Here is a 279,649-nt window from a genome sequence, read left to right as displayed (position 1 = left end):
CCAGTTTGTTGCTATCATTGTTGAAGCAGCAGGCGGAAATGGGAATCCGCAGTTGTTGGCCATTTTCTTTGATCGTGTGATGCACAGTAAGAATGTTGCTGGAAAGGATTCAAACTATTAAAATCACCCCTATTATACAAGATTTTTCAATAATTTACCCAGTTTTATTATGCTTCAATTTAAAGGCCTGCTTACGCAGCGGAAGTTCAGGATTCTCTAGTTGTAAAGGACCGTGAGTCACTCCAAGGACCTCTTCCTCGAAACCCTCTTCGTTCTCTTCTTCTTCGCTGGACAATTCCCATTCTTCTTGCTCCTCAGAAAAGTAATTTTCGGCTTCATTTTCTTCTTCCACATTTTGCTCAGTTTCAGGATTCGAATTTTGTCCAGTCATTTGCGGTTTCCTTTTTCGAATTTGCTATTTAACTAATTTCCTTTTTTTCATTTGGCAACACAGACAACACAAAAAACAAAAACAGTGCTGGAAAACGTTTTTGAATCCACCGACTAGTTCCAAATTCCGATAAGTCGATTTTTCCCAACAAGAAGGAAAAATCGTTAATAGATACAGTGAACCCTAGCTAAACAATCGACCCGAATAACGAACATTTCGGATAATGAACACAGTTTTTGGGGAGAAAAGTATCGCTTGACAAATAAAGTTTTGGATAACGAACGACGAAAAAGGTGGAAATCTTATCTGCAGGGGAAATTCGAATGTAAGTACATTATAGACCTATCTAGTGTGACATATGTTTATTTTCCTTTTGTAAGAGTTTTAATTAAAACATGTAATCTATAAAATAATACATTGATTTATATGGGGAAAAATCTTCGCTTAACGCGCAGGATTCTGGAACGTTAACCGAGGGTCCATTGTATTTGAATTTTTAGATATGTCTCTTCTTATCAGCAAAAATAATTGGATGTCATTATTTTAGGCGTAGTTCTTTTAGTATCTTAAATATGACTATTAAAAAGTTAACAAAGATAAAATTGTAAAATGTTCTTCGTTATTTTGCCTTGTATTTCAAATCACTTTCTATAAATTGCCAACTTAAAAATGATGTTATTTATGGTGTTTATTAACTAATGTCTGTTAATTGTGAATACATTATATTTTTAAATAGCTGAGATTGACTTCGTACATGCGCTTATAACTAAAGAATCCCAAAAACTGCCGTCTAGAACATACCGCCATAAGGCGCATCCAATCCCTCTTCTCTGAAGGTGTAACCAAACATTGTTCCATAGTTAATGATATTTGCAATTATCGTGAACGTGCAAGCAGTCCAGGTGATCTGAGGAAAACCAAAGCATTATATTTCTGTGGGCCTTCTCGGTTTTGATTGCTTCTCTACTTACCACTGATGAGTGGGCCAAAACAATGGGCAAAGCAAAGGCACTCAATATCATGCCAGCTGTGAGGAAGAGTGCAAATTCTACCTTTGGATTCGTCTCATTGAGTGGTGTGGTTCTTTTGGCTATAAATACTGGCAGGACGGACAGTGCGTAGAAGAGTAAAACAAAGAATGGATAGAAGATCTTCGGAGTTGGAACGGCGCAGGCCAAGATCAGAAATGTCATGCCCAGGCATGTGAGAAATGCACAAACAAGCAGTCTGCAAATAAAAAACATGTATTTAATAGTCGACAGGTAAAAGGAGTTCTTAAGGATAGTATGTCAGTTTTTGTTTGCCGTGATGTCCGTGAGCCAGTGTCATCACAAGGGGCAGACACTTACGCTGTTTGGTTTTTTTTGTTGTTATTTTTTTTATCATCCAGACGATGCGGACATTGGCGAGAGGTCATCAACCGATAATGGAAGAAAGTTTAATCAGTTGGATGTCACACTAGACTTATAAAAATTACCTTTTAATGTTGCCATTGGATTTGTTTATAATTTTTTTTCCTTTGTCGCTAATGTCGCTAAAATGACTCAGATAGAAAAGTGTGGCCACACTTGGAAATAATCGATAACATATCAGAAACAGTCGGAATAAATTGATAACGAATCGGAATGGATAGAAAAGTGAACCACTTCTTTAAATTTAAATTTTAATTCACTTCAGCCGTTACATTTTATTTTAATTTAATTTTCATTCATTAGATTAAAGCCGCACTTTATGCACAATCTTCAAAAGACACGTCAAACGATTAAAAAGCAAAGTCGCTGTCGTTTATTTTAATTTTAAGACTAAACAGTACTCGGTTTAGGACGTCATTTAGCTATTAATTGCAGTCCCTTTATTGCACTTCACCTTTTCCGTATACCATTACCCATCGCCACTTTCACCTGCATCCGGAAAAGCTTTCAGTCTCACAAAATTTCATTGATAAAAATAAAATTTGTCCTATCCCAAAGTGAAAATGGTTCAGCGCGTGCCCATTACGAAAGCTACTCTCAAGTGGATGGGAAGGATGTATGGTCTGGTGGTGGGCGGTAGGCGTGTACATGTGTGCGATTGTGTGTATAGGCAGCCACCTGCTAGCTAGTGACAGAAAGTCTAAACGAACTTCGGCTTTTTCATGAATGCGATGTTGATTCAAAGAAAAACCATGGGACGTGCTGAGCTTTTTCTTTTTTTCTGTGTACTGTGGACGACGCAGGCGCCTTAACGGGTCCCTAGAAAGCTGCCCGCAACATTTAACAGTGCGGGGGCGAAGATAACATTTGCGTCACTGACTTGTCGTTCTTTGGCGCCGCCAGGCTCATTCAGTATAACGGTATATGTCGACGGCAATGGATCACAGGGCGCCAATCCACTACGGAAGCAACGATTGAGAGAACTATTTTTTCTCACACACAAAAAAAAAGTGATTGCAATTTGAAATAAAAGTGCAGCATTTGACATTTCGAATGAGCAATGCAAGTCGCTAGATATCTTATCTAACACTTACTTGACCCACATAGACCCAAAGGTGCCGTTAACTAATGAAAATTGTCGACAATATTGCACGCCCACGCAAATCTGCTGCGGTCCCCTTTGTGTGCAGAGTGCAAATTAGGGAGCAACCACCAGCTGCCCGAGAGTTCTAACCGTGTGTGTGTATGTGAATGTGAGACAGTGTGTGTGTGCGCTAAAATCAATAAACTCTGTCGTCGTCGTCGTTGGCGTCGTTGCTTGTGCGTTGAAAGGGCAAGACATATTAACCGGTGGCCATATGGTGGCAACTGTTCATTGTTAGTTAGCCAAATTGCCACACAAATAGTTATAAAATACGAATAAAAGGAATAAAGACAAATCGAACTAAAGGAATTGAAATTGGAATTGCAATTGAAGGCAGAGAGACAAGTGCGTGTGACATATTGAAGAGTGCAACATGGCCATGTCTATGGCCTGTGCCTTGGCTGCAGCCATATTGTGCAGCATATTGGGTCACTGCGAAATGTCCGTTTACCCAGGTATGTCTAAAAATAGATCACACACACACACACACACATACATTTGTATTCAAAGCCGCACATAGTTTTAAGTTTTCGCTGTGTGTGTGTGTGTGTGTGAGTTTGTGTCGTCGTGAATGGTGCAGGAAGGCTATGAAAGAGAACCCCAGTCCATAGAAGCCCGAGACACTTCGTTTTGTGTATACGTACGAATCCTACGTACATACCATCCATCGAGTATCAAATATTCACGAATCAAACCAAAACACCCACGCGCACTTTGACTTCGTTTCGAAGGAGGCCCACCATCCACCACACAAACACACAAACACACACACACACACACAAAGTGCAGCGGTCACAGGATACTTGCCTAGCAGGATACACATACACACACACACACACCCTCATACACACACAGGTGGTGGCTGTAACTTCGTTTTCTACGTAAGCAATTTAGTTGTTGTGTCTATATGCAGATATATATTTTAGCCATATGAAAGGATATCCTCAAACAAAAAGTCATCAACTTTTATTTCAAATTCTATTTCTAACCAAAAATTTTAATTGAAAGAGCAAACTTTTTTAAACTTTCACTAGTTAAAAGTTAGTCTGCAGGCATGAAAAATTGACATATTTTAACATTTTCGACTATTCATATTAAAAAGTTCACCAAGAAGGCTCGTTTAAAATTAGAGTAAGCATTTTTTGAAGTGGCAACAACAACACGAAATTTAATAAAGTTTTCCAAGCACGTCACTAGCTTATTTTGCGTCTGTGTTTGTCCTTTTCATGGGAAATTGTGATAATGGGACTGGCGGGGGAGCTGCTGGCGGGGGGCTGCGTGTGTGCGTGCCTCGCCTGGCTAGAAACGCGTGTGTAATTGGTCTATTTTTAAACCCCGAATGGCAATTAAATGGACTTTTGTTTGTCTATTTCGATGGCGGCATTTAATAACCGAATCCGAAACGGAATCGGAATCCTTTTTTTTGTTAGAGGTTATTTTGGTTTTAGGTTATTTGTTGCTATTTTTAACTGCTGACACGCAACGGACATTTGTCATTAGCATAATCAGTTTGATCCCCCATCTCCTGCATTTTTTCGAAACATTTGGACATTTTCTTCCTGCTTCTAATTTTAAAAATGCAATTTCCTCATCTTTTATCTTTGCAGGATTACGTCGTCGTCCCATTCAGCAACCGGTGGCCATAGATCCTCAATATGAACAGGAATATGCGTTTCTAGCCCAGATGATGGAGCAGCATGCCCGACGACGGCTCCAGCAGCAATTTGATCAGCAATTGCATGAGATCAATATGAAAATGGATCGTCAGAGGCAACTGTTGGAGCGGGAACGCTATCGCCAGCGTCAGCAGGAGTTGCAGGTGGAGCGGGAGGCGGAAGAAGATGAATATGGCAATAATTTGGAGAATCAACAGTACGACCAGTACGATAATGTGGAGGCGGAAGGCTACTATGGCAGTCCAATGGATGGAATGCCCGCTCAGGCGCCCATGCCTCCAATGCCCCCGATGCAATCGATTTATCTGCCAACCACACACTCCGAACGATTAGATGATAATATCAGACGAAATAAAGCCCAAAAGGAGCGCATTCCATTCGCTGTGGGTCCCAACGATGCCCGCTTCTTTGACAATCCCAATGATCCTTCGGGTGAACTGGACTCTCGGGCTCTCGATGATTACGAGGAGTATGCTCCCCTAGAGCCAACAGTAGCTTCCGCCACACCGCGCAGCAAAGTGGCCACTCCAGTGTCCGCACCAGTTCCAGTCGAACCGCCAAAACTTTTAGATGCCTCCAATGCCAATTTCCATCGTATTAATCCTCAAACAGCAGCCGCTGCAGCTGTGGCTGGAGCCAGTGCATCCAATTCACATGAAATCAATGCACTGATTGATAAACTTCAAAAGCAAAGCAAATCCTCACATCATCCGCAACTAACAATGGCCAATGGAGTTGCCGGCGGAGAGGCGGCCGAGCAAATTGTTCTCAGACAACATCTGGGCATGAATAGCGAAATGGGCGTCTATATAGTGGCTTTAATAGCGGGAGTTAGTGCAGCTGTTACCGTGGGATTGCTAGCCTTGGGAGTCACCTGGTAAGTAGAAAATAAAATGCAACAACTCGTCTGGGTGTCACTTGGCAGTAAATATCATAATGTATACCTATAGATTTTCAAAGTAGAAACCTCAATGAAAGGCAGGTTGAATGAAATAATGAGGCCTTATTTCTCGCCCTTTAGACTTTAGGGGGTTAGATTTCAAAGGACCTTTGTTAAATGTCAATACTTGGCTAGTTTGAAAGTCTAATAAGCTAAAAGGAAAAATATTTTTGTATTACCTAAATAAGATTTTCTCAAAATCTTGAGTCTGTATGTTGTCCATGATGGACTATATTTATTTAAGAAGAGCTAAAAGGGTTCTCGTAAGAACTACATACAAGAAGTACTGGAATTTTATGTATATATTACCTCAGAAAAAAGTTATAAGAAACTCTAGTTAATGTGATTATTCAATACATTTCCAAACTAAGCTCTTTACCCTTAACAAATACCCAGGTACAACTTATACTAAACCCAACATTCTTTATGTTATTCATTACTCCTTTTAGGTTTCACAACCGCAGCAAGGCAGCCGCTGACGTAGATTATCCTGCTTATGGTGTAACAGGACCCAATAAGGATGTTTCGCCGTCGGGCGATCGCAAGTTGGCCCAAAGTGCACAAATGTATCATTATCAGCATCAGAAGCAACAGATTATAGCCATGGAGAATTGTCAGGCGACCGATGGCAGTTGCGGTCTTTCGGATGTGGAGAGCGACGATGACAATGAAGAGGGCGATTACACGGTGTACGAGTGTCCCGGCTTGGCTCCCACTGGTGAAATGGAGGTAAAGAATCCACTCTTCCTGGACGAAACGCCAGCCACGCCGGCTAACAATTTGGCAACCAATTCGTCGTCGAACGGCCCATCGAATGGAACATCGGGAACGAATAACAATATTACTCAGGCCACGCCCCAGCAACCGGCTACGGTTAAGAAGGGTTCGATCAAACCGAATATGAATCTATTGAATGCCGCCGCCTCGGCGGTGGCCAAAGAGGAGCAAAAGAAGCGCAAGAGTAAGAAGTAAATCTCCAAAAGGTGTTACACTTTTTTTTTCTTAGAACCATTGTCAGCCAATTTGGAAAAGAACAAACTATATAGACATTTCAAAAGCCGGACGGATGTATGTATTCCTAACAAAGAAACAAACAAAAAAAAAAAGAAACAAAAAGATTACAGTAGATGAGTCCATGGAATTTAATTCCTGTAAAAGACAAGGACGAACAAGGACACTAACATACACAAAACACATACAAACACACAGACTTACATAACAGACACGCAACTGAAAAACTGTCTCTAATCTTCCTCTAATGCATAAGAATTCTCCTTATCACACATATGATACACATAGTTATGTATATTGTATCGTAATCGTATCGCTATGATGTAAGATGTGCACGTCCTCCCCCCCCTAACCTACCCCTCTATCCGTACCCCTACTCTACCCCTCCTCAATCACACCCTCCAGAAGACCCCAAGCTGTGCTGTCAATCTGTCCATCAAAAACAGATGCAGGTGGCTTGTGGCTTTGGCTATTATACTTATAATATATGCATATATGTATTATATTATGAAGATATTTATAAAAATGATTCTATTTACAATCCAAGATGTGTACTTATTATTGTATTTTGTAATTTAAAACAAATTTATATCAAACAAAAAACAAAAACAAAAATTGAGAAAACTTTCAACTTTTTTGGTGTCTGCAACAAGAATCAATTTATGGGTAAATATTTTAAAGTCTGCAAAAACAAAAAAAAAGAAAACTAACAAGAACAACAAACTAAACTAACATATTATACCTATTATTATTATGATTATCTACAAATATATATATACATATATATATTATATATATTCATGTAATTATTGTAACATATTCAATTCCATTTTTGTTTTTTAGTTGTCTTTTTTTTACTTAGTTTTTATTCTATTTTCTTCTACGCTTTGTGATCTTAAATTATCTGTGTCAATTTAGAAACTACAATTCTGGTAATCAACATATATTCGGAAAAAACAAAGAGAATTATTTACAAAAAAAAAAAAAACAAAACAAACAAAAGAAAATATATGAAAAAAAAATCTTAACAATAATTTCCAGCACATTCATGTAAAGTAAATGAAAAACGACTGATAAACACACACACAAAGAAAAGAAAAGAAATGAAAAAACTAACAAAAAATTAAAAAAAAAACACTCGTCTATTGTACAAAAAGGAAAAAAACGAAAGGAAAACGAAACAATTTATTTAAATAAAAAACAAAACAAACATACTTGAAAGTCTCAAGAAAAACTGTAGCGAAACATTTACTAAATACTATTATTATAATTCTCAATTGCTGTAAATAAAAAAAAAAAAAAATAAATAAACCGAAATGTAAACGAAACGAAACATCATTGCGGCCGAAAAAGGACAAAAAACAAAAAACCCCGAAAACTCGAGAGTTTTAAAAATGAATAATAATAATTATAATAATAATAATAAAATTAATAGTAATTGACAAAAATAAAATGCAAAGCATGTTGAACAACTATTTTATATCCCATTGGAAATTGACTTAGCAACAATAATTAAATGATGGAAATGAAAATTGCAAGCAAGAAAATGTTGAGTTTGAAAATATATATCTATATATATATATAATACACGTATGTATGTATTATGTACCTATATGTACTATATGTATGTATGTGCATACATTTTGTATGCATTAATCAGCTAAATTACCTAACAAACAGCGTATATGTATATTGTGTACAACAAAATGAACCAAAACCAAAAATTGGAGCATTATTTCATTTATTTTATGTATAATAACCGTAATACGAAAAACACACACAACAACAACAACAAAAATTATACAAATAATAATAAAGTAAATAAATATATGCATACATACAAAATAAACTAAACTAACCCAAACAAAAAAAAAGAAACGATTTTAAAGTGTTTTTTTATTGTTCTGAAATTTTAGATGGGCTATGGAAAATCTATGGAAATAATTTCAACAATATCTTTCTTGAAAAGTTTTAACTTTTCGAATCTATAACTTTGTCAAATTTTAATCGATTTTTAAAAGTTATATCACATTTTCATACTTGACATCAATTTTAGAATTGGCATAAAAAACCACGTAAATTATCAGGTAATCATTCTCAAACGGGGCAAAAATGGCAATGAGGAGCAAATTATTGGAAAAGAAACATAAATTTCATGAATTTTTATAAATTTTTGGATTTTTTTTTACAAAATTCATCTCATTGTTTTTAATTTCAATTGAATTGAATTCCAATTTTGCAAAAACTCGTAATGTATCAGTAAATTTGATCCGATTTAAAAAAAAATAAAATTATGATGTGGGAAAATCTCCCAAGTGAACCGAAATTTCGATCGAAATTGGTACTTTTGAGTAAAAAATACGCAAATGTTTTTTTAGGTGGCCCACTTGGGAGGTTTTCACACATCATAACCGGATTGAGTTTAATTTTTAAAAATTTCTTAATGTTTGTTGTCATTTAAAAACATTTTTTTATTAATTGATGTATAACGTTTTGAAATCGCTTAGAAATCCGGCACAATACAGTCTGATAAAAGGCCAAAATTTGATGTCAAAAATTCTAAAAAAAAACTTGTTTTGGAAATCGTTTTTGACCGTTTTTCAGTCATGTTCTAATTTTCACATTGAAAATCCAAACCTTTAATTTGCATCCGAAAGCTTTGAACCCGAAAGCTAATAATTTTGGTTGCTACAGGCCCTGTGCTGGCTTAATCCGGCACTGTAAAGGCAAATCTATGAATCAGACAAATCGATGCAATATATTGGCAAAGAATTTATTATAGCTACACGTTTGTCTAAAAGCAATATTTGCATTGAAAGTCATCCACAGGACATCACGAACATTAGTATTTGTTTCAAAAAAGAGGATTATTTTACTGCTTATTATTTTAAATACTTTAGCGGGTTTCTAATGAGAGCCACTATGGCAATTATAATGGAAGCAAAACTAGCTGATCGCAAAGGTGTTTAAAGAGGTGATACAGGCCCCAGTAAATTGACACCAAGCAGAAAGGATATTGTTGTCCTCAAAGGAAAATAGCAAATCTAGATTTATAGAGCTTTAACAAAGGAGCATAACATGAATTCGCTCTGCCAAGGATAAGGGTTTTAGACTTAAATTCGCCTCACTGAATTTTAGTCAAGTTTCAGTTATTGCCATTGAGAAGTTTCCAAGCTTTTTGGCAGTTATTTTCTTTGAAATTTGAAAATTTAAAAAGTCTATGTACATATGTGGCAATAGATATTTAATCCGATTAGCAATTGTTCAAATTTAAAAAGAGATTTTGCAAAGTTATTTGCTTTGCTCACTCATTTGACTATTTGTAAGTTTAAGTAATTGACTTACGACACGGCACAATAGAAACTGTATTCTATTAGCCTTGGGAATTTATGAATAACTAAAATCAAGCTTTAAAAAAAAGGAACTAATGGCTTGCTCACTTAATCACTTTTGCTTCGAAATCCCCAAAATGAACAACTCGTTCGTTGTGGATGATGAAATGCAAACATTTCATATTGATTGCTCTAGTTTTGGTTGGTCGAAGTCAACTCCACACGTTAGCCCCTGGATAGACCCGATGACCTCCAGGCTCATTGGATTTTACAATTTGGTAGGAAAAATTTGTTATGCCACAGCAAATCTCCAGTAGCAGCAGGAGCACTTGACCAAACATGGCAGGGAATCAGGTGACGACGACATGCAATCAGGCTCAATTCACATAAATACTTCATTAGCTGCGGTGTCCCGACGATTGGGATTAGTCCACACATCCTCCTCCTCCTCCATGTACATAAATGTATGTATACATGGTCCGTTCAGTCTCTCGCTTGTTGCATATTTGAAATCATTTTTGATGTCGCCTAACCAGACTGAACCAACTACCTGGAGTAACGCACCTAAAATAATAATAACAAGCCGAGATTGCCTTACCTCAAATGGCAATTTATTAAAAATCAATGCCTGTCGTTCCAACACACAAAACAGGATGTGAAGAGAATAGAACAGAAAATCAGCAATTTTCAGCAGCCCCAACAACCTCAACAACGTGTGTTCCGACATATCAACCCAACAGCTAGCCAGCCAGCCAGCCAACCAGCCAGCCAGCCATCTAGCCTTCCATTGTGTCACCCAGAACGAGGCACCTCCCCCATGTGGTTGGGTGTTTGTGTTTGTGCTCCAATAACTGTTGCAGCAGACAGCATGGCAGAGGACAGCTTGGCACACGATAGCATAAGACACTGGTCAACAAGTTTACTTGTTCTCAGGATTTACCTGAGCATTTGCAAAGTTGAAAGTCATATTAGCTAAGTGCACCCTTGTCGTATACGTAATGCATATTTTTCCAATAATTATGACTTAATATCTTAATCGATAGACTAATTATCTTGTAGCAGAGTGTAACCACAGATGCTGACCGTTGTTATCCTTGCCAGCACATACAACGCAGACATATGCCAGAATGTGAAAGAGCTGCTCCTCTACTGCCCTTTGGTTGGCATTGCTCGTGCAGCCAGCAGCTGTTGCTGATATTTCTGTTGCTGCTGCTGCTGCCGCTGCTGCTGGTTCAGGCGACATTTCCGGGTAGTTTGAAGTAATTGCTCGCCAAGCTGTTGCCACTAAATGGGGGCCATGGGCTACGAAACACTGGCAAAGGCGAACAGGCGAAAATGAAGGGGGTTTGGTTGTCCTGGTGATGCTGGTGGTCAGGCTTAGACCCACAGTCAAGCGGCTTATGTTAGCCAACATCAGGAGTAGCCGTAGCAGCAGCACCAGCAGCAGCCCACGTGGCGTATGAACGATGTCAAGTGAATGCGGCCGGAAGGCGAAATTTTGTTTGGCAAGCGAATTTACCAGTAGGCCAACATCCATTCCTTCCAAAAATTGGTGGGAGGAGAGAAAAAAAAAAAAAAGAAAAACGTAAAAATGGCATCACTGCAGATACGTGACTTTCCTTTTCTCTTTTTTATCGAATGAATTCGCCAGCTTCCGCCTCCGCATGTACTTTCCTCATCCACCACACCCCTTAACCTTTCCTACCTTTTGCCACCCATTGACTGCAGTTGACTGTAGCAGCCGTATCCGTAGCCGTATCCGTAAACATATCCGGGGCCTTTTGCAAATTTTTCCATTCCGTATTCCGCATTTTGCATATTAACTAAGTGAGTGAAACATTTCGTTGACAACTTTTCGAAACATCCTGTCTAAATATTTACTTTTTCTACATGTGCGACTAGGTTTTCGTTTTTGGATTTTGGGTTTTGGGTTATGAGGTTTAGGGTTCTTCTGCTGGGGCATGAGATTTGGGATTCGTCGCCTCAAGATGTTCAGCAAATTGAAATTTAAATTCGATACAAAAAAAATAAGAAAGGCAAAAGAATAAAAAGGGGAAAATATATTGATGGACGCCTTTGACCGTATCGTTTAACATATTTCCGTTGGCTAAGCAATTTTCCAAAATACTTGCAACATTTTTTACACCATTCCCCCCCTTCAAAATGAAACCAAGGCCAATAAGTCTACACTGTCTGTCTGTCTGAATGTCTGTCTTTCTGTCTGACTTTCTCATCTTTCCATTTCTACATATTTATTAAATATTGAATGTTTCTCTTTTGTACTAGCTGATGACTAAGCCTAAGGGGGCTGCTCCAAAAACGAAAAGAAAATAAAATATATATGTATATGTATTTTTCCTTTTCATCCTTTGTGTGGAGTGCCTTGGGCCAGGCAAAGGGCCCAGAGAGAAAGTTGCCAACAATAAAAAAATAGGCAAAAAAGTGGACATCATGGGGGTTAAATATGCAAATTGTTTGGATAGGTGAGAAGAGGTGAGGCGAGGTGTTGGTGTTAGCATGCCGAGCTGAACCATAAAGTTAGTCATAAGCCAGACATGTCAATATGAATGGAGATTTATTTTTTGCCAAAAGTAGAGAGAAAAGGACAGGTCCATTCACCTTTAAGTGAGATCATGGTCCTAAGGCAAACGAATGCATATTCATTTTTGGATTATACGTATTTCAATTTATTTTCACTATCACATACATTTTTAACGTCCCCAGATCTCGACAGTCGAGTTAATGCCCTTGCTAACCAGACTACGAAGATTTACTGTGGCGAAACGGTATCCTGGACCACCAGACCACAGACTTGGTGAAGCTCCGGAACTGTTCTTGAAGTTATCATACACAAATACGGCCGAAATGTTATAGTAATTCACAGTACCCTAAAATTGGAGAAAGAAGAAAATTTTCAAAAGTTAGATTTAACTTTCTATTATGAGACGAGAACTCTCTTCAAACTTACAGCTCTGGGAAAATCAACATTGACGCTCCAGTAATTATTCTTAATGGGATTACGCACTTCGATCTGGCGGGATAGCAGATAGTCATTATTGGCACGTTTGCCCCAACTGGCACTGTAGCCATAGCTGGCACCCAGAAGAGCCAACAGGAAAACCGAACTGAGCAGGAATTTCATTTTTATAATTATGTTGATTATTATTCTCTTTGTGTGTTGTCACTTTCAACGCTGAGGTTCACGGTTGTATGCCAGCTGTTTGTCGATGGTTTGCCTTTTATAGGCGGGAAGCTTGTTTACAAAGTCAATTCACCTTTTTTAATTAACTTTTAGTTACATAGAAGCTTATCGCACCTGTAGGTTCTTCTGTCTACCTTAACAGAAAAAAAAAAGCAAATCAAAGTGAAAGGAACCCCCCCACACACACGTTTACAGGTAATAGGCGAAATTTGATTAGATTAAGTTGTTGATTTTGAGTCATGCCATATGAAATTGGCATATTTTTGGGATTCTGTTGTTGTCTTACCAGGAAAACTACTTCAAATCGAATTCTGTTATTTTTTAATATTTTTTTATACTTTTTATAACTGAGTCTCTCTGTTTCGACGTCAGGCGAATGAATAAAATGAAGGGAAGCAAAATGACAAGATAAAAAACAATATATTTGTTTGTTTTATTTCTTTCTTTGTTTTTCTCTATATAATTTAGTTGGTAGAAAGTTAACACTATCTTAATTACTTTTTATTAATATGTTTTTGCTTTGTTTATTAACTTTATTCTCTTTTATATACCAAAATATTTTCTATTAACATAATTTCCGAATTTTTTCAGCTATTAACTCTTAAAATTAAGCTGCTCATCTTAGGCGAAATCACTTACGGTCTTTAGAGACTATAACAACTGCTATTGTCTATATATATCTTGGTGATCTTTGATATTTAGTTGTTTCTTATAGAGTATATAAACTTCGTCTACTGCTGTTAAGCTCTTTCTTAGAGGTTTTTTATTTTGTCAAGTATATGTATTATCAAACCGCAAAAAGCTCTTCAGACTGAAGTGCTGATAACAATTAAATAAGTATATAATTTTGATAGATAAGAGGTAATTTCATAAGATGACTTGACTCACAGATTTCAGGGAATGCGATTTCCTTTTATGAAATTTAATGGAAAATTTGTTTCTCTTGAAAATTATAATATTGAAATATTTTGTTTAACACATTTCCTGATTATATTAATAAGAAATTATTCTCAAAAGGTCTTAACCTTACCTGTTATTTCTTATATATTGTATCAATTCCAAATTGTCTTCTTTTTGGATAAATTGCAATCAGAATTAAACTTAAATATTTAACTAGACTAAACTAAAAAGTTCATGTATCAAAAAAAAAACGGAGAAATCTCTTTAACAATTTGTGAAAAAGATAAAAATTCTAGTCTCTTTTTTTAATAATACTACTTGAAATTTAATCACTTAACTATCTCTCTCAGTGACTTCTTCACTAAGATAAACAGCAAGATAAAATAAAATCTTAAAGTTGTATGAATTTCATTCTGCACAGCATCTCAATGCCAAATGAAGTTTCTCTTTTCAATATTCATATGATCAGAGAGCATTGCGCATTCGATTTGACCTTATAAATAATGAATGAAACTTGAAGACCAAGTTGAAACCAAATTGCAATGCATATTTATATGCCCTTTGGCGTGATTAAGATTTCCATTAATCTCGAGCTTAAGAGGAATTCTTGCTTTTAATGAAGTGCCCCCATCCGAATGCTTATCCTTGACATGCTTTGTGGCCTTTTTGTATACATTCATTACATAGATAAGCCAAGGGAATGGACTCTAAAGGAATGCAATTCTAACCACCCTGTCGAATAAGTGAAGGCCTTCCTTTCCTTCTCTAGTCTTTGACTTATCATTATGCTTATCGTTAAAGTTGAACTGGTTTTTCGGGCTGCATATTTATTGCAAATTACCAAAAAAAGAAAGAAACCCACTCTGAGTCAGTCAGTCAATCTCATTACTTGCAGCAGCCGTTGCCGCCGTTTGTCCTTGATAAGGGTGACACAAGGGAAACCAAAAGGGGGCCGTCACGAGGACATATATTTGTCACTTATGAAAGGGATAATTTGCCACGCTTTGTCAAGGATAACAAGAGGAAACCAACTCCTGCCTCTGCTCTTTGGCTGGAGGCCATGTCAAGGGATTTCTTTGCATTGCAATGCACAGCCAGCCAGACACGACGACTGTCTCGGCATTTTTATGCAAAAAGGAGAAGAAGAAAAAAAAAACAGAAACTTGTTAATCACATTTTATTGACACATTCGAGGGGAGGTTGAGACTCGGGGGAATCGATTTCCATTTTTAAATTGGCCAAATTAAGGGCTGCTCTGCCAGCCTGCTTGTGTTTTTCCCCCATCCGCTCTCCAGAGTTCATTTTCGCCATGTGCATGTGTTTGGCTTGATAAGCAATTTGCTGCACTCCCCTCGACTCGACTCCCCCGTCCAGACACGACTCGACAATTGCCCAAAAAAATAAAATTTAAAAGCAATAAACGTACGAGCAAATTTCTGGGTTGTTCTACCCGCCTGACAAGGGCGGTTGTTGGGTCGACACCCCCTCGAGCATAACGACCCGCACCCATTTGCCATGTCTAGCTGCCAGTCAAGTCGAGAAAAAGTCTTTTTCCTTTTCCTTTTCATTGCCAAAATTGGCATTGGAGTTGAATTCAACATGCGCTTTCGAAATAATGTCAAGTGAGGAATGTCTGTGCACTTTTTGACAGTTTCAGTTCACTAAAAAACCATTATCCATCCACCCCACCACCGTCTCCCCCTTGACGAAACCAAATCCAGTTCCCTCTAGTACACATGGCGACCCTGACACGTACCCTTAATAAAAAAATATAAAGGGTAGACAAGCCCAACAGCAATAGAAGAAACAAAAAAAAGAAAAAGAAATGAAAGAAAGTTAAATATTAAAAGGGGTTGCACTCTGCTCTAAACAATAAAAACATAAAGGCAACAGCACAGTCAAAAGAAAATTTTAAACGAAAACAAACTGGAAAAAAAAACGTTTTTATTTATTCCTTTTTTAGTTGCTAATTGCTGACTTAATGGCGTTGCAGTTAGTACTAGCCACCTCCTCGCTCTCAATTTAGTTTTGGTTAGACCCCCCTAAAAAATATGTTTAACAGCAGGACAACCAAGGCGGGTAAACGGAATTGTCATGGAAGTGGTCGAAAACAAAAGGGGAATATTGCCATTAAATGAAATCGACTTAATTTTTAGTTTTTTTTAAACAAAAGGTCACTTGAATACTGTATAATAAAAGACTTTTCTGCTAGAGAAATGAAATCAATTTCAATTTTCAGAAAATTCCTTTAACAAATAGTTTGAGATACATATCTGAAAACGAGAATATTTACAGATATGCATATATACATAGAAACAAGTATAGATCATTGAAAGAATATTTGACTAATTATATCACACTATAAGGCATTAAGTCTTCCTCTTCTTTGTATATAATTGCTTAATAACAATAAATATGTTTTGTTTAAATTTTTTACTTTACTTTCTATTGGTTTTCTGAGTTTAAGTTAAAAGTTTCAACCCCATAAGTCCTACGCCTTTGAAACAATCGACTTCGACTGCATTATTTTCGACTTGTTTGGTTTATCTTTTGAGCAAGTTGTAAACATTTTATCAATATCTCAACACAAATTTATCAAAGTTTCCAGCCAAAACCAAAATGCCACAAAATAAAATAGAAAGAGTCGCTCTGTCTGAGTCTGAGCTTGAAGTTAGATAAGTTTTGTTTTTCCAATTCTTTATTTAATTGTTGTTATTTTTCATCAACCACAACTAACAATGCAATTTTTAATTAAAAGAAATTTTCGTGTTGTAGTTGTTGAATTTTCTATACTCTAGACGGGATGGGTATGTTCATATGAGAATCTATATTTGGTCCCTTTTTTACAATAAGTGAGCATTACTTTTGGAAATTGTTATTAAAATAAATGCCAATTATAATATGTATGGACCTATTTTTATTCGGTCCTGAAAGTGCTAAGCTTAATGTAAGACTAAGATTAGGTAAACCTTTTGATGGAAAGCAATCTGAAGATAGTTTAAGTTTTACTCTAGTTAATTCATAATACAAATTATTTCTTTATAAGTTTTAATGTCATACAAAAATAATTTTGTTTATTTTTATTGTTTTTTTTTCTTACAGTTCTTAATCAGTTTATGGGACGCTTTTCAGTTTACAGAATTATATACTAACGTTTACTTCAGTTAGTTAGTTAGTTTTCCACTCAATCTATCTCAAGGCATTATTCGTATTAGTATTTCTTTGATAGCTTTCGAGGGTATTTAATTGCCTACGTTGCATATTTTAGCCATTTGGGGGACCTCCGGTTTTAATTTCTGTTTTTATTCTATAATATTTACGTTTAATCAAATGGAAAATCCGTTTGCGTTAACTGAAAACTGAAAACGAGAGCAAAAAAAACCTTACAGAGGCTCTCTTTCGCTCTGAGTTCATGTATTTTTTTGACTGCCGGAAAATCTATTTATTTTTTGCATATCCCCGTATACGTATGTGTGTGTTTGTGTGTTTGTAGAAGAGTGTATGTGGTTACGGGCTTTGCGGCTGGCAATCAATACGAGTATCTGTATCTCTATCCCCGTACCCCAACCCTATCTCACTCACTTCTATGTACACGCGTGTAAATGCATATGTATATGTATATGTATATAGACATATAAAATGGTAAGTTTATACATCATTTCGAATGAAATTGGTTTAACATTCGTTTGGCAATTATAAAAATGTTGCATATTGTCAAAAACCACAAAATGGTCGAATATACACGAAACTGGAGCTCCAGCTTATTGATAATGGATTCGGTTTCTGACCAAAATTATTATTGGCCTGTGATTTAATGCTTTATATCCTATTTGTTTGGCTCGTTTGTTACGAATTGGTTTAGTCTTTCGTTTTATAAAATTATAAAAGAGGAAGCATTAAATTGCATAAATAATAAAAATTTGTGATTAAATGATTTAAAAACAATTTTGCATATTTTATACTCAATTTTCTGTGGGAATGGGCCAATTAAACGGTAAATAGATTAAAATAGCAAAATGCTTCAATAAATTCAATCACAGATATTGTGATTTATGATTTTTTCATCTACACTAGACAACAAAAAAACGAAGAAAGTTAGAAGGCTTAAGTACGATAGATGTGAAACAATTACAATTGTAGTTGGGTATTCAGTTTCAATTGGTCTAATGTTCTTTCTATATAATTACTGTAGGTTTTTTTTGGCTATTTAATAATGTCTGATAATCATCTATATCAATATTTCTATCGATCCATCTAAGGGAGTTGGATTATACCTTAATAAGTTAATAAAGTTTCGGTTATAAGCAGAAATTACTCAACCAAACTTCGGACTTTTAATTTACTCTCATCTCCTGCAAAAATACAAATTATTTCTTTATATCTGATGTCCCACGTATCCTTAGAGCCAAAGTTTGCATCTTAAATTTTCATTATACCCTTTAGCTATTTATATAGCCAATTTATATTTATATAACCATTAAGATAATTTTTTTTGGAATATGTTTTGGCAGTTCTTAAAAAGTTAAGTCAATTTTTCATCAAAATTTTGCTTATTTCAACATTTTCTAGATATTTTTCAACATATATTATGAAAATTCCAACAACTTGTTGATGAGTTTTATTGATTTTTTGATATTTGATTTCCAGTTTGACGCTCAAAATGCAATTTATGCTTTTCATCCACCTCAACCTTCCCCTTCCCGATGGTCTTGTTGTGCTAATCTCGTTTATATCTAGGAGAATCGACCATAAATTGGTATCTCTGGCCAGGCCAGACATTTATAATTGAAAATTAATTTTCCCCCCTAAAATCTCGATTGCAATTGAAATTTGCAAATTCATCAATCAGTCAAAAAGATAATTACAAACTAAATATGTCTAGATCAACTTGCAACAAAACTTTCCATCATTCATGCAGCTTAAATTTCTCGTTGTTCCTTTTCCAATTCAATAACTGTATGGCATATCAAACAATTTTTTTATCCCCATTTTTACTTTTCCCTTTGCCATATTTTGTTGTTGTTGTTTTTCGCCCTCGTCTGGAAAAGCAAACATATAACGTGAAGCTCTGTCACTCAGCAGCAAAAAAAAACGGAGCCTGTCCAGAGTGCAAAAAAACAATGTGAAAAAGTGGAAAAATGCAGACTGTGATTTTGTAATTAGAGCAGTTCAAACACACATACACACACACCCGGGAACCCGGGAAACCTGCAACCCGGACCAAAAAGGGTCCAAGCTGGAGCGAGGAAGAAGGACAATGGAATGGGATGAGGGTACTACAACTAATGCGCATCGCTCAGTTTTTGACACGCACAGCAAATAAGTAAGTGAAAGGCCATGTACTCGTATCATATACGCGGCAGTTAGTAAACGACAGGAGCGGTTTACGTTTAAAAAAGGAAATTTAATCCGTTTATTAATAATACAATGATAAACAGGTGGAATTAAGATAATCTAGGTAACATCGTTTTGTTAAGGATGATGCTGGGACTAAAAAAGCAGAGTATTTTCTTGGCTTTGTTAATCAGTTAATAATATAAACTTTAAATGGAAATTTATAGTTGGAAGACTGGAAAGTCTATGTTTATGTTTATACAATGTTGGCCACAACTTTATGACATTTTCTCTTTCAAACTTTACTTCTGATTTTCGCAGCTTTCAAGAAGTTTTTTTTTTATCTCGTTAGATTACGACCTATTTGAAATTTAAATCAAACCTTGCAATTTAGTCGGCTTGAGGTCAATCTTCCAAAAGAAGATTAGTTCAAAAAATATTCGGTATTGTAGCCTTTGCCAACTTTTTTCGCTTCATTTAGTTGCAATTCCCAAATAGTTTTAGCGTTGAAGACATGGTATGGCTATTGCAATTCTGGAGTTCTTTAGCAAAGTCTGCTGATGATAGAACTTGGTGGTTCTTGAAATAGCTATACAGACAACCTGCCCACCTTTTTGTGTTATCTTTGAAATAATGTTCTTTTGGATTGATTAGATTGATAGATTGACCTAGCGCCGGCTAATTTGCAAGGTTTGATTTAATTTATATTTTTTTTTTTAGTAATTTGTTGCTTATTGTGTTCAGATTATGAACTTACTAGGTGCATTTAAACAAAAAGAAAAACCTTTTTGGCCTGGCCACATAATTATGACATATATATATATGTATGTACATATATACATATATGAAGTTTTTTCTAAAAACTTAAATAATACAGATCGAAATATAAACATTATAGACATGTTTTGCATATTCATAATATCACCAGTCTGAGAAAATAATATTGTGAATTTTTCGATAGCATCTAAAGCAATTTGATTATATCTTAATACGTTAACAAAAAAGTTAACCAAAAATCGTAAATGTCTTCCAATTTCCTATGTTAGAAGACCATGTCTAAACAAAGTGTATGAGCTTTAATTTTGCCATTGATTGTTGTATGCCTTTTCAAGTCAGAAGTCTTTGTACTCCAACTTCTTTACTTGAACTTACTTTACTTACTTTAAATAAAATCCGCTCCTGCTCTTGCTGAAGTACGTGTTCGGGCATGCATATTACGTATACGCTGCATAAGCCAAACCAAACCCATTCAAGCTGATCAGCCGATTCAGCTTCATTCCCACATCCACTGCCCCCATTCCATTTAACCAATTTAAACGCAGATGACAAACATTTCTGTTACTTGTTTGTTGTTTATGATTCAAAAGGAACATTTAATTTATTTGCTTTGTTTCTTTTTGGTTTTGTTTTGTTTTTTTTTTGTCACAAAAATTGAATTTCTGTTTCAGTTTCAGTTTTTGTTTTTTGCCCCAACCACTTTAAGCATAGTGAAGTGGTGGTCCAATGGGGTTTTGGTAGTGTTAGTGGTTATTGTGGTGTTGGTGGTGTTAGTTTTGTGGAGCTGTTCAAGAAGTGTACGTGTGTATGTGTGTGTGAGTGTGAGTGTGTCTTAGCAAATACATTTTGAATACGCATAAGTTTTCCATTTCGTTTCGTTTTTTGTTTTTTCTTTATCATTTTCCCGATTATACACTAAAATACACATATCTAAAGTTAGACAGACAGAGAGATTGAGAGCGAGTTATAGAGTGAGAGCGATATACATACATATATGTAAAGAGAGAGTTAAAGAGTGAGTGAGGGAGAATGATGTATGTAATTGTTGTTTGTTTGTTTGTTTGTTGTTTTTGTTGAAGTTATGTTATTAGAGTGGAATGACAATTAAAATTGGACGTTAAAATATACATACATATATATGTATTTTGTATATATAGGTATATATTTTATTTAATATTAATAAACATTGAAACACATTCAGTTTAGTTTTTAGTTCTAGTATTAGTTTAGTTGCATGTGTCCTTGTGTGTGTGTGTGTTTAAGTGTGTAAGTGAGTGAGTCCTCTTTTCTCGCAACTGCCTGGCAGCCATTTCGTAGGACATGTTTTTAGTAGTTAGTAGTAGTTTAGTATTCTTTTTCTTTTTAGTTCTTCTCAAAATGGAAACCAAAAATTTATAGCTAAAATTTGAATAAGCATTTTTTGCGGTAATTTGTAGTTGTTTTTTTCTGTTCTAACTATATTTCACTTTTGTGCATGACTGTACTTTTGGTTACATATGTATATACCCTTGCAAGGATTAGTCGATTTTACATTTACTTATTATTGAAATTTGATTTGAATGGAGTGTTTTTTTTTAAGTATTGGTGGTTCTTCTGGGGGTTGTGTCTTCAGGACGAATGGCTCTTGTGATATTCTAGAATTAGAAGTCTTCTCTTAGTCAACTTAAATAAGACTTTTCCATTTATCAGTTTGTGACTTTCAGACAATTATTTGAAATTTACTCCAACGGCTATTCTCCTCCATCAAATTTAGGAGGAAATTCAATGGACTTTTCTTTTTTAATACAAATTTTCCGGGCAATCTTACCTCAAGGGTAGAGACATACAGATGTAAGTGACATTCGACAGGCCGAAATTGTTTTTATGTGGTATATTGGATTTCTTTTGTTTCTTTTTTCATTTGGAACAACATTTAATTCTACTTTAGTTAGTTATTTTCTATAGATATTTTCGTGTGGCTTTTTGTTTTTACGGTTTTACTCTTTTGTGTTTGTGACAACTTATAGCTGTCCATTTTCCATATGCAAAACAAAAACCAAATTGTTTGTTTTAAATTCAACTAAATGGCAACAAAAATGTACAATAATAATAATAATAATATCCTTAGAGCTAAACACAAATAAGAAAGTGACAGGCAGAGGTTTTTCTTTTTTCTTTTTTTTTTTTGTGGGAAAACTCTTTTTCTAACTATGTATATTTCATTTGTGTGGTGTGTATGTATGAGTTTGTGAGTGTGTGTGTGTGTGTGTGTGTGTATTTAAAGTATGTGCGATTTTCTTTAACTTTTCCATTTAACATTTGTTTTTGTTCTCTTTTTTTTCACCTGATGCTTAAACTTTGAACTTTAGCTGCCTGCTAAAATAATGCTTCTTTATTTAGTTTTTGTTTATTTTTTTTGTCGTTCTCTTCTTAATACTTAAAATAAATACATAAATATACATATCGCATGATTAACAATTTTCTTGAGTTGTGGACAACATTTATTGAGAACAAAAGATTCTAAATGCCTGTTGTCACATCCATTTCAGGGGCGCGGGTGGTTAGGGGGGAAGGGGCTTATTTGGGTGGGGGGAAGGATGGTGGGGGGGTATTTCTTACAGCTAATACACATTCAATAAAATATGCACATCAATAATTCACATTTCACATTTATCATTTATTTTATGTGTGTTTTTCGATTTACCATTGCTTCTTGCAATTTTCCCCTCTCCCTGTCTCTTTCTGTCTACGGTAATTTCTAGCTACATTAGGCTTCTGCTTCTTCTTCTTCTCTCCTCTTGCTCCTTTTGCTCCTCGTGTTGTTTCCTATTTAGCTATTTACGTATTTTCACATAAAATGTTGCAACTTCAATTAAACCCAAAATTTAACCTTTTTGCAGTCTTCCCTTCTTCTGTTCCTCCTCCTTCAGTTGTTGATTTCCTTGTCCTTGTCTCCTTCTGTGTTTCCTTTAGATATACATGCCCAAGTCGGCATGAAAATCCTGTAGATAGGATAGCAATTGTGAAGGAGTTGGTCGCTGTTTGGCCTCACTGTGCCAACAACAGTTCATAACGGTAAAGCTAATGAAGGGTTAAAAGTACATATATATATGTGTGTGTGTTTGTGTTATTTGATCTTTTTTGAACCCCTTAAACTAATTTCTAAATATACTTACAATTCATCAGGACAATTGACCGGCTGCTCGAGTCGAAAGCCAGCAGCCAAATAATTGGTAAGCTCGAATATATCCACCTCTTCGTGTGGCATTTGGGCCAGGGTGACCAGTTCCCAATAGAGTACACCCAATGACCAGACATCTCCTTGCGAGGCATAGATCTTTTTTTGCAGCGACTCGAGAGACAACCATTTCAATGGACGATTCTCATTGTCACCCAGGCAATCGTAGTCATCGGGAAAAAGATCACGTGACAGAGCACTATCGCATATCCTCACATAGGAATCTTCATCCAAACTGTGCGAACAGATAATATAAATGCAAGTCCAGGACTTTCTCCTTTCTATCTATCTACTTACTAGCAATTGCGTGTGGCCAGATCCTTGTGGACAATGCCCAGTGAATGCAGATAGGCCAATCCCTTGGTAATATGCAGGCCAAATTCCACCAATTGCCGTGTATTTAGGGCTGTGCTTGATTCACGTGACTTTTGCAAATAACTAAAAGTACAATAATTATAAGAGTTTCAAACCATTTTCCTCTAGTGATTTCCACTTACAGTTTCAGATTACCCTTGGACGGATATGGATAGGCAATCTCCGGTGGTCCCGGCAATTCGGTATTGGCCAACAATGGGGCCAATATATGCTGATGGCTTACACCAATCAATAGCGAGGCATCTTGCAGCAAACACGCCACTTGAGTCAATGAGGCACCATCGATTACGGTCTTGACCAGGGCATCGCAAGTGTCACCCAGTTTACCGGCATAGATGCGACCAAAGGTTCCCTCCTTAATCAAATGCTCATAGGTAAGAGCTCCCGGCTGGACACTCGGTATGCGACGCAGTCGATCCTTGGTGGTGCTAGTGTTAACATTGCTATTGCTGGTTAGTTTCTCTGGGCCATGACTGGCCATGGTTATGGTGCTGCCACCACCAATGTTGCCACCAAATAGACTACCATTTCCTCGACTACTTTTCGGTGTAGACATGCTGCAGGCCTGAAAATAATGGAAGAACGTAAGGAGAAGGATAAGTTTTGAGCATCTTCTGACTGACTGGCTGGCTGGCTGGTTGTCTGACTCTCTGACTGGCTGTTTGCCTAACTGCTTTTTTGGCAGGATTTGCATCTTTCAGTTTGCATCCGTTTACCGTTAGTCAGCAGGCACTTGACTTGACTGCGTTTCCATTCATTCATTTTAATGAATTGAGTTCCGTTTCCGCTTGGCTGATGAAAGAGTCATCCCCCTCCCCCGTTTATTTTATCCCCTTCCATCCCATCACCATAATTTTTGCTCCTCTCGACTCTACTCTACTACTCCGTGACTGGCGTCATAGTTACTTAGTTGTCTTACAGCATGAATAATTTATTGTTATTTTTTTGCTTCTTTTCTGTTTTTGTTTCTTTTTTTTTTTTTCTGTTTTTTGGGGATTTAATTCGTCGAGCATTATGTTTGCTTAGAGCCCCCAAAGGGAACGGAATACTGTGAACGCAGCTGTAGGAAATTGCCAGAGCCCGACTTGTATAAACATTATGGTCTGAGCGATGGCAAGAACTAGATAAGAGGTGGCTGGTGAGAGTGAGTCAGTTGAGGAGCTAGCTACTCTTGGTCCAAAGGGGGTCGAGGAGGCATCAGCAGCTCATTTATTTTCATAAAACTAGGCGAAAAATCATGTACAATTCAAGAGGGGAATGCTGCGGGTTTAGGGGTTTATTATGGCAGGGAAGGAGGACTACTAATAAACCGAAAGAAAAATCTCTTCATTTCTATTCTTAATTTGCTTGGGCAATTTACATACATAAATTGTCTTGCCCACAAGATTTTAGTAATATTTTCATTCACATTTTCATAAAGCACCTAAAGATGAAATCGTGACAACGTCAACTCTGTATGGATTTTTGTGTGTCCTTGCTTTTTCCTTAGTAAGAATAAAGTTATAAGCCTTAAAGGTAGATGAATGTGCCGTAATTTCCCATTTGTTTTGACCAGGAGGAAACATAACCTATTTGGGGCTATTTAAGTAATTACTTAGTCATTACTTTATCTATGTATAAATCAGTAACAAGTCTTAAATGAACTTTATGAGTTGTTATATATGTAATATCTCTAAAATTAAGGTTTCTCTTAAAGAATAGAAAAATCGTAAAGGTCTCAAAAGGGGAACTTTAGGTATGCGAACCACAGATTTGGATGAATATTGGATATGTTGTAGAATACCACGACATCTGAAGCTGTGTGAAATATTTCGGCGCACTATTCTATATTTTCCTAATAAATCGACTTTAAAGCTATAGTTTCGGTGACTTATAAGTAAAACGCCAAGCGAACTTCAAGCGGCTCGATGGCATAGGGGGTAGAGGTCCTGCCTAAAATTGACGTAACTCTGGTTCAACCCCCGATGATAAAATATAAAATGTAAAATAATTAATGAATTAATTACAAACAACAAAACACTTATTAAATGTTTTAACTTTATCTAAAATTGAAAGAAAATATAAAATACTTCAAAACTTTTAAAAAACTGAAAAATACATTAATTTTTAGCTAAATTCCCCAGTTTAACTTTTATTGGAAAGGTATATTTTTAAGGAACTGAATTTGTATTGGACGAAATGAGGTAAAAAGGTAAAAAAGAGTTTGGAAGATAAGTTTTTTTATTTTAATGGGTAGTAGGGTAACACTGGACAACTCTATAATGGTTATTCGGTATTTCCCTGTATTTACAGTTTCCCAGTATTTCACCTTTTTTGGACGTCATGTATAACTTTATTCGTTTAGCAAAACTTTTTTTGGTAAAAAAATGTGCAGTTATCCAGAATGATCGTTTACGGAGGATCCTCTGCAAATTGTTTTTATTTCTTTGGGTTTGGAATAAAGAATTCACTTATGGCGAATTTTCAAATAGATTCTAAGAATAGATATCTGTCAAATTTTCGGAGGGATTGTCCCTGTATTTACGAGTCTACGGCCGTTTAAACAGGAAGTTTAAAGGTTAAACTCTTTAAAACGTGGACTGTAAAAAAAATACTTTTCAACATAGTCGTCTGAAATTTTAATGTTTTTAATATCATCAATTGCCATTTCCCATACTAAAATTATGTTACTTAGATTATAACATTCAAAATTCGGTTAAAAAAAATAGTAATTTTTAAAGTGTTGTGTTTTAAACATACAGTCAAAAATAAGGCTTTGCATTTGTGTGTGTGGCAGCAAATACGAAGTACGAAACGTTTTCTTGCTTTACACTAAAAAACTGTTTAGCTAAAATAATGAAATTAAAATGTTACGAAAAATGTATAAATGCATTATAATTAGGTTTTAAAGGTAATGTAAAATGATTAATTAATGCATTTTAACCAGCTTTAAAGGAATTTGATAGTAAATAATGCATTGCACATTAAATCCAAATGTTCAATAAAGAAAAATAAAGTTTTTCAGTTGTCAACAAACATTTTTTTAGTGTGTACTTTTCACACTTGGACAAATTTTTTTTTAGAATCATTTTTTTATGACAAACACGAGTTGAATTGTTTCCGAAGTGCCGTTGCTGAACCTACACAAACATTTACAGTGTATGTGAGACGGCAGCGCTGCGGCAGAGCTAGGCCCTAGTCCGGGGATTGGGCAGTGTCGACCACTGGTTTAAAGCTATGACATATGTATGTACATACATGGCTACAGTAATTCTTAAAGAATATTTCTTTTTCTGTTCAACTTCAGAACCCTTTTTAAAATTATGAAAAAACAAAAAAAAAATGTTTTTTTTTCATCGTTGAATACATAGTACGTAAATAAAAATCCTCACAAAATTTAAATACTGTTTTTCATTTTTGATTGTAAAAAAAATATACCGAAATTACCTAAAACTTTTCGAGTTCTAGAACAGAACGTCACCTTAAATACGATGAAAAATGGAGCAATAGAACAGAAAACATTTCTAAATCAAAGATTTCCTTTTGGATTCTAAAAAACCAGTTTAGAACTTTAAAGCGAAAAAGGCCTTACTTTTTTGTCTATTTGACTTAGTTCTGACCTTGATTTGACCTTGCATTTTATGATTGAAATAAATAAAAAGAATGCCTATTATTTTGGTTAAACACTTTAAAAGGGAATGTAAGAATTTTTATTATTTTAATTCAAGATAATATAAAAATCCAACGATTTATTTTAAGCATTCTAGATAGTCTTATATTCTTTATGTTTCTAGTCCAAGCAAATTCAAATTTCTTTTTATTGGTCCCAAGGAGAAGATGCCACAACCTTGCCACACTATGCAGCAAATCTCTAGTTAGGTGTTAGGTGGCAGCAATCAGAGCAACAGAAGCAGCAGCAGGTGGCAGACTACCTTAGGCACTGAGTTTCGTTTATTAAAAACAACTGTTTTGTTATTTTGTTCTTCTTTGTCGCAGTCGAGGGGGAAATGTGCGGGAATTATGGTACAACTTATTTAACAAGGCTAACAAGAATTTTTGTTTCTGGGCACAAGTCACCATAATAAAAAACGACCACAAACACACACGAGACACGAACAATAGGACAATAAAAACAATAGTTGGCTGATGGCTGTTGGCAGAGTTGCCTTTTCTTAGTGGAAATTTCATCCATTATTGCCTTCATTGCCACCGCAGAACATACACAGAGACAGAGAGCGAGAGAAAACACCGACATTCCTCAGGCAACTCCATGTTCTTTTTTTACAGAGTTTGTTTGTTGTTGGTCGGTCGGTTGGTTGGTTGTCCTTGTTGGCGTACAAAGAAAATTCAATTAAAACGCAACAATATCGCACTCCATCATCAACAGCTGGCGGATTGCGGGACAGCTTCTGACTCCCAACTACTCGCCGGATGGGCTGCTCATCAACACTACAGCCATGGAGCTCTATAGAAGCATTTGTCCCATAAATCCTTGTCCTTGTCGCAGGCAAAGACAATGACAACGACAACGACAATGACAATATCAGCAACAACAACAACAACAACAACAACAACATGAAAATAGAAGAAAAGTGTCTGCCTCAGTGCACCGGCGTCGCTTTCATTGTCCTTCATGCTCTTTAGCACAAAGGTCCTTTTTGTATGCTAATACGGTTTTATATACATACAAATGTAAAGATGTATGATGCATGTGTATGTGTTTCGCCTTAACGGGTTACACAGTTCAAGTGTAATTAGATTTTATGTAATCGGCTTAAATTTTATTTTTCCTTAATAAGGTAATTATATGCTCAGGTCGTTAACCAAGAGAAGGAAGCAAAAAGATTAAGTTTAATAGCAGGAAAACAAATGTAAATCAGGAATATATAATAAATGTATTTCTGTACATATTAAATACCAGTCAAAACAATTTCACACTTAAAGAGATTTAGTTAAATAATTGGCATATTTGCATTGAGGAAGTAACCACATAAATACATATATGTGTATATTATAAATATATGGATTATAATTAATAAAGAAAATAAATCTTAAAAAAGGCCAAGTGTTTATCAGTCTCTTAGTTGAAGTCTTGGATTATAATTATTAAGGAAAATAAATATTAAGTAGAGGCTACTTAATAGAGACTAGTGTTTATCAGTCTCTTAGTTGGTTTCAAATTGAAATGGTAGTTATTTAAAAATTAAGAAAAAACCGTAAATATTAAGAGAGTCCAAGCGTTTATCAGTCTCTTAGTTGAAGTCTTTGATTATAATTAATAAGGAAAATAAATATTAAGTAGAGGCTACTTAATAGAGACTAGTGTTTATCAGTCTCTTAGTTGGTTTCAAATTGAAATGGTAGTTATTTAAAAATTAAGAAAAAACCGTAAATATTAAGAGAGTCCAAGCGTTTATCAGTCTCTTAGTTGAAGTCTTTGATTATAATTAATAAGGAAAATAAATATTAAGTAGAGGCTACTTAATAGAGACTAGTGTTTATCAGTCTCTTAGTTGGTTTCATATTGAAATGGAAGTTATTTAAAAAATAAGAAAAAATCGTAAATATTAAGAGAGCCCAAGCGCTTATCAGTCTCTTAGTTGAAGTCTTGGATTATAATTAATAAGGAAAATAAATATTAAGTAGAGGCTACTTAATAGAGACTAGTGTTTATCAGTCTCTTAGTTGGTTTCATATTGAAATGGAAGTTATTTAAAAAATAAGAAAAAAATCGTAAATATTAAGAGAGCCCAAGCGTTTATCAGTCTCTTAGTTGAAGTCTTGGATTATAATTAATAAGGAAAATAAATATTAAGTAGAGGCTACTTAAAAGAGACTAGTGTTTATCAGTCTCTTAGTTGGTTTCATATTGAAATGGAAGTTATTTAAAAATTAAGAAAAAACCGTAAATATTAAGAGACCAAGCGTTTATCAGTCTCTTAGTTGAAGTCTTGGATTATAATTTATAAGGAAAATAAATATTAAGTAGAGGCTACTTAATAGAGACTAGCGTTTATCAGTCTCTTAGTTGGTTTCAAATTGAAATGGTAGTTATTTAAAAATTAGGAAAAAACCGTAAATATTAAGAGTCCAAGCGTTTATCAGTCTCTTAGTTGAAGTCTCTGATTATAATTAATAAGGAATAGGATTAATAGAACCTAGTGTTTATCAGTCTCTTAGTTGGTTTCAAATAGAAATGGTAGTTATTAAAACCAAATCTGTTTTTTCAAGACACTCATTAAATAAGGAAAAATTCAGGAGCTATTTTGGCTCCCTGAGATGTTCACAGACCGAAGTCTAAAGTGAGAATGAAATGAAATCCGACAACATAGAGCAGCATCAAAATTTCCATCTGACATTAAAGTCAATGTATACTTGATTAAAATACAGCAAAGAAAACGTTGCCACACTTTCTAACAGTGTTTATCAATTGACCGCTAGATGGCGTTTTACAAAAACTGTGAGAACAGGATGTTAATAGTTGTAGATTGCTATGGGAATGCGAAATAAGTTTTCTTTCTGTTTTACAGAAAAATTGTCATCTGTATATTGAGTGAGTTTCAATATCACTTTTCCACTGGACACAGCTAACAAATATTTGAGAAATTTTCCATTATAAAGTTTCAAAAGTGAAATACTCTCTTTTGCTCTGTGCTTCATTTTTTGGTTAAATACTGATAAAGTTCTCTTCTCTTCTCTTCTGTGTCCTCTTTGTGCAATAAAATAGGGTCGCAATTGCAACGAATTTTCGTCTCTGAGGAAAATTGTTGATAGGTGGGGGGTGGGAAAACAATTTCTGTTTGCCTCATATTAAAAGCGTCTGTCAATTGGATTGTCATTGGATATGCCTTGGCTTTTCATTGGCTTCAAACGGGAATTGACAAAAAGGCAAAAGCAGCCAACCACCCATTCCCCATTCCGTGCCTCAACCACCTCCCATTCAGTTCAATTCGCAGATCGCATGGCCAATTTCTATGGCAACAGAGAGAAATACAGAGCGAAATACCAAATGTTGCTTGTTAGTATAAATTTTCAGAAATTTCGCAAATTTCGTCCATTTAAGCAGAGAGCCAAGAGAAGTTGAGAAAGATGTGGAGTGCGGTGAGGTGTGTGGGGAGGAGTGGCGGGTTTTCAACCAAAGTGTGCAATGTTCTCTGACAGGCGAGGAGAAGGCTATGTTGATGTTGGTTTTGCAGCTGTTTGGCTTTGTGTTGTGACATTTCTAATGACACGCAGTGGACTGGGGGGTAAGGGAGTTGCTCTAAGGGTATATAAAGGGAAGGTGTTGTGGGTTGGTCTGCAAATGACGTAAGCACACATACACATACATGCATACATATATACACACAACAGAGGCATTCGCATTCTCATACACTTGACAGGCGTCTGATTTGTTTATGTCACTTGCAGCTATACGGCTGCCCACAGTTTGTCTCCATCTCCATTCTCTCGTTCGCTCTACATCCACCCCCCCACTCTACCCCCACCACCTTCCGAATTCTGCTCGTTGACTTGTCTTGGCTCGTAATTAAAAACGCTTGATGACAATTTTACCAACGCGCCAAAAGCCATCAGCAGCATGTCAGTTGCCAAAACATCCGAAAATGCAACACAACTTTCTAGCGGCAGCATCAACAAAATTTTGCACATTTTCTGAAACAAGGCACAGTGGTTCGAGCATTGTCTTAAAACTCATTAAGAGACAAAAAAAAGTATTGTATAAAGAGGTGGAAAAGTTCTTCTATTTTTAAATTGCTGGATTAAGGCATAAAAGTTAAGACTAAAGGAAAGTTATTTCTTCTTAAAATGAAAGAAATTGAGATATCCGAGTGATCCTTACAGTGGTTAAAACATAATAAAGTTAAGTGTTTATTTAAAACCTTTTTCTAATTTAATGTGACACTGTAGAAAGAAGCTCAAATTGTTGTTAGCTTGGCAGTTTTGCTACAACGAGACACAACTATGCAAATTTGGTGATATTGCTGAAAATATTTGCAACACCCTTGGCCACAGCTACAGAAATTTTGTCACTCCTTTCACACCCCCCAACCCCCCCACACATCTTTTTGTGCCATGCTACCTACTCTTAACGAAGGCCCTGATGGTGCCATTTTTGTGTTGGTTTGATGATAACAAGTATGCGATATTACGTATACGACCTGTCACCTTGGCATTACACAAACTGTTGTTTGCTACTCAAAAATTAGTCACTGCGAATGTTTTCCAGTAAAATGACACAACAACTGACTGTAGTCAGCTCCTGTTCCTGGCTCAATTATATTTCAATTTACCTGACAGCAAGAGAGTTGGCTTTTCTCTCTCCCTCTCCCTCCCTCTCACAAGCGAAAAGCCTTTAATCAAAAATGTTGAAGCAATTTCCATTTTTTTTTTGTTTTTTACTTTTTCCCTTGAGTTTTTTTTTTTCTTTTTGTTCTGAACTAACGAAACTCTCATTATTTTACCATTTGGTAAGGGTTGGGGCGATGCTGGTCGGTTGTATATGGCAGAGAGCCTTCTAATTTGGCCTAGGCCAAAACTAATTTGAATTTCGTTTGATTTATGCCTGATCGATTTGGTTTGATGCATGGCAATTTGATGAGTTTTTCTACTTTGTCCCGTTCTGAAAAAGTTCCACCCACATCGTTAGCCTAATAACAAACTGGTTTGGATTGGTTAGCTGGTTGCTTCGGCTGTGTGGTTTAGAGAAATGAAAGGTTCTTTTACGCTTAATGCATAATTGAAAGGCAGGTGGCAGCCAGCAGAAAGGTCACGGAGACTGAGGTAGCCGAGGGTCTAATTAAACTTGGTCGCTTACAAGGCATTTAATTACACATAATTGACATTCAATTAGGCATTGCGTGTTTCTGGTAAGCCTGTTGAATGAGAATGTCAGGAATGTTTGAAATCAGCATCAACTATTAGATATTAATTGGAAATTCTCTTTATGTATAAACCATAAGTTATTGATTTTATATAACAAATTTCATTAAATATGCATTTCTCATTTGGATAAGTGTCAACTGTAGGCGACAAAATTCGGGTCAATTTCTAGCTAACAACTGTTGTCAATTAGAAAATTGAATGAAAAACTTTTCATTTAATTTAAAAGTTTTTTCTCTGCAGTTTTCTTATATCACTTATCTTATTGACCAAGTCAAACTCATCGATTGTTTTGGCTTTGAGTGTCAATGTTTGGCCAAATGGTCATCTCACTCTCGCTCTTTTGCAGTGTTAAAACCACAGGGATTTATCTCTGTGTGTGTGTCGGCCTAACCAAAGGATAACCCAAACATTGAGAGAACGAGAGAGTGAGAGTTGGTTGCGGAGCTCAATGTTGTTGGACAACATCCGCAGCTTTTGGCTAGTGACTTCCGTTTTGTCTCGCTGCGGCTGACAGGAAGCAATCAATAGTGCTGAATGTACCCAGACAAAAGCATCCGCTGCCAATGTTTGCCGCTAAACCTGACCAAAAAAAAAAAAAAACCAAACACCAAACAAACAAACAAAAAAAACGGAGAGAGAAAGTCCAAATGGAAAAAAGGGAAAATTTATATAGGAATAACCAAAGAGACAGAGAGAGAACAAGAGAAAAAAAGAGAGGACTCAGGTAATTTGTCAATCTTTGGTGACAATGCAGGCAAGTTTCAGTCCATGTACATATATATGTACTGCTTCCCCTTCCTTCTCCCTCCTCTCTCCATCCACCATCACCTCTACCTAGCTGTATTCCCTGCTGTTTGTGCTGGCTTTTGTCGCAAATGCAAATAATGCGTTTTAATCAAAAAGACTAACACTGCGAAAATCCATTAATGGAGTCTACGTGCCGCCATCACAACTTCAAATGGTTTACAGACCCTTTTTCAGACCCCTCCCCATGACCCACCGAATGCTCCAACCGCTGTGACTGTTTTCCTGCTGTGTAAAAGTGTCATTTGCAGGTTGATTTACAAATTTCTTTAATGAGGCGACAACAACATTTTTAATTAGCACCTGTTCCGCTTTGGGGTTCACCCTGGCATAGAGAGAGAGAGAGACAGAAAAGTTGAGAAAAAGCAAGCCAAGTAATCTCCATAAAATTCTCTGGCATCTCTCCCATGGAAATTAATTTTCCAACTTTGCCTTTTGTCTTTGCTTTTAACACACTTTATTGCCAGAAGAAGTTAAAGTGGTTGGCCTCCCTCCCCCAACCATTTCTCACCATCTAATGATGCCATTCGAATGCAAAAACAGTCTTTTTATGCCCTTTAAACGCGAATAAATATTACCCAGATCCTTAACTATCATTTTAAGTCAATCTTATGAATAGTCTAGTAATCTTTGAAGAATGAAATGTTAAAAAGAAATGGTATAAACTACTTTTAACATCTTTTAACTCCTTACTTAACCCTATGCAAGACAGATCCTTAAGTCAAACTTTGACTTACACTTGAACTATACAAAAATCTAGTCTATACACTTAGTATGGTAACTCTAAATCTTAGTTCAAACCCATATCCAACAAACTGAATAATACTTTGCTTAATACTCTGTTCTTGAACTTGAAGCTGAATTACACAGGCCGACATGATTTTTGGTGACGTTAACCTGAGAAGTGTTTTTAACTAATTCGGGTACGCTGATTCTGACTGCATTCTCAGTTTTTGTTCATCACGTCCAGATTTTGTGAAATTAGGGGATCTAGGGTTGGAAAATAGGCACCCAAAAGTATACTATATAAAGTTAAAAATTGTTTTTTTGTTCATCACGTCCAGATTTTGTGAAATTAGGGGATCTAGGGTTGGAAAATAGGCACCCAAAAGTATACTATATAAAGTTAAAAATTGTTTTTCTACATTTTTAACGAATTCTAGAATTTCTTGCTTAAGAAAAATAGCTGTTGTTTGCCAAGAACATATTAATAGGTTAAAATAATAACGTTTTGAGTATAATAACTTGCTTATATTAGAAAATATTAAAAATTAGTTCATTTTGAATAATTCCAACGCATTTTTTTCGAAATCCTGACGTGATGGGCAAAAACTAAGTACAGGGCCCAAATTACTATAAAAGACCTATTGAACTTAGAACACTTTTTAATGACCTCGAACGTGTCGGCCTGTGTTATTAATCTGGATTTTTGATAACATAAAAAGAGCTTCTTTAAAACTAGATTTTATCCCCCATGGAAAATATTTTACAGACTAGATTTACTAGCTTATTTATTGGGCTTACCAATGTGATAGAGTATCTGAAACTTGAAGTGAACTTTAACTGAATTTAACTCGTTTTTAACTGCCTTCGACATTTGCAACCGCAGCAGCAGCTAGAGACAGCTACTTAGGGGTTACACCCTCGACGCCCATTTTATCTAGAATGTGTGTCTGTATATGTTTGTGTGTGTGTGGTACCCTAATGCGTTTTGCCATCCCTTCCAGTTTACTATACTCCCTGCAATCCCCTTTTGCTCTTTCATTTCAGTGGATTGTTGTTGCAATAATATTTTGCAAGTGTTTCTAAACAAGCACAAAGTCATGTTTCAACAGATGTAGTTCATAGAACTAGGACTGGCTCCTGTACGTTGTTTTCATGTTTTTATTGTTATGCTGTATCTGGCAAATTTTCCCAACCGACTCCTCTCTATGCCAATGGTTGTTTTCCCCCTTTTTTTCTTATTATTGTTGGCTAAACTTTCGCTGCACATTAAAGCAATTTGGCCAACATTTATAGACTGATTTAATAGAATAGAAACTGAAACAGAGGGAGGAATGGGATACAAATGAGATATTTCCACACAAGTGAACAGAGTCGCTTGCCATCTCTCTCTATCTCTTTGTCTTTATAGCTCTCTCTCTTTCTCTTTCTAACGTGCTGTGTGTTTGTGCACTTGGATATAATTGTTTGACTAAATGAGAGCCTTTGGCTCTGCATTTCCCTTTGCCAATGTTTGTGTTTTTGCTATATACTCCCTCCATCTCCTCTAGATTAAACCCTCCAAAAACTGTTCTCCACTTGGCTTAATGCTTACACACACACACACACACACGAATACAACATATCCAAACACACACATATGGTTCTAGGTTATCAGGGAGTGTTTGTGGGGATTGGAACAGCAATAATTATGGCAAAGGTTCTCCTCTACAAGACTCCACAAATTCATTTAATTCCCTGTCGTCTGTTTCGATGTGGATGACTCTTGGCATTGTATATAGCCAGCTAACCATGTGGCTCCACTTCATCCACCATTCCCCCCCAGTCGCAGCCCCCAACCACTCCTTCCACTGACAATTCATCCATAATGGGACTGAAATTGAAGTCAAAACAAACACAAATCGCTAAGCAAACACAAAAACGACAAGCAGGAAAAATAGGATGGAAAAAAAATTTTTCCTAGGCGACGACTTTCCCTTTAGAAATTGAATATTTAATTACGCGTCGAATGGAATGGTGCCAGAAAATGGTGACGAAAATGGCTACCAAGCTATGGTGATGATGATGATGATGATGATGGGGGGGGGGAGAGGTGGCAGATGCAGAGGAAGAGCAAGAGGAAAAGAATGTCAATGAAGTCGTCGTTAGGCCATGTTTACCCGGAACCAACAATTGAAGAGGCTGCTAAATAATTTATTGTAATTTAAAAACAGATTTCTTTCTATGGCAAAAAGTTAAAAAGTTGTAGAATACGTTAAGAATACACAGGGTATCAAATCAGCTATTAGACTATTTGGGTATATACCAAAACTCAGTTGGATATAAGGGGCATAGTTTTTGGAATATTTTAGGTAAATATCAGGCAACATGAAATGAAAATTCATGAGGTTTCGTTTACTTTCACTTGACTAATTTTCATCTATTTGTGACCATTCAATTGGAAAACTAAAAACTAAAGGCAAAATTTTCTTATCTCAACTTTAGAGAAAACCCTCAATACATACCACCTGCCACTTGGCTCACCTCCGACTCAACCGCCCCCTTCGAGCAGGTCACATATTTATGTTTTGGTATTGAGGGTTGCTTTATCAGCTCGTAAATATAAATTAGAATGTAATTTTTATAGTTGTGGCAAGGTGGTTTGTGTGGACAACAAATTAGAATGGTACGTCTGGGTTGGCGGTGCCCATGGCAACCCTTCTTTCAATAGCCTCAGGCACGTGTCGAGATGGTCTTTGATTTAGTTAGAGGAGGACTCACCTGAGTTAACTGCGAGGAGGCATAGTAGGATATTCTCGATGGACAAATCGACTCGGGCTTGGAGTAAATAGTCTCTGAGATTTGGGTCTGCTCCCCCATGGGCAGCAATGCCGTGGCATATGGCGTGGGTGTGGGTGAGCTGCGAAAACCTAAAAGAGGCAAAAGGCATAAAGGAAACCTTAGACTTGAATAATGTGGTGGCATTAAAACGTAGTAAAACTTACGATCGAAAATGCTGCATGATTTCTTGCCCTCACTATTTGGATATTTATTGAGACTGGCTATGGTGGCATAGGAGCCAGTAGCACTTGGCGGTCGGCCCAAAGGATCGAGGCGTATAAATACATTCTGATGACTACCATAGGCGGCTGTAGTGAAGCTAGTGCTAAACAACAGAGAGAGAGAGAGAGAGAGTGGGAGAGGTATTAGCTTATGATTGAAACGAATGGAGTGTGTAAAGTGAACTTACTGCAATGAATCCTGACGTAGTTGCTTACGTGCTCGTACATACATCATGCTGGCCACTAAGCCCACTGCCAGAACCAAGCCAAGGGCACAAGCAGCGGCACTTAGCAGTGCAGGTCCTTGAGAAGGAGCATGAAGGGCAGGTGCTGGCGACTGATTCGGCTCCGGGGATATACCTGTGAGTTATGACAAGGATTACGAATCGAAAAAATATATGTATATCGCATCATTGTGGATTAAACGAAAGGTTTCCAACTTACCCTTGGCGCAAATCTTATTCCGTTTAAAGTGAAGTCTGGTATCATTGTAACGTGGTGGACCCCGCACCACCATATTCACGTTGACAGGCAACTGGAGGCTGGCATTGCCCGTGCACGGCAAATAGACCAGAAATGACTCAATCTCCTGCGGCACGAGTCCCTTGTGAGGTATGCTCAGTGTGGGAGTGCCAAGTGCATCCTGGTCATTGGCATATTCAATGCTGATAGCATAGGGTAACTGCATGATTTTTGTGGTATTGGTGGAGGAGATTGATAGGCGTTAAATGGAGTGCAAATGAGATTTCTATTTGGCAGGTGGCTTACCGGATAAGCAATGAGACTCTGCCATGAGAACTCCAGCTCGTGTACATCGGCGGGCACGGGAACGGTGAAGTGCATGGCGTATGTGTTAATGGCTCCCTCGTGCACATAGAACAAATCCGCCTCGAGTCCTGCAAAAAGCGGAAGATACAGAGAATAAGAGAGAAAAGGAGAGAGAAAGATGGAGAGAGGCAGTGGTTAGAGGAATGATTGCAAAGAGAAAGTTTGTTTCGCAATTTCGCTCTTTGTTTGAAGGGTATTCTTCTCCAACTGCTACGCAAACTTTAGATGCATTTTGGTGTTTACTTTTCCCACCCACTTACACCCCCCAACGCCCTGTTCACCCCTCTGTCTCTTACACCGTTTCAAGTTGCCATTGAGCGGAAATTGATTTTCTCTTTCAGCAACAGAGATGGGGTAAAAAGTCTCTGATGAGGATTCTGCTGGGTGGGCAAACAAAAACTCAAGACCCAATAATAAGCGAAATCGAATCCGTCACCAGCAGGCGCCATCGATGAGGTAAAATGTGTCGCGAGTGAAGAGCGGATTACTCACAGTGGATGCCGAATCAGTGAAAGGTGTCAGTTCTGGCAAAATGAAAGATGAGCTGCAGCTTGACTTAAAAAGCCATGCGAAATTAAATTTCTTCATCCGCTTTCATTGTAAATTTTCCCAAAAACCAACCCCCCCGGCCCCACTCACTGTTGCATCATTTACTCATTGGGATCAGGCTAAGCTTCGTCAGGTCTTTTGCTTGCCAAATGGAAATGCTGTTTACTCTCTCTCTCTCTTGAGCGTCTGTGCCGGATGTTGAATGTTGCCTTGCCGCTTCCGGCGGACTCGGTGAGTGGAGTAAAACGTGAGGAGTAGAACCGGGGCGAATGGGGAGTGCGTAAATGCATTTGGCATAGAACAAAGCAGTCGCTTGCTTTCTAGGTTGTTTCCTCAATTCTTGAAACAATTTTAAATCCAATTACACAGAACAAGAAAAAGCATTTTTCTTTTTAGCTTTCATCCAAAACGTCTTCGTTTTTGGGTACTCTAAAATTGCTTGGTACCCCGCTGGGTTTAGAGCTCTCTTTTCCCCTGTCACTTGCGACTCCGTTTGCCACGCATTGTGCTACTTTCGTTTCACCATTTCCATCTCCACAGGATTTACCTCCAAAATAAAGATTCTCAGACAAGAGACAAGAATAACCTCATCAAATATGCATAAACGCAGACGAAAAAGGACGAGAGGAATGGGAGGCAGTGCATTCAATTAAAGCAGTTGCAGGATGAAAAGGAAATGTCACATCTAATATTAGAACCCTAAAGACCCTTAACTAACCTTCGACGGAATTCAACCTCAAACTGTTCAACTTTAAGTATCGTTCAATTGGCACCTCCCTCCATACCTCCTTTCTTCCTCTTCGCCAGGATAACGTTCAGTTTTTGGATTCCTTGCCATGCTTTGTCAAACTTTGGTCGTCTTTCATATCACACGCTTTGCATTTGCCGCCAACTTTGACTGCGAAAGTTTTGCTACTGCTTTTTCCTCCTTCCTCCTCTTTTGGCCATAATTATAATACCTGCGATTGTGATTGTTTAAAGGAGACTCCGCCAAGAGACACATACACACAGACGGACAGACAGAGACACCCAGACACACATACGTGACGCTACAACCGCAGAAGGAAGAAGAGAAAGGAGTTAAGCTGATGGGGAGATTGGAGAGAGAATGGCTCGATTCTGGGTTGGGTGTTAGTTTTCTACTGGCACACAATTTGCATAAAAGATTAAGAGGATAATTAGTGTCATTAGTTGGCAAAAGGTGCATCTGCGTCTCATCCCTTTCATCTATCTGCCTTCGAGTCCCACCTGGGAACTGGTATGCAGTTCCTTTTAATTGCCCATTGAATCTCAAATCTGGATATTCGAATCGTTGGCACTTTGGCACTTTAATTGGCCCAATTTCGAATTCCAATGGAGTTTTCCTCACCAGCAAGATGAATTGAGGCAAAGCAACCCCCAGGATAGAATGAAATCGAGATGTGAAGATGTGGGAGGAGGGTAACAATAATTGCCTCGATTTTCGGACTGTTTTCTATTCATTAAAAATAATTTTCTTTTGCATTAACTTTTCATTTGAAGGGAATTTTTCCCGCCCTCAAGTGAATGTAGATGGTGTTGGGTTCCAAGGTCCCTTTTCCATGGCCCGGTCCCAAGGAAATGTGCACATCAAAGTGAAAACTTGTTGAAATTGCATTTTTCCGCACCCTTGAGCAGGAGGTAGATGAAAATTGCTCCCGTTACTAGAGCAACCGAGCCAACGAAATGGAAGTCAGAAGTGGGGAAAATGTTCTTGTAAGAAATGTTTAATTTTTTTATGTTGTCGTCACTTGATTGAGGAAAAATGAGAGGGACGGATGAGGGAAGGGAAAAGGGCAAAGCAATTGAAAAGAAATCTCTCAACTTTGTTTACACTTTTCCGTGACGAGACGAGACATTTGAGATGCCGAAAAGTATGCTATATATTGTCAATTCGCAGAAGGAGGCGTCGATAGAGAAATAAATTCAGAGAAAACTCTGAAAGTTATTGGAGTTATGCATGTGACAGGAGAACCAGCAAGACGCCCTGGATGAGATGATGGGGGGAGGCAGAGGGAGAAATTGTCGAGCCTTCCACATGAACAAATAGCCAAAGAGGCAGGCAGGGGAGGAAAGAGAACGCCAAAGCCTCAAGGCAAATTTTCCATGCAATGGCATTTCTCACTCATTGAGGAGTGATGGACCGAGGGTTAAAGGGGCGGCTGGATAGGTGGGTGGGTGGGTCAGTCAGTTTGTTTGATTTTCATGCTGCTTGTTAATTTTGAAATGAAAACAACTCAGAACAAGGGATGGGGTGGGGGGGTGGGGTAGCTTAAGGTGGGGGTGTTAACTGGTCGTTAAAAAACATAACGAGAAAGCACGGAAAAGATGAAGCTGGGGGAAAATAAATCTCCGGGCAATCGATAGGGCAAAGGAAATTGCAAAGAGCAACAACTAAAGTGGAAAACTCTTTGAATTGTTGCTAATGAAATCCAATTTGCATTTTTCCTGGACAATGATGATGGTTAGAGCAAGCTAGAGAGAGAGAGAGAGAGAGAAAGACAGAGAGTCATCCTCTGTCCATGCACTCAGTCATCAATCAATGTGGAATGCGAGACGTGAATGTGAGTGATTTGTATGCTATTAACTAATTGAAGATTCGCGATTTGGCAACCGACTAAAGCCGATGCTAATGCTTAGTTGAGGACTGGGTCTGATTCAGAATCGGAGGAGTTCCGCCTCATAATGAGATGGCAGTAAGTTTTGCTCGAATTACGTTTAAGTGGATGGAAAATGTTAAACTGAAGAGTCGTAACTAGGCCAGGACTTGCCTGTGTGCTCCATTAATCACGTTGAGGAGGAGCAGGAAATTCGCTAGGCACGACGCCATTCCGCCTTGGCACGTCGTCTGAATGCCTATTACTATAACCAAAGATGCCGGGTGAGAAGCAGGGGAAGGGAAGGAGCAGGAGGACTTGGCCTTGGTTTGAACTGGAGCCGGCGCCATCAATAACAAGAGAAATCGCGTGAAGCAACAAACGGAAAAACAGCAAAAAACAAACAACACACTGCGACGAGGACGAGGGAGGAAGAGCGGAGGCCACTTGCAGCTGTCGGAAGGTTGAGGTGATGTGTGGGGTGTAGAGAGGGGAGAGAGAAGTTGCGCCCATACCGGAAATCGATTTGTGTGGATTTGTTTTGTTGTGTTTTTGCCCTCCTACTTCTCCCTTCTCCCTTACGCCCATATGCATGTCTCAGCCAAGTCCTCTTGGCATGGTCAACTATAATTTCGGAACTATTAATGACTTGAGGTTGTTTTTGTTTTTATATGAGCGTTCAGGATCAATGAATTTGTCCTACAACTATTAATCATAGAAAAAAAGACGGGGAGGGGTGGAGGTGAGTTAGAGGCGTGTCACTCTGAGGTTTGTTGTCCCCACATTAATGATTAGGTCTGGTGGGTGGGGGAGGGAAAACTTACCCATCAGTTTCATCACTTCATGGTGGCTGATGAAAATGTTTAAATAGCCGCTGACTGGAAGGGCCAGCAGGAGCAGAAGCAGCCACAGGCCACCACTAAAGAGCAAGGAGGAAACCATTACGATGAGCTAGTCTAATCCTCAGATAGTTGGAGTTGGGTTAATAACTGGTCGAGCATTTCAGCTCCTCTTTGTGGTTGCCATCTGTGACAGGCCAATTTCAATAGGTGGCCATTGGAGCGTTACTGGCGAGAATTGCAATGGAGTTGGAATGAAGTTTGCTTGTTTCTTCTTTTGGTTTTCTGGTGGAGAAGCGTTAAAATCAAATTCCAACTGCTGCTACTAACAGTTCCGGCCACAAAGGGGAAGTGGCTCCCCTCCCTCTCTCTAGTGTCTGGTCGGCTCTGTGTGTGTCTGGAAAATTTTTGGAAACTTTTCTGCCTGCTGCTGCCAGTTCAACTTTTGCAGATTTCCTCTTGTGGTTGTTGCAGCAAGTAGCCTCGCCTGTCCTCTAACATTCGCTGCATCAGCATTTTCGCATTTGCCCCCAGGAATGGAGATTTGCGCTAGCTTTTTTTATTGGTTGCCAGTCCAACTCCTTGATCCTTCTTCTCCTGTTTTCTCTTTTTTTTTTTTTTGGTTTTTTTGGTATGTTGCTTTTTGGGATTCCCTTCTTGTCACGTTGCTGCTTCTGTTCCTGTTGAATAGAAAGTGATTTAGTTTAGTGACAAAGATAGTTGAGAGTGGGTAAAATGGATGAGTGGTTCTTCTTTTCGTGTGTTTCAAAAAACAATTTGTAAATGTGCCCTCTATTGACTAGAAACTTTTATACTTGACTGCAAAAGTAATTACAAAGTTGAGTCAAAAAAAAGAGAAAAGAAGAAGATTAACAGCTAAAATAAAAGAATGTCTACCAAAAATTTAATCATTCGAAGTGAAGGATGCTTCGACCGATGTATTTTTTATATAAATTTGAGGTAATAAGTATTCCAGGGGAAAAATTTCCAAAAAAAAAAAGGCAAATACGAAAAACTTTTGTTCGAAATGTTCTGTGGTTCAAGTGGTTGCCCGCTCCGATGGCGTGCAGAACTGAAACTTCTCCTCCTCCATCTCCATCCTTCCTCCTCGCGATGGCAATGGCATACCAAGTGCAACTTGCTGCAAGTCAGGAAAATATTTAGCCACGGACTTGCAGTCAAGTGGCTGCAAAATGAAATTGTTGCCAAGTTGTTGGCCTTCTCCCCACCCCAAAACCCTCTCCAATATATTTTTGCCCTCTGTTTTTTCGGCACAATTGCCATGGAAATAAAAATCGAAATCACTAAAGTTTGTTTCCTTCGGTCTTTCAGCATTCGGTTTATCGTTTTTTGTTTGGCGGAATTTTAAAGTTTTACCCCAAAAAACTGGGCAAAAATAGTTTCAAAGGCCAAAGCCAAAAGAATGTTTAATTAAACTTATCTCATCTTCTACAGTGAAAAGGAGAGCCACTTGGTAAGGCAGCGCAGGGACTTGATTAGAAAACAGTTGCCAGGACATGAAAAGGCAACATCAATTTTAATGAACATTTTCACCAGAGATGCATTATTAATTCAAAAGTCACACACACATGAATACATGGACGAGTTTGACACTTTGCAGATATGACAAAAAATTCTTTAATGCATCATGATAAACAACATTTTCCAAAAATAAAATGACACAAATATTTTAAATATTTTATAACATTTGAAAATCAATAGTTGGTGACGTAAAAAAATAAGAAAAATATGGAATAATTAAATTAATCAATTAAATTAATAGGTTTGGAATACATTAAATGACAGGAATATATAGAGGATATACCCAGTTATGACCCGGGTTTTGAAAAACCTCAACATTTTTTTGCTCAGTTCTGGGAAATGATAAATTAAGAAGTTTAACATTTAAATATTAACCTAACGCAACTTTTTTCCAAAGAAAGTATGTTTATTTGTAACTCAAAAAATTTTGGAACAGATTTAATCTTTTTTGAGTCATCTTAAGAAATTCACTGAAAATAAGAAAATATGAAAGGAATGTCACACGAATTGTTGTGATTTAATGGTTTATTTATTATGAAGGCCTTCAATGGCAAAAGCAATGAAAAACACAAAAGAAACTGACCTCCAATGGCCATAAATGACAACGATTTTTAATCTTTGTCGTCCATGTCACTTTTGCAACACAATGTTTGGTAAGCGTATATACAATGCGATTATTAACGTTGGTATCTGTCCAAAAACTGCAGAACGTCTAACGAACATGATTTACAGGGCTCAAACTGTCATTCAATACCGCATTTCAAAAATATTTGAGAATGTCATAACTGGGCCAGAGGCACAACTGGGACCTCTCCCCTATATAGATAACCCTTTTTTAGGTACAACTAAACCCTAAAATATAACTTTAACTTATTTGGAATATGGCTCTGGTAATGCCAATATGCTTTGCCAACAATTTTCCTCTTTACGCTGTTAGAATTCTCAACTAGTTTTGGCGTTAAAAATGGCAATTGCAGTTTGGAACTTCTTTAGAAACTAACTAAGCCGATAATAGAACTTGGTGGTTCTTGAGAAGTTATACAAACAACCTGCTCAACTTTTGGTCTTGCTTTTGAAAGAATCTTTAGATTGACCGCTTAAGCTCAAGATTTGTCTCAAATTTTAAATAATTTAATTTTAAATATCTAGTTCTAAAACATAAAAACCCCTATTAAAAAAAGAAAGTTGGTTTATTGCTTTGCTCATTTAAAATCCATTAAATTATTATTATCACTTTTTACAACTTTTAGAAAGAGAGAGAGAGCTATAAATATATCAATATACTTTTTTATAAGCCATTAAATTATGCATCTTCATCATAATTTTCGAAATTTATGATGTTTAAATTTGAGTTTATATTTTACAACTCATTATTTCAAGTTTTATTTTATTGCAAAAGAACAAATATTAATTTATATATTTTTTCACATTTTTTTACAGAGTGCATTTTGGGTAAAACTGAGTCAATATTTAAAGCCAAAAGCACTTTGCTAAAGGGATACGAAATTAACTGAAATGGACCTCATAAGCTATGATCAGCTGCCGTTGAAATCAATTAATTCCTGTCAGAGATATATATTCAATATAAACCTAACCGAGTCTGCTCTGTCGGAACACCTGGAAATCTATATTAAATATTTATTAAAAGCATAAATCAAAAAGTAACATTCGAAATTCATCGATTCCTCTCATGTAATTTGTCATTTGGCATCATCTTGCCGTTTCTCATCATTCGAATCGATGCTAGAATATATATTTAAGAGACACATCAACTCAATCATAATCAGTGTGGCAAAAGCGTCGACAGTTTTGAATGAAAAATTTTCTGCTTAGTCAGACACATTATGTGCCAACAGATAGCCAAGTTAGCGAGTCCTTTGTCTACAGAAAATGATGACAAATTGATGGAAACGGCAAAAAAAAAAAAAAGAAAAGAAACTTTTCAATTACTCACAAGACAAATGTATAATCATCAGCATTATAATCAGGGGAATAGGAGCTGGAAACTGACTTGGATAATTGTTTTTCCTACTAATATTTATCGATGTGCATTATGAGTTTTTCTTTTTTCCTTCCTTCCTGTTGTCTTAGCTCAATCCTCCATTAAAATTCAAAAAAGGCCTCCGCATAAAATTCAAGCCTCGAGGCAATGAAATTTTGTGCCTTTGCCCTGTTTCAATTATAAAATGGCTTTCGTTTCTAATTGAATCCGTGATGTTGGTGGAGTTGGGAGTTGGAGTTTGAGTTTTGAGTAAAGTTAATATTTTATTTCCGTCTTTCAATGTTGCTTATTGCTGTTGCTGTTGCTGTTGTTGTTGTGGTTGTTGCTTTTATTGCTGATATTTTGCTCTCATTTCTCTGGGGTTGTGTGCCTCTGTTTGTTTAGCTTTCCATTTCCTAGACTCGTGCTGGGAGTTGGCTTTCCACTTCCATTTAGAAAACAAGCTCTAGGCCATTTTCCGTCTTTACTTCTCCCTAATGATAAACAGCCATCAAGATATATATATATTATATCCTATTCTAAAACAAAACAACAAACATTTCGTTTCTAAGTAATTCAAGAGGTTTACCCAGCGGCAACTTTTCTTCCTAGATAAAATGAGCAAAACATTTTTCTGTTAGTTTACTCAGCACCAAAAACAAAAAACAAAATATCAAATTGCAGTTTCCATAGTTTTAATATATTTTCACCATTTTCCACACAGCATTCTCATCGAGTCCATTAAATGTGTGTAAATATTCTTCCAAAAAAAAACAAACTGAACTTTGCTACTCTATAAATTTTGTATGGCTGATTAAAAATAATGAGCTACTACATTTGCCTGACCAAATGATGCCCAACAACCACACCTGTTTCCTCCTACCCTTTACAACCCTTTGCCACGCCCTTTTCTCTGTTCACTCTATGGCTAATTTGTACTGGCAATTAATTTACATCGCTAAAACGAGTGAGGAAAGCAAAGCGGTAGGGGGAGGGGTCAGAAAGTCATTTGTATGTTTTTGTTTCACTGAACATTGCCCAGTTTTTTGTATATACCAACCAACTATCCACCAACCACCCACCCAACCCACCCACGCACCACCGTAATGCCGTAATGTATGTGTGTAGTAAATTTATCGAACAACAACAATTCCATTGGGGCACACACACACACATAGAAGCACACACCAACAAATAAAAGACATTTTTGGCCATGCAATTAAATAGGCAATTTTGCCGTTTGCCAAATTTGACATGATGACAGGCGATTGCTTTTAATGTGTTAGGCCGTTTGGCTAGAAAATTACTTTTGCAATTAGTTTTTTGGTTGTAGTTTATGCAGTTTGATGGAACAACAAAAGTTTTTTGAATGTTTTGGTGCCAAATTTATGCCCTAAAGCCAAAGCAATTTTGGCCCCCAACAAAAACAAAAACACAAAAACTTTTCGGCTTTTTGCTAAAAGTGGTCCACAATAATTCGCCATAGCCGATTAACTCTGGGGCAATTTCTCGACTCGTTTGTGCTTTTGAAATGCAATTTCCCTTTAACTTTTTTTTAATACGTAGTTTTTGTCAATTGCAAATTGATTTAATTTCAATTTTTTCTCTTTGAATAAAAAACATTGAAAATTCGTATCTCTTCTTTTTTTCGAGGAATATTGACATTAATCTGCAAATAAATAAAATATTTACCAACTAAACTTTTGCGTGCTTTAATTTTTCTGATTTTCTCAATTACCCAACAATAATTTTCAGTAAATTCAATTTAGTCTATTAAAAATTAATTCTTTATAAGCTTTGCTTTTTTCTAATTTGGCATTATCTAATTAATTATGATTTTTTTCTAATAATTTAAAGCATTTGCAATTGAATTTTATTTCATTTGTTACCTAATTTAATTAAAAAAGCTAATGCAGAAATCTTTAATATTTGATTCTATTTTTCATAACAATTTTTCAATTCGAAACAATTAAATTTTACCAAGTGATGACATGGCGTATGAGTGATATTATTTTTATCGTACTGACAGTAATAAATACTACTTTTCGATCTAACTTTTCTTACTAGTTACTTGAAGATTCGTTAGGAAATATTCTTTACGATTCATACTAAAGGGTTATTATTTCAGCTTTAGCTACTGACCCTTTAACACTTACTTTGCCCTTCTTAAACCATTAAAAAATGGGCCTAACTAAAACCTTTCAAATGGCATCCTGTGTACCATAACCATTATTTACTTCGGTTGCATACCATATTTAAAATTAATTCTCTGTCACAAAATCTCTGCCCATTCGTGTGTATATGCTGATACCTAAGTGATTTTCTACCAGTCGTTGTCCCTTAATGACCATCATCTCACATATCATAGCCATAGCTCAGGCTTTAGGTTAGCTCTTTTATCCACCTCACTGGCATTGGCTACATTTCAAAAAGACACATGAAATACAATCTCAATTACGTTTTATGAGTATGAAAACTCAACACCGTTCCGGAGTTCTTTGGGAATGGGGCCAGGGAGTTTTCAATATTTTGTGGCGCGACAAAATTTATTGTGGCATTGCGACAAACTGACAGAATCCCCTGGCTAAACGTCGACACTCTGGCATGCCTTCGGTATGGACAAACCAAATGGAGAAGGACAAAATGTTTGTAAAAGATGCGCAGGAGTTGGAGAAGAAGCTGTTGGGAGTGAGAGGAGAGGTGCAGAAGGGAGCGACTTTTATCTGGCAAGTGCCATAAAAATATCTCGACAACGAGCCATTTTAAAGCTTGCCAACACAGAATGGGCAATAATCATTGATTTATGGTTGTCATTTTGGTTATTAAAATGATATTTTTCCTTCTTATTCGTTTCGTTTTTTTTTTTTAAATAGAAAATTTTTGACTTGGGTCTGGGGAAATCCAAGTTGATGTGGGAGTATCCTATCTGGGTCAGATCCGGCTCTTGCTTTGACTCCGTATTTTCTTTTCTTTTGCTTTTCTTTTCGACTGGCTGGCTGTCATCTTAGAGATGAGAGAACATAAAAAAATTGGTTTTTATTACATGTTTATGCGATTTCTGATTTGCACTCAAACGTTGAAATGATATCATGAAAATTTAGAGACACTTTATATTTCATAAAGCTATTTAACATTGTACAAATTAAATGTCATGACTTCACTTTAATAGGTGATTAAGAAATGGAATGCAAAAATTGTTATATTGGAGTTTTAAAATGAAGTTGGACTATATACGAGATTTCTTAAGTATTACGGAAATGCTATTTCCTATGGATAAGGAAACAAAAAATCTCTTAAAGTTCTTTGAATAAATTTTTAAATTTCACTTGGCGATCCAAGTTTTAAAATGAATTTTAAAGTTCTTTTGGAACTCATGTCTAAATTATGAATGCAAATTGAAGTTTTCTATTTGGTAATCCCCAAAGCAAATCAAAATCGGTTAGAATTTAGGCCCAATTTCGTGGGTGTGTGTGTGTGTGTGTGTGTGTGTGTGTGTATGCGTGGTGTGTCGTGACTGTTTTATAGCCATGCGGCCTCATCTCTAATGGTAATTGAGACATCAAATCAAATTGTCGCACAATTGAGCGCTAAAAGCGTGCCTAATCTATGCATATTTCTCAACGTCTACAGAAGGACCTTAATCAGAAGAGGGATGAAGAGACGGAGGGGCCCCCTCCAGCAACAACCACGAAAAAATAAACTAGACCACACAAAGAATAACAAGAGCAAAGAACGTAAAACGAAAAGAAAAGTTAAGTGTAGCCTATACTTGGGGGCACATTTATGTAGTTTCACTAGGACAGCTTTTAAGAGAAGTAGCCAACAAAGAGGGAGATGGGCATGGGGGGGGGGAGCAGGAGCACTTAGGCATTCAATCAACGTAGACGTAGATGTTAGCCTCTGTGTCGTGTTGAGGCGTTAGCGTGCGGAAATGTTCAAAAAGGGAAGGGGCGGGAGGGGCGACTGGGCGGGAGGTTAAGTGTTCGGACTGCCCATTCAAAGCTGGCCAAGCGCAACTAAAAGATTTGCATTTTGTGTAAGCTTACATTCGTTTTCCTTCTCCTTCTTTTACTGTAACTCTAACTCTCACTCTTCTGTTTCTATTTTCTTTTTTTCTACTTCATCCTTTCATTTTTTTGGTTGTAGCTTATCTGACCTTTTTTCCTTCATCCAAATGGGTTAAATTTTTTAAGGCAAAAAAGCTTTTAATCTGTCGCACATTGCAATTAGTGTCACATGTGTGTGTGTGTGTGTGTGTGTGTGGTTGTGCGGTAGTGGAACTACTACACCCACAAGAAGTACTAAACACAAAAAAAACAACAACGTCACATAGAAAAGAAAAACACATTTCTTCTTCAGTCACGCAATGCGACATAAAGAGAATGTGAAAATATTTATTTAGTTCCAGTCTGGGTCGGTATGGGTCTGGGCCCAGACCCTTGGATAGCCTTTGGACTGGTCTGGTTTAGAGTGGGGTTTTGGTGCGGAGACGATTACGGGAACGGGTGTTGAAAATCCTGTTTAGCCAAACACATTAAATGCTTACACTCGTATCAGCTTAACGGCTGTCAACACCGAAATGATGTAGGTCCCTGCTCCTGGTGAAACTTGGTTATGGTTATGCTTTTAATCCTTTTAGTGGCCCGCACCGGGGGTTAGGCGGGGAGCTAACTAATCCAACACTGACACCAACAAACAACAAAACTTATGATTTTGCACTTTCCAGGCGACACTTTTTCCGCCTTTCGCCACTTAAAGCCTAGACCGCAACATAACGTGCATGCTGATGATGGCTTTGGTTTTGGTTATTAATGATTTCGGTTTTGTGGTAAGGAACCTTCGTACGGCACAACGACTGGACGGAGTACGAGAGTGACAACGACGTTTTTTTTGGTTTCCACCGATTTTACACGCGACTCTTGAGACGCATTGACATTGGCCCGTGTCGAAACTTCGACCGTGTGTTTCGAAAAGCTGCGAGTGACTGAAGCCTAGCCAGAATTGGCCGTGCTACGAGCCTTCGAAGTGTCGTGAAGTCGAAGTCGGGCCCTGTGTGTGGGCACATGCGCAGAAGTTATCCTACCGGCTTCATTCCGACCAAAACTTTGCGGCATGGCAGTTTTTTTTTTTTTTTTTTGTATTTCTTTCGGTTAGGCAGAGGAAAGGACAATTGTTTGGTTTTGTTGTTGTCTCTGTTGTTGCAACTGTTGCGCATTTTTTTCTCGCTTTAGGCAAATGGACAACGCTAACGATAAAATTTTACTCTTGTTTGTTGCCGTTCTTGTTTTTGTTGTCGTTGTTTATGATTGCACTTGAAGCTATTCGAGTTGAGGCTACATAAGAACTAGTTCGCCATTTCAAATCATTTGCAATTTTAAAAGTAAACTTAATGTAATTGTGAAATGTTTGTACATTTTTAGTGTGAAATCTTATTATCTTATTGAAATCTGCATTATTTTGCAGATTGTTTGGAAGAGAAATGTTTCGAAGCTTATAAATATTTTCCTTTAAAAGTATAAAATACTGGAAGAAGTCTACAAACTCGTTTTGTTTTTATTAATTTGTACAGTTTCTTATACAAAAAATTCATAAAATTCAAAAAGGTTGACAAACACTAAGACAATACTTTGTTATAAAGTATGTGTGTATATATTGTATATATGTATTTGGAAACTTTTTGGAAATCTTCTTTAAAAAATCGGTTCTAGTTTTGTTATGTTTTATTATTTTAAACCTAGTTATATTATATCTACTTAAGTTTCCGCAGTTTGTCAGGGAGAAGGTCCTGTCAATCCTTACCTCTTATAACTCAAAGGTCTCCTAAATGTAGGTTTTAATTTCATGTTTGCAAACTCTAAACAGCAAACAAAAATTTTCTCTTAAATACATATAACAGTGAGTAAATATACTCTTGTAATCGATTTTATAAGAGATCAATATTCGAAATCTATATTAAAAGATTTTTTTTATAGATTTACGAATTTTATGAGATTAGGAATGTAAATTTGGTGTAAAAAGTCTTCAGAATTGATGAAATATTAAACTAACATTATATAAAAATCGCATACAATCAGAATTTAAGTTAAAAAAATGTATGTCGCAAATTTTTTGCCGCCACTGTATATACAAATTGATTAAATTTTAAAATTTCATAAACTTCAACAAATTAAAGGCTGATTAAATTACTTATTAGAAAAGTTATTGTAACGAAAAGTTTAGTAGCAAATTGATGATGGGTTTTTTTTTCAGAGAGATCATTATAAACCTAACAATATTATAAATAGATAAATTATTCACAAAATATTTATACAAATTTGAAGATAAATCAGGAATTTTGGCTATTTACAAACTTTACACTTGAATCAACTTAGAATTGGGGAAAACTATTGGTAATTTCTTTTCAAAAATTTAAGTGAACTAGTTTAAATTTTGTCCTAGCTGATTCCACATGGCACTTCTCTGTTGGCTTCTTATCGCAATCAGATTGCAAATGCAGTCATTGTGCAGTTGGGCAAAACAATGCAATAAAGTGAGGAAACCCTTCAATGGAATCAACATAACTTTTCACACACACTAACAAGCACAAAGACATTCTTACAAGCATATATCCTTGCCCGAGAGTATGTGGAGACGATCCAATGTACGCGTGTGTGTGTGTGTGTGTGTGTGTGTGTGCCTGTTCAGTGACAAGTAGCCCTATTTGTCGCTACAAATTCAATTTGTCACTCAAAAGCCGTCGAAACGAAGCAATTTCCTGTTTCTCCTACCCCAAAAAAAAAAAAAAAGAGAATAAAACCAAAAAAGGAGCAGCAAAAAAAAATGGCAAGGCAAGGACAAACAATTTGTTGGCAAACTAATTAAATGAAATGAACGAAACTTCAGAACGAACTAAGCAAATTGGGCAACTTGTCGCAGTAATTACATCACAAAAATTTTATTCTCCTCAAAAAAACCAAAAAAAAAATAAAAGTGCAAAGAAAAATCATTCGAAATACTTATATATGAGAGAGATCCTGTCAACTTGATTCATTTGGGGGGACCCCAAAGTTGTCCTCAAACAGAAAAGGACAGGAGCTGTCCAAAGCTGACAGATGGCCTCATGCTAGTGGCTGGTCCTTTGGCTTAATTTGCTAGAAGAACGAATGTCAATTAAAATTTTTTAATGAAATAACTTTCTTTGATTCTTTGCTTCATCTGCCACGGACAGCTTGTCGAAGAAATTCAATTAAAAATAACACACAAAAAAAAAAAGAGAGAGAGAGAGAAACGAAAATGAGATTGGTAGAGAGAAAAGGTTGATTAGTTTGATTTTGCCTCATTAATAGAAAATGCCCGAAAAACGTAGGCAAATTGCTTGGAAAACTTTTTTTTCATGGACTTTTTAATTAAAGAAAGAAAAAACCAATTACAAAAAATGTCAGAATTTAAAGTTTTCCCCCCTTCGGAGAAGGAGCAACCTTTTTTAATTTTTTTAAATTTCTTTTTTTGACATTTACACGTGGAGCACGTGACTTTGTGATAAAACTCTTTTGATTTACAAGGCAGAACTTGGTGTTTAGCTGACTGATAACAAGACCGCTAAGCCTGCTGTTATCAACTCCCGCAGTCACCCCCTCCCAGACAACCCTCTTCAACTGCAAGAGCAAGAGTGATGAGTTTCACGAGGGTAATGAAGCGCTGGGGCAGACTCACAAATTGCAACCCCCTTAACCAACTCCTTAAATAGTTGCTCTCACACAGAGAGAAAAAAATGTGCAGAGAAAAGTCCGAGAAAAAGGATAAAATGTTGAATACAAAAAGCTGCAACAAAGTGCCAAAGTTCACACCAACCAACGGAACAAAACAGAGTCGTGGAGTCAAGCAACCACGAGCAACAAAAAAGGATAAAGGATAAGTATAATAATGCCGGAGAGTAAGAACAAATATGCCAGAGTCCTGGTCGGAGCGTGGCCAGGATATGTGCAAGTGGCAAATAGAATCAAATCGCAATAAAAACAACATCGAAATGGAAATGGAGAAAATCCGCCTTAAACGGGACACGTGACCAACAGGGCAAGGGCTGGGTGGATGAGAGTAAGTAGTTGCCTAACAAATTGTCAGATGCAAGTAATCCTCGGACAGGACAAAAAGATTTTACGCCACACACACACAGTTGGAGATGCGCTCGCAAAAGCAGATGTTTTTCCTTTTCTTATGAAAGATGAATCCTTTCAACGCACTAGGACACTGGCTGACCACCTTTCTTCTGCCGCATTCGTTCTCTCGTTGTCCTTCGGTCATTTCCTGCCATTATTGTCGTAAGATTTCCTCTGCTGCAGTTTTTTTTCTTTGAAGGACCTTTTTGGCTGTTTGCCCGTTTGCCACATTTACTGCAATTGCCTCACGTATCTTAATTCAACTGCAAGGACAGTTAATTACCACGATAAATGAGAAAATAATAGAAGCAATTGGCCTTCTCCTAACACTCTAACAAAAAAACACTCTCGAACTGAAATTGCAATCTTATGTTGAACAATTTGTTTTTACTGTCTGCATGAGAGAAATCTAAAAAATCCATGAAAGAACTTCCCCATTCTGCTTGAACAATCAACATTTTTATGAGTTGCAAGTTATGAAGTCCGAAAAGATTATGCACTTTGGCACTAATACAAGTCGCTTGGCGGCAAAGGAGATTCCTCCGAGGAGGAAGAGTTGAAACTTTGGCAACTTTCTCAGTTGGCTGCAATCAGTCACAGTCAAAGAGTGGAAGAGAGAGAGAGACAGACGTCGTCACTATATATAATGATATTTCACGTTATTATTATTATGGGCAAAAGGAAAACTAAGTAAAATCAAAGTCAAGGCAAAAGAAAGAACAAAATTGTTTGCTTCAGCTTCGCCTCGAGGGTGTCGGAAGTGACGGCAAAACTTTTGCCTGCTGCTTCTGGTGCTGCGCCATCAACTGTCAGCTACAAATGGTCTAGCCAGTCAAGAGATGGAGACGAAGTCTGGAGTCCAGCCAAAGCGGATAAGCATGAAAGAGAACTTCTAGTGTGGGGGGTGCTGCATGAGAAGCAGCAGGAGCAGGAGCATGAGCAGGAGTAAGAGTAGGGAAATCCCTTTTATTGCCAGGACCAAATTTGTCAGTCGGTTGTATCGGAGTTAGTACTAAAAGTAAATGGAGCATGACGCTTTGTTTTCCTTTGATTTAGTTTTATGAGTCTACATCGGATGTAATTGAATTATGCAAGTTGGCGCCGATGCCGCCCCAACAGATTCAGCCGACCAATGCCAGACAACTTTATTAGCATTCGATCGTAAACTGGATGAGGGTAGAAATGAAGATGATGACAACGATGATAGAGACCCATGTAGGATGTGTTGTAGGTGGAGACGGAAGATAGAAACTTGGTTACGCTTTTTAACAGTGATATTTGAGTTTCCCGTTCACAATGAAATGAGTTGGAAAATATGCGAGCGAAAGAGAGGACGAGACGTATGAGTTTGTTGCGAGTGACTCCTGCATCCACACAGGACTCGACATCAAGGGGAGAAGGAGAAATTTCCATAACTTAATAAAGTTGCACATTAACTGATAAGCTGCTGCCTGGGCAACCCAATGAATGAGCGATGAGATGGCAACAGGATGACATTTGCCATCAACTCGAATCGATAATCGAATGACAATTTTAGCTACTCCACTTGAAGGCGGATTGGGTTTTAGGTTATGATCCTGGATAGAATTCCAGCAACAAGACTTTGCTCTCAATGTTCTCTGGTTCTCTCTAGGGGGATATCGATTTGTCATTTGTCTGTAGGGCTTTTGCAAACGGGTTTTCTGTTTCCATAATTAATAAGAGGCAGAGGCAGGGCCAGGAGCACGTTGCCTTAGTGAGTGGCGGAGTGGGAGGAGTGTGAGGAAGCCAATCTGTCATTTTTATACCGGTTTCAGTTATCAAAAATGCAATAACACAGTCAGTGAGACAACCACATTCACTCTGCGTAACCAGGAGCAGCTCTAAGGATGACACACAGGACAGACATCTCCCTCTCCTGACTCTTGTGGCATCTCCAATTTCATTTTCCCAACTACAAGTGGACTGGGAGTCGGAGGGAGGAAAGAAAAACTGCAACGGATCCTGAGTTTAAAACCGAAATCAATGACAAATCGAAATCAGAAGCAGTGACGCCCTTCACTGACTCCTTCACTTGCAATTGGAGCTCTGGCAAAGGGCTTCGACTGGCAATTGAGAGCTTCGACTGGAGAATCGTTTTGATTCGTAGTCTTGTTTGTGTCTATGTCCGACAAGGACTTAGCCGTGTAAATGTCGAGGATGCGCAACTGGTGTGGTCAGTGGCTGGGCTAGCCATGCCATCAACACGATGATGACATCGTAATTCCAATTGGGGGGATTACACCGAGGTGGAAATGGCCCAAAACAACTCGAAAACTCTGTTAGCCTTCATCAGGGAGAGAACAATGCAAGATGCCCTGGGCTAGGGTCTTTATTTCGCACTTCTCCGCATTCATCTCCCCATCCATCTCCATCTGCACTTCTTCAAAAGTTTCCCAAAAATGCTCACGACCCATGGAACGTGACCAAAATGTTTGCCCATAAACAAGGAAAATATGAAAATGAATAGACAAAGAGAAGCAAATAAAAAAGAAAAGGCTGAAGAAGAGGAAAAGGAAAACTCAACTCCTGAAGGAAGTTTTCGACTCAGTTAGTAATCGGGTTGATATATTTATCCTAGGAGAAACTTTTGCACGAAGCCAAAGCCTTTTCAAAAATTCATCAACAAGACGAGTCACGGCAAAGTTGGCCACTGCCACGCCCCCATCTTTGACTCTGACGCCCCCGTTAACTCTCTCTTTCTCTTTCTCTGTCTGTGTGTGTGTCTTTGTGTGGCTGGTGCAGACATTAACCCCAATTGGCTAAATGGCTCATTAGGTCACTGGGGGAGTTCTTCAAGTCGACTCATCCTCAGTCCTCTTCAATCCTCCTCAATTCCTGATTCCCATTGAGTTGGCCATTCAAAGGGAATGAATGAACCACCAAGGACGCGTGGGTGAAGGACGGAAGGAGGACAGAAGAGAAGCAAAACGCAATCGAGTTGCACTGCTGCGTGGTCAGTTATAATTAGGGACAACTCTTGGAATTTTACGAGTCGGCCGATTAAGCGGAAAAGCGAAAAGGAAATTTCCACGCTCCGTGCTAAACACTTTCGCATTGACCCATCCTTTAGTCCTGCCTTGCTTTCACCTTTCATCTTTAATATTATTAATTGGCAGCTACATGATTCGCCTAGAGTTTCGACTGTCATCCAGTTGGAGTATTAAAGAAATGGGAGTGGCTCTTTATGGTTGTAGAATCGATTGTTTTAGTTGTCTTTCGTCTGGGTTCTGGCTGGGTCAAATGATTAATTGGCCATAAACCAAACAATTATCATGCTAATTCCACTCCGAGGAGAATTCCGCCAGAGTAACGATTCGAATTCTGTTTCAAATGGAACCCAAAATTCAAATGGACGAGCAAAGAAGGTGAAACATTTGTTCCGAATGTTTTTCGAGTTCCAATTCCGCTTGCCCGAGCAACGTTTACCGTTATGATTGCAGTTGCCCAACTTCCTTTGCCGCCCTCTCCCCCCCCCACTAGCACTCGATGGAGTTGCCTGTTTGGCAGTTTCCCTTGAATTTGCCCCATCATCATCGTGGTAGGAAAAGGGAGAAGGGTTGGGGGCAGACGGCAGGCAGTAATTGCTTAATTTGATTACGTGTAGCTGTAAAAAGCAGAACAGGAAATTTGCGCCCAACACACACAAGCTCCGTAATGAAGTTTGGCTGGATGGTTGGATGGATGGATGGATGTATGCATGGTTGGTTGGGTGGATGGATGGATTAATGGATGAATGGATAGGCATAGGGAGAATGTTCCTGCTCCTGCTCCTGCTCCTGCGTCATCCCATTCTCCGCAATTCCCTCGACGACTTTAAACTGTATCGCAGATGGCAAACAACTTAATTTATGTTTCGGCTGAACCTTTCACACCCACCCCACTCCTCCCTCCCTCCTTCCACTGCTCCATTTGTGGCTCCTTCAACAAGCTAACCCGAATGTCGCCAGGCCATTTGCACTAAACAACAAGGACAACGAGAGAGTAACAATGGCGTCAAAGGATCGGGATATGCGAAATGGGAAACCGAAACAGTTCGCTTCGTGCGATAATTAGAAGCGCCCAGTGCACGCTCAATTAGAAGCTTGTAAGCATTACTCCCAGGCCCGGATCAGATGGGGGAGGGTGTTAAGCACAAACATGGAAACTCTCTTTCTGTGCCACCGCCTACCCGCCTCCCCGCCCCGCCACTCTCCCGCACTCTTTGTGTGCGCCAACTGCAGCTACAGACACGCGACAACCCACATAGAGCTTGAGCCGCGGAGGAGCAGCCAAATACGGCGTGAATGAGTTGCTGTTCATGGTGAAGGAGCGGATTGGAGCAGGAGGAGTTGGTTTGAATGTCTTAATTAACTGTTAGCTGCACTCAGCCTGCCTCTGTTTCTGCTTCTGCTTCTTCCTCTTCTGCGTGCTCTAAATAATGTCGAGGACGTCGTGCCTCATATTTATGATTCGCAATTATTTACCAGCTTGACTTTGGTTTTAGAGGAGTTGCAGGAGGATGAAGAGGAGGTGGATATGGTGACTTGTGTTTAGGTGCCGCTTATCTGATTTTCGGATACACGAAGACTGCATAAAGGGGAGAGCAGCGGAACAAATCATTTGAGACTCGGTTCTCGATGTTGTTGTTACTTTTTTGTGTCCCTTTTTTTTGGCGCCAGACGAAAGTGTTTGCCAGACAAATGGCAAGAGGACGGGGAGAGAGGCAAGTGTACCATGGCAGGGCACGATGGAAGGGGTGAGATGGCCTTACATGTCACTTGGCCATAAAAAAAGTTTATGTCTGACATGAGCCAAAAACAATTTGCATATTTTCGCCCCTCCAAACTGGATAACAACTTAATTTAGAGGACACATTCAAGGGATTTGTATTCGGGGACCATTGCGTAACCAGTCCATTGTTTGTTTCTATTCCATTTTCTGTTTATATTCTGTATGTGTATGTGTATGTATCTCTTTCAGGCTGTTGGCATTTGAAATTTATTCTGAACATTATATGACAACTTCTGGGGGGGTCTGTGGGGGTTTCTGTACAATTTATATCCTCCGGCTTGATCTGACGCCATTTTATCTGTCCGCAACATTTGTCATAGTAGAGCAGTCGCAGACACCTGGCAGTGTTGCAAGATGCTTTAGCATGCAGCCATTTCTCAAGATGTCAGATAAAGATGAGTGCAAGAGTAAAGACAATTAGCCAGCTAGAAACCTTTTTATACCCCCATTTGATTTTGTTCCTCCACTTTAAGTCCTAATCTAATAGAAGCTGGCAACATCAAAGTCAACGTCAAAGCCATGGCCAAAGCTAAAAAGCCAATCTCAAAAAGGCAGTCAAAATGAAATCAGCTTTGTGCGCCAAGTGCACATTTTTAGCTATCGCTTAATGTCATTGTGAGGCCACTTCCATTTCCATATGCCACCACTCATCCACCCACTCATCTCTCTCTCTCAATCTGCCTCTTCAAACCATTTCAATCCACTTTACTACACCACTTTACCACCCTGTAACCACCTGCTACCGTTGATGATGACGATGACGATGATGAGAATGGCTGTTGCTGCTGCACTTGTGGCTAACTTTAGGACTAACTTAATGCACTTTGTGTTTGCCTGCCGGCTGGTTGGTTGGCCTGGCTTTTCCACCGCCTTTTAACCAACACTGAGCTTCAGTTTTTCACTCACTTGCAACACTAGCATTGCATAGACTAATAAACTCAAAACTTTTTCTCGCGAAAAAAAAAATAGTTTTTCATTGCATTTGCTTTTGCTTGGCGCCCCAAACGATGGCGCCAAATGAATTGCATTTTCCAGACGCCGACTCTGGCAGTTTTTATACGCCGTCAAATGGAATTTAACTCCAGTTTGCAAAAGCTGGACCAAATAATTTTTCCTCTACAGCAGCTAGTTAAACTAATTTGCCAAATGCATTAAGAATTCGAATATTTTTTAAAGAGTTTCTTCAACCATTCTACTAAAGGCAAATGGACTACGAGTCGATGACAACAAGAAGAGCCACTCGATGGCAAATGAACGAATGGATGAATGGATGGATGGATGGATGGTGGACTGAGGGCAAACACCTTCATCCACTAGAAACTTTGACGGGTTTCTGCTTTGGCTGCTGCTACTGATGTTGATTGTTGATTGTTCATTGTTGATTGTAGTTAATGTTGTCCGGGTAACGCGCTCACCGCCAGCAGGAGCAAGCAGCAAAGCAACAACAAAAAATCGCAAAATTTTGCAATTGGCATATCGAGAGTCGGAAATGGAGATTGGATAGGTGGGCGAATGAAAGGATGGGCTAACGGAAACGAGATGCACTCATGCATGCTAGAGCAATCCACGGCTCAGCGCACTTCTATGCACTTGGCTGTTCGAAACAGGCCATTCCATTGCGATGGCTTTGTATAGGGAGATGATGCTGACATGCTGAGGCAGAGAGAGAGAGAGAGAGAGAGAATTGGAGTAGGAGGAGCAAAAATGACTGTCCATTCGTTTTGGGATTGGTATAGGTGTAGCCTGGCAACCAGGAGCAAACAAAAGAAACAAATCATCTCACATGCTAGAATGCATTCATTTGCAATTATTATTCAAAGTTCAAATTAAACACTAACCAAGAAGAAGTTTAACAGTGTTGAATAACCACGAAAAGTTTTCATGAAACCAACTGTTTTTACTGTTTCAAAATTTTAAATAAAAATCCTATAAATGGACATTCGCATAATTGAAATTCTACTCTAGACAGGACAACAAATTTCAAAAAAAGAATTTGAAAACTATTCAGCTTAGTTTCTAATCCTCCTTTTCAGCACCTTTCAGCCTGGTTATTGTCTGGCCCTCACTTGATTAAGGTCATGTGTTATTTTTGTTGTCAGTTAATGAAACTTTTCAGCGACCCTTTTAAGAAATTCCAATTGAAAGAAAACCACAAAAGAACCGAAATTAATTTCATGGCTCAAAAAACACAAATCGAAAATAATTTTTTGGTTTTTTTTCTTTTTTGGGTGCGTTTTTGGTGAAAGATAGAAGAGAAAACCACAAGAGAATATTTTTAAGCTCCCATTCCCGAAAAACGAAAAGAAAATTGAAAGCAAAGGCAAAAGTAAGAGAGGGAAAAGCAATATGAGTTTTAGTGTGAAGTTAGATAAATCTTTAAGGCAATAAATGCCAATTGGCAAAGTCAGAGCCCAAAGCCTTGACAGAAAAAGAGACACGGCACGAACATGGCCATGGCAATGAAAATGGTTCTCTTTGGACCCTGAGTAAAGGAGAACTTGTGGGGAATGGCAATTGAGTTTCTAATTCAAAAAACCGCAATTTGCGCAAACACGCAAGTTGGCAAGGAAAACTGGTAGGCAAACTTGGCAAACAAACCCAGCAAATCAAAGACAATTGGCAAAAAGTTTTGCAAATTGTTTGATTGGTCAATTGTCCTCACTTTGAGCCACTCGACATGCAATTAAAGTTTGCGGTCTTTTGGTCACTTTGGCCACTTGGACACACACCCATTCCCATCCATCCATCCACATATACATCCGAGTCCCATATGCATTGGAAGTGCACTTGAAACTGCAACTTGGATACTTTTAATTGTTGAACAAGTTTTTCAAGTACTTCCTGTTATGTAGACAAAAGGGAGTGAAATGGAAGGGAATGGAATGGGGTTTCGTGGGTTTTTTCAGCCTCATCAAAGATGCAAGTAATGTTTGCCCATGGAACATGAAACACCAAAGTTTTCAAGTGGCTAGAAATGTGATGACGACGAGGATGTCGACTACGGCAAAGCCAAAAGCCGAAGTCATGACAAAGTGAAATGTCTGCAAGTCGAACTGAAACTCCAAGCTACTTCCAACTCATCCACAGCCACAATTCATCCGTCCGATTCGTTTCCCTGTCTCCCTTTATTGGGCATGTAAATACATGTGCGAAAGCAACCACCTGAGAAATCAGCACGCCACGAGGAGGGAAACAAGGATTCCAGTCGACTCTGGCAAGATGGTTGCATGTTACCAAATCGCTTTAGCTACCGCCACAAGAAGCAAATAATACAAATTGCCATCAGAGGGAGAGAAAGAAAAGCAAAAGAAAAATCGAGACGAAATGCCGCCCACTACATTCATTCATGTATTTCATTTTCATGGCTTGTGTATATTGATCTAAAATTGAATGTAAATCGCGACCACGAATATAAATATATATACATCTAGGAAAAAAAGAAGTAGATAAAGGTGGGATTCTGATGCATGTGGGAATTGTGCAGATGCCGTCGCCTTTTTGTCTCGCCCAGGCTAATTTTAACTGAGCTGAATTCAATTTCAGGGTTGGCCTAGCAATAGAACTCTGATATCTCGAAATCCTGTTGATGTGGAATTATATATAACTATCATATAATTTATTTCCTAGGATTAAAAGCATTTGTCTGGTTTAATTATTGAATAAACAACACTTTTTAACGCATACACGAGTTCCTTATTAGATATACTTATTATTACTTTTATGGATGAAAAGTATTTACAACTCAAGTCTAATAACACAGACCGACATGATTTTTGGTGACGTTAACCTGAGAAGTGTTTTTAACTAATTCGGGTACGCTGACTCTGACTGCATACTCAGTTTTTGTTCATCAAGTCCAGATTTTGTGAAATTAAGGGATCTAGGGTTGGAAAATAGGCACCCAAAAGTATACTATATAAAGTTGAAAATTGTTTTTCTACATTTTTAACGAATTCTAGAATTTCTTGCTTAAGAAAAATAGCTGTTGTTTGCCAACATTACTTATAAACAATTTGTTAGATGCATAAAATTACAATAATTCTTTAAAATTAACAAGCTGCAAATTCTTTGAATCCCTATAGCATACTTTTTGGTTCGAATTTTACTCATATTGAAACCATATCCAAAGTGTATCTTAACAAAGAAACGCCTCTTTGATTTTGTGTAAATTGCGTTTAAATCATACCTAATATATTAATAGGTTAAAATAATAACGTTTTGAGTATAATAACTTGTTTATATTATACTAGAAAATATTGAAAATGAGACCATTTTGAATAATTCCAACGCATTTTTTTCGAAATCCTGACGTGATGGGCAAAAACTAAGTACAGGGCCGTGATCAGAACCCCCAAATTACTATAAAAGACCTATTGAACTTGGAACACTTTTTCATGACCTCGAAAATGTCGGCCTGTGTAATGAGTGGAATTATTGCTTCCATTTTCTTATGCCATAAGATCTGCATTTTGTGATTAAGATATCTTAAGGACCTTCAAGCTTCAGTATAAGTTTATGTTACATAGTAAAGTCTTTATTGTATATGAATGATATCATTAGTGTTAGTGTAGTAAAGTCTTTATCCTTTATGAATGATATAATTTATGTCCTTTAACCATTTTTAGCATAAATTTATGTTACTAAAGTCTTTATCCTTTATGATTTCAGAACTGTTTATATATTTAATATCTAAAAGTTAGGCAACACTCCAAATCAAACACCTTCTAAAATCCAATACTTATGCAAGATTTCATTTCGTTTTCAACAAATTTGATCCTTGGTCCTTGGTATTTACGTAAAGTATAAGAAAATTTTTGAATGGCTTCCCTGAAACATACCCTAACTACCCTATACGACGACCATTTTCCACATTTCCTTTGATGTCTTCATATGTAGTTAGCTCGATTTCCTCGGCCCTGGCTTGAATTTGTTGCCTATGTCACAGATTTTTATGACATGGCAGCATATTAAATTTTACAGCTTATCAAAACAGTTGACACTTTCCCGGCTTCAGCTTCAGGTTCAGTTGCAACCAACCACATTGACACCGCCAACATGCCGCTTCCCCCGCCGCTCCAGCTGTCCCTGCAACCTGTCTGTCTGTGTCTGTGTGTGTGTGTGTCCCTTGGCGACATTTACATTTTGGTTAACTGTAAATTGGCTTTGTTGTGTGTTGGGAAAGTTTTTGAAGCTCATTGAGCGCGTTAATTGATTTTCGCGCCAAACAAAAGGCAAAGTTTGAAAAGGACGCAGTGCACAGGACACGGGACACCCAGGACACACACACACACACACAGGATGTAGGACGAAACAAAAGCTTAGAGAGAGGACTAAAAGGCCAATTGTTAGCACAGAAAAGGAAAAAGGAAAACCAAACGAAACCAAACCAAAATGTGTATGTATGTTGATGGCAACTGGAACGGGGGAAGCCCTTTAAAAAAAAAAAAAAAAAAAAAGAAGAAAAAACACAGAAAAAAATATGCCACTCTGTGGGTGAGGTTGATGGTAGATGAATTGGGCGGATGGGAGGGCAGCAAGTGAAGCAATTTACGAAATGACATTATTTGAACGCAAAACATAAAGAAAGGCGAGGACGAAGGAAAAAATTACTCCAGCAACTATAATAGACAGCAGCCTCGAACCCCACCCCCCAACCACCCAGCCACCCCGCAAAACCACCCCCTCCCGTAGTGTTGTCCTTGTTGCCACTGCCATTGTTGTCCTGGTTGTTGTTTTGTTGTGTTCTCTCTTGTGTTTTCTTTTTATTTGGCCTGGCCAACAACGCAACGGACTACGACCCGCCGAACGTGTTGCAGCTTTACATATTTTTTTTTTTTACAAGGGGGCGAAAACTATTTGGTTGTTTTTTTTGTTGTTGTTGTTCTGCTTCATACTTTCTTTCTTTTGGCCGGGAAAAATATTTTATAGCGGCGACAAGAAGGGGTATTGGGTGGGTGGAGTAAAACGAGGGGAGGAGTAGGGGGAGGAAGTCAGGTCAATTGCAGGAGGCGATTCTTTGGAAATTTTTTTTTTTCTTCTTCCTTCTCTCTGGCAATGTGCATATGTGTGGGGGCGGTTGCTGTTGAAAAGTTTTCTTTCTCTGCTTTCTTTTTTTCTGTGTTTTTTTTTTGTTTTTATTTGAAGGGTATGCATGAAATGATAATAAAAACGAAATAAATTTTATGCAGCGGAACGAACGAAGCAAACGAATGCAAGGGGAGAATATTGTGAGACAGAGAGAGAGGGAGACAGAGAGAGAGAGAGAGAGAGGGAGAGAGAGTGACTAACAAAATACATGCACATTTAAGGATACAGAACACATAAAATAAATGAAGTGCAGGCAATAACACAGAGCCAAAACATACACACACAAACATACACACACTTCCACTCAAGGGAGATTTGGGGTGGGGGGGAGAGAGAGGAACGTATTCGATTTGGAATATTTAAGCAGAAACTTCAATTTATGCCAACAAATTCCTGACATAACAAATGACTCAGCTTTATCTCTTCATCCATCGATTCATAACGTTTATATAAATTTTTCGAAACCCTAATGAATTTATCTATCCTAAAAAATCTATCCTAAAACAAAACCAGAGGGCCGGGGCTAACTTCGACCGCGTCAAAGTTTGTATACCCTTGCAATTTTTTTGGTAACTCTTTCCTTACCTAACGGCCATCAAAGTGAAAAAACGTTTAAGCTAAAAAGGCTAATGTTTGCGAAAGAACGGCCTACATAGGAAATAACGGAGATATTGATCAAAGTCACTGTTTTCCACCGATCGTTCCTATGGGAGCTATATGATATAGTTACCCGATCCTTATCAAATTTGGCACAGTCATTAAGAGATATATTAAACTAACAAATGTTTAATTTGAAAGCAATCGCTTCAAAAGTAACGAAGTTATTCACCAAAGTCACTGTTTTCGAAAGATCGTTCCTATGGGAGCTATATGATATAGGCACCCGATTTTGATCAAATTTGGCATAGTTGTTTATATGTGTAATTAACTCACCAATATTAAATTTCATGACAATAGCTCAGAAAATAACGAAGTTATTGAGAAAAGTCACTGTTCGTGACTTTGCCATTTGTATGGGAGCTATGTGATATAGTGATCCGATCCGGCTGAATCCGAGATATACAACGCCTGCAGTATATACAAGCCTACATGCAAAATTTCAGCTCTCTAGCTCCAACGGTCTAGGAGGAGTTTGCGTTGATCCAGACGGACGGACAGACGGACAGACGGACGGACGGACGGACGGACGGACGGACGGACATGGCTATATGAACTCGTCTCGTCATGCTGATCAAGAATATATATACTTTATATGGTCGAAGATGCTTCCTTCTATGCGTTGCACACTTCTGGCCAAAATTAATATACCCTTTTTGCAAGGGTATAAAAAAACTATTTAGAATGTGCATACAGTCTTTTAATTAAAAAGTATGGCAGTCCAATTCAATATTTACCTGCCATGATTTTTCAACACAAAAAAATTTTCTAGTCATTTTGCCTTGGATTCTTGTTTAAATATGTGTTTTTTTTTTTGTATAGTTCTTCTCCTCCCATTTGATGTAAAATGTGCAAAAATTTTTGTATTTGCTTTATGTCCCAGTGAGAGTGTAAAACAAATAACTCGAACATTCATTGCTATCGACAGGATATACTGAGTGTTCTGTGGCTTGGAAACTCTTTGTCTCTGAGTAACTTAAATCTAAGCAAACTTAAGAAAGGAACTATCTAGTCTTTATAGACTGTGTTTAGATTTCTTAAATTCTAAATAAGTATCTATTGCATGGCCCATGAGACTGGCAAAAATAGAACATAAATTTTCTAAAGGGAAAAGTGTTAATCGAAAACATCAATCTCCATTTAGTTTTTTATTTGAAAATGTTTTCTATCTAACTGCATTCCATGGTGGCTCACTAGATTGGCCTAAATATTTTCATTTCAGTTCATTTTAGACAGCACTTCAATGTCGATTATCCAAGTGGAAGTGGAATTTGGTTGATATGTATATAAAATTGCCATTGGAATTCCGAGTGGAGTCATAAACCAGAACATTGTCTGCATATTTATTTTGTGTTTGATTTTTTGGGTGTATGGGTGTGTGTGTGTGTGAAAAGTAAATGCAAAGTAACAAGCAGAAATTTAGCATGTTCAACATATTGAACACAAAGCAAAATGGTTTTAAATTTACAATCAAATGGGGAGAAAGCAATGTGTATGTAGAGGGAGGGGCAAGAGGAGCCAGGAGAGTTGATGCATGGTGCATGGTAAACCAACGATTGCTGCATGACCAATGCCAATGACAGATGCAATTATGCAAATGTGTGTGTGTGTGTGCATGTGTGTGTAACTCTCTCAGAGAGTTTGTGTGTATGAGAGTTGAGGCATACGCAGCAATGCATAATGAATGCTCCACGATGCGTGGGTGTTCGTGTCATGTTGAATATGGACACACACACACACACACACACTAATACAAAAGGTTGCCATTGCCCACTGATGCATGCAACTCGTGTCTCTGTCTTTTGCCTGAATTTTACATCTCTTCTGTGCAAATGTTGCATTCTGGTTGTTTATTTGAATCGTTGGCAATGGACATCCCCTTTGATTTATCAAAATGAAATTGTTAATTTTGGGCCAAGGCAAAAGCCAATTTAAGTTGCACATGACGATGATGATCAGATCCATCTCAACCAATAACTCACCCTCACTCTCAATCGTACTCCTCCGCCTTCATAGATATGTATCTGGACTAGCCAAAGAATAATTGACTCAGCAGCAATTTTGGGAAATTTTCCTTTTGCAACCGCAGTTAATTTCGTTTCAGTTTCGATTTCAATTTTCATTTATTTTTAGGTTGCATGATTTTCAATTAAAATCATTGGGCGATGGCAATTAATTGATTTTCATTTAAATCAATTGACACAACAACAACACAATTGTTGTTAATTTTTCACAATTGGTAGCAGTTGGAGCGGGTTATGGGTAGATCAATGTCAGACACAAAAATCCATTTACCATAACCAGTTGTCATCCATTTCCTTTTGGCTCTTTTAATTGGCTTTGATTGCAAAATAACAATTGCATTTAACATACACACACAAACACAGACACACACACACACACAAACACAACTACACTTAAAACTGACATGACCCATACTACAAATTTCATCCACTTTCGTCTATCAATGCAATTATGCAAGGTGCTTTGATTGAGATATGGCTTTTGGGTACGGGTCGAAACACTCAATCAAAAATTGTTTGCATAATTACCTTTCCTCCCAATTATCTGATTCTATCTCGCTCTCTCTATTTCTAGCCCTCTCTCTTTCTCTCACTCTTTGTCTGAGTTTACTTCAATTGCTCTCTGTTTCTATTTGGTTGAGAGCACACAAAACAATTCAATTCAATTCCACTTGATCAAATTGCAGCAAAAATGGGAATGCAATTTTCTGTAGCATAACTTTCAGCGCACATTTAACTCAACTGGTACAGTCTATGCAATTGATTTTGATTTTTTACTTGTTGGTTATGCATAGGAGTTATATATATTGCAGTTGTTATACAAAAAAATAATAGAGTTTAATACCGTAAAAGTTAAAAAGTAAATTCATCTTGATGAACAGTCTACATATAATGTATTTAGTTGCGAAATATTTCTTTCAATTTTTTTTAGTAGCCTAAATTATACTTTGGAGTATTGTGAATATTATCCTAAATGGGAAATATTATGCTCTTGAGTGAGGCAAACTTCCAATTTAAAACGCGTTTATCTCGAAACTAAGTTTTTTGAACTGTCAACAAGGATATATCCCGTAATTCTGATCCGATTTTGATGAAACAAAGTCGACGAAGATCGGCCACTATTCCGATCCTGACAGCCACACTTAGAATTTAAGGATTTTCATAAATATTTTGTTCATTGAAATACCGAATATGGTCAGAAACAAAAATACATTTATGCTGAATCTAAATCCGACATAAACTTTAATTTCAGACAAAGCATTAAGATATCCTTGCCGCCAGCAGGAAGTGTCATTAGTTGGTTTTAACTTTGGCGGCCTAGAAATTTTTAAATAACTCTCGCAACGAAGAAAATACATTGTTTACCTCAATTTGTTCTTAATTCAATAAAGAAAATAAATTTCTAATAACTTTTTTCGTTTTCATATACGAAGTTTTTTAAAAAATATCAAAGAAGCTAACTTCGGCTGTGCTTCGGCACATTTATATACCCTTGCAGTCCTTGGCCATAATATTTTTACATGTTCCAAACCCTTTTTCTGTATCATCAATTCATCAATGCACAGACAAACATCTGACCAATTTATAACAAGGGTGTAAAAAGTAAAAAAATTGGAACTCAAAAGGCGTAAAAAGAATTAGCTTAAGCCGGGAAAAAATGCAAAAATATTGTACATAAAGTATTACATATGCTCTTAATTTAATAACTAGCTTAATGTTCCAAATATACTTAAGCTAGTTATTAAATTAAACATAATTAAATGTTCAAAAATATACTTTAAACATTTCGCTTTGATTAAGACTTTACGTTCTTAATTAGGAAATTTTTGGTTCGGCCTAAAAATGGAAAACATTTTCTAACATAAAGTTGCTATTGTGGATGCTCAATCAAATGTTCCAACATGGTTGATATTCTGCTAAACTCATTTCGTTCTTTTTCCATATATTTTTGGTAATTCCTTTTTGTTGCTGATGTGACAAGCCACATTTCAGCCACAGAGTGTGGAGCGGGATGGATGGAGGATGGGATGGGAGAAAGAGCCTTTTGTTTGAAACGAAATTCAATTAACGTATGCGACAAGAGGTGGCAGCTAGCGAACGAGCAAGCCAATTTACAGTTAACCAAAATTTAAATGACTTTCGTGGGATTCCCCTTCTCAGACAAAAGGAAAAAGAAAAAAAAAAACGTATACATGATGGAGCGAAAAAGGATAGTAATGGGAGGAGGGAGGGTGGGAGGGTGTTGGGCGGATGGTTGGATGAATGGTGTGGAAAGTGAGGGCGGTAGCTCTTTGATAAGTTATAAAATTTAATGCGCCATCATGGTCGTAAAATCTCTGTGTGACATGACAGTGTCGACAGTGAATGCGGCAACAACTCAATGAAGATGACAACACACACCACACACACACACACACACACACACACACACACAATAAAGTCATAAAAACGGAAGCAGGAAGCGAGAAGCGGAAAGCGGGCAAAAGTCTGAAAAGAAGTAGAGAAAAACTAGAGTGGGAGGCACCATAAACACAGTAAAATATGCTTGATGAATGAGAAAGTGCGGCAAGAAGATTGGCTTGGAACGGATTGGAGTTGGAGCTGGCTCCAGCCTAGTTAGTTGAAGAATATTTGAAATTCCATTGGCATACGTTATGGCTAGGCCAGGTGGCAAGTGGCAAGTGTTGCCTTTGTCCGGCATTTTGCTCAGGTGTTTTTTGCACTCGCCAGCGATTTAAATTATTCCCCTAGTTGACTTTCGGGCCAGGGCATAAGCATAAATTCCAGACCGCAACAAAGCGTAGGAGAAGAGAGGAAAAGTGTAGCCAAAATGCAATTGGCCTAGAGAAGATAAGATGTAATGGCTTTTTATGGGAGGGCGTCCAGAAATATTTATCTGAAAGAGTTACGAGTCATTTGAACTTAGGCCACTGGCCACTGGGGCCACTGTCTGGCCAAGTCAACGACATTTGGTTGCAAGTAGTTGTTGTAGTTGTTGTTCTTGCCCAGTTAAATGGCCGCTGAATGATTTAGCACAATTTCTACACCCCTGTGTCGCTCTCTTTTGCTTGTTGTCTAACATTAGGAGGAGAAGCAACAGAAGCAACAGCAGCAGCAGCACCAGCTGGGCACATTCCCACGTGCATCAGCCGCCACGTTGCCGCAATTTACATTCAATTTTAGATCAATACAGAAGCATAATGGCCACATAGAATAGACCAGGCCGGGCCAGACCAGAGACCATCCCCGCGAGAATATGCGGATTGGAAATGCCAAGCAAAAAGCTGGCCACAATGAGTGGGTGGCATTTCTTTCTTTCATTTTTTTCTTCTTTTTCCTTCTACTTTTTTTTCGAAAGCGATTTGGTAACATGCCACCATCAAGGACCACCCCACAATTCCTTAGAAATGGGGAACGTTACGACAATGAGTGGAAAATTCCCTTTTGCCCTGCTGATTTCTCAGGTGCTTCGTTTCGCACATGTATTTACATTCCCCCAAAAATGGCAACAGAGAAGGGGGAGAGAGAGAGAGAGAGACTACAGACGAGAACTTGCAGACGTTGCACTTTGTCATGACTTTGCTGCACTCTCTGATGTTGGTTGTGGTGCCACTTTTCCATTGTAGTCGACAAAACTTTGGTGTTTCATGTTCTTGGACAAACATTACTTGCATCTTTGATGAGGGGGAAACTTGTTACAGCACTCCACAAGCACACTTGCTGCTGCTGTTGCAACAGTTGCAACTTCAAAGCGAATGACCGCAAACTTTAATTGCATGTCGAGAGCTCAATTGACCCAATCAAAGATATGTATGGCTTCCAAAAACGGAAAAGCCACTATTGTCCCCACTTTTCTCGACAACAATAAAGTCAAAAGGCTTGCAAATTTTTGATTAGCATCTCAATAGAGATGACTAACGGACTCTAGGTATGTGGTCATCATAACACAGGTCAATTTGGCCATAGACAGTTGTTGGATGTATCAGATGTACCTCTTAAATTTAATTTTAGATTTAGTTGCTCTTATTTTATTTGTAATTTTATATAGGCATCTTTATTAAAGATAAACAAACATTAATTGCTATTGATCTATACTCTATACTAGCAAGAACCAAGGAGCAAACTAATCATTAATAGAGCAAAACCTATAAAAGGGACTCGATACAAGGGCCGAAAAATGTGTTCAACGTTCGCAAGGATAGGTTTTACTGTATTCTGTTTCTTTATAACAAATAAACTTATTTCATTTTGGATGAATTGATTTTTCTGGTTTTTTTTATTCTTAAGAGTATTCTAAAGGCGAAGTCCTTGTTAGAGAGATTTATATTTACTAACGTATTCTATAAAAATGAAGTAAGTAAGTCGTCTCGCCGACTTGGGTATACCATACACCAGGTGAAACAAATATTTAGAATTTCGAAAACCAAATGTATGTCTACTAAATTGTTTTAACATGCCCTCATCCCATTTGCTATCTCGCTCACTCTACAAACACACGAGCACTCTAGCGCCGCCACTAGCCAACGGCCAATTCTGCCCTTATGGATCGCGTAGCAAAATACATTCATACGTATATTTTGCATGTTTCTAGTCCGATTTCAATCAAATTTGGTAGTTTGATAGAAATAGATAAGATTTATTAGTCTGCCAAATTTGATCGCGATGGTCAAAAAATTGCAAGAGCTAATCGGTTTTTTCTAAATTATGGAGACGGAAGTGGGCGTGGCAACATATTAAAATATATGTATTCTGCGCGCATACTAAGCCAGTATATATACTAAATTTGGCGACTTTAGCTTTGTTAGTTTTCGAGAAAATCAGTTTTGTTTAATTTTCGGGGGCGGAAATGGGCATGGCAAAATTTTTAAATAGTCAATATCTGCGCGTCTATTAAGCTAACTTACATACCAAATTTAATGTCTGTAGCCTACATAGTTTTTAAGAAAATCAGAGTTATGTAAATTCCGGGGGCGGAAGGGGGCGTGGCAAAAAGTTGGAACAATTATTTTCTGCGCGCTAACTAAACGAGTATATAAACCAAATTTGATGTCTCTATCTGCCATACTTTTTAAGAAAAACAGTTTTATGTAAATTCAGGGGGCGGAAGGGGGCGTGGCAAAAATTTGAAACAAACTCGATAAGCGTACATACTACACGAGACTGCATACCAAATTTGGTGGCTCTAGCTCTTATAGTCTCCGAGATCTAGGTGTTCATACGGACGGACGGACGGACATGGCTAGATCGACTCGGTTTTTGATCCTGATCAAGAATATATATACTTTGTGGGGTCGGAGATGCTTCCTTCTGCCTGTTACATACATTTTGGCGACTTTAATATACCATTTCACCCTATGGGTGTATGGTATAAAAACTACAAATTCAATATCAACAAAAAAAAATATATAAAAATAAGTCTTTCTGCAAATGATTTTCAAAGTGTCTCCACTCAAAGTCACTATCCGAATACTCAAAACCTTTATTACCCTTAAAAATAATTTTCAAAATTATAGCTTAAAAATTTAACTCAAACTTAATACAAATGAAATATTTCAAAAATTTCTGCTGATTTATTTTTCGGTTTTTGAGTCACCAAGAATATTTTGCAGGATATCAAAAGGACGATTCTCTTAACTTGATAAAATAAAATTTGCCCCTATGAGTTTTAGCAATTATGTTCTATTGAAGTTTTTGGTCAAGACTTGAGATTAATTTCGTTTACTTTGTCTGGCACTTAATCCAGCTTCCATCCCCCACAAATGATTTCTTTTTTCCTTTTTCTATCTCTTTCTATGTTTATCAAGTCTATCCCTGTCTGGCATCAATCTCGTTGTTGATGTTTGGCATTTTTAATTGTTGTGCAAACCGAAAGCAATGTTTGAAATTGAAAATTGCAGTTCGATGATCTTTATCTCTTTGGCAACAGTTTAAGTGTTTTTTACTAGAGGATGATGGCTTAGGAGGGGGGGGATGGAGCTGGAGAGTTCTTGTCAGTTCGGCACTTAACATATTAAACTAATTCCTCTCTCATTGTGATTCATTTTCTAACAATTCATTCCGCTTTATTGCCAAGTTTATCTCAATTTGAAAGTCAACCCTCAAAGCATTTGGCAATGCTCTTTGTCTTGGTCCGTTTCTTGTCCTGCTGCGGGCAATTTTCGCAATTTCTTAGTCATGCCTTTGCCAGACACGCCCACTCCGAAATAAGTGGGAGCAAAAGGGAAATTTGCCAGCTCATCATTTCTATGCAGTTCTTGGCTTTGTTTCGTTCCGTTCTCAGTGTGTAATTAAAGGCGAGCAAGGCAACCAACCCAAAAAACTCGACCACAGGCAACACTCAAATGGATAGAGCAAAAGGAGGAGACGGAGACGGAGATGGAGTCGACTGTTGAGTGAGCCTGAGTTCTGCCTTTTCATGTTGATTATGCTAATTTTGGGAAAAGTCTCTCTTAAGCTGAACGAACATGAAATCCAGTGAACATGTTTTAGAACGACTCAAAAGACAAAAGGTTTTCTGTTGCTGCCAATGTTTCCTTCCTTCCTGCCACCTTAATGAAAAACGCTGCATAATCTAACTCCCCCCAACACCACACCCCCCACCCAAAATCACCCCGCACGTGTAATTAAAGTGCCTTTTCTCTGCGTTTTTTTTTTGTTCTATTCGTCGCTGCTGCCTTTGTGGATCTCACAGCTACGGCCATTAACTTGGAGCTTCGATGGGCGATGGCGGTGGCTAAGCACAAACTGCGACATAAAGCAAGAGGAAAAAAGGAAGTCAGCTGATGTGTAGTGGGGCAACGGGGCGTATGAGTTGCAGTGGGTAGTATGAAATATGCGCAGCTGACAGTTTTGAAAAATGAAAGCTTCTAGGGGCGGGCACCGTCCCCGTCACCGTCACCGACTCCGACTCCGACACGGGGCCCCAGCACTTTCCTTTAGCTCTGCGTTTTGGCGCTTTTCCTTTTGGCTCGGCTCGTGCGAATATTGCAAATGTGGCGGAAAATATGGCGTCAGTCAAAAGTCAGCGCAGCGCGTTTAATGCCAGCGACAGCAAATAAATTGCATTTCACTGCAGCCAGCAGCACCAATAGCACCAACATTTCAGGCAAGGATTCCACAATTCCGCCCACCCGCTGAGCAAGAAGCTTAAACACTAAAAAGAAAAACTATAGTGGAAAAATAAAAAATAAGAAACGAATGTCCTGAAAAGCAATTTCAATTCATTTTCAGCCGCCCGCTGTGACCATTGTTGAAAAGGTGTGACAACAAAAAAGAATTCAGGTATATATTTCGAGATTTATATTTCTAATGGAGGAGAGGCATCTCCTAACAGCATCCGCCTCGTTTTAACCATGTGAGTAAATTCCCGTTGACTGCTTTACTTTAATTACACCATTACTTTACTTTTGCCACGGTCTGGCAAGCAAGTTTATTCCTCTTTTCCCCACTTTCTCTCTCTCTCCCTCTCTATCTTACTTTCACCCTCATTGTTGCTATCACTGTCTACGCATAGTTCGTAGTATTACGGCTCGACTGAATGTATCCCCTAAATTAAGTTGTTATCCAGTCGGGAAAATATGCAAATTGTTTTTGGCTCATGTCAGACATAAACTTTTTTTATGGCCAAGTGACATGTAAGGCCATCTCACCCCTTCCACTTGCCTCTCTCCCCATCCCCTTGCCATTTGTCTGGCAAACACTTTCGTCTGGCGCCAAAAAAAAGGGACACAAAAAAGTAACAACAACATCGAGAACCGAGTCTCAAATGATTTGTTCCGCTGCTCTCCCCTTTATGCAGTCTTCGTGTATCCGAAAATCAGATAAGCGGCACCTAAACACAAGTCACCATATTCACCTCCTCTTCATCCTCCTGCAACTCCTCTAAAACCAAAGTCAAGCTGGTAAATAATTGCGAATCATAAATATGAGGCACGACGTCCTCGACATTATTTAGAGCACGCAGCAGAGGAAGAAGCAGGAAAAGAAGCAGAAACAGAGGCAGGCTGAGTGCAGCTAACAGTTAATTAAGACATTCAAACCAACTCCTCCTGCTCCAATCCGCTCCTTCACCATGAACAGCAACTCATTCACGCCGTATTCGGCTGCTCCTCCGCGGCTCAAGCTCTATGTGGGTTGTCGCGTGTCTGTAGTTGCAGTTGGCGCACACAAAGAGTGCGGGAGAGCGGCGGGGCGGGGAGACGGTGGCACAGAAAGAGAGTTTCCATGTTCGTGCTTAACCCCATCCCCCATCTGATCCGGGCCTGGGAGTAATGCTTACAAGCTTCTAATTGAGCGTGCACTGGGCGCTTCTAATTATCGCACGAAGCGAACTGTTTCGGTTTCCCATTTCGCATATCCCGATCCTTTGACGCTATTGTTACTCTCTCGTTGTCCTTGTCGATGTTGTTTAGTGCAAATGGCCTGGCGACATTCGGGTTAGCTTGTTGAAGGAGCCACAAATGGAGCAGTGGAAGGGGGAGGGTGGAGTGGGGTGAGTGTGAAAGGTTCAGCCGAAACATAAATTAAGTTGTTTGCCATCTGCGATACAGTTTAAAGTCGTCGTGGGAATTGCGGAGAATGAGATGACGCAGGAGCAGGAGCAGGAACATTCTCCCCTATTCCTATCCATTCATCCATCCATCCAACCAACCAACCATGCATACATCCATCCATCCATCCATCCAACCATCCAGCCAAACTTCATTACGGAGCTTGTGTGTGTTGGGCGCAAATTTCCTGTTCTGCTTTTTACAGCTACACGTAATCAAATTAAGCAATTACTGCCTGCCGTCTGCCCCCAACCCTTCCCCCTTTTCCTACCACGATGATGATGGGGCAACTTCAAGGGAAACTGCCAAACAGGCAACTCCATCTAGTACTCGTGGGAGGGGACGGGGGAGAGGGCGGCAAAGGAAGTTGGGCAACTGCAATCATAACGGTAAACGTTGCTCGGGCAAGCGGAATTGGAACTCGAAAAACATTCGGAACAAATGTTTCACCTTCTTTGCTCGTCCATTTTAATTTTGGCTTCCATTTGAAACAGAATTCGAAACGTTACTCTGGCGGAATTCTCCTCGGAGTGGAATTAGCATGATAATTGTTTGGTTTATGGCCAATTAATCATTTGAGAACAGCCGGAACCCAGACGAAAGACAACTAAAACAATCGATTCTACAACCATAAAGAGCCACTCCCATTCCTTTAATCCTCCAACTGGATGACAATCGAAACTCTAGGCGAATCATGTAGCTACCAATTAATAATATTAAAGATGGAAGCTGAAAGCAAGGCAGGACTAAAGGATGGGTCAATGCGAAAGTGTTTAGCACGGAGCGTGGAAATTTCCTATTCGCTTTTCCGCTTAATCGCCAGACTCGTAAAATTCCAAGAGTTGTCCCTAATTATAACTGACCACGCAGCAGTGCAACTCGATTGCGTTTTGTTTCTCTTCCGTCCTCCTTCCGTCCTCCACCCACGCGTCCTTGGTGGTTCATTCATTCCCTTTGAATGGCCAACTCAATGGGAATCAGGAATTGAGGAGGATTGAAGAGGACTGAGGATGAGTCAACTTGAAGAACTCCCCCAGTGACCTAATGAGCCATTTAGCCAATTGGGGTTAATGTCTGCACCAGCCACACAAAGACACACACACACAGACAGAGAAAGAGAAAGAGAGAGTTAACGGGGGCGTCAGAGTCAAAGATGGGGGCGTGGCAGTGGCCAACTTTGCCGCGACTCGTCTTGTTGATGAATTTTTGAAAAGGCTTTGGCTTCGTGCAAAAGTTTCTCCTAGGATAAATATATCAACCCGATTACTAACTGAGTCGAAAACTTCCTTCAGGAGTTGAGTTTTCCTTTTCCTCTTCTTCTTCTTCAGCCTTTTCTTTTTTATTTGCTTCTCTTTGTCTATTCATTTTCATATTTTCCTTGTTTATGGGCAAACATTTTGGTCACGTTCCATGGGACGTGAGCATTTTTGGGAAACTTTTGAAGAAGTGCAGAAGGAGATGGATGGGGAGATGAATGCGGAGAAGTGCGAAATAAAGACCCTAGCCCAGGGCATCTTGCATTGTTCTCTCCCTGATGAAGGCTAACAGAGTTTTCGAGTTGTTTTGGGCCATTTCCACCTCGGTGTAATCCCCCCAATTGGAATTACGATGTCATCATCGTGTTGAAGGCATGGCCAGCCCAGCCACTGACCACACCAGTTGCGCTTCCTCGACATTTACACGGCTAAGTCCTTGTCGGACATAGACACAAACAACACTACGAATCAAAACGATTCTCGAGTCGAAGCTCTCAATTGGTCTCCCTTTGCCAGAGCTCCAATTGCAAGTGAAGGAGTCAGTGAAGGGCGTCACTGCTTCTGATTTCGATTTGTCATTGATTTCGGTTTTAAACTCAGGATCCGTTGCAGTTTTTCTTTCCTCCCTCCGACTCCCAGTCCACTTGTAGTTTGGAAAATGAAATTGGAGATGCCACAAGAGTCAGGAGAGGGAGATGTCTGTCCTGTGTGTCATCCTTAGAGCTGCTCCTGGTTACGCAGAGTGAATGTGCTTGTCTCACTGACTGTGTTATTGCATTTTTGATAACTGAAACCGGTATAAAAACGACAGATTGGCTTCCTCACACTCCTCCCACTTCACCACTCACTAAGGCAACGTGCTCCTGCCTCTGCCTCTGCCTCATATTAATTATGGAAACAGAAAACCCGTTTGCAAATGCCCTACAGACAAATGACAAATCGATATCCCCCTAGAGAGAACCGGAGAACATTGAGAGCAAAGTCTTGTTGCTGGAATTCTATCCAGGATCATAACCCAAAACTCAATCCGCCTTCAAGTGGAGTAGCTAAAATTGTCATTCGATTATCGATTCGAGTTGATGGCAAATGTCATCCTGTTGCCATCTCATCGGTCATTCATTGGGTTGCCCAGGCAGCAGCTTATCAGTTAATGTGCCACTTTATTAAGTTATGGAAATTTCTCCTTCTCTCCTTGATGTCGAGTCCTGTGTGGATGCAGGAGTCACTCGCAACAAACTCACTCGTCTCGTCCGCTCGTTCGCTCGCATATTTTCCAACTCATTTCATTGTGAACGGGAAACTCAAATATCACTGTTAAAAAGCGTAACCAAGTTTCCATCTTCCGCCTCCACCTACAACACATCCTACATGGGTCTCCATCATCGTTGTCATCATCTTCATTTCTACCCTCATCCAGTTTACGATCGAATGCTAATAAAGTTGTCTGGCATTGGTCGGCTGAATCTGTTGGGGCGGCATCGGCGCCAACTTGCATAATTCAATTACATCCGATGTAGACTCATAAAACTAAATCAAAAGAAAACAAACCGTCATGCTTCATTTACCGATGTTCCAATGGCCAATGCCCCCGCATTGCAATCGACCCCTCAACCCATTGGGATCTCTTCTTTGGCTAGCCTCCAAAACGGAGGAAGTTTGCCTGCTCCTTTTGGCCTAAGTCAGACGTATCAATAACATAAAATGTTATGAACATTTATTTATATGGTCTCAATATGGAAAAACTTATGCAATTTCTTTAGAAAGTTGTCCTTCTATCATCTTTGGGAGGTGCCACCTTTCTCCAGACTGAATTACTTATATTACTTTACTTTTTTGCCATCTTCATGTTTCTATAATTAAGGAAATGTCAATGTGAACATGTTGAACAATGCGACAGAATTTGGTGAAATGGCCTGTCATTGCCATTAGCAGGAGACAGGACAATGTGAAAGCCAAAAACTGACATTAAGTGCATAGAGAGAAATTTTCAAGATTTTCCTCCCGATTTGTTCGACAGGCATATAGGAAATGAAAAGAACTTTCAACTACATGTGCATATATGTATGTATAGATTTATCTTTTATCTAGTATTCATTGTGTTGGCCATTTTGATGCTGCAACGATTTGTAAAGACGGCGTTGACCACCGACCGACCGTCTTGACAGGCATTCAAAAAGGACTTCTGCTGCAGTGCTTGCACATGGACTACATGCATGGACTCAGGCAGGACCTTTAGTTGGAGTGTGGTCAAGTGGGAGTGTGAATAATTCACAACTCTGGCGCCTCAGAGCAGCAGCAACAATCTTTAAACTGTCTGGGATTATGTGGAGAGTTCTTTTGCCACTGGAGAAACTTTCAAAGTTTGCCATCTTCTTCTTTTGGTCACGTGCCCAGTTTGTTTACATGTCGCATTAAGGGTGAGAGCCAGAAGTGATGGCGATGCCGATTGTGATTCCTGTTTCGTTTTATTGCAATTTGATTCCATTTGCTCGCATATTTGTTTTTCGCTCAGCCATTATTATCCTTATCCTTCCTACAGTGAATGGTGGAGAAGGAGGGTGGTTCCATTCGTTTAGCTGTGTGTGGTGGTGTGAACTTTGGCACTTTGTTGCAGCTTTCCTTTGCCATTGCCCGCCCTCTTTTTCCTATGCTTTTTCATCCAGCAACTATTTAAGGCTCTTATCCGACTTAGCACTAAACACTTTTATTCTGTATATGAAAACGGAATGGAAAGGCTTGAGCGTGTGTCTCTTACGTTGATAAGAGCTCAATGGTTGGCTTAGTGGTTAGAAATTTATCTTAAGCGTTGGAAAATTTTTAATTAATTTACGTAGAATTAAAAATGTACTTAGTCAGCAGAAAATCAAGAGTTTACACAATTTTGCCAAACTCATATTAAAAAGGTGTAATAATAAGCAGCAATAGAAATTGTATTTATTTTAATTCTTCAATTCAAGGGCACTGCTAGGTTATTGCAAATTTCATAATATATTGACTTTATCTTTTTATAATTGTCTTTCAATTTATTTTTTATTGATTTATAGTTGTTTGTTCACATATTTTAAAGTACTTACTTCCTATGACAAGTTGCAATCTACTGATAGCCAATCATCGTCATATTATTTACAATGTAATAGATAATACAAAACATAGTTCATAAGTTATATTCTTTATTGGAAGATACTCTCATCTTGCCCAATTAATAAATAATTAAGTGTTTAAAATGAAATAAACATTAAGCTTAAATCATTTTACAGCATCAATATTCGAACTAATTGTTTATCCAAATGGATAAAAATAAATTTTAATAACCCGTTTTGGAGTTTTGGATAAATACTATGAATTTAGACCACTTTTGAATAGAGTATAGCCAAGTCGACTCTATGTGCTACCGTTTCGTTCCACGGTTGATAAGTTACTCTATTGAACAGAGACAATTCAGTGATAAAAATATAAATAAAGTGTTAAATATTTTATATAAAGTACATTTATTCCCATACAAGTCAACAGTAGTCAAATTACCATCATGAAAGTAGCTTGGATTTTTTACACAATTGCCTGGCTGACAATTAACGGATACGCTGCAAAAGCAAGTCCTCAGGATTATAGGTAAAATCCCACAAATAAATAAGTTCATATCGTATATAATGTAAAATTTTGCAGTTTAAATGTAACCGAGAATACCGAAAATGTGGATTCGAGCAGGATTCTAAGATCTTGCCAACAAACTATTGGCAAGGATGGCATATATGAAATCGCACCTTCGGGACACGATGCATTCCCAGTATTATATAATGCTCGGAGTGAGGGAGCCAGTTGGATAGTTATTGCCCGTCGTTCAAATGCCAATCTGAATTTCTTTAGAAATTGGACCGACTACAAAAATGGATTCGGAGATTTGTCTGGCGATTTTTTCATAGGTCTTGATGTAATTCATGCCATTACGAAATCCGGAAGCCATGAACTATATATTGAACTGGAAGATTTCGATGGGAACATTCGATACGCACAATACAATGAATTTTACATTGAAAGCGAATATGGTTTGTATAAAATGTCGAGATTGGGAGCCTACAGTGGAACAGCTGGAGATGCTTTACGTTATCACAAGGGTCAACCATTCTCGACTTATGACATGGACAATGGTCCGAGTCCTGAAAACTGTGCACTTCGCTATCTCGGTGCCTGGTGGTACAACGATTGTCATCATAGGTTTGTATATAGGAGAAATAGTTAATATATATAGTCATATTATTCTTATATTTTCATATTTTTAGCAATTTATTTGCCATGTATTTCGCTGGAGAATATAATGACGAAATGTTTGCCAAGGGAATGGTGTGGTTCGAGTGGCGTGGAATGTTATATGCATTTAAAGACATGAAAATGATGATACGACCCAAATCTTGTAGCTGCTAAAATTTCAATTACAGTGAAACCTCGATATAACGAATCTGAGGGGGATCGCAAAATTATTCGTTATATCTATTGATTCGCTATAGGTACTGAAATGTAAAACCTTAGTCCTTTCAAGGGACTTAACAAAAAATTCGTTATATTGGGTTTTTCGTTATAACGAAGTTCGTTATATCGAGGTTTCACTGTACCAACTTACCGAAAATTATTATTATTTGCCACACTTTATATTTTGTAAAAATACATATACAAATTTGATATCTTTAATACATTTAGCAATGTATTTAAACTCTGAAGTTGTAGACTGTTCGAGGGTGGGTCAATAAGTCTGTGACTCAACTACCGTCAATTTAAAAACAAGACATCCTTCAGTTTGACAGCCATTGATAGCAGACGATCGCGTGACTTGAGAACAAAATTGAATTCCAGTCATTGTCAGACGTCATACTAATATTTCATCAATTTGTCCTTCAATTCTTTAAAGTATATTGTTTAATTTTGATGTTTTGTAGTCTTAATAAGGGTGAATCAATCCTGGAAGTAGAGTAGATGATGAGAACACACTTAAATATATGGTGAATATATTTAAATTTATACAAAAATCTATATGAATGGATAATAAACTGCTGAACGCGTTGTGGTTAGGCCTTAAATTAGTGGACGGTATAGCTAGGATGAAGACTTTAAATGGTAAATTTGGCCACCGAAATTTAATTATGTATATTTTGCTCAATTTTGAAATCTTTCTTGGTGAAAGTTTCTACAAATTCTTCGCAGACTTCGACCCAATATCTCTACTGGAAATACTGGATGTTTGTTTTTAGGAAAGAAAGTGAAAACCCACGAAGGAATAAAGAATTAGTAGGCCAACCAAGACGAAATAAAATTATAATTTAGTCAATTGGGCCTTAATTTGTCGTATATAAAACGATCAGTAAAGGTAGCAATATGGGCAGTTCCGAAATCACCCACACAACTTTCCGAAGCAAAATAAAACTTTATATGTGAAATAAATCAAAGAAAATCAAATTTTTTACAATTCATCACTACTAACTTTTTAAAGTACCTACTTTTAGAGTAAAATCAATCGTAATACAAATTTTGAGCCTCCGGTTTTTATCTGTTGAGAAAAAAGCTCCAAAAGAGCGGTCACTTACACGACATCAAATATACATGGGCTTAGACATTATTGCTAACAATCTACAAACTCTGCGAATTGTTTAATTTAAGAACAGAACCCTTACTGTAAGAGAACTCCAAATGTCCTAAATATTTTCAAGAGTAATCTCTTATAAACGTGGAGTTCACTATACACACAAACTCAACTTCTCTTACGAATATATTGTATTTCTAACCAAAAATATAAAATTGAAACATTTCTTAATAATATATTATTAAAAATACCCAGATCCTTGCTACTTTATGTTGAGGTCCTGTGGTTGACCTTTTTCCAGAAATGCCCATTTGTAGAAAGGTTTTTGGGTTCATATAGACACAATAAAAACAATTGATATCTAAGGTGTATTTCAAGTTACGAGTCTTTAGCGTTGACAATTTAGTTACTAATAAAGTTATAATCGGGTGGTGTTAATATGTCCAACACTTAGGAACGGTATTGCCAAAGCAAAGCGCAGAAGAATAAAATAATCGAGGAAAAGATTCAGAAAAAACATAGAGAAACAAGTTAGATCTAAGGAAATTGTTGTAGACGCCAACTTTCATCCAGCTGAGAAGCCATCCAGTTTCTGGCGAAGATACTTAGTATGGGCATTCGAGAATAGTGTGACATTTTAAATTTTATCAAATGGAATAAATAATTTGTATTATAAATATGTGTTTAAATGTTGTGAAAATTATAAATAGTCCCCGATTCCTTGTTCCCTGATTGGACGACCGGCTCCATTTCTCCGATGTTTTTACCACATATGTATATCTTAATGGGGAATTATGTTGTCGGAGATATGATGTTTTGCCGATCCATTCCTTAATGTTCTGTAATGTTCATTCCTCAGATGTTCTGTAGTTGTATCAAAGTTATAGACATAGTGGTATATATTTACTTGAAATTGTTTTAAAACGTGTTGCAAAATATTAATGTATTTCGTTTTCTGTAAACTTTTCGCAGTCAATGCAAAACTCCTTACGAAAAGTTCATTTACTTGGTTTAATTTGATTTGCACAATTCTGTTCTGTTCTGGACGAAATAAAATTTCAATTTAGTCAATTAGTTATTCAGTCGATTCGCCATGCACCCCGAGATTGGATTAGTGTCAATTTCGAATGCAGAAGCAAAAGGACGTAGCAAAAAACAACAAAAAAAACAAGGAGCAACAGTTGCTAAAGCAAAGGCCAGAGACCGGCTAAAAAAGGTTTCAGACAAATGCGCATGTGCCCACACCGACGACGATAAGACTCTTTTAGTCTCCCGTAGGTAGTAAGGGGAATAAGTCTCGTCTGTTGTTATGTAAACAAACGATAAAGTGATGGGCAAACGGGCGTTGACAGAGGGGGCGGAAGAAGAAAGTTACAAACTTATCAAGCGACCAGTTCAGTTCAGTTCTGTTCAGTTGTCAGTCTGAAGCCAAGGCTGAGGCTTTTGTGTTAAGCCTGTGGTTTTGGCCATGACAACCCTCGAAATGAAATGAAATTTGGCGTGCAAATGTCCAAGGGGTTTCTTCCCATATAGACCAGAAGCTTAACAAATGTTTGTCGCAAATTTAAGGCAAATTTTTGCATTGATAAAGAAGAAAATTTTTGTCTTTTTGGTTTTTTTGTTAATTTCATCTCAAGGTAAGAGAAAACATTTAAATGGAAAAATTCCATTTTCATGTCAAAAAGGGACAGATTCTCTAGCATATTATATCATGTCCTTGTCAACATTTCACATTAAATGTGATGTGTTGTGTGTGAGTGTGTGTGTGTTTGTCCAAGGGGTTTGTCCAACCCGCCACAAAACTATCAAACTAATGGACACAAGCAGCCTGTAAAGGGGAAGGACGAAAGGTGGTTAAACCCATTTCATATGAAAACTAAAACAAATATTTGTGTTTCCAGCATATCAAGTGGGGTATACAAGGCCATAGACATAAAACAAGGAAAATTATATATAATAATGGAACATGTTCAATTTATGTTTTAAGAGGTATTCCTTAAACGAACCCCATTTTAGAGTTAACTGAAAGTTATAGTGAAGTGTGACCACAATATGGCGTGACGGGAACTTAGTTCATGTTCATGTGCGTGTGTATGGTCGTCGCACTCTTTCTGTTTATATAAAATCAAAAAAGTTGACACTAATTGAAATATGCCAAGGAGATTAAGCGGCACTAAGTAAATGTCTTTGCCCCCATCTACACCCCAAAACTTTCAACCAACCATTCATCCATCGATTTCGTCTTTCTACTTTCTGACCACATAAACCTCATAAAAGAATATTATGCAAATTTGATGTTGCGCTTGAACACTTTTCAGAGTTTCTGTGTTTTTTTTTTTTCTCTCTCTCTCTCTATTTTGTTGCTCGCTTTATTGATTGAGTGGCCACTAAGTGCTTTGGCTTGGGATGCGGCTCATAAATTGCTACCCCCTAAGTGTATGCAATGACTTTACTTTGTTATTTTCATCATTGTTGTTGTTGTTGTTGTGTGCCGTAAGTAGGGGTGTGTTTTGTGGGTAGAGAGTGCGGGGTGCGGGGGTGTAGGGTTCTTAAAATGATATTGAATATTTCAATTTAGCTTCATTTTTGAGATACTGATTTTTATTCGCCTGACCCACTAAACCTTATTCAGCCAGCGCAGCTCATTTCAATAATAAATAAAAAAAAAAAAAAAGAGAAAAAGAAAGGAAGGAAAGTCTGAAAATTGGCATAAATCAATGATTATGACTCTCACATCAGATGGAAGATGGAAAAGTATGAGCCAACAAAAAAAGTTGATGAGGTTTACTGATTTATGCATTAATATTTCAATGACGACAACAATGTAAATAATAATAAAAACCAAAAACTAGCTTATAAATAGCTACTAAAAACACATAAAACATTAACTATTCTGATCAAAAATTTTAGCTATTTTATTGAACAACTTTAATATTATTAAAAAAAAAGTCCTCTTGTGTTGTTTAGACGCTATTTTTGTATGTATAGATTCGGCGTTTAAATAAATTCCTAAAAAAAAACAAAAATGTTTAAAAATTGCATAGAATTTAATTAATTCACTTATTGTTTTAATGAAAACTTGCTAAATAAAGTTCATGTCCTAATAAATATTTCAACAAAAATGTTGATTTTATTATTTTTAGATTTTAATTAAAAACATTTCATATTGATTTTTTGTCTGTACATTTATGGAAAAAAAAACTGCCGATACGAATAACAATAAAATGGAAATATATTTAAGACATTGTCATGTTAAATCAAAATTGCTAAAAAAATACACAAAAAGCGATTAAAACCAAACCTTATATTACATAGTATTTGTGTTTGCCTCTATACAAAATTAACCCCATAGATAAGAACAAATTATGAACATAAAAACCTTTCATGCTATGCAATTTTCATAATTCTCAAATGTGGAAAATTTTGCGAAAAATTATTCCCTATTTACAAATAACTAACAAAACGATATCAGTTTTCTCATTAACTTTAATGTGTCCAAAAGCCCCTGTTGACTTCATTAAATTTCTGTTAAATTTTTGTAAATAAGCAAAAGTAGAAAAGGCTGATAGAATATTTTGTCTATAACGAATTCGATATACCCTTTAATGAAAGGACTTTAATAAATCTATTATTCAATTCTTTTTCCGACTTTTGTAACACTTTCAAGTCAAGTGTAGCAATCTTTCTATTTTCGGGTTGAAGAAAAAGGTCCTTGAAGACACTATACTAAAGCTCAGAGATAATATATAAATATTTCCTTTCTTTGGTAGTCCAGTCAATTAACAAGCGATATTTATTTTAGGCCTTTACTGTCCAGACAATTCCCCGACGATAATTAATAAACTTTTCGCTTAGGGTATTAAGAGCGATACAGAAGAATAAAAACCAAAAAACACCTGCCCAGTGGGCAGACAAATTTTCAGCTATAAATTTTGATAGCTGATTAAAAATAACGAGCGACATTTGCTTTTATTTACCCGGACGCAGGACCCGGAGACCGGAGACCATAACACCAGGCCGTTGTGTTGTGTAAATGGAAAATGATGGCAAATGTTGCACGTCTATTTGCTGTACTTGTTGTTGTTGTTGTTGTTGTTGTTGTTGTTGTTGTTGTTGTTGTTGTTATTGCTGGTGTTTTTGGGTTGGCTCTGTTGATTTTTGTATGGGTGAACTCCCTGGGCCTACATGAAACTAAATCGAAAATATTTTCGTTTGGCTAATTTGTACTGGACAATTAATTTACATTAGATATGGTTGGAGAAATATGGTTTTCCTCCCCATCCCTACCCAAAAAAAAACTCACAGGAAACAATTTGTCCAACTGAATATGGCCAACTGAAATGACAAGAGAAGATAGGGGAGTTCGGTAGGTGGCAATGTTTGGGAACAACAATTGATTTTGGGGTAACGGTCTAAGTAGAAATTATTTTTCTCATCGAATATTTTGCTCAGTCTCTTTTTGTGTGTTCTTTTGGGTTGACCTTTTAAGAGCTAAGACCAAGCCAAGGGTCAAATTAAATATTTAACGCAACTTAAACTTGGGAGTCCGAAACTCACGATTCAATTAGTTGGGTAAAGCCATTTTATAATTGAAGAAAACAGGAGGAAACGCAAAAGGATATAAAGGAGTTGGGGGTGCAAAAGTGGCGACATGGGAATGTCTTTTTCCATTTACTTTGAAAGAGAATGAGCAAATGATGATGATGAGATGGCTGGAGAAACAAAGTAAAGAAAAAGTAGGCGGACCAGTGTAGGTGGGGGAGAGGGTGGAGCAGCACATCGATAGAATAAATATTTACTGCTGACTAGAGAATTGGCCAAGAAAGTAGGAGACTGGGAAAAAGAGAGAGAGAGAGATGGGATGGGAGGGAAACCTGGCAGCTTATTATTCATTAGTCTCGGTTGTAATTGAAAATTTATCCCAGAGCCACATTCAACATGTTTTTTTTTTTTGCAGACATGTCTCTCTAAATTTGTCATTTTTGTAGGCGTGGCCAACTGACGTTGGATGATGATGCGTGTGACTAAGCAGAAAATTTCTGGCTCTGGTCTCCTCTTACTCCTCAGAATATGATTGAGTTGCTGTCCTTAATATGTTATCGACCCAGTTGACGATGACGATGATGGTCGGAATAATGTTGATGAGTTGCTGTTGCCATCCTTTTGAATACCAACCGCTTCTCATATGTCCCCCCCACACACAAAACACACACGTAGCATTTCCTTTTGCTATTTGTCTTTTGAATTATTAATGAATCTGCTGCTGCTCCTTGTAAATACTGCTGAATGGAACCAAGTCAACACTCATTGCCGATGCTTCAATGGCCATTTTGCTCTATCTGAATCTGCATCAACATCCACATCTGCAGCATTTGCAGCAGGTTTTTTATCAATTAAGTATAAGATGGAAGATCAGATATGTTTAATTAAAACGGCCAAGTGGTTCTGGTTTATTTTGCCTTTTATAATTAAAAGAAAGTGCTCTACAAATAGGTTAATCATTGCTTTTGATATCTGATGGCTTTTAATGTTCAATAATTATCAAAAACTTTGCCAAATGTTTTTAGGTCATGGTCGATCCAGAGCAGTTTAAGTAGTTTCTAAAAGTTCTAAAACAACCTCAAATGCTTGCATTTTATAGATGAAAGTTTATCTCAATATTAGCCATATAGCTATATAGCAGGATAGCTAAATGCTAAGGACCTCTTACCTTTAGGGGCCACGAGATATGAGAATAAAACAGCTTTAAAAAGAGTTTCCAAAGTTTAATTTATTGTGCATTCATTACCAAAATACATTCTAGGCAAAATTTTATTTGAAAAATTCTTAAAAACTTGTAACTTTGTGAATAATTATTTTTGCCAAACTTAAAGCGATTTTTAAAAGTAATATCTCATTTGAATATGCTTCTTACTTCATTTTGAAATATATTGCAATCAATCTTATAATCATGAGAGTAGTTAGGAGAGTAGTTAGGATATGTATGTTCTGGCACAGTTTGGGTGCACTTTTTTCCATACAAAAAGTTGTTTTGCCAGTTTTGCTAGTGTGTTTTTTGTTGTTGTACCAGTTTTTGTATGGGAATTGGGTGCACTTTTCTTATCAGTATTTGCCTTGTGTGTTCTAGCTCAACCGGTCTGAGGCACTGTCCCCCTTTACCCCTTGCCACCTTGCCGGTCGTTATCATGTTGTGTCCCTCAACCGGTCTGATGCGGTGTTCCCCAAGCCGCCTTGCGCACCGTTGGGTGGATTGAGTCAGTGTGTGACGTAGGAGGCGCAGTGTGTCCCCTCTCCTTGTCGATTGAGTGATGTTTACCCCTCCCGCAGGCGAACCGTTGGCCGTTGATTGTGTGTGTGTGTGTTTGTGCACGCGCCGTGTGCGTAGGCGATTGGGGGGCAGTAAGCACGTGGTCCAGATCGTGGTGCAGATCGTGGCTTAGGACGTGGCTTAGGACGTGGCTTAGGCCGTGGCCTTGATCGTGGTCATGGGCGTGAGGGTAGCCTTGAGTGCGGCCACACAGATCACGTTGTCTTTATCATGTTGCTGAAAGAAGAGCCACCCAATTCCCATACAAAAACTGGTACAACAACAAAAAACACACTAGCAAAACTGGCAAAACAACTTTTTGTATGAAAAAAGTGCACCCAAACTGTGCCAGAACATACATATCCTAACTACTCTCATGATTATAAGATTCATTACAATCTATTTCAAAATTAAGTAAGAAGCATTAAAATGACAAATTACTTTTGAAAATCGCTTTAAGTTTGGCAAAAATAATTATTCACAAAGTTACAAGTTTTTAAAAATTTTTCAAATATAATTTTGCCGAGAATATATTTTTGGTAATGAATGAACAATGAATTAAACTGTGGAAACTCTTTTTAAAGCTGTTTTATTTTCACATCGTGTGGACCCTAAAGGTGCGGGGTCCGTAGCATTTAGCTATCCTGCTATATGGCTAATACGGAGATTAACTTTCATCTATAAAATGCAAGCATTTGAGGTTGTTTTAGAAATTTTTAAAATTTTTAAAATTTTCAAAAGCTTTTCCAAATTTTTGCGAAAAATCATGATTTTTTTCCAACAACCGAATCGAATTCAATTTTTTCAATTATCCAAGTGTTTAATGCCATGTTAAATTACTCTAAATTGCTATTTATTCGATATGGTAACTTTTTCAGATCGGGTAAAATTTGTCTAAAATACAGTCTGAAAAATAAAAATTAATCAGAAAATTAAGGTTCAAAATTCTAAAAAAAACCATTATCTTAGAGAATTTCATTTTGACTGATTTATGTACATTCCTGTTATTCTACAGCTACAGGACCCGCTCTAGCTTAATCCGGCACTGTAAAAGTTGGTACAGCTTTCTAAACGAAACTAATGTCACGCCGCAATTACGTATACGCAGCATAAGCCAGTGGAACTATTAACAAAGTCCGTTCTAAAAGTTCGTGTTTTAATGATATTGATGATAACAGCAGTCAAAATTTTGTCTTTTAGTTTACAAACAATCAAACGAAGTAATAAAATTTATATTCTTAAATGTATAATTGGGTTATTGAATCATAATAATGAGGTATATAAATAAGAGTTTTCATTTAGCTTTATTAAAGTAAATATTTTTTACTGATTTTTTCTTAAAACATTTATGTTTAACTAGACCAACTTCCTCCCTCCCCTGTTATTTATTATTAATGGCTTTATCATGCCGCCATTAATCACACATAATCCTCGCATAATCTATATACTATGTATGCTTAATCCTGTTATTTTTTCTATATACATTTCTTTCTGGTAAAAAAAAAAAAAGAAACAGAAACAAAATAAATATACTTTCTGTGAGTTTTCAAGTGTCCGCTGGAAGGAGAAACCATTGCAAAAGGCAACAAACTTGGCTGATTTCGATTTTTATTGTGGTGGTAGCTAAAATATTTCCATGGCAATTGTTAGGCAAATACTCGTAAATGGCTGTAGATTTCCTCCTTGTTGTTGTTTTTTCTTCGTTTTTTTTCTTTTGGTTTTTTGGACAACAAATTCATTTTGCAGTCCTCTTGACTGCAATCCTCCAGGTTGCCAAGTTGCCAGAGCCAAGAGGAACATTGTGGTCTCCTCCACTAACTTCTGCTGCTTCTGGCTGTTGTTTCTGCAGCTGCTTGGCATACCATTCAAGTTCGAGTTACCTCCATGTACACGCAACCCCAAATTCAAAACAGAAGGGAACAGAACAGAATTTCAACTGGAACCGGAGAACACGGGAGCAGCTAACCCAAATTCAGAAGGGCAACCACTTGAACCACAAAAATAAATCCACAAACATTTCCAAAAGTCGCTACAACAAAAAGTTTTGCCTTTTATTTGCCTTTTGCCTTTTATTTTTTTCTTGTTTGTTCGTTTTGCAGTTTATAATGCAAACCAACAAACAAAAATAAAGCATACATAAATTTTACCTCAAATTTATTAAAAACAACATTTAAACCCCCCCTCCACCTCTCTCTGGCCTGCTTCACCACTCTTACTTGAACTTCATATGACTAAATTTTTGACAAACTCGACTTTGTTAAGCTGTTAATCTTTTAGCCAAACTTTGTAATTACTTTTGCAGCTAAGTATAAACTTTTCACATGGCAAAGAGTGTAGAGAAAATTAAAAACTCCAAAACATTTTCAAATTGTTTTTGAAACAACAGCAAGCAGCCCCTCAAGCAGAGTGTAAACCACTTTAGCCACTTCACCCACTCGCAACTATCTTTGTGACTAAAGTAAATCACTTTCTATTCAAAGCAACACACACCGAAAAAAAAAAAGTGAACCTAAAAAATCGCACATGGCCGCAGACCGGACCAGTGGCCAATAAAAAAATAGAAAGACAAACACACATCCAAACTAACAAAAGTCTACCCAGCTGATGCAGATGGAACTGGGGAAACTGCAGTGAGAGGAGGCAGAAAAGTTTCCAAAAATTTTCCAGACACACACAGAGCCGACCACCAGACACTAGAGAGAGGGAGGGGAGCCACTTCCCCTCTGTGGCCGGAACTGTTAGTAGCAGCAGCTGGAATTTGATTTTAACGTTTCTCCACCAGAAAACCAAAAGAAGAAACAAGCAAACTTCATTCCAACTCCATTGCAATTCTCGCCAGTAACGCTCCAATGGCCACCTATTGAAATTGGCCTGTCACAGATGGCAACCACAAAGAGGAGCTGAAATGCTCGACCAGTTATTAACCCAACTCCAACTATCTGAGGATTAGACTAGCTCATCGTAATGGTTTCCTCCTGGCTCTTTAGTGGTGGCCTGTGGCTGCTTCTGCTCCTGCTGGCCCTTCCAGTCAGCGGCTATTTAAACATTTTCATCAGCCACCATGAAGTGATGAAACTGATGGGTAAGTTTTCCCTCCCCCACCCACTAGACTTAATCATTAATGTGGGGACAACAAACCTCAGAGTGACACGCCTCTAACTCACCTCCACCCCTCCCCGTCTCTTTTTCTATGATTAATAGTTGTAGGACAAAGTTCTACAGGACAAATTCATTGATCCCGAACGCTCATATAAAAACAAAAACAACCTCAAGTCATTAATAGTTCCGAAATTATAGTTGACCATGCCAAGAGGACTTGGCTGAGACATGGATATGGGCGTAAGGGGAGGGAGAAGTAGGAGGGCAAAAACACAACAAAACAAATCCACACAAATCGATTTCCGGTATGGGCGCAACTTCTCTCTCCCCTCTCTACACCCCACACATCACCTAAACCTTCCGACAGCTGCAAGTGGCCTCCGCTCTTCCTCCCTCGTCCTCGTCGCAGTGTGTTGTTTGTTTTTTGCTGTTTTTCCGTTTGTTGCTTCACGCGATTTCTCTTGTTATTGATGGCGCCGGCTCCAGTTCAAACCAAGGCCAAGTCCACCTCCCCTTCCTCGCCCTCTCTCCCAACATCTTTGGTTATAGTAATAGGCATTCAGACGACGTGCCAATGCGGAATGGCGTCGTGCCTAGCGAATTTCCTGCTTCTCCTCAACGTGATTAATGGAGCACACAGGCAAGTCCTGGCCTAGTTACGACTCTTCAGTTTAACATTTTCCATCCACTTAAACGTAATTCGAGCAAAACTTACTGCCATCTCATTATGAGGCGGAACTCCTCCGATTCTGAATCAGACCCAGTCCTCAACTAAGCATTAGCATCGGCTTTAGTCGGTTGCCAAATCACGAATCTTCAATTAGTTAATAGCATAGAAATCACTCACATACACATCTCGCATTCCACATTGATTGATGACTGAGTGCATGGACAGAGGATGACTCTCTGTCTTTCTCTCTCTCTCTCTCTCTCTAGCTTGCTCTAACCATCATCATTGTCCAGGAAAAATGCAAATTGGATTTCATTAGCGACAATTCAAAGAGTTTTCCACTTTAGTTGTTGCTCTTTGCAATTTCCTTTTCCCTATCGATTGCCCGGAGATTTATTTTCCCCCAGCTTCATTTTCTCCGTGCTTTCTCGTTATGTTTTTTAACGACCAGTTAACACCCCCACCCCCTCCCTTGTTCTGAGTTGTTTTCATTTCAAAATTAACAAGCAGCATGAAAATCAAACAAACTGACTGACCCACCCACCCACCTATCCAGCCGCCCCTTTAACCCTCAGTCCATCACTCCTCAATGAGTGAGAAATGCCATTGCATGGAAAATTTGCCTTGAGGCTTTGGCGTTCTCTTTCCTCCCCTGCCTGCCTCTTTGGCTATTTGTTCATGTGGAAGGCTCGACAATTTCTCCCTCTGCCTCCCCCCATCATCTCATCCCGGGCGTCGTGCTGGTTCTCCTGTCACATGCATAACTCCAATAACTTTCAGAGTTCTCTCTGATTTATTTTCTCTATCGACGCCTCCTTCAGCGAATTGACAATATATAGCATACTTTTCGGCATCTCAAATGTCTCGTCTCGTCTCGTCACGGAAAAGTGTAAACAAAGTTGAGAGATTTCTTTTCAATTGCTTTGCCCTTTTCCCTTCCCTCATCCGTCCCTCTCATTTTTCCTCAATCAAGTGACGACAACATAAAAAAATTAAACATTTCTTACAAGAACATTTTCCCCACTTCTGACTTCCATTTCGTTGGCTCGGTTGCTCTAGTAACGGGAGCAATTTTCATCTACCTCCTGCTCAAGGGTGCGGAAAAATGCAATTTCAACAAGTTTTCACTTTGATGTGCACATTTCCTTGGGACCGGGCCATGGAAAAGGGACCTTGGAACCCAACACCATCTATATTCACTTGAGGGCGGGAAAAATTCCCTTCAAATGAAAAGTTAATGCAAAAGAAAATTATTTTTAATGAATAGAAAACAGTCCGAAAATCGAGGCAATTATTGTTACCCTCCTCCCACATCTTCACATCTCGATTTCATTCTATCCTGGGGGTTGCTTTGTCTCAATTCATCTTGCTGGTGAGGAAAACTCCATTGGAATTCGAAATTGGGCCAATTAAAGTGCCAAAGTGCCAACGATTCGAATATCCAGATTTGAGATTCAATGGGCAATTAAAAGGAACTGCATACCATTTTCCACGTGGCACTCGAAAGCAGATAGATGAAAGGGATGAGGCGCAGATGCATCTTTGGCGAACTAATGACACTAATTATCCTCTTAATCTTTTATGCAAATTGTGTGCCAGCAGAAAACTAACACCCAACCCAGAATCGAGCCATTCTCTCTCTCCAAAGTCTCCATCAGCTCAACTCCTTTCTCTCCTTCCTTCTGCTGTTGTAGCGTCACGTATGTGTGTCTGAGTGTCCGTCTGTGTGTGTGTCTCTTGGCGGAGTCTCCTTTAAACAATCACAATCGCAGGTATTATAATTATGGCCCAAAGAGGAGGAAGGAGGAAAAAGCAGTAGCAAAACTTTCGCAGTCAAAGTTGGCGGCAAATGCAAAGCGTGTGATATGAAAGACGACCAAAGTTTGACAAAGCATGGCAAGGAATCCAAAAACTGAACGTTATCCTCCGAAAGTGGAAGAAAGGAGGTATAGAGGGAGGTGCCAATTGAACGATACTTAAAGTTGAGCAGTTTGAGGTTGAATTCCGTCGAAGGTTAGTTAAGTGTCTTTAGGGTTCTAATATTAGATGTGACATTTCCTTTTCATCCTGCAACTGCTTTAATTGAATGCACTGCCTCCCATTCCTGCGTGCCTCTCGTCCTTTTTCGTCTGCGTTTATGCATATTTGATGAGGTTATTCTTGTCTCTTGTCTGAGAATCTTTATTTTGGAGGTAAATCCTGTGGAGATGGAAATGGGAAAATAAAAGTAGCACAATGCGTGGCAAACAGCGTCGCAAGTGACGGGGGAAAAGACAGCTCTAAACCCAGCGGGGTACCAAGCAATTTGGGTACCCAAAAACGAAGACGTTTTGGATGAAAGCTAAAAAGAAAAATGCTTTTTCTTGTTCTGTGTAATTGGATTTAAAATTGTTTCAAGAATTGAGGAAACAACCTACAAAGCAAGCGACTGCTTTGTTCTATGCCAAATGCATTCACGCACTCCCCATTCACCCCGGTTCTACTCCTCACGTTTTACTCCACTCAACGAGTCCGCCGGAAGCGGCAAGGCAACATTCAACATCCGGCACAGACGCTTAAGAGAGAGAGAGAGTAAACAGCATTTCCATTTGGCAAGCAAAAGACCTGACGAAGCTTAGCCTGATCCTGTAGAGTAAATAATGCAACAACATAGAACATGAACTGGGAGCTGGGGGACAGTTGGGGTTACAATGAAAGCGGATAAAGAAATTTAATTTCACGTCGTTTTAACTCAAGCAGCTCATCTTTCACTTTGCTATAGCGGGTGTTGGGGGGCCAGTGAAGGAGTCGGAGTTGGAGTCAGAGGTGGAGGGTTAGAAGACAATGCCCTGTCGTGTTAGACAGAAAATGACACCTTTTAATATTTGCTACATCTCTCCTCGAGCGCTCTCTCTCTGTCTGGCTCTAGTCACTTCGCATCATTTGAGTTAAACCAATCGATGTAGCCTGCTGGTGACGGATTCGATTTCGATTATTATTGTGTCTTGGGTTTTTTGTTTACCCAGCCAGTGGAATCTCCCCATCCACCATCTAGCAGGATAGCTTCTTTGCTCTTGTAGTTGGTGCTTTTAAAAAGAAAATCAATTTCCGCTCAAGGTTGGTTCTTATTTCGAACGAGTCCTCAATGGGGGTGAAAGTAAACACCAAAATGCACACAGAAAGTTTGCTTAGCAGCAGCTGAAGGAGAATCTCCTTGAACAAAGCGAAAATGGCGAAACAAACTTTCTCTTTGCTAAAGTCTGCCATGCATCCGTATTCGCAATCCAGGAGCTGGAGGCGACGGATTTGTTCACAAGGGATCCATTAACACACACTCAATGCACTTCAATGACCAAGCTGCAGTTTGCCTGTCTCTTGTCTCCTGCCTCCGGTTGCTTCCTGTCCCATCGGTTATCCAATAAGCCACAACCGAGTGAAAGAAATCGACCTAATCCCACACACATTGATAATCTTTTGGGTTAACCAACTATTTCACAGGTTTAACCATAGCACCGAGCCTTAGAGACTATTTTAGCCCAAACCAAAAGTCGATCTGTCCCTCGAGAATGGCCTCTCTCTCTCTATGTGTGTGTACGTGCCTTAATCCTCTAGGCAGTGGAAGGAGTGAATTGGTTGGTCCTTGATTGGGCAACTGGCTGGCCCCTCAAGGTAAATCAAAACCTTTGAAATATCACGACACGTGCCAGACTACCATGGCCATGAAAATGTTAAATGGAAATGGTAATAGAAATGCTATCCCGTTGAAGTTGGCTCAACTTTTCAAGGGTTGCCCATAGAAACTGAGAGCAAGCCAAAAGGATAGTTAGATACAAGCAGCAAGAGGCAAGAGAGAAAGAGAGTGAGTGAGTAAAAGTTTACCCCATTCTAATTTGTTGCGTGCAAGCACCTTTCCTCGACGATAAAAATTAAATTCTAATTTATATTTACGAGCTGATAAAGCTTCTCCCCCGAAGTGCGTTAAACTCAAAACAAGAGCCATTCATAAATATGCGGCTTTACCTTGCCGCCAGGATGCTGCTCTGCCTTGAGGACGAGAGAGAGAGAGCTATCGAGACTGTGTGGGGCTTGGGGTGAAGGGAAGTCAACGACACACAAACCCAGTGCTTGAGCACCAAGACAGTGAATCCTGGGTAAATTCACCTCAATTGGTTGTGGGTGTGCATGAGTATGAGCGTCTGTTGGGTGTGTGTGTGTGTGAGGAAGGTTTTCTCATGCAGTTAGTTAAGATAACGTTGTTTAATATCCTTTGTTTAGCGGTTTTCTAATCGAATAGTTTTCTGACCTTTGTCAAACCTCTGAGAGTTGCATTTCGATTACATGAACTATATAAATCATTATCCAAAATATAAGTCCCTATAGCCCTTACTTTAATTATCCAATTATCCAATTGTTAAAACTACTTTAAAAGAAAGTTTCCATTAACACTATGTGAGTGGGAGAGAGATAGACCACATTTTTATGCTTGTAAATCTGCTGTCATGACGACTTAGAAGAACAGAAAAGACTGCAAGAGTATTCGAAATTCGCCTCAACCCAAGATGATAATTTTGATATTACAAATATATATGTTGATAATTTTCTGATGGAAAAAATGTTAACTTTTTGGTGTCTTAAATTCGTATAAATTATTTAGCAGCCTCTTCAGCTGTTGTGTCCTTGAGTAAATATGCCTTAGCGACCCCCAGAGACAACATTCTTCGTTTTTTTTTTTGGGCTCCCTCGTGCTTCAGCTCATTATCATCATCATCATTGTCATTATTGTTGCTTGTTAGCCATTTTCGTCACCATCATGTGGCACCATCTAGCAACCATTTCATTCATCGCATAATTAAATATTCAATTTCTAAAGGAAAAGTCGCCTAGGATTCTTATTTTTTCGCTTTTCCGCCCCTCTTTCCTTTTGTTTGCTTAGCGATTTCTGTTTGTTTTGACTTCAATTTCACTCGCATTATGGATGAATTGGCAGCTTTTGGAGGAGTGGCACAAATACCACATTCATGACTACACACACACACACACACACACAATGCCAAGAATCATCGGGAACAATTTTATATCTAAACCAGCCATCAAAGCAGACGACGGGGAATTACATGAATTTGTGGAGCCTTGCCCATAATTATTGCTCGTCCTCCCGTCCATCCCTAACCCACTTACATAGCCATACATATGTGTTGAGCATTAAGCCAAATGTAGAAGAGGGGTGTGTGTGTGTGTGTGTGGAAGGGGGTGGGGGGATGGGATACATTCAACAAAACAGGAGCAAAGGCAAACGCACTCATTTAGTCAAACAATTATATCCAAGTGCGCATAGACTCTGCTCACTTGTGTGGAAATATCTCATTTGTATCCCAACCCAACACAACGAACTAACCCCTCGCTCCCATGCCCACCAACTCCCTCCCTCTCCCTCTCTCTCACTCTCTCTCTTGCCACTTCTTTTCGATTCCATTAAATCAGTCTATAAAATGTTGGCCAAATTGCTTTAATGTGCAGCGAAAGTTTAGCTAACAATAATGGCCAAAAGGATACTACAGAAGGGCGAAACAATGTTGAACGGGGGGATGAATTTTCTTTTTTTTTGTTATTGTACTGGTTATGCTATAAAAGTGGCAAAATGGGGAGCAGATGAGGGGGAGTGAGCTCGGGTGCCATAGACAATAACAATAAAAACAGCTCCATGAGAAATTGCAATGCCAACCAAAAGATACCTTTTAATTTATATTGAATTTAAAGTTCACTTAACAACAAATTTCTTCAAATGATTTATACATGAATCAATTGACTTTTTCACTTAGTTGGCTTTTGTTATTAGCTGTCAATAATCGAAATTGCTTTGCTTTAAATATCAGTTTCACATTTTAAGTGTTTTCATTTTGAATTTTATTATTTTTTTTTATATTTCTTTTTAATTGTAATCTATTCTAAATGGAAAATATGCAAATCTTATCAAGGGTAGTCATAAAATGGGTGTAGAATCACCCCCCAGGTCAAGTGGGTGACTTCTTTATGAAATTTCTAAAAAATTTTGTGTAAAATCTCAAAACTTCTTTTTTTCTCAATGATTTTTTTTCTTCTTCGTTGAGGGAAAACATAAAATCAAAAATAAAAGTTATCCTTGAGGTTTCTTTTAAAAATCAAAAAAAATAATGAAAACTGAGAGTTATTTTACGGATTTAATTATTGATGATTTTTTGAAAACTGTTTTGGATATATGTAATAATAATAATATTCAGTCCCTAAATTTAATTGCTTGCTAATTTCAAGTCAGTTTACTTCCAGAATTCGCCTTGATTTTACTTCTTCAATTTTTTACTCTATTTTTGCATTTATTAAACTAATTTGATTTTCTGACTTTTATTGATTACTTCTAACATACAACAAATTGTTTTTACATATGTACATATGTACACTGACGAGCAAAACTGCAATATTTGGCTTTTTCTTCAATTTTGCTTACGATTTCTAGTCTGGGTGACCAAACGATTCCAATCTTTTGGATAAGAGAGTTAAATATTTACAAAATCAAATGGTAGAAGAATCATAATTGAAGGTTAACTCCGAAAAAAGTTATGACCTACGCAACTGAACACTGCAAGCTGGTGTTACAGTTTTGCTCGTCAGTGTACATCTATTATCAACTTATAAATCCAACTTATGCAATTGTAAAATCAATTAAATATTAATTAAGATCCACAAAAGGCTCACGAAAGAGATTACAATCAAAACCATATATGTATATTACTTATTTCAAACTAATTCAACTTCTTAACAAATTAAATGGAATTTGTTAAGAAGTTTGAAGAAGTTGAAAATTAAATGGAATTTGTTAAGAAGTTGAATATGTACTTTATTTTATTCAGATTGCGTGAGGATGAGGTGGGCAAGAAGATTGAAATGCCAATTTCATTTGGGTCTTCGTGCTCCAAATCGTCAAACCTTGAACTAACTCTACATATTTCTATGCATACCCCATTTCTTTTCTAACTACAGGGTATTAAAATAGCAAAGAAACAGAAAACAGAAACCAGTAACAGACCAGATCCCAGAAGCAGCTGTTGAAACATGACTTTGTGCTTGTTTAGAAACACTTGCAAAATATTATTGCAGCAGTTACAAACAACTAAGCGGTTATGATGGGGTGGGATGTGCGGTGGGGTTTGCTTGGGGGCGGTCCAACTCCCCCAGTTATGGAAACGTATCTGCATTTGCCATTAGTCTATTGAGTTGGCAAACAAACTCTCATCGAGAGCTCATGGGGCTGAACTCTTTTTTTTTCACTGTCTTCTTGGAACGAAAATAGCATCTTGGAAAATTTGAATTTTGTATTTATTTCCATGGCAATGAAGATGGAAACAGGTGCTAATTAAAAATTGTTGTTGTTGTCGCCAGCTCATTAAGGGAAATTTTTGAATCATTGTGTTAACTGAAACGTACCAGAACCGCCCAACAAACAACGACAACAAAGCAGAGCAGAGCCGTTAAGCTCCTTTTCCTACGCCCCTTTTTGCCCCTCTCATTTGTAGTGCGGCGTCACGTATTCCATTAAGGGATTTCCCCTAAAACAAGTGTTGTTAATCCATTTTTTGATGAAAATGCGTAATTTAAATTTATATTACTTGAAAACGAATTTTATTAAATTAAAACTTGACTTGATAACATTTGCCAATTAAAACAAGGTATTAAATTTGTCCTTTTTGTTTAAGTGTTTTATCCTAGCAATTTTGTCGCTAATATTGATTAATTTTAAATTCGAGTCTCAAGAATACTTAACCCTATGAGACTTTTATATATCATATATGGATAAGAAGTAATCTGAGAGTAAGAAGTAAGATTACAGATAAGAAGGCTTTAAGGATATAGGCCAACTGAAGAATGGGATATACATAGCTTTAAGTTGTTCATATAGACTTTTTAGAAACAAATACTTATCTTTCTAAGCATTGGTATCTTCTTATGAATAAATTGTGAAAAAAGTGTCCTCTGTTTAAGAGTCGTTTGACATTAAATCTGTCACTCTTAGTATAAATGGAAATTCTTACCACATCTTTGATAAATTACCTAGAATACTTTGACGATTTTTTGTTAAACTCTTACCTCCTTTTTCTTGTGTATTTGCAGCGGATGCTTCTGTCTGGTCAAACCGTCATTGAATCGAATTGATGGCTTCCTGTCATTTGCAACAGCAAAAGCAGAAGTAGAAGCGGATATTGTCCTTGTTCTTCAGTTCGAAAAGCTTTTCGCCGCAGTTGATGCCATTTGCGGTCAAGTGGTCATAGACGAGCCTAACAGTTGCTCCGATGGCCATTAATTGCAGTCAATCTGCAATCTTTCTCCTACTCTAACCGTCACTTAATGAGGCAATGAGTGGAAACAGAGGGGGTATGGGTGGTGGGGAGGGGTATAGGCCATATGATTAGCAAATTCGCAATTAAAAGACAAGGGTTTGTTCTGAAACTAGGTCACAGCACTTTACGAGTGATTGAGGTCAGGCATTTTTTTTTTCTCCCCCACATTACCCGATCCACTACTTATTTGACAAGCTCTTCCATTAAAATGTCAATTAGAAATTGAACGGGAAATTGGAAATGCACGCATTTTGAACAGATGGCGGGTCATATATAAACTTCATTTATACATACATATATGGAGAGAAAGTTATCAGTTTAACTGGACCAGAGTAGGCATCAATCACATTATCAAATGGCTGGCTGGGCATGGTGCAGGGTGCACGGGGGTGAGGCTATAAAATTTAAATCAAAACCGTGGGAAATGAATAATGGATATTTATGTGAAAATTAATCAGGTGTATGTGTGTGTGTGTGTGTGCGTTTTGCGATAAATATAATTGATGAGGAAATGAACTAAGAGAGAAATTTCAGCATGCGCTGAAATGTATGCTACACTATTAAACCAGTTGAATATTAATATTTGCAACTTTTATTTTAAATCATTTCAACTTACACAAAATGCCGCCATCTTTAATGTACATTTACATCAACATTAACATAATAATTATGCAAAACCAAGAAAAAAAAAAAGAAAAAACGCTGAAAAAAGGAGAGAAAAACTGGCAACAAAACTGTATAACAAGTAAAAGCCCGCAGCGCGTCTGCTTGATTAAAGACTTGCAAAAGTCCAAATCCCTAGGGAGCAACTCGAATGCCACCCTTCCCGGGAATTGCGGTAGTTAGAGCCACCGAAAATTGAAATATAAACGCATGCTGTGGGAGCCCTCCTCCCTCTACCTCATGGCGCCTCGCATCGCATCACCCAGGGCGTCATAGAGCGACACCTGACTAATTTATGTTCATTAAGCAGGCGTTAAGTCGCCTTGAGAGCAGCAGCTGGCTCTTGCCAGCCCAAATTTGCATAGGCATGGGAATGGAAGCGAAACGAAGCGGCAGGTAAAGCTGGGCTGATTACATTCTAAAGGTGCCTTAATGCGATGGTGACAAACCAAAATGTGTAGTTTCTGGTAATGCAGAAAGAGAGCAAAGCGAGCAAGAGAGAGAGACTAATATGCAAATTCGTGTAAAGCGGACCAAAATACATTTCGGTAAAGTACTAAACGAAAAGAGAGAAAAATTCAATTTTCTATTCTCATGTCATTCCTTTTGTTTCACGTAATTTGAAGTTAGTGCATTTTCATGTCTCACAATAGGCGAGCAAAAAAAAAATACTCTGAGAAAATCCCATCAAATCTATCAAAATCATTTACACAAATCGTCCAAGTAAAGCAGCAGCAGCTCCTCCGGGGTCTCTCTCCCTCTGTCTCTCACAATCTACTAACTTTCCTAGCCCTAATGCCATCAGCATTATTCACACAAAGACCATCAAATCCAATCAAACGGAGATAGAGGATAGCAGGCGAAAGTTTATTAAAAAGGGAAACAGAAAAGTGCCGAAAACGGAAAACTGTTCGCACCCAAAAAGTGGCGCCAAACTGACAGCTTAACCCAATCCAAGGCAAGGCCCCAGCTACCTACCTAATGCACACATCAACACACCCTTCGCCCCCCCCATCCTTATTATCCTTTTGCTGAGCCACCAGAAATTCCCACTCATTCTGTGTGTCTGTCTGTCTGACTGTCAGGCAGTCAGTCAATTGTAGTTCTCGTGGCTGTTACTCAAAGTTTTAATTACTGCTGTTGGAATGGGCGTAAAAACGTTCTACAAGGCCACTAACATTTTGCCACAAGAAGGCGCAGAGGAACCAGCTAAAGGAAGAGCTTGAGAGTTGGAGTTGGAGGAGGAGGAGGAACTGGTTGGCTGCTTGTTGTCTGCCAGATGCCGCCGGCTCTTGTTCAATTTTTGGGGCTGGTCTGCGTGTCTCTCCCCCTCTCTCTCCCTCTCTCTGTCTCTGTCTCTTTTGTTGGTCTGTTGCCTACAATGGAATACGCCGAGTGGCCGGAGTGGCCATGTTTCCTATTTATGTATTTGGCGACAAAGATTTATCACCCATGGGGTAGAATGTGCTGCTTTCTGAAATGGGTCCGTTTGGTTAACCCTTTAAAATACGTTCCTTTACGCTTTTATTATTTTATCAGTTGATACGATGTATATATAGGGGTCTTCCCCTTTATAATGTCAACCTTTTGCTATTTCGTGGGGTCATACGAAAAAGAAAATAACTTGTTTCAAGTCAGATTAAGTTTTTTTTATAACAAAACTTAAAGCCAATTTTTAGCCTTCTACTAACACCCCCCCAAAAAAAAGTGTCTTTTATCTTCCCTCTCTTTTCATTGGGTTGAGGCGCCTCCAATGTTGCTGCTGTTGCCACTGCTGCCACTGGCGCTGCTGCCGCCGCTGCCGCTGCTGCTGCGGTTTGTCAGTTTTGGTGGCGGCGGCGACGGCGTTGATGATGGAGTGCGGCATTGTTGCATTTTAATTGAAATTTCTTTGTGAACTTGGCGGCGACAACGACAGCAGCAACAGCAGCAACGGCAGCAACAAATACTAACGAGCAGCAGCAACAACAAACACAAAAACACAAACGACAATAAAAAAATACAACAAAGCAAAAAACAGAAACAGAATAAAAACAAGAAAGAGAGAGCCAAGTGCAATCACAAAGCAAACAACGGGGAAACAACAAGGCAAAAAGCACAGTGCCAAAATAGCAATACATAATAATGAATGAGAATAAAATGACAATATAAAAAAACAATGTGAATATTTTTTACCACAAAAGAACCCAAACGGGTATATCAACTATATGGTTTGTATTGCACATCCACTAACGAATATTTCATTAAAATACTTACATATTAACCGCTCTTTTTTTTTGAGCTTCCTTTGAAATAATCTTCTTTTTAAATTGACCTCGAGTCGGCTTAAATGGAATGATATGATGTATTTTAAAAAACTTTTGGTTTTGTTTTTATTTCAAATATTTCAGGAAGTTTTCGGAACATCTTGGATCGAACGGATCCAATGTTTATTATTGAATTAGTTGTTTCAAAACATATATAATGAATTGAGCTTAAGTCCAATCAACATTATTTTTTAAATACCAACTTTTCAATGTTTCTCAAACAATTTGGAGTCAATTTTCTAAAGAAAAAACCGTATACTCGATTAAACATTAACAATATAAAAATACATATGTTTTGGACCGTGTTACTGTTCTTATTAATTATGGTTCAAAGGACTTTAATGTGGAATGAGCAACCTGTTGATTTGTCTTGAAACTGCTAAAATCTCATTTGAAATATTTAAGAATATTACAAAACAAAAATCAAGAATGCATTAGGTTAAAATCAAATAGAAGTACATAAAGAAAACGTACATGCAATCTACAATCAATTCAAAACTCGTAAAAATATAACTTTAATACAGATAATAATATACGAACAAACAATCAAAATTTAAGGTGTTAAGGACCTTCATATATTGTACATATAAAAAAGCTTTCCTTGAATACATTTAAGGGCTATATGAGTCAAACGGTTTTTTTTTAATATGTATACTAGTCTTTTATCCTGCTTAAAAACGCTTTCTAAAGATTCAAAATCCTAAAGAAGTCATTCAAAACATATTTGATATTCGAAAAACGGATTGAATTAATGACGTCTTGAATTTGTGAGTTGTATGTCAGAACCTAAAGAACTTAGGACTATAAAAACTGAGTTGTGATTGGCCTTTACCGAATAGTATTCTGTTTTTTATATCAAAAACATTTAATGTTTAACTTTCTAGGCCTTGTACGTTTGTAATGGATTCTATTTAACCAAAATTATTTTCCAAAATGATTAAAAAAATGATCGGTATTATTGAAATCGATATGTGCCTTGAGGCACTCTTAAGTCTTAGGGGGCTAATATTTAAGAGCATTCGTTTCTTACATTCACATTTTTTATGAAATCATTTAATGACATATGTATATATCAACGTATATTATCAAGTTTCTTTGTAATTTTTCAAAATATAAAAGTACAAGATTACAAACCAACAAAAACTGTTAAAGTTGTTGAATTTTGCAAGACCTGGAGACTTAAGAATGAACATCTGTCAATAGCATGACTAAAAGCACTTATTTCACATTAACGAACCAAATGATCAAATGAAAACTTATGGAAGTTATATAAGAGTATTGAAGACTCGTTGTTTAACACTTTCATTTCAGTTATGAAATTTTATTGCTCTCTTTGTGTAGGGTCGCATTTCGAGGTCTCGGTCTGAATCGGTGTCTGCTGCTCCTGGGTCCGAGTCTGTGTGAGTTCTGTCGCATTTTTGCGGCTCAACGCAAATATAATAATAAATTTTGCATATTGCTGTTGCTATTATTTTTCATAAATGAAACTGTTGTCAATGGCCTGGACACCCGCTGCGCATCATCGTGTCATCCTGATGGGTGGTTTTGTGGCAACATTGGTGTTGGTGTCCATTTTTGTCACCGAGTATTTTTTATGATGTGTTTTTGTTTTCGTTACGCTACGGCAAAGAAAGGAGAGAACTCGCAATGCGGTCACTTTATTGCTTTGCAACCTCCCATCCATTGTGGGTAGATACACGACCAGGACTCAGGATACATTCAGGAAAAGTGGCCAAAAAGCATAGGCTGTGGCTGCGCCGATGGCTATGCCAATGCCAATGCCTTTGGTAACCACGTAATTTGCCGTCTGATGAAGATTTACGACACAAAAGCCACGTTAAATACACACACACACACTCCCAGAGACAAATAAAAGGCACACAGGACATGATGGATGGTCCGGGTATGGGAGAAAAAACGAAAAACTACTTCTTTATAGAGAGTAAGAGGAGTAAGAATATTGGCCATAGTTCCCCCTTCTAGCCATTTATGTAAATTTGCCAAGAAAAATTAAGCACAAAATGAAGAGATTTGTCTAGGGTTTATTAGACCAACCAACGTTTTGGCCGTACTTATGAAAACAAATATCCTCCAGAGAAGAGAACACACACAAACACACACACAGACACACACACACATGGCAGAATCTGTCTGTTGTTCTAACAGTGGGTGGTTGAAATGTGTGGGCGTGGTTGGCGGCTCCTCTCATGTTCTGTTGGATATCTGTTTTTAATGGCTACCTCGATTAGATGAAAATGAAAGAGAATTACCCTCTTTTCTCTTTTTGCTGACTCTTGATTTCTGATTAGCAACTGGAGATATGGAGGCCATTTTCATCTACATTTTACATCCTGCTGGGCTTCACTTATGAATACTTTTCCTGCTCAATAAATAATTCATGTAGTTACCTCCCATCTTCATCCGGAATGGAGTGCCCATGATGTGGCGATGTGGTCCAGACTAGGTGTATGAAATTAATGCATGCAAATGCATATGCCTAACGGTCTACCATCTACATCCACTTAGGGTTGGAGAAATTGCAATTAATGCATAAACAATTTACAAATGTGTGTTCCACATTTTCCTGGACAATGTTTGCACAATTCCTAGTTATTGTAATTAAACCATATTAGCATATTAATTGTGTCTAATGTGTATACATATGTAAATATCATCAAAAAGCAACTATGTTATTAAGACACAATTTTCGAAAACAAAACGCTTATTATACCAAAATTGAGTTTAGAACACAAGACTAATTAAAATTTATTGATCATAGAATGGTATTTTATTATTATCACACAAAATGTCATCATCATCAATCGTCATCGTCGTCTATCTACAAAACAATGGAGTGAGTGCATTTGAAACAACTTTGAATCGTATTTGGAATAACAATCATTTCCTTTCAATGTTTGCAAATTCGTTTCAGGGCAAACAATTTTAATTAAATACATAAATTCTCTATTGTTTTCATTAATTACAAATTCTAGTTAGTCAATTTAAAGAGATACGATCTTTACTTAAGGCTATGAGTGAGCATTTGTTTAATGTTTAAAGATGATTTACCAACAATTTCTTTAATTTGAATCTATTTTGTTTTTAGCTTAGATATTTGGTGTGGCTTGAAGGACATATAAGAAAGTTTAAAAGATATTCAGACTAGCTTTGGGTATAAATTGCTCATTTTGCTGAATAAGTTCACTTGTTCTTTTCATCTAAAAGAGTCAATTTAATCATTTTGTTCAGGGAAGCACTCAATTGGTCAGTTTTTTAGTTGCTCATTTGTTCAGTTGCTCACTTGTTCAGCAGAGGCATTCTGAATTTCTTTTGATAATTACATGGATTTGAAATTGCTCCTTTTGCTGAATAATTTCACTTGTTATTTTCATCGAAGTGAGTCAACGTACTCATTTTGTTCATATAATCACTCAATTGCTCAGTTGTTCAGTTGCTCATTTGTTCAGTTGCTCAATTGTTCAGTTGCTCACTTGATCAGCATAAGCATTCTGAATTTTATTTTGATAATTACATGGATTTGAAATTACTCTTTTTGCTGAATAAGTTCACTTGTTCTTTTTATAGAAGTGAGTAAATTTACTCATTTTGTTCAGTTAATCACTCAATTGCTCAGTTGTTCAGTTGCTCACTTGTTCAACATAAGCATTCTGAATTTTATTTTGATAGTTAGATGATTTTAAGTGATTAAAAAAGAACAAGTGAACAAAAAAGGACAATTGCAAAAGAGCATGCTTAGTTTTACACTCACTTACTGAACTCTTATCCCCTTAAGGATAATACAATTCCAAGTTATTTCAAAGTGAACTAAAATTAGAAATATGCGAATATCGCTTACAATTTGAGCTAGTTAAATTGCTTAGTCTTTGGGCAACTTGGGAGAAAAATTGCATTTATAATTAAATAAAGGTAATTAAGTAAAGGAATTCTTTACATTTTGGCTAGTTATTTGACTATACTTTCATTGTGCTTACTCCAGTTTAATGATGAGCACATGACAGGCATGTTTCTTGTACAACATTAGCGATATATTGACCAGAAATGGAGCAGCCAGCCAAAAGATGCGCGTACCAATGCCCGTGTCCTCGCGATGAAAGATCCCTGAGGCAGCCCCGCGACCCGTATTGCAGAGGGATTCCTCACAGCACGAGGTGCAAGCATATAATTTGGTGCGTTCACCAATTATAATGCATCCGGGCTCACAGTTGGCCGTACAGCGACGATCCAGGGACCACATCTTGGGCGAACTAGTCGAGTTCTCGGTGCTGGTGGTGTACGAGAAACGCTTCACCATGCAGATGAATTCCTCGCCCAGGCATTTCTTCATCAGAGATGTATCATTGCGGGAAACTACATCCACACAGGCCTGACCATCGTCCATGGTATCACAGGCATAGCACCACAATTTATTCACCCTCTCAATGGCAGCTGCTGTCCGATGAATATGTCCACCACTGGTCAGGGATGTGCTGCTGCTGCTACTACTAGCCGATCCTGAACCAGGTGAACTTGTGCCAGTGACTGTAAGAATTTTTAAAATGATTTATTGATTTTCTCATGGAGAGAAAAAAAAGTCTCACTGGGTTACCATTATTGACGCACGCGGTGAACACAATCGATGAACTGGTCAGCAGGAAGTAGGTTAGTGTCCACAGCAATCTGCACATATTGATTGCCCCTGGACAGGACAATCAAATCCGAACCAAAATTAAATTAAATTTCCAATCAGCGTTTTTTCTTTACCATCTATTGTTTACAAGTTTTGCCAATTTTGCTTAAATTTGACATTTGGCGAATGTCAGATGAGGAAGAGATGCAAAGAGAACCCACACATGCGCAGAGAGGACTCGGAAAAATACCGAATGAAAGTGGTATTTTTGGTATTTCTTTGGTTTATCTAGGAAAGATCTTTGATAACTGAAATCAAATTAACGGAAATTGGCTACGAATATTTACACAAGGCCCAGAATATGTCTGAATGCTTTGAATGATCATGGACATAACACAAATCTCGTACGGTATCTTTAACAAATAAAATTCTTAAAAAGAAACCAATTATCTTCTTTAACAAATAATGTTCTTAAAAAGAAACCTGTGGTCGTATCTGTTTTTTCAAGGTATTATATTGAAGATTATAGAAGTACCTAAAGAGGTCGTAACACAGATTGATCAGAGGCACCATGGCGTATCCCCAAATATGGCGATTTATATCTAAACATGGTTGGATTTTGATGAAATTTTTTAACTTACTTTTCTTGGTGTAAGAATCAGAAGTTAGTTTTTACCAAAAGAGCGACAAGAAATTGAGGGAAAAATGTGGAAAATTTGGGAAATAATTCAATTTTTGAGAATTAACGGAATATAGCTATCTATTTTACTAGCTTTCAGCAATGTCTTTCTGAAAGATAAAAAACATATATTTCAAAGAGATACATATTAAATTACAATAAAGTCAAACATATCCCCTTCATTTGTCATCTGGCCAGATTTTTCCGACTTTGCACACCATTTTAACAGATTTCTACTATAGCTAGCGACTTATGTATACTTTGAGCTTCCTTAAATTAAATTCTCTATTCTCTATTTCGCCGACTTTGAACCTCTGTAATGAAACCATCACTGGAAGAAGCCAATCTCTTACTAAGAGAGATCTGTCCAGAGAGGTCAAGATGATTGAAATCGAAAATTTCGGCTGCAGACCTGTTCAATTTGACAAAGGACAGGCCAGATTTAAAAGTATTTGACAAAAACGAAAGGAATTTTCGAAAACACTAAAAAGTATCTAGACTCACATATATATTTTTCAAGAACTTTACTTATTGTTTTTGCCTTTTAATCCCCTCTAAAGATAATAATATAAAATGGAGACCATAACTACTTGAAGCTTACTATGAAATTTAGATGTAGTAATTAGATATACTACATATATTGAAATCCTTTTAGGAGTTGTACCATCAATATAGACGCAAATACTGCAAGGCCTGACGACTCTGCATGGGATACAATTCCCCCACATTATACATGAGATCCACAATGTGTGTGGGTCTCAGCATGCGCCAAGGCATAAATTTCAGAGTCTTCTTATCGCAATGGACATCCCGCTCAATTTCCACAGGCAGAGGCACTTCGTTGTACAACATGCGGCCATCGATGCTGCGTTGCAAGGTGCTGGGCAGGCCAATTTGATCGGCAAAGCACTTGAAGAGGATGGCCCTCTCGAATTGGCAGCCACTGCGTACCATGCCCAAGGGTATGAAATTCGTATGATGCATATTACGCAAATCCGTAAGATGGCAATGCACTTGGTGCTTGGAGCACTCTTCCGTGGAATTCAGATCCAAAACTGTGAGATTATCGGACATGACAGCGGCCACAGCCTCAGCTAGGATTTTACTACGCTTGGCCACATTGTCGAAATCGATGCTACGTCGAATTTTATCCGGATTCTCAACCAGTCCATGCATCTAAGACACAAAGTGAAGAGAGATAGAATTATCTTTATATTTGTCAGCCTTTTCTTACTTACGGCTAAAGTTTGATTCAGGGCTTCTAGATAGGCAGGCAAATTGGGATCAGCTGGACGCTTGGAATAGCACCATTTCTGATCGCCGCCTCCAAGAGCAAATTCCTGCAGACAACGTGATGGCACTGGCACCAGATCATTTTCATCCGCTTCGGGTCTATCGAAATTCACCACTAGAACCGCTTCTATTGGTGAACAATCTGTACGTAAAATTTCTTGAAATAAGCGAAAATCATCAAACTTTTGTCGTGCGACATAAAAATCCTTGCCAGCCGTAATATCCGTAAAGTTTAAACAATTACGTATACAAAACTTCATAGTGGGGCACTTAGACAATATACTCTCAATGGCCGGACCCCAAGTGGATACACAGAAGGCATGTTTCTGGAATAACATTAAGCTAAGGAATAAACAAAAATAAGTCTTCACTATACTCCGTAATACTTGATGTCCTTACACTTCCAGGATACCACGATCTATATAGGCATCGATGAATTCATTGAAACGTGTGGTTTGCAATATGAAATTTGTTACAGCGGTTTTAACCAAATTGGAAAGAGATTTCAACGCTCGCTTAATGGAGGACACTATATAGTTATTGAGAAGAACCAATCGGACAGGCTCCTCATCGATTAGAGTACAAAGACAACGGAAAATATTGTTAACCAAAATGGAATGGGCATAGGAACGCTAAATAAATAGGATATAAATAATTAGGTATCTATGCAGTGAATAAAAATTAAACCTACCATCAATAGCTGAGCAATTTGTTCGGTTAGAACACGATTTTGACCCAACACCGCTCTGTATTCGCCATTCTGAGTGAGACTTTCGATAATGGCCAACAGGGAGAGAATCAAATCGATGGATAATGCCGGCAAACCCTGTTGCAAAGTCTGCGCCATGATGTTTGGTATATCCAATTCGATTAGCTTATCAGCTGTATCCCGGAATGCCACTGTTAGCAAATGATTCATAAGCTCAGCTGCCTGTTCGCGTGTCTTGACAATGACATCCAGTGATTGGACTATGGATAAAAGTTTCTTCATGGCACCATACTCATATTCGGCCACAATTAGACGCACTGCATCCGGATAATCGGCCATGCGATTGAGCCCAAGTAGAACATATGTAGCCGGAGCTGGTTTATTCTCCATAAGGCAATCGATAAACATATGCGTTATTCCTGCATTGTGCATCCTCGAGAGATAATGGGGATATTTGGCTGTTTCGGCGAAAATCGAAATTATCGTGCAACGCAATTCGAGTGGTAAAATTTCCAAATTTTCCTTAAGACACTCGACAGTCGAATTGAACAGATTTTGGTCGAAAAACAATTTGGTCATCTTCTCCGAACGTAGAGCAGTGGCCAATGCCTCAATGATCTCAACGCCATCGCTGCCCTGTGGATCCTGACAGAATGCCTTAACCAATTGTTCCAGCACAAAGAAGGCACGATTCATGGGCTGGAATACACTCTGATCACTGGTATCGGCCAGCAGAGTCTTTAGCAACTTGAGGGCCGCTTGTCGTACCTCAGGAAACTCATTCGTTATCTCACATATTATGCGATCAATGGGAAAATCCGGCTGTGTGGTAAAGACCAACATCTCCTCAGCACTCTGCACCTGCAACATACGATGCAATGCCTCAATGGAATTGAATACTGTATCTGGATTCTCCGAGTTGACAAAGACAGTTTTAAATTTCTCCAGAAACTCATAATTCTCCAAGAGATTTTGTGCCACCTGCGGATCACGTAGACACATATTCACTATATAGGTCAAATATTCAATACAAAAGTCATCGTTCTCCTTCAAATAGAATGAATAGGCCACATTTAATATCTGTTCAGTTTTCTCGGTATCAAACTCATTCAAATCTGTCTTATCCATCAGTGTGGTTATCAGATACAAGGCAAAACGTCTTATCAACGTACTCTCTGCATTAATAAAGAAATTTTTATCGAGTAACAAGTCCAACATTTGATGCTCCTTCAATTCCAAAACATTTTCATCCTGTCGTCTTGCAAATTCCATAATGTGATTGAAAACAGTCAACAGAACAGACTCTTCGCTAGAACTGAGCAACAGTAGAGCCGTATCCAGAGTCTTGATTAGTACGTTCAGTTCGGAGAATGATTTCTCCTCGGATTTAGTTCGATCCGGATAACTGGCGCGTGCGTCGTAAACGCGTTTCGTTAACCTCGACATGATAATAATACATTAAAACTATTGTTTTTTTTTATTATTATTTTGTTATTTAAATAAATTCAAATCATTCTCTAGCCTTTTTTTGAAAGCCAAAGCATAGTAATTGAGTTCATTTTGTTAGAGTGTATTTGTTTTTGATTTCGAATTGCATATATAAGTACATAATGAGATTCGTTTACATAGGTAAAGTAGGTAAGTAATAGGTAGATAGGTTGGTTTTTGTTCTTGTTTTGATTATGTAAAGGAAACAATGTTTCAAGCAGTGATTGAAGTTGATGTTTTCTCTCTTAGAGTCCTAAACGAAATGCTTAAAAAATAGTATATTATTCTCAAAAAAAAATAAATGTTTAAGGCATTGGCGGTTTCAATAAAACAAATTGTTTGTTTTGTTAGAGTTTAAGACTCTTTAATTTCTGTGCCGTTGTATGCAGATCCCATTCATGCTCCTGCAATGCTTCGAAAGCTGATTCCAGGCTTAGTTCATTCTCTTTTTCTTCCGATTCCAGCATATTTTGTAATTTGATTAGTTTAATGGACTTGTGAACATCCCAATTGATAAACTCTAATGAGCTTAGACAACGTTGAGGTGTACTCTGAAAATATAAATTCAATTAGACACTTAGAATATATGCTATGTTATTTATATACTCACCGCCTTGCCCAGAACTTTGACCATTATTCTCACTTCATCCGAATCAACGCCACGTTCGCATCCCTTGGGCTTTTTATCGGAGAATTCTAGCAAATCCTCACAGCTTACCGAATTGGAATGAGCCAATCTTGCTGCGGTGGCAGCAAAATATTCCGCCTCTGTTTGAGGTTTTGCAGAAGTTGATGGACTTGTGGATAGAGAATCTCCATTCGTGGTCACTTGATGACGACTCATGGCCTGGTTAACCGAAGCTCTGACCTTTTTGAACAAAGCATTGCCAGCCAACTCATTGTTCCCCTGATCCGTTGATGTGCTGGGAGTCGACTCCTCTGGTTCTTGTTGTTGTGGTGGCTGCTCGAGTTTTCTTGTTTCCATATTTAAATTGATCTCACCACCAATCTCTTTGCCCTTGTTGTACTCCTCTTTTTGTATGGAAAAGTTGTAGAAGCCATCTGTGACATCTGGCGACTGTAAAATGCTTTCCTTGCTGATATCCGCCTCCAGTATGGACTCAAATTGCAGCGAAGCACTGTCGACTGTCAGACCAGCTGCATCAGCCGGCATTAGCTTGTCCAGATTTTGATACGTATGCGATGCCTCAATGGATCCCGTCATTTTGGGCATATTCTCATATTCTCTTTCCGCCGGGCCGGTGGGTCTTCGCACAGCGGCCACCACTTCAATGGGTCTGCCTGCTGCTGCTGCTTGCGTTTGTGGTTGCTCCTGCTGTGGGCTCCTTGCGCCACCACTTGCCGTCTCCGTTTCACCAAAATCTGTGAGTTTACTTAGAGTTCGCTGCAGTCCATTGGCTGGTATAATCAATGGATATTTTCTCACATGTCTCTTGGTACTGGTTTTCACCTGCTTTTTACCCTCACGCGGTGGCAAAGGTATGGGATTCGATGGCTCCGCGGGGGAGTCTGCCTCAGGAAATTTATAGCTCATACTGTTATTGCCAGTATGAGTCATATAGCTGGGACTTTCGCAGGCTTCTGTTGGTGTGGCCAGCAATTCATCCCCACAATCATCTGCAAATCTCTGTCTGCTTAGTTTGGCCAACTCAGCTTTACGTACTCTTTGGGCCGCTGATCCTCGGGTGGGCAAGGTCATCGGTCTCGATTGTATGGCTGCCGAAGTTTGATGATTCAGAGATTGCAAATCAAATTCATCTGTGTCCATGTGACGCATCAAAGTGGCCGCTGGACTGGGTCCTATATCGAGCATATTTTTACGCTCAATCAGGCTATTGTAGGCTTCTAATCCTTCTTTGCCTATTAGAGACTAAAAAGAAGAACAAACGAAAAAAAACCCCAATAAAATCATAAAAAAAGGGAAATTAACTAAAATAAAAGGATAAGAAGAGATATAAAATGAACGTAAAGTCATTGACATTTCTTTTTGTTCTTTATTGAATCCCTTTAAATATGCACAACATTTCATTTCAATTTTTGTTTTTCTTTTTAGTTTTTGATTACCAATAAATTTATCTTTTTGTCTGTTTCTTCGAATGCAAACTTTTTGTTTTTTTGTATAGATAATACTTGAGTAAATTTAGTTATTTTTACTTTTGACGGGTTGAAACGCTTCGAACGCATAGTTTAGAATTTTAGTTTTGTTTGTTTTTGTTTTGTTTTTAAGTATGTATATATTTAATGTGTATATATATAATATATATAATTTGTTTCTTGTTGTATATAATGTTTAGATTATTTATATAAATGCATAGAATGCGAAAATCTTGTTTTTAGTTTTGTTTTTTCTTTTTCTTTAATTTCTTAGTGAGGTTATAAAAAAAGTTTTTATTTGTTTAATTCAATTTGTTATTTTTTATTTTGTTTATAAGCAAATATTTGTTTTCTTTACTTTTGTTGTTTTAGAGAGTAAGAGAGAGAGAGAGAGAGTCGTCTCGTACTTAATATTGAAAAAAGTGAGGCAAATCCTCAATTAGCTTAAATGCCTTTTTTTTTAATTTAAGTTTTTTATTTTGGTGTTGTTTTTCTTCTCATTTTGGTAGTTTTGTTGGTTTTTTTAACTATTGTTTAACATTTGATTTTTGGTTTTTAAGTTTAGTAAAAAATGCAAGCATAAGGATATGGCACATAACACAGATTGCATCATATGTACGTCAAGTTGTATCTCTGATGTGTGGACAAGTTTGGATGTTTTCTTTAAAGGATTGTCAACAGTTTTATATGGTTGTCTGTTAGTGTGTGTGTGTGTGTGTGTGCAAGGATGTGGATGACTGTTGTTTGTCTTCCTGTGTGTGTGTGTGAGAACTAAAATCATCATGAATTTTGTTATCTTTATGGCCTTTCTTTCTTTCTGTTTTCAGTTACCCTGTTCGATTCGAGTGTCCCTTTATGAATTTTGTTTTTAATTTTTTTTATGAAGGGATAAATGAGCCCTTTTTATGTTTAGAGTAGTAAGTACTTAATACTGTTTCCCGCCAACCAAGCTCTTGGAGTAGTAATTTAGGATAATGTATGAAAATTTCAATTTCGGCATGCCGAAAACTTTCTTTTTAAATACCCTTGTATTAGAATCGTTAGAAAACCCTTTTGTCTATCTTTTGGCAACATTTCTATAAAGTTTGTATATCTATCTATCCTTAACCCATATCTTTCCTTCACTCAAGCAGATCCTTTGCAAGGGTATTCACAAAAATTTCAATCTCTTTAAATATGTTTTTTGTCTATTTTCTTTTGTTTGGTTTTTGGAAGCCTTTTTTCTTTCCAGTTTTTTACTGTTTCCTTTCTTATACAAAAAATTCTTTATGGAAATTACATTAAAAAAAATCGTTTCGAGAATTTTACTACAAAAAATTTCATCTGTGAATATTTTTGTTTTGTTTTTTGTGTTTGGTTTGTAACTATTTTAATTCGTTTATTGTTCGGTTTTCTTGTTTGCTAAGGAGGCAAAAATCTTTCATCATTATTATCATTGCTGAGAGGTCTTCGGTGTTTTCTTATCTTCTTTTCTCTTGGTTTAATGTTTGTTTTTTGTTTTTCGTTTTGTTTTTTATTAGTTAAGGCACACTCTCTCATTGTTTTTTTGTTTTTTGGTTTTGGTTTTTTGATTTTGGCTGTAAATACTTCTACAATTTACTTTTCGACCCAACACACACACTAACACACCCCATCGACACACACACACACACATATCGTGGATCCTGGCAATCCTTTAATCCGATAAAACATTGCCGAACAGTAAATTGAGAACATATTTCAGCATTTTCCTTAGTTATGGAGCCGGACTAGGTGGTATACGCGGCGTAGTTGTAGCCGATGCAGTCGCATTATGATATTCTCGACGAAATTGAAATTCATCACCGCTCTCCGTGCTCGACGATGATGATGAATCGCTAGAATTGGCTTGTCCAGCTCTGGCTGGTGTTATAATCGATGTGGAAGTATTTTGTTGTGGCTGTTGCCTCCATACGGAGGCATGTATCTTCTCTGGCCAATGAAATTCGGTTGGTCTTTGAGGTTTTTCCATCACCTGCTTGACTTCTTCGGGTGAGCTGCCTACAAAATTGGTTGAAGTGGGACTTTTACCAGTCAGACGACTTATATCAAATTCATGTAATGCTGCAGCAGTTGCTGCTGTCCCCCCTGCGCTCAGAGGACGCAGGTGGCCATTGCCGTTGGCAGAAGAGGATCCCGAATCGGGACCATTAAGCATATAGCTAGTGGATTTCACTTGATTTAAATAGCCACCGCCAGCAACGATTGGATTGTAATTGTTGCCTGGACCACGACCACCAAAGTCATAAATACGTTCATCATAATGGAATGGCTCATAGATGCCACCAACACCTCCTGCCAGTGCTCCTCCACCTCCTCTATAGAAACTCCTTCGTTGATTACCCAAATTGTAGTGGGGAGCCGACTTGATGCTCGAATTGGAGCCATAGATTTGTCTTGGTGATATGATAATTGGCTCATCTTGGCAAGCGGATTGCACCTGTCGATTAAGACCCATGCGACGACGTCGGCTTAAAGAACCACCGGAACGTATATCGCATTCAGAACGCGCCAAACTGGGCTTACAATTGGCCTCTTCCCCGCTTGAAGAACTCGAGTCCAGAGTCATGGGATTGTAGCTGAGTCTACGCAAGGTTCTAGCCCTTATGGAACGTGGCTTATACGAGGCCGAGCGACGCGGTTGTGTTCCTTGCTGCAAGTGACGTGATTTTACACGTTGTTGTGGTTGCTGTTGCTGCTGCTGCTGCTGTTGTTGCTGCTGGTGTTGATGATGCTTTTGTAGCTGGGGTTGTGGTTCAGATAAAACCGGTGAGTTAATCGGTTGGAAGCTCTCATTAAACGACGTGGAACGCTGACGATAACGATAAACTGAACTTTGACTGGCATTCAATGCCGATTTAATGGGTGAGGCATTGGCCAACAATTGCTTGGCATGGCCAAAACGTTCATAGCCCAGTTCATCTCTCAAACTGAGCACTGGCGGTGCACTAAACAGCAACGCTTCACTCTTGATGGGAAAATAACTTTCCATTTCACGCTCTTGCGGACTATAGCTAGATTTTTGACTACTCCTTCGAGATAGCGATATGTTTGTGTCTCTCGAAGCGAAGCCCGTATCTGGAGTACTCGATCTCTTGTCCTCCAGGGCCGCACGACTACTGCTGCTATTCTGTTCGTTCTGTGTCAGACTGGAAGCCAAATTTAGTTGAGCCTGATTGTGCATATACTGCAAATGTTTATCCAAATGGCTGGTGGCAGCATTGAAATCAAACATAGTCTGCACCCCGTTGCTATAGCTGTAGACAGCCGATGCGGATTTGAGGCTGCCAGTGGTAACGGCACTGCTTATGCCACCATCATCCATGCTCAGCAATTGCTGATGCTGCAACTGAGCCGACGATGGCAATTGATCATTGAGCAGTGTATCATTCGAATCACTCTTATCCAATTCCGTGTACGTGTGCATAAAATCCAAATTTAATGCTTTTAATGTATTCTCAATATCCATAATATTTTCATTGATATTATTGCTGCTGGGTGCCGCCGACGATGACATCGTCGCTCCTGTTGACTGTTCCAAGTTCAAGGGTCGAGTGAGAATTTCCCTTGACTTTTCGAATAGAAAATCGGAGCTTTCCTTATCGAAAATGGGAATACGCAAATCCGAGTTGTTTTTTATTTCGCTCAATGAACGAAAACGCTATATCGAAAACGAAAATGAACCAACAAGGAGAAGGAAATATGCGAAACAAAATCGGAACCAACCAAAAAGCAAAAAAAAAAAAGTTATAGGAAAACCAAGGAAATGAAGGTATTTTACATAAATGCAGAGAATAAATAGAAAAAAGAAAAGTAGAAAATTAGAAATTTTTTCTAAAAGCTTGCAAAGCTCACAAAAAAAAAAAGAAGTTGGTGCTAATGGGTTATCTATTGGGGCTTAGTCACCTGTATATCCGGAATACTTTGCAGCTCTTCAGTAAAGTTCTTTTTCTTGGAATAGGGTGAACTATGTTGACCATTGCCAGCACCACCTTGATGAGATGAATTTGGGGTATGATTGCTGCCACTGGCAGAGCTGGCCTTGTCGCCGCCTCCACCACTTGTGCTGCTGCTGCTGCCCCCGCTGAGATGTGGAAAGCGAAAACTAAATTTACGCTTTGGACTGTGCATGGTGGGCGTGTGATCCATAACCAAATCAATCATGGATCTGAACAGAAATAGATGAGAAAATAGTTAAAGAAACTGTCCACTCTCTCTCTCTCTCTCTCTCTCTGTCTCTCTCTCTTTCCCTTACCTGGCACTTATTTCATTTGCCATATCAATGGCATGATTTAATATTTTCTCATCCTTTACCGAAATTGGTTTAACAGTTCCTCCAGATGACGATGATGAGTGTTTCTTTTTGGAAAGTGTTGTGAGCAAACCATGACCATGTCCTCCTCCTCCATGTTTATTGCCATTACTATCACCTGATCGGCTAGAGCATTTTGCTCCTGACAATTCAGTAAATTCATTTTTTCCATTGGCCTGTTCAAATCCTGGCGATTTGGGTCCACTAATTGAACCAAACATTGAGTTTATCTCATCCATTAGTGAGGGACCAAAATCAAGTTTATCTGTGGCTATCTCATCATCGGATATCTCATGATACTCATGAGGATCTGATGATGGAGTACTGCGCCAGTGATTGCCACTTTGACCATTATTGTTCTGCAAGGCGAATGCCATCTGCTGTTCGTCCAGCTTAAAGGGATTGGTATTGGTCGTTTGAAAATCAAACGAACTTTGACCATTTTGGGAGGCTATCAATTTGGGTGTATGCTCCGTGGAGGGTATAAAAGTAGGATTCATTGAATTGGCTCCATCGGGAAAATAACCACTGGCAGTCTGTAGTGAATCTGGGCTGGTGGGCGTGGGCGGCAGCAGGAGAGGAGTTTGCTCTATATCCTCCGACGGTTTATACGGAGTCACAATCTGCTTGGGCACATGATTGTACTAAAAAAAAGGAATAATTTGCTTATATAACAATAGAGAGATCAATGTTATTTGACTTACATTCTGAGAGCTTCCCAAAAAGGCAATGTCACCAAAAGTAGCTCCATCTATGCCCACATGTCCCGTGTGCTTGAAATCATTTTGTGGCTTCGATATCATTTCGGTGCGTAGTTTTCTTTTACTTATGCGATGATCGCTCACACGACTACCAAACGAATCCCGACTGGAAGCTGGGCACATGGCCGGTAAGCCCTCCAAGAAGGCAACCGTATTCGAGGGATTGAAGTAACCCGTTTTTCCCGTGCTCAGAACGCCCTTCCAGAAGGGTGTCCCCGTATTACGATCCAGGACACTTATAATATCACCCTGGCGATACATTAAATGATCCTTTTTGGCCTCCAGGCAATTTACCACTGCCTTTAATTGTTCCGGCTTCATGTCAGGCAATTGTTCATAGATTTCATTGAATTTCGGACGCTTGGCTGGATCATCCTGCCAGCATTTCATCATTAGAGTATAATATTCACTGGGGCAACAATCGGGTTGTTCTAATCGTTGATAATTTGGAGCATCGATGGCCTCCAGTATTTGCAATCCTGTTAAAGCAGCCCAGGGTTGGAAACCATAGGAGAACATCTCCCACAAACACACACCATACGCCCACACATCCGAGGAGTTGGTGAACCGAAGATAATTAATACATTCCGGAGCACACCAGGCGATGGGCAGCTTTAGATTCACATTAAAATTGGTCTTGTAGTAATCCTTGCCCACACCCAAAGCGCGCGATAGACCGAAATCCGAAATTTTCACTTTATCCTTGCTAAACACCAAAATATTGCGGGCCGCCAGATCACGATGAATGAGACGCTTCTGTTCCAAATAGCGCATGCCATTACAGATCTGTAGGGCGAACTCACAGAGCGTGGGTATTGTGAGGAATGAGACACGTAGACCAGCATCCTTAAGGACCTCGAGTAGGGAGCGTAAATGCGCTAGCTCAGTGACTAGCATTAAGGAATCTGTGGCCAGGACAACGCCATAAAGACGCACAATATTCTCATGCTCAATGGAATGCATTATAGCTGCCTCCTTTAAGAATTCCATGGGATTCGATTGCATTCGCTCGCGACACAGACATTTAATGGCCACTTGTATCTGGAAAAGCATTGAATTTTAATGAAATATGTTGATATTATTAGGTGTAGCAGCTTACCCTCTCACTGCCATTCGTCCAGACGCCCTGCTGGACTATTCCAAACTCTCCAGTGCCCAATTGCTTGTTCACACTAATAGCATCCGCTGGGATTATATGCTTATTATTGGGCACTTTGCTAGGTGAATTGATGCCAAATTCACTGCTACCACTGGCCAATGATATAGCTCCTGCTCCAGAAACACTGCCATCTGTCGATAACTGTGTGGTGCCATCTCCTGCATTTTCCCCGACCCGCTTCGTAATCATCATCGGTATGGAGGGAGCCTGCAGCAGACGCTTAATCTTGCTGAGGTAACTGTGAGGGAAATGCTTTTCATAGTATTTACGCAGTCTTCGGATTTCCGGCCTCGAGAGGCCAATGAAACGTAAATCCTCATCCGTTGCATACTTAAATTGAGCTGCATTCGTTATTTTCAATTCGTTTCTGTTGTTCGGTGTAGTTGGGGGGCGAAAGGGAGAAAGAAGCAATTAGCATTGAATGGGATGAGATCTCAGATCTGATATGTGTTCCACTTACTTAATGGCATTGTAGTACTGTTGCAGTTCGGACTCGGTAAGGAATTCGTATAAATCAATTTGTGGATACTCTGGACAAATATATAAAAATAAACACATTAAAATCTTCTATATATTGCTTGGTATACACACATATGAATATAGACAAAACGACCACACCAATAACAGCAAAGAAACAACCCAAACATTCCCATTATCTGACCTTACAGGAGCGGATTAGGGCATACTCGTAGATAATTATAATTTTATTTCAAATTAATTAATGCTTAATTGTTAACCGGTTGATATACACAATTGTTTTGGCCAATTTAAAGTGCACACCAGAGTCTTCCAAGTGGAATACATGTCTACTTGCAATTAGACCATTAATTCTGATTAGAATCAGTGGGATATATGAGATGTAATCGTACTGGAACGGTTTCAAGTATCATTCAAACTCAAGTGGACAAAGGAAAGAAGAAGAAAAAACTTAAACGTATGACTGTAATTTAATAGCCTAGAATAATTTTGTGAGAGTTTTAAGTTTCATTTTGTATAACTTTTTTTTACAAAGTGGTTCTAATTCGAAGGTTATTGAAGTAGTTTCTAATGGTTTGAGTGTTTCTTTTCTATTTTGTCTAGAAAGAGCCGGCTTTTCACTTGAATACGTGCCTGACTTCATTCCATTCCATCCCACAGATGGCTATTGACGACGCCAACGCGCAATATTCATTTCCTTTCCTCGTTCTAAAGTGATTTAATTTCTCCAAAAATATGTGTATACCTCTATGTATATAAAAATATCTGGTTCCAAAAATGAAAATATCTTCTCTTTATGCCTAAAAGTTCCGTTTTCCGTTGACACTTCCCCCTACCTTACCTCATACCCTTCTCACCAACCCACACACAGACACATACGCCCAGAGGAGGGAGATTGACACAGAATTCAGATTGTTTTTGCCGCTGCTGTTGCTGCACCCGCATTTGTCATCCGCCTCCGTAGCTCCCCCCTCCCAACACTCACACCTTTCAAGCCCATTCCCATTGTGTGGCCTGTTTGTGCAAGAAAAAAAAAAGGAAACACAAGCAACACATGCAGACACACACACACATGTGCATGTGCGTAACTACATGTGTAAATGTGTACACAAATTGCTGATAATGAGACTTTGCTGAAGAGCCCTTCACCCCAGATCCCGGACATTATCTCTACTGCAAGTGGATTTGCAATTTGAGTCATGGGTTTTCATTTGCATTTCCTTCATTTATCAAGTGAAACTTAAAAAAAAAGTTAATGGGGCTTTCCCGCAGGATTAAGGTTTGTCCTTGAATTTGCAAAATAAAATCGATCGGGCAATACACACAAACGCAAAACACTCACACACAAACACATATATATATATATTTGTATATATACATACATCGCCACTGTTATACGTAGTGGCATTGCGGAGAAATAAAAACCTTGTTTTTACTCATTTTCCTTTCATTTTTCACTTTTTGCTACTTTTCTACTAAACACTCGAATCAATAGGCAAATTTTTCCGCTTTTTAATATATTTTTTAAGTCAAACTTACCCATTTTCTTATGGCCTGTGCGTCTGCATTGTTTTTTTTTGTTATTTTTTTTTTTTTTGCTGCAATCAGTTTATTAGTGTGACCAGCCCAAGATGGTGGAAAATCCCTTATTGTATTTTCAGTGTGCAAAAATGCAGTTCGAATTTCAAATCATTTTGTATTTCATAGAATTGTATTAGATTTTGTGTTTTTTGTTTTTTCTTGCAGAATTACATATAAAACAATAATAATTCACATAAGATTAAATTGATTAAATTGAGAGTAAGTGTATAATTTAAATTTGTCTTGTGTGTCCTTTAGAACAAACGATAAGTGCTGGGAAAAGCAGTAACGGTCATGCGCTCAATAACAGTTTTGGTATGATCATAGCCCAGGGATTGATTTATGGCCGCCAGTTCCTCAAAGTATTCCCGATTGCGTTTATCCTCAATCAGTTTAATCACATATTTATACATGCGTCCGTAATGATTATGAGCATAGGCATGCCACAGTGAGAATTGTATTGCCTTGGAATCATTACCATCAACAAATTTAATGATTTCCGTATAGATCTCATTAAGATCAGCAACACGATCTTTCACATTGTCATCCAAAATGGCCAATTTGGTTAAGGCAATACCCTTCTTGCTGAGCGCCTCAATTAGATTATTCTTCTGCTTATCCATGTTTCTGTAAATTTTTAGTTACATTGATAAGCCTACTGGGATTTCTCTAAGAAAAGTGTATTTACTTACGTCTTAATCTTTGCTGCATCCACTCTTGTGTCATTTTTGAGTCCATAATAGGAGAGCAGTGATTCCACATCAGATTCTTTGATAACACTATCAGCCAGTTTAATAATACGTTCCAAAGCACTGCGTTGCTTCTTTTGATCTTCACCTTCTTTTTGCTCTTTTCCAAGAGCAAATGCCAATGGCAATTGATTGGGTTTCAATTGGTTGGATTCAATGTTTTGGATGAGCAATAAATGAGCCTGCAAATGCTTGGGATGAGCTGCCACAACTTCTTGATAGATTTTTTCAGCCAACTCGAGTTCTGCAAGGAAGAATGAAATTAATGAAAGATTTTAAATACCTCAACTTGGGGTTTCCATTACTTACCGCCTTTCACTATATGCGAGCATTGGAAGTCGCGTAGGCTCTCGGCATAATCATCGGCACTAGTTTTACCCTTTTTGGGTGAGCCAGGACCTGTTCCATTTTCTACTGGCGGCTCGGTTTGTGTATTCACACCATCGCCAGCCGCTGGACTGTTTACCGAAACGGTTGCCTGCTGAGCCTTGGGCTTGGCTGCATTTGCATTTACAGCTACGGCTGCCGCTGCCGGTGTGGCATTCGATGAGCTATTGTTGTTTCCAGCTCCATTGGAATGACTCTTCTTTTCAGTCGGATTCATGATATAAGTAAATGGATGCAAGGCAACACGACGACCGGCTTCATCCTTGGGGAACACCAAATTCCCGCTCAACCAAGCACATTGGTTCGGTAAATTGGCCTTGGTGAGACGCTCCTGACCAATGGGCGCCACATAGAGAACCCTTGTAGATGTCTTCACATAACCAGTGATAAGTTTACGTCCACCCACAACACACTGATTGTAGTTCTCGTAAACGTCCAAGGTAAGCATATTGGGTAGCTTGAAGGCAGCCACCATATTTGCTTCCGAAATCTTTTCCAATACATCTCGCTTCTCATGACGCACCTGCAGGCGTATGGTATAGTCACCCTTCTCCAATTTGGTATAGAACGTATGGGAATGGGCATCGCCCGTGGCAATTTGGGCCTTATTCACATCGAATAGCATCCACATTTGTGACTCAAACTCGGCCTCATAGAGCAAATCATTGAAAATTGGAGCATAGATGGCAACCTCAGCGGCTTTAGTCACATTCAATGAGTAGACCAAAAGATTCTGATACACTTGACGTCCTTCGGGAATAACATCACGGCTAGGGCTCAAGGGAGAGATTTTCGCTTCAGTGGGCTTAAGGACAACGGCAGCATTTTTCAATTGTAGCAGTGGCTGAATTTCCTCGGAGACAAGGGCCTCAACCTCCAGCTTATGTATTCCACGTCCAGCGTGCATGACATCTGAGCAAAAAAGAAAGAATATTTAATACAACTAAGATATACCCTCTCAAGTAACGATGCCAACTTACAGGCATTGGGATTGTGGGCTTCGATGCCGCGGAATTCCAGACTATACTTCAAATGACTTTGGCCATGGTTTGACCAATATTTGGCCAAGCACAATTCTAAAATTGTACCAGCCTTTACTCTAAATGGAGTAGTACATTCATGTTCTGAGCCGACGCCTATAATCTTCATTGTTTCCAGTTTGCGGCAAGATAATTTGGGCAACAATTGATTGGCATGCAAAAAGAATTTGCCTATATCCTGACCGCGATTGGGATCAGTGATGCGCATACGAAGAACTAAAAGGAGATATGTTTAAAATGAAAATCTATAAAGTATTAGTCAATCACTCCACTTACCTGCCCAAGTGGCACGTTCGGGCACAAGAATGAAATCTCTTTGTATGGTATTTGGTTGGAATTCTACACTCTTGTCACCTTTCGTGGAGGCTGGCTCAAAAACAGGTGTATTCTGGTCGGAATTAAGGACATGAGGCTGCACCACAGTCACAGGAATCTCAAAAAGTGGTCCCTTTTGCACACAATCCGTATCATAGGCGCGAATCCTAAACGATTAGATTAGAACTGAATTTCTCCAAGAGCAGTCAAGGTATTTTGTTGGATACTTACACAGCTGAATGAACGCCTGGTGGAAGGCTTGCAGGATCAATGCGCACCACAATTGAACGTGTTCCATAACTGAGATCTAAAAATGCGCCGCACTGTGCCCAGGGCTCAGATGAGATTAGATTCAAACGCACATTAAAGTTAAACTTGTCCTTGGGATCTAAGCAAATACGTTTAAAGTTTAATGGAGTTCAAAGGATTAGAGATGTTCTTAGACTTACCCGCCTCCTTGTCATTGAAAAAGATTGGTTCAATATTGATATTGTAGTCGACATAGTTGCGCTGCACACCCTGACGCAAATGAATGCCCTTGGTCTGGTGGTTGCCCACACGAACGGAGAAACTAAAGATGATAGCAGACATTAAAATGGAATTATGGAAATTGATTGCATCCTACGTACCGTAACATATTATCCTTGGAATTGCGATGCTCGACTAAATGTTCAAATGCTTTCTCCACATGCAACAAACCATGCCCCTGGGCAAAGGGATCAACGTAGCCCAGTTTCACGGCCGTATTGCTAATAGCTCTCTTAATGCTGTATGGTGAATACTCAATATTTTGTTGCTTTAATCCGGAAATAAGCAAAGCTACTGCTCCAGCCACATGAGGAGCAGCCATGCTGGTGCCGTTCATCAATTGCGATTTGCTCATGGTGAATTGAGGCACTGAGGTAATCGCTCCACCAGGAGCACACACAGTCACTCCCTGACCACCATCGATGCAAGGGTCACGAGAGGTCCATGTATAAACGTTTCCGGGTAGCTTCTCACGCATGGCATACTCGGCCTCCATCATTTGTGGCGAAACATAGGCTCCCACACCGATCAAACTGGGCTGGCTAATGTCGGGTGGTGTGCCAACTGTGCAGAGTGCGGGACCATGATTACCAGCTGAGGCCACCCAAACGACTCCGTATTTGTTGACTATCTCGTTCATAAGCTCACCAATGCGGCTGAAGGAGATTGAGTTGAATAAAATTCCCGGACAGACATAGAGTAAAAGGAAATCTTACCCAGAATTTGACCAATTGGCATGTTCGCCATAGCTCATATTAATCACATCGATACGTCTGCCCTCGCGGCACAATTCCATCACCTTCATCATTGCTCTGACCAAAGCAGTGCCCGTTTCCATAGAACCCAAACGACCATCTCCAATGGTCATGGAGACAATTTTGGCATTTGGAGCCACACCATCCAAATCGCGAGACTGATGATTTCCACTAGCTATGGAGGAGACATGGGTACCATGCGGTGAGCACATTCCCACAACTTCCAACACATTTCCCTCATCATGAACATTGACCGATATGGAAAGGAAATCATCCACATTCTTAGTCTCATGGGTCCTAGTGTATTCTCCTATGCTCAAGGCATCTGCCAAGTTACCCTGCTCTGTGGTGTCTATCAGCGTAAGCCAACCGTTGTCCGCAGTGGGTATTAAAACGCAATCGTATGAGGTCTTGATATCATTATAGACCTTTTCATAACTATTGAGCATTTCCAGTTCATACTCTAGATTATCTTTAATGATCTTTTTGTCCCAGGGTAATTTGGAGGCTTCACCTATGGCAAAAAAAAGGAAAACCTTAATTCTTAGAATGCTACTGAATTGAAGAAATTTTGGTCCAACCTGGATTTTGTGTCTCAAACTCAACCAGTTTGCGGCTTACATTGGCAGTGGCTGTCTTATGGGGTTTATCCCAGGTCTTGAGTTTGGCCTGGTTGACTATGTTGTCTCTAACCTTAGAGGGCACAAGATCGGCAAAGCTTTTCAAACCCACACGCACGGCTCCCTCCTTGTCGGCATTGAGGGCAAGCTGTTCCTTGCTGAGCTTTAAAGTTCTACCTGAGATACCCTTAAATTCTCCCTTCTCATCGGGCACAACTTTGCGCTTCATGTCCACATCACCGCAACCGGAGCAGTCATAGCGTTCTATAACTTTAACAGATTTCCCATCGCTAAGAGTCTGCAATATACACACACATACATACATAAATATTAATAAAGCCGACTCACCGAGAGCGAGAGAGAGAGAGCGACAAAGAGAAAGAGGAAGAGAATATGAGCTAAAGGGGGATAAACTGCCAACTCACTTCTAATCCAGTGGCTCGAGGATCCACCCCAGAATCAAAAATGGCAATTGTTACATCTCTGCCATCATATTCAGGATACTTTTGCAGGAAATTCAAGACTCCAGTCTCTGCTTTCGGTACCAAAGCAGCCGTGGGAAATGACTCTACAATTCCGCTATTAGCCATCTTGTCGTTGTAGTTGTTCTCTCGGTTCACCGGTTTATGCACAATTGCGTTCTTCTTTTCCTGTTCTTTATCTAAGCGAAATCTTACTATTTTACTATTTTTATCTAATCCGCAGGCAGTGGAAAATGTACGCAAATTTTGTATTTGGTTCCAAGTTAAGGCAATGTCGGAGTTGGAGACGGAGGATGCACCTGCAATGACTTTTGTAAATATGATACGTCGATGTGACCAAAGTAAAATTAGTTAAAAAATACCAAACTGGTTCCACAAGAACACGAAAACAATAATTCATAAAAAAAAAATTTGAATATTCTATTCATTAGACAGCTTGTCAAGAGAACATATTTCAAAATATAAATATATACTTCTGCCTATACACAGAAGTTTGTCAAAAAAAAATAATAACTTTGTTAAAACATTAGCTGGTTCCACTGCTAAGGCCTTCGGCTCTCAAACGAACGGTCACACTGTTGCCCTCTGTCACAGCTGTCAGCTCACTTTAATTCGTCTTCTTGTTTATAAAAATCTTAACAAATAACACAAACGCTTGGAATATGTGGTTCGAAATCCTACCTGGAGCGGTCATCATCACCGTGGCCATGTCCGTGCCCATATACGCCATGTATGGACTGCAGAAGCTTACATTGGGCAATGTAAGTCGATTTAATGGAGATTTATCAAAATTCTTATATAACCGCAATTGCCGATGCACTAGACTGAATTTATTCAACATATTAACACTCGGACATAATCAATTCACATGAAAATCCAACTACTACTATTTGAATTCAGTTCCTTTCTTGTTTAAAACAAATAATTTAAATTATTTTATACGTATTTACAGGCCTTCCGACGCAACATGGACGAGCGTTTCGATCGTGTTATGTATCAACGCGACTTTCGACTGACCAACAATCCATATTTGATGAATGTAAGTGCTAAAGATTAATCAAAGACATCTGATTTTCATTTGATTTTTGCATGTTTTCGAGTTAGTTAAGGTATAAGCATAAATAACGGTGGTTGTATTTCATTTTAATTTTCCACTGTTTACAGTTGGTCTATGTAAATAACGGTATTTGGTTTTAATTGTTAATATTACGTATATGTATTTTTTTCATCCTAATTGCACTTTCATTTCATTTCCGCTTTGCACGCTCATTCATGTTCAAAAAATTCAAAACTCTTTACTCAGCTTCCCGAATTTTGAATTTTTATTTCCAGGGTCTCGAATCGATACCAGATGAGAAAAAGAATTAATTTTAAAAAAATTACTGCAAATGTGTTGATTGATTTAAATTTTAAGTGCAAAAAGTGAATAAATCAGAAACTAAAGTGAGATTTTAAGAGTTTACTTCATGGAGAAGCGCCCTTTTTTTGTTTTTTACAGGGTCTAGAGTCAATATCCGATGAAAATCGCGATGAGGAGAACGATCAAACGGCCAAGGAGGACTTTGATGTGGGCGACGATCCCGATAAGGCCAAGAATCAAGATAAAAATACACAAACAATTGAGGAATAAAAAATGATTTCGTTTCTGACAATTAGAATAAGCATAATTTGAGTATTTCTTAGAGGCATAAAATGAGCGCGGGCAAATAATGAACAACCCTGTTTTCCCAGTAGAGTAAAATCAACCCCCAAGAACCAACCGACCTCCCCGCCTCCCTTCCCTGGCTGTGTCCTGTCAAGTTTTGTGTGTGGTATTCGGTAAAAAGGCGTCGACAGCGAACGGCACAGAGAGACTAAGGAAAATAAACAGAAATTTTGTTTTTCCGACAATTTTATTCGGCAAAATTTTTGCAAAACAAATAAAATGTTCTCACATTTTATTACTATAGAAAAGTGATTTAAGTTACGCAAGGAGTTTAGTCTAAAGTATTGTCTAATCATAGAGGATTTAACTCCATAAATTTTCTATATACACAAAACTTGTACCAAAAAGTTATGGCCGAGTGGAGAGGGCGGAGGAGTAGTAGTTGGGGGATAAGAAGTAGCCGCCGCTCTTTCATGTTCTGTGGTTGGCTTTGCGTGTTTATATTGTTTACCAGGCAACAGCAACAACAAGCAACGCATGCCACCTCCTTGAATGCCATTGAACAGGAGGAGGAGATGTCCTCCAATCGGCGACATCACCAGCATCATCATAACAACTATGAAGAGAAGGGCTATTGTGCACCCTATACGGGTAAAATATGCAAACAATATGTCACAGGTCAGGTATGGTATAGTCTTGAGGATCCATCCGGAGGCTGGAAAAATGAACAGGTTACGACTGCCCTGTGGGATGAACTAATTGCTGATCTAACCGGACTATGTCGGGAAGCGGCAGAGGTGAGTATAAAGGAGGAAGGAAGAAAAAAATAATAATTGCTTTCATTTGCAGAAAATGCTCTGTGCCTATGCATTTCCACGCTGTCATTTGCTCGAGAGTGGAAGAGCACAAAAGGTTCCATTATGTTTTGAAGATTGTCAGGCCACTCACTTGCAATTCTGTTACAATGATTGGGTTTTAATCGAGGAGAAGAAAGAGCGTCACATCTATCTAAAGAGTCGTGGACACTTTAGGCTACCAAATTGTTCAGCCTTGCCCCATTATAATGCTTCCTCAATGAAACGTCCGAATTGCTCCTACATTGGTTTAACCGAAATACGTGAATCTGAAGTTAGCTGTAAGTATCAAAATCTCTTCTCTCAGTCACCAAATACCTATTAAGCTCTTCTCCCTTTCAGATGATTGTCGCAATGGCAATGGACGCTTCTATTTGGGCACCATGAATGTCACCAAATCGGGTATACCCTGCCAGCGTTGGGATAACCAGCATCCCCATAAACATATACAGCCGCCTTTGGTTTTTCCCCAACTGATTGAAGGTGAAAATTATTGCCGTAATGCAGGTGGAGAGGAACCTCAGCCTTGGTGCTATACAACGGATGAATCTGTACGCTGGCAACACTGCGATATACCCATGTGTCGTAAGTTTAAGTGTAAATAATCCACAAGTCCTTAAATTAAGCTTCATATCAAACTTCTAGCTGACTATGTGGATCCCATGGCCAAGGATTTGAATACGCCAATTAAAATGGAAAAGTTTTTTACACCTTCAGTGATATTTCTATTAGCTGGCATTGGTTTCATTGGAATTGTGCTTTTGCATTTGCTCATCCTACTGATATATAAGGTTTCCAAGCATAAGGATTACACTCAGCCACCAGGACCAGCTGTTGCAGAGGCCAATTGTGCGGGAGAATGCAATTTGACAGTTAGTCGGGAAACTCTCAACAACACCATGGCCAAAATGGGCACCATTAGACGCAGTACGGCAACTATACACAGCAATTGTGTGAATATGACGACAATCCATCATCAGGCTACTATCCAACATGAACCGAAGAGTTCCAAATTGAATGCACGTCTCGAAAAGTTGGAATATCCGCGCGGAGAAATTGTCTATGTGCGTTCGTTGGGACAAGGAGCATTCGGACGTGTCTTCCAGGCCAAGGCTCCGGGTCTAGTGCCCGACAATGACGATCTTTTGGTGGCCGTGAAGATGCTTAAAGATGATGCCAGCGATCAAATGCAAATGGATTTCGAGCGTGAAGCTTGTCTTTTAGCCGAATTCGATCATGCGAATATTGTGAAACTGTTGGGAGTCTGCGCTTTGGGTCGTCCCATGTGTTTGCTTTTCGAGTACATGTCTCCAGGTGACTTAAGTGAATTCCTACGCTCCTGCTCCCCATATGCCACTCATCAGGTGCAACATCGAGATCGTTTACACTTGAATGAATTTAATCTACTTCAAATGGCAGCGAATATTGCAGCTGGAATGCTTTATCTAGCCGAACGGAAGTTTGTTCACCGGGATCTGGCCACCAGGAATTGTCTAATCAATGAGCAAATGCATGTGAAAATTGCCGATTTTGGTTTATCGCATAAAATCTATCTGCAGGACTATTACAAAGGAGATGAGAATGATGTAATACCCATACGTTGGATGCCCCTGGAGAGTATATTGTATAACAAATTCTCTTTGGAATCAGATGTGTGGGCCTATGGCATTTGCCTCTGGGAGATATTCTCCTTTGCACTGCAACCGTATTTCGGGCTAACTCACGAGGAGGTTATCAAATATATCAAAGAGGGCAATGTTTTGGGTTGTCCGGATAATACGCCGATATCGGTCTATGCTTTAATGCGTCGCTGCTGGCTGAGGAAACCAAGCGAAAGACCCGGTTTCGCAGAGATTAATCATTGTATACAACACAGCATTGCCGAATGGGAATGCAAGGCCATGCTATAGACATGTACAAACAAACAAAAAACCAACAAATAATTGCAATTACTCCGTCGCGCAGAACCGTCGCAATCAGCCCAACTCAACTCAAATAATGCTCTTCCGGATGTCTTCCGAAGTGCAACAAAATTATATACAAAATCATTATTTAGAAAGAGGCAAAGATCTGTAGATTTCCAAACAGATTATTCCTATTTTAAAAGCACTAAGATCAATTTTGATATACTTTGAACTTATAGAAATTGATTTTTCTCGATCTTCAGATACAAGCGATTTCTCCACTCGGAGGATCCTTAGTGCAGTGTGTTACTACATCCTTTTATTTTGCTGTAATTTGCTTTGAAAGACTAAATCTCATATGATTCTTTGCCTCTTTTACACGTAAATTCAACGAACAAATAAGATTGTTTTCCCACAACGAAACATTCATCCGAAATAAAATAGAGAAAACAAAAATGTCAGCCATTTAAATTAATAAACTTGTACTGTAATTTCATATCTAATCTGTAGTTTTAAGACTTCTCACGACCATATTTAATAATAAATCATGAGTTTTTACTAGAATTAAGATACACTCCATATAAAATATATGCAAACAAATAATTACTAATGGGATGAGAAAGAGAAAACAATTCTCCAAGCAAAGAAAACTTATGTTTAATGTAATTTGTATTATATTTGATAATAACAATAATAATAATAAATAATCAAAAATCATTATCAATTCAACAATAATAATAATCATAGTCATCGTAATAGTAGGAAGAGTATCCATAAGGATATGGACGACGGCAACGATTATAAGAATATGGTATGGGCACAGGCAAGGGAACGGGTAGTATGCCACCAAAGCCCAGACCTCCTCGATAGCCGCCATAGCCAAGTCCTCCTCGGTAGCCACCATAGCCAAAGCCTCCGCGATAGCCACCGCCTCCGAAACCATGACCAGGAGGACCTCTTCCACCGCCGCCGAAACCACCTCTGCCGCCTCCACCGAAACCACCTCTGCCGCCTCCGAATCCTCCTCCATGGCCACCGCCAAATCCTCCTCCATGGCCGGCACCACCTCCGCCATGGCCACCGCCACCTCCTCCACCTCCGCGTCCTTCACACTGAATTAAAAAACTACCGATAAAGGCTAAAATCAAAAATAATTCGAAACTTTTCATTTTTGCGCTTTGTTCTAGACCTTTTTTTCTTGACAATTGCAACTGAACTGATTGAAATTTGAAAAACCCGAACAAGAGTGAGATCTTCTGGAGACATTTTGTTTATTGCAAATCAATTAGTATTACTATCATAATTGCAAATCATTATTGACGCGGATCAACAAACGAAACAAAAAAAAAAGATCCCCAAGTCGTGCTCGAGTTTACCTGCAATTTTTCACAAATTCTTTTTTGCTTTTTGTTTTTGTTGTTGTTGTATTCTGATTTTTGTATATTTTTCATCATCAGTTCTCTCCAAATATATATCACAGCAGCCTAAATTCAAAATAATTTTACTTAATATACATAAATATATAGACAAAAAAATACTCAAAGTCAATCGAGGTGTCTTGAGTGATTTTCTTCTCATAACACTTCGGGACACATTTTGTTTTTACTAATGACCAATCTCTCTGGATCCAGGGACAAACGTTTGAGTACATCATAGATCTTTGTCCGTATATCGACCACAAAGTCACGCTCACGACCCAATATCCAAATTTGATCCGAATAACCCAGAGAACCAATGCTGCCGCATGACCATAATATGGCGAAATTTTCATAATCCGTATAAAGAACTTGATATTTGCCAGAACCAGGTAAAAGTCGGGCTATAACCTCCGGGAAACGTGTATTGAACTGTAAAAGAAAAATTGTCATAAGTTCAAATGGGATAACTAATAGCAATAGGTAATACCTTAAAATCCATTATAGATGAGCGACTGTTCTCGGGTGTGGCATAGCCCAGATTCACATTTGGATTGCCAGTTCTAAAATTGTTAATTCGATCAAATAAAGTATATAGAACTCTATAGTAATGTTTCTTACATGCGATTTATTGTTTTAATGGCTACCTCCAATTTAAAGTTATTAAATTTTGATAATTCCGCTTTATTATACGGCTGAAACTCAAAGGTTGTGCAACCAGATGCAATTTCCGGCAAATAGAAGGAACGTTCCACTTCATACCAGTGACCGAGAACCTGCAAATATTAGCAAAAACAAAAGTTGGAAGTAATTAATTTATAAATTCTATTAAAGAATGGGTATTTGAAAAGACAAAACTTTTTTAGAACTTCAAGTTGATTATCAAAATGTCTCATAGGACCAAATCAATTCAGCAAGTTGGCTGAAAATTTGATATGTTCTACTAAAAACCCTTTGATGTATATCAATATATTACATAGTCCAAGATAAATAAGATAAATTCCCATTCTATTCTACCATAAAACCAAGTTTTACTTAAGAAATTGGTTTAATTTCGGTATCCAAGAACGATTTTCCCTTCAAAAAACCTGATATCCCCGTGAATGGCCGATTTCCCCCAGCAAAATATTGAGCTAGGGGTTACCAGAGCGCAGTTAATATTGAATTATTTCAAAAATAGTGTCGAAATTTGTTAAATTATCAAAGAATTACCCTCTCTGCTGTTTCAAAATACGCTAAATTGCGCTAAAAAAGACGTTTTGAAATTTCATTCTTCATTTATGTTCTAACTTTCGCATTGGAAACATTTTAGGTTGCATTTTGACGTCTAAAACTTATATTTAACCATTTGTATTGATATTAAGCCCTGATGCTGCCTTAATCCGGCCCTGAGTTAAGAAAAATAAATGGTTCACGTTGAAATCAAGGAACACTATATGGAAATTTAAGAATTCTTTTTTTAAACAAAATTTTAAAGGTGCACTTTGATAGTTAGACAACTTTACCAGTCAATTTGAATGTTAATACTTTTTTTTTTGCTCTTCTCTTATTACTCATAAACATAATATCTTTTAGCTCGACGTTTAACAAGAATTTAAACAAAATTTTACTGGCAAAAAATCCTGAAATTATAATATTTTTAAAAATAGGTTAAAATGTCAAGTTTTGTTCACTTTGATCAGTACCGGCTTAAAAGGTATGCATACGATTATACTTACAAAACATATTTTATCCCATTTCATACCTGAATATTTAGGAATCTTTGAATATTTATGAGTCTTTGAATTTCTAGGAACATGTGGAACATTTTGTGCCTAAAAACTAGCTTTTTGCGAATCGCCAAAACCAATATTACTATTATGTTCCTCGATTTCAGGTTATTCTATACATGTTTTTAATTTGAATGTTTGTTGTTGGTATAAACTAGTGTTACGTAAAAGTGTTGAGATATAACCACGAATGGATTAAAGCAGATGTTGCTTATAAAGCTAAATGGTCTGATTTTGAACTTCTCTCTAGAACGAAACCAAGTTCATTCTATAAAGATCTTTGATCTTACTTTTTATATACCTATCTTTGAAGTATTATCAAAAATTTCACAATTTCCCATTATAACAATAAGGAAACATTATACTGCATTCTCTACATCGAAATCTAAAGAAAACACAAAGTAAGAAAACTTCTTGATATATTTGAATATTTATTTAACTAAAAAGTAGGATGACAGAAGTCGAAAATTTGCCATAAATCCCTTAAAAGTATCTCTCATAAGCTACTTTCGATTATTTCGTAAAATTTCATTTACTCATAAAATATTTCAACTTTTTAATGGTCGAAAAAAAGAGAAAGAGCCGAAACCGAAACTCTTTTTGTTTTTTTTTTTTTTGAATAAATGAAACATTCATTTAGTGATTTGCGTCGGGAATTGTAATTATACATGACTAATTTATAATCAGTGAAAGATATTTTTTAAAATCTATATAGCTTGGAGGAAGGGGTGAGAAGTTTAATATTTAAAAATATGTAATTTTCGTTCCATATTGACATTTCATTGACATTTTCCCTTTTATTAATTAGCACAAGGCGTTTGCCTAAAATGTGTTTTTTATTTTATTATCATTTTTATGTTTTATATCAATGGAGATTGTTTGTGGTGTTGTGCATCATCATGCTGATGGATGAACTTGAACTAATTTAAGGCCAACAGAAAACCAGTTTGCACGCAGAAGGAGACAAAGATGGAGACGGAGACGGAGATGGTGGTCACCTTATATGCATCCACTTCTTTAACTAGACAAATACCATTCCAAAAAGCCAGCACCAAGGACACTCGACTCTCAAGTCTGAGTGCTGAGAAAATTGGCATAATCAATTTTTTAGTGACTGAAATTAAATTGGTTAAACAATTTCAATTGGACCTCCCTCCCTATTAGCATAAAACCAGATCAAGCAGAGCTTGGAACTGGAACTCAGAGAGAGAGAGAGAGGGAGGGCGACAGGGACAGAGACTGCGTGTTAGGCCAAACTAATTTAATTGACTTGTTGACAGACAACGAACAACAACCAAGTCAATGAATTTGACATCGTTTAAATTATATGGATAAGAGATCGGGGCAAAGACCTTTAGCTCTTTGTCAACTCCAGAAGCGTATACAAGTAAAATAAACTGACTTTGAACCGGCCTCCCCCCTCTGCCCTACCCCGCCCGCTGAATAGATCATCTCAGCTTCTTTTACACATAGCAAATGCGACTTGATATGATGATGGGCAACAGTTGAAACCTGTTTAAAAAACAAACAAAGCACAAAAAAAAAAAAAAAATGTTTATGTCTTACACGCATTGTCAACAAAGTGTGAAGAAGGGGTCACAAGAGTAGGAGGAGGAGGAAGAGGAGGAGGAAGAGGAGGAGGAGGTGCAGAGGAAAAGGTATTTTGTATTTGTAACCCAGTTAAATGCTTACTCATGACAAATCTGTGAAATCCAAAAGCCAGATTGATAGTTAAGGCGCGTGCCAAGTTCAAAGAAAGACTAGAAAAAGAGGCTCAGAGAAAGGCTTTTCATTCTAGGAATTTGTAATCAAAGGTAAAGACTTCAATTAGATGGATTGAGATCCATCTGTTGATCACTACATTCATTGTCTATTGATTTATAAAATGATTTTCAAACATGAATATGAGAAATTATATTCAATTATATGGATTTAGCCAAAGCACTCTTTGTCCATCGTAACAAGAAATGTTAAATGATTTGATTGATTTCATTTCATTTCTAGGAATTTTCAATCAAATCCTTTAATAATCGTAAAAACTTCAAATAAATGATCTGTAGATGAAATATTTTTTGATTATTGATTTTGAAAAGAAGATTTTACAAAGATGAATAAAAAAATTTTTACAAAAATGTGATAGGATTTGATTGATTTAAAACAATATGCAATGTTTCAAGTAATTTTTACTTTTGAACTATAAATTTATTAATATTTGATGCTAATTATTTATGAAATAAACTTCCTATTCAACCGTTTTCACTTCTTAACTTAATTATACAAAATCTTCAATATTCCACCAGATAAAAATTAGTTCAAGTTATTATAGCTTTTAATAGTTATTTGATCATAAGGGATTAAGGGGAGCCTGTGGCAATTTAAAATCCTAAGTATATGTTTTTTGGGTAATAATGTAAATTATAAGATCACTTTCCATTGTGTAAGTTAGAACATAAATAAAAATTGGTCAAAAACGATTCGCAAAGTTAAAGTTTTTTTTTTATCAATTTTTAAACACACGCAAAATTAATGTTTTAATTTTGACAAGTTTGAAACATACATATTTAGTTAATCTGCCTTTTTATTTAAACTGTATTTTCGCCAATTCACAACGGATTTAAAAAACTTTTATGTTAATTAAATCGGATTTCACCATTAAGAATAAGGGCAATAAACACTTGGATATAAAAAAAAACTTATTTCCATCATGATATTTTGCAAAAATTGGCAAAAAATTTAGGTATTGAGATTTGTATTCAGAATCTGCATTTCAGATTGAAAGACCTTCAAATAACTTCAAAATAAACACATAAATTTTTCAAATACTCCAAAAATTGATCAAATTTGTTTTATTTTGGTTTTTTGGAATACATATTTTGTTGGTAATTGGCATTTTTTGTATCTTTTAAAAAAGTATGTTGAAAATAAGCCTGAGTTACATTTCTACTTCAAAATATTCAGTTAAAAACAAACAAAAAAGTGAGATATCACTCCAAAAAATCGGTTAAAAAGTGGCAAAATTTCAGATCCACAAAGATAAGTTTTAAAGAACTAAATTTTTAAATTAAATGTTTGTCAATTCACCTGTTTTGCTCAGAACGGAATGAACATTAAATTAAAATCTTTTAATAACCCTCTCGGAGCATCTCAATCCGTCACTGTTTCATAAGAGTTTCAATAAAATGACCTCCAAAAAACAGCAAATTCTTTATTTGATAATTTGATTTTAAATCATTCTAAATATATACTAAATAGACCATTAAAATAAGGACCTTAAGATCAATTGTGGTTATTCACCTTTAGTTAGTTTATACTGTTTACTTTGTTTATGATAATATTAAGCATTTCCTTTGTCTTACATGACGATAAAAGAGAACTAGCTGCTTCTGAATCATAGTTGTTTACACACATTAGTCGGATATATAAATGTACATATTGGAAAATGTATTTCTAAAAGCAGACTTTGTCAATGTCTTGAAGTACATTTCCTGGTACAAGTTACAATATGACTTAAAGTAACTATTAAACTAATGGCAAAACATATGTATATCACAATTTATAGACTTACCCGACTCATATTGAACTTTGGCATCGATGGATATTTGGGGCAACGTCCAAATCCATAGGCATTTGTCTCCTTGGATGTTAAACAGCATAGATATATAAGCGAAATGCACGCAAAATCGCGAAATGTTTGTTTTAACATATTTGTTTTAGTTTTTTGTTTTCTAAAATCAATAACAACAAAAACAGTAACATATATATATAAAATGTGGTAAACTTTTCAATTTCCGTTATATTTTTACTGGGGCCTTATTGATATTCCACTGAGAGGAGAAATGTGTGATAATAAAAAAAAAAAACACACTCATATGTACGTGCCCCGGTCCCCGGCTCGGACTTGTGTAGTCCATTTGTGGCTTTTTGATATCTTTGTTTTGATTTCTTCTTTCGGTTTTCTTTTCGAATGGTATGAGGAGTGGAGGAGGGAGCAGGCGGTTTTCGGATGACTGGCATTAAGTGCAGTGAGTGAAAATTATAAGCTCTAACTAGGTTGGCATAAACAAAAAAAAAAGCAAAAAAAAAAAGTTACGTAAAAAATAAGAAAATCCAATACCAAAAACCAAGCCAAGCTCTCTCACATACTCAAAATCCCAAAAGCATGCGAAATGCAACTGCAAAACTGGTTGGTTGGTTAGCTAGTTAGTTAGTTACTTATTTTAGTTGATGTTGATAATAATGATGATATTTTTATGCTGTGGTAGGAAAACGATTGCGCATTCATTCATAAAAATAAAAGGAGACAAGATATTTAACAAAAAAAAAAACTAGGCATAAATAAATGCCCAAATTAAGGAAGTTGTTTGCAGCAACCCAAAGACCAAGTTCAAATCAAATGATTATGCAGAGATATTCAAGGAAATTCAAAGAGTCACTCGAATAGAAAATGTGTTAATTTCTTTCACACACAAACACACACACAACAACAACAAATACAAAATTGCTTGTTAATTTTTTTTGCAATTGCCAAATCACGATTTCACTTTAGTTTTCTAAATGGATGGGTGCTTTTCTTAAATGCCATCTTATTGATATTTCTAAACAAAGTGTAAGTATTTTACATCGCGTTATTCTTTTCATTTGTCGGTGACGGCCAACACAGCTTGACGCAGCAACCGTTGAAAACTAACTGACAGCTGGAGCATTGTTTGAAATATTTAAAATCAAATTTTATCAACATGTATGGCAATATTATGTATTTTTAGAGTTGCCATATCTAGGGAGGCTGACAACTGGAATTTGGTGTGGCCAAGTAGGCATAATTTTTATTGTTGTTTCTGCAGTAGTTGTTGTCACTGTAAAGTTATTTTTTTCATAAATTGTCGTAGTTTTTTTTTTATTACCTGGATTTTGAACCTGCAAAAAGCTGTAAGTTGCATATAAATCATGTTGGTGTAAAAGAAATGGAACAAGTTTCACTTGATCTGGAGTCGCTCTTATTGCCTGCATATTGTTGTTGCTGGTGCTGCTACTACTTTCGCTTTGCCTTTGCCCTTTGTTCCATGTTTCAGCAATTTTTGACTGAAATTTATATGTATTTTCTTTCTCGATGCAGGTTTAAATCATGGACACGGAAAAATCCAGCAACAGCTCATTTGAGGATCTGACCAATGCTGAGGATACCCAGGATATCCGTCTCGCGGCAACAGCAAAAAGAGAAAGTACCGTATTTGGAGCAGAACCAAAGGCAAAGGAACAGCACGAGGAGGAGAAGAAGGCGGATGAAGAGCAAGAGGAGGAGGAGGAGGATGAATGTGATATCTTGGGCAACAAGCAGCTGATAAAGCGCACAATCAAAAAGGCTTCATCGACATCCAATCGACGTCCAACTCGTGGCGATTTGGTAACCATTAATTTCTCCGGCAAATTGGACAATGGTTCACTCGTTGAAGAGGAAAAGAATTTCCAATGTCATGTGGGTGACTATGAGATTGTTCAAGGTCTGGATATGGTATTGCCCATGATGCAAGTGGGCGAGGTAGCGCAAGTGTCTGTGGATCCACGTTTTGCTTACGGTTCAACGGGTCTAAAAATTAACAAAGACGATGACACGGAAGTCGTGGTGCCACCAGATTCGCATGTAAGTGAACTCAGTTGAACTTGATTGGGAATTTTCTTAAAACGTATATAATATTCCAGCTAACCTATGAGATTGAGCTACTGGATGCCAAATATGAAGACTTTAGCGACTTGAAGACCTTTGAAATCCTACGCAAATATGGGTATGACATCCCATACTCTATATTAAGGATCTTTTATGCTAATTCCATTATATTTTTCTATTCCTTTTAGAACCCGCAAGAAAGAGCGTGCTAATTACTTTTATAAGCGTTCCGAATATAATAATGCTATACATTTATATAGACGTGCTTTAGACTTTTTGGATACGCGAGATGGTGACCCAGATGCGGCATTTGGCAAGGAGGATCTTGATGTAAGTTCTATGCGAAATTTTAAATGAATCATTCTAATTTAAAATCCGATTTTTAGCTTTCAAATAGTGATTTGCAAACCCTTTTAGAGGATCGTCTTATTGTTTATAATAATTTGGCTATGGCTCAAATCAAAATTGCTGCCTATGATGCAGCTTTACAATCCGTAGAACATGTCTTACGCTGTCAGCCCAATAATGCAAAGGCCTTATATCGCAAGGGTCGGGTAAGAAGAACACTGTGTGATCCTCCAAAGAAATATGTCCCAATCATATAATTTTTATTCAGATACTGGAGGGCAAAGCCGATACCCAGGGTGCCATTAAATTACTACAAAAAGTGGCCACTCTCGAGCCAGAGAATCGTGTTGTACAAACCGATTTGGCCAGACTGCTGATCAAGGCACGACGTGAGGAGCACAACGAAAAGGAAATGTATCAGAAGATGCTGGGACAAGCCAAGAAAATGGAACAGAAGGCAACTACCAGACAGAAGCAGCCCCTGGTAGATAACTCCAAGGTAGCAAACAGTACAATTATAATGATGAAATTTCTTAAATTTAATGTGAAATCTTTTACAGCTCAAAATGTTGGGTTATCTAATGGGCTCCATATTAATTGGTGTCGCTGGCGTAGCTATTTATCGTTACAAATACTAAAGTGAAAACATCCGAAAAAAACTAAGAACAAACAGAATATGACATCAATTGGAATTGTAATTTAAGCCATTTATGAAAAACGCATTTTCTTCTATTTCTATTTTTATGGAAACTAAATTGTAGAAAACGTTGAAGCAAAAAAAAAAAACAAAATGTTAGGCGAAAAAAAACAGCTAAATTACTATGCACTCTTCAAAATAGTAATTATCTGTCAAATGGTTTTGGATAATATATACACACAAACACACTTATAATAATGTTGAATTCTAATCTTAATCAAAATGGAAAAAAAATTCTTGAAAAAATATAGAAAATAACAAAAACACAGGCTTTTGCAGCAATTATAACAACCTTTCAAAATGAAAATTAATTGATTTCCAGAAATTGCATCAGGAAAGCAAATTGGTTCATTTTATCCACAAATCAGTTCGATTCCTGGCTAACAATTTTGTAAATGAGAAGCAGATTTTTTACTATACTAAAACTAAAACTTATACATATTTAGATTATTTATCTATGGCTCACAGATGCATCCTTAAGTGCCTTAAATTAATTGCTTCAATTTTCATTTAATAAATAAAGTTCTACAGTACAGTTAGTAATACAATTTTTAACACTTAAAATAGTTTTCGTTACATTTATAGTAAATTTTATTTGCAGTTTTTGAATTGTCAAAAAAATAGAAAAACTTTTTGAAATTATTTATAAACTGTCATTAAGAAGCATTCTATTAAACTTTCGTCTAAAATACCACATTTTCCCTCCTAGATATTCCACAATTTTCCAAATTTTTGATTATTAATTAAATTTAAATCTCAATGTACATATATCCTTTGAACAGATCATCCAGGGAGAACACCTGAAAAAAAAAAGATGGATAAGCTGTTATTGATTTTTATTTACCTGTCATGATACTTCTAGTTAGTGTTTCACCTCCGTTTGATTGGAATTAGTCTAAACTCGTCTTTTTAGATCTTCTTTTCCGCATATTTCACAAAATTCAGACTAATTTTTAATATGTTCAGGTTGAACTTGATTTTCCTTACCTACGATTTAGCTTAAGACAAGTATTTAACTGCTTTTGCATTTACTGTTTCTTCTTATGATCAAAATCTTTAATAATTACTATACTCAGAGAAGTCATGGACTGATCTCCTTAAGTTTTCAGGCAGAGCAAAATGCTATGTACTTGGGTCCTGCCAACATTTCATCATTGGCAGAGTGAGCTTGAAATAGTTGGCGGGAAATTTAAACTGCCATCACTGTCCATGATAGTCGATAAGATTTTGGAGCAACCTGTTGTCGAACAATTGACCATCTCTAGAACGGCGCATGATTTTCATTTTTCATTTTATTTAATTAGTAACAAGTGCAGCGAATAGACGTCATATTTGCAACTGTAAATATTTAGAACGGTATAATTTGGTTAGAGCTGCATTGAAAATGCAGAAGCTACTAATTCTGTTGGCCATTGGCTTTGTTGTTGCCGCCGAAGCCGGTGACTCAGCGGGCTTGTTGCGTGTTCCGCTAAAGAAATTTCAATCTGCCCGACGTCATTTTGCCGATGTGGGAACGGAATTGCAGCAATTGCGCATTAAATATGGAGGAGGCGATGCCCCTGAACCTCTCTCCAATTACATGGATGCCCAATACTATGGCCCTATTAGCATTGGCACACCAGCTCAAAGTTTCAAAGTCGTCTTCGATACCGGCTCCTCAAATTTATGGGTTCCCTCGAAGAAATGTCACTTTACCAATATTGCTTGCCTAATGCACAACAAGTATGATGCCACCAAATCCAATACCTACGCCAAGAACGGCACTGAGTTCGCCATCCATTATGGTTCTGGCAGTTTGTCGGGTTATCTATCCACCGATACTGTGGGCATTGGTGGCCTCAATATCAAGGGACAAACCTTTGCCGAGGCTTTGAGTGAGCCAGGATTGGTTTTCGTTGCCGCTAAATTCGATGGTATTTTGGGTTTGGGTTACAGTTCCATTTCGGTGGATGGAGTGAAGCCGCCATTCTATGCCATGTACGAGCAGGGCCTAATCTCGTCGCCAGTATTCTCCTTCTACTTAAATCGCGATCCCAGTGCTCCCGAGGGTGGAGAAATTATCTTTGGTGGATCGGATCCCAATCATTACACTGGAGATTTCACCTATTTGCCGGTGACCCGTAAAGCCTACTGGCAAATCAAAATGGACTCTGCATCGGTAGGAGATCTTCAGGTCTGCCAGGGAGGCTGCCAGGTTATAGCCGATACTGGAACCTCATTGATAGCAGCTCCTCTATCTGAAGCCACATCGATTAATCAGAAAATCGGTGGCACACCCATCATTGGTGGACAGGTAGGACTCAAGTTTTCCTCAACTCATCCTCTCGAATGAAGAATAATCTCCTTGTAATCTATTTTTTAGTATGTTGTCTCGTGTGATCTCATTCCCAATTTGCCTGTGATTAAATTTGTTCTCGGTGGCCGAACCTTTGAATTGGAGGGTAAGGATTATATTCTACGAGTCTCTCAAATGGGCAAATCCATTTGTCTATCTGGCTTCATGGGCATGGACATTCCACCACCCAATGGTCCCCTTTGGATTTTGGGCGATGTTTTCATTGGCAAATACTATACTGAGTTCGATATGGGCAACGATCGTGTGGGCTTTGCTAATGCCAAGTGATGATCAAATCTAATTACAAAATTCTATTATACAATTGTATTCAATATTATTATATTTGCTATATTTTACATTTAGAAATATACTGATCTTCACCTATATATATAATTCTTTTGAATTGTTTATTCGAAGTTTTGTTCTTTGTTTAAATTCCGAGTCGGTACGGTGTCGGGTTTTTTTTCATTTCACTTTTTTGTTTATTTACTTTTTTATTTTGCTTAGTTATCAGTTTCAATGGCTTTTGCTGATATTGATAAGACCTTCTCTTTGTTTGCTAATTGGCATATTATATTATATATGTATGTCTGACTTTCATCGTTGTTGTTTACACTCAATTTAATATAGAAAAACATATATAAAGAATGTATTCGGACAAGGCGCTGCCACTGAACTTTGATGTTGATTAGCGTTACAGAAAGTGCGAAATTTGAGTATTATTGAGAGTGATTGAAGATGATCATGAGTTCTGCAACATCTGAAAGTTTTTTTTTATATTTATTTTTATTTACGGTCTACCCTAAATGAAGAATAAGCAAATAATCATGAAATGAGGGTGGAATCACTAGTCCATCTAAATGGCAGGTCAAGTGGGTGACTTCTTTTCTGAAGTCCAGTGAGATACCCTGATTCTGACTTATCATGGATTTCTTGCCTAGAGAGGTACCGAATGCCATACCTCCGGATCTCGCACTTAACTGACGGGATGTTAAGGTCTAGAGTCTAACAATTATTTGGTTCTCCGAATGAAATCCTTTTTTTCAATACGCCTGACAATTCTTTGCCCATATATAAATATAATACAAACCCGATATTCTGTGCTAAAATTGGAATCCTTATTTACTATTGTCGATTTACACTAACAGAGCCTGGAAAGATATCTAAGTAGCTAAGTAGCTGTTTTCTCAGCTTAATCTTATTCATTTTAACTGTAACTGACAAAATAAAATTTTTGTAGCATACTTATGGGGTGCTATGAAAATTGGATTAGAAACTCTTTGAAATTAATTTATTTCACTTAGCACAACAAAAATATAATAAAATACGTCAAATTGTCTCTGAAAAGTTTCAAAAATGTTTCAAATAGCTTAAAAAATTTGTAAAATAATTGAATTAAAACCACAAAACAAAATTCCTTTATTGAATCATTTGTGTATATTGGTGTTAATTGGTTTATACATACATTTACATATACATATAATTATATATATATACATATATCTATATATATATATATATAGAACTGCTATTGACAGCACACATTAAGCTCTCTACTTAAATAAGAAATGAGAACAAAATTAAAACAAAGAAAATGTTTGAAAAACTAGAACATCATTTGCTTTTTTTTTGTTTTTAAATCAAGTTTTTACACTTGTTTTTTTGTTTGTTTTATTGTTTTGTCTATTTACTTTTGTTTCATACCACCTAGATTGAAAATTTGTTAATAGCTGTAAGTTTAAAGTTTATACATTATAGTATTTATCTATGTATGTATGTATGTATATAGTCAGGTATCAATGGAAATCAGAATTTCTGTTTTTTTATTCTCGTTTTCTCTTTTCCTCGTTTCTTGTTTTGTTTAATGTTTTAGTTTTTTTTTAACACATTTAATATGCATTTAAGTTAGGCATTTATCATCAGTTAATTATTGAAGTACATTTGTGCTTAGAAACATTTTGAAAAACACTTTTTAAGCACTTTTTTATAATTGCAATTAAAATAAAAATTAGAAAACAAATAGAAAAAGAGGAAAACTACAAAAGATTGAATAATTGAAATGTGTTGTTATGTGTATGTATGTATGTGTGTGGGTTTTGTGTGTTGGTAAAAACAACAAGAAAAAAAAATATATATGTATATCATATTATTAATTTGTATTTAACTAAAATTCTATCATGCAGCTCATATCGTATCACAGGCACGCTTAATTCATCCACAAAAAAAAAAACACTCAAAACAAATGGAAATTCAATTCAAAACTTTCACTCAATAAAAAAAAATATGTTTGTTATATAGGTTTATGGAAATTTCAATTTTCAATCTACATACACATAAATATGGAGAAGAAAAAACTTTCTACAACAACAACAATCGATATGAGCGACAAGTTCTCACAATTCTCTCTTGCAATTGGATTGAAGGGCCTAATGAGATAATTTCCCGAACCCAAATCCTTTTGCTTTATAATTTTCAAACTCATTCACACACTTTTTATCTTTATATTGCGTTTGTTTTCTTATCCGGTTTTTCGTATTGCTAAAATTGGCTGAGCTCTGAGCCTTATGGACCTAATGGACCCCCGCGTTCAGATGATATTACAAGATTAATCAATCAATCAATTTAATTGTGTTTGGGTTTTCTTTTCTGTTTTTCTTTTCTTTCTTTCTTTTCTTTCTTTTTTTTTAACAAAATTTTCAACATTTAGCATAATGTTTTTTCACGTTTTTCTTCTTTTTTTTGTCTCCGTTGAACGTTAAACTTAATAAAGCAACAGAAATCGCATAATTTTTTTTACTTTCATTTCTCATTTCTTTACAGAAATTTCGTTCACTTTCCGTTTTCTCAAATTTGTATAAAATTATACAAATAAAAAATAAAAAAAAAATAGATATATATATATAGAGTTAAAAATAAAATAAATTCCTTTCTCTAAAGCTGATATTTGGGATATTGCTGCCAAAATTGCCAACGTGCCCGCAGCATTTGCTTGCACAGGCGTCTAAACAATTGATAAGTGAGGCCGCCCAGGGCGTTTATTAACTACTAAATTTTACTGCTGGCACTCGAACTCTCCTGCCTGGAACTATAGCGGGGCTCCTGGGGCATCAGAGTATCCGTGATCAGCTCATTGGGGGCCTCCAATACACCCTTGGCATGGGCAGCAGCTGTATCGCAATCTGTGCGTCTTGAGATCAATAGCCGTATATCGGTATGCAGCGAAAGACGGCCCGAACGTGAGGTCTGGAACCTAAAAAACAAAACAAGAAAAAGACAATTTGTTAATACAAGAAAATTTGAGAGAAAATTTGAAATTTTAGACTAAAACAACCTAGTGTTAAATAATCCCTCAGTTTTACTTATAAATAGCCTCTCTCTCTCTTTCAAATGACTTGTATGTCATTTGTCTTCATTTTATAGGTTTATTTTAAAAACAAACTGACTACACATTAGTTAATAATTGACTAGGAAATTTGTCCTTAAAGGATAACTATTTCATGTATCTCACAGTAATACTTTATAATTTCCATTAAATTAAGTTGGTTATGGCTCAAAGCTTTTGGCTCTTTATATAAAGGTAGCCGTATATCTCTTTTTGTTAAATATTAACAACCATTTCGAAACATTTCCTTAATAAACTAAGCTAAGAAATCTTTAAATGTCTCGCCGATTTCTTTTTCAAAAACCTATTTCAAATATATGAAGCCAAGTTAAACAATTTTTATTAATTTCCTACAGAAAACACGTCTCTTTATCTCCTCACTTATCCAAAGTCAAGATATATGGATGATATATGGGTAAATTGGATATTATTTTTGTATCCAATATCTAAGCACTTCGCACCTTAAGTGTATGGAATAACGCAAACGTTTCATCTGCTCGGCGGTGATGAAGTGTCCTAATTTGCTGGTGGTGCTAGTTGTTGTGGGGCTTCGTGGTTGCACTTGCTCCTTTGTCTGCTGTGGTTGTTGTTGTTGCTGCAGACAAGGATTTGCCTCCTCGGCTAATATACGTTGACGTATAAAAGTTCGATGCAATGGTGGCATATCCCTCATGTCGTAGGGTATAACAAACATTCGCACCACTGTGCCCATTGGATTCAATAGAGTGGCCTGCAATGTGCCTGTCCTGGGCACAGAATAACCCTTACGAGGCATCCGGATTTCGCACTGTTAAAAAGATATATTATATATCAGTTGACAGATAAAATGGATTGTATTTTACTCACCATATAGGGTGTGCTTAGGGTTTCGCCATGCAACTCATAGAAATAAGAAGCAGCTGGAATAGTTAACTGTGTGGGACAGAAACCACCCGAGGCACCCAATAACAATTTAAATCCTTGCACCTCAATTTTGGGCATCAGACGCCTCTGCAGCAGAGATTCCTCCAGATTACCCAACAATGGACGATGGGCAAATTGTGAGGCCAAACGGGAGCGACATTTCATTGGTGAACCAGCCGGACTGAACATACCCGCCGACTCCAAATCCTCATCCGATAGCTGCTCATCCGAGCCCAAAGAACTGCGATCGCTGCGATCACTGAGATGACGCGATCTGCGTTTATAGAAAGAAGCAGCCGCTGCTTGCTTGGCGAAACGCGGTGATATCGATAGCGTTGACGAGGAGGAGGAGGAATTGGAAACATTGGGTAAGGTGGGAGCTGAGAAGGATTTCTGTACGGTGAGATTATTGCCCAAATCGGAGGGTATCAATTGCGATTGGGCATGACTCAGTGTGGATGGATCGAAACAGAAGGCCAGGCTACTGCTACTGGCCTGGCTGGTGCCGGAGCTACTGCCAATGGTAATGGGAGCTGAGCTACAGAAGATGGTTGTCAAATTGACTTTGGGCAGAGCCTTGCGGAGCAGTGGCGATGTTGTCGGTGGCGGCGTTTCATTGTCATACATCTGGGGCAAGCCGCTGCCACTGCAATTGAGACGCAACTGACTGGGCTTCGCGGGCATGGGCCTGGCCAGCGTTAGAAGCGTTGGCATTGGCAGTGGTGAATGGTGGGTATCCAGCTTCAACTGAGGTGTCTTAAATTGTCCCACCAAGTTGTTGGTGCTCTCCAATGGCAGCGGCGGCGTTTGGCAGCGTTCGGTGATGGCATTCAACGAGCATCGTTCTATATTTGGAGTCAATTTGGTGGAGGCAATCGACTGCAAAGGCCAATTAACATTAGTTAAATCAATCAGTGTGAGTTAAGTTTAAATTAATTCTTACCTGTTGTTCCACCTCTTCTTCTTCCATTTGATGACCACCATTGGTAGGAATGGTGGAGGTCTCTTGTTTAATCTGCTCTTGTTTGGCCTGGGCAAAATGATGTTGGGTCTTCTGACGCTTGCACAATTGGCAACCGCCACTGCTGGCTGCTGCTTTAGGCTGATTGTTGTTTCTGGCTCCTCCTCCTCCTGCCGCCGCACGGCTGCCTCTATTGAGATCTCTTGACTGACGATTCTTTGGCGTCCTTTGTATTGCCTGAAGCAGCAATTCGGCATTGTTACGCGGTGTGCCCACTATGAGATCACCACTGCTCAAGCTACAGCTGGAAATGTCTTCCATTTCGGAGCCAGAACCACCTGTATCCTCGTTATCGTTCTCTGTCTGCCCATTCTCGGCATGAGCATGTGCATCATCAGAATGCTCATCTTCGCCATTGCTGCAATTGAGACATAGCAATGTCTTTTCTCTTCCACATTGCTGACAACTGCTCAGAGACGTTTGAGTTCCCGTGGATATCATGGCAATGCGCCGCGGCTGGGCCAAAGTCATCACCATGGCCTGTGCCTCCTCCTCCATGGGCTCCTGTTCCGGTTCTAGATCCTCTGTCTCTTGTTCCATGGGTTGTCGCTCCAGCGAAGATTTGCGCTCACGTTTTTTATCACGTCGCTGCATTCTTTTGCGATATTTCTGCAGCTGCCTCTCGCGATGACTCAATGAGCCACCGTCTAGATCATCACGTCCCAACTGGTCATCATCTTCTTCTGCCAGTAGCTCCACCATTTGCTTTGGTGGGCTATTCGCCTTATTTTTATCACAGTTGGCCCTGGCATGACCATTTCCAGGACTCGCTCCCACAATGGCTATGCGTGCCCCTAGGCCAGTGGGCGTGGCCGCTTGAAATCCACCACCATTGGTGGGTGTACATGCCGCACGTAGCATACGCTGTGGTGGAACCGGAGCCGGCCCCACCTGGGGCAAACCGCCATTGATTCTTGGAAGACTTTTAACACACACAGAAATGCTAATATTCTCGGCAATATTCACATATGGGAAATTGTGTACATTTGCCTTGGCATTGAAGCCACCATCCATGCCAGCAGCTCCTCCTCCTGCTCCTCCTCCACCCCCATTGGGATCATGTTGTTTGATTCTATAGAATATATTCAATCTTGGTCGACGAGACGACGACGACTGGGAGGGGGATGAGGTGGTGCCACTGCTGGTAGTTGTTGTTGTGGCCAAATCTCCAGCATTATTTCCATTACCATTGGCAAATATAACACGCCCGCTATCATAGACCGAGGGATCACATTTCCTTAGTAGATCGCACCAGGCCACAATTTGTGAGAAATACAATTGACTTCTTATGGCACTGCATAGCGAGGGCAAGGTCATGGTGGGCGGTGGGACTCTAATGACAAGAAGAAGAAGAAAAGATTATTGAAATGTTCACAACGTTTCAAGGGGTTCATCACTCACTTTTCCTTGCTAGTTATGATCCATTGTTCAAGTAGAATCTTATGACTGACTGGACCCAAATATACCTCTATGCATACTCCGGGCTCCCGACGAGCCAGAATGGCATCCATTTTCAGGCAATAGGCGCGCCAGCGAGAACACTTTAATAAAAAAACATAAAATTAACAACTGCTAATAAGGCTAAAGAGGTTTTGAGATTAACTTACGGTTATATTAACATAAGACATATCACAGAAATGTTCCTCATTGTCATTGGCTGAATCTTGGCTCTTGGCCAAACCCATTTTTCTGAGGAACTGATCACAGTGTGGCCCATGTTTGGGCCTGCTATTAGTTGCAGTTGCAGTTGTTGTTGCTGTTGCAGTTGTTGTTGTGGTTGCTGTTGCAATAGAAGGGGAATTGGAGGAGCTGGCGGCAGCGGCAGTGATTGTGGATCGTGTTGGCGGAATATAACCAAAATCCAGGCTAAACGGACGTGTCTCGCCGGACTGAGGCAACGGCATGGCCATGGACATGGGCATGGGCAAGGGCAGATTCAAATTGTTGCTGGCTGTCGGTCCAGAGCCGCCTCTTAGGCAAGTGGTGGCCAATGATTGCAGTGAATGCAATATATTATCCGAGGAATTGGAGCCTGGCGATGAGGCAGCACTTGAATTATTAGTGCCGCCGCCACCTGAACCTACTGCTCCTAATCCTCCTCCACCTCCAAGACCAGCTCGATTTAGCAAAACTCGTCGAACAATTTCAAACTCTCCACTTGAACTACCAGTTCCTCCTCCACCTCCTCCGACTCCACCATGTTCTGTGGCGACATCATTAATGGCCAAGGCCACTAATTCCGGTTCCATACTCATGCTCTGTGCTGCTGGTGACACTTGACGCAGTTGGCATAGTTTTTGGGTCCATCTTTGATGAGTGGTCGTATTGTTGCTGCTGCTGTTGTTGCTACTGGAGAAGGTTCCTCCTCCACCTACTCCGATTCCCAATCCATTATAGGATGAACGTGGTGTACTGGCCAGATTATAGGGATTCGTTGTTATGTTAATGGCAGCTCGGGATGTTGAAGGACGCGGTGATAGACGACCACTGCCAGTTGATCCACTGGATGTGGCTGTTGCCCCATTGCTTCCTACAGCTCCCTTTCCAACCTGATGTTGATATTCATCATCGGATATGGGTCTGCCTTCTAAAATAAGTGAGGCAAGACCCAAAACTATGGAGTTGTAGTTATTCTGTGCCGTTGCAGCAGCAGCTCCTCCCCCTGCTCCATTGCCTGCCGTTACAGTTCCAGGTCCAGTTATAGTTATTCCCAATCCTCCTGCCGCAGCACCCAAAACCGAGACAGATGCTCCGTTTTGGGCCAAGCCAGCTGGAGGTGGTGAATTAGTCACACTAGTCGGTATCATATTTAGTTGTCCTAATCCAGATCCAGATCCTTGATGTTCTTGGTTGCTGCTGCTGCTGCTGCTTTTTTTAATCCTGCACCAGAAGTACACTGAAGGACAAAGAAGAAGAGGAGAAAACATATTTATAAAATGACATTGATAGGCACGTCCCTCGACACCACCCACCCTTCCTCTCTCCCCATCTCTATCGGTAGTCTGAATGTCAGAAATGCTTATGGCACAACGAGGTCAGACTTTTGCCTCAAATTGAATTATGTTGCCAAGGTCTTTTTCCCTCCTCTTCTTCTCCTCCTCCTCCTCCTCTCACATAGCTTGGTCTCAGTCTTCCTGTATCTATTATATAACCTGACACGGTTTACATTTCCGTTCCGTTGACGGGAAGAATTCTTTTAACTGCGACACACTGACACGGCCTCAAAACAATCCAAAAAAACCAAACCAAAACCAAAAACCAGGTCGTTACTTAACCAAAGAGCGACCTAGTTTTATTTCGTTGTTGCCAACTGCATCTACACATGACTATCTACGGGTGTGTGTGTGTGTGTGTGTGTGTGTGTATGCATTCAATTCCATTATGGTTCTCATGTCATCATGTTGCTTGATGCTGACGACAATGTTGCTGTGACGTCATGACGTCAAAACAAAGCCGAGCTTTGAAGGTCGCATTCTATGTATTAGATATTACACACCAAAAATGTGAGTCCAACAATTCTCGATAATTATTTTACAATTAAATTCATTTTCTCAGCCTTCAAATAATTATAATTTAGATAATTTGATAAGAAAAATTCTCAAACTCTTTGATATCTTTTAAATTTTTATACTACACAAAATGTGAACTTTAATAATTATTGTCAATTCGAATTAAATGGAGTAAAATCATAATTTTTAATTAATTTTCCATTATTTGTTTGCCAACAATATTACAAACATACATAATATAGAATTACATATGCGCACAGCTGTCCAACGTGGGCTTGTATACAAAAAACAGCTGTTGCAGGCCATGATTTAGCAACATGTTGCTAGCTTTTATCTCTCTCATTGTGTCAGTTCTTGCTCGTGAGCGTGCTCTCTCTCTCTCCCTCTCTTTGGTAAACATGTTTGTCTTTACTTTTGCTTTTGTACATATCAGTGTGTGTATGTGTGTGTGTGTGTGTTTTTGTGTTTTGCGTTTCTTCTTGACCTGCATACACAATATATAACTAGTTGCCAGCTAGCGCGCGCGACAGACGCAAATAAAATATATACAGCCAGGGGGTGGAAGTGAGACAGAGTGTGTGAGAGAGAGGGCTCAGTATCTGTGTGAGTGTTCGTGTGAGAGTGTGTTAGAAAACATATGATTTTTGTGTATTTGCTGCTTTAGCAATCAGTTGGCAATGTTTGTAGTTTTGTTTATGACTGACTCGCTCACACCTACACACACACACACACATACACATACAGAGACATACAGATACACTTGGCCCACAATAGATACGACAACAGAGAGGCAGGCACAAGCAACTCTCATATGAAAATGGGGGCAAGCGAACGGTACGGAACGGAACGTAACCAACAACAACAATGCGGACAAAGTTTAATAATATTTGATTACATTATATGTACAGACGTATATAGATATGTACATAGGTATACACGATTTATACATACATACATATGTATTTATTTTCAACTTTGTTTCTATACATTTTTGGCTTCAAAGGCAAAAATCATTTTCAAATTAGATTTTGATACCCTGTAAGGCACATAAAATGTTTTTATAAAGATTGTGTGTTTTGACAGTCACGACCTAGATATTCTAAAACTTTTAAAGATAGCTGCAAACCACATTTGATTTCCTTTTCAAGTACATGAAGCCTTATCACTCAACTCAGAAACGACCTCCTAAACCTTTTTTTTATGGTAAAGGGTATCTTGAAATCGTTTATATCTCTTATGTGAATGAATTTCGTTAGCAGCGCGCGTGGCCTATGACGACGTTCATGAAACGAATCGGAACGTCGTGTGGGTTGACTGAGAATATATATGTACATAGATCCATATGTACATACATAGGTGGAGAACAGGGAGTGGAGTGGAGAAGCTGCTACATGATTTGTGTGTAATATCATTTAGTATTTTTAATGCATTACTGGGTTATCTTTCCATATTGGGTTATGGTAATGTACCCCATCATCATGATGATCTAATGGCATGTCTCACATACATCTACATAAATGTCATCTCATATGATAGATTGGGAAATATTTCTTTTGAAAAGAATCCCACAATTTCAAAAATTGTAACCATTAAATTCGCATTTCCTTCATGTGAGTCCCAATTCTGATAGTTAAAAGTCACGAGAAATTTATAAATTCAGCTTCTGGTAAAATATTCTAAAATACAAAAATAATAGCTCGAAAATGCTTTTAAAATTACGTATTTCCGCCTTCCATTTCTGATCGTTTTTTTCTTAAACTTGAATGTCAGATGAAATTAATCAATTAAGTTTCTGGTTTCGAATAATAAAATACTTTTAAAACTCTTAAATAATCCCTCGAAAATGCAAAGATTTAGTTCGAATAATAAAACACTTTTAAAATTCTTAAATAATCCCTCGAAAATGCAAAGATTCAGTTATAATATTAGTGACTTCTTCAATTCCAAGTTTCTACTGCAATTCGGAATCAAAATTTTAATAATTTCAAACAAAAACGATATTTTCTTTAAATTTTAGAAAGTTAAGGAGATTCAAGGATCATTTCAAAAAGTACTTGCATCTAATCAATTAATTATTATACCCTTGCAAAAAGGGTATATTAATTTTGGTCAAAAGTGTGCAACGCATAGAAGGCAGCATTTCCGACCATATAAAGCAAGGGTGGGCACGAAAATTTAACTTGGGAGCCAGAGCATCAGCAGCAGAGGCTGGGCTGAGAAAAAGGTCATTTTTTGGTCTCGACGCACACAAAAATTTGTGTGTCTCGAGTTTTATGACGGGTCATAAACGACCTTTTTTGGGTCGAGCGAGCGATCGTCGTCGAACTTGTGGGCAGAGAGACGGACAAGTCCCGAATTTTACGGGGAGGGGGAAAAAGGTCGCGATCTCGAGCTCGCAACTTGTGGGCAGAGAGACGGACAAGTCCCGAATTTTACGGGGAGGGGGAAAAAGGAACGCGATCTCGAGCTCGCAACTTGTGGGCAGAGAGACGGACAAGTCCCGAAATTTACGGGGAGGGGGAAAAAGGAACGCGATCTCGAGCTCGCAACTTGTGGGCAGAGGGAGTGAGGGACAAGTAAAAATAAGGGTTGTTTTTGATGAGTGCTCGAGATCGCGTTCCTTTTTCCCCCTCCTCGTAAAATTCGGGACTTGTCCGTCTCTCTGCCCACAAGTTGCGAGCTCGAGATCGCGACCTTTTTCCCCCTCCCCGTAAAATTCGGGACTTGTCCGTCCCTCTGCCCATAAGTTCGACGACGATCGCTCGCTCGACCCAAAAAAGGTCGTTTTATGACCCGTCATAAAACTCGAGGCACACAAATTTTTGTGTGCGTCGAGACCAAAAAATGACCTTTTTCTCTGCCCAGCCTCTGCCGGTAAAGAGCCACGGGAGCCAAAAGAGCCACTACGTGCCCATCCTTGATATAAAGTATATATATTCTTGATCAGCACGACGAGACGAGTTCAAATCGCCATGTCCGTCCGTCCGTCCGTCTGTCCGTCCGTCTGGATCAACGCAAACTCCTCCTAGACCGTAAGAGCTACAGAGCTGAAATTTTGCATGTAGGCTTGTATATACTGCAGGCGTTGTATATCTCGGATTCAGCCGGATCGGACCACTATATCATATAGCTCCCATACAAACAGCAAAGTCACGAACAGTGACTTTTCTTAATAACTTCGTTATTTTCTGAGCTATTATCATGAAATTTAATATTGTTAAGTTAATTACACATATAAACGACTATGCCAAATTTGATCAAGATCGGGTGACTATATCATATAGCTCCCATAGGAACGATCTTTCGAAAACAGTGACTTTTGTCAATAACTTCGTTACTTTTGACGCGATTGCTTTCAAATTAAACATTTGTTAGTTTAATATATCTGTTAATGACTGTGCCAAATTTGATAAAGATCGGGTGACTATATCATATAGCTCCCATAGGAACAATCGGTGGAAAACAGTGACTTTGATCAATATCTTCGTTATTTCCTGTGCTAAGATTGTAGGCCGTTCTTTCGGACACATTAGCCCTTTTAGCTTAAACGTTTTTCCACTTTGATATAGGTAAGGAAAGAGTTACCATAAAAGTTGCAAGGGTATACAAACTTTGACGCGGTCGAAGTTAGCCCCGGCCCTCTGGTTTTAGATTAAATTGGATTTGCTTTTTGTAAAGGTCTTTTCAAGTTTTTTTTTTGGTGTCAAAATCGTTTTAGTTGCACTTTTATAATTTTTTTTTGGTTTTTTGCTTTGCGCCAAATTCTCAATCAACTGCTGATCGAAAGAGGGCGTGGGGTGGAGAGGCGAGATGTCAGGTGTCGACGACGGAAAGGGGAGTGGCAGTAGCTAAATACATATGTATGTACATATATATATATATACATATATATTTGTGTTGTTGTTGTTGATGCATTGTTGAACTAATTTCATTTAGCTTTTGCTTGACGCTGCCGTCCTTGGCATGGTTTTTTTTTTGTGAGTTTGTGATTTTGCAACACAGTTTTTGGCTTTTACATTTTGCATTTGCGTTTGTGTCTTTGTTTTGTGTTGTATTGCACATTTTCTTGACGCAATTTGCATTACGGAAAACTATGAGGGGGGAATTGGAATTGTGTGAGTGAAAGGCAACAGCAGCAAGCTTTCGAACGCCAGAGGGTGCTGTTGTTGTTGTTGTAAATGAAACCCGTTTCCTTTTCCTTTCTTGCAACATTTGAAGTTATTTTAGTTATGAATTTGTGGTTTTTTTCTGCCAATTAAAGTGCCTTTAGTCATTCCCAACAATGCGTCATATAAAAGTATTTACGGTTTTTGTATGATAAATGCAAGGGGGATTCATTTTCTCCCCTTTGGATGGATAAGTAAATGTGTCACGCACATGCATGCATGGAAGGCGGAAGTGGCTGTTATTTGACAACTTACATATGTATCTCACAAGCCCATATCATCATCATCATCATCAGCTGATGACTTTGATTAGTTCAAATATAACTGGTATGACCTCGTTAACAACCTTTATTATATGGGCGAATGGGGCCGCACCTCCCCCTCATGGCTGAACATGGTTACAATAAGCCCCCATAAAGGAAAAAAAAAATAAAATGAAAATCAAAAGAATTACACAGACACACATACAATTGAAGAGGAATCCATTGAAAGTGAGCGGTGGTCGGGTCGGGTAAGGCCGGGGGGAAGTGGGTGGTGATGGTTGATCGTTTATTTCAAGGTTTTTCCAGCTTACCTTTTAAAACTTTATTAAAATTCCATTATTTTTGTTGTTGTTGTTGTTGTTACTGATGTTGTATTGTATTTTGCTGTAATTAGAAAAAGAGAGGAAAAAACAATTTAATAATTATCAATAAATTGCTCGAATTTAATTGTTGAAATATTTGTAATAAATTTATACATACATATGTACAAGGCGAAAGCTTTTAAATACCCTTTAAAAATGTAACGTTACACGTCTCGAGATGTTAACTGACAAAATTCATCCTCTTCATACCTTTTTACTCATTTTATATTTACAGGGTATTGCGCATAATGAATTGTTCAACAGCGTAATTAAAATTGTTACACGGTACACCCTGTTTTTCATCTACACTTTTCTTATACAACAAATATGAAGTTACATGGACAACTCGCTCCCCATTGCCCTCACACTCACTCACTGTCCCTCTATCTTATCTCTCTTTCTCTATCACGTTCTCCCGCTGTTGGCTCACATGTGCGCAGCAAAAATACAACAATTTTTTTGTAAACAAACTCTATACAACTCTCTCTCTCTCTCACACTTCTCCTTGCCTTCGACAATTCCCCCTATACAGCATACAATCGGGGAGCCAGTCCAGTTATGGTTGTATTTGGTGTTCTCTCTTCTTCTTCCTCTTTTGTGTCTTGGGGCACGTGTATGTGTGTGTGTGTGTGTGCCTCTGTAATGTGAGCACGTGAGCGTGTCTCGCTCTAGCATATGGCAGCACTTTTGGGGAGTTGTAAAAGAGTGAGAGCGTGAGAGAAAAACACCACCTACTAACAAAAAAGGGGAGCAGCGCGTTCAGGACTACAAGTGTGCGTTCGCATCTTATAACTGCGTGTGAGTGTGTGTGTGTAGCACGTTTTATTTTTAGCCAAAATATGCCTGTTCTTGCAAATCGAGAGCAAAGCATGGAGAAACAAACACTCTGTATGAAGATTGCGATTGTCAACTGAGGGAGTAGTAGGAGGAGGTGAAGAAAGAGAAGAAGCCAAAGCCAAAAGCAAATGACCGCTAGTTAAAGTGCCAATGCCTTTTGCTGCTGCTGCTGCTACTGCTTTGTTTCCCTTGCTTACTCTTTCTCCCTCTCTCGCTTTCTTTCTGCCTATCTCTCCTGTAGCCCATCCCCCACAAACTCTCACACACACACACACTCAGTCCAGTCAGTCAATCAGCAGCAACTCAACTCGCTCACTCACTTCATTTACATTTCCAACTGCGCACGTATAAAATTACAACAAAATAGCGACTGTGTCATACTGACTCGCGGGTCTATGTAAACCTCTCAATACCCTGTAACTTCCGCGCATGGGGTAAAAGACTACATAAGTGAAATGATGAGATCAGTTTGAATTCTTCAAACAAAAAAAAAGGGTATAACCATAGTCGACGCGCCATATACAGAAACCTACCAACGGGTTTCTTTGTTTTGTTTTTTTGTTTTTTTGGGTTCTCTCATCATAAATAAAAAAAAAAAAATGTAAAAAAGGTATACCAAAACAAAACTTAATTTAACAAAATGTGCCAGAAGCAAGCATAAAAGAAACAGCTGTTTTGTCGACCATTCGAAATTTATTTAATTTTTTTTTTTTTTGTTGGCTATTTTTGATTCTTTATTTTGTGCTGTTTGCTTATCAAGGCCGCTTATATAAGATAATGTCAAGATAGTGAAAGTATTCGATTTTAAGATGTTGCATTTGTGTACATATAGGGGAAAAAGTTCACTCATTTAGATCAATGTTTAAACAAATTGAAACCAACTGACTAAAACAATGAAATATTTTTAAATTTCTATGAACTTATATATGTATATATTTCTAAAAGACAGAATTGAGTTAATGAAAGTCAATTTTTCCCACTCTTAATGACAAGTATTTTAGAAAAATTAATTATGTGTTGGACCTTTTTTAGAGACAATCAACTAATCAAACGTCTTTTCTTGTAGAATATTAAATTGATCTTTGTGTGGGGAAAAACAAAAACAAAAATTGATCTTTTCAATTGTAATAATGTTTTTTGTGTCTATGTATTTGCACACGTGTATCTACTTATACACACATAAATACATACAATGTACACATAATTATATTTAGAGTCAAAAGACCTTCCCTATAAAGCAAATTGCCATCATACACGTGGGTGGTTTCAAATGTTGCGCAATTGTTTCTTATCGCTGTTGTTTCGTATAGGTTACATGTGGTTCACAATTACATGAGTTCTCTCGCTAGTTGTTCCCCTTCTTCTTCTTCTTCTTCTTATTTATCATCATCATCTTCTGCGTTTTCATCTATTATTGAGTATTTATCACCTTAGCAGTAACCAGCACCTGTGCATTTTAAACTCATATACACACAGCTGATTTTTATGTAGTGTGAAACAAGTTTTGACTGTTGACAAACGCCCCATAATGCTGTGTGTGTGTGTGAGGGGGGCCAACTAAAAACCAGACAACTCCACAATTAGAAAATGTGTGTCAATTACATTAAAAAAAAAAGAGAAGGAGAGGCAGAGAAAGAGAGAAAGGAAAAAAACCCCAACTCAAATGTGAGTAGTTTTCCTTACTTCACTCACAGATACACAGGAATACAAGTAAGTTGTGGGAGTGTGAGTGAGCGAGAAAGCAACAGCATTCAATCGTTTGAACGCGGGGGGCGTCAGAAAGTCTCCCAAAAGGCCCAACAACTACACATACATACATCCAAACAGAGTGAGTGTAGGTGTATGCGATCTTCAATTATTTAACTGTGTAGTTTGGCCCCCTCTCACTCACACACGCTTTCCGTCTTTGCTTGTTCGTCTCTGATTCAGTGTGTGTGTGTGTGAGTGTGTGGGGGAGCTTTGACTATTGCGCTTTATATATTATGCATTACGTCACCAACACATGCGCAGGCCTTTGCTGCACAGCTGACTGATTTCGTAGACAACCCCCCAGCCCCTGCTTCCCTTCCTTGGCAAACAAACTATGTATTTCCAACAATTTTACCCACCTTTTTGTTGTTGTTGTTGCTGGTGTTTCTATTGCAAAAAGTTTTCACAATTTTCCCCCGTCGGATTTGGTTTTGGTTTTTTTTTTTTTGTTTTATTTTATTCCGCTTTCACTCAATTTTGCTGAATTTCTGTTTTTGCTGTTCTTTTTCCACCACACCAAACACTGCTGTTCATTATATTTCCTTTTAGATTTATTTTATTTAAATTTTGACTTTTGATTTGTCGTCTCTGTCACCTCCTCTCCTTTAGTTATCCGCAATTCATAATCAGTAGTTGTTGTTGTTGTTGGGCCACAATCTCGTTGTTGGCAACAATGTTGACAGCAGCAGCATATTAATTGTTCACGTAGCTGCATTTGAATTTTTCAACGGTTATTTTTCGTTTTTGGCACACACACACAAACACACACACTAAACACACAACAACAAGAAATGAGGGAGAGAGATTGAGAGGTTAGGCAGATACAGAGATACAGAGGCAGGCAGCCCAAAACGGAACACAAAACAAAAAAAAAAAACAAATTTGAAAAGAAACTGAAACAACAATCAGCAGGTACGCGAAAAAAATAAAGATTATTTCTTCTTTTTTTTTTTGTTGTATTATTTTGGGAGGAAAATAAAACTTGTTTGCTCAAAAAGCTTAGATTTAATTTCGGTTGCACTTCGGATTCGTTTTGGAGAGAAGAAACAAGAGAGAGAGACGGACTCAAAGTTTGTTTTTTTGCCGTTTGATGTTGTCGCTTGAGCGTCCACTGCTTGAATGAGCTGCCAGCAACTTTCTAAAAAACAGCTGAGCGAATGGCACTCGACGGGCTGATGGCTATGTATACATACATACACTTAGTAGGTGTGTGTATGTGTGTGTGAGTGTGTTATATACCTAACCACGCTGCTGCTTTTATATACAATTTCTGGCTATTTACCAGGGAAACTACGTCGTACATTTTAGTTTGGTTTTTTTTTGTTGTTTCTGCTTCTGAGACTATTAGCAACATGTTGCCAACATGACATTTATCAACACACAATTTGTGTAGGGGAAAATCATATGGAATTTCCTCAACATATGTACATTAATACATGCATAGGTAGATATTCCACTTAAACAAATGACAAGCGTTGTATATAGACAGATAGATAGATAGATACCAATACATAAACCCGTTTCCATATGTTCAGCTTTACTATACCCTATAGACCCTACCTAATTCGGGTAGATTAGAGCAAGTAAAGGTAGGTAGAAGACAAACATTTACATCCAGGTAACAATTTTAATCTGTTTAATTTCTGAGATTTTTATTTGTTGCTGTTTTACAGGGTATTTCAAAACTTTTGTTCTGTTTGTTTCATTGTTGTTGCTGCTGCTGCTTTTGCCTAGCTAAGTTAGGTACATACATATAGATCTAAGTATATACTACATTTGCCTTTTCTGGCATAAGTGTGTGTGTGTGTGTGGAGAAGAGTAAACAACGCGCAAAAAAATAAATAAATAACAGAGAAAAACCCGCATGCGCCTCTGAAATCGAAAATATATAAGAATACTGCGAAGGGCGACCCAGACAACATCAGCAACATTTAGGTACATACACATACACACCACACGCACACACTCAAACTCACACTCACACACAATATTTATGTTTGTTTTATGTTTTTGGACCGATGTCGAGTCAGCTTATCAATAGCACCCACACATATACACACACACACAAAGCAATCTCTCTCCTTCTTATGTTTAAAATAAAAATTTTGCTGATATGATTTTGTTTTCTTGATTACTCTAAAAGGACGTTCTATGTGAAACTCCAGTGAATAGTTAAGATAAGATTTTGTATGTACATATGTATCTGTATATGTAAATGTTTAAATAAAGTAATAAATTTATTGTCATCAAGTTTTATACATAAACTTTAAGTTGGTCCAAAAGCAGATACTTAAAAATATAAAAAATCTTTTGGAAAACATTTAAACTCCAAAATTTTAGATTTTTACCTTCTTTTGAAGGTAAATCCATAAAGTGTCCATTGAGTGTAAATCCATAAATAATACATAAATTGATGTTCAAATTTATTTAATTTTGCTACATTCTATCTAAATTCTATCTAAAATTTTCTTATATGCAGTTAAATATAAAATAGATTTCAATTTTTTTTAAAGTTTATTTGTAGTTTCTTGAGAAATAATTAAGATAAAACTAACCAAAATTTATGCTAAATTTCAATTATCTATCTAAAATTTTGTTATATGCAGTTAATTATGAAATATGTAGATTTCAAAATTGTTTTGTTATTTGTAGTTTCTTGTGAAATAATTAAGATAAAATTAACCAGAATATAAATATCTACGCCATATTATTATTATATTATATGATTAAACAATTCTCTAGACCAACATTACTGCAAGATGTTAACAATTTATTATTTTAAAATTAAAGAATTATCTATATTAACATTATTCCAAGATGTTAAATAATAAAATGAATTGTAGTTTAAAGAAATAACTTTAAATAAACGATAAATATTCTAGAAATTCCTTTATATATCTAATAAAAAGTTAACAACTGATCGAAATTTTTTGTTATAACAATAATGAAAAAGTCCTTAGAAACCATAAAACAAAGGAAAGTTCATTAAACTAAATAGAAATCTCACTAGTTATATGCAAAATATAAATCATGATTAAATTTAGTTGATTATATTTTCGTTTGCCTTTATATTAGCAAATCACGAGAATTTTATATACCCTCACACACACACGCACACACACTATCACATTTTGTTCCTGTCTTTAAAATGAACTTGAATAACCCAAGAAGCAAAACAAGAAGAAGAGGAAGAAGCATAGTATATACAAGAAGAAAGACAAAGAAGAAGAATCCAAAAAGGATATAGATACTTTAGCCAAGGCGCGCGACAACAAAGAAGCGACAAGAGACATAGGGACATGAGAGACATGAATGTGGACGTGGATGTGGATGTACTGACTTGTTCCGTCCAGACAAAGAAATGAAATGCAGACCAAGCAAACAGTCTGGCTAGGGTCTGGGTCTGGGTCTGGATTTGGCTTTGGCTTTCGGTCTTGTTGAGTTCTTTCGTCTCCTTGGCCAATGTCCCTTTTTGTGTTTATAAGAATAGCAACTGTTGTTGACCCTTTTTCCTCATTTTTTTCTTTTTCTTGTTTGCAGTTGATGAACTGTCGGAGAAACTGTTGAAATTGATTGATGTTAACAAATTAATAATACCTTTCATTTAGATAACTTGTTCTCTAAATTTTCTTTAAACAAATATTTAACAAATACGTTTAGCTATCTTTTTCTATATCTCTCCCTCTCTCCCTCTCTTTCTCTTTCTCTCTCTCTATTTCCGTGAACGTATATTATACTAAGAAGTGCAAATAAAACATGTGAGAAGTCACCTCTAACAAGGCAGGTAGGTTTCTTTTTTCTTTTTGGAAAATTTTCCATGAAGCTGATGAAACCGTTGAAAATTAAGTAACACACTCGTCACACACGCACACACACACACACACACATACACAACGGAAGCCCTAAGGTCAGTCAAGAGGTTCCATGACCATAAATTGAAATTAGTAAGCGACTTTGTGATACCCAACACAACTTCATTCATCTCTATATACTACTTTTTCAAATTTTGTTTCTTTAATTTACTATTAAAATATTTAAAGACGTCTTTGATTTATACTCTATAAAATATTTGTAATATAAATTATCAATAATTTTTACATTTTTAAAGTTATTGAAGAGTATTTAGTACTGTTTTCGGTTCTGATTCCGAATACTTTTGTCCTGTATTCGGTTTGTAATCGTTTGCCTTTGAGTCGGTGGAATGAATAGACTACTTAAACTTTTTGCAGCCTATTGCATACTTAAAGGAGCTTATTTCCCCCATTTCACAGTCCTAGATCCGACCATGGAATAGTTATCGCAAACTTTCATGTGAAACTAAGGTTTTTAAACATTTTTCTATTAATTTGTAATATATTGATAACAATATGTCAGGATTTGAACTCAAAAACAAATTTATACCAAAATAATTATATAATTTTAAGCCAAACAAAAATGTTTTGTATTTTGCTTCTCAGAATTGGTGGAAATGATGCTGAATTGCTGTCGATTTACATTTGAAATCGATCAGATTTGATTATCTTTCATAGTCAGTCAGATATTATTACAGATTTTAATACAATTCCTTAAATTTCAAGTCCTGAAACATATGTATATGTATTCATATGTATGAATATACTTTTTTCATTGTCTAATTGTAGGGTATAGAAACAATCGAAAAGAGCTTTCAAAGTTTTCTCGATGATTGGCTGACTAATGAACACAGCTTGGGTTAAACTCTTTAATTAATAGGAATTGTAAGATGCGAAAGTCATTTGTCGTCATCTATATCTACGTATATATATATATGTAGCTATATACGTATGTATATATGTATATATATGTATATATGTAGGTATATATCATATAATGGGCTACCACAAAGCTTTAGTTAATTACTAATTTTTCCACATAAAACAAAAGCAAAGAAATGTTGCTTCAAACTCTCTTTCTCTCTATTACATTTACTTCCCCTCGCTTACTTTTCTCAATCTCTCTCTTTCTCTGTCTCTCTCCCCTATTTACTCACAATCTCCACCTTTCGTTACATTCATGCGCAGTTGGTTTAAAACTGCGTTGATCAGCTGTTTTTCTGATAATTGAAAGAGAGAAAGAAAAAAAAACTAAACCGAAAATAGGAAATAATCAAAAATAATTACAACTTTGTTGCTTCTCTATCTCGATGTTCAAATGTGTGTGTGTTTGTGTGTGAGTTAACATAACTTATAAATTATAGTAGAGCACTCTTCGTTGGAGCACGTTACTGTAAATGTGTTATATATAGTAGTTTATAGGAACAACGCAATTGTTTAAATGAATAAAAATTAAAACGTTTCTCGCATTTGATTTTTCTTTTTGATTTTCTTAATTTTTGTGGACAACATTTCTCTAGCATTTGTTGTTCTTGTTTATTGAAGAGGTGTTAATAACAAATACATATGTTTGTAATCTATAAAAATCCATAGACAGGGGCGTATCTCGGGGAAGACACAACTAGAAACCATTTCGAAGGGGGTTTTAATCTATGGCCTTGTATGATATTACTTATATTGTGTATGATAATTTTTGCATGTCAGTTGGTTAATTGGCTTTGGTTGTGTCTAACAATTTTTGCAAACTCATAGTCGATGATAGTCGGTGACCAGATAAATAAATTTGCACCTAAATCTAATCATCCATTTTGTCTATAGTGATTTTTCCATGAGTGGACTCAAGGGGACACGGTTAGATTTACCCCCTTGGGCCCTATAAAGACGAAAGTTATGTATAACTAGGCTTTATTTTCATAGCTATACAGAATTTGATTTGCTCGACTCCCAAGTAACTAACTAAATCAAACATTTTTATACTACCTGCGGGTTCAGTCAACGTCTTTTTTACCTGTTTAGCGGCCTTTGAAAGGTTCATACCAATAGAAAGAGATGAAGGCTAGGTGGGTTTTGCCTACCACATATTGAGAAGCCTTGAAAACTACAGTGAAACCTCGATATAACGAACTTCGTTATAACGAAAAACCCAATATAACGAATTTTTTGTTAAGTCCCTTGAAAGGACTAAGGTTTTACATTTCAGTACCTATAGCGAATCAATAGATATAACGAATAATTTTGCGATCCCCCTCAGATTCGTTATATCGAGGTTTCACTGTATATAATTTAAATTCGATTTTAATATAAAATGTATCTTTCGACTGGGAACTAGCTTCACTTTGAAGTTGAAGGAAAAAAGTATTATAGTATAAATAAGGCCTCGTCCTAAAGACTATGAAATTACATACAAAATTCCGAATTCGATCGGTTCCAAAACGAATGGTGAAGCAAAATTGTAAATTTTTTGTATGCCGTCTATATAAATTTCCTAGATCAACAACATTTTCAAAGAGTACAAGGGGGTTTTTTTGTTCAGACACCTGTAAAAACGGTAAACGAAGAGATACCCACATCTAAATCCAACAAATAATAAAAAAGTTACTTGGGAATCGAGAAAATCAGAAAAAATTTTCCTAATGCTCTAACGAACTGGCCACCACTGTATATATATAGTTCTTTTACGGTCTCGGTAATTCAAAATGGCAAGGGAACAGAATTTTTTATGAATTACAGAGGATTTTGATTTACCGCGCTTTCCATTTCAACGAAGTTTTTTCAAGGCAGTCAAAGAGATTCTTACGAAATATTGAGGTTTTCGATTTAGCGGGATACGAAATATGGAGACTCGACTGTATAACAAAAACCTGAGGAACATACACTGCGCGATAACCGATTAGAACACCTTTTAATATGAAAGTTAATAACTTCTAATCAAAGAAGATTTTCATAATGAATTTCTGGGTCAATAAAACTTAATAATATTAGTTTTATAATATTAAGTTTAATTAATCAACTCATTATTAAACAGGTTACACTTTTTAAAGCAAACTGCCATTCAAGTAGAGGACTCATTGGCCCATTATACCCACACTTTGACTTTAAGAAGTAATAAGTATGAGTAAAAACAAATATTCTAAACGCTTGTAGACAGATATGGGATGATGTGACGCATTTGGCATGCTGCTGCGACCCAAAAGAAAAAAAAAAAAAAGTTCTTTCTTTCGTTCGTCTAATGATATGCGGGCCAAAAACGGGAACTACGTAATATCTTTGCCTCTATTCAGTCCTAGTCCCCCCTCCCAACCATTCCACTCCACTCCTCTCATTTCACTAGCTTACCTAGTAAATTCATGTGATGACTACATGATTTGTTTATGTATGTATATTTATAATTCTTGTAAAAATTCCATACCTGAGAGAACTTTATTAAAGAAGAAAAAGGGAAAGCTTAGAATGAGAGCAGCAAACCAGACGAGACTTCTACCTTCTCCTGTTTCCACTTTTACTCCCACAGCAACTCCACCCGATGAGTAACTGACTCCCCCCTACCAGGTTCTCCTCCGAAATCGACATGTGTATATAGAATTTCGTCTAACTCGTCCGTCCCATCATCATCATCATCTTCATTGTCGTCAGCTGTAAATGTGGGGGGTTCATTGGCTCGGTTGCCATTCAGAAGCCTCCAAAATAAAATGTTACGCTCTTTTTCTGTTATTTTGTTTTGGTTTTTTGTTGAATTTTTGCTCGTCTCGCACACACACACACACACACACACCCCACGCTGTTGTCCAAAGTCATTCAACCCAACAAAATAAAGTAAAATAAAACGCAAAAAAACCAAAAAACACACAAAAACCAGGAGTAGAAGACGGGAAAACGGGAAACGGGCATTGACGACGACGTCGTCGTCGTCGTTGTCGTCTGTCGTTGGGGTCACTGAGCGAACAGCGCTTCACCTCCCCCTACCTACATATCTATCTAGTATCTCCACCCTCTGTTGGCCTCTTTCCCCGTCTTTATCACCCTCTCTGTGAGTCTCTCTCTGTCCTTGTATAATAAAACAATGAATTTCATGCGTAGCAGGAACGGGATTCTCATCAAGTTCCTTTAATTAAATCAAAGATCACAAAAAAAAACTTACAAGTCGTTGACTTTGAGAGACTTTCCCATTTCCCCTTTCTTCTTTTCACATTGGGACCCAAATTATTTCTTTTTTGACATAAACTTCAATTAAAATTCTAGAGTTCTGAAATTTTGCAAAAACATCATTAGGACTTAAATGGATTAATTTTTTGTATTTTTTCAAACGGATTACGGTTTTATTCTGCTTCCTTATTGATTGATTTTTGTGTTCGTTCAAAACATTTTTAAATAATTTTTATATTTTCTTAAAGGATTCAGCATAAAAGTTAGTTGAAACGTTAATTCAACGCATTTTACCAACAATCCAGTCAAAACTTGCTTTTTTACTTCGATTTTTATTCAGTAGGACTTAATTTCTTATCTAAATTATGGCTTAAATTATATAATATAAAGAAAAACCAGGCAAAATTGGGCAAAAAGTGTTAAAAGCTGGCTTTAAAGCGCAGTGTTGGGTAAAAATTTATGTTTGGTTTTACTTTTTGGTTCAATTTTTGGTCAAAATTACTTATTTACGCCATAATCGACGAACACTTTGGATAGATTTTTTATAAAATAAGAGTTCATGAAGTAAATCAGTAACTACAACATCTATAACTTGAAAAATATACTATTGCCATTTAACAAATTTTAGATTAGTGATTCTATGCCCCCAATCTATTAATTTTTAACTTGCTAACTGAAATTCTCAATATATTTTACCAAATTTTTTCGACTTTATGACAAAAATAAAAACAAAATTTAGCCCAATTTGCACTCTGGAGGAATTTTTGTAGTCCTCATCATGTTCTTTTGTCACCAAAACATAATATCCTTTATGAAAACCAAATAATTAACTCATACTTTTATGGTTTTAACAAAATTTTAGACAATATATGCTGCAATTATATTCCCTTCTAGCCGACTAACTATGTATATAGGGTATATATTGTCAAATCTTTAGTTTATCAGCTAAATAAAATTGAAATATATGACCCTAGCCTTGGTCATTGCATCCAAAAAACAAAACAAGAGATTAGAGAATAACGAACAGCAGCAGCTTCTGATAAGCTATTTCTATTCACATTTATTTCTTATCTACTTCTTAGCCAGTGAAATGATATTACAAAACTCACAAAATAAATAAAAAGCCGAAATAAATATGGGTTTTGGGTTTCTTAATAGATAAGGTGATCGTGGTCGTGGTCGTCATTGACGTTGTCGGTTTTGCTATCTTGGGGAGAGGGTTAAAAAAAAAAAAAAAAAACAGGGCCAATGATTGTGAAAGAGTTTTACCACTCGGAACTTAAAAGACGCAATAAATGCAGAGAAAGAGAGAGTGAGAGAGAGATAGAGAGTTACCTTTAATAATAAAACATTGTATTGCTAATCGGAACTCTTTATGGTTTATTTACCATATATACTTTTTATCATTGTAATCTAAAAAGGAAAAACCATGACTTCGCAGACTACACACACTTACATATGTATGTGTGTGTTAATGTGTTTAGATGTCTAAATCAATAAGGGAAAACGTAATTTTCAATAAGCTGATATAATCTAAATTGATGTTTTGTCACTAATGCAATGACAAATATAAATTTCAATGGTTTTTAAATTTGAGCAAATAAAATGTGTTATAAAAATAAATTTGGAAAAGAGTTAAAGAAATAAAATTTCTTATTAAATAAATTTCTAAAAGAGTTTAAAGGTTTTTTCTTTTTTAAATATAAACAATTTCGAATTAGTTTCTTAACCAAGTGAGAAAGAATTGGACAATGAACAACTTCTTTTTAAGAGATCCACGTTTTTGATTATTAATTTATTAAATAAACAAAAATTTCAATGAATACTTGTTATTTAAAAATTAAGTTCTGAAATAAACAATGAACTTTTTATTAGACGAATAATATTTAACATTCCATTTCTCTTCTCTTCTCCATATGGCAAAAGTCAATTAATATTTAAATGTTTAAGACGCATTTTATTTGAAATTTTTTGTATTGATTTTTGTTTGGCAAGCAATTAATTGAGTTAACTAAAGTATCTAATAGATTAAATAAACAATTTTACAGTCAAGGTCTACATAAGGGGAAAAAAAACCTCTGTTAATAATGGCAAACAACAAAAATCAAAAGAAATATGAAATCAATATGAAAATGATTTCCATTTTCTTTGTTGTCTCTGCGCAAAAGGAAATAAAATCAAGGATACAGAGAGAGAGAGAGAGAGAGAGAGAGAGAGAGAAATTGTGTGTGTTGGAGAGAGAGAGACAAATGACAGTAATAGCGACGTTAACAGAATTTTCTTTGTCTGCTGCGCACAGCTGATTAAGAAGTAGAAGGGGGAGGGGGAGAGACAGCTGGTTGGGGGACGGGAATGGTAACTGTTTGTCTGTCTGCAGTGCACATAACAAATAATAATAATAAAAAAAAAAACAAGAAATAAGGAAAAGAAAAAGTTGAAATGGACGCAAATGAAACGTGAATTGAAATCATTTAATTTTCTTCATTTTTTTATTGCAGGCCACTTGACCATATAGAGACGAGCAGAAGAACACACGCACAGGAACACACATGCACACAATAATACATACATACATACATATGTCGAATGAAGAGTGCAGTTATATAGAGAAGCTTTTTATCGCTTTACATAAGCAGACTCAGGCTACAAAAACAAGTTTGTGGCTTTGTGGTGGCTTAAATCAGAATTCTCTTTATTTTTTTTTTAGCATACCCTGGCGAAATTTCCCATACTTTCCCCCACACCCCCCCTTTTGCAGAACGGTTAATATTAGCACAAGTTCAAAGCAAATCAGTGATAAACATATTGTTCAAAAAGCGAACAAGAAGAAAAGAAAATTATTTAATCATGGCGGTGGCTCACTTACCTTGTTCAAAAAAAAACTCAAGAAACAAAGACACAAATTAACCGTTAATTCGAGTACAATGTGGTTATTGTTGTGGTAGATGTTGCTGTTTCAATTAGACATATTATTGCAGTTTATATTGATTTGATTGCATTTGCCTCTTTCTTTTTGCCTGCCTGCCTGCCTGCTGGCATCTCTTGGTTCCTTCCGTTCCTTCGTACACCCACACGTAAACCTTAACTGTGGCTCACGCTCTCTCTCTCTTTCTCGCTCGCTCGCTCTCTTGTTTGCTCGTTGGCTCACACTCTTCAGCTCAGCTGTGCTTTGCCTTCTGCTTCTTCTTCTTGCTTTCCTTTTCTTCTGCCTATACCACGCATTGATTTTTTTGATGTTTTTTTAACATTTTCGCCGACCTTTGAGTATATTAGACACTTTTATATAATATTAATAATATTCATATTGCACATTTTTGTTGTTGTCGAACATACATATCTCACTTCATTTCACTGCACTTTGCTCTTTCTCTCTAAAGAAAAATTACAATTTCTTTTTGACTTTGCCACACGTACATACACACACAAGACACTTGTTCGCAAAATTATCGTGTGTATCTTCACTTTTTTCGCTTTAATTTATTTTTAGTTTTTTTAATTTTTAATTGCATTTTGCTTTAACTAATAAACAACCGCTTGATCCCACTATAAAAGAAAACCAACAAGTCCCAGTATAGGGAAACAAAAAACCAGTATAATATAAAAATCCCAGTATAAGGGAGAGAGAGAGGCACAGATGTGATTGTTGTGCATTTCTCTGGAAATTATTTATATTCTATAGTCTTTTGTTTATGTTTTTTTTTTACAATATTAGACAACTAGATACATATGTATGTATGTACATTTGTCGAAAAACCAAAACCCAAAATAGTTCGCAGTTTTAAAAGGCCCCTAAAAGTATGCAAATTTCACATTGTGTGGGCGTCGAAGCGAGCGACGACTTATGGCGACACTAATAATACTGGTTCGCCGTCTAAGCCGGAATTTATAAATTCAAAAAATTTACTGCAAAAGATAAAGAAAATTCGACCGACTGTTGAGAGTAAAACAAAACATGTTTTTTTTGTCACATTTAAAATATCAATATTGTTTAATGTTTCATTTTCTTTTTTGTTTTTCTTAAAATTTCAGTAGTTTTCCTTATAATTTTCATAATTTTTTTCATTAAAATTTTACACACATTTGTATTTATATAAATCTATATGTATGCATGATAAAGCATATATTCAAGTTGAATTAACCAAAAAAGGAACCGGAACGACAATATTCATTTATTATTTATTACTCCTTTTTCTTTTTATATTATTTTGGTTTTTTAGTTTTTTTTTTTAACACTAAATTAAATTCAGAAACATTCTAGAAATACAGAAAGAGAGTGAGATATCTAGAAAGAATCCATTTAAATATCTGAATACATTTATTTTTATTCATTTTTTTTGTAAATATTTATGTGTTAGATTTCTTATTTTTCGTTTTTAGGAAAATATATATATATATTTAGTTATATATTTGTCTTAGGCAAAAAAAAGATGGTTCATTCGAATATTGATTTCTTTTCGCGTGGATGGGGGTTAAAATTAGCGGGGAAATGAGGGGGATCGGCCTTGTTATTGTCAAGCCAAAGCTTTCAAAAATATTTGAAAGCAGCTCAGGATTTCTACTTAAAGTAGGCTTACTTTTCGTTTTTGTTTTTTTATAGGATAGAAACCATTTTGAGTTTTGGAATGAATACCGAAAGGATTATGTTGATTTATATTTAAGTTTTTGGAATTATGTTAAATGTTATTCAGCTGCTTTCATTAATTTTTCCAAGCTTTGAATTTTAATTGATTTCTTTTTATTTTTTTTTATTAGTATTTGTACCCGTTGAAATCTTAAGACATTTAAAAAATAGACAATTACGTGTGTGTGTGTGTGTGGTAAATACATATATTTATATATATATATATTGATTGATTTCATTATGGATTCATTTATTAAGGTTTTGGTATTTGTTTTAAAAACGCTGTTCCATTTATTATTTTTGTATTCTGTAGGTAAAAGGTATATTCGATATATTTTCATAGCGAATGAATATTTCAGGGTTTTGTTTACGAAAAATTAATTAAATTCCATTTTAAGGTTTTTTTTTGGATATTGTTAGCTCTACAATTGTGAAATTTTGATCAATCAAACTTTATTTGAAACTAAATTATGACACTTTCACTTTTAATAATCGATCGAAATTGTTATTAAGGATAACTAAAAGATTAGTAACATATAGGAAACTAAACTATTTTTATTGATATAGGTATTGGTTACCTGAACTCTTTTGAATTTCTTACCAAATATCTTTGCTCTAAGCCATAATTTTTTTCAATTCATTTGGCATTATGTGCTCTAGACAGACTAACAAACCCAATATTAATCACTTTTTGTGCATTATTGTTAATATTATTCAAATTATGTCATTTAAACTGAGACTGTTAACAAAAATTTTCTATTAATTAGGAAAAAACTTGTGAAAATTAACTTAATTTTCACCTAAAAACTCAAAGTTATATAAAACGGAAGTGGCTGCAAGGACCTTGTCAATACTGGGCAGAGAAGGGCAAAAGTATTCAATTTTAAACATTTTTTAAAGAATTCATTTAATTTAGCATAGAGTTTATTGAAAATTATGTTTTTAATAAATCATTTAATTGAAATCATTTCAAGATAAAGTAGTTTTTCCTTTTTCAAAAAAATAGCTGCCCCCTTTTGAACATTTTTTTAAGAATTCATTCAATTTAAGATGGAATTTCTTGACGTTGTCAATAAAACATTTAATTTAATGTACAAAAAGTTGTATTTTTCTTTTGAAAAAAATATCTGCCTCCTTTTAAACATTTTTTTAAAAGAATTCATTTCATTTAAGATAGAATTTCTTGATGTTTTTCATAAATCATTGAATTTAATGTATTAAAAGGTGTAATTTTTCATTTAAAAAAATATCTGCCTCCTTTTAAATTGCATCCTGGCTATGTCCTTGACTGGTTGTTATGATACGAGATATATTTTCTGCATAGCAAAAAAGTGTTTAAACAAATGATTTTTCTAAATTAATATAATATTTTGGAATCCCTTAAAAATATAGAACACAATGGGATTTTTCTTTTCTGTTTCAAGTTTACTTAAATTATGATTGAAATAAATGTTTAATAAATGAAAGTTTTAAAAATGAAAGTGTCATATTAGCATTTTATTTACAAAAATTTCACACGTTTTTATTTAGTTTTTCTTTCAATTGCTTTCAATTTTTATTATAATTGAATTTTTTTTTGTTTTTGCACAAGAAACACAAATTTTTTTGTTTCTTTATTACATTTTTATCATGTTGTTGTTGTTCGTAAGTTCCTTTTGCTTTTATTTCGTTTAGCTTACATTTCTCGTTTTTATTTTTGTTTTTTAGCCATATCTGTATATAATGCTGATTTTATTTGAATATGTTTTAAGCTGGCATTAGGCTTGATTTCGGAAATGACATATAGGAGGGAGGAGGGGGAAAAAATAAACTATCCATATTAAAATTTCTTTTTGTTGTTTCATTTCTTATTTTTGTTTTTTGTTTTTTTGGTTGTGAACGCTCAGTGGTTCTATCGACATGTTTAGACTTGTTTAACTCTAATTGTTGTATTTCTCTTTTATATATTCTTTTTGCATATTTCTTCGTTTTTTTGTTTTGTTTCATGTGTATTGTTTTGTGTAAAATCTCAGTTACATGTACATAGATATATATATATATATAATTTTCTTTTCTTTTCTTCTGTTTTGCTCATTTGTTATCAACATTTAATACAGGTGTGTGTGGTGTGTGTGTGTTTGTGTGTGTGTGCCATTTAGAAACTAAAATTTTGTTAAAATTACCATCTAGTTACATTTATGTATATATATATTTGTTACATGAGAGAAGCTGCCAATAAAGAAACAAAAAAATTGTATATACCAAATGGTAAGCCACCTACATAAATATATATATGCAAACAGCATTGAGATATATATATGAATAAATTTCCTTGTGTTAGTAAGTTTACTTTGTTTCCATAAAAAAAAGGTCAACAAATTCCAATTAAATGACAAAACACACAATGGATACACAACAAAAAAAAAAATAGAATAGAAAGTGAAATTAAACTGACTAAATGACTAAAAGAAGTTCTAGTTAACATATAATAATAATTATAATTATTATGTAGTTATATTAAATAAAATAATCACAATGTTTTTATGTTGTTGTTTCTGATGTTGTTGTGTTTGTTGTTGTTGTTTCTTTGCAAGTGAGTTTTTAAAACTCACACACACAAAAAAAATACTAAATACTAAAACTAAAATTATAACTAGAGTTTTAGGCGTGTTTTTGCTTGCTGCTGCCCGTTTTCCACTCATGCAAATTTTCCAATGCATCTGCGAATTTTTATTTTTTTTTCCAATCTTTTATCTTATCAGTATTCTATCATCATTATAATTAGGTCGTATTATTTGTGGAGGGTCGTCAAATTTGTTGTTGTTGTAGTTGTCCAAGTAATTCTTGTTGTCGTCGTAGTAGTGGTTGTTGTTGTTGTTTCTGTTGTTGTTGTTGTTGCTGTTGTTATTGCCATAATCGGCTTGCAGTAGGATTAACAAATATATGCCAACCATCGTAATGAGAGTCAAGGTGATGACAACCATGGCAAACATTAGGATGCACACAGGCCACCAACATCAGTCTGTGGCAGTTTTTCGCATTATCTTACGTGCAAAGCCAATGGCCGTATCTCAAAGAATCTCACAGCATCGACAATACCGTGGTCGATTACCGGTGGTAACAGCGGGCGGTGTTACTGGTGCAAAATATGCATGCACCTTAATATTTGGTAAATGATTCTGCAAAAATAAAACAAACAATTTTTGATAAGCAATATAAATGAAGTAAATAAGTAAGTCGTCTAGCCAACTTAGGTTTACCATGCACCAGTAAAACAAATACAAATGATGGGCGATGAAAAGTATCCAATTTTTTTCGGATTTTTATAAAACATTTATCATTCGGCGTTACATTCAAAAACTCTAAATTTCGATTGGCCCCAAAACAAATAGTGGGGCTAAAATGAACATTTTTCATTTGAAGTTTATCTAAGATTACCTAGATCTACAACTTCTTCAAAGAATATACATGTCTAACTATAATATTAAAGATTTTGGAAAGACTGCGCCAAACCATTGACCAGATTTAGGAGGGGCTTTTTGTTCAAACGCACCCGTAGAAAAAACCTCAAAAGCTGACATGACAATAATTACGGGTCATCATCTAAATACAATGACCAACACATAACTGAAAAAAAATTTCTACATTCAATTTCTTGAGAGCCGAGAAAATCAAATTCAAAGTTTAAAAAATAAAACCCAATGACCACCACTGTTTATAAAATTTATAATAACATAGAGTGCCGGTGAAAAAAAAATAGCACCAAAACAAGCAGCTCACTTTGTTTTACAGTAAAACTTGACTATAAGAATTTTGGTTTGCAGTTTCTTTTCTCTTGCCTTACTGACAGTCTCTCTTATAACGTATGCATTTACGTATCTATCTTGCTCACCCAAGCATCTGAGCACACTAGCGCCTCCACCAGCCAACGGCCAAAACGTTTATATGCTTAAATTAACTATTTTTTGGTCCGATTTTGATGAAATTCGTTAATTTGCTTGATATTAATATAAAATTTAAGTGTACCAAATTTGATTGCACAAGGTAGCAATTTACGGGAGATAATCGAGTTTTTCTAAATTACGTGGGCGGAAAGGGGCGTGGCAAAATCTTTACACATACAAAATGTGCGCATTCACTAAGCAAACATACATACTAAATATGGTACCTCTAGCTAGAATAGTCTTTAAGAATGTCACTTTATTTGAAATAGCGGCGGCGGAAAGGGGCGTGGCAAAAATTTGAAATAAAATTGATCACTTTACATACTACACGAGTCTATATACCAAATTTGGTAGATCTAGCTTTTATAGTCTTTGAGATCTGCGTGCTTTAAACAGACGGACATGGCTAGATCAACTCGGCTGTTGATCGTGATCAAGAATATATATATTCGGGTCGAAAAAGCTTTCTTCTGCCTGCCGACTTTAATATACCATTTCACCCTATGGGGTGTATGGTATAAGAAACACTTAAAAATCCAAATATTCAGATTTCTATCAGCTTATGAATTATGGTAAAGTTTTTTATACTTTTATAGCACTCAAAATCATATCAATTAAGAGTGACCCCCATATCAGTAGCACTTACAATCATAATCTTACACATTTTGCGCCAATTAACTTTCAATAATTTTTTGAACATTTATCAACTGATTGAAAATAAAGTGTGTAGAAGTGTTTTAACGTGTTTGGCTTCTATATAAATTGGGAATTTGAGTTTGATTTCAGTCTGGTAGACAGGAAACTATACGGAATTTCCATAAAAACAACCAGAAATCCTATTCTTTGCTTTTGGAAATTAAATATTAAAGTTGACTACAAATTTCATATATTTGTTTTTTAAGTAACAAACTTTTACCTCACCCCCTAATACATTCTACCAACTACAACCAAAATAGAATCGTGCAATATTTAATTGGCAACAAAAAAAAAAACAGTTAGCTACTCCCACAAATCGAGGGCGGCAACAGAGAGAGAGAGAGAGTGAGAGGGAGATAAATCAATATATTTGGGGGCCCATGCGCCTAGTTTATGATTTCGCCCTGTTAATTTTCTGCCTTATCATGAACATTATATGAACGAGTGTTAGCTAGAGAGGGTTAGAATCAAGCTCACCTTCAGCTTACGTATGGCGGCACGTGATATTAACTGACAGTCAAATAATTCGATGCGCTGTAAATTGTGACATGAAACTAAATGCTCCAATGTGCGATCGGTTATCAGTGGACAATTATCCAGTTCGAGCACAGACAGGATTTCCGCTGCACAACTGCCAGTTGTTAGATGTCGTATACCATCATCAGTTATCAGTTCGCAATGTGATAAGGTCTTTAACGGGGCACAACAAACAAATATATGTAAATTTTTGATAGATAGATTAGATATTTCTTTTTTTTTTTTAGATAGATACCAATTTCTCTAAACTGGGACAGCCAGTGGCCAGATGGGCCAATGTTAGATCAGTTATCTGGCTGCATTCTTCTAAATCCATACGCTCTAGATATTTGCAATTGCGTCCCAGCGCTTGAAAGCCAATATCTGTGAAATTGCGACAACCGGATACTTCTAAAGTATTTAATAGCTGATTATGTTGCGAAAGAGCCATCAGCGAGAGATCAGTGAGATCCACACATTTCGAAACGCAAATCTTTTGCAATTTGGGACAATTTGAGGCCAATTGGCGTATTGATGAGTCGGTTATGGTCTGCAACGGAAAAAAACATAAACAAAATTAGTTCTAAATCAAAACAAAGTGCAAAGAATTTTTGTGTTTACCTCACAGCTGTGTAAATTTAGCACCATTAAATCGGGACAGTATTTGGCCAGGCACGTTATGGCATTGTCGTTAATCTGTTTACAACCTTTACTACTAAACTTGCGGAGTTTGATGCAACCGCGGGCCAATGCTTCGACACCATTCTCGGATATCAAATGACACCAGGACACATTGATTTCCAAAAGGTTCTGTATTCAAAATTTGAGACGAATCAGTGAAGATAAACATCAAAAAGAAATCTTATGTTATGTTATGTTGCTTACCGAACAACCATCCGATATATATTTTAAGCTATTATCTGTTATATTAGAGCATGACTCTAAATTAATGGCCGTTAATTTGGTGCAATATCTGCTAATGGATTGTGTTGATATATCTGTTATTTTTTTGCATTCCGATAGGTCCAAATGTTCGATATTGTGGCAGTGATTCGCTAGAGTTCTGCAAGCAAATAGAGAAAATATAGAAAGAAATGTAACTAAATGACCCCAACGTTATACTAAATAAATTTCCTAAGCAAAGACTTTAAAAAAGTTTAATAAAAATTTTGTTGACCCCGACGAGGTTACCTTATGGACTGATCTCCCACCGACTGACAACCACGCAGCGATAGTGATTTGAGAAAACCGCCACATCTTTGCGATATATTCTCAATCACTGGACCCTGAAAGTAAAAAAAAAAAAAACAATGAATAATCACAAAAATTATAGAAAATGTTAATAATTTTACCTCAATATCACGTTGAAAATCGAATAAATTGATTTTCTGCCAACTGGAACCGTCCAGGGCCAGAACATTCCAATATTTGCACACCTAACCACCACAACAGAGAAAATAAATTTACTATAAAGAAAGTTTTTACCACGGGGCGTATACGTTACCTGAGCACAACGACATAGCGAGACAACATCCAAATAGGAGAAAACACGCAATAGAACCTCCTTTGGCAGTTGTTTAATTAGCTCATCGTCCAATTCAGTTTGTCCTAGGAATGTTTGCTGTAAAATCGAAATCAAATAGGAATGAATATAACTATATATCAAAGTCATATATATATATATAGTATTGTAGATGTCTAATGTGTTTAATCAACTTAAATTAATAAAATAAAACTGAAACTTTTTCAAGAAAACGAAAACAAATCAATTAAAACGAGAACGAGAGAGTCGAGTAGAGAATTGAGAGAGAGGGGTTGGTTTTGACATGGGTGGGGTGGTTTGGGGGGTATGAGAGAAGAAGATGACCAAGAATGGAATTGAATGGTTATACTGAAGTAAGAAATTGGATTGGTTTGATTTGATCCGTCGATTTCATTTTTCTTACAGGTTCATTCAAATCCTGATGATCCTGATTTTGCTGATGGTGATCCTGATGATGATCCACTATGGTAGCGGTGGCATTTAATTCGGGCGTTATGGATGAGGAACTGTCACTGCTGGATGCCGTTGAGGCGGAGGATGAGGAGGCCAAGGTCGCCATTGTGGCTGCTGGAGGCGATGCAGAAGTAGTTGCAGGAGTAGGATGAGGAGGAGCTAGTATGGGGGTTGCACTACCAAATGTTGCTGTACGCCAAATACTATGACAAATGCCAGTGATTAGATTTGTGTGATTGTTGTTTTGGTTGTTGTTGCTGTTGCTGTTCAGTTGTTGTAAGCTCAGATTATGATTGTTGTTGTTGCTATTGCTGTTGTTATTGTTGTTGTGGTTGTTGTTGTTGGACTCGACACTGACACTGATGTTGCTGCTGCTGCCACTGGGCGGGCAGAGTAGCTCAATGCTGCCCGCTGTTGATGAAGATGAAGCTGTTGCTGCTGCTGCCACCGATAGACTGCTGCTGCCATTGACGACATCTTCTCCACCGCTTCCTCTGCTGACAGTGTTAGTGCTGCTGCCGCCGCTGCTGTTGCTGCTGCTGGTGGTGGCTGCGCTGCTAGCGTTACGCGCAAACATGCTTTTGAATTGGTTTTCTTTTGTCTTGTCTTATCAGAACGGCGCTGCGGGCAGCAAAACGTTGCGGCCACAATTAACTCTTTCACACTTTTTTTTCCTCTCACGCGCTCACTCTCGCTCTCTCTTTATTTTTTCTGGGATCCCTCTTTGGCACTCTCCCTCTCTCTCTCTGTCCGCCTCTGGAGCTTTTGGTTAGTCCGTGTGAATGCTCGATTAAAATATTCACAAATTGCGTCTTTTTTTTTTGTTGTATTTTTTTTTGATATGCTCTCGCTCTCACTCCTCATGCGTCTTACTCCTCGGTCAATTGCTCGCGTCACTTTTTTCTTGTTTTGTTATTATTTTCGTTTTATTTATTTTTAAACATTTGCAATATTTGTTTTCTTATTACACCAGGAACTGGGCCGATGCAACAATTGTGTGTGTTTTTTTTTTGTCTTTTGGCGATCGCACGTGAGAAATAGAACAACAAATTATTATTATGAGACATTTGATTATTAAGTGGCATCCAAGGGCATTGTGGGACATTACACTGACGGGGGTTCCGATCGTGCTCTAATTGAAATGCTACCACAGACCGACCAATTCAGTCAATGGCCTCGCGCCCTCGCACCCACTTCGTCCGCTCCTCATTCCACACCGAGTTTAAATAAAAAACCATCAAAGTCAATTTATAAAATAATAAACCGAATGACAATCGACAAAAATCATTTTAGGAAATACAATTTAAGCACAAAAAGTATACATAATTGAAAGATCGAACCATATCGACAGTGGAGCGACGCAGAAGTAGAATAAGACAAGCAATTTAAGCTATTCAAATTTAACAATTGAAATCGATCTAAAAAAGAGAAAAGCACTTGAAAAAATCCAACTATGTATAAACCTTCGGCCATCAATTTTCATGTTCCAAACTCTTTTTCTGTGTCACAATGAGATTTCAAAGAGATTTTGTGCAACGACGTAGTAAGATTCCGATTTATATTGATCATAACTTGTGTTTCATCTTTCCAATCTTATTGAAATTGAGGGATATGATGTTTCATCCTAAACAAAAATTCTTATTAGTAAATTTCATAAAGATACTCCAACTCCTTCGTCTATTTTTCATATGGCACTGAATGATATAGCGGTCCGATTCGGCCGATTTTGATATTTTATCTCACCCAGATTATAAATAGCTTAAAACCCAAGTTTCATCCTAATAGCTATGAAATTGACGGAGTAAAAAGCAAGGACGGACGGATAGTCATGACTATATCGACTCAGTCACTCATGCTGATCAAAAATTTATATACTTTCTCCTTCTGTCCTCTTCGAAAACATCTATCTAAAACATGTAGCCATCTGTTTAGCATTCCGAAAATCAATATTCTACTAGATTAGATATCGATTAACAAAAAAAAACAGAATTCTGGATTAGTTAAGTGATAATTCGTCACCTTATTTCATATGCCATTCGCCAATTATTGAAGTATGTTTCTATAATTTATTGCGTTTTGTGCATTTATTCATTTCCTTTGTTATAAAACGTTTGTGAAATGGAATTAAATTACATATATTAAAAAACAAATTGTCATTTGTCAATAAATGATTGTATTGAAGGTCTAGCAGCAATCAATGGCCAAGAATTCTTATGATATTCAGCTGCCATCTCCATATAAAGAAGGGGACAGACAGACAGAGAGAGAGAGAGACAATGACAATGGCAATGGCATACATATTTTCTCACAATTTCTTATATGGGATATGGCATTATTAAAATGGTAATGGGTACAAATTCATAAAGAATGGGGGTGAAAACCACACACAATCACAAAACACAAATTGTAGGAAAACAATTTGAGTCACTCCTTATGCCAAACTAAATAGTTTCAATTCAATTCAATTCACACTTTTCACAATACCCTCTCTTATGTTCATTGGAGAAGGCATTTTGGGCTTTGCCTTATTGACCTTTAGCATGTTGGTACTTCTTCTACAGAAAAAGTTTAAATTAACATCTAAAAACTTACATATCATCTCTAATTGTTTTATATTTAAGTTTAATAACAAAATTCTTATAAGTAAGCAAAATGTCTACCCATCAATTATGATTCAGACCCATTTGAGGGTACTAAAAGGTATAATATAGTTTTTTTGCCCCCTCCTGAGATTATCGCTGAGAGAAAACAGCTGATAGTGACAGCCTCCACAGCTGCTTAACTTCTCCCACGCTCTCGCTCTCTTTCTTTTGATTGGATAGTGTAGTTGCATAGCTGTAAATTGCAAGTGTAAAATGGAAAATGCATTTCCATTTTTCAAAACAAATTAAAAATTCACTTTGACTGGCTTTAAGTTTACTTTTTTTTTTTCATTCTTTCTCCCATAATGACCTCGAAATATCAAAGATGGTTATGTACATGCATGTTTGTTTGTACATAAATACTTACATATGTATGTATGGTCTATTTTATATAAGTCAGGGCTTTCATGTATCTCTGAGCTACATCGAAGGCCACAAGGTCATAGTTGGCAAAAAAAATATGAAGAAAAAACTGGGTCATCTGTCTCCCAATGTGTGCTCCTATTAGTATTGTTTTTTTTTTGTTGATAAGCAAAATAACAAAGTGTGTATATATACATTCACACACACACAGACACATACTTGTCCGTCCGTCTTACCCTCAACACTCCGTTAAAGAACAACAAAAACTTTGAGGGCTTGGAAAAATAAAAAAATAAGCAAAACAGCTGATGACACATAAACAACAATTTTCCAGTGATGGAAAGAAGCGAAAATAATGAAAACTTAAAACAGAATGTGCAACAAACACACAGATAAAGACCCACACACACACACACACACACACACACACACACACACACAGAGTACACATTATTTCTTTTATTGTTACCAATTGATGGAAAACATACCATTTGTTTATGTTTTTTTTTTTGATTTTCTTTTACTAATCGATTTGTTGTTTAATAAACTGAATTCGGTTGGCAAATGCAACAACTACACGCACGCACACACACACACAACCGAAATAAATGCAAGCGAGACGACATCGATAACAACGGAGTGCAGAATGAAAACTGATTCGCAGCAGCAGCAGCAAAAGCCAGAGAACCACCAACACCTACACATACACACACACACACGCACACATACACACAAAGAGACAACAGGAGAACAGCTGAAAAATGCATTGCCAAGTGAGCAAGAGCGAGTGGGAGTGAGCATTGGCAGCTGGTAAGCAACAGAGCAACAAAGATAGAGAGAGAGAGAGAGAGTAAATGAGAATGAGTGAGTGAGAGAGACAGGAACTCTCAGTGTGCGTGTGTGGGAGCGTTGGGGCGGTGCAATGCACTCGCAAAAAAAATAAGAATGGCAAGAAGAAGAAACCAATAAACCAACAAAAATAAACTTTAGACCAAAAAGTCTCAATGAGTATGAGAGCTTTGAAATGTGTGCGTGCTAGAATGCTAAATGCAGGGGGACAAAGAGAGAGGGAACAAAAACAACAGAGCAAATAACTCTAAATTAAACGAATTTGTCATACTCTTTTTACATAAGTATTTCAAATTGACTGCAATTGCTTAAGCTCTTGACTTTTAGGGTATTTTCAGCTTGCGGTGCATTCGAGTGAGAGGGAAATTTACGACTTTGAATGTTTATCTTATACCCTTCTCTTTCACATTTTCAGTTAGGCCTTGCAATTGTTAGCAATGACAATTTGCATTCTGTTGCATTGTCAGCTGTTTCAAACAGCTGATAATATTGATATGTTTTTGTTATTAAATTTACTAGGCAAACAAAATTTAACATACAAACCATTCAAAAGAGAAAAGGATAAATCTTTTTACTTACTTTGCCTCCTACTACAATTGACTCCTTTCAAAAAAAAAAAAAATAAGCAAAAGCAACAGCAGGTCATTAGCTGGGGGATGGACGCAGATAGGGGATGGGTTGAGGGTTTTCAACGAGTTTATTGCACTTTAGCTTAAGTCGTTGTTAAAAGACAAACATACAATTTTTCGAATCTGGGCGGAGGAGTGGTCAGATCTGACGAAGCGTTACTCAGGGTGTAGCGGGATGGTATGTCCTTGTCGGCGCCCTGTCAGACAAAGGAAACGACGCCAGCCATTTCGTTTGATGATGACGACGACGTCGACTTCAAAAACAAAGAATTTACTTTAAACAAAAAAAAAAAACAGCATGAAAAATAACGAATTGAAGTCGCAGCATAGCAAGGGTCATGGACGTAGACAGTATTTCTAGCAAAGGGAAGCAAAGTTTGTTGAATTTTGAATATATATTTTCATTACTGGCAAGTTGAGTTTTTGTGATACCCAAATATATCAGACATTACCCTAGCTGAAACATCGTAATTTATGTAAATTTAAATAAACCCCCCCTCGATGCATCCAAGTAAACAAAAGTTAATAGAAGACGACAAAGTCAGCAGGAGGTTGGGAAGAAATCTTGTTTTCCTGACTTGGAGCTGTCTGGAGGAGCAGCTCACATACACAAACGCGTCTGTGTATGCATGTATGTATGCATGTGTCTGTGAAAGCAAACAAAAGACCTAAAGCCAAAGAGCAACATTTACGAAATCATAAAAGGAAGCATTTTGATTGCTTTCAATTGGAGAACAAGAAAACTACATCAGCCAACTCTACCACTGCGAACCACTCTCACTTATTATAATTGTATATATGTATGTAGATATATGTACATATATATTTATCTTTGTACTTACATCAAATCGTTGATTATGGCGTCCCGAATTTGAGTTGGTTGAGTTGGTCATTTTATGCGTCTTAAAGTTTTAGCCCCCCCACCCCGGCCAATTGCTTCTTGCTGGTGTTGTTGTTGTTTGTGCTTTCCTTTTCACCAAGAAATAAACCAATATGATTCTTTGTTGGGGCTCCGGCCCCACACACACACACAAACATAGGCACACACGCACACACACAAACGCACAAATCACCCACTCGGTGTGAGTGTGTTTTTGTTAGTAGCAGCAAATTTTGCGTCGCTGTTCCTGGTCTGTTGTTGTTGTTGCTGTTGGATTTTCCTCTATACTTTGCTTGATTCTTTTTGTTTTGTTTGTTTTTTTTTTTCTTTCTTCCTAATGGCTCTCACAATTTTGACATCACACTCACAATCACAGTGTTACACACAGCGCTGCACTCAATGCAGTTGCAATAATTGTTATCGTTTCAGTTCTGGCATTATTGCAATTGAAAGAATTTCTTTTATTTTTCTGGTAAACATTTACTTAAGCTACTCGAAGTTTTAGTGTTGGGAAATTGGTGGTGGTAAACGGCAGAATTTTACTGTTGGCGGTGCCAGAAAGTCTCAATAAATACCCGCGGTTTTTAAAATATAATTTTTGTTTAAAATGATAATCAAAAATTGCTTTTAATAATTTTAATTTTTCTTTTTATTTGATACTAAATGCATACTATGTAAAATGTATTAGATTTTTGGAATGAAATTATTTCAATTTGAAAATATATGTGTATGCGTCTTTCTGGTATTTCTGTGTGACCTTATTGCCAAAAGTTTACCATTTGATTAGGGCGCCAACGAAATAGCTTTTGAATTTTGTCAATTGAAAAACTTTAGAACCGATGCTTACGATAAAATAAAAAGAATTGTTCACCGTTAAGTGTTTAATTGACAGGTGCAGCGGTTATAGAATGACAATTTCGCATTTAATTGCAAATGTAAGTAATGCAGACATCTTATTCTTCGCATGGTACTTAAGAGAACAGGACATAATTAATAATAGCAATTAATGCACAATTCAGTGGTAAACCATCCAAACAAAAAGGATATAAGGTAAACTATAACAATTTCTTTAAAATGGATCAAGAATCAAGTAAAAAGAATTTGATACCTTTTTCAAAGGTCTGGTAAGTCGACTATCAACAAAAGCAGAAGGTGATCGATCCTGAGATCATCTGCCTAAAACTCCCAGGCGACTCCTCCCAGATGGGAAAAGAAATTAACAATAAAACAAAATATAATATAATGTATATATTGTTACCTATGTATATATAATAAAAGTGACGAAAGAAGTTTGAATAATAAAAAAGATTAAAACTGTTTAATTCTGTAGATTTTCGATAATTTATTTTGCAGGATGCACACAGTTTTGTCATCGATTATGAAATGCATTGAGTGATAGGACTTTGAGCCTTGGGTATTGAGAAAACGAAGCTGACATAAATAATTAAAGTTACGAGTTACGATTATTTGTGGCAGAATGTGTTGCATTGAGGTTGAATTGAGCGGACTTATGTGAGACCGATTAATAGCTGTAGCCAGTCTCGGGATTAAACTCGCCATTGCCACGACCTTGGGGACCACCCGGCGGTGGGGGAATGTATTGAGAGCCAGTACCGCCGCCTCCCGGACCTCCACCGCGGCCAGCACCTCCTCCGAATCCTGATCCCGCGCCACCACCAAAACCAGAGCCGCCCCCCGGGGCACCTCCACGGCCGGGTCCACCACCTGTTCCACCACCATAACCGGCGCCGCCTCCAGGCGCTCCTCCACGGCCGGGTCCACCACCATAGCCGCCGCCCGGTGCGCCTCCTTGGCCGGAGCCTCCTCCGAAACCTGATCCACCACCACCTCCGAAGCCACCGCCGCCCCCTGGTGCTCCTCCACGGCCGGGTCCACCGCCTGCTCCTCCTCCTCCTGGCGCTCCTCCACGGCCCGGTCCACCGCCTGCTCCACCTCCATAACCAGCGCCGCCGCCTGATCCACCACCACCTCCGAAGCCACCGCCGCCTCCTGGGGCTCCTCCACGACCGGGTCCACCGCCTGCTCCTCCCCCTCCTGGCGCTCCTCCACGGCCCGGTCCACCGCCGGCTCCACCTCCATAACCAGCGCCGCCGCCTGATCCACCACCACCTCCGAAGCCACCGCCGCCTCCTGGGGCTCCTCCACGACCGGGTCCGCCACCTGCTCCACCTCCTCCTGGCGCTCCTCCACGGCCCGGTCCACCGCCTGCTCCACCTCCATAACCAGCTCCGCCTCCTGGAGCTCCTCCATGACCTGAGCCTCCTCCGAAACCTGATCCACCACCACCTCCGAAGCCACCGCCGCCACCTGGTGCTCCTCCACGTCCAGGTCCACCGCCTGCTCCACCTGCTCCTGGCGCTCCTCCACGGCCTGGTGCACCACCTGGTCCACCTCCATACCCGCCGCCCGGTGCGCCTCCTTGGCCGGAACCTCCTCCGAAACCTGATCCACCACCACCTCCGTAGCCACCGCCGCCTCCTGGGGCTCCTCCACGACCGGGTCCACCAGCTCCTCCACCCCCATAGCCAGCGCCGCCTCCAGGTGCTCCCCCACGGCCTGGTCCACCGCCTGCTCCACCTCCATAACCAGCGCCGCCACCTGGAGCTCCTCCACGGCCGCCGCCGCCTCCGAAACCTGATCCAGCGCCACCTCCATATCCAGAACCCCCTAGACGAGAAAAGTTTGGTAAAAACAAATTCAAATTGATGGTACAGCTATAATTCCACTTACCTCCAGAGCCAGGACCTCCACTATAACCGCCACCAGGCAATATTTGAATACCTTGGGCAGCTAATGACTTGGCGATTTCATCTGGAATGGGCGGGGGAGTTGGCAAGGCAGCTCCAGAAGGGACGAAACCATTTTCATCAGCCGTATACGAAATCTCGACCAGCTCTCCCTCAGGATTTGTATACGAATATGAACCCATTACCGAAGGAATTTCACTCTCTGATCCCTTATTCTTAATGGTGCCCTCTTCCTGGGCTTTGATGCCATTGCCCGTCTCATAGCTGAAGCGATAATTGCCGTCACCATCGTTTTCATTCACAAACGACAAAATGGGAATAACCGGGCCAGACTGAGCTGGGGCTGGGGCCGGTCCCGAGGGCCCTCCACGCGGTGGAGCTGGTCCAATTGGCCTACCTGGCCCACCAGCGCCAGGGAAACCACCCAAGCCATTGTTGATTCCACCTAAACCATTATTCCCACCGCCTCCCGGTCCCTGGAGCCCCGCACCAGGGCTTCCACCCGCACTAGCAGCACTTGCTGGCGGTGGTAGATACTGTCTATTATCCAATTTAGCTGCATCTGTACCCCAAAGCAATAGCATCAGCGTCATCAGCAGAGACTAGATTGGAAAACGAGAAGAAGAAGAAGAGGATTACTTAAGGTGACATTACAAATTTATTTACATAAAAAGTTCACTATAATTTGCCAATTCTTATCGCGATTCACGAACATGTAAGTGTAACCTATTTGGATGAAAGGGCAAGGTGCGACTTAGTCAAGCCAAATTAGTTAGATCAAGTGTGGATAAAACATTCGAAATTTCAATGGAATTTAACTGAAATTCTAAATGGACCTACATCAAAATTTATTTCATTTCGTCTCCTTCAAACTTATCATAATTTCAATGATGTTCAAAATTTGTTTTCTTAATTAAATTATATTCGAAAACCAGAAAGAGAACTTAATATGATGTTATCGCCTGAACAAGTTTAAGTTTAAGTTTATGCTAATGAACTATTTATTGATATAAACATCGATGACGTAGATAGATAAAGCCTAAAAGTCGCAAATGATCGGAGACTCTATCTTTTTTTTTCTTCTTTTGCGCGATGCCATGACCCAAGTCCATTCCTTTTTTGTGTTTTTATGAATGAATTACTTACTCATCATCTGCAACCAAAGATCTATGTACAGACGTAGTAAAATCTTTATGTCTATCTTTACAATAGGCTCACGTTTTCTCATTGTTAGTAGCCCATTAAGACAATCAACGTCATCATCATCATCATCATCTTTGGTTGAAGCCTTTAGCGAACTCTGATATTTATAGACTGTGACTTCTCATTCGACAGCAGAAGATGCCACTTGCATTCGTGTGAATGAACAATCGAGGCGTTTGTTTTTGAGGAAGGTTAAGTAAATGGATAAAGCCTTAGAAGTCAGTAGTTGGATATTAACTCAACCCACCGATTGCTACCGAGTGTCAAGTTGAAGTTTAAATCTATTACCCATAGATATCCATTGCTAGAAATTTATTGGCAACTTTAGTTCAATGAAATTTTTTGTGACATTTAACTAAAACATTCACTAAAATTTAGTAACTACATCATCGTCATCTCAACACATGTGCCGCAAATTTAAACCAAAAAGAGTCTGAGACTGAGACTGAGACTAAAAATGGCTGAGAGACTCTAAAAAAAAACTCGTCTAGATCGTGACTGTAAATATCGACTTTTGACTCTTGGAAAATTTATTTCGCAAAACAAAACATGAAAAATGGCTATTCGAAACAAAATGAAAAAGCCACCCAACTAATTGATGTAATTTCAAATGGTCTGCCAATTGCCATCCACTCCAATATCATCTTCATGGACTTCTTTTGAGGCGGAGGCGTTCACGACGAGATTCTTCTTGGGCAACTTTGCGTGCCAAAGTTGTTGATCTGAGATGATTTTTCATTATTAATATTTCTTTATGATTGTTGTTGCTTCAAGTTTTATTTCAAATGGATTCTTAATTTATTCGCGGGATTTTTTTCAGCTGTTGTTTTGTATTTTTTTTTTTTTTTGTTTGCGGAAATTACGATTGCAATTAAGATATGTTAAATAAGTATAATGATGAAATAGAAAAATAAATTATATACTGTATAGTTATAACTGTGGGAAGATTCTTAGTTGATTTTGTAAAGAATTATATATGGATAACTTTAGATGTAATTTTTTTGTCATTTTAATGCAAAAATGTCTAAAGCGAAGTAACGGATATTTTATAAATTTTTATACCATTTTTCAAACTGTATTCCAATCACAATAATAACAATTTTTTGGTTGAGCTTAAATCGAGTTTATCCTCATTTATTTTACAACATTATTTCAATTGAATGTTTGGTTAACCAAGATGGGTCATATTATTATTATTATTATTGGGGATATTTATCCAAAGGACCTAAGTATATTCAAAACCAAACAAATTGAAAAACGACTTAATCGGGCCTGTACTCATTTCCGATTCCAAATGATTTTCTCGAAATCGACGTTTTCTCACTTTCCATTCGAAGCCAAATTACTCGGTTTCTAATCTTTTAGGCAGCTTTCAAACGTTTGTTTTATGGTTGGCAATAAACGACCAATTAATTCGATTTTAAATTTATATTCAAAATTGCTTTCGGTTAGTAACTATGAGAGTTTTAAAATTATTTACAAATTTAGCCTCTGTTATTTTTGAAATTATTGACACACAAATACAAATTTATCCTTAAGGTATAATGAACTATCAGTAGACACAACTAAAATGTTTTGAACTAAAGTCCTTTTCTCATAACAGTAGCATTCAACATTTTAGCATTTTGGAGCAAAATGTGGCATTTTTTTGTATATGGAGCTAAAGGTGAGCTCACTTCTATTAAAAAGCTAGATAATTTTAGCGGATTTCTTATCGTTATCGAAACTATACATATGTCCTACATCGTTATGGTTATGATGTAATTTACAAGGTACCGAATTTTAAAGCGATTGACATTTTACTCGAAAAGTTAAAAAACGGTGTGAAACAGCTGTCAGTTTGAAAACGACTCAAAACAAGAATATGCCTGGATATTCAAAGATAGTTTAAAAACTTTCAAATTTTAACACTAAAATCAAAATATTCTTAATTAGCTTTTGTTAGAATTTAATTATGCCAAAATCGAGTCAGCGTAACAAATTCAAAACATTAATATCAAGACTCAACAGACAGAATAATTCTGATAATCGACAGACTCGGAATGGAATCTAGGCAGTCAGGTCAACCCCGAAATTTTAATATTTTACTTTTTCTCATTTTTTACTTTGTTTGACTATCTTTGGGCCTAATTTGGTTACTTTCAAAGTGTTTAAGCAATTTTAATAAATCGTCAAGCTAACAAAATGGCACCTTCGAAATTTACTACATTTTTTAAGCCGAAAATTGAAATTTTTTGTTCGGGAAATATTAGAATCCATGATTGATTGTGTGGTGGTGTGGTAAACTTGATTTTACATCATAAATTATTGAAAATTTTGTTTGTTAAAATTTTAAGACAATTATGTTTCCTACTCCTTTAATCTTTGCAACTTGTTACTAAGTTAACAAAAAAAAAAACAAAAAAACAAAAAAAAGAACTTTAAGGTCCGAAAAATCTTTTAACAAAAGTTTAAATTATCTAAGGTGAAACCTAAGTTCAAGAAATTCGTCAAGAAATTGAAAACTTTTAAAACAAAGAAACAAAAAAAAAAATATTTAAAAAAAAAGAACTAATGAGTTTTTAAATCAAAGCAAAGAATTTAAAATCATAGACCTTTGCCTAGATTTATCACATATTTTGGTTATAAACTTTAATCATTTTTGTTTAATCATTAATATAGAAGATCACTTTAATGATCAAATCAAAATTTGAACAATGTAAAACTAATTTTTAGCCACAGTATCAGAATCAGAAAGGATTCTTCAATTAACACTTTAGTTGTCTTCTCTTTTTGTTGTAAACATAAACTATATCCATAAATATATCCACTTTGTTGTACACCCTTTGTTTTTGACTTACCACTTTATAGGTAATCTCTGCCATAATTCCAATGATAATCCAACTAATATCCCAAAATCACTTGATGATCCTTGTAAACTGCAAACACTTGAATGTCAAAATTTAAAAATCCATGTGAATCCTTTTTTTTAGATATATTTTCGTTCCTATTCGAATCTTCTTTCACTTATTGTCGCGGATGTTGTGTGGCATTGTTTGGCAAAGTTCTCCAGCTTTTATACCCAAATGCAAACTGCAATCGAATGGAATGGAACTCTGCTGCAATGAGCGAAGCAGCGTCAGCAGAGGTTATTGCTGAGATTTTGATACTTTATGGCATTTTATTGCAATCGTGTGTAGCTGCAGCGGCATCGTCGGCGGCAACAGCAGCAACAACAGCAGCAGCAGCAGCTGGGTTCATTACAATTGCAAGCCAAAAGGGAGACAACAACACTCCATGCCAATAGACAATTGTTGGTATTGTTTCATGGCTTTGGTTTACTCAATAAGCCATGTTAAACAGGCTCTCCCTATACTGGCCTGGCCTCCCATCGTCATCATCATCATCATCGCCATCTCATGAGATGTTGTGCTCGTAAATTGAAATCCAATCGAAACTCTCAACGCTTGAGCGCATCATCAGCATCATCGTTAACATTAGCAAAACAGTTGCAATTGCAACTTTGGGAAAGAATTTTTAATGTATTAGAATTAACACATCAAATGAACACATAAAGACAAATGTGAAGCGGATATATGTGTGTGTATGTAGGTGAAATCTCTTTTTGACCTTTTTCTATTGGCCCACACCCAATTCACAATAACAATTTGGCAATTGGCATAAATCTTACTTACCTAATATCGACATTCGAATAGCCGTTGGGCTAAACAAGTTACTCCATTCGGATGGGTAACTAAAAGGGCAGTTGCTTTTCATTTTCCACACCACCACCAAGAAGAAGAAGAAGAAGAAGGAAAAATATATGCCAAGTTTAAATGATTCAAAAAATAATAATGACCATTGAATCCAAGGCTATAGCAAAGTTTTTAATACGCTTAAAGTTATAAAAAAAAAACAAAACAATTTTCTGTTTAAAATTGAAATTAGGCATTACGTTCTTAAATACTAAATTTAAAGCTATGAAATCATCAGAGATAAAAAATAAAAAAAATATATATAAAATTTTTGTAATTAATACGGCACCAATTCTTCTTAATTTGCTTATCAAATTGCAAATTTTTAGCTTAACTTGTAAAAATTTAAACAAGGTCTAAAGTTTAACCATGTCTAAAACAATTTCTGGTATAGTTAGTATAAGTTGTTAGTTAGTGACGTTCTAGCTAATAACTTTAATCGGGGAAATTGGTAATTTTGGGAGAAAAATCGTCCTTGGATATTGACATTTGACCAGTTTCTTGGTAAAAATTTTTGTTTAAGGTGCTCAGAGAAATTTTCCTCATTTTCCATTTCTAAGTGTAGTATCCACCAATGGAAAAACCAAATGAACTTTTTATGATCCTCTCTTTGATATATCTATAGAACGAAATTCTAAAGGATTTCTAGTTAGTTACAGAAATCGTAAAAGTTTTTCTTGAAAAGGAGTTTGTATTAGAATGTTTTTTCAATTCTTTAAAAATTTAATGTACAAATGTACTTAAAATCTACAACTATTAAAACTTTAAAAAAACGATATCAAATATTTTAATAATTTATATAGAATTTCTATTTGCTTTATTAGTTCTAAAACATCTGCAACTAGCTAATTTTATTTTCAAACCGATTTGGAAATGCAAAAAGCAAGTTAAGGGGATTAATTTATTTGGTAAGGAAATAAGAACATGTAAATTTATTTAAAAATTTTGTAGAAATATCTGCCTTAGGTGAAATAGTCGATTTCCTGGCATAAACAAATAATAATTTTGTTCTATTTCGCATTTATTTTTAAAATTTTTCACATTTTCAAACTTTGGAGGGAATACAAGTCAGTTAAGCTTAAAATAAACAAACAAATAATCGGTGGGTCATTTCTTTTTCAACTTATATTTATTAGTGTTAATTAATGGTCTTAAACAAATAGTAAGACAGCTTAAAAGTATGAAAACGACTCAAAAATTAACGCTTTTTTTAGCGGTATGATAGAACCCTGTCCAATTCGTAATCAAATTTCCTAATCCTAATTAAAATTACCTTTTAGTCTTATCAATGCGAGGTGAAAATTTCATTATTTTATCTATCAAACTATAGTTAATGCCAGGAAATCTTTTTTCTTTATATTGAAGTGGGGGTAACTTTGCTCCCTAAAGTATGCTAAAGAGTAGAAAGGTATTAATATTTCACAAATTTCTAACTTTTCGTATATGTTATAAGTTACAACATGTTACTCAAAAAAATGTCTCTACTCAATTTATGCTGAATGTTATGACTGTTTTTGTAAAAATTCAAAATTTCTTTATAAATAAATGCCTAGACTGTTTATAGCATACTTTAAGGAGTAATACTCCATGCCCATACTCCATGCCCATCTTTTATAGGTGAAGTTGAAAATTTTAATGTGTTTTAATAGTTAGAAATCAATCAAGAAATCAACAGACCTCATTACTTTTGAAAGAGTATTATACCTAAATATAAAATACACACACACATATATACACACTCACACACACACATAAACACACTGCAAAACAAAGGAGAATGTACCAATTGACATTTACAAAGACTTTTTAGCAGGTTGTCAAACAATTTAACAGAGAATTTTTACTTGGCTAAGCCCAGCTGTGCCACAGAATGCCATTCAAGTGGCAACTGAGACAATTCTGACCACTCGTCGGATGAGTAATGGCAACAAAGCAGCAAACAAAATGCATCCACATACGCCTCGTTGGCCAGACTCTAACATAAGTTACCAAAAACAAAATTTACACATAAATGAATTTAATTTTTTTTTTTTTTTTTATTAAAGTGGTGGGTGTTTCTACTTAACTATCTCCAATTGAATCTCTGCCCCACTCCCTCCCCCCCTAGTTGCCCACCAAGTTGGATAATTAATGCTTACGGATTTTAAATTACAAAATATCTGACACTGAGATGATCATTGAAAATTGTGTAAGCTGACTCAGAGAACATTGTTTGTAGAGAAATGTTTGGGCTCTTGGGTTTTTCTCTACAGTTCCTGTTTATATTTATAGCTTTATAGATATATTACTAATCACACGGCGCACAATTGTCGGCGGGGGTGAGTGAGTGGGGAGGGGGGAAGTAGAAAGACAACCAATTTATTGCTCATGGAACAAAATATGTTAAGTTTTCATTTTAATTAGTTTTAAGCCTCATTTATTTGTTACATAGTTCAGAGTTAAGTTTATTCGCCAGTCATCATCTCCATGAATTCTGAAATGAAATAAAATGGTTTTGAATTTTAAAAATAGTCCCCAACACTAAGAAATGTGATCATCATTTTGGCTCTTGGCCAACTATATGTATCTATATATCTATATTGTATGCCTACCATCAAAGTCCACGGTACCGGAACCATCAGAATCGATTTCCTCAATCATGATATCCAATTCCTCATTGGTCAATTGATCATCCAATTCACGAAGAATTTCACGCAGACACGAGGTGGGAATATAACCATTGCCCTGTTTATCGTACAAACGGAAAGCTTCACGCAATTCCTTTTGCATGGCTTCATCATCCTCCTCAACAATGAATTTGGCAGCCAATTGAACAAACTCCTCGAATTCCAAACGACCAGATTCTATTCAAAACACAAACAATTTAGACATTTTTTCCCATCGGACTGGCCTTAGTTAGTTAGATTACTTACTGTCCTCATCGACCTCATCGATAAGTTCCTCCAAGATTTTCTTATCGAAGGGCTGACCCATCAAACGGAGGATATCAGCAACCATTTCGGTGGGAATGCTGCCAGTTTTTTGGTGATCAAAACTGTTGAAGGCCTTCTGGAGCACAGCAATCTGCTCGGGGGTCAGATCTTCATCCTAAATTTACACACAATTAGCCATTAGTCCGATTGGTATCAGTTTTTTTTTTTTTAATTAAAACTCACAATGTTATCCATTTTATTTCAGTGGTTCCGTTCCGTTCTTCACCAGCAAGATCACCGTCAACGACTAAACTAAATAAAATTTTCTTGGTTCCTGATTTGATTTCCATCCAATATGAACATTTTTTCTTCCCCTAGTCCAGTGGGAGAAAGGGGGGGATTGGTGGTGGCAGAAGAGGGCTGCATTCCAAAAGTAACAAGCTAATTTATGGTTTTCACCAACCATTTCGAAAATAAAACTCAAGCAAAACAAACAAAAGCCATCCACCCACATACACTTACACACACACACACACATGTGAAAAGCATTTAAAAAAGAAAATTTTGTACAAAACGAAAAATACTGTAAAAACTATGGAAAACCATTCATGTGAACGTATTTACTGTGACCATCATCGAGCTGATCCACAGGCGTATATGGGTATTTCCTTCAAAAGGATCTAAAAAAACAAAGTTTTTGAGGTAAATTTAAAAAATTTCATAAGGTTTTAAGATCTATATGTTATGAACTTAATGAAAGTACAAGTCAACCAAAGATTTTTGATCTTCCCAAAGCTATATCCTTCAGTTCTTCAGTTCTAATAAAGAGTAAACCATTTGGTTCTCCACTTTAAGTAAACTTTAGTATTCAAAACTTTTAAAAGCCCTTTCAAACCCAATAGCTAGTGCCTTTATAGTAGCAAAATTAGTCACCATTTTATGTCTTTAGTATATATTATCACTTCATTAACGTTAATATATTAAGTTTTAAGACATTATTGAATATTAAGATGGTTATAAAAAGGGCTACAAATCTAATGATTGATTTCATATGTATGTAATATAGGTTTTTCAGCCCCTTAGAATCCCCTTTGGAATTTCATCTATTCAACTGTTTATCAGAGGCCTTTGGCCCTGGCCGCAAGAGTAATACAAAATTTTCTAGTGGTTTGCTAAGCTTAATGTGAAGATATACAAAAAGTATTTTTATACTACACTGCACGAAATTTGTAAATGATATTGTCATACACACTTACAATTAGAAAGATGGAAGGGGAAACGTGAGAAGATATGTATAAGTATATGTTTTGAAAACTATTTATATAGTTTATAACATCTACATAACAGAGATGGAATTACTTTTTAAGGTTTTTGTACTACATTTGAATGGGAAGTTAAAAAAACGCATTTTTGTTGAATATATCCTAACGATTTATTAAAGTGAAGGCACTTTATGGGCATAATCATTTACCATCATCACTATCTCATCATCATTTATCATCTTCATTATCATCATCATTTATAAAAGCAATTGCGGATTTAGGTAAATAAATATATATCTAAAATAAAAGTAAATAAGATCAATTTAAAGTAAAACGATGAAAAAATATGATTTGTCACTACATATAAAAATTGTTAGCAAAAAAAACTGAAATAAAATTTAATAAAATCCATTTTGAATAGAAAAATGGTAAGAAATGTAATATTAAAATTGAGGCACCGATACGCAATATCCATATTTGTTATTATCTATCAAAATATCGGCGAACATATATAAATATATTGAAATTAATTTTTTTCAGATAAGAGGTAATAGGAAGTTAAGATAGCACTCTACAAAAAAGAGCTAAAAAAAGCTAAAAAAGAAGGGAAAAGAAGATCATTCAAACCTTACGATTAAGTCGGATCAAAGTCAATCTTTAAAAGAACATAAGGGCAATCAGGGCCACCGAGAGGGTGGGGGCGACGGGTGGGTTTTTTCCCGGTCCCGCAGTTTTCAGAAGGGCCCTCGATACATCACAGTCGAAAATAGCGGATTTATTTAAAGGGAAGTAGGGGGCCCGAACATTACGTTACCCCCGGGCCCTGATTTTCTCTCTGCGGCCCTGAGGGCAATAGAAAGGTTTACAGGTCATCTGTGAAGCTATATCAAGAATCAGCAAGTTTTTTAGTTGGCAGACTTTGATTCAGAACTCCAGAATTGCAAGGTCCATACCATATCTCCAAATTTAAAACTAGTTGGAAATTGCAACTAAATGAAGCAGTAAAAAATTGTCAATGCTACAATTAAAGTAATTCGAATCAATTAAACTTCAAAGAGAGAAGATCAGAGACGGTATATCCTATGTGTTACGATCGAAACTGATTAATATTACTCATTTACATATTTATCTATTTATTTGAGAAAGTTTTTAGTTTTTTTAAAAAACCTAGAAAAATATTAGATTTTTGGCAGTTTTCATATTACTGAAGTTCCCTATAATGTCATGGTTTAATTTTACTTACTTTAAATTTTCTAAAAATAGTCTTAAATTTAATTACTTAATTGATATTTCTCTCAGTGTACTTTTAAGTGGCGCACTTTTACATTTTCGCCCCTACTAACACTCTAAGACCCATCATTAAAATCAATCAAAATTTAACAAACTGAACAAATTATGACAACAATTCAATCAATTTAATAACCACATCAAAAGAGAGAAAAACAATATTCAAAAAAAAAAAACATTTTGTAAATTAATTGGGTGAGAATTAATGCTTGAGGCTGCCTCGCCACATTTAACGCCCACACACACAAAAAAAAGAGAAAAAAAAAAAAATATAAAACGCCCCCAGAAAAATGGGGGAAAAAAATGCTCAACATTTTTATAAACGATTCGAAAATTATTGTCTTTTGCTATTGCCATGTTTCTTTTTATTCCCATTTCCATTTCCATTCCCATTAAAAATTTTAATCAGCAATATTATTAATTTCTCATTTTAGCTAAATTGATTTATATGGGGTTTTTTTTTGTTGTTGTTGTGTTTTTTTATTTGTTTTAAACAATTTGGTTTGCTGTTGTTTATGAATTATGAAAAATTTTAGCGTCACTTTGACATATTGACCATTTGTTTATAGACCTAATGAATTTATTAGTTGAAAAAAGTGTCAAAAAACAAAAACTGAAACTGAAATGGAAAAGTGGAAAACAAACAAAATATATCTTTGTTCTGGTCAATGTGGAAGCAAGTAAAATTAGCCTGTCAATTGGTTTTTTTTTTAAGTTTCCATGGCGATTATTTTGATGGGGGCCTCCCTCTACCTACCTCCCTCCCTCCCCACCGAAATAAGTGTTACCGAAAGTCACAGTTTGACATTTTTGTGGGCTTAGCCTTCTGCCATGGCATTCACTTTTATTTTTCTTACCTTGTCAATTATAATTGCAGTGGCATATGGATGGATAATCATGATGATGATGATAATGATGATGATGATGGGGCTCTAGTTTCGCTTCTCATCTCAATTTCAATCTCAATGGGTTCCCGCTGCCTGTTGCTGTCAAAGGCTATCTGTTATCGTAAGATGTTTTGCATTCGAAAAATATAAATTATGATCGTAAAGATCATCATCAGCTAAAAATCTTGGCAGATGGGAACACAGCACGAGTAGTAAATACAATAGAGTCAAATGATGACAGAGACAGACAAAGAGTGAGAAAGAAAGAAGACCTACTAAATGGCCAACAAGTGAGTAGCAATATCTTATATGTAGTAAATATAGATCATCTATTATTGACCTTTGAAAGACTATTAAGTTACTCTAAGTAACTTAACCAAGCCTATCTAACTAAAGATATATTAGAGAGCTAAAGAGCTAAAGAGTCTGCCAAATGTTTAAATATAATTGATAATAAAATGTTTTTTTATATTCTTGGCAATAATTTCAACAACATAAAGTAATCAGCCTTGCATTCTATGGATTTTTAAATACTTCTTCTGACTTGTGTTTATTGATCTTTAACTCTTTACTGCTTAATCTGTAGAAAATTTCGACAAATGGCTTGCAATTAGAAAGGAATGCAAGGGTTTTTTTTTCAAACCTCAAAATATTTGCTTTAATCTGAATTTGCACTTCTGCACCCGCGATTTAACCAAAACTGATTTTCTCAGAAACTATAATAGCTAAAGACATCAAATTCTAATAATTTAGAATAATAATCCAAGCCTTTTTTAACTACTGCAAGCAAACGGACAGAAAATAGCAAAGTTATCAGTTTTTCAACTTTTTTTAAGTTTACCATATTCGCGGAGTTGGCTGTTGGCCGGTGGCGGCGCTAGAGTGCTCCTATGTCTCACACCCTGTGAGTCCGAAAATGAAGATGTTTTTTGGGATTTAATTGCACAGAATGTAATTAATGAATTGTCAAAATTATTTGAAAGGTACATTTTCGTACTTTTTGTGAATATTTTATTCAATCAATAGGAAACTTCCACCCGCGACCTGGAAAACCATTGAAGACTAGACAGCCAAAATAGAGGACGTAAAGTTTTGGCAGCTTTTTGGGAAAACGCGATATCTCAAATGAAAAAGAAGACATTTGTTATATTTGGAATTAGAATGGCCAAGGCAAATTCCCGAGGTTAATTTGTAAAAAAAAATTTTTTCTGTACTTTTTACACATAGCGGTATGTTTTCCCAATATTAAAATCGTACTAAATTTAGTGTAAGAAACGTTACCAAACCCGTAAAAAAAAACTATTTTCGGGAAAACGCGTTTAAACGCGCTTGGGTTCTCAGAAACGGCCGGAAATGGGGCCCTTTCGTTTCCAGAAACATGCGACAGAATGCGATTTTCTCAAAACCCTTTCTATCACTTACTCTCAGATAGTAGTAGGTTAAAATAAAGTAAAAAAAATCGATGTACTTTTCGGATATCCTTAAATTTATAATATCAAAACATTTGCGTCACTTGATGCACGTTACTTACTTACTTACTCGGATATTGATACTGATCAAGAATATATATACACTATGGGGTCGTATTCCTTTTGCCTGTTATACATTTGGCGACATTAATATACCATTTCACCCTATGGGTGCATGCTATTTAAAGATGAACTTTCATTTTAACACATTATGGAAAACATTTGGATTTTGGGCATTTTGTTGGATATAAAATTTATCAGAATAACCCAACTTCACTCAAATTATTATATTTGGAAGATTAACTACTATTATACCATTTGAGAGGCTATATCCCAAACACGCCAGGCACCTTCCCTGGATTGCTGTTAAAAAAGTTCAATGAAGACAAAAAAGTATTAGTAATTAAAAAAGAGATCTTTTGTCTATTTGTTAAGTCATTTTGTTTTGTATAGAAGAAAGTTCATCGTTTTTAGTTACTCTATTAGATAACCCATGTCTGTGAGTTAGTAATATTGAAAAAAATCAGCTTGGGTTAGTTGTTATCCAAAAAATTGAACTAGCCTAGCCTGGGGCATTTGTTTGGTTTGTCTTTGAAAGAAATTCAACAGAAATTTCACCTTGAATTGTTGATTTTCATTGGAAACTTGTTTTTGTTTTGTTTTTTTTTTTTGCTAATTATATAAATGAATATTTATTTTATAATCTTGACCTGGGTTAAATGAAGAAGAAATCAAAAAAGAGGAACAGAATTTAACAAATTCAATGCATTTATTTTCTCGGATTTTATTTTGAACTATTTGGTAACATTTTTGACTCGAATTTAATGCTCAGGTTGTGGTGGATGGGCAGCGATATATGCCAAAGCTCTTTGGATTGCCTCTGGGACTGGTGGTGGTGTGGGCAATGGTGGGTTGGCGGCAAGCACTTGGTAACCATTGGCATCAGCAAGATATTGGATAGAGACGGCCTCACCTTCGGGAGAAGTCCAGCTATGTTGACCGTTTACCTTCCATTCCTCACCATTTTGAACTCCCTCCTGGGCAACCTTGGCGCTGTTATCCAATTCCCATGCATATTTGAAACTATCGACATTAACTTCGGCATCATTGCGAAGGACGTTGGCATTCTCGTTGGCATAGGCCAAAGCCAAAAGGCAAGACAGAGCAATCTATTGGATTCAAAACAATATATATAAGTATATTTCCAGGACTATTATCCTTTTTTGATGATTACTTACAATGATTTTCATATTGAAGTGTGCTAGAAGACTATCGAAGACTTACTGATGCTTTAAACCGTCAACTTGGATCATTTTATATAGTTTTTCGTTTTGAATTTGATTTCTGTGGTTTTTTTTTTCCTCATTAACTATGCACACGAATGATAATTTATCTCATACGATCTCATTATAGTTGAAAAATTCACGCTGTATATTTGAAAATGAACAAAAATCAAAGACCAAACCAAGCGGAAGCCATCCCCCAACTTGTCTCATGTCTCTAGAGATAGAGAGAGAAAGAGAGAGAGAGAGATAACTCTGTCTAGTTTTAAACATATGCATATGTAGGTATTATTCTTCAAAAAACATACGTAAAGCTAAAGGCTTTAATTAATTATAGTAGTAGTTTTTTTTTTATCAATATACGTATACAACAGAAATTTGCATACATATTTTTGTTTCATTTGTCTGTTATTTTTTTTCTTATCTTATTTTTTTTTTTTGGTAGTCATTTGATGTTTACCAGAACCGGTTGTCATATTTGTTGTTAGCATGTATTTTAAATATATTTCAGGGAGCATGCAGACACCATTTGACCTTGACATTACTTACAACTATTTGATAATTCAATAAATTTAATAATAACATGTGTAAAAATATTCTAGCATTGGCAGTAAATCAAAAGGCAAGGCTATGCAATTGTTAATCGTAGGTCCTTAGAACTAATCCTTATTCGTGCTTAGAGAGAGCTCATATCGTAGGTTTATTCTTTCGATTATAACTTACGATATACACATAAAGTACGTCCATAGAACTAGTCTCGATTCCTGCTCAGAGAGAAATATTACTTTTAAGGTTTATTCTTTCGCTTGTCCTTATAACTTATTCATTTTCCTGCCCAGGGAAAAGTCATATCTCAGATACATTCTTTAGATTATAATTTACGATGGACAAATATCGTAGGTTTTTAGATCTCCTTAATCTCTGTTCCTTGTCAGAGAGAGGTCATATATAAAGGTCATTCTTTCGATTATAATTTATGATATCCTTAATCTCTATTCCTTGTCAGAAAGAGGTCATATCTAAGGCTTATTCTTTCGATTAGAACTTTCCGTAGAACTAGTCTTAATTCCTGCTCAGAGAGAAGTCATATTTAGGATTCATTTTTTATATTATAGCTTACGATTTACAAATATCGTAGGTCCTTAGAACTAAGGATTAGTTTCTCTGAGAAAGGTCATATCAAATGTCTCCTTAATCTCTGTTCCTTGTCAGACAGAGAGGTCATATCTAAGATACATTCTTTCAATTCTAATTTACGATTCACAATTATCGTAGGTCCTGCCCAGAGAGAAGTTACAAGTCAAGTCATTAAGATGCTTTTTGATTTTGATTTCAATTGACAATTATGTGGATCAAATTTGATTCGCATTTATTTGGGTCATTGGAAAAAATGATGCGTTTTAGAAATGGACTTTCGAAAGAACATCTCTATCTTTTTTTATGACTCAAACTTTCGATTTTTATTAACTCTATCAAATATTGCGCATATTCAAATTTATTATGGAATTTTATTTTTATTGACAAACGGAGTGGCATAACACATCGTTAGCTTAATAGTACAACAATATTAGCAAGAATAGCCAGTTTTAGATTTTTGACAGTTTAAATTAACATTTTATATATGTATTTTTGCTTAGCAAACTATTAAGTTTTTGCCAAGGGGTTTAACTTTAGACAGTCATAATTATACCTGACTGGCATAATTTTGAAGAGATTTTTGAGATAAACAAAAGTTTTTTTCCACAAAAACAAAAGAAGCCGGTACTATGAGTTCTCTATATAGTAATAGGAGTTATATAAGTTTTTAATCCAGAAGGAAGTAAAATAAATAACTTCCAGCTCTAAGCCCTTTTAATAAATCTCAAAAATAACAATAAAAACTCAAAGAAAATAGTGTTTAATTTTAGATTTACATATATCTTTTATTATAGGTACATTATAAGCTAAGCATTGCCATTCATTAATTTTTGTACTGAACGATCAAATTTCCTATAAAAAAGGAGATAAAATAAATTTGAAAATACATATAAGTGACAATATATCATTCTTTTACAAAACTCACTTGGATGTTAATGATTCTCCAGGTATATAGAAAGGATTACAAACAGCATCTGTATAAAGCACTTGTAGATTACGAAAGATCTATAAAATATATACAGAAATTAATAAGGGTCGACAGATATCAGATATATGTTACATACAGCCCTAACTTCGTTCTCTCTCAATGCCACATTGGTTGAATCAATGACCACAATAAATTTCACTCGGGAATTGGTCACAAAGCCATAACTGAAATTACAATAGAAAGTTAAATTAAATTCAATCAATAAATCATATAGCTGGCATACATTTTATGATTTTCTGTAGAGTAGAGAAGACCCAAATAGAGTTCTTTTGATTCTGGTGCTCCTTTGCCAAGTAAACACTTTTCTTCAACGACATCTAAGGCGGCGTGGACATGGTACTGCAGTTGAAGCTCCTGCTCCATATCAGAGGTGGCCAGATAAAGGGGAGCATTCTACAAAACAAAAAACAAAGAAATATTAGAGAGGGCAATGCAAAAATTATATTACTTACATCTTTTCCTATTACCGCAATACAAAAAGCCATTTTTGCTATTTGTTTTTATTTAGCAAAACAGTCAACAACCGAACAGCTGTTTGCTATTGGTTATCGATTAGTGCCCAAGTAACAGAGTAACAGTATCAGTGATGCGAGTCACAGGAGAAGAGCAGAATAATTTGTTGCGCTTAACTTTTTATAAACTTGTTTTAAGTACAATTATTAAAATTAACTTTAGATTGTTTAATCCCAATAGGTAGATCTTTACTTAGTATGAATAACTGTTGTGGGTGGAATTGGTTCTTCTCTAGGAACTGCTATCTGGTGATGGTTCACTTTTCCGATAGGCAAGGCATACATACTTTTTTGGAAGCTAAAAAAAAAAACAAAAACAAAAACAACACGAACAAACGGCAACACACAAATATTGCGTTGGTGGTAAGGAGTCAAACAAAAAAGCAAAATTCTGGATATCCTGGCCATTGCAGATCGGCTAAGCACTCTGCTCGACATGTCCCTGCAGATTGCTCGCAACAACAATGATCGCCATAATCACAATAACAATAACAACAATTGGGGCCAAGCTCAACAGCAGCCGCCAGCTGATTTGGTGGAGGTTTACGTGCTGTTTGTAAATCAAACAAATCGGACAATAGGTATATTACTTATTCGTTATTCCTTTAATCAAATTCTATTCTAACACTTGTTGCTTCTTAATAGATCTTTACTGGAAATGTGATAGGGATACGGAGAATATGTACTTGACTTTAAAGCCAAATGAGGAGGTACGCGTGAATACATTCAGTACACACAGTTGGTTCTTTCGGGATTACTATAGTGGCGAACGAATGCATGTGCGATCCAAGCGTCTCTTTAATCCTGTGCGCATTCGTGTGCCCAAGAATCCTCAGTACCCTGATCAATTGTGTGATGTACGCAGCCAAGTGATAATCCAATTCCCCCTAAGAAAGTTAAAGGAGAATTGCTTGTGGTTGATTGTACGTTGGCTAGTCCGCACCAGTGACGATCCAAGGGAAACTATACAAAATTATCCCATACCTGCTACCCTGAAGGAACAAATGTTAAGCATTATTATGGCCATTGAGGCGTACTCCAGACAGGCTGGAAGTCGACGTACACACATTATGGGCATTAGAAGATAAATCGGTACAAAAACTAGACGTAGACGAAGACGACAAAGGTTTTTTGGTTTAGTTATTAGTTTTCCTGGTTCTATAATATAAATATATATACATATTTGTAAATTTAAGTGTAAGGAATGAAAAGCCAAGCTTGAATTCCAAAACAATTAAATAAGTTGCATTTTATTTTTATATTACGCTATGCAACATTTTCCATTTTTTACCCAATGGAAATTGCCCTTGATGAATTAGAATTTTGCAACAATTATTTTTCGTTTCATGTTCTAAAAAAAAGACTTTAAAATATATACATATATTTAGACCTATACAAAATCCAATATTAAAATTATATTTTACAAAATTACTCTTAAAAGGCAAGACTTGATATACATATATATATTTTTTTATTAAAAATTTTGAATGTCATTGGATAAAACTGAAAATTAATGAATATATCTCCACCTCATGATGATGCTAAATCCAAAATGAAACATGTTGCACAGTGTTATAATTTTGATTTATTTGTTTTCTTTTCGTTTTTTATGTATTTTTTTTTTATCATTAGGATTTTTCTCTTATGTACAAATTGGCTTTCTACAATTGCATTGTGTTTTTTTCTTTTGTTTTTCGTTTTAACAGATTTACTTATAATTAGGATATATATATATATATTTGTAAATTTAATGCAATATGAATCTAAGTAAACGAGAACTGTGTTTATGCCTAGAGATGCAAACAAACAGAAAAAGAAAGATTGATAAACCCCAAAGGAGTAAAATGAAAGTTATTATAATGGTATGTCTGCAGTTGATTTGTTATAGTTATATGTATACACATATATATATCATCTGTATATGTGTGTGTGTATCTATTAATTATATGTTTTGTAAAATGCAAGCCTAATCTCTGATAAGTCTGACAGATAATATAGATAGCTAGAGAGAGAGAGAAAGAAAGCAAAGTAAGCGAATTATGGGTTAAAGAGAAATGTGTGCATTTAATTTAAGTGAAAAATAAAAGTTGTAAAAATGAAAAGTTATCAAAACATACACACAAAAAAAAAAGAAAAACATTGAACAAATTATTTGCAGTACGAACAAAAGAATATTAAGAATAACGGTATAGATATTGCTGATTTTGCTTAAACTAACAGATTTTTAACATTGATAGTATCCGTTTAAAGTGGTGCCAAGTGTATAGGTTGTGAATGTCTGTGTGTGTGTGTTGTATGTGTGTGAGGGGGAAGCAAGTAAATCACATGAGACCAATGAGGAGGAATAGGCCAAAATTTCTTCTCTGCCCCGACAAAAAATTATTTACCATCGTAATTAAAGTTTTGTTTGGTTTTGTATTGAAATGTTAAATCAGTCGATTGTTTCCATATAAAATGTCGAACTGTACGCAAATCCATATTAGGATCTACAACCTAAAAATAAATGTTACAAAAAATTATTAAACTTTATATATAGTTTTTTTGGAAAACTTTCAAAACCTACCACATCGTTGCACCACAGTTCAATACGTTCTTCGGCTGGCAGTTGAGAACCCTCTGAATTGGCATCACTTTGGCTATTCTGCAGGGAATTTTGGACATTTCCTCCACCACTGGCACCACCGCCACCACCACCACTTGGCGTTGTCTCGGCATTAAGAACTTTTTCTAATACATGCTCGCACACCTTACGGCACTGGATAAACTCATTGGCCACCAGTCGATCCTATGGGAGTAAATAAAACCTTTAGTTTCCATTTGGATTTCTGCTTCTTGGACTAACCTTTTTGGTTCGTTCCGGTTTGGTCATTTGTGGATGTGGTTGCAGGAAGAAGGGTATTTTCAAAAATTTCGGTATATTCTTTTCAATCACCACGTCCGTAACCCATTGTGGGGCTGTTTCATGGAGCAAAGTACTTTCGCTATCACCAGCAGCATCGCGTACTAAAAGTCGACATACAGTTCGGCCTCCCACTTCGCTGGAAATTTAAAAACAACAAAAAAATTCAATTAATTTTAGATTGCTTATTTTAGACGAACCAAACATACCTAAAAATCACTGGTGTATGTTTGGGCACTTGAAAATAACCATTGCCATGCATATCTGGTTCCAATTCATTGGGTGGAATGCTATGTGGTGGTGTCCAATACTCGAGTAAGGCATCTAATAACAATTTGCCATAATTGATCTAAAACGAAAGAAATGGTAATTTAAGTTGTTTAACACGAAACTCTTTAAATACCTTAATTTCTGTGGTGGGATCGACACATTCTGGCAGACCGGCTTCTATAGATACCCAGGCGGCAAAGCAATCAACCTCCTCCTGACCCAGGACAATGGTGGGCATCTAAATGAAAGCAAATCAATAGTTACAATCATTTTTCAAGAATAGCCAATTTAACTTACGCCAGTTTTTAGATCTACAGTAAACCAATTTGGTATATAAACTTGTTTCTGTCGTTTCTTGACTTCCTCCTCGTAGTCTACGTTACCGAGATCTTCTTTTTTCACCACTCTAAGGACATCATAGACGGACACTTGATCTTGCGAATCCTTGGTGACAATATAACGCTTATCATTAAGCACCGTGCACTCCTTGATGGCAGCGCCTCCCTTAATACATGCCAATTCTGTACCATTGGCCATCGACCACTGGGCATCCATGCCACCGCTTGATGTTAGGCTGGCTCTATCGTACATGGGCAATTTCCAGCAACGAATATCCGAATTCCAAGTGGTGGCCCACACTCCAGTTTTGTCGATATTATAGCCCAGGCTCAAAACGGGAGCCTTCTCTTCGCATACGAGCATTTTATTGCTGGGATTACGCATTTCTGTCACTATAATATTTCGATCTCTACTCCCAGATATTATGTATTGGAAATTCTCACTCATTAGCAGTGACCAAACGCCCTCCTTATGCACATGGATGGTTTGTATGCAACGCTGTTGGCCCAAATTCCATACCTTGATGGTGCCATCCGAGCTGCCACTGACTACTTGATGGCCATCGGGCGAAACAACCAAACAGCGTACATTCTCTGTGTGTCCTCTCAGTTTCATGCTGCGCATACATGTCCGTGGATCCCATATTCTTAATATATTCTCTGTCGAACCACTAACAATGACCGTACCGGATGGATTCATGGCCAGGCTATATATGGAGTCTTTAGATCCAGTTAGACTAGATGTGGTCACCGTATTATTGCTGGCAGTTAATGCAGTTAGCGTATTAACATCCCACAAAAATATGGCCTTATCCAGCCCAGCACTTGCCACTTGTTCCCGGTCTTTGGCATAGGCCAGGGCCTGGACATAATCACGATGAGTGCGCAGTGTGGACATGCAGAAACCTTTATGGGCATTCCACACTTTTACTGTGGTATCACAGCTGGCGCTTATCACTAAATGGAAATGGATTATAAGAGCAGGTGAAATAAGCTTAAAAATTAAATTAGTCAATTGTTTCTTACGATTTCTGCCATTGCAGCAAAGGACAATATCATTGACCCAGTCATTGTGGTGCTCCATGGATTGTATATACTTTTCCTGATTCTCGGAGCGTGTGTTCCAAACACGAATAATGGCATCTCGCCCGGCTGAATATAATTTCCCATTATTGGCATCCAATTGGAGGGCATTCACACCATTTCGATGTTGCTTTTCTTCCGAATCCCGAATCACAAAGGAAACCTATGTGTGGAGCACAGAGAGATTAGGAATCGAATCGCACCGCATAGCGAAGGTGCGAAAGGGAATTGACTTTACCTGCATTTTTTTCCTTGCCTGACAAGTTTTGTGCGTCAACATGACGTTTTCTCAACAGCCCTCGCTCCCCGCAAATCCTGATCCTTCCCTTTTTGTCACCTGATTGTGCAATCTTCAATCTTCTGCTTTTGTGTATGTGCAGAAATGCATTTAATAATTTTATTTTCTGTGCTTTTTTTGACCAATTTAACTTTTCTTTTGGTGAAATTGCAAATCTCTAGAATTTCCAGCCAAAAACTAACATTCGCTCTCTCACCTCACACACGCTCGCTCTTTCGCTCTCACTGTTCTGTATGAACGGTATTGCCACCCGGTTATCACTGCTCCATTGCCGGCTCTCAGTCGTTGATGCTCATTTAGCCGATTCAGGCAATTATTCTCATAATTGAAATGAATATTATTTAAAGATTACAATATTATTTCTGCGATCGAGTTGATTTAATACCACCTAGAAATAAAATAATATCTTATTTTGTTAAATTGTTCAATTTGATTGAAAATATTTGGCTGCACTGATATGAAAATTGGCAGCTATACTTTCAGCCAAAAACAGTTAGATTAAGTTCTTTTGCAGCTAAAAGTTTAAATTTTCAATTTTTTAAAAATAAATATTGAAAAACTAGACAATCAATGGCAAAAGTGAACTGATGTTGTACTTGTACAATTTATTTCATTCATTGGATACCGAATTCTTGCACATTCAAAATGTTTTTGGTCTTAGTAGCATAAATAACAACTAAATACTTATAATAATGTACATGGGCATAGAAACATTTGTCATATAGTTAGTTTATATACAATAATAAGTTGTTCCGTTATGACAAACAAAAACACGACAAATTAACCGGAACATATGAGACAACAGCGGTAATTACAGCCGGCTTTCATTTTGCAAAACAGTTTGGCAGCACTGTTTTAGATTTTTTTACATAACAAAGAAGACACCAATCCGGAATATTGCATTTTTCGCATAAAACACATAAAATATGGCCACAGCAACAAATTGCAGCATTTGCGATAAAGTCGGCCTTAAACCGTTCACAAAGGAGAATATTTTCAACTATTATATACCGTTGCACGGTCTGGTCAGCTATGGAGCTTTATCCGTGAATGTGATGAATCCTCAGATAGTGCCCAAAATTATACCCAAAAAGGATCTAACAAATGTTTTTCTCATCTCTGCTGTGGTCGGCACAGCCTTTTATATTTATGGACGTCCTCATTTAAAGAATGTGGAGCAAAAGAAACGTGGAGCCTACGCCTTACTCGGAGGTACACTGTTCAGCATGGGCTCAGTTTTGGGTTGGGCTCTCATCAAATCTGCCCTGCCCAAGGATAATGCATTGTTGGCCACAGTAGCTGGTATAGCAACAGGAGCAGCCGTAGTCAAATTGGGTACCGATTATATTCAGGATATTGACAAGCTGCAAACAAAGTGAAGCTTACATGGCAAGTGAGATATGTAGTTAGCCTGTGGCTAGTGTGATGATGTGTAAAATGCAACAAAATTTTTGAATAAAATTATTTAGTCCCAACACTGTGAAAAATTCGTTTACATTTATTTATATGTATGTTATCAACAAAGTTGTTCAATTTACCGTTATGGATGTATCTATTCAAGAGAGGGATCAATGACCCCTTTTAACCTTTGGAATTCCCCCCTCTTTTTTTCAATGGGAAACAATTTTTATTTTTAAATTTAGTAAAAGTAAATAGTGCAAAATCCAAAATATCCGCCATGATGAGGACCACAGACTCAATCAGGATTTCCCAATTGCCATAAACAAAAAGTAATTCTTTAATTATTAATAATTGCTTTAAAATCAGTTTTGAAAATGATTTCTGCCTTTATAGTTTGGATTGGGATTGGAATTTCAAAACAGCTGGAACGAAAACGATATTAATTTTGTGTTTAAATCAAATGAAATATATAGACCTTTAATTGCCATTTTTCTTATTTGCTAATAATGCTTAACAATTCAATTGTTATTAAATTTATACTTAATTTGTTTTGTTTTTTTGTTTGTTGTGTTTATTATTATTTATTCTTGATTTTTGTTTCCTTTTTTCTGTTAAGACAAAGCGCCAATATTTACAGTATTTATTATTATTATTATTAATTAATATGCCATTTATTTAGCGCGTTTTCAATAAAACTTTGAATTGACGACTACTTTTGTTGTTGTTGTTCTTTTTTTCATTTGTTATTATGTAAATAAAGGTAATTTATGTTTTTCTTTAATAAATTGTGGTTGTTTCCTTTTTGTTTTTTGTGTTTTAAACTTATCTACTAAACTTTACAAAACACGCTTAACTAACAGTGAAATTCAGTATAAAAAAATATATATACATATATCTGTATATATAATTGAATTGCAATTGTTCTTATACCATTTTTTTTTATTTGCTTTTATTATTGTGAATGCCAAAAATTCGAATCAACTTAATTAAATCTTTATAGATTTTAATTTTGTAAAAAAAAATATTAATTTATGGTATAATAGAATTATGTATATATTGCATTTACAAATTGGTGCGCATTTGCCAGTTGACTAAACTAATTTATACTTCAATATGCTTTTTTGTATGTATATATACTTACAAATTTCTTACGACCTAGATAAACAAAAAAAATTAAGCAAATCTATTGGAAGATGCAACGAAAAAACATATTGCAACGTCTACATGGAGAGATAGAGAGAGATAATATTGTATTACCTCCTTTTTTGAAGGTATATACAAAATATTGAGGTCACAAATATATATATATGCAGTTGATAGTCATAAAAGGGAAAGAGATCTTGATCTCTTGCACATGAGATTTTCTAAAGCTAAACTTAGTTTATTAAATTAATTTTGGTTTATATTTCTAGACACAGTATATGGAAAAATCGTCAATTACTAAATAATATATAGAAAGAATCGATTCCAGATCGGAAAAATATACTTTTTACTTAACACAAAGGTCAAAATATATAAGGCTTCAATTTCATTAAAGGAAGATGAAGAAATTGAAAAGAAAATATTACTTAAACTATAGATTATAGCTGCCAAGAGTTTTAGTTAATCTTTGTTAACTAATTGTTTATCAATAAATGAAAACTTGGACGATTTCAAAAATTTGTGATCAAAATAAAAGAAGTTTTCAATTTGGATATCGACAATTTAAATCAATATAATAGGAAAATTTAGGGAGAGGACGGAGGAAATTGGAAGCTGCAAATGATTTGGAGGATTAGGAAAGACAAAAAATATCTGCATATATGTGACCTCAATTCTCTTATGGAAATTGTTGATATACATATATAAATTATCAACATAAATCTGTGTTTACGTTTCTTTGACGGTTATTTTTAATTGTTTTTTGTTTGTTTTGTTTTTGTTTAGAATAGAACTTGCAACAATTTAATTACAGTTAAAGATGCGAGAAGGTTTTCCCCTTCGCCTAGTAGCGCTCAAACAACAACTAACTGAAAAGAAACCGACTTGTGTGTGTGTTTGTTTGTATATATGACTAACTGGTTTTAGTTTTTGCTATCACTTCCACTTCTGTCTTTTAATTGCACACCCAGAACTTCACGTAATTCATGTAGCTCCTGTGGACCCTGCATTAAACGTTTAACACCACGCGGCAGACCGCGACATGAGGCCAAATTGATTGAACTCATGTTTCTGCAATTGATGAGAATATCCTTGACTGCCTCATCCGATACCGAGGAACCGCAGAGATTTAAGTGACTGAAAAAAAGAATCAAAAATCAAACATTAATACATTATTAATACATTAGTTGTTAAGCAAAAACTTACGCCATAGGCGATTCGCTGCCCTTTTCAGCCAAAGCTCTAAGGGCATTATCCAAAGGTTGTTGAACATTTGCCCAGGCCAAATCCAACTCAATAAGACTATGAGCCCATTTCGAGGCAATGAGTTCAAGGCCCGATCTAAAAACAAGTGGAAGAAAGTTATAGCCATGTTTTACATATTTGTTTTGAGTGAGTTAGTTACCCCATATCTCTGGTCACCGAGCAGCCGGATAGAAATAAATGCTTTATATCCCAAGCTGGCAAACGTATTAAACTCTCATGCGTTAATCTAGTGCAATTGCGAACATCCAATAGCTTTAGCTTGGAACTGCTTTTCACTATGCGCTGCAAATGATCATCGCTGATAATGCGCGATTCATCGGTTAGGGCAGCCACTGAAAGCTCTTCAAGATTGGGAAAACCAGGTGAATCCATCTGAAAATAGAGATATATTTGTAATCTGCCAGTTCAATATAAATCTCTATCGCTACTTACAATCTCCTGCATGCTGGCTGTACTTGGTGTTATATGTGAATTGGTCACTCTTAGAACTTTAAGTTTCTGGCAGCCATGCTGCAGTTTCTCAATATGCAAAACACCATGCGATGTTGCCTGAGTGGTCACATTCGAGAGATCCAATAGCATTAGATTTGGACAGTGAGTCTAAAAGAAATCAAAGCATTAAAGTTGTTTAAACTTTCAAATTGGCATAACTTCTTACGGAAAGTATTCCAACGATTTGTGGTATGCCAGCCAAACGATTGTGAGCCAAATAAAGATGAGTCAAACGACTGCCCATGGTCTGTAGAGCACTGCATAGGGAATTGACACCTACAGCACTTTTGCTAGCATTCATTTCCACCTAAATAATAAAAAAAATTGAATTAATTCCATTTCAGATCTTCATAAAGTTATTCTTTCGATTAATTACATTAATTGAGCTTAGGTCTAAACGTTGTAGTTTCTGCATATTATCTACTAGAAATGCCAAGTGATCTGAAGTAAAATTCTTCCAACCAGATAAAGTGATGCCCGTTAAATTTGGGCAACCGGAAGATAATTTTGTAAGGAAGCAATTAATATCGGTTATTTTCCAATTGGATACATTTAAATCGGTACACGATGAGCAACGGTTATCGACAAACCATTTCAATTTCAATTCGGTGCGATATTTCTCTTTAATGCATGTGGTTAAATCCATTGATCGCCATAGGGTAGATCTTAGCGAGACTTGACGCCACAGAGAGCAGACTCTGCCCAAACGGAACAAAGTGGGCAGGCAACCCTCTCTATCCACAACATATTCAAATATCTGAAAGTAAAATATGCAATTTATTAGAGAATTTTTTGTTATAGCGATAAAAACTTACCCTATATAGCACATCTTCTGGTAATCTTTGGGCCCATTCACTTTGTTGTATGGGCTCGGTTTTGACTTCTGTTGACTCGCCAGCTGTGCCACCACCACCTCCTCCTCCTCCTTGACCTTTCTTTTTACGTGGCTCGTAATCGGTCGCATCGCCATCCTGAGGCTTGACTTTGCGTGATCGCTTCCTTGCTGGTTTCGAAGCACTTGGCGATTGTTGGACAGCAATTGGAGGTGTTACACCTGGTGAACCATCTCCGCCTGATGTTGTCTCTGATTTTTTAATGCACAATTTTATGCCCATTTTGTTGTCACTTATTTCGCTTTCATACATGGGCAGGGCTTTGGGTTTACGTGTTCGAGATGCTCGTGGTGATTGTGTAGTGGCTGCTGATGATGATGAGGAGGATGTGGTGGCTGATTTATTTGTTTTTTTGTTGGTGCTATTATTATTGTTGTTGTTGTTGTTGTTATTGATGCTACCCGACTTTGGTATGGAGCCATTGATGATAGCAGGATCCTGCTTTTGCTGTTGCTGCTCTTCTGGTGCTTGTTTTGGTGGCATCTGTACAGCTTCACCTCCTCCTCTACCTCCACCCCCACCACCAGCTCCTAGTCCTACTGTTGGTGATCTTTGACCCTCTGAAGCTGGCGAACAGGATGTGGAAGTGGCCGTATTTGTCTCATCTGTTTGGGTCTCTGACTTTGGAGGCGATAATATATTCTCCGGCACTACAGTTAGATTTGCTGTAGTTGGTGTTGTTGCCGATGTTGTTTCCTGTGGCGGTGTCTGTGAAGGGGTAGATGGAGTCAGCGTATTGATATCAACCACATTTTGTGGTTTCTCTGCCTCCCGCTCTTCATCTGGATTTGGTTCTCCGGACTCCGCTATCGACTCCTTGACCTGTGCCTGCACAGAAGTCTCAGTCGCCGGTTCATCCTGATTGATGGAATCATTATCATTGGGTGACATCTTTCCGATTTCCATTTCCTCTATGCCTGTTCCGTCGCTCATTGCAATCAATTATTTCTCCCGCTAGATTTTAAACCTGTAAAATGTGTAAGCAATGGTGACAAAAAGAAAAAACAAATCCGTTATTTTCCGATCGGATAAATCGATGCAAACTGCAACCCATTTTGGCGGTTTTTCATTTTCATGATTCTCCTTCAATTCTCTCTTTCTCTCTCGCTCAAATCTCACTTGCCACAACAACAATTTACAAACACATTTATGCTCACGTACACACACAAATACATGTGCATATGTGTTTTTTTGTTTTTATTTTTATTCGTTTGTCCGCTTTTACTTCAATTATAAGCGAATCGCAACGACTTGGTATTACTCTGCACTCTAATGCAAGGCACAAGCACAGTTAAACATATATAACATTTCCACAACAAGTTAAGATTGCTCACAAATTAATAACTTCTTATTGATTCTTTTTTCAACCAAAATAATTAGTTCCTTTTTTAATATTCTGCTGTTATGATGGCCACTAATCGCATTAACCTGCCCACAGACTTTTCTATGTAGGGTGCCCATAATCATAATCGGCGTGCACTCACCACTTGAGAGCGGAGGTGTAGGTACACAACAAATCTCTCTCTATGCGTCTCGCTCTCTCACCGTCAGTTTGTTATGCTTTTGATAGCGAGTGCGAAGAGCTCGGCTATAAGTGATATTTGAATTGTTCAAGATATTTTTTTTGCGTTTGGCGTTCACGGAATTTTTTCGGCTTTTCGCTAAGCAAAACTATATCTTTTCACATCATGGCCCAAGCACAGGAGCACTATTTATTGGTTATTCAAGGCATTGATAACAATTTTCAGATTTCTCAATAAATAATTAATAACAATAACCCACGACTAACGAACGACGCAAACAAAAACAGTGGTATAAGTGGTATATATATCCCACTATAAGGTAAAACAAAATACCAGTATAGTGAAAAATACCACTGTAAGGTAAAAATATCAGCTAGAAAATACCAAAAATCAAAAACAGCTAGATTTTACCCTCTTCCCGTTAAAAATTTAAATTTTGTTTTAATAATTATGCAATATTTAGACCATTCATCGTCATTTGATGTGAAATTCACACACCTTAAGATGATTTGGACTCGTATAATTACCGAAAAACCTTCCAGATAGAAAATTCTTCCTATTAGAGCTGCCGACCGTTATAATTAACCACTGACTTTACTTAAAACAAACAATACAAATTTAGATATTAATATTCATAGTCCAGATGAGCAACTTCCGGCAGAACATCTAAATCCTTGTGAAGGCACAACCAACGCTTAGCATCAAAGGTGGTCCGGCCATAGGTGCGTCCATATTTATACATGGCCCCTGGAACGTGTCCAGCGTAATTGGGAGTCATGCCCGAATCCTTGTGATAGATCAAGAAATGTCCCACTGGCGGGCAATTGACAGTTGGCCCACTCAAATCCTGGCCACAACACCATCGATCCCGCCGCCGCTTGTACATAAAGTCCGAGAAACTGCAGAGGGCTCGTCGTGTCAAAACTTTGTTGGATTCACCAAATCGTGTCGCTGTCATGGGTATATGAGCGGCATAGGAGTTAATTATGAATTTATCCTCATCGTCATCCTCTAGGAAATGGGGCGTGGTAAATTTGCTATAACGCAACTTTTCAATTGTGGGCGGACATGACTCTTGGCGTATGCCTTTACTGCGTCCCGTAACCGGAAGCAGAGGAGCCCGGTAATTCGTTTGAGGTAGCTAAAACGAAAAGCATTAAAAAGTAGCGAAAACCTAAAGAATCCCTAGATTAACATACCAAACGTTCATTTAACTTATGCTCGAATAGACCTTTACCACTTTCCAGTAAATCTCGATGTCTGAGAGTTCGCTTCTCGCATCGATATAGCTCCATCAGAGTCTCGTGCTGGGCCACACCGGCTGATGCGGCGGCCACATAACGTTTACCCATCTGTTTGGCCATATTTGGCACAAACCCGGCATAGCCAGGTATTATGGGATGCTTATACACGGCATCCACAAATTGTTCACGCTCATGCAATATCTTCAACTCATTCTTGGTGGGAAAATCTTTCTTAACGCCTTGTTTGACATTTATGGGCGGGACAATTAGCTCCGGAGCATGATAGATGCAGGGATCAATGAGAAGTTTATGCGTCTGCTTGCCATAAGTTCGACCCACTCGATCACGATTTTCTGTACAATGACCGGTATAGCTAAGATGCAAGATGGAATCATTGTAATTTACTTGATTCCCTGTTTCCCGCTCACTTACCCTGGTATAAGATGCGGTTGGGGCGTTATAATACTATCCATAACTGCGAATTTTGAGTTTAAACACAAATTTATTTATATCTGAATAACTTTTTGTACTTATTAATTAACGAACAAATTTGTATAAAAATATATTTAACAAAATGGTAACAAATGATTTCTAGATGCCCGCCACCTTTAACATTTCATCAATACTAACAATTTTCTCTCTCGGCTTGCCCTTGGCCTGACCCAGTTTCTGTTCATGGCTATCGATGCGTTGCCAGTGCTTCCAAGTTACTGTTTGTGGCAATTCTTCAACTTGAAGACCAGGTTTAATTGATTTAGTGTCAAATATTTGGTTTTTGATATCCTCACTGATTGTTTTGGCCACGGCAAAGGCTGTATTCATGGTAGTCAATATGACACCAGTGGGTCCAGTGCCCAACCAACCAGCCACATAGAGACCAGCATCAACTTCATCGGATCCATTACTCTTTAAGACTCGGCCATCTATGTTTTTCACATGTCCCCGACGATCATCGAAATTGATATCTTTATCCGCCTGACTGGATTTATAGCCAATGCTGCGTAGAATCAAATGGGCAGGAAGACGTTCCGTTTGATCGGTGGCCACAGCGGAATTCTGTTGAAGTTCAGTTACAGAGAATTCCATTTCCGACTTTTCTATTTGTTTGGGTGCCCTTAGAAAAACGGGCAGAAAGTGTTTTTCACGGTCAGAAGAGCTTTTCTGTTCCTCCAGACTCTTGAGCATCAGTTCGGTGAGACGTTTACGTGGTCGTGGTAACTTGTCCACCTGTGCAGCAATGCCTAAAAGAGAGAGTTAAGATGAATTTGCGTAAGTGGAGATGGTTTAACTTACCTTCAAAGTCTTGTATGCGCCATTGGGTTTTGACATTGGGCAACTTTAGCATCTCACGTAGCTCTTTTATGGTAAATGCTGCCTGTAAAGGTCCTCTCCTGCCCACCAAATGTACACGCTCCACTTGACTCCGGGAAAGAGCCTCCAAGGCGTATTCTGTGGTATCAGTGACCTTAAATTAATTAATTAAAAACAAATAAACAGACTTAATTTGTGGTAAACACTTTTTATACAAACCTTCAATCTATCAATGGGACTGAGCAGCATACGTGCCACATCTACAGCCACATTACCCTGACCCACAATGGTCACATCGCGTCCACTTAAATCGGGTTGCAAATTTTCAGCACCCGGCAAACCATTATACCAGGCAACAAATTTTCTAGCTGATATCACATGAGCTTGCTCCTCATTTGCTACCTCCAGTTGACGATCCTGATCAGCCCCATAGGTTAGAAGTACCGCATGATAGCGTTCCCTTAGTTCACTTAACGAGATGTCCTTGCCAAGACTGACATTGCCAAAGAATCGTAAACGCGGATGCTCAGCTGTTTTGGTGAATGTGTTGATAACATTCTTGACCTCCGGATGATCGGGTGCAACGCCAAAACTGAAATTCCACAAATTTGCATAATGATGAAAGTCATTAGTGCATGGGTGAAGTGATTCATAAAGAATTTCGTAAGATATATAAGTTAATGCAAGCTGAGCCTAGACAAACAGTTCTCGTCAAGATGTGGCTAATGCAGTTTCTGCTCCTGGTGGCCTGCTGTTGCTCTGCATGCCTGGCCACTGTCACGCCCATGTGGAATCTTAATCAAGTGGGCGGTAAGCTATTTTCGCGACGTCATAGATAACTTTCTCTATATTGCTCAATTGTATGGCTGAATGGTGAAATTAATGGATTCACTCGTTACAGATTATTTTAATGGAATTTTCCGCTCAATTGTTGGACCTTTCCTAGGTCTTGGCAATGCCACAAGGACTTCATAGGCAACTCCATTGACATCATGTCCTTATCCTCATCATAATCATCATTAATCCTTACCGCACTAGACCGAAGGGAACTGGCAGTTTCTCCACAATATCAACCCGGCAGTTTTCCAACTGTTTGAGCAGCAATTGTGCGGCATAGAATCCAGCTGGACCAGCTCCCACTATGCATATCCTTTCACCTTGTAACGCTGTAGAACTAAGGCCACGCCCAGTGCGCCTACTCGTCAAATGCAACAGTTTTTGCAACATAACTAAAAAACAGTTGTTTTGTTTATGTTAAAAGCTAAGAGTTATCGATACGTTAATAGTTCAAAGTTATCGGAACGTTGATAGTTTCGTGTTATCGATAGATGTAGGTTTGATAGTTTTAGGCGCGCAATTTTGAATAATGGTTTAACAATTTAACAGTTTATTAATTTAGTGTACATTTTTCTACAATTTTTTTTGTTTAGCAATTTATTTAGACTAATCTCGGTGCAGGGCCAGCCAACGTTTAGCATCAATTGTCGAACGACCATAGGTAGTTCCCACTTTAAATATCTCTCCCGGCACATGACCGCCGTAACGCGGAAGCATGCCAACAACACGTGGATAGATCACGGCATTCGTATTGGCAAACGAACGACCCACACCAGCACTCTCCAATGGTACCCATTCCGTGCTCCGACGGAAATGCATGTCATCCTTGGGAAAACACCAACCATCGTCGGGCAAATGGAAATCAAAGCCATAGCCTAATATGAAAATTGAATTAATATTTGATAGGCCGATGACACATTACTTACGACTTGAGTAGGACATGGTTAACACTAGGGCTAGCTTGTTGCTTATGCTATACCAAGAACAAAACAAATAATAATAACAAGGAAACAATAAACCTTCTTGCCTTGAGGTTCAACTATTAATAGCAAATATAAAAACCTAAAAACTGACGGCAAACGCTTCGATAAAACGTTCATGATTTATTTATTTGTCATGGCAACGCCTTCCATGAGGCAAGGGGCAGCAACAAGTCCTGCTTGTGGATGTGGATGATGAAAGGTAAAAATAACACGGTCACGACATGGTTTCCATCAGAATTTCTGTTTTTTTATGGCCCTACCCTAATGATAATTAATGCAGATAAACTCGGACCAAAATTGGTGGGGGGAGAAAGAGTATTTCAATTCAAGTTAAGTTTTTGTATAACGTTTACTGGGTATAGAATTTTGTCATTATTTTTACAGGGAATTTTCTCTTTATATGCACGTGTGATTGAAATCTATCATCAATTTAATTTAATCTTTGTCTCTCTCGAAGATTTGTCCTTAATTTTTAATTGGATTTCTTGGACTTCTTTTGTTGTTTACTCTCCAGTTTCTTTTGTTTCTTCAGTTCCTTCTCTGTTAGCGATTTATATAGCTTATAGCCAAAGAGAGCTGTAAGAAAAGAAAGAAGAATTCAAATCAATCATTTGGTCTTTTCCCAAGTTTTCATTTTTTAAGACCGAAAATGGCAACCAAAAGAAATATCATAGCTGAGACAATGGAACTCGAATAGACTGATGTTAGATTCGCATGTTGTGTTATTCTCTGCTCAATCCGTCCAATTGTCGCCTGCAGACTATCCTTCATTTCGGCTATAAACTGATGACGATCCATTTCGGTGAGGGCATCCAATTTGTTTTGCATTTCACCAATTCTTTGTGTCAGATCCTTGGCAAATTGACTATGTGACCCCGTTTTGGCCACAATTGCCTTAATTGAGTTTCTAAGCTGATCCAATATGTGATCATCATCGTTGCCGGCTAAATTAGAAGTCATTTCCACATGGATCTTTAACCTAAACTGAGCGTTTTGATTCACACAAACACACACAAAAAAAAGTTCTCTTCCTCCTAAACGTTATCTTATCATAAATCGAAATGCCTATAAAACCAAAAAAAAAAAAAAAAAACCGAAACGACGTACTATCCAATGCTCATGTGTATGTATGTGTGTGTGTGTGTAAGTGTGTGCATGTGTGAAGGGAAGGTCTTTCAAACGTATAAGTGTCACAGCTAATATTGACACCTTTTGGCGATGAACACAACAGCGAGGGTTAATCCTAAAGATTGATGGTAAACTTAAATAATATAAAATATAGAGTTTCAAAGCTTTCCAGACGGCGATTTCCACAAGTTGAAGTAGAATTGAATTGATTTTAATGGATAGATACTAAATCTAGACTCAAATGTAGTTTATCTTAGACCTAAACTAGATCTAAAACTTTTTCTTAGGGTCCAAAGGCGTATAATCAATTTAAAAAAGTGTCTTTCTTTTTTGCCAGGTCCAAATTTTGGGGCTATTTATCAAAATTCATAAAAAAAAACCGTTAGAGATACGCCCATGAAATTTACGGTACATCATCTGAATAGAATGACCAAGTCAACATTATAAATTAACACATCAAAAGTTTTCACTAACATTATATAAAAATTGCATAAAATCAGAAATTTATAACTCAAATTTTGCTGTAAACGATCTGAAGACTTTCTAAACTGAATGATAACTTAAAAAACTTTAATTTTGAAAAACTCTTTGTTAACATTTTGCTAATATCCTTACCAAAGACAAGCAAGATGAGCGCCAACATCACAAAGAAAACCCAATATTCGCTAGAGCTGTGACCCAAACGATGTGGCAAACCACCGGCTCCGCCATTATATGGCCTTAATATATCCTCCGGTGATTTCGGATTGAATATATTCTCACGCAATTCTTCACGTTCGGCATCGGTAATGCCGTCCATGCCTTCGACTATTTTCCAAATTTCCTCAGCACTTGGCATTTTGAAATCAGGACTACCAGGACCACCCATGCCAGCGCCAGCAAAACCAGCAGGACCACCAGCTTCGGCAGCAGCAGCCACATCCTGGGCAAATGCCTGCTGATTAATTGGATCTTCGGCCATTTTAATTTGCCTTTCTTTTTGGTTTTTTTTTTGTTTTATTTATTCACTTTTTATCTCTGTTGATTTAATTAAGTTTTTTCTTGTTTTTTGTAGTTCTTGTAGCTGATGGCTGGCTTAACGATTTGCGTCTACATGAAGGACGGGAAGTTACAGAATTTGTGTTACAAAATCAAGCTAATTTACATAGAAACACATAGAGGGAGAGAGGGGGAGAGAGAGAGAGGGAGGAATGAGTAGGTGTTTGAAGTTAAATCTGGAGAGAGCAAGGCAAATCTATAAATATATATAGTTTTGTTGTAAATTTTTCATTCAAACACAAAAAATAGAAACCAAAAGAAGAAGGCAAACGTGTAAACAAAAGTCAACAACGTGGCATAAACATTAACAACAACATCAAACAACAAAATAAGCACTACTAAAATTTACTTTTATCTCTCATTGATAAACTTCTCTCTTTTTTTTTAAATTTAGTTGTTTTCTTTAATAAATTTATATATATTTTATGTTTCTCACTTTTGACCATCTAGAAATCGTAACAATTTGAACCGTTCGCTACCGTTTGCTCTTGCTAACTAAGCAAAAACTGTTTGCCGACTAAGGAATTAAATTAAAACTTATAAAATACAACAAAATCTTACCTATATATATATATATATATGTATATATATATATGTATATATGCATGTGTATATATTTGTAATCAGTTGCTTATATTTCATTCTTATTGAGTATGAGATATGATGAACAAGTGCTGAGCTATTCGATTTCTTGTCAGCATAATGCAGGGACGGTTTTAAATTTTGGTAATAAAAATCATGCAATTATGTACATATATGTATTATCTTTTGGAAGATAATGTTTTACTGGATTATTCCTACCTACTTGGGGGCGTTTTTCGGTTTTTGAAGTACAATGGTGATGTAGAATTTTTGAAAATGGCCCAGGAAAGATCTATTTTAGCAGCAGTTTTTGGTTGTTTTTAGGATTTATGCTAATATAATCCTACTATCTCCAAGGGGAGACCACAGGATAAGTCCGATAAGTCTTCTATCTCTATCGGTGTTTGGTTGTTTCTAGGATTTGCGGTAATATATTCTTATGATCCCCCAGGTGATACCACAGGATAAGTCCGATAATTCTTCTATCTTTCATTTTTCTTAAAGATATATTTTAGTAGTGGTTATTGGGTGTTTTAAGGATTTGTGGTAATACAATATTATCCTACGATCTCCAAGGGAAGACCAAAGGATAAGTTCGACATTCTTTAGTCTTATATCTTTTCCAGTTTCATTAATCTAATTAATCTATTTTAACAGCGTTTTTGGATGTTTTTAGGATTCGTGTTATATTATATTTTCCACGATTATCAGGGCGACCCTAAATGATAAGTCCGATAATCTATAGTCTTCTATCTTTCTTACCCAATCCGAGTAAAGACGTATTTTAGTAGTGGTTTTTGAGTGTTCTTAGGATTCATGATAATTTAACGTTATCTCACGATGCTCTAAAAGTGATTAAATGTCCAACTTACTAGTCTGAAGTCTTCTATAATACTCTTTTTCTTGACCAATCACAAAAATGTAGGCCTAGAGTTCTTCCATTTGTTATGTAATACAGTCGAGTCTTCAAAATGGAACAGAATTTTTTACGAATTACAGAGGTTTTCGATTTACTGGGTTTTCCATTCCAAAGAAGGTTTTTCAAGGGACCAGCAGTTTCAGCATTTAGCGGGGTACGAATTATCGAGACTCGACTGTAGATAAACCTATTAACTTTTTGGTAATTTTTTCATTGCTAAGATGAAATTCAATTTTTGATTCAAATCATGGTTTAAAATTTTTAGAGCCCCTTTTCCTTTTTTTTGGCCCGCCCCCATAAACGGTCCTGACAGATTGGTAAGGTGAATGATAAGGGGCAAGATACATACACACACACACATGCAGAAGAGGAGTCAAGCGGATGCAGTGGCAGAAGTTCCACGTGTACCCAATGACCAAACAGTTTCTTTTCTTTCATTCTTATCACAAAAATGTTTTTGTAGCCTTATCAGTTTATTTTTGGGTTCTGCCAATAAGAACAGAAAACCAAAATTAACCAAAAAACAAAAAAAAAATTGTCTACGTAGGCAAGAATAAGTTCAATGCAAGACAAATAGAGATTAGATAAGTTAAATAATCGCCAATGGTCAATGGTAAACTTAAGTTAACAAATTATCATGGTAGAGGGGGAGTGGTTGAAGCTAGCTGGGTGAAAGTTCTTGTTGTTGACCCACTTTTTGGCCAGCACTGTACGCCAGTGGTGGGGGTGGGGGATGGTGGAAAATCGAGCTATAAACTCACCTGCGAGCCCGAAAACAATTATTGCCGGCACATAAAAGGCGAAATTCGGTATGGATTGCTGGTAAGGTGATCCGGCATCAGTTAAGTCAACCATTTTATAATAAAAATACTATCAGTTTTTGTGCGATCTGCGTCGATGAGAGATGTAAAAACAAATTCAAACTTTTTTCGGTTCTTTCGTCTGTGTACTTTTTGACGCAAATTCGCCACAGCTCTATTGAATTCGCTCCGATTTGACGGATATTTGCCTTAGTTGGAGATGCAACCATGAAAAAAAGTGCATCACGTGAATTAATATAAGGCCACTTATATTTATTTGCATTATAGTTAAATTTATGATAAGAATTAAAAAAAAAGGATAATGTATCCCCACATTATTAAAAAATTTAATTACATATGTACATCCTTTTGTTTGTCAAACAACCATAACATCTATCACCACACCGAAACATTATATGTACGCTAGCTTAATTACAAAATCCTAAGTTAGTTTGTTTGTCTAAATAAAGTTTTTGTAGAAACTATTTCTAACAGTATTTAGAATTTAAAGTTTAAATGATTCAAAAAAGCTGTCAGAGCGTTGCTAGCTTAACGTCACAGGAATCGCACTGTGACTGAAGTGTAACTATCGCACATCTCTAACTAGTTATCGATTTGCTAACAGCTGTTCTTTCGATTGGTCTGCATCATATTTGCTGTGAAAATTTAATTTTACTCAGTAAATTTGCAAACAAAAAAAAACTACGAAAATGAAGGTTATCTACAACACTCTGTTTAAGCGCACTTCCACCTACGCTGTGGCCATCATTGCTTCGACCTTCTTCTTCGAACGGGCCGTTGATGTCAGCGCCAACGCCATTTGGGAATCCATCAACAAAGGCGTAAGTATTTCCACTTGCTTGGCTTATGTAATCGAAAATAACTAATAACAAATCCTTTTGATTTCATACAGAAACTGTGGAAGGACATCAAGGGCAAATACGAATAAGCGCTATAAATATGATTCGCTTTAATTTTAGATAAAATTAAACAATAACAAAAAACGTAGCGAAACGTAACTTAAAATGTAGTTTTATTTTATTTCTCTTCGAAGACTTCCCAGGGTTTTTCTTGCCGCTGAGCATCCCAGGGTTGGGTATTATCCAGCCGGGAAGGCTCCTCAAATGAAACACCATTCTCTTGGACAGTTTGCAAAAGTTTATCCAGTTTGCTGCCCTTCACTGGCGCCTCCACCTGACATGTCATCTCTGTGATGCCTGCCCGCAGGCAACGTTGGGCCAGGACTCGTCCTAGATTGACATAGGCAGCCGTATCGTTAGTCTTATACAATTGTTGCTTAATCGCCCATTCGGAGGTGCTGGCCGAGAGGATTACTCCATTCTCGAAATGCTTGACATCGGCACTGACATAACGCCCGCTACTGTTAATCTCCAGTGTGTGCCAATACGAGCGTCCCGGTTTCTCTAGATGATAACCCACAGGCTTGTAGGCTATACGTAGTCGCTCCAAATTTCTAGGATTTCTGTTGGTCGCAAAGTTTCCGGCTTCATTGACAGACGGCTGTGACGTGAGAGCCTTAATCTTATGCAGCACACGGGCTGAAGTCAAAGGACGGGCACTGCGGGACATTTCGTCTGTATATAGATAGAAGTAATTATTGAATTGTTTTTATTCATTAAATTCCAGTATTCTTATGTGATCTCACGTTTATTTTGATTGGCAATGCGTTAGTGATGTTCACATAGAGATGGGCAATATTTATAAAATCACGAGTCGCAGGTTTGAGAATCTTGGCGATCAATCTTAATCTGCTTATGTTCATTAAATAATTCAAAAAGTTTTGCTCTTCTGATGTTTATCAAAAATATTATGCGAATTGTTTTGTTTATTAAGATAATTTCTTTTAATTATTTTAGACATTTTTAATAATTCAAAGTCACCGTTATTTGCTTATTCGTTAGTGACAGTTTTGTTCATCACTGTGAGACCAGTGTGGACAGCTATGACAAAATTGCACTTGTTTTATTCTCTCTTTAAATTCTCTTTACATGTACATTTTTGGCCTAACACACTTTCTCCGCTTGCCGGTCTTCATCTCTTCTGTTTTCTTTTTGGCTAAAACAGTTGTTGCTGCCCACAGACATGCGCGAGTTGTCTATACAAAAAGCAGAGGACCCGATGGCCAGATGAAGAAGGTGACCAAAATTCTAAGCGAATCCAGATAAAGGTTATGTAAAAACAAAGCTACAGCCAAAGGATAGTCAACCAAGTTTTGGACAATTCCATATCATCAACATGCTAATGGCTGTGAGCAGAAATTCGTGCCGCCTTCGGCACTTGAGTCCAATGAGCCTACTACAATATCAATATAGGTGGGCCTACCAGAGTCAAGGTCGCCAGTTATATGTGGCGGCGAGGGTGAGTTAAATTAATTAATTTAAAAATAAATTGACGTGTTCCTTTTCCCCCCATTTGCATCACGTGCCTGCACATCTCTAACGATAGACACCAAACCGATAACAGTTAACGCGCGCATTTCAATTTTTAAATTTACGCTCTTGAGTATAAAAATTTTTGAGTAAAACTCAAGGTGAACAGAAAGTGACGAAAGATCTTTTGCGGAAGCGTAGTTAATACGAATACGAGTGACTGATACTGATAGTGATAATGACTTGCTTGGCCAAAGCGCACAAAGAGTTGTCGTGTTTCTTCCCCACTTGACTCTTGGCCATCAAGCTGGTTGCGAAACGCTCTCTGAAGCGCAGTGTGCTTTATCTCATTGTGTATTTTCTCTCAATTCTCAATATCTTGAATGTGTGTTTTTTTGGGCATATCAACAGTTTTGTGTTGTTTTTGTCAGTTACACTTGAAAGTTCTTAAACGCATGGTCGTGCCTATTTATTAAATAACGAAAGTTTATTAAAAGACTTGAAGGCAACTTAAATTTTTCAATTACAACCTTTCTATGTTGTATTTTAATTGAATGCCAAATGAATAAACTTTGATTGTTGAACCCGATCTCCCGATTTACATTTAGCACAACAAAGTGAGTACAACTAAATTTTCATGCTTTGTCATGGATAAATATTATCTTTGCATTGATTACCCATACAATTGAGGTCAAACCTAAGTTCACACTTACTAAAAAAACAAAAATAAAAAAAAAAAAAAATCACTCAAAGTAGACAAAAACAAATATGCCCTATACTAATTGTAAGTTATACAAATACAAAAGAAAACTTGAGTGCCCTAAGAACGACCTGATAAGATAACTTTATACAAAATACATACATACATACCTACATATTTATAATCCATGGTGGGCATCTAAAATAGGCCACTAATCGAAAATTTGTCATAATGTTTACTATTTTAGCAACTTCTACAAGCATCAGTTCCAGAGGCAAAGCCCCATCCAGATGAGCGTTCAAGTGGCGGTCAACCGGACCAGCAGCGGGAGCAGGGTCAGGTCAATTTATTGAACAGCAAACAGGACAGTCTACCGGCTAGGACTCCCACTGAGGGCACACAGCATCTGACAACCACAACTACACTCAATAAGCATCACGGCTCATCCATGTCGGCCATGTCTTCTGGAAGCGTCGAAATTCCCTATGATATCGGTTGGATATTTAACAAACTGCGTAATCCCTCCAAATTGTGGTATTTTGCTAGCCAATTTGTCATCTCGGCTGTGGGTTTATTTAGCAAAGTTGTTTTGGGTAAGAGCCAATAAAAAAAACCCCACAAAATATATAGTAACACCTTGAACATGAATAAACAATTGTATTTCCTGACAGTCTTGATGAATCGGACACGCGTCTACCATAAGGAACGTTTAATTGGTGTCATCTCGAAGCGCCCGAAAGGTGTCCCTCTTCTAACTGTTTCCAATCATCATTCCTGCTTTGATGATCCGGGTCTCTGGGGCATTTTGCCCTTCTATTATGTGTGCAATACGTTTCGTATCCGTTGGTCCATGGCGGCACATGATATATGCTTCACCAACAAATATCACTCGACTTTCTTTATGTGCGGTTAGTAAAATTGATATTCTATTGCATTCTTTCTTATTATTGATAATTCTCTTTGATTGCTTAGGCAAATGTATCCCTGTCGTGCGAGGTCTTGGTGTCTATCAGGAAGCAATTAATTTGTGTATAGAGAAATGCGCTTTGGGTCATTGGGTTCATGTTTTTCCTGAGGGTAAAGTGAATATGACAAAAGAGGAAATGCGCTTGAAATGGGGTGTGGGTCGTATTATCTATGAATCCCCCAAAATTCCAATTATCTTGCCCATGTGGCATGAGGGTATGGATGAAGTTCTACCAAACGTAGAGCCCTATGTCCTGCAATGGCGTAAAAAAGTTACAGTCAATATAGGAGAACCCTTGGATCTGAATAAATTTATTGAGGATCTAAAATCACAACAGATCCCAGAACCAGTAGCTCGAAAATTAATCACTGATAAGATACAAGATGCCTTTCGGGTAAGTTTTAAAAAATTATTATTTAAATCAAATGATGACTATATTTCATTTTTCTTCTAGGAGCTACGCTTGGAAACTGAAACACTACATAGGGAGCGTGCCTGAGATTCTCTTATATTATTTATTTATTAATTTTTCTAGTATTAAGCTTAAAATGCAGTCCCAAAATCAAACAATTATTCTTGAATTTGCCTTGAACTAATTTTTCGGGGAAAAAACAAAAACAATTGAAAATATTGAAGAAAATTTTATCTACTTCTAAGTTCAAACAGTGTGTGCATTAATAGTTAGTGTTAAATTTCTAAATTGAAAATTAAAACCATTTCCAAAATTAGCCTTTAATTTATGAAATTTCGAAATTTTTTGCCAAGCTGTTCTATTTGAGGGTCTGGCAACTCTTTTTTCTAACCTGGCAATCAGCTGTACGAAAGTAACGTTAAGTTGAGCTTAAATGGAAACACGCATTTTGTTTAAAAATGAAATTAAAAAAGATAAGCAGATCATATTTAGTGCTGACCACACCCAAACGCAAGGAACTGCTCCAAGATGGGCCACCAACTCCAAGCAGAGATCAGCTGCTTGGTCGCGGATCGTTTGGTTCCGTTTTTCGGGCCATTTATAGAGGTTAGAGTGATTCAATTCACGAGGAGTTTCTCATTAGTTTTTGTTCCTTATAGATAATTGTGTGGCCGTCAAGATAATTAGATCCCATGCCATGTCCACAATGCCCAATGAGTTGCATCTGCTTAACTTGCGTCACAGGAACATAGTGCGTCTCCTGAAAGTGGAATCCACCCAGAAAGATGGTTTGCTTATTATGGAATGCCCCAAGGGACACACATTACAGCATATACTAGACAGTCTGTCCTTACCCTTAATGCATAGGGTCATGTAAGGCATCATGGAATTCGGTATCTCTAATTATGTATGTATATACTAATGGTAATAATGTTCCTAGAATAACTCTGGATGTCTTGGCTGCCTTGAGATATTGTCATAGTCATAATATTCTCCATTTGGATGTCAAACCGTCTAATATACTAGTTGCCTTGGATACCAGAACCTTAACAGTTCGTCAATTCTCCAATTATAAGCGAAATTATCTTTGTAAACTCTGTGATTTTGGTTCCTCCATGAAAATGGGTGAAATCGACGAGAATATTGGCAATGGCAATAGTGGAACTCTTCGTTATATGTCACCAGAAGCCTTGCGTTCGACTACTCTAACAGCAGCCGCTGATGTTTACTCATTGGCCATAACCATGTGGCAATTGGAAAATCGTCAGATGCCTTATCATTGGCTCACATGTAATGAGGTTATAGCCTATCAGGTGGTCAAACATGATTTGAGACCAGATTATGATTATAGCAATGCGATAACGTCATCGTGTGCAATTCCCTGCAATTGCCCAAGCTCTACATATAAGAAATCCAGACGTAGTCTTAATTTTGGTCAATATAATAGCAATGGTTTGATTAACTATTTTGAAAATTCTTCAAAATATAAACAGCTCGATATGGAAAAGTCATATGGCACACTATATAAAAGCTGCTGGGTCAGCGATATAGAATTACGTTTGAATTCTAGCCAAATGAAAAGTCATCTAGAGGCGATTCTAATTAAGTTAGCAGGGACATTTTAAGTAATTTAGTTTTTTTCTTCTCTCTGTGTTTCAATAATTTATTTGTTTGTCATAACTTTCTTTTCTTGTTAATGTTCTTTTTTTTTGTAGTTTTTGTACTTGCTACGCTAAGAAAAAATACATTTATAATGTTTTATATATATATATAAGAGCTTAAGTTTACAGTTTTTATGTATATATATATATAGTATAATAGTAATATATATATATATGTAGGTGATAAGTAGTTTTTTGAGGAGAATTAGGAGTAGTAGTAGTCACTAAACTTGTTTTTAGTCGAGGAGAAAAGTATGCTCATTATATATCTATATACACAAAAATTTTTATTGTTCACTCGGAAACCGTTTTAAACATACTTTTTTGTTTTTTAACTTAACTTGTTTTTGTCGCTCATATTTTGTAAACTTTTCCAAATTTTCTTTCTTTTTTTGCTTGTTTTAATACATATTTTCACCCAAATGTTTGGTAGTGTGTCTGTTTTTCTAAAGTGAGAAGGCTCTACTAAATATATGTTTTTATATGTTCAATTTTTTTTTTTTTTTTTATCATTAAATACACTCGATTTTTGTGCGGAAGACTACAATTTTTATATATTTCTTTTTTGTTTTACTTCTATGTATATACTTTACTTTAGTTGATTGCTGTATACATAATGAGTGAAGGGAAATTGTCGAAAATGGGAAAAACTTTTAGGAAATTTCACAATTTCTTGTAGTTGGGTCGGACTTGAAAAGGTCTTGCAGTAGAAGCCTTAAGGAACGTTCATTTTATATATAGATTTTGACAGTTTACCATTTTTTTTGTTTGTTTGTCTATGCCTAGCTAAGGTGAAAATTACATCAGTTACATATATAGATAGATAGTTCTACATATCTAGAGAGCTAAATAAATTATCAAGTATCAATTAGTTTTTAATACAAGTTCTTATTTTTCCCTTCACTATGTATTTTATTTTTCAAAAATTTTTCAAAAAATGTTAAGCTACAACCGAAACTCTAATAAATAGTTTAGAGTTTGGTGAGCCTCAAAAGAAAATATGCCCATTTTGGGTTGGAATTATAGCTGGGCATTCCTGGAGCGAGGAACAAAAAAAAAAAAAAAACTCCTTTCAAAATAAATACTTTTTACTCCTCTTGTGGTTAAATTTTTGTTTGTTGTTTTTTTTTTTGAATATATATCACAATTTAGTCTTTTTGAAATCTTTAAATATTTTTGTTATAAACTTTTTATGTTTTCTTGTTGATGAGATTTAGTCCTTTAGCTCTTCCTTTTCCTCCCCCTAACTGGCATAAGAACGCCGAACAGGCACAGGTGGAGGAATTTTGGATTTACGTTGCTGTTGCTGCTGTTGTTGTTGTTGGGATTGCTGAGGAGGCTTTGGTGAGGAGCAAAAACTCGTGGTTGATGTTGAAGCTGTTGCCAATGTGGTATTAATGCATGTGGGTATCCTTGTGGCTGCTAAAGCCTTTGGCAAACAACTCTTTTGATTGCTGGTTGTTGTTGGCTTCTTTGTTGGCTGCAACTGAACAGGTGAGGTTACTCTTTTCCAGCCATTACTGCGACGCCATGAATTTGAGGCATTTGATGATTGCCGCTGCAACATGCGTTCTTTTAGCTTGGATACCACAGCGTTAGCCGGCGGGCATGGTGATGATGATGCCGATGACGCTGATGCCTCTTTGGCCATTTTAGCCATTAGTGAGCTGCTCAAACTATCGCTACGCACCACACTGGATTCGAGTTCGCGTCTCTGATTGTGTCGCAGTATACAGCTGGGTTCTTGATCCTCTAGCACAGATTTGGATTTCACCAGCACCTGACCGGGCGGACGTCTCAGTTCTTTTTTGATTATCTGCGCTATGCATTGCTGTTCATTGAGCGGCATTTGATTGGTGTTGGTGATCAGAGGAATATCTTCGATTTCTATATCGCTAACACGTCGACGACATTCATCAATGACAGCATAATCATGATCCGATTCCTCGTCATCTTCCTCGACTGCTGGCTGCTGCTTTGGCGGGATTTCGTCGGTTTCGCTGGATGAGCAACTGGTTAACTGAGCTCTGCCTGCCTCGCTGGGCGTTGGACTATTGCGTGCCATCACCGGTGCTACTTGACTTTCAGATAAACTAGAATCTTGTTCATCATCATCCTCCTCATCATCATCGTCTTCATCTTCGTCGTCTTCTTCATCTGTTTCGCCTTCGACATAGGAATAAAGACTACGAGATGAATTGGTACGTATGTTGACCAGTTTATAAAAATCCTGGGTAAAATCGGTGCAAGCCACCTCTTCATCCTCCGAATAGACAATCTGAAATTACATATATATTGATTAGCTACAAGGAAAAATCTCTAGAATTTCATTTACTTGCCTTCTGTTGCAACAATTGGGCTATGCCATCGGTTAGGGAATCAGTCTCTACAGTGGTTGAATTAATAAAATCACTTGATGGCCATAACCAGCGCTGTTCCCTTTCCCTTTCCCGTTCCTCATCCAGAGTCATCACAGCCAATTCCTCTTGGGACATGCTCCAATCTTCCATTTCCGTTGAACAGGGCTCAGCCGGTAATAGCCATTGTTCCGGCTCTTCGGGTAAATCTTCCAAATGGCCATTCGATGGTTGAGGTTGTCCACTGCTCATGGTGCAATAGCCCTCATCCCGTCCCTTGACCGGACTTGCCGAAAGGGCTGCATTCTGTGCCTCCAGATCTCTAACCCGTCCCTTTAGCATGGTCACCTCTTCACGTAAATTATCCTCTGCCACAATGGCATCCACAACCTTACGCATTACATCATCCAAACAATGCTCATATTGACGGATGCGGGTAAGTAAAGCACGATTCTCCTGTTGCATGGAGTGCAATAGATTCTCCTGACGAGCAAATCGAGTCTGTAATGAAGAGAAGATAGAAGGGGGAGATAAATGATTGATTAGGCTAGACCTTCACCTGCTGCTGCTGTGGCTGTTGCTGCTTAGACACTTAAATGATGAGGGTCACTTTGCCACACCGCAATCCTCATTTATCACAAGCTCCCCTCACCCCTCCAACACATTACAAAAAAATGTGTTATTTTGTAAAGTGCCATAAAAAAGTGCTAAGTGAGCTCAGTTACATGTTAAACCCCTTCCCCAACCCACAATCTAACACAATCTTAAATCTCGAATCATGAATCGATTGTTCGAGTAAACTTGTTAACCCATACCGAAGGTCAATGCAGTCTATGAGGAATGGACACCTAACCTTCGGCATTCATTAGAGGAAAAAAAGCATTCAAAACATGGACCATTAAAAGATAAGCACAAACTCAAAACAAAAACCTTCAATTTGTATGCTGGAAAATGTTAGCAAAGGGAAACATTGTTTCTTATTTATGACTCCAAATCCCCCCCAAATGCCCAATCCTGCCCCAAATTCCCAATTTAAAGCAAATGTTTTGTATGTACATACCTGCAGTGCCTTATGATCCCGATATGTTTGCAATTGTTTGCGTTCTTTGGATTTCATAATGCGATTCATGCTGATGGTGTTTCAAGTGTACAGGCGGAGGAGGAGGAGACGATATAAAAGCAACAAAAAAAGAAAAGAAAAACAATAAAATTATGGAAATGTGTTTTCTCTGAGTGATTGTGTGTACATATTCCTACTCCCTTCTTCTGTTTGTGGCTGAAATGGTCTAAAATCTATGGCTCGAATGGCGATAATTATATTGCAAAAAGTTACAGAAAAAAGGAGCCAAATGAGTCCATGGCAGGGTTAAATGATTGATGAGATTTTATTTCTTTTGCTTGGTTTTGGCTTAATACCCATTAGGAAAACATATTTCTTATGTTATAGGGGAAATTTTGCTGCAAATTCCACAATGACTTAATTGAAATTGGTATAACTTTGAATTTCTAGGTTATAAAGTTAGGAATTAATGGAATTTTATTTCTTTTGCTTGATTTGGTTAAATACCTATTAGGAAAACACATTCCTTACGTAATATACGAAATTCTGCTATTTTTGAGAATTTCAGAAAGTGAAATTGGTATTTTTCCTAGTTTTTCCTATGTAAATATGTATACCAAAATGAGTTATTTGAAATTGGCGTTTTTAATATAATAATATGTTGGTATTCTTAGATTTTCCAGGTTGTGGAGTTAGGAATGAAATTTAAATGGAATTTTATTTCTTTTGCTTGGTTTTGGTTTAAAATTCTTTAGGAAAACATATTCAATGAAAGTTTTTTCTATCTATTTACATATATATACCAATGTATACCAACTTGAGATAATTGTCAAAGCAATACTTATATTGCTATATCTGGGAATTTCTATACCATAGAGTTAGGATCGAAAAGGTTTTTATATACTAAGCTGACTTGTTGAAACTTAGTCTTAGTCTCTAATTAAGAATAGAAATTAAATTGGTTTAAGACTTGATTTTTCTATTCGAAGTTGGAAAAATCAGTTTACAAGTTCATTTTTTTAGTTGATATTTAAAGAAACTCTTTGAAAGTTTGTGGTTTTTCCTAGGAAATAGAAACAAACTATGTAATATTTCTTGAAAAAACTCGGTTAAAAATGTGAACTATAAATAATAATTAAAGAAATTGTTTAAAAGTTTGAGTTTTTACTTCGAAATAGAAACAAATACTCTTAAAGTACTAGGACGAAATGATTATATCTGGAATTTTATAATCTTATAATCTTTGTTTTGTAAAGATATTTTGTATATACTATTTCTTTATATAAAATCTTTTGTTTATTATAATTGAATGTGGTAATAACACTCAAAAACTTGGCTTTTTCACTTGAAATGAAAGAAAATAAAATAAACTTTAGTTTAAAACTAAATTCGTTTTTTAAATATGGAATTGTTTGACATTCGAATTAAAAAAGTAATGTCGTACTATCGTATATACATATAACCTATTCATAATTATAACCTTTAATAACTCAATAATCATAATAATAATCTCTAAAAAGGCAACGAGTTGAAAACCTACTGAGTATGGTCAAGTTCAGTTGACTGAATTTAGATTTTTCCTGTTTTATTTTAGCAAGTAAAATGTTTCCTCTTTGCTCTAGCAATTTGGAAAATTGCATTCAGATTTCAAAGTCTGTGCGTAATGGCACAGTCCGAGCTCCAAAGAAGTTAAAGAGTTATATGGCCAGTCACGACTTGGGCGTAAAATTGCATAATTAGGTAGGTAGAGAGAAAGAGAGAGAGAGAAGCAAAGAGGGCAAGAAAATTGTTTATGTATTTTTCCTAAGGAATTTTCTTTCACTAAATCACACACACAGAAGAAGGGAGGGAGTTGGGAGAGTCAAGAATATACATCTCCATTATACATAATTACATGTATTTTTTTTTTTTTTGGTATTTATTTCTCACTTACTTCTCAATTTGTTCGCGCAATTCCTTCTCAAATGTTGGTGACCCGCATTGACTCTGCAAAATGTGGAAAAATAAGAGAGAGAAAAAAACAATAAAATAAAAATGAAAAAATTATAGGAAAATGTATGTTTGTATGTATAGTGAGAAACTAAATTGAAGATAAAGTGAAATATTTCAACACAATAAAAATTAGTGCACTTAAAACGTTGATTAAGAACGACAATTTAATTGTCCAGAGATCACAATCCACAGCGGCATTTGGTAAAAGTGACAAATAAAGGAAAAGAAAAACCCCAGACAAAGAGATGGAGAGAGGGGTCGGGGTGGGGTGGGGTGGGGGGTGTGCGGAAAAGTCTGTTGCATGCAACACACAATAAATCAACAAGAACGAGGAAAGCTAAGCTTCGCGCCGTCTGGAAGTCTAATCGATAAAAAATTACAGCACGAAGTTTTTTCATCTGTGTAACGTGACGCTCGTTCGCCATGTAAAGGGGGACGGGAGGGGAGATGGAAGGAGGGGGCAAATCTTTGAGCACTTGTTATAAATCGTTCAGTTCAGTTTAGTTTTAGTGCAAATATAATGAATGACAACAGCACAGAATACAGATTTGATTCAAGTGTAAATGAAACTGAACACGGAGCAAGATATATACATATATATATTCAAGTGTCAACACGACACAAACAACATTCAGATACAAATAGTTACTGATAGATGCAAAGATAGAGAGAGACAGAGAGATTTAAACAAGTGGCAGAGGCAGGAACTGAGCTAGAGATACCCAGAGACACATACATGATAGAGGAGGGACAATATTTGTCTAGCATTGATTTTGTATTTACTTGGTTTAATGTTGGTAAAGTCTACACATTCGATAAATATGTTGTTAAACAACTTAACCCAATAACAACGTTGCTTAACTTCCTGGTAGAAGTGCTTAAAATACATATTAACTAAACCTAACAAGATTCTTATTCTTGATTACATCTTTAGATGATTTCTTGTAAGTGAATTAAACGTTAAGAAACTTTTTCAAAGAAATCTAAACATACCTTTAAATGCATTGGGCCCCCTAAAGTATGCTACGTGCTCGAAAAGTTTTTATTGTTTTCGAGAAATTTATAAATTTTCATTTGCCCTAACTCTATAACTAGTTCTATAACTAGTTTTTAAGTGAATTAAACGTTAATAAACTTTTTTAAAAAAATCTCCTAAAAATACCTTTAAATGCATTGGGCCCCTTAAAGTATGCTACGTGCTCGAAAAGTTTTTATTGTTTTCAAGAAATTCATAAATTTTCATTTGCCTTAACTATAGGATTAGTTTTTAAGTCAATTAAGCAAACCTAAGCAAACGCATAGACCGTTCTGGGGCTCCTTAAAGTATGCAATGTGGTCGATAAGTTTTTATTGTTTTCGATAAAACTTATAAATTTTCATTTGCCTTAATCAGATTATTAAATTTTAACCCACAGGGCATTAAAAAATTTCCTTATGTGTCCTAAAAAGCGAATTATTAGACTGATTATTGTTATATTTTAGGGAATAAATCTACCCCATTTTACAACCCTAGATCCGCCTAGGTAAATATATAAAAGGTAAACATAACAACATTCTTTTTCTTGAGAAAAATTTATACGTATTCTTATAAGTGAATGAAATGTTGAGAAACCTTTGAAAAAAATCTCCTTTACATTCCTTTAACGGCAAAAGCGGACCTAGGGCTGTTAAATGGGGTAAATTTTCCCCTTTAAGTATGCAATGGGCTTGAAAAGTATTTATTGACTTAGAGATATTATTAAATGTTCATAGGATTTTTCCTTTTTATCCACAGTATATTGAAAAATTTGTTTACATTTCTTTATTAAACTGCTTATTGCATACTTTACGGAGCAAATATACCCCATTTTTCAGTCCCAGCCCGCCTATGTGAGAGTCCCATACCAAAGTTCAAATTTGTCGAAAATCTTGAGAACAAATTTTATATTTGAAATTTTTTTCCATTCATTTTTTTTTTTTTTTTTTTTTTTTGGAAAATGCTTTCAATTAATTTTCCCCAAAAAAAGATGCTCAACATAAAACTTTAATTCTTCTTTATTACATCTGTGAGTCAAGTGATGCAAAAGTAGGAAAAGTATTTCTTGTTTGACTTCTTGAGAATCTCTTGTGGAACATTCTTTTGGCTTGGGCATCTTTTTTATATGCTTCTTGCAATTCTTTTGTTCTTGCAAGGTCTTCAGCATAAATATGTAACTATGAAAATAGAAGAAAATGCTTTCATCTAACTTGTTGGAGGCGTTTAAAGGGAGATGGAATGAGGAGCTATGTATGTATGTATGTATGTATGTATGAGTGGAAGAGCTGCTTGTGATAATAAAAACCACCCAGAAATGAAACACTCGCTGGGGCTTTATCTAAGAGAAGCAGCAACAGCAGCAGCAGCAACAACAATAAAACGCAGCGGCACGCAACCAAAAATCCCCCCATCAAGTGGGGGAGGGGCAGAAGGCGTAGGGTAGGAGGAGGTATTACAAATATATGCAATAATTTTTATTAATTCGCTTGCATGAAGCTTTCTCTCTCTCCCTCTCGACTAGGGAGCAACCAAAAAAAAAAAATACATACATATTAAAATGCCACCCAAAAAAAAAAAAATGGAATGAAATGAAATGCCATGAAGGCAACTTCAGGACGACCCGACCAAACCAGACTGATTGCCGTCTGTTCCAACTGCTACTCCAAGCAGGCGCCACTTGTGCGTGCGCCTTGTGCCTGATGATGGGCAGCAGCAGCAGCAGCATGATGAACGTGTTAATAAAATTAGAGAAGCTTTTCTTCCCCTCCCTCCTCTTGGTCTGGGTTTGCGCTATTTTTGGGGGCCCACCGACTGTAGGCAGCTGTTTGGGCCGAAAGACATAAATATTCATTGTGAATATTTGGTCATAAACCGTTGGTGGTGGGGGGGAAAGGCATAGGAATAAGCCAGAAGAGCAAAGCCAGTCCCAGTCCCAGTTATTGATGAAGTTATAAAGGCCAAACATGAATTTTTTTATTAATTAAACGATGGAAAGGGAAACCGTATAGAGAGCGAGAAACTCTATACATATACAACTTCTTGTACAATTAGGGTGATTTAAGGGTGGTGCAGTGAGAACAAGTAAAAATATTTAACAAAAAGTAAATCCCGGCAACATGTTGCCATCATGTCCAGGGGATTATTATTTGCACCCGCAACAGTCAGCTTAAAGCAACAGCCATCCATCCATCCATCCATCCATCCCTTAGAATCGCAAACAACAGGGCGTTTATTTTCAAGTGGAACACCCAATTCGTTTTTGCATGCTTCTTGGATGATTGGAGATTATGAGAAAACGAGACAGAGATATAGAGAGAGATTCTAAAATATGAACATGCTTATTATTAATTAACATGCAGATTGCAACAGCGGGTGGTAGTTAAACAGAAGTTAGCTCATCTTCTAAAGAACTGACAGGCATAAAGGATGTCACCACCAGTTGAAGGCAATTCAAATGTTTTTTTATTTCCAAAATTACAATTTTTCAAGATGTTTTCTTTAACCAGAAAGTTGGCGAATAATTTGGAATAAGGGGCGTTTCTCTTAAAGGTCTTTCGATTCTATAGGGAGAATATTTTAAATGTGGTCTTTAAAGTGGTCTAATGAGTGGTTAAAAGAGTCATGATAGTTATGATAGAGAATGTTCCAGAACTCTAATATCTGTGTTTGTAATATACATATTTCAGCTTTTTAAAGCTTATTAAAATTTTACTCAGATGGTTGTAACAGAGATGGAGGTTCTTCACACGCCATAAAGTAAATATATATTATTAATATATTAATCAGCATGAAAAGCAGTCTATTTATCTGTCCTTCTGTGCTTTTTAACTTAATGACTTTAATTAGAAAATATTTAAAATTAAACTTGGTATTTAAGCTTTTTATTGCCAAAATGAATGGAAGTTTGGCAACTCGTCGGATCGGGCCACTATATACATAAAGTTCATAGAATCATGCGATAAAAAATCTTGCATTTTTTCCAGAAATATCTCAGTACATATAAAAATGTCGTTTTAAAGTATGATGATTGAGAAGTTTATCATAATGTAGAGAGAAAAGAAAAATATAAACCTACGTCGGGACTCGAACTCGCAAAGTATTTTTAAATATTATAAATAAAAAATAAAAGTTGTTAAAAGAATATTCATTGTTTAAATACTTTTGACAACGTCTGTGTATGCAGGATTCTCGGTTTTCGAGCCATTTTTGATAATATCTTCGTCAAAATGTATACATTTTATAAAACTATTAAATTGTTTTGTGTTGTTGTTGTGTCCAATTCAAAGGGGACGACACTTTCTCTTCTACATAGTTGACACCACTTTATCCGATTAATTCAAGAGAGATCTGTTTATAAACCTTCACATTCTGACCTTGATAAATGTCATAGTCCTGTCCAATGGTATTCCCCAAACCCAAATCAGAGTTTTCACAGCTTTGTGCGACGGCAGGACAATTGCTTTTTGTACTCTGTCTCCCCACACCCCATCCAAAGGATAATCAAAAATTTGTTTCATTATATGGATATCTCTCTAACAACTCTTCAAAAAATTTCTGTTCGCTTACCATTTTCAAAGAGCAAAAGAGGATGAGAAGCAGAGATTATTGTTGTTCTTGTGGCTTTGGAAACTTTTTTTTTGTGGTCTATGTCTGCCACAACAAACAAACAAACTTGGACAATGACATCAAAACACACACACACACTGTCACATATATAGAGAAAGAGATAGAGGTCCTGGGAGCTCCCCAGAAGATATATTCTGCGGCACGACCAAAAAAAAGCGTAACTCAAATTAGTAGGAAAAAAATAGAAAAATATCTAGTGAAAAAAAGAAGAAAAACTGGAAGCAGACAACGACAGACTCGGCAGACTCGGAAAAAATATTGGTGTAGTGGAGGACAGCTGGTGGGACACTACTGAAAGGCAAAATAAGGATAACCAAAGAGAGACAGAGAGCAACCAACCCTTGGGCCATGGAGCAAGGACAAAAGCCGGCTAAAGTGCGGCGAAAGTATAAGACTGAATTCGCCGCACTTGCGTGCCCTCTGACTCTTCACTCTCATACTCTCTTTCTCTTTCTCAGTCAGCTGATTCCAGCCCTTTTGATGTATTGGCCGTTTTTAATTTAATGAAGCGCAACATCAAAAAGCAGCAGAAAAAGTAGTAGGTAGTAATATTAAAAGTAGGGGGCGGATGGTGTGTGTGTGTGGGTGAGTTTCTGTGTGTAAACAATAAAATAAACATTTCTGCAGATGTGACTAGACCGAGGGTGGATTTCACTCGAACTCTTCAAATGTCAGTCGCGAAATGTTCGTTAAATTAATTGCATTGCACTTTTTTTTTAAGACTGTCAAGACCCTTCTACAAACGGATGGACATACATATATGCATAGTGTGTGTGGTGGTAGTTTCATATTTTTTGGTAAGGTTTGGGTTGGTGAATCATCAAGAGTTAAAAAAAGCCAGCAGGAGGGACATTTGTGGGGTTGAAAATTAACAACAAACATTAACCACGTTGAACTGCGACCTACCCTAAGTTAAAGACCAAAAAAGGCTTGAGGCGACTTGGCTATCCACTGATTCTTATCATTTTTCTAGTTGTAGAAAAGAAATCCAAGCTTTTCTTTTTGTTCACTTAATTCCGACTGAACAAACCGTCAACGGTTTGTAACAAAAATTTATTAGCAATTCAATGTAAACGAAGACGAACCAAGTCGACGATGTTCATGGCCAAACTAAGGTGCCGACATGGATAGTACCTTCTATTTGAAAGGGTTGAACAGGTCACGAGTTTGGGGAAGACTTTAATTATTTGAAATCCTTGAGGGTCGTGTGAGTATCAACTGGAACCGTGATCTAGAGATGGAAACGAGAAAGCTCAGAAATCATCTAATCTCAGGAAAGGGACACAGGAAACCTTTTTGTGGGATATAGAAGAAGAATATATAGTACTTTGGAGACTTCTTAACGTGGTAAAACGTTTGAGTTACTAAAACATTATTTTATAGCATGGACCGAACTAGAAACTAAAGGAAAGAGACACAGATACAAGGATATACAGTACTATACTGAAATGTTTGAGTTTCTATAACATTAGTCCATGCTATGGGCCGATCTAGAAACTATTTTCAGAAAATTAAGATTTCAGTGTTCGAAAAATCAGTAGGGGGGCAATTTGTCGGCCTAAAGATTAATCAATATTGCCCGAAGATTCGCGAATTGGGCGTAAAGACAAGTCAAAAAAGTAAAAAATGATTAGAAATATCTATATTTTGAGGAGTGTCTAGACCCCCCCAGACTAACCTCACGATCCGTCTGTGGTTTATAGATGAAAAAAGCTCTAATTTTTGGATATAAATTTGATATAGATTATTGAACGCACATGCCCACTTAATGTCATTGGGTGCAGGGTAAATCAAGGGCTCTCAGTCTCCACTTCTCTACCCAAACTCTTCCGTCCCTTTCAAGTGTCACTTGAAGTCCATGCAGCTGCCCGGCCCGGCCCTGCTTTGCCCTCTTGTCTTGCCTTGCCTTGACAGTGACAGCGGCAGCGACAGTTTGAATGCAACTCAAGCTTATTAAAGCTCAAAGAGGGAGATAGAGGAGTAGAGATGGTGGAATAGGTGGAGGAGGGTGGGCAGCAACTGTCATTGGTATTAAAAATTGAGCACGTGCTGCGGCTGCTGTTGGCGATGTGGCTGATGCTACTGATGCTGCTTGGCAAAAACTTGGCCATTGTTTGGCCTTTGGCTGCATGTCAGAAGATACTCGACTGAAGATGCTGTTTTTTTTTTTTCTTATATGCCGTGTTCGAATGGAAGCAATGGGCGTGACTGGGCATAGATGCCGACGATTTCAAGCGATAAACCTGATGAAAAACATGAATGCATTAAAGCTGAAGCAATAAAAGAAATCTTTTAAAATTATTAAACCAAAGCTTACTGACTTTAGTGCTACATGGCGATTTTGAGACAATTCGATTTCAGCTACATTTAGTTATGGAAACAGAATCCTTTTAACCAATCAGCTCATGGCTTTTATTGGTTATTGTGAGTGGCATTAATTGTATTAAATTTCTTTCCACTTTCGGTACACAGAAAAACAATTAAAAACTAATAAAAAAATAAACGAAAAGTAAACTGTTATTTTAACTAGAGATGGATGGTTGAACTAGAGATGGGCCTTTTTCGAATCAATTATCCTAGCAAGATCAGGTGCTAAATAGAAGTTTTAAATTTCATAATAAATAAATAAATACAGAAGGTAGCTTTTGTAATTCTTGTTAAAATAAAGACTAAAAATCTAAATGGTTATCATGATCGGTTCGATATTTGTCCTATTTAGAGTTGCCAGTATTCTGGCCTCGACTTTAAGAAAAATTTGACATCTGGCAACACTGGTTAAACTTTGCAATTCTTCGTGTTCGCTTGTTGCGCCTTTGGTGGATTTCTTTTAATTGTTTATTTTTATGTGCTTAAAGTGAAATAGTGCAAAGAAATGAGATGCAGAAAAAGTTTATCTGATTGGCTATAAAATTAGTTTGTTGGTGATTTAAATTTTTTGCGGCTAAAAAATTTATTGGAGCAAGGAAGAAAAAGGAAATAGAGAAATTCACCACTCAGAGTGGCGTCTCCAATTGGAATGAGTGTGGGGGAGCATGAATTTAAAATAATACAAATGTACATTGTACATTTGTATGTATGTAAATATAATCAGTAATTTGCCTGTTTGATTTGCTATTAAATTCTATATTAATGCAATCCAATAATGTAAAAACAAAGTTTATATAATCAGTTTTTAAGTTGTGATATTGAATACGAAGAAAGTCACCACGCCTATGTCAAGCTCAAATGGTGAGTTATGTGTGCTTGTGTGAAAGTGATCGTGTTAAAAAGTGGAAAATTTTGCAATTTAAACAATTTGCCAATGATTTTTTTGTTGGTTTTTTTTTGTTTTTGTGTTAATGTCTGTACATACATATGTACATTTTGTACAAAAAAAATTTTAAGTTTTTGTAGAGACCCTAAGAGAAAGCGAGATAAACGAGACACTAAGTGCGCCCAAAATACCATAACAAATGGAAAGGTAAGTGTTTCTTTTTTTATGTTTCTTGAATGATTTATAATGCTAAAATTTTCTACAAATTAGTTTTCACGAAAAAAAAAAAACAATTTTCAGGTGGTTAATCTTTTTCTCATTGTTATGTCTTATGAAAATTGACTGTTTTTTTGTTTAACAAAACAGAAAAAACATTTATGATTCGATCGATTCGTGAGTATTATATTTTTCTTTTCAGAGTGCAATCAGAAGGGCTTAGAGCTTAGAGCTGTGCCCTTCATTAGGGTTCTCCCCCTCATCTTGGCTCTTAACAATTTGTTTTAGACTCGTTTGTTTTTGTTGTCTGATGGCTGATGTTGATCTTTCCTACACTGATTAAAAGCATACAAAAACAAATCATGTTACAACACACTCACTTTCTCTTAGAGTTGCCATATCTCTGTAACACGTCTTTTGTTTACTCTTGTTATCGTTCTGATTTCATATATAAATATTTGAACGATTTACATGCCAGGAAAATGAGGGGACAGAGGGCGGGCTGGGGCGGTTAACTACCCAACGAGCCAACCAACCGCCCACATGGCATAGAAAAGGATTAAGTGTCAAGCCTCTCGGCCGTCTCAGCTGCTGCTGTTGGTGCCGCTGCCGTTTTTCGTGTAACAAATATAACCGAAATGAGTATGAATAACAAGAACAAACCAACGAACAGGAATGAACAAACAGCTGTCAGCAAATTTGAGTAGGGTTAAGAAGAGCTCAAAAGCTCTTAATACCAACCAAGTATCAGTTCCGTTAGTTGAAACCAAACTGAAACTTTGTTTTTTTCTTTCTATAAATCTATCAATTAGCTTGTAATAATAATTTCCAACTATAGCAAATCAATTACGACAATTGATATAATATCAGCTGTTGGTTGTCTTCTTCAAATTGCAAACAGATGATGTTGATAAGGGGGCATAACGAATCAGTTGATGGATATTCATTGAATCGTAGCATTTTATATTGTTTCACATGGCCACATGGCCATAGACAGAGGCAGAGCTGTCTGCCAAACAATTTTTCTGCAACATTCACACTTTTTGCCCCTCCCCCAACGCCCACTTAAACTGGCTGCCTTGTCCTTCTCCATCTTCTCCCCACCCTCTGAGTGCCAATGATAGATACTACTTCGTACTTACTTCCATAACAATAAAGCACACACAAATACACCAATATCATATACCCCAACCTCTACACACACACACACACACAGACGACGAGAGAGATACAGAGACTAAGTGAAACCAAAGGACAGTGGCAATGGGCAAAATGACGTCTCCGTCTCAGCCAGTAACATAGTTAATCGTTATTTACAGACAGATAAAGTGCAGAAATATTGCCAAAAAGGAGCTGGGGGAGTCAAAGAAGGAAACGGTAGCTCATGTATCTCTCTTTCTCATGCAACCACCAAATGTCGAACCCAAAAGGCAAACGGCAAAAGGCTGAAAAAATGCGCATACGCCCAGAAAGTAATCGGATTCCCATGCATGGTAGACGGTAGACTAGCTGAAGCTTTGCGCTGCTGGAGCGCACCTTGGTTTAAAATCAACTAAAAAAGGTCGCTGTCGAATTTATTCTTGAGAGCTAAATTCAAGGCATTGAAACTTTTGCATCTTTTTATTCCCTGCACTCACTTGGTGAAATGGTATATTGAAGTCGTCAAAATCAATGTACATATATGGCAAAAGGAAGCTTTTCCGATCCCATAAAGTATATAAATTCTTGATCAGGATCAACAGCCGAGACGATCTAGCCATGTTCGTCTGTTCGCCCGTCCGTCCGTCTGTATGAACACCTAAATCTCAGAGACTATAAGAACTAGAGCTACCAAATTTGGTAGACTCGTTTATTATGCACAGTAATCGAGTTGTTTTAAGAATTTTGCTACGCTTTCTCCCGCCCCCGCAAATTGAACAAAACTGATTGTATTTTTAAACTATTTATTTATTTATAAAGGTAGAGACATAAAGTTTGGTATGAAAACTTCTTCTATTGACTTTTTATAATGTCTCCTTTCGCCCTCGTAATTTGAAAAAAAAAACCTATCTCCCGCAAATATTTAACTAATGCAGTTAAATTTGATCAATATCGGACTGAATATAGCCAACTTAGCTGTGCCGTAAGGGCGAAGTTTGCAGTTGGCTGGTGACGGCGCAGGGATCTCATATGGTTGAGCGATATGAGCGAGATATTAAGATATGCTTAGTAAGCAGCATGTAAACAGAATTTATAAGTTACAAATATGTATATTGTTTACTTGGTGCATGGTATACCTAATTCAACGAGAAGACTCACTTACTTTATTTGAAGTACACATAGAATTTCATTCTAGAGAATTTCGTTCCACTGTGCCAAGAATGCCAAGCTGAGCAGGCTGCGGCAGGCTCTGTTCTAGTGATAACGAGTCAAGGGAGTCACTGATGTGTGGGGACAGTTAGGTGTACGAGGGGAGGGTAGGTAAGTGCTTTGGCCATACTCGTAAATTTCATCTCTCCCTCACCCAAAAAAAAAAAGAGAATAGCAAAAAATCAGGCCAAAAAGAAAAGGAACTTTTGTGTCGCTTCGGCTTCCTGTGCGGCCGCCAGCAATTTTGAGTTAGGTGGAGAGGGGGGTAGAAGGAGAGTGGTTGGGTATAGCTTAGGCCACCCGCTGCTGCTTATTCTTTTCACACCATAAACTCCGGCGTCGGTGGCTTCGGCGTCTTCGGCGCCTATTTAACTCGTTTTTGCTCCCTGTTTATCAAATTCAATTACCTAAAGCCGGAAATGCGTAACGTCGTTGTTGTTGACGACGACGAGGAGGCTATCCTAGCCATGAAAAGTTCCGGCCATTAAACTTTTTTTTTTTTTTTTGGGGTAGAAACAAATGAAGATGGAAGATGGAGCAGATAGAGATGGCAATTTTGATTTTCTGATTCTCAAGAATAAACCTTTAAAGTTGAAAAGTTTCTTTTTATTATTCCATTTTTTGTATGCGTGTGTGTGTGTGTGTGTTTGTAATTTAAGCTTGTAACTTTTAATTACTGACCGAAGGGCGACCTTTTGGCATAGAATAAAATAAAAGCCACAAAAACCACAAGCCTTACAAAAACAGTGCGATTAATGGTCCCCCATATGATATATATATATCTACATATGTATGTATATGTAGTATGTAAGTTGACCACACAGGAAATTAAAATGCTGGGGCAAAGGAGGACAGATGGTGATAAAGTTGAAGCTGCTAGATGGGAAGATGGAAATTGGTAGTTGGAGTTGAAGTTGGAGCCGACCAACATCAAGTCAATATCCGGCAAGACATACTCATACTCACATTATGGAATTGCTTCTGCAAACGTTTTAGTGACCCTTCGACTTCTATTAGCCGCTTCTCCAATAACATATCCTGCAACAACAGAAACAACAAAAAAAAAAAAAAGAACAACAAAAATACAGAGAAAGAAGCAGAAAAGTATGAAACCTTAAGGCCAAAATCAAATCAGGAATTTTCTTTAAGCTTAGCCAAAAACTCAAGATTAAAGTAAAAGCATATGAAATGTGTGTGGATGTGTGTGTGTGTATATACTATTTACATATACATATGTAGTTATGTATGTATGTGCGAAGGCGTGAAACCAATGTAAACCAACTAAAGCAATGTTGAAGCATTTATTTAAGTTTAAGTACAACTAAAAGCTAAATCTCTAAAAGGGAGTAAGCCATTTAAATTTTAGGTCTATGTGAATGCTAAAAGCGGTGTAAATATTTTCGAAAGTTAATTTTTTGTATGCCAAATGTGTTTTCCTTGACAATGATAATGGATTTTATTTTGAATATTCTTATGGATATTGGTTGAAATTTAGTCTTACTAAGAAATATCTCATAAGAGGCCGTCCATCAATCAAGTGACGCAAATTTTCGGGAAATTTGACCGCCCTACACCCCCGTGGTATATATTTTTAGACGCGAACAGATCCCCATAGACAAACGAATGTGTTTGGCCATAATTTTCTTTAAATTCTCAAAGAAAATAAACTTCAATCAGCGAATCCTCAAGACAAAATTTAGATGAAACAGAATGATTTTTTTAAAACTATTTTGCGAAATGTTTGATTCGGTTTCAAACGACTTCAATTCTGCTTTTAAAAGTATTCAAGACCAGAAAAGTGTTTTTACTTTAAGAACTAAAGATTGAAGAAAAAATTGTAAACAACCGTTTGGTGGAGCTTCAAAAAAATTACAAAAATTACACTTTTTAAGTTTTTGAGAAAGTTTGAAGAGATGAGGACCATATAATTATTCGAATTTGATAGAAAACCATCCGAATTCAAAACAAGCGTAAGAATTTAAGATCAATTCAAAATATGTACATATATTCTAAAAATAAATGAACATTACTTTATGTTAGCACTATTCTAAGACCAATTAAAGAAATTTACCAATGAAAACCATTTCTGTGAACCAAAGACGAACAATTCGGTACGCCCCAAGTGAGTGTTTACTGTAAATCCGTAGCATTCAAAGAAAATTGATAGATCTGCATAGTTATAGATTTAGGGGTTTGAATTTTGTCTTTTTATCAGTTAAAGAAGTAAAATAACCTTTCGGTTGGAACAATTTCCCTTTATTTACCCCCTAAGTTCAGCTACTGCACAAGATTCTCTTTTTTCAGTGTCCTTTCTCATATTTTTAGTATTGCCTAGTGTTAAAAAAAGGCAAGTGTTAAAAACGTTAATATCTGTAAATGGTCGTCAAAATATTTAGTACCAAAACAAAAAATTAGTTATTAACTATCATAAATAAAATTTTTATGATTTTCTTTGTGTAATAGTTGTCAACACTTTGCCCCAACAGGGTGAACCTTATTTTAAAACAACTTTACATAAAGTGATGTATAATTTTGGCAATCACTAGACTGTCTTGGGTCTTATTATAATAGTATGGCTTATCCATTGAAACAGTAATGAGAGAAAAAAATTGTTCAAAGCCAACTACTTGAATCACTGTTACCATGGCTAACAACCAACCAAGAGAGAAGGCAGTAGGCAAATTTAATTTAATTTACAAGCCTGTCATGGGTGTAGAAAAAACAAATCATTGAACTCTTTGTTTGAGATTCTAGCAATAATAAGCCCAAAGTACTTGAGTCGCACGCGATTCCAGTTCATTGTGCAGGTGTTGTGCATGGCCAACAACAACAACAACAATAACAAAAAACCAACTGTGGCACGAACAAGCTCCAGAGCACAGGCCAACGTTGCCTTTAATGTAAAATAAAACCAAAAAGGTCGACATGATGGGCCAAGACAAGAGAAACAAGTAACAAAAAAGCAAAAGAAAAAAAATGTGACGCCGCTAGTTTTTTTTTTTTGTTGTGTTTTTTAGATCGTAAAATATTTTGTTGTTAAACATTAAAAATTAGTTGTGGAAGTTGTAAAAAAAATAGGGGGGAAGGAGAAAAAAAATTTGAAAATTGTACAAACATTTTTAATAGCTTTTGACAAAAACAAGACAAAAATAAATTTGTTTGTTCGTTTTTTCTGTTGTTTTTTTCGATTTTTTTATGGGTAACAGACTGAAAATTGAATTTGTTTTGCGCATGTGCAACAGCTGAGTGGAGAAATCTATGTTGAACAAAATGTATATCTAGTGGAAGAAAAAAAAAATTGCACAACGTTCAATGAACTTGTTGAAGGAAGTTCTTATTGCAACAGACGAGCGAAAGAGACACAGGGAGTGGAAGAGAGAGATAGAGCATAAACATTGGCATCCACGCGCAATTGTACGTGGAGAACGTGACTGGATTCTGATGGCAGCTGAGAGATGGAGCTGCAGTTGGAGCTAGAGATGGAGAGATGCACTTCTGCCCATAATCGAGATGCCATTTGGCAAATTTGTAAACTGACTGACTGACTGACTGGGCCGCCAGCTGTGAGTGGGTGTCTATGTCGCATCTTTGTGTTGGTAATCGATAAATTGCCATCCTTTATGTGACTAAGTGTGTGTGTGTTGGTGTGTGTGCTACTGCTTCTTCAATTAGCTGAAAACTCGACCCTGGTCATGGTTGGCCTTATATGTCTTGAATTTCTAGGAATACATTCAACACCACATTGCCAAAGCATTCAAGCCCAACTACTACCATTTACATAGAAGATTTTCCACGCTAGCTGCGATATGGGATTCATTTGCAGTTGTTTATGGTGGACGATGACGATGACGACGACGACGACGACGACTGTTGTAAGTCTACCATAAATCAAGTGCTCAAAAGGTGCGCAGGCGCACCATACTTAGTGCTATTAAAACGTCACGGAAGTTTAGAACGTGATCAGTGAACGGCGGCAATAGCAGCAGCCACAACAAGAACAACAGAACGTTTTACCAGTCATCCAGTCAGCCGTAGAATGAACATTTTTGGTTTCTTTGGTATGAGAAAAACGTTCTGCTTAAAGCACAACATGGTAATTGCCCCATATTTAAAGTTTAAGAACATAGTATTTCAAGCAAAACTAACTTGTAGCTTTTCGTGTTAATTATAACAGTACATTTTGACGATAAAAAATGCTCAGTATTTCGTCATCCAATAATCTGAAGGAAACCCATAAGACAAACCGAACAAAACTACGCCAAGAGATGCCCAAAACACCTTAAGTTTAAGGCCATGAAAGTAAGTTTAACTTCGAGTCGGCTTAAACGCAAGGTTCAATACATTTTGGTTTATCGAAATCTAATAGGAAACATGAATACGATGAATCGAGACGCTACGAAAAAGGACTTCGTTTTCAAGTGTACATAGATGATCATCAACTCTAATTATTGAAGCTGCTTTCCACACTGTTTGGCCTTAAGCACTAATTTATTAACTAATTAACATAAAAACATAATTCTATTTAGTGAATATACTCAAAAGTTTTTTGAGAGATCCCTTTCCATTCTTCCAGTCATCCTTATCCCAAATGTATATAAGGCTAAGTACCTAGGCCTTACCCTTGACAGGCATTCAACTTGGAAAGCTCACATTAAGGTCAACAAAACTTAGCTAAACTTAAAACTCGCTAAAATGCAGAGGTTACTAGGCAGGAGATATAAACTCAGTCCCTGCAATAAATTGCTGCTCTACAAGGCCATTCTGATGCCTGCATGGACATTCAACTCTGGGTCAAACTCAAACATTGAAATTCTGCAGGGTTTCAAGAACAAGCTTCTACGCAAAATTGTTGAAGCGTCTCATCCAGAGACCTTAGTATCCCGTTAATTAAGGGCGAAATCCGAAGGTATGACCACTTAACCTGCCATTTAGACCACAGACCGACTGGTGATTCCGTCCCAATTTCATGACTACCTTAGACAATATTTGTTAATGTCAATTCATTATAAATCGCAGAAATTATTGATCAGACCGATGAAAACAGGTGAAAAAAACCTCTCTTAAGCAACCGTTACTTAATAGAGTAAATATAGAAGCATATCTTTCTCTAAAAAAATCAAGATGTCTTTCTTGGGTAACCTCTGGCCTTCAGCTTAATTCATGTTTAGTTATCCTAAATGAAGTTAGTACTAAGACATTTACTGAAGGGCTTTTCGACATTTTTTTTCTTGTCATCCTATATTTTTACCCATCGAACTATGTTCTTGTTGACTATGTATATAAAATGTCCCTGCTAAAAAGCAATTGCTATAATTATGGGAAATTTGTTTTTCACAAATAGCTTTAAAAACATTGTACTACTTATTAAAGGGTACTAAAACGCATTATTGATCTAAATTCTCACATAAATATTTAAGTTTTAAAAAGTTTAAGAATATACATATGTTTGAACTTTGGTCAAAAGAACACCTCAATCATTTAACCATACAGCTAAAATCTAGCCTAGTGTTGAAAAATCGGCCTTTTGTTTTTTGTTGTTCTGTTGTTTTCGTGCATGTCAAGAGGGCATTTCTTTTCATCGTCATTGAGAGGTAAGAGAGAAAGAAGAGGAGGAAATATTTTGAGGTAAAGGAACTTCATCAATCTCTGTAATGCCAACGACGCCGCCACTGCCAGTTGTGGATGTGTCTTAAATAGGACGTTAACGAGTTCAAGTGGTTAGCTAAAAGGAGAAAGGGGGGGTTGGTAGGCGGTGTAGGTGATGGAGGTGGAGGTTAGGTCAAAAGGTGAGACTTTGCATGCGGAGAAATTTTATTGTAAAAAGTGTGAGACATAGAGAGAGTGAGAGAGCTTTCTGGGGCGAAAAAAAAAACCAAATGTTATAGCAAGTATTTGTTGTTGTTAGTCTTTGCATTTGCTCTAAAAGGGGTTACATGAAACCAATGATACCAATACAACTTTTGCGTCATGTGTGATGGCAACCAAAAAGTAGAGGGAAACCTACACCACTAGCCAAACTAACACCATCTTCTACATTGACTAGCTTTTTTCTTACTACAGTTTACACTTACCTTATCACTGCCACTGCCCACTAGACTGGAATTATGCTCCAATGTTGCAGAAAGTTGTAGTTGTTGTTGTTGCTGGAGTTGCAGTTGCTGTTGTTCTTGTTGCACCAATTGTATTTTGCCTTGAGAAATTTGTATATAATTCGCTGGCGGCATTATATCGTGTACATCGTCCTTGTCATCATCATCGCAATCCTTTTCGTTTTGCCTAAAAAAACAACAAAGAAAAGAAACCAAAAACATTGATTAAACTTTAGCCTTGGCAAGAAGTAGCCACTCAGTCTGTGGCGAAAAGTTGTTTAACCAGCTAGCCAACCAACAATGTGTGTTAACGCTTTGCGCTCTTACATATTTAAGAAACTTTTTATTACCCAATGGTAAGGGGAAGGTGTCAAAATTTATTGTCCCCCCCCCAAAAAAATAATCTCGATATTTTTGGGAGCGTTGTGCAATGCAAACGATAGCTAGCACCTTGTCCAGACACAACTTTTTTCCTTTGGGGAATTCAAAAGAAAATACCTCGTTATTTGCCCAAATTGAATTTGCAACTTAAGTGCAAATAATTTGATAAAATTGCCACTTGCAGGCATTTCTTAAGTGGGCAAAAACAAAAACCGAATAAAACTAGAGGGCCGGGGCTAAATTCGGTCGTGCTGAAGTTTGAATACACTTGCAGGTTATTTCTGTTGCTTTTCCCTGACTTAAAGGCGTAAAAGTGCGCTGAAAGTGTCATGTTCGCGAAAGAAACAGCCTACAATCAGTAAGGCGCTTGTAGCATGCTATTTTATCGTTTGTTTATATGACAGCTATATAATATAATCATCCGATTTTGATCAAATTTGGTACAGATTTTATTAGGTAAATTTAACCGACAAATATTAATTTTTCTGACAATTGCTACAAAAGTAAGGAAGTTATTGATTAAAGTCACTGTTTTCGATCGTTTGCTCCGATGATAGTTATACGATACAGTCATCCGATCTTGAAAAATTTGATACAACTTTTATGAAAATAGCTCAGAAAATAACGAAAATTTTGAGAAAAGTCTCTGTTTGTATGGAATCAATATGATGTAGTGGTCTGATCTGGATGAATTGCAGATAGCCGTGTACAACCCGCAATGTATGTATATAGGTCTAGGGGGGAGTTTTCGCTGATCCAGGCGGATGGACTTGGCTCTCTGAACTCATCTCGTCCTGCTAAACTAGAATATATATAGTTTGTATAATGCGAGACTTCTGACTAGGGAAAAACATTGATAGGATACTTGGGTCTTACTTATATTACTGATTATATTCTGATCGTAGAACTTGCTAAAAATATATTTTTTATACATGTCCATATCAAATCCAGAGGCTCCCGCATATTTGTTTGCCCATTTTATATCCTATATGGATATTCAAAACGATTTGTAAATATAATTGTGATTTGATATTTAATGTGATATTATCGTTAATAACGATATTGGTATGTTTATGGCGATATACTTACATTCCTATTTCTGAACAAAATTAATATACCCTTTTTGAAAGGGTACCAAAAGAAAAAAACGTTAGCTGCTACATAGAAATGTTGTTGTTGTTGTCGTTGCACTTTGCTACAATAACTCTATGTGGCCAGTTGGCTAACCAGTTTCCTATTTCTCTTGTGGTTTGTTCACTTGAGTCTAACTGGAGTCAAATAAATGGACTTACAAGCTAATCGCAGCAAATGTTTCGTTTCGTTTCGTTTCGTTTCTTTGACGTTGACATCAAGTGGGCAGTGGTCTGGGCAGGGACAACCAACCGGAGAATCGAGTATCCGCGGGTAGAAGAAGTAGTAGATGAAGAGATTCCTCTTCTCTAGCATCTTGTAGTTTTTTTTTTTGTTTTTTGATTTATAGGCATCAAATAAAGTAATCAAAATCAATTTAAATGTTATCATGAGGCTGGCAGCTGGCAATTAAAAGACATCGACATCTATATCAACTATGCGTTTTATCCTCAATGTGGTGTGTGTGTGTGTGAGTGTGTGAATGATTCAGTTTCGCTGTCATGCAAACTTAATTAGCGCATTCGCCAAATGGCACTCGCCACTTGCTGGCTGGCAGCACAGTCAAGTCAAAAGGCCAATCTAATGACATTACACAGGGCTTTAATTAACAGATTTTACCCCCTCCTCCTCCTCTCCTGGCTTTTCCACGACATTTTCTTTCTCTGACAGTGAAATACTTGAGTGCGCTGTGAGCTCAAGGTGCAAAGTGCAGACATTGCACTTTGTGTGATATCTAATTTAGCACGCACCATTTGCACATTTGGCCATGACTCACAGTGGCTTTAAATTTAAGGTGCAGCACACGGATACGTGAACGAACATTTAAATTTGCATATCCATTACTTCTCTTCTCTACGGCAAACTACTCCTCAAATGTGAAATGTGCTTCCGTTGTTGCCACACACACACCGATACACACACACAACAGTTCTCCATTCCGCACAATAAATACTGATAGCGCCCGTCTGCATAGTTGGCATACATAGTCGGATGTGTAATGTTCGTCAATTCGAATTCCCACCCGCGGTCATTCGGTTACTGATTATGCAAAGACCATAAATTTCTGCTGCATCCCCATTTGCAACATCCTTCCTCTCTCCCTGTCCCTGCCCCCCCAAACCAAGTTTGCTTCTTATCAATGTGACGCAAAAATAATGCGTAGAAGCAATGACGATTCATTGTGATTCATAAGAAAACATTTTTAGAACGTCTTTTTATAATTATAAAGGCACGATATGTATTCTCGATCTTGTAATAAAAGGGTAAAAGTAAAGTATTGCTAAAACTGAACTAACACCTAATCCTTGCTAGAGCTTAGGAGCTAAGGAAACTCTTCAGAGACATCTGCTTCAGACTAGAGATGGATTTGTGCCTTAAATTGGTGGGGGCTTAATTCAATTCAATTTTCTTAGTTCTCTTTAATTTAGACCCGAAATTCTGAAAACATATTCAACATACATAATTGTATAACTGATTAACAGTTATACAAAGTTGCCCTAATACTGAATAATATGATTTTGAGGTTAAGGTAGTTGCCGTTTTCACTATTTCTTTCAACACTGTATACACGAATTAGTGTTGGGTAAACATTGCTTAATTTGCTGAACAAGTTCAGTCGTGTCCTTTTTCTAGACACTCATTTTGTTCAGTTGCTTAGTTTACTGCTCTATTATTCAGTTACTCACTACATTACTCAGTTGTTACATTGCTCATTACATTACTCACTAAGTCAATATGTTCACTTGTTGAATTGGTCAATTCTGAACTATTTAGTTAATTACATCGATCTTCGTAATATTAGTAATTTAAATTTTTGATTTTTAGTCAGTAAGCAAAAAGTACAAGCGAGTAAAAAACAACAATGAGTTTAATGAACAGTTGATCAGTTTAGTGAACAATTTTTTTTCGTTCGCTTACTTATTATCTGAAATAAATGATTCATGTGGTAATTGTCATATATTTCCCATTTATACGAAAACTCGCCCCATATCCATCTTCACTTCTGTTGTTTCTCACTGTTTTTATCCAGAAAACGATCTAAAAGTTTCATACTATTCCACGAATATTTCGTCATATAAATCGAAGAAATCATGGAACGTTTCACGTTGTGTTGAGTGCCTTTTAAAAAGAATTAGAAGCAAGTTTGCACTGTTTCCATTCTAATAAAGATTAAATCATTTGGAAGTTAGTTTTAAACAAAAATACACAAACAAAAAAAAAGAGAATTTAGCAAAACTAAAATCAAAAAAGGTAGATTTAGGTGAAGAAGAGGTGTATAAATATTCCCAATCAGATGTCCCTTTGCGACTGAAGTAAACTTGAAATCTAAAATGAAAGTTTTAAAAAGGCTTTCTGGCTCTAATCAAAACGATTTCAAAAGTTATATTTAAAGTAAAGCTCAATTTTATGAACATTACAAATCTAATAATATACTATGTAGATCAAATTCTTGCGGTTAAAAATAAACACCCCTTGAAAAAAGTCTTTGCACTCCAATCAAACTGCATAATTATGGCTTTAGTCGTTCTATGTCAAGATACAGAAAAATGTTTAAAAAAAATTATTGACAGTACGAGCAATTGGTTGGTGGCCGTTCGATCGTTTTGGCTGCTTTGGGCGAACGGTCGGTCAGTGCAAAAACCAACATGAGAAGGTGGTCGACCAGGCCGGTACGCCCCCGTTTTTTGTTGTTTTTTTTTCTTTTGCTGTCAGGGGCATAGTGAAACCAAAACTAACTTGAAGTTTTGAACGCCCAACAACTGTCCAAAACTTGTGGGAGCGAGATATGGGCGTGGGGGCACAGCACAGACACGACTTGATGGAAATAGAGCTGAAGCTGGTGGAAGATAATTTATAAGCCAGAAGAGATCTTATTAATTTGCGCTGATAAAACAGAGCCTAGTTCACATTTTGCTTGCTCTAGTTGTTCACTAAGTTACCGTTTTAATATGCTTCGTTGACTTGCCAAATGCTAAGTCAAAATGGGCGTGGTTCCTACCGTCTATTGTTCACATTCTCTCATGTGTGTGCACAGACTTTTGGGTTTAAGTGTTGGACAAACAAACTACAAAACATGAGGAATCTCTGCTTGCTGTGGGTGTGATTAATGTAATGAGAAATGTGAGTAGCTCTTGCTGATGTTCATTTCATCACTTTTTTTTTTAGGTTTTTTCGTTCCTTCGTTCCACAATGAGAAGGCCCTTAGACATGAGATGATATCAATGACCCAAATCTCATCGACATGCATCTTGTTCATAACTGATTTTCAGCCTACACACATACACACATCCATACTCGAAATCGAAATTTGCATAATTTGACGACATGAATCTTGTGCTCTCTCTCTTGAAGAGATTTATTAAAGTCGTAGCTGTTGATAGACATCAGGTAATTGTCTGAATTGGTTGTCACCGAAAATAATGCAAGTTGTAAACAGGAAATTGCCAAAGACAAGATCTCCACATCGAAAAGAGAAAAAAAAAGTCCAGCCTAAACTAAGTTGCAACTTTGTTGTTGCATTTTAAAGTATTTGTGTTTAGTGTCAGAAGCCTCCTCTGACAATGTCCACCAATTCCCTCTCCATTGCCACTCAAATGAGGCGCCAAAGTGAAAAAGCATATCAGCGGAGCGGACAGCGACCAGCCGCCTGGCGCTCGTTCGCTTGCGCCCCATAAGTAAATATTTATGCAAATATAAACAACTATAAGACGGGAGACAAAAACCTTCTTGTATTTACATACCCAACAATGCAGGTCAAGTGAATAGGTCTTTCAGTTATAACTTTGACTTCTTTAGTTTTTCACTTATTTTGACCTGGAGATTGGAATGGAATATGTTATACTTTTGGTTTATCCGAAGAGATTCTTGAAAACTTTATCCTATAGAGGACTATAGAGGCCTTATAGAATTCTTTATTTTGAGACGAAAAATCAGTGCCAGATATAGAAAAGGTCGGGAAGACAAGACTTTTGAGAACGAAGGTTCTGTGCCAGATCTAGAGAAGGTCGGGAAAAAAAGGTTTTTAAGAACTTTAACCTATAGAGGACTTAACTTTGTGAAGAAGAATCTGTGCCAGATCTAGAGGAAGTCGGAAAGAAGAAGCTTTTGAAAACTTTAAATCAAAGAACACTTAACCTTGTGACTTAAAATCTATAACGTATTTAAAGGAATTCGAGATAGGGCACGTTGCTTCAGTGTTAGTTGTAAGAAGCAAGCATATTGTTAATCTATTAAGGTGAGCAGCATTGTAAATGCATAGATATTGTCGCATTTGAACAGGGTAACCTGGAATCGAGCGAAAACGGAAGTCAAGTGGAGACAAAATGTCAACTGATTGAGTGCGATTTGCATGTCATGTAAAAAGAAACCTCTCTTAAGGTGCAGCCATGAGTAGACTGGGGCCCCAATAGTTTAGAAAGTTGTAAGTTGGCCTTAAGGCGACGGTAGAAAACCTTCAAGGACAAAAGTTGAATGTTAATTAGACGAAGGTTTCCCTAAAAATATGCGCCCCACACATACACACACACACACACACCTTAATGACCCATTAACACACTGGGTATATATACAATAGGATATATCCGTTTGCTAGAGATAACACAACGACGGCGCAACGCACTTGTGACCCGGCCATAAACATTTTGTAGATATAAATTCTATTTATCAACCAAACACACACACACACACACACACACACACACACAATATACCAAAAAGTTGACGCAGAGCGGCTGTAAAATGGCCCGCACCCCAAAAAAAAAGAAAACAAAAGGGAAACAAAAATGTGGGAGCCATTGGGGACTCCACCCCAATAAACAGAGAAAGAGAGAGAGAGGTAGAGAGAGAGAGAGAGGGCGTGAATTGTATGTGTTGCCCAGTTTGCGTTTAAAGCAAACGTTAAGGGCACAAAAAACTTTTAATTAGAAAGCAAGTGCGATGAGAGACGAAAGAATAACTTTTGCATGTTGGGCTTCAATAACCAAAGAAGGGGATGGGGGGAAATTGCTCAGTCTTACTACAGATCGTCTTGGGTGTGTGTATGTGTGTGCGAGTTGATAAATCGCTGGGCCGTCATCTCGAGCTGACATGCCAATGCATATTTATGTGTCAACTGCTCATTAAAAAGGTATTCATCATTATCATCTTTCTTTCTCTCATTCTCAGAGAGCTCCAATTGTCACACCCAGAGCCGAAGCCAACGGCAAAGCCAAAGCCAATGTGAAGTGAATTGAAGTTGCTGCTGCTGCACCACAGAGATTGAGTGAATGTGTGTTGTATCTCTTGCATCTCTCGTGTGCATTGTGTGTGTGTGTGGTGGCAGCATGTTTGCTGTCAAAATTGCTTGATTGAGAGACAGTGAGAGAGTGAGCGAGGGGGAGGGAGTGCACAGGAGATACAGATGATCGACTCTTTTGATACTTCATTGGATATGGCAAACTGAAGCGGAACGATTTCAAAGAGTGGCAAACAATCAGCAAAATATCAGTGAAGGTTTAGTTATTGTCTCGCAGCGTGCGAACTGTAAATGAGGGCATTTAGGCTTACAATTATTTAGATACATCTCATGGGCTAGTGAAACTGTTTAAACTGGGACTGGCCATTGAATAAGAAGAAAGAACTTCCAATCAAACATTAGATTAATTGAATTGGAAATACGTTTTAAAGTTTTTCTTGGAGTTTTTCATCAATTAAATCACTAGGCAAGTATCTAAACATATTAGGCAACTTTCTATCAAAAAACTTCTATAAAAAAAAAAATTCTAAAAACAACGGTAAAAAGCGATCTTTTATAGTCTTTTTGATATACTGAGAGCATAAAAAACGATCCTTTATAGTCTTTTTGATATACTGGGAGCATTCATCGATATATTTCCATCCCTATAGTTTCAAATACAAGCTATAAAAATAATCGTTCCAATTGTGAATGGGGACATTAAAGTTAAAATTTATTCAGATAAATCTAATGAGTGAGTTAAACCGCTTAAACTAGGGCTGTTCATCAAAATAAAATAACGAATTTCCCTTAAAGGATCAGTTTTATTAAATTGGAAGTAAATTAAAGTCTTTTCTCGACTTTAATGGGAATTAAATCATTAATCGAATATCTTTCCAGTCAAGTTTGATTTATATATTAAGAGCATTTATCGATATGTTTTCATTCCTAAAGAACAATGCCTAACAATGCTTTCATATCGGAAAATATTAGGCAACCTTCTCTCAAAAGACTTTCTCAAAATTCCAAAAAGAACTGTAAAAAACGATCATCATAGTCTGTTCGATATATTGAGAGCAATTTATCGATACATTTTCATCTCTATAACTTAAAAAATCACTTACAAGCCATGAAAATAGTTTATTTTTTGAAGTCAAACATTCTTTAATAATGTTTTCGAAACTTGTTTTCATTTCAGAGAGTATCTTAAATTCGTTTGTCAATAAACATAATTGTCAATGCGAAAAGCTTTCATTTCTTGTTTTCGTTTCTTTCTCTTGTTTTTCCTTCTCATTGTTCAATAATTTTTCTTTTTCTTCTTTTTTGTTGTTTTGTATCCCCATTTTGAGGCGTTATGCGATATGTGCGCCACTTTGGCTTATGGATGGATGGGAATTGACACTTCAAAGTGCGTGGTGGAGTACAAGAAAAAGTAAGAGAAATAGATGGTGGGGGAGAGACACAGACACACAAAGATACATATTGTTGGGTCCTCAGTGCATAAGAAGATGGTAGAGGGGAGATATGTACAAATAGTGACTGAGTAGCAGCAGACGCACTTGAAATGCATCAAATGCCATTTTTGCCTTTTGTGTCGTTATCTAAGGGGGAAAGAGGAAGAGAAGGAGATTTGAAAATGCATTCATCTAATGGGTGGCAGTAGAACCATTTATGACAAAAGCAATCAAAAGTTTCTCATCAGGGTGAGTTAGAAGCTGCCAATCAAATACACATACACACACACAGCATACAACCAGACCAAAAAAGTTTTCTTCATCTATCATAGAAAAGACCTATAAGCACTAGTAAGCATTTCCGCCATAGGGTTTCTCCATTTACTCTCTCTGTGTGTGTGTGTGTGTGTGATATCGTGTGTAATCTAAGCTGAAAATTGGCGCAAGGCCTAAGAGTAGACGTCTAACTGTTAGTTGCATCACATTTCCTTTATAACCCACAAAAAAAAGCAGCATAAAACACACACAAAACGCAAAACAAAACGTTGTAAGTGGCACATGTAAAAGATACATTTGATAAGTTCCATTTCCCCACATAAGACTCCGAGAACAATGCCAACAAGAAGAGAGCTCCAAGGCACGACACACACAAGTACATACATCTATAAGTGTGTGTGCGTAAGTACATGCATTCATGTAGCTAAACGCCTCATGGTAGCAAATAAATTTCTCAGTGCTGTTCTAATGGCTAGAAAAGAGTTTTGGCTATAAAAAGGAGACAGCAGTTAAAGGGTCAGATATAATAGTTTAGATTTACTTTTCTGTAGGAGGTTCTCCTTAGAAAATCTATAAAAATCAAATTCTTTAAAAAAATCAAAATTTTGTACCTTTTTATTGTTTTTACATATGTATATTCAAGAATAACTTCCAAATTACTTTGAACCATTATAGGCTGAAAAAATGTTTGTTTTTAAGATGAAAACTGATAAGTTGTAATTAGCATACAAAGAATCTAAATCTGTTCTAAAAGTCGATTTGAAGGTTTATTCGACGTTTGTAATCGGTGTAATTTATTCTTTTTTATGATTTTAGATTACTTGTGAATATTTTGAAGTATTTGAAATAAATAACACTTTTTCCTAAATTAAAATAGTGTTGATATTGTACCTACAATATTTTTGAAACGAAATTCATATTTCCAAATTGAGACTGAGAAGAAAAAATGTGAGGGAAGCTAATATTTCTCGTATTATGCTCCTAAAAGTCAATAATTTAAACAAACTTACTGTATTGATACTTCCTTTTGATTAAAAAATAATCAAATGAAATATACAATTTTTAAAAACATACAAAACTTTCTAGTCAAAAAGTCGAATATATGTAGGTTAAACACTTTATTTTTAAGTGTACCCTTTTAAGTTCCAGTTGTATGACTTGGCTTAAAACTTAGCTAGCAATATATAGACTTGTACTATTATTTTCTGATTAATATAATATAATAACATATTGAAGAAATTCGTTTTTTTTCTTTAAGTTGCTGTCAATTTGTGATAAATTGTTAAAAAAAAGAGTTGCCCGCACCTTAGTTCTTTAAAGCCAGGTCTAATATTCTTTTAATTTATAATAAAAATTAATATAAAGGTATTCACTTGAGATCAAACCTAGCCAAGCATTGAGAAATGGAAGTCTCGCATATAAAAAACTTAATTAAAACATCTTATAATGAGTGACCTTTTGCATAAATAAAATATAGATTAGGGTGCATCTCCGCATGTGAGATGAGTTTCTAGAGTTTTTCTCAACTCGCCGGGGGGCATCACTGATTGGCTTAGATATGTTCATATAAGCAGATAAATGTATTCCCTTCCGTTAGAGATGAGAGATGCGAGAGAGAGAGAGAGAACGAGAAGTAATTATTATTCTTGTTGCTTTTTGGTTGTTCCTATTGCTATTATGGGTTTCCGTATCAATCATAATTAGCCATGGCTCGTAAGTTTTTAAGATATACCAAATTGTTGAATGTTTATTTGTTTGTTTGTATGTCTGCGTGCAATTACAAATCGACCAGCAGAGCAAAGCAGAGCAGAGCAGAGAGCACACATGCTCACAAAGCTTTCTATGTGCGTGAGAATTCATCATAACTAAGTGTTTTCTTATGCCATGTTTTTCTTGGTGTTGTTTCTGTTTTTGGGGTCAGCCCACATAAAATGTTGGTTTAATGTGTTGTATAAAATATGATGTTATGTCTTTTTTTTTGTTTTTCTCTATGTAATTATGATTTTTCTGTGCTTTAGTCGCGCTTGATTGCCTTGGTACTCCGTCTCCAACTCCGATTTAAGAGGAATCTTATGTGTGTGTGGGCCTCTTAAGCCAAAGTTGTAAATATATATGTAAATGCGAGGGTAACCGACCACCTACAATAAGTCACTCCCTCACTAAATGTGTCTCTCTGTGTCTGTGTCTCTGTCTCATTATTTGCACAGGTGTTTTTAGCACCTGAGTGCCGTTTGGCTGGCCAACATCTAAGTGCTAAAAGGCATTTTTGGTTGCCTTTTATCTGCCTACCTACCTACTGCCTACCTACCTATATATCAACCTGTAATAATTAGCACATCATGACTTGTAAACAGAAGCGAACTTTCCCAACATGAAGAAAAAGAGAGTTTTTCTCCCTCTCTCTAGCTTACTCTCTTTAAGATTTTCACTTGTAATAGAAAACCAATTTGAAGATGATGTTGTAGTTTATTTTTTGGTGGCGGCTTAAAAGCCTTTTTCGTTTTTAGGTTGAACCGGTCACTTTGCCCGCTGGTCAAAGCAATCAAACTTCTAATAATAAAGATTTTAAACTAATTGGCTCATTTAACGTACAAAAAAATCATTACCATAATGATGCGCCTCATCGTGACTATGATGATGATGATGTTGATGTTGATGTTGATCTATGCTGAAATCAGCTAAATTCATGGCCCTGACGACAACAAAAAATTAATTACACAAAGCAAAATGAGGCAGACGACAAAACAGGAAGATACAGAATGGGGAAAACGGCACTATGTGAAAGAAAGGGAGAGAAAGATAGGAAAATGAGGAAATTGAAAAGCTTCTGCTTGGTTTTGTTCCACCCATTGGCCAGGACTCCCTCTCATTTTTATCGCCTAAAGTCATTTGGCTAGCGCAAAAAGAAAAAAAAGAGACAATTTTGATAAAGCCAAAAAGACCATAAAAACCTCTGGACATTAGAAAAGGCGTAGTTGAGAAAGGTATACGATGGCAAGGGGGGTTTATAATAGTCAATTGTGACTGAACTTCACTTAGAAGAATATTATCAGATCAGAAGAATATTTTATCTTATACTTAGTTACTTTAAATTAAAGGTCAATCAAAGAATTAACACTGTGTGACAATTGGTCCACAATTGGTTCAAGATCTTAAGAATTTGGAAAGTACAGTGAAAGCAAATAAATCTGAGGAGAGCCACAACTTTCCTCATTATATCTATTGATTCTTTTTACGTACATAAAAGCACTTAAAAAGTACAGTGGACACTCGGTTAACTAACACCTTGGATAACCAACAGATTCATTGGGGAAAAAGTTTATCTTAACGCACCAAGTTTCGGTTAAAGACCAACGAAAAAGGACGAACCCCAATTCCACGTAGAATCTGTCTGTGTTAAGCAACGAAACAGCGATAATCCCGAATATGCCTTATAGATTGTCTAGTGTGACCATTTTACCCATTATAAAAAAAAAAACAAATTTGTGTCAAACTCACTATTTGTCATTTTAGACATCTTCTTCAGTCCAATACATGTTGAGTTCCCTAAAAACTGTTATAGGTTTCATTCTACTTTCAATAAAAGCTGACCTTTAAATATTTATAGTCACGAATTTTTCAGTTCTTAAAAAGATTTAATGCATTTTATATTAGTTTCTTTCAAAAGTAGTTCAAATTGAAACATGCATAAGAGTATTATATTCAACCTGGAACGCAAATTCATTTTATATTGATCCATATGGGAAAAGTGGTTTCGCTTAACAGAGAAGGTGTTGGAACTAATGATGTGCTCGTTAACCTAAACTCCACTGTACTTTTCTCTAGGTACTAAGAAAAACTGTACATATATTATAAGTTTTTAAGACATCCCCAAATATCCGAAACACTTTTAATTCATTATTAAACAAACTAAAAACGTCGCAAAATTGATAAACTCAAGCCTGATCCATAGGTAAATCCCCCGAAATCTTTATATCAGGGATACTTTATTGTGTTACCTTATGAAAAAATACATATGACTTAATCTTAAATGAATTATGTATTGGTATTGCAAGTTTTTTTCTAAGTGAAGACAAAACTGTGTCAAACCCCCCTGTTACCTACACCCATGGTGAGAGAATTGTGGGGGGATGGCGTTTTTCTTATTGCCGTTCTACTTACTTGCGTGCCAAGCGTTTCCTTATGCCGGCAAACATTTTCACAGCTTTTTCTTCTTCTTCCTTTTTCAGCGTTCTTTTTCTTTTTGCTGTTGGCTCCTTTTTAGATCCTTTAGTTCCTTTTTGTCTTTTGCTTTTAGCTGCTTGTCCTAATGTCGCGCGTATTGTAAATTAAATTGCCGATTTCCGTTAACAACACACCGAGAGATAAAGAGAAAGAGAGAGAGAGGCAGAGAGGGGAAATAAACCCCGAAAAAAAGGGCAACACACTTAAAATTAATTAAAAAAACAGCAACAAAAATGTGCACGCAATTGCCCAGCTTCTGTTGTTGTTGTGTTTGTTGTTGTAATTGGAGTTGAAGTTGTTGGCGTTGTTGGCATTGGCAGCTTTTGGCCTCATTGCGTCGCAACAGTTGGTAAAAATCAATTAGCCTAAGTAGCCAACAAAATATTGTTAAAGATACTTGGTAGAGGCTAAGTTGCAACTCTCTCTCTGTGTGTGTGTGTTTCTGTGTGTTGACTTTATCTTTTTCTTGGTGACTTTGAGTTGGTTATGCAATTGACAATTGGAGGATTATATCTACGTTTCTGTATTCGTTTGGTATGCGATTGAGCAATCTCCTCATCTATAATCCGCTGAATGCAATAAACACACGCACACGCGCACGCACATGGACACGATCACGCACTCACATACGCACGCACACACACACGTTCGCGACACAACGCTTTCCCATCGGAAAACTATTCACTTGGTTTTTGTGGTCTTTAGTTTGGTTTTTTTGGGATGAAAGCTGAAATTGAAGAAAATTCACACATTAATTCGATTTGAAGAAAATGAGCAACACATAAATAGATCATAATCATGAACGTTGTTCAATGTAATTGAGGAGGGGATAATTATTTGTGAGATTATTTGTAGGGAGTGTCAATAAGTCAATTGCTTTGTGGTTGAAATTCAATTTGTTTGACCAAATAGGAGCCTATTGTTCTTCTCATCAATAGTTTTTTAAAGGTTTTTTAAAGACCTAAATCAAAAATTGAATTAAAATTTAAGAGGTTGTTATCCAGTATCCAGTGCCAAAGATCCTACAAATATTTGAATTGCAATCCTTGGAATTTCTTTTATTATAGGCACTACATTTTGTATCCCTTGTTGTTAAAGTATAGAATTGATTACACAGGACAACAAAATTGTACCCTTTTTGTTTTACCTGTCAAGAAAAATGAGTAAAATCGTAAATTGGCTTAGCTTTATAAGCTGCTGCATTCAATATTTACTCAAAATATCTAATTTTACGGATTATCATCTCTACTTTCTTATGCACTAACAATAAATTGGGTCCTCTATATAAATAAGAGTTGTAAAATAGCATCAAAGTTGAAATATATTAAAGAAACAAATTAGATTTCTGATTGTAGATGTTCTTACAGCTGTCTTTTAGGCAGTTTTGGTTTAAAACGAAGAAAATAAAACTATCACCCAAAAAAAATAATGAAAATCTGTATCTGTATCTCACAAAAGGTCTACTTCAAAAAAACTGTGTTCAGATTCGGGTTCAGAATACTCAAATTAGAAAACAAACAAACAAACCAACTCCATTAAAATGATACCTTGTTGTGCTGTGTTATCAGATGGAAATTAAGGCAATGGTTATCGATTACTGACTAAATATTTATAATAAGGAGTATTAAGAGAAGCAATTGCAGTTGAATTTTGATTTAAATAGATTGTCTTACATTCTATCTAGTGCCATAAAGACATAAGCTTAAACAATTTTAACAGTCGTCATTAATCTTAATGCTTTAACTGGGTTGTTTCAATAAACCAAGAACAGCTAAATCAGGCTTTGGCCTTCTATATAATGACAATTATAGATTCATTAAAGAGAAGAAACTATTGAAAACTATTGCAATGGATTCATCAAAGAGAAGAATCTATGGAAATCAACGAAAGATTGCAACAATTTTGCCATTCTCAGGGTGTAATTGTCCATTGTTTAGCTTACACCGATTTGCTGTTACCCTTTGTCTAGCTGTTCCTGCTTTTTCTTCTCGATGCTCCATTTGGGAATCATGAACATTGAATGCAGGAACCAATTGCCTTATTTTCAACTTAGTCACTTTTTAGCTCAATTTTACTAGCCCTCTAAAAAGATTGTCCTTTAAAGAACGTTTCCTTAGAAGCCTTTTCCAAGCCTTAAATATTCAGATTCAAAATGTCTTTGCATTTTCATGCAAAAAATTTTCATGCATCAGTTCAATTGACGACTATGTGTTTTTCTTGTGATTTATGTAACTATTTATATGCATTCTAGGCCATTTAATAAGAAAATTGCACTAGTGCTTTACATATGTATGCATCCATGTACATATATGTAGTTTTTTTGGGGAAGCCTTTGTCATGGTCGCCTATTTCTTTTCGTTCTCCTCTTCCCTTCTCCAATGTTGAGGTTTTCTTGCTCCCTGCTTTTTCTCCAACCTATTCATCCCATCATTTTGCGTTGGTAATTGCACGCGCGCTGAAGCATATCGTATGTTGCTGTTGCTGTTGCAGGTTTCCGTTCGACGAGCCGCAGAGGAACGACCTAAAATAGCGGAACATGAACCATAACAAGGGGCTAGCTAGCTATCTGGAGATGGTTGGTTGGCTGGCTGTCTGTCTGTCTGCCTCTTTGGCGGGAGAATTGTACGTGGTACGTGTTGCAATCTCCAATGGATACTACAGAACACCAAACCCGTACAAATTTCCCAGATATACAGATACAGATACAAATCGAAACAGAAGCCAGAGTGCGTGAGTTTTTACTCTCTCACACACGAAAACATGTTCTTTGTCATGCTTGGCAGGCGGCATTCTCCGTTCACCCGTCTCCATTCTACATTCTCGATGTTCGCTTTTGTGAGCCAAGTGCATGGCCCGAAAAAAGTTGTAACAGAATATGCCATTAAGGTGGCGTCCCCCGCACCCGAAAAAAAGACTAAAACTACCACCATAATTACATCTGCATCCGTTCTGAAAGGCCTCCATCACCCATTCATCACCTTAGTCACAGAAAAATTCAAAGTGAGAACAAGCTAAAAACATTCCATTCCATTTCATAGTTTAGCAGCTGAAAGTGATAAATTTTTGTAGAATTTTTTTTTGTTTTTGGCCCGGCCAACATCAAATTTAAAACCCATAAATCTTAGCAAAAGCGACAGACTCTGATCGAAAGCATTCCACACCAAAAAGTTTCTCAATTTGTCATTTGACATGTCAATTATTAGATATACATACATATGTATGTAGCTATGCAAATTACTTATCAAATGGAGTCAAAAGGGCTTAACTTTTGGTTATAACTTTGCATGCAGATTAGATAACATTGTGTGAAATTATTTAACCACAAGTTGAACTTTGGGCTAGTAAATCATTTAACAAAATATCTTTTTGTATAAATAAACTTCTTGTTCAATTCTTATTTGAAATAAATTGAAGTAAAGGGAAGAGATAGAACTTCTTCTAGTAACTATTCTAAAAATGTTTTGTAATCAACAAGTTGTTGCAATGACATTGAAATGCATTTCCATTAATCAAAATAAATTATTCATTGCGTTTAATATAAATTTTATATTAATTCACTGCCAAGAAGAACTATTTTTACTTTAATAGTGCATTTTATAAATTAGTATCTAGTTAAAATCTATCTTACTGTTAAATTTACCATTGAAGACCCAAAGAAGGGTAAAAACTTGACGGCAATTTTCGGTTGAAGTGAAATGTTTGCATTATTTGGAATAAGTGATTTCATCAATGACATATAAATATAAATACAAATAAACTGCCAACTTTTCAGAAATAGTAAGGCTTTTTAGAAATGAAGTACTTAAGGCTCAAAAAAACATTCTCTAACAAAAATAAGAGGTCTAATAACATTAAAATATACCATAAAAGTCAGTGCCCAACTCTAGAAAGGCGTTTTTGAACTTAGACGATTTTTTTTTGAACAGAAGTCACTTTGGTTAGTTTATTTTGAGCTCTCTTGTCGAATTTATTAGATTTGTTTTCTTTCTTGATCAAAAAGAATCACTCTGAATTAGAATATAACTCTAAAAGAAGTCGGGCGACGATTCAAAATGTGATCATAGACTAAGTCGCATATGATATAAAATACTATATACTAAAACAAGTTGCGCATGATTAATCAAGAATGAGTCGAAACTGATTAATAGATTGGGTTATAAGCAACTTATCAAAGTAAGAGGTTAGTTTATCATTTTTTTCCCGACAAAGGAGTCATTTATGATTGAAAAACAATCTCAATAATAACTTTTTAATTAGGAAAGAGTTTTTAAGAAGATTCGTTTTGCAATCAGAAGTATATAAATGTTTAAGAAACAGAAATTGCACAGTAAACTAATATGAATTGCATACAAAAAGAAAAAAACAAATATAAAAAGAATAATTTATACATTTTTAGCTCCTTCATTAACTTTTAGTTGAAAGTATCATTAACTCGTGTACAAATAAATTTTGATAATTTGCTGAAAATTGCCTAATGAGCAGTTTTATATAAATGAACTGTTGAATGATCATATCTCTTTCCAACTCTACTAATTGGATGGCAAATGAATATTAAACAAAAATGCGCAATATTATTTTTTCTGTTGGTCTGTTGGTATGTTGAATATACATAATGATGCAATAGGCCAGAGAGAGATAGAGAAAGAGAGAGAGAGAGGGATTCTTTTTTGGGTGGTCGTTGTGGTCATGTAGCTGAGATTTAGCTCGTCAGAATGTTGGACCCAGATTTATGATTTGTTTATCTTTGTGTTCTTATTTTCTTTCGATATTCGCCATCCAGTGATCAACGCAAAACTTGGCGACACATGCCCCACGGACGACGAGTGGGGGCTGTCAGCAGCACTAAAAGAAGGAGGAGGAAATGAAAGGAAGAGGGGGGTCGAAACAGGGGCCCGGCAGGCAGTTGAAAACTTGTGCTTATTGGCAACAAGAAATTCATAAATGGAACTGAGTGCGTTTGCACATTTATGTTTAATTATATTTAAGGCAGACAAACAAGACGTCAGCAGAGACTGGCGGTCGCGACGTCGTTGTTGTTCTTGTTGTTGGTTGGTTTTCTCGGCTTCGAGTTCAAAACATTTTCTCCAAGTGGCAGCTGCTGCAGTTTTATGAGCATCGAAACTCAACTTCTTGCAGTTCACTTCTGTTCTCTTTCCCCCCTCATTCTGTTTGGGGGTCTTAAATTGCATTTTGCATACGAGTTATGTGCGCTAATTTCACGTTATGAAATTCTCTTCTTTTTTCTGTTTTTGGTTGGGTTTTAGGTATAAATAAATTTCGCACATTTGCTCGTCTTTCATTGAGTCTCTCTCCCTATATGTAACCAAATTCACTTGTTTATTGTAATGTTTATAGCAAATAAATGAAATTATAATCAAAAGTAAAATTCCAAAGACTAATCTTCCATATGGGTTATTTACGCTTTTGTCATTTAATCTACCAATTTAGTTGGCTTGGGTGGGCGGCATTGAAGAATCAGTTGCAAGAGAGTGCAAAGTAATCAAATATGATCAACTTCAGTTGCTGCTGATGTAATTGACCTAAACAATTTTACACTAAGAGAAATAAAGCTATATTAATTGACGAGACTGTGATTTGAAAATCAACTCTTTATCTGTATTTTTATCACTTGAGATAGTAGTTGTACGTGATCTTATACGTGATTTTATAATCAGATTTGATGAATGTGAAAAGACTAGGAAAAGATTATATTCTTGAGAAAAACTAAGTGTTTTTAGAATCAAGAGTTTTAAAGTGAAAGATATTTGAATGATAATAATACACTAGACTAGACTTAGGAACACAATATTATTTCTGGTTCCAAAATCTAAGAGAAAGTTTGGGCTATCTTAAGCACGATCGACAAAGTGATAAGTCTCCTAAGATCATATTTTGTTAGGCTTTCCATTTTGTTGTATGTATTCAAAATATTTGGTATTACTTTTTTTCTAACCTTGAAAATCAATTTTTGCTTACCAAGAAAATGATTTAAATATATTGTTCTGATTTCTAACTTTAATCGATGTTAACTGAATTTGGTTTTAAAATGCATTAACTAATCGTGTGTAATTCTATTATTTCAATTAATACACACAATTTAATACTGTTTAGTATAAAATGTTAAAAGTTAGGGTGTAGCAAAATGGCTCATTGAAATCATAACTATTTATATTTTAATAAAAGTTGGGTGTATAAACTTTTTATAGATAGTATAATTCTGAAGACGCCCAAAGGGTATGCACATAAAAAGGTAGAGTCTGCACTTGCAAGCTTGACCGTTGCCTTTTTTGCTTTATGAAGTTTGAATTCCCAACTACTTTATGCTTTGAAGACATGGTATGGGACTTATAACTCTGGATTCTTTAGCAAGGTCTGCTGATGATAGAACTTGAAGGTTCTTGAAATAGCTATACAGCCAACCTTCTCTACTTTTGTGCTGTCTATGATGATCATATAAATAAGTAAGATTTATTGACCAAAACCCAGGTTTGATTAACTTCAGAAACCAAACTTAACCAAACTTTTCTTTTTCATTTCGTTACTTTTGCAAAAAATTGCTTTATTTTTACTAAAATTAAAACACTGTTCACAACATATTGTTCTGCTTTTTTTGAGAGTGCCAATATTAAAAATGTTCGAAAATCCGATAAAGTTTTTCAATCAAGATCAAGAGTTACCCAATGAATTCATCTTTTATTTACATAAGTGCTCATACGATTCAAAAAAGAGAAGCACTACATATCCCCTACCTCGCCCAGATACATATGTGAATATTGACTTAAAGACGTTTCGATTTAAACTTGAAAGAAAAATCAAAGACCAATATATAGTATAGATCACGCCTGCAATGCCTTTGCATATGCTGATGTCAATTAGATTAAAAACATATTACTCGTCTATACAATAAACCATATAAAAGCAGTTTGAATTATAGACATTTAAATAGCTTAGATCATACATTGATTTGACTTTGATTGTTTGTCTCTTTCTAGCTATTAATATTAGACTTACTTAAGTAGCATCTTCTTATGAAAAACAGCGAAAAAAAACTTGTTTCATTAATTGAAAACCTGTTTAAAAAAAACTTCTACACACCTCTTACTATTTTTGTTTGTTTACGAAAATAGATTTTTTTTTTAGCAGTAGTTAAATGCAAATTTTAGCATATTTTTCTATTTGCCATAGGGGAGCAGCAATCAAATTTACATTCTAACCAAAATAACAGGGAAAAACTTTTCTTTCACCCAAAAGTATGAAGTGCCCCTCCCCCAAATCATAACTGCCAATAAAATGGCATGAACAGGAACACAAAAAAAAATATAAAACTCCCTTAACTAACCAACTTTTCGTGAGCTCAATTTAAACTTTCTGTGTGATGGCAAAAATATCAAATAAAATGGCAGGTTAAAGCAAATAAAACTCTAGACGTAAATAAACATTAAACAAAACAGTTGACTACCGATTTCAAGTCCTAAATCAGTCTAGAGGTTTTATCTTTAAGCAAATGGCGTATTTTTTTCCGCATCTTTCTTTTTTTTTTCTTTTGGGGGCGATAAAAACTATGCGAAAGCCTATGAAGAAGCTGTATAAAAGATTATGCCACATAGATAAGCAAAAGTAGACCGAGGTCTGGGGGCAAGGGGGAATAGAGGTGGAGTTGGGCCACAATGTGCTTAGCATTGAAATCTCACAGTATTTATTTGCCAGTCATAAAATGTACGTAAAGCCAAAGCTGAAACTGAGATGCCGAGTTTATTTGTTTGAGTAATTAGCGTAAAGATGAGAGGCAAAGTCTTTTGAATGAAATGATGTTGTATATATATACACTCCTCATCGTGGTTAAGGGGCCTTAAGAAGAAGCCGGCTTAGCTTAATGCGATTTTTCTTTTGGTCACATAATCGAATAATAGAAAACTTTTAATTAAGTCACTTGATGTCTGTCTGTCGTCATCTGAAGCTGCCAGGAAGTACCAAATATGGCAACTTAAATCCACTAACCAGTTGAACAACTTTTTTGTGGCCAATAACACAAAAATATTAAGAATCATAAATAAATGACAAAGCCAAAACTAAAGTTTGGCAAAGTTTCAGTTTCTGCTAATTGAAATATCTACAAAATGAAAAATTAACTATAATCAGTTATGAATTTGTCACTTGTACTTAAAACTTTATTAAACACATCATCAATGCCACACTAAAATAGGTTTTTTCCGGCCCAAAAAAGTCTCAACCAATCTTATATAAAGTCAATTAGGTAGATATAAAAAACCTCCTCCCTAAGACTATTACATCTTCAATCATATTGAATAATGGAAACAATTATAAATTTGGCATTAAATTTGTTTGTCGTCCAAATGTCTGTCTGCTTGTCTTTTGTCTATTTTGGTCTATATGGAAAACCAGTTCGTCAAGTTGTAGATAAAAACGCCAAGACAAACAAAAGAAGTGTTGATTTCAATAGGCGGCAAATTACTTCAAATTCAACGACTTCAAAACCCAATGAGATAAGAGAGAGGGGGGAGAAAAAAGGTGTCAAAGTAAATTTTAACCTTGTTGAAATTTATCTACATTTAAATGGAATGAAAAACTAAATTACCATAAAATGCGAAACGTGCCAACAAACCAAACCAAACCAAGCTTAACTTGGCTAACAAAAAATTAGTGCGTGTCTCCAAAATGAGTTGCTTTTCTTTCTGTGTGTGTGTTTCTCTGTGTTGTTTTTTAGTCAACTAAAAATAAACAAAAATAAAAGAAAGAAAAAAAAAATATTGTATGTGTAGTAGAAACTACATAGGAAGCAAACATTAAATAAATTTTTTTTTTTGGGAAGAAATGCTACGACTTTAAGAATTACCTAGATCAGGTAAAAATCTTTGGAAATTGTGAGAGAAAGTCTGCTATGGATATTACAGGTAAAGTCTGATGTTTAATTCATCGAGTTTTGTTTATAAAGAAAGTCTAGTATAGAAATTATTAAATACATATAAGGCAAAAGGCAGATCCAGTTACAATTCACAACTAGTTTTAGTGTTGAAGTAGTGGCCCTACAATTCTAGATGGGTTAGCAAAGTCTGCTGATGAGTTCTCTCATAGTAGTTCTTGAAATAGACCAGATGCTCATTTATTGTTTTCCCAAAATTGGACTCGAGCCTGCTCATTCGAACGATTATAATTGTGATATTGATTTCATCATTGGATTTTGTATATAAACTTTCATGTAATTCCTTTGAAGCACTCCGCGGATTGGACCTTAATAAGGAATTTCTAATAAAATACTAATAATTCTTTCCAAGTAAAACAGATTCTATATTAATTTTCTATGTTTTTCTCTCATTCTAGCCTACAGACCAGACGTTCTAATTCCATTTAACTTGATTATCAGGTACAGATGTATTATCAATTACATTTGTTCGATTATCACGAAATCTAAGTAAGTACATTACAATCTTGATAAAGGGAATTGATTGTTGTTAAAAATGTTGAAACCATGCCAATACATAGGTAAATAATAAAAAGTAACTACCAATTCGTTGGCTATAATTAATATGCCTAATAAGTTTGCGAAAGGTTTTATCTAGACTAACTTTGCCCTCATTGCCGCGTTAAGAGGTTTCACCTCGAGGCATTTAAAGATAGGCTGTGACTCTATCAGGTCACATTCATATACAATTCACATGTGTGGCAAAATGGGTCAACTTATATGTGCCTTTTTGATGTATGTACCTTTTGTAGGGTATTTAGAGGCATGGAATTTACGACAGTTGCCGCCTATGAGATATGGTTATAGGCCCCTGGATGAATGTGTGTGTGTGTATATAGTTCTCTCTGTTTATGTTTGTCAAGCCAAAACAGACAAAGCGGGAGCTGACTTTACCCTCACAATCACCCACGCAGTTAGTTGCAGAGAGATGGTAGAGTAGGATAACTAGGCGCCTTTTGCTCTAGAATAGAATGTGTATATTGTTTATATTCCGTATGTGATATACATAAGTATGCAAATGTTAGAGTTTCTTTTTTGGAGCAGTGGAATCATCATCATAAAGCATTTGGCTGTCGACTTTTGCTGACTGTTATATTTATTTGTTGGCAACACGAAAATTTTGTTATTGTACGCGGCTCTCTTTAAATTTCACCGCTTTTTTTGTGGCCCCTCGATTAAAGAGAGTCTTTAATGTCTTAATTCATTATGCAAAGCAAATACACATGTAGCAATGTTTTGCTGGCGCACCTTTCTTCCGGTCCTGCACGTGTCAACATGAACAAATTATTATTATTACAAGAGTTTCAACATCTAGTCAAAGCCATATATAATTAAAATGCCAAATGTTATGTAGCTTTAGTTATTTCAGACCTTTTTGTTTGATTTCCTTTCTTCTTTTTTGACCAAGAAGTTGCATAAACAATTCTTTGTGTAATTGTTCAGTCATCTAGAAAAAGTCGAATAATCGTAATACAATTTCCATTTCTATTCTCTCTCTCTTCCTTTCTCTCTTACAGCAAACATTCATTAATAATTTGGGAAAACGAAACTCGAAATGGCACTTAATCTTATCAGAAATGCCTTGTTACTCATGGCCATTAGCCATTAGATGATGGCGAAATGGTAGCTAGCTGCTCTTTGTCTCCCCCTCTTTCACTCTTTCGCTTTTAACAAATGCATTTTGTTATTAATTGAATCAATGACAAACGGAAAATAAACAACAATAAATCGACTTATCAGCCCAGGCGCCATATGTGGCGTATGCGTAATATGGCTTTTACGTATGTATGTATGTATAGGCAAAAGGCAAATCTTGAAATTGAAATATGTATTGTGCAAGTATTAAAAGAAAGAGAAAATTGAAGGCAAGGTTCATACAATAAACATATGTGAATTTCACACACACATCAAAACCAAAAAGCAGACAATCTACGTAGGGCGCTCTCTGTCGTCACCTCTTATCAGTCAACTGACAATTGACAATAATCATTGATAGAAACAGGGCAGGTTTTGTTAATGTTCAAGTTAGACAGGCATAAAAGGCTGCTTTTGAGTGCCGACTAGAAGTAAAGAGATGCAAGAGACAATATTATCAAAGTCTAAGTGGAGAAAACTCTTTAATAATATGCAACAAAATGCATTCACTTCGATTTAATACTTTATTACAAGTAAATAACTAGGAATAAGAACTGGCATACAAATACCCCATCTATCTAAGTACATTAAGGACACTTTTTTCAAATAATTATAATCCTTTGAAACGTAATTTCATGTAATTAAAGACGTTTTGTATACATTTACACTGTGTAAAAGATTTTTTTTTACATTTGATTTTGAAGGTAGATCAAAAATTGTATAGTGGATCCTTTTATAAAATCCCTAGAATGATATACTACAGGTAATATTCATATTTTAGAGACTTATGTTTACATTAATGCCGATCTAACTTTTTTTTTTTTTTTTGGGTTGAGTAGAGGAACTATCACCCTATCAAGCAACTTATACACCTTTTCCCTTTACCAAAAATTGACAAAACTAAAGCCAAAACACTTGAAATTATAGATTTTTTATTCCACTTTTTTGCCTTAATATTATTGCTGATTCAATGGAATATAGGAAATATAACCACATCAAACAACTTATACATTCCCTTGACCAAAAGTTTAAGCCAAAATACTTCAAAATTAAAATTTTTTGGTCAACTTTTTTGACTTAAATACCATTTTAAGACACTAAATCATAATGGCAAGTGTTTTAAATAAGTATTTAAACATCCTTTCCCAATAATTATAGTTTACTTACTAAAAATAATATCAAATTCTTCATTTAAAGTTAATATAGAAGTAAAAACATTTCCAATTTCTTAATAAATTTCAAATTTGTTAAGTTATTCTTTCCCTTTTTTGAAATCCGTCCCTGACATGCGACAATTTCAATTTTTTTTGACAAGTTCATTTGAGTTTTTTGAGGGGTGACAAATGAATTGGATGGATTGAATGGACGGGCGACGACGACGTATGCAACAATCAACTCTTCACTTTTCGTCCAGCTGCTCACTGATAATATTCTGTTTTAGATTATTATTATTATTATATTGTCTACGGCTCTTTTTGTTGTTGATTGTGTCGTTTTTGTGACAAAATTAACATATTAGTCGAGGCATCCATAGATAATTATATGTAAATGGGTTCCTGTTGTCGCTTATCAGAGTCACCGACAGAGAGAGAGATAGATAGACAGTCAATAGGTTAAGCCTCATTAAGTCTGGTGGCCTCAGTCATTGAACTTGGTTAAGAACCTTAAAGAGGAACTTACATTGAGCAATTCTGTTTTGCTCCTCTAGTTTTTGTGTGTTTTTGTAGTTAGTTTGGGACTGAAAGAGATTCTAATTTGCAACTGCCACAAGACGGACAGGCAGCAGGTGTGTTTGGCTTGGTTGCCTCTTTTTTTTTTTTTGTTTTTTTGTTTTGTTGTCAGCTATCTTGTAGATGTTTTCTTTGTTTATTTATTTCCTTTACTTTTATGCTGTTGCTTCTTTTTATTTTTTTTTGCTATTTTTTTTGCCACTGCACTTTACAGCTGCCATCAACAGAGACGACAGCCATTGAAAGAGCGAGAGGGTGACAGAGAGAGATGTAGAGACACACAAAGATACAAGCGGCAGCTAAATTATAGCAGCAACTGCAACTGCAACTGCATTTGCACACACGCACACTCACATAACACACACACGGACACAATCGCCGAGATACAGATACACAGCGCGCAACGCGTTTTTGCAGGCGATAGACGAGCTAAGGGAAATCCGTCGAACCGCATGCGGCGAACTCTGAATAGAAACTAAAACTCAAACAGCCGTTGGCTATGGCCACGACTACTCAAGCATATTCAATGAGAAACTCTTATACGAGGGTTGGCATTGAAGTTTCAACGATGTAAAATGGATTGAATTGAAATTGAATGTTTTTTTGTTTGGAATAATGTGATTAGAATTAGGTAAATAAATTGAATTGAATGAATAGCTAGATGTACAAC

The 279,649-nt window shown here is 36.9% G+C and overlaps 36 protein-coding genes and 1 long non-coding RNA gene across 56 annotated transcripts in view; 13 read left to right on the top strand and 24 right to left on the bottom strand.

The window, feature by feature from the left end:
* Positions 1 to 450, bottom strand: part of LOC6640005 (TBC1 domain family member 31) — a 3,194-nt gene extending 2,744 nt beyond the window's left edge. Inside the window, exons 1-2 of the mRNA XM_002062928.3 lie at positions 159 to 450; positions 1 to 98 (exon numbers count right to left, since the gene is read on the bottom strand). The exon at positions 1 to 98 is cut by the window's left edge and continues 16 nt beyond it. Coding sequence (XP_002062964.1) covers positions 1 to 98; positions 159 to 391 — 331 coding nt within the window. The 5' untranslated portion in view covers positions 392 to 450. The remainder of the gene's footprint in view (positions 99 to 158) is intronic.
* A 611-nt stretch (positions 451 to 1,061) lies between these two features.
* LOC6640047 (vacuolar protein sorting-associated protein 55 homolog) lies at positions 1,062 to 2,712 on the bottom strand. Its single transcript, XM_047009973.1, has 4 exons — positions 2,684 to 2,712; positions 1,869 to 2,039; positions 1,363 to 1,618; positions 1,062 to 1,298 (listed from the first exon to the last, which is right to left on the bottom strand). The coding sequence occupies exons 1-4, from the start codon at positions 2,710 to 2,712 to the stop codon at positions 1,182 to 1,184; spliced, it is 573 nt and encodes a 190-aa protein (XP_046865929.1). The 3' UTR covers positions 1,062 to 1,181.
* A 2-nt stretch (positions 2,713 to 2,714) lies between these two features.
* Positions 2,715 to 7,300, top strand: LOC6640048. Its single transcript, XM_002062930.4, has 3 exons — positions 2,715 to 3,402; positions 4,555 to 5,500; positions 6,013 to 7,300. Exons 1-3 carry the CDS (start codon positions 3,321 to 3,323, stop codon positions 6,533 to 6,535), a joined length of 1,551 nt encoding a protein of 516 aa, XP_002062966.1. The 5' UTR covers positions 2,715 to 3,320; the 3' UTR covers positions 6,536 to 7,300.
* Positions 7,301 to 12,569: 5,269 nt separating this feature from the next.
* Positions 12,570 to 13,088, bottom strand: LOC6640510. Its single transcript, XM_002062931.4, has 2 exons — positions 12,875 to 13,088; positions 12,570 to 12,794 (listed from the first exon to the last, which is right to left on the bottom strand). The coding sequence occupies exons 1-2, from the start codon at positions 13,046 to 13,048 to the stop codon at positions 12,618 to 12,620; spliced, it is 351 nt and encodes a 116-aa protein (XP_002062967.1). The 5' UTR covers positions 13,049 to 13,088; the 3' UTR covers positions 12,570 to 12,617.
* Positions 13,089 to 22,416: 9,328 nt separating this feature from the next.
* On the bottom strand, positions 22,417 to 50,460 carry LOC6640016 (tyrosine-protein kinase RYK). The gene is made up of 11 exons (XM_002062932.4): positions 50,042 to 50,460; positions 41,958 to 42,652; positions 37,910 to 38,037; positions 37,586 to 37,823; positions 37,330 to 37,501; positions 37,085 to 37,245; positions 36,861 to 37,009; positions 23,834 to 24,276; positions 23,634 to 23,774; positions 23,275 to 23,571; positions 22,417 to 23,179 (listed from the first exon to the last, which is right to left on the bottom strand). Exons 2-11 carry the CDS (start codon positions 42,073 to 42,075, stop codon positions 23,068 to 23,070), a joined length of 1,959 nt encoding a protein of 652 aa, XP_002062968.1. The 5' UTR covers positions 42,076 to 42,652; positions 50,042 to 50,460; the 3' UTR covers positions 22,417 to 23,067.
* A 30,042-nt stretch (positions 50,461 to 80,502) lies between these two features.
* LOC6640435 (techylectin-5B) lies at positions 80,503 to 81,464 on the top strand. Its single transcript, XM_002062933.4, has 3 exons — positions 80,503 to 80,603; positions 80,658 to 81,206; positions 81,272 to 81,464. The coding sequence occupies exons 1-3, from the start codon at positions 80,521 to 80,523 to the stop codon at positions 81,411 to 81,413; spliced, it is 774 nt and encodes a 257-aa protein (XP_002062969.2). The 5' UTR covers positions 80,503 to 80,520; the 3' UTR covers positions 81,414 to 81,464.
* Positions 81,465 to 106,857: 25,393 nt separating this feature from the next.
* LOC6640405 lies at positions 106,858 to 108,785 on the bottom strand. The gene is made up of 2 exons (XM_015178750.3): positions 108,563 to 108,785; positions 106,858 to 108,495 (listed from the first exon to the last, which is right to left on the bottom strand). The coding sequence occupies exons 1-2, from the start codon at positions 108,639 to 108,641 to the stop codon at positions 107,945 to 107,947; spliced, it is 630 nt and encodes a 209-aa protein (XP_015034236.1). The 5' UTR covers positions 108,642 to 108,785; the 3' UTR covers positions 106,858 to 107,944.
* A 970-nt stretch (positions 108,786 to 109,755) lies between these two features.
* LOC6640406 lies at positions 109,756 to 112,774 on the bottom strand. The gene is made up of 4 exons (XM_002062935.3): positions 111,247 to 112,774; positions 110,955 to 111,187; positions 110,501 to 110,897; positions 109,756 to 110,438 (listed from the first exon to the last, which is right to left on the bottom strand). Exons 1-4 carry the CDS (start codon positions 112,708 to 112,710, stop codon positions 109,929 to 109,931), a joined length of 2,604 nt encoding a protein of 867 aa, XP_002062971.1. The 5' UTR covers positions 112,711 to 112,774; the 3' UTR covers positions 109,756 to 109,928.
* Positions 112,775 to 112,813: 39 nt separating this feature from the next.
* On the bottom strand, positions 112,814 to 123,207 carry LOC6639954 (activated Cdc42 kinase-like). Of its 2 annotated transcripts, XM_023182147.2 has the most exons (8): positions 123,134 to 123,205; positions 121,578 to 121,647; positions 121,058 to 121,484; positions 119,902 to 120,999; positions 119,141 to 119,841; positions 118,792 to 119,053; positions 113,363 to 114,643; positions 112,814 to 113,303 (listed from the first exon to the last, which is right to left on the bottom strand). In XM_023182147.2, exons 1-8 carry the CDS (start codon positions 123,135 to 123,137, stop codon positions 113,100 to 113,102), a joined length of 4,047 nt encoding a protein of 1,348 aa, XP_023037915.1. In that variant the 5' UTR covers positions 123,138 to 123,205; the 3' UTR covers positions 112,814 to 113,099. The 2 variants fall into 2 exon arrangements, with proteins under 2 accessions (XP_023037915.1, XP_046866219.1); XM_047010263.1 differs by lacking the exons at positions 112,814 to 113,303; positions 113,363 to 114,643 and adding an exon at positions 116,397 to 118,546 and having other exon boundaries at positions 123,134 to 123,207.
* Positions 123,208 to 123,270: 63 nt separating this feature from the next.
* On the bottom strand, positions 123,271 to 128,350 carry LOC6640133 (tripeptidyl-peptidase 2). Its single transcript, XM_002062937.4, has 11 exons — positions 127,995 to 128,350; positions 127,531 to 127,867; positions 126,911 to 127,463; positions 126,296 to 126,850; positions 126,116 to 126,237; positions 125,898 to 126,054; positions 125,628 to 125,833; positions 125,292 to 125,567; positions 124,234 to 125,223; positions 123,868 to 124,168; positions 123,271 to 123,802 (listed from the first exon to the last, which is right to left on the bottom strand). Exons 1-11 carry the CDS (start codon positions 128,157 to 128,159, stop codon positions 123,430 to 123,432), a joined length of 4,035 nt encoding a protein of 1,344 aa, XP_002062973.2. The 5' UTR covers positions 128,160 to 128,350; the 3' UTR covers positions 123,271 to 123,429.
* Positions 128,351 to 128,609: 259 nt separating this feature from the next.
* Positions 128,610 to 129,712, top strand: LOC26528843. Of its 2 annotated transcripts, none has more exons than XM_023174890.2 (3): positions 128,610 to 128,812; positions 129,004 to 129,090; positions 129,550 to 129,712. In XM_023174890.2, exons 1-3 carry the CDS (start codon positions 128,714 to 128,716, stop codon positions 129,679 to 129,681), a joined length of 318 nt encoding a protein of 105 aa, XP_023030658.1. In that variant the 5' UTR covers positions 128,610 to 128,713; the 3' UTR covers positions 129,682 to 129,712. The 2 variants fall into 2 exon arrangements, with proteins under 2 accessions (XP_023030658.1, XP_015034356.1); XM_015178870.3 differs by lacking the exon at positions 129,550 to 129,712 and adding an exon at positions 129,384 to 129,500 and having other exon boundaries at positions 128,621 to 128,812.
* Positions 129,713 to 129,773: 61 nt separating this feature from the next.
* LOC6639916 (tyrosine-protein kinase transmembrane receptor Ror2) lies at positions 129,774 to 133,099 on the top strand. The gene is made up of 4 exons (XM_002062938.4): positions 129,774 to 130,493; positions 130,546 to 130,831; positions 130,893 to 131,135; positions 131,196 to 133,099. Exons 1-4 carry the CDS (start codon positions 130,107 to 130,109, stop codon positions 132,458 to 132,460), a joined length of 2,181 nt encoding a protein of 726 aa, XP_002062974.3. The 5' UTR covers positions 129,774 to 130,106; the 3' UTR covers positions 132,461 to 133,099.
* A 6-nt stretch (positions 133,100 to 133,105) lies between these two features.
* LOC6640079 (apolipoprotein D) lies at positions 133,106 to 140,320 on the bottom strand. Its single transcript, XM_002062939.4, has 5 exons — positions 140,258 to 140,320; positions 139,204 to 139,363; positions 134,491 to 134,645; positions 134,360 to 134,432; positions 133,106 to 134,301 (listed from the first exon to the last, which is right to left on the bottom strand). Exons 2-5 carry the CDS (start codon positions 139,339 to 139,341, stop codon positions 134,029 to 134,031), a joined length of 639 nt encoding a protein of 212 aa, XP_002062975.2. The 5' UTR covers positions 139,342 to 139,363; positions 140,258 to 140,320; the 3' UTR covers positions 133,106 to 134,028.
* LOC124459996 (holotricin-3-like) lies at positions 133,180 to 133,623 on the bottom strand. Its single transcript, XM_047009972.1, has one exon. The coding sequence runs from the start codon at positions 133,621 to 133,623 to the stop codon at positions 133,180 to 133,182; it is 444 nt and encodes a 147-aa protein (XP_046865928.1).
* A 149-nt stretch (positions 140,321 to 140,469) lies between the features above and the next one.
* On the top strand, positions 140,470 to 142,611 carry LOC6640230 (peptidyl-prolyl cis-trans isomerase FKBP8). The gene is made up of 7 exons (XM_002062940.4): positions 140,470 to 140,564; positions 140,752 to 141,276; positions 141,336 to 141,418; positions 141,489 to 141,630; positions 141,687 to 141,854; positions 141,917 to 142,147; positions 142,209 to 142,611. Exons 2-7 carry the CDS (start codon positions 140,761 to 140,763, stop codon positions 142,284 to 142,286), a joined length of 1,218 nt encoding a protein of 405 aa, XP_002062976.1. The 5' UTR covers positions 140,470 to 140,564; positions 140,752 to 140,760; the 3' UTR covers positions 142,287 to 142,611.
* A 1,010-nt stretch (positions 142,612 to 143,621) lies between these two features.
* On the top strand, positions 143,622 to 145,066 carry LOC6640271 (lysosomal aspartic protease). Its single transcript, XM_002062941.4, has 2 exons — positions 143,622 to 144,638; positions 144,708 to 145,066. The coding sequence occupies exons 1-2, from the start codon at positions 143,730 to 143,732 to the stop codon at positions 144,966 to 144,968; spliced, it is 1,170 nt and encodes a 389-aa protein (XP_002062977.1). The 5' UTR covers positions 143,622 to 143,729; the 3' UTR covers positions 144,969 to 145,066.
* A 2,398-nt stretch (positions 145,067 to 147,464) lies between these two features.
* LOC6639905 lies at positions 147,465 to 158,306 on the bottom strand. Its single transcript, XM_002062942.4, has 7 exons — positions 158,236 to 158,306; positions 151,594 to 152,882; positions 151,388 to 151,527; positions 149,909 to 151,319; positions 148,909 to 149,844; positions 148,524 to 148,849; positions 147,465 to 147,930 (listed from the first exon to the last, which is right to left on the bottom strand). The coding sequence occupies exons 2-7, from the start codon at positions 152,791 to 152,793 to the stop codon at positions 147,726 to 147,728; spliced, it is 4,218 nt and encodes a 1,405-aa protein (XP_002062978.2). The 5' UTR covers positions 152,794 to 152,882; positions 158,236 to 158,306; the 3' UTR covers positions 147,465 to 147,725.
* A 17,908-nt stretch (positions 158,307 to 176,214) lies between these two features.
* LOC6640397 (F-box/LRR-repeat protein 20) lies at positions 176,215 to 186,573 on the bottom strand. 3 transcript variants are annotated; one of them, XM_002062943.4, is made up of 9 exons: positions 185,944 to 186,573; positions 180,127 to 180,243; positions 179,975 to 180,058; positions 179,814 to 179,908; positions 179,508 to 179,685; positions 179,244 to 179,432; positions 178,879 to 179,172; positions 178,584 to 178,796; positions 176,215 to 176,645 (listed from the first exon to the last, which is right to left on the bottom strand). In XM_002062943.4, exons 1-9 carry the CDS (start codon positions 185,992 to 185,994, stop codon positions 176,538 to 176,540), a joined length of 1,329 nt encoding a protein of 442 aa, XP_002062979.3. In that variant the 5' UTR covers positions 185,995 to 186,573; the 3' UTR covers positions 176,215 to 176,537. The 3 variants fall into 3 exon arrangements, with proteins under 3 accessions (XP_002062979.3, XP_023037747.1, XP_046866218.1); XM_023181979.2 differs by lacking the exon at positions 185,944 to 186,573 and adding an exon at positions 184,112 to 184,267; XM_047010262.1 differs by lacking the exon at positions 185,944 to 186,573 and adding an exon at positions 180,569 to 181,306.
* An 860-nt stretch (positions 186,574 to 187,433) lies between these two features.
* LOC6640404 (glycine-rich cell wall structural protein) lies at positions 187,434 to 192,979 on the bottom strand. 2 transcript variants are annotated; one of them, XM_023182055.2, is made up of 4 exons: positions 192,793 to 192,976; positions 188,733 to 189,351; positions 188,226 to 188,669; positions 187,434 to 187,943 (listed from the first exon to the last, which is right to left on the bottom strand). In XM_023182055.2, exons 1-4 carry the CDS (start codon positions 192,814 to 192,816, stop codon positions 187,504 to 187,506), a joined length of 1,527 nt encoding a protein of 508 aa, XP_023037823.1. In that variant the 5' UTR covers positions 192,817 to 192,976; the 3' UTR covers positions 187,434 to 187,503. The 2 variants fall into 2 exon arrangements, with proteins under 2 accessions (XP_023037823.1, XP_002062981.1); XM_002062945.4 differs by having other exon boundaries at positions 187,434 to 188,669; positions 192,793 to 192,979.
* Positions 192,980 to 196,043: 3,064 nt separating this feature from the next.
* On the bottom strand, positions 196,044 to 196,922 carry LOC6640374 (troponin C). The gene is made up of 4 exons (XM_002062946.4): positions 196,842 to 196,922; positions 196,599 to 196,773; positions 196,278 to 196,529; positions 196,044 to 196,159 (listed from the first exon to the last, which is right to left on the bottom strand). Exons 1-4 carry the CDS (start codon positions 196,851 to 196,853, stop codon positions 196,131 to 196,133), a joined length of 468 nt encoding a protein of 155 aa, XP_002062982.1. The 5' UTR covers positions 196,854 to 196,922; the 3' UTR covers positions 196,044 to 196,130.
* A 5,363-nt stretch (positions 196,923 to 202,285) lies between these two features.
* On the bottom strand, positions 202,286 to 202,753 carry LOC6640375 (cuticular protein 47Eg). Its single transcript, XM_002062947.3, has 2 exons — positions 202,742 to 202,753; positions 202,286 to 202,672 (listed from the first exon to the last, which is right to left on the bottom strand). The coding sequence occupies exons 1-2, from the start codon at positions 202,751 to 202,753 to the stop codon at positions 202,325 to 202,327; spliced, it is 360 nt and encodes a 119-aa protein (XP_002062983.1). The 3' UTR covers positions 202,286 to 202,324.
* A 1,914-nt stretch (positions 202,754 to 204,667) lies between these two features.
* On the bottom strand, positions 204,668 to 205,466 carry LOC6640597 (trafficking protein particle complex subunit 2-like protein). Its single transcript, XM_002062948.4, has 5 exons — positions 205,364 to 205,466; positions 205,135 to 205,304; positions 204,988 to 205,075; positions 204,849 to 204,928; positions 204,668 to 204,775 (listed from the first exon to the last, which is right to left on the bottom strand). Exons 1-5 carry the CDS (start codon positions 205,394 to 205,396, stop codon positions 204,730 to 204,732), a joined length of 417 nt encoding a protein of 138 aa, XP_002062984.1. The 5' UTR covers positions 205,397 to 205,466; the 3' UTR covers positions 204,668 to 204,729.
* Positions 205,467 to 205,688: 222 nt separating this feature from the next.
* LOC6640477 (protein Vhl) lies at positions 205,689 to 206,676 on the top strand. The gene is made up of 2 exons (XM_002062949.4): positions 205,689 to 206,004; positions 206,069 to 206,676. Exons 1-2 carry the CDS (start codon positions 205,860 to 205,862, stop codon positions 206,509 to 206,511), a joined length of 588 nt encoding a protein of 195 aa, XP_002062985.1. The 5' UTR covers positions 205,689 to 205,859; the 3' UTR covers positions 206,512 to 206,676.
* A 314-nt stretch (positions 206,677 to 206,990) lies between these two features.
* LOC6640661 (WD repeat-containing protein 48 homolog) lies at positions 206,991 to 210,548 on the bottom strand. Its single transcript, XM_002062950.4, has 8 exons — positions 210,252 to 210,548; positions 209,957 to 210,176; positions 208,890 to 209,887; positions 208,726 to 208,830; positions 208,532 to 208,671; positions 208,266 to 208,461; positions 207,987 to 208,208; positions 206,991 to 207,916 (listed from the first exon to the last, which is right to left on the bottom strand). Exons 1-8 carry the CDS (start codon positions 210,291 to 210,293, stop codon positions 207,803 to 207,805), a joined length of 2,037 nt encoding a protein of 678 aa, XP_002062986.2. The 5' UTR covers positions 210,294 to 210,548; the 3' UTR covers positions 206,991 to 207,802.
* A 493-nt stretch (positions 210,549 to 211,041) lies between these two features.
* LOC6640662 lies at positions 211,042 to 211,798 on the top strand. Its single transcript, XM_002062951.4, has one exon. The coding sequence runs from the start codon at positions 211,238 to 211,240 to the stop codon at positions 211,688 to 211,690; it is 453 nt and encodes a 150-aa protein (XP_002062987.1). The 5' UTR covers positions 211,042 to 211,237; the 3' UTR covers positions 211,691 to 211,798.
* A 406-nt stretch (positions 211,799 to 212,204) lies between these two features.
* LOC6640177 (F-box/LRR-repeat protein 6) lies at positions 212,205 to 217,322 on the bottom strand. Of its 2 annotated transcripts, none has more exons than XM_023182009.2 (8): positions 216,988 to 217,322; positions 215,426 to 216,470; positions 214,987 to 215,367; positions 214,777 to 214,917; positions 214,551 to 214,718; positions 214,258 to 214,490; positions 214,059 to 214,193; positions 212,205 to 213,989 (listed from the first exon to the last, which is right to left on the bottom strand). In XM_023182009.2, the coding sequence occupies exons 2-8, from the start codon at positions 216,434 to 216,436 to the stop codon at positions 213,776 to 213,778; spliced, it is 2,283 nt and encodes a 760-aa protein (XP_023037777.1). In that variant the 5' UTR covers positions 216,437 to 216,470; positions 216,988 to 217,322; the 3' UTR covers positions 212,205 to 213,775. The 2 variants fall into 2 exon arrangements, with proteins under 2 accessions (XP_023037777.1, XP_046866217.1); XM_047010261.1 differs by having other exon boundaries at positions 217,049 to 217,322.
* Positions 217,323 to 217,601: 279 nt separating this feature from the next.
* Positions 217,602 to 218,830, bottom strand: LOC6640178 (UPF0605 protein GA14893). Its single transcript, XM_002062953.4, has 3 exons — positions 218,703 to 218,830; positions 218,226 to 218,643; positions 217,602 to 218,167 (listed from the first exon to the last, which is right to left on the bottom strand). Exons 1-3 carry the CDS (start codon positions 218,741 to 218,743, stop codon positions 217,652 to 217,654), a joined length of 975 nt encoding a protein of 324 aa, XP_002062989.1. The 5' UTR covers positions 218,744 to 218,830; the 3' UTR covers positions 217,602 to 217,651.
* Positions 218,831 to 218,861: 31 nt separating this feature from the next.
* Positions 218,862 to 220,834, bottom strand: LOC6640149 (NADPH:adrenodoxin oxidoreductase, mitochondrial). The gene is made up of 4 exons (XM_002062954.3): positions 220,612 to 220,834; positions 219,801 to 220,173; positions 219,564 to 219,735; positions 218,862 to 219,511 (listed from the first exon to the last, which is right to left on the bottom strand). Exons 1-4 carry the CDS (start codon positions 220,806 to 220,808, stop codon positions 218,862 to 218,864), a joined length of 1,392 nt encoding a protein of 463 aa, XP_002062990.1. The 5' UTR covers positions 220,809 to 220,834.
* Positions 220,295 to 220,618, top strand: LOC111518355. Its single transcript, XM_023174764.2, has 2 exons — positions 220,295 to 220,391; positions 220,483 to 220,618. Exons 1-2 carry the CDS (start codon positions 220,298 to 220,300, stop codon positions 220,554 to 220,556), a joined length of 168 nt encoding a protein of 55 aa, XP_023030532.2. The 5' UTR covers positions 220,295 to 220,297; the 3' UTR covers positions 220,557 to 220,618.
* A 104-nt stretch (positions 220,835 to 220,938) lies between the features above and the next one.
* On the bottom strand, positions 220,939 to 221,494 carry LOC6640093. Of its 2 annotated transcripts, none has more exons than XM_023174763.2 (2): positions 221,348 to 221,494; positions 220,939 to 221,293 (listed from the first exon to the last, which is right to left on the bottom strand). In XM_023174763.2, the coding sequence occupies exons 1-2, from the start codon at positions 221,358 to 221,360 to the stop codon at positions 221,025 to 221,027; spliced, it is 282 nt and encodes a 93-aa protein (XP_023030531.1). In that variant the 5' UTR covers positions 221,361 to 221,494; the 3' UTR covers positions 220,939 to 221,024. The 2 variants fall into 2 exon arrangements, with proteins under 2 accessions (XP_023030531.1, XP_002062991.1); XM_002062955.4 differs by having other exon boundaries at positions 221,345 to 221,491.
* Positions 221,495 to 221,731: 237 nt separating this feature from the next.
* Positions 221,732 to 226,051, bottom strand: LOC6640023. 7 transcript variants are annotated; one of them, XM_023182123.2, is made up of 2 exons: positions 225,830 to 226,051; positions 221,732 to 221,977 (listed from the first exon to the last, which is right to left on the bottom strand). In XM_023182123.2, exons 1-2 carry the CDS (start codon positions 225,921 to 225,923, stop codon positions 221,874 to 221,876), a joined length of 198 nt encoding a protein of 65 aa, XP_023037891.1. In that variant the 5' UTR covers positions 225,924 to 226,051; the 3' UTR covers positions 221,732 to 221,873. The 7 variants fall into 7 exon arrangements, 3 of the variants coding, with proteins under 3 accessions (XP_023037891.1, XP_002062993.2, XP_023037890.1); XM_002062957.4 differs by lacking the exon at positions 225,830 to 226,051 and adding an exon at positions 223,145 to 223,541; XM_023182122.2 differs by lacking the exon at positions 225,830 to 226,051 and adding an exon at positions 222,046 to 222,486.
* Positions 226,052 to 226,487: 436 nt separating this feature from the next.
* On the top strand, positions 226,488 to 226,887 carry LOC6639971 (cytochrome b-c1 complex subunit 9). The gene is made up of 2 exons (XM_002062958.3): positions 226,488 to 226,710; positions 226,782 to 226,887. Exons 1-2 carry the CDS (start codon positions 226,579 to 226,581, stop codon positions 226,815 to 226,817), a joined length of 168 nt encoding a protein of 55 aa, XP_002062994.1. The 5' UTR covers positions 226,488 to 226,578; the 3' UTR covers positions 226,818 to 226,887.
* LOC6640262 (39S ribosomal protein L18, mitochondrial) lies at positions 226,815 to 227,525 on the bottom strand. The gene has a single exon (XM_023182095.2). It carries the CDS (start codon positions 227,456 to 227,458, stop codon positions 226,907 to 226,909), a length of 552 nt encoding a protein of 183 aa, XP_023037863.1. The 5' UTR covers positions 227,459 to 227,525; the 3' UTR covers positions 226,815 to 226,906.
* Positions 227,526 to 227,878: 353 nt separating this feature from the next.
* LOC6640263 (tafazzin) lies at positions 227,879 to 230,661 on the top strand. Of its 3 annotated transcripts, none has more exons than XM_002062960.4 (5): positions 227,879 to 228,247; positions 229,206 to 229,551; positions 229,630 to 229,866; positions 229,931 to 230,319; positions 230,380 to 230,661. In XM_002062960.4, the coding sequence occupies exons 1-5, from the start codon at positions 228,125 to 228,127 to the stop codon at positions 230,422 to 230,424; spliced, it is 1,140 nt and encodes a 379-aa protein (XP_002062996.1). In that variant the 5' UTR covers positions 227,879 to 228,124; the 3' UTR covers positions 230,425 to 230,661. The 3 variants fall into 3 exon arrangements, with proteins under 3 accessions (XP_002062996.1, XP_046866216.1, XP_046866215.1); XM_047010260.1 differs by lacking the exon at positions 227,879 to 228,247 and adding an exon at positions 229,021 to 229,042; XM_047010259.1 differs by lacking the exon at positions 227,879 to 228,247 and adding an exon at positions 229,077 to 229,148.
* A 65-nt stretch (positions 230,662 to 230,726) lies between these two features.
* On the top strand, positions 230,727 to 232,005 carry LOC6640179 (serine/threonine-protein kinase mos). Its single transcript, XM_002062961.4, has 3 exons — positions 230,727 to 230,943; positions 230,997 to 231,210; positions 231,278 to 232,005. The coding sequence occupies exons 1-3, from the start codon at positions 230,796 to 230,798 to the stop codon at positions 231,960 to 231,962; spliced, it is 1,047 nt and encodes a 348-aa protein (XP_002062997.2). The 5' UTR covers positions 230,727 to 230,795; the 3' UTR covers positions 231,963 to 232,005.
* A 480-nt stretch (positions 232,006 to 232,485) lies between these two features.
* Positions 232,486 to 266,816, bottom strand: LOC6639987 (serine/threonine-protein kinase pakF). 5 transcript variants are annotated; one of them, XM_002062962.4, is made up of 7 exons: positions 266,572 to 266,816; positions 253,939 to 254,143; positions 248,834 to 248,905; positions 237,349 to 237,401; positions 235,416 to 235,485; positions 234,338 to 234,856; positions 232,486 to 234,276 (listed from the first exon to the last, which is right to left on the bottom strand). In XM_002062962.4, exons 1-7 carry the CDS (start codon positions 266,604 to 266,606, stop codon positions 233,242 to 233,244), a joined length of 1,989 nt encoding a protein of 662 aa, XP_002062998.2. In that variant the 5' UTR covers positions 266,607 to 266,816; the 3' UTR covers positions 232,486 to 233,241. The 5 variants fall into 5 exon arrangements, with proteins under 5 accessions (XP_002062998.2, XP_023037852.1, XP_046866214.1 ...); XM_023182084.2 differs by lacking the exon at positions 248,834 to 248,905; XM_047010258.1 differs by lacking the exons at positions 248,834 to 248,905; positions 253,939 to 254,143; positions 266,572 to 266,816 and adding an exon at positions 244,371 to 244,388.
* LOC124460042 lies at positions 245,471 to 279,268 on the top strand. The gene is made up of 3 exons (XR_006953996.1): positions 245,471 to 245,509; positions 275,974 to 276,064; positions 279,194 to 279,268. It is a non-coding gene; the product is annotated as an uncharacterized LOC124460042 (long non-coding RNA).
* Positions 279,269 to 279,649: the final 381 nt, after the last annotated feature.

The sequence above is a fragment of the Drosophila willistoni genome (genome assembly GCF_018902025.1).
Source record: "Drosophila willistoni isolate 14030-0811.24 chromosome 2L unlocalized genomic scaffold, UCI_dwil_1.1 Seg196, whole genome shotgun sequence".
In the NCBI taxonomy this organism is placed as follows: domain Eukaryota; kingdom Metazoa; phylum Arthropoda; class Insecta; order Diptera; family Drosophilidae; genus Drosophila; species Drosophila willistoni.
This window is presented reverse-complemented; position numbering and strand designations above follow the sequence as displayed.

Coding starts and splice junctions, on each gene's coding strand:
- LOC6640047 (XM_047009973.1), bottom strand. CDS start 2,712: ATGAGCCTGGCGGCGCCAAAGAACGACAA. Junction 2,040..2,683: donor GCGGCGCCAAAGAACGACAA/GTCAGTGACGCA, acceptor TTAAATTTAAAG/AAGTGGTTCACTTTTCTATC. Junction 1,619..1,868: donor TCCAATGGCAACATTAAAAG/GTAATTTTTATA, acceptor TTTTATTTGCAG/ACTGCTTGTTTGTGCATTTC.
- LOC6640048 (XM_002062930.4), top strand. CDS start 3,321: ATGGCCATGTCTATGGCCTGTGCCTTGGCTGCAGCCATATTGTGCAGC. Junction 3,403..4,554: donor CGAAATGTCCGTTTACCCAG/GTATGTCTAAAA, acceptor TTATCTTTGCAG/GATTACGTCGTCGTCCCATT. Junction 5,501..6,012: donor CTAGCCTTGGGAGTCACCTG/GTAAGTAGAAAA, acceptor TACTCCTTTTAG/GTTTCACAACCGCAGCAAGG.
- LOC6640510 (XM_002062931.4), bottom strand. CDS start 13,048: ATGAAATTCCTGCTCAGTTCGGTTTTCCTGTTGGCTCTTCTGGGTGCC. Junction 12,795..12,874: donor ATGTTGATTTTCCCAGAGCT/GTAAGTTTGAAG, acceptor CTCCAATTTTAG/GGTACTGTGAATTACTATAA.
- LOC6640016 (XM_002062932.4), bottom strand. CDS start 42,075: ATGGTTTCCTCCTTGCTCTTTAGTGGTGGCCTGTGGCTGCTTCTGCTC. Junction 37,246..37,329: donor CTACGTCAGGATTCATTGCA/GTAAGTTCACTT, acceptor TCTGTTGTTTAG/CACTAGCTTCACTACAGCCG. Junction 24,277..36,860: donor CCTCCTCGCAGTTAACTCAG/GTGAGTCCTCCT, acceptor CATTATTTTCAG/GCCTGCAGCATGTCTACACC.
- LOC6640435 (XM_002062933.4), top strand. CDS start 80,521: ATGAAAGTAGCTTGGATTTTTTACACAATTGCCTGGCTGACAATTAAC. Junction 80,604..80,657: donor GCAAGTCCTCAGGATTATAG/GTAAAATCCCAC, acceptor AAAATTTTGCAG/TTTAAATGTAACCGAGAATA. Junction 81,207..81,271: donor TACAACGATTGTCATCATAG/GTTTGTATATAG, acceptor TCATATTTTTAG/CAATTTATTTGCCATGTATT.
- LOC6640405 (XM_015178750.3), bottom strand. CDS start 108,641: ATGTGCAGATTGCTGTGGACACTAACCTACTTCCTGCTGACCAGTTCA. Junction 108,496..108,562: donor CACCGCGTGCGTCAATAATG/GTAACCCAGTGA, acceptor AAATTCTTACAG/TCACTGGCACAAGTTCACCT.
- LOC6640406 (XM_002062935.3), bottom strand. CDS start 112,710: ATGTCGAGGTTAACGAAACGCGTTTACGACGCACGCGCCAGTTATCCG. Junction 111,188..111,246: donor AAATTGCTCAGCTATTGATG/GTAGGTTTAATT, acceptor CTATTTATTTAG/CGTTCCTATGCCCATTCCAT. Junction 110,898..110,954: donor GATCGTGGTATCCTGGAAGT/GTAAGGACATCA, acceptor TTTATTCCTTAG/CTTAATGTTATTCCAGAAAC.
- LOC6639954 (XM_047010263.1), bottom strand. Junction 121,000..121,057: donor GGACGAATGGCAGTGAGAGG/GTAAGCTGCTAC, acceptor ATGCTTTTCCAG/ATACAAGTGGCCATTAAATG. Junction 119,054..119,140: donor GCAAATGAAATAAGTGCCAG/GTAAGGGAAAGA, acceptor ATTTCTGTTCAG/ATCCATGATTGATTTGGTTA.
- LOC6640133 (XM_002062937.4), bottom strand. CDS start 128,159: ATGGCTAATAGCGGAATTGTAGAGTCATTTCCCACGGCTGCTTTGGTA. Junction 127,464..127,530: donor GTTTGAGACACAAAATCCAG/GTTGGACCAAAA, acceptor TTTTTGCCATAG/GTGAAGCCTCCAAATTACCC. Junction 125,834..125,897: donor CCAGGCGTTCATTCAGCTGT/GTAAGTATCCAA, acceptor CTAATCGTTTAG/GATTCGCGCCTATGATACGG.
- LOC26528843 (XM_023174890.2), top strand. CDS start 128,714: ATGTGGTTCGAAATCCTACCTGGAGCGGTCATCATCACCGTGGCCATG. Junction 128,813..129,003: donor AGAAGCTTACATTGGGCAAT/GTAAGTCGATTT, acceptor ACGTATTTACAG/GCCTTCCGACGCAACATGGA. Junction 129,091..129,549: donor ACAATCCATATTTGATGAAT/GTAAGTGCTAAA, acceptor TGTTTTTTACAG/GGTCTAGAGTCAATATCCGA.
- LOC6639916 (XM_002062938.4), top strand. CDS start 130,107: ATGGCCGAGTGGAGAGGGCGGAGGAGTAGTAGTTGGGGGATAAGAAGT. Junction 130,494..130,545: donor TATGTCGGGAAGCGGCAGAG/GTGAGTATAAAG, acceptor TTTCATTTGCAG/AAAATGCTCTGTGCCTATGC. Junction 130,832..130,892: donor ACGTGAATCTGAAGTTAGCT/GTAAGTATCAAA, acceptor TCTCCCTTTCAG/ATGATTGTCGCAATGGCAAT.
- LOC124459996 (XM_047009972.1), bottom strand. CDS start 133,623: ATGAAAAGTTTCGAATTATTTTTGATTTTAGCCTTTATCGGTAGTTTT.
- LOC6640079 (XM_002062939.4), bottom strand. CDS start 139,341: ATGTTAAAACAAACATTTCGCGATTTTGCGTGCATTTCGCTTATATAT. Junction 134,433..134,490: donor ATTAAAACAATAAATCGCAT/GTAAGAAACATT, acceptor TAACAATTTTAG/AACTGGCAATCCAAATGTGA. Junction 134,302..134,359: donor CATCTATAATGGATTTTAAG/GTATTACCTATT, acceptor TTTCTTTTACAG/TTCAATACACGTTTCCCGGA.
- LOC6640230 (XM_002062940.4), top strand. CDS start 140,761: ATGGACACGGAAAAATCCAGCAACAGCTCATTTGAGGATCTGACCAAT. Junction 141,419..141,488: donor GAAATCCTACGCAAATATGG/GTATGACATCCC, acceptor TATTCCTTTTAG/AACCCGCAAGAAAGAGCGTG. Junction 141,855..141,916: donor CCTTATATCGCAAGGGTCGG/GTAAGAAGAACA, acceptor ATTTTTATTCAG/ATACTGGAGGGCAAAGCCGA.
- LOC6640271 (XM_002062941.4), top strand. CDS start 143,730: ATGCAGAAGCTACTAATTCTGTTGGCCATTGGCTTTGTTGTTGCCGCC. Junction 144,639..144,707: donor CACCCATCATTGGTGGACAG/GTAGGACTCAAG, acceptor TCTATTTTTTAG/TATGTTGTCTCGTGTGATCT.
- LOC6639905 (XM_002062942.4), bottom strand. CDS start 152,793: ATGATACCGACTAGTGTGACTAATTCACCACCTCCAGCTGGCTTGGCC. Junction 151,528..151,593: donor TGTCTTATGTTAATATAACC/GTAAGTTAATCT, acceptor TTTTTATTAAAG/TGTTCTCGCTGGCGCGCCTA. Junction 149,845..149,908: donor AAGAAGAGGTGGAACAACAG/GTAAGAATTAAT, acceptor TGGCCTTTGCAG/TCGATTGCCTCCACCAAATT.
- LOC6640397 (XM_047010262.1), bottom strand. CDS start 181,195: ATGTTTGCGCGTAACGCTAGCAGCGCAGCCACCACCAGCAGCAGCAAC. Junction 180,059..180,126: donor CGCTATGTCGTTGTGCTCAG/GTAACGTATACG, acceptor TGTGGTGGTTAG/GTGTGCAAATATTGGAATGT. Junction 179,173..179,243: donor TAAATTTACACAGCTGTGAG/GTAAACACAAAA, acceptor TTTCCGTTGCAG/ACCATAACCGACTCATCAAT.
- LOC6640404 (XM_002062945.4), bottom strand. CDS start 192,816: ATGGCAGAGATTACCTATAAAGTG. Junction 189,352..192,792: donor CAGAGATTACCTATAAAGTG/GTAAGTCAAAAA, acceptor TTTCCAATCTAG/TCTCTGCTGATGACGCTGAT. Junction 188,670..188,732: donor TGGAGGTCCTGGCTCTGGAG/GTAAGTGGAATT, acceptor TTTCTCGTCTAG/GGGGTTCTGGATATGGAGGT.
- LOC6640374 (XM_002062946.4), bottom strand. Junction 196,530..196,598: donor CGATGAGGTCGATGAGGACA/GTAAGTAATCTA, acceptor TGTTTTGAATAG/AATCTGGTCGTTTGGAATTC. Junction 196,160..196,277: donor CGGTACCGTGGACTTTGATG/GTAGGCATACAA, acceptor ATTTCATTTCAG/AATTCATGGAGATGATGACT.
- LOC6640597 (XM_002062948.4), bottom strand. CDS start 205,396: ATGGCTTTTTGTATTGCGGTAATAGGAAAAGAT. Junction 205,076..205,134: donor TCTACAGAAAATCATAAAAT/GTATGCCAGCTA, acceptor TTGTAATTTCAG/TTATGGCTTTGTGACCAATT. Junction 204,776..204,848: donor GGAGAATCATTAACATCCAA/GTGAGTTTTGTA, acceptor CCTTTTTTATAG/GAAATTTGATCGTTCAGTAC.
- LOC6640477 (XM_002062949.4), top strand. CDS start 205,860: ATGTCCCTGCAGATTGCTCGCAACAACAATGATCGCCATAATCACAAT. Junction 206,005..206,068: donor TCAAACAAATCGGACAATAG/GTATATTACTTA, acceptor GCTTCTTAATAG/ATCTTTACTGGAAATGTGAT.
- LOC6640661 (XM_002062950.4), bottom strand. CDS start 210,293: ATGTTGACGCACAAAACTTGTCAGGCAAGGAAAAAAATGCAG. Junction 208,831..208,889: donor CTGTAGATCTAAAAACTGGC/GTAAGTTAAATT, acceptor GCTTTCATTTAG/ATGCCCACCATTGTCCTGGG. Junction 208,209..208,265: donor AACCGGAACGAACCAAAAAG/GTTAGTCCAAGA, acceptor TTACTCCCATAG/GATCGACTGGTGGCCAATGA.
- LOC6640662 (XM_002062951.4), top strand. CDS start 211,238: ATGGCCACAGCAACAAATTGCAGCATTTGCGATAAAGTCGGCCTTAAA.
- LOC6640177 (XM_023182009.2), bottom strand. CDS start 216,436: ATGAGCGACGGAACAGGCATAGAGGAAATGGAAATCGGAAAGATGTCA. Junction 215,368..215,425: donor CAGAAGATGTGCTATATAGG/GTAAGTTTTTAT, acceptor TTTTACTTTCAG/ATATTTGAATATGTTGTGGA. Junction 213,990..214,058: donor GGCAGCGAATCGCCTATGGC/GTAAGTTTTTGC, acceptor TCTTTTTTTCAG/TCACTTAAATCTCTGCGGTT.
- LOC6640178 (XM_002062953.4), bottom strand. CDS start 218,743: ATGGATAGTATTATAACGCCCCAACCGCATCTTATACCAGG. Junction 218,644..218,702: donor CAACCGCATCTTATACCAGG/GTAAGTGAGCGG, acceptor CTTGCATCTTAG/CTATACCGGTCATTGTACAG. Junction 218,168..218,225: donor ATAAGTTAAATGAACGTTTG/GTATGTTAATCT, acceptor TTTTCGTTTTAG/CTACCTCAAACGAATTACCG.
- LOC111518355 (XM_023174764.2), top strand. CDS start 220,298: ATGTGGCTAATGCAGTTTCTGCTCCTGGTGGCCTGCTGTTGCTCTGCA. Junction 220,392..220,482: donor GAATCTTAATCAAGTGGGCG/GTAAGCTATTTT, acceptor CACTCGTTACAG/ATTATTTTAATGGAATTTTC.
- LOC6640149 (XM_002062954.3), bottom strand. CDS start 220,808: ATGTTGCAAAAACTGTTGCATTTGACGAGTAGGCGCACTGGGCGTGGC. Junction 220,174..220,611: donor GTTCCCTTCGGTCTAGTGCG/GTAAGGATTAAT, acceptor GTGGAATTTCAG/TTTTGGCGTTGCACCCGATC. Junction 219,512..219,563: donor GCGCATACAAGACTTTGAAG/GTAAGTTAAACC, acceptor TCTCTCTTTTAG/GCATTGCTGCACAGGTGGAC.
- LOC6640023 (XM_002062957.4), bottom strand. CDS start 223,490: ATGGCCGAAGATCCAATTAATCAGCAGGCATTTGCCCAGGATGTGGCT. Junction 221,978..223,144: donor GCTCATCTTGCTTGTCTTTG/GTAAGGATATTA, acceptor CTTTTCTTACAG/CTCTCTTTGGCTATAAGCTA.
- LOC6639971 (XM_002062958.3), top strand. CDS start 226,579: ATGAAGGTTATCTACAACACTCTGTTTAAGCGCACTTCCACCTACGCT. Junction 226,711..226,781: donor GGGAATCCATCAACAAAGGC/GTAAGTATTTCC, acceptor GATTTCATACAG/AAACTGTGGAAGGACATCAA.
- LOC6640262 (XM_023182095.2), bottom strand. CDS start 227,458: ATGTCCCGCAGTGCCCGTCCTTTGACTTCAGCCCGTGTGCTGCATAAG.
- LOC6640263 (XM_002062960.4), top strand. CDS start 228,125: ATGCTAATGGCTGTGAGCAGAAATTCGTGCCGCCTTCGGCACTTGAGT. Junction 228,248..229,205: donor AGTTATATGTGGCGGCGAGG/GTGAGTTAAATT, acceptor TTACTATTTTAG/CAACTTCTACAAGCATCAGT. Junction 229,552..229,629: donor ATTTAGCAAAGTTGTTTTGG/GTAAGAGCCAAT, acceptor ATTTCCTGACAG/TCTTGATGAATCGGACACGC.
- LOC6640179 (XM_002062961.4), top strand. CDS start 230,796: ATGAAATTAAAAAAGATAAGCAGATCATATTTAGTGCTGACCACACCC. Junction 230,944..230,996: donor TTTTCGGGCCATTTATAGAG/GTTAGAGTGATT, acceptor TGTTCCTTATAG/ATAATTGTGTGGCCGTCAAG. Junction 231,211..231,277: donor CCCTTAATGCATAGGGTCAT/GTAAGGCATCAT, acceptor TAATGTTCCTAG/AATAACTCTGGATGTCTTGG.
- LOC6639987 (XM_002062962.4), bottom strand. CDS start 266,606: ATGTTTGCCGGCATAAGGAAACGCTTGGCACGCAA. Junction 237,402..248,833: donor TGCAGAAGCAATTCCATAAT/GTGAGTATGAGT, acceptor CACATTTTGCAG/AGTCAATGCGGGTCACCAAC. Junction 234,277..234,337: donor CCCAATTGTTGCAACAGAAG/GCAAGTAAATGA, acceptor ATGTAATTTCAG/ATTGTCTATTCGGAGGATGA.